This window comes from Somniosus microcephalus, chromosome 12, assembly GCF_052327205.1.
Source record: "Somniosus microcephalus isolate GS21.2 chromosome 12, FLI_Smic_1.0, whole genome shotgun sequence".
NCBI classification, from domain to species: Eukaryota; Metazoa; Chordata; class Chondrichthyes; order Squaliformes; family Somniosidae; genus Somniosus; species Somniosus microcephalus.
In genome coordinates this window covers 209,298,613-209,505,353 of record NC_140998.1, presented here as the reverse complement: position 1 = coordinate 209,505,353, position 206,741 = coordinate 209,298,613, and the positions used below count along the sequence as shown (strand labels likewise).

Sequence of the window (206,741 nt, the reverse complement as noted above, 5' to 3'; positions counted from 1 at the left end):
ACCCTCAACTCTCCTCTCCCTCTCCTCAACCCTCAACTCTCCTCTCCCTCTCCTGAACCCTCAACTCTCCGCTCCCTCTCCTGAACCCTCAACTCTCCGCTCCCTCTCCTCAGCCCTCAACTGTCCTCTCCCTCTCCTCAACCCTCAACTCTCCTCTCCCTCTCCTCAACCCTCAACTCTCCTCCCCCTCTCCTGAACCCTCAACTCTCCTCTCCCTCCCCTCAACCCCCAACTCTCCTCTCCCTCTGCTCAACCCTCAAATCTCCTCTCCCTCGCCTCAACCCTCAACTCTCCTCTTCCTCTCCTCAACCCTCAACTCTCCTCTCCCTCCCCTCAATCCCCAAATCTCCTCTCCCTCTGCTCAACCCTCAACTCTCCTCTTCCTCTCCTCAACCCTCAACTCACCTCTCCCTCTCCTCAACCCTCAACTCTCCTCTCCCTCCCCTCAACCCTCAACTCACCTCACCTCTCCTCAACCCTTAACTGTCCTCTCCCTCTCCTCAACCCTCAACTCTCCTCTCCCTCTCCTCAACCCTCAACTCTCCTCTCCCTCTCCTCAACCCTCAACTCACCTCTCCCTCGCCTGAACCCTCAACTCACCTCTCCCTCTCCTCAACCCTCAACTCTCCTCACCCTCTCCTCAACCCTCAACTCTCCTCTCCCTCTCCTCAACCCTCAACTCTCCTTTCCCTCTCCTCAACCCTCAACTCTCCTCTCCCTCTCCTCAACCCTCAACTCTCCTCTCCCTCTCCTCAACCCTCAACTCTCCTCTCCCTCTCCTCAACCCACAACTCTCCTCTCCCTCGCCTCAACCCTCAACTCTCCTCTCCCTCTCCTCAACCCTCAACTCTCCTCTCCCTCTCCTCAACCCACAACTCTCCTCACCCTCTCCTCAACCCCCAACTCTCCTCCCCCTCTCCTCAACCCTCAACTCTCCTCTCCCTCTCCTCAACCCACAACTCTCCTCTCCCTCTCCTCAACCCTCAACTCTCCTCTCCCTCGCCTCAACCCTCAACTCTCCTCTCCCTCGCCTCAACCCTCAACTCTCCTCTCCCTCTCCTCAACCCTTAACTCTCCTCTCCCTCTCCTCAACCCTCAACTCTCCTCTCCCTCTCCTCAACCCTCAACTCTCCTCTCCCTCTCCTCAACCCTCAACTCTCCTCCCCCTCTCCTCAACCCTCAACTCTCCTCCCCTCTCCTCAACCCTCAACACTCCTCTCCCTCTCCTCAACCCTCAACTATCCTCTCCCTCTCCCCAACCCACAACTCTCCTCCCCTTTTCCTCAATCCTCAACTCTCCTCCCCCTCTCCTCAACCCTCAACTCTCCTCTCCCTCTCCTCAACCCACAACTCTCCTCTCCCTCTCCTCAACCCTCAACACTCCTCCCCCTCTGCTCAACCCTCAACTCTGCTCCCCCTCTCCTCAACCCTCAACTCTCCTCCCCCTCTCCTCAACCCTCAATTCTCCTCTGCTCTCCTGAATCATTTCTCCTGTACCCCAAACTCTCCTGAAGCCATTGTCCTCCCCTCTCCTGAACCCCAACTCTCCCCCCATATCTTCTGAATCCCGCAACACTACACCCTCTCAGGAAACACTACTCCCTTCTCCTGAACCCCTTATCCACCTCTCCTGAACCCTTTCTCCCTCTCCTGAAACCTTTCTCTTGAACCCCTTCTCGCTCTCCTGTGTGACTCTCTCTCTGTTTTTGTATCTGTCTCTCTCTCTTTCTGTATCTGTGTCACTCTCTTTCTGTATCTGTGTCTTTCTCTCTTTCTGTATCTGTGTCTCTCTCAGTTCAGTTCAGTTCAGTTCAGTTCAGTTCAAATGCTTTATTGGCATGAAAGTTTACAGAGAACCATATTGCCAAAGCTTACATTGCAAAAAGGTACAGTTTTCCAACATTCTGTAGGTGTCAATCGATTTGACATTTGTTGGGTATATACAATATTACTTTTAAACAATATTAATTTTAAACAGTCTTTCTACTTCATTTGGTACGTTCAATATTAATTTTAAACAGTCTTACTTTTAAACAGTCCTCAGGTTGTGACATGTTGTTACATATTTAGCCCCAAGGTATGGTCTGTCTCCTTCTCCTAGGACTAATCTCAATTTTGACAGATCATCCAATTCCTTGAAATCTGGGGTTGTTTGGCTTAGCTTGTTGAATAATATGTTTCTTGATGTGTTGAATTTTTCGCATTTTAGGAGGAAATGCATTTCTGTTTCAACCTCGCCAGCCAGACATTGATCGCATATTCTATTCTCTCTAGGCTGCCAGGATTTCTTGTATCTGCCTTTTTCAATTTCCAGTTGGTGGTTGCTTAGTCTGTACCTGGTGAGGGTCTGTCTCTGTTTTGTGTCTCTGATGGTCGTGAGGTAGTCTGCCAGTTTATATTCTCTTTTTAGGGCCCGGTAACATTCTAATCTGCTTTGGCTTTCGGTTATTTTGTTCCAATGTTCCAGGTAGGTTTCTTTGCATTTTTTAATGATTTGGTTCACTCGGATTGGTGTTTGGACGGCTGTGTTGGTCTGGGGCTGGTCAGGGTCCGGTTGAGTACTTAGTTTCAGTAGCAGCTGACTCAGGGGACTCTTTTCTGGGTTTAGCTCTTGGGTCTGAAAGGCTTTGAAATGAAGGGTGTCTGGGGAGCTAGATTTGAGGTGATTTAGGAAGTTTAGTGCTCGTTTTTGGATGTTTATTATCAGTGGGTATCTGCCTAGTTCGGCTCTGCATGCATTTGTTGGCGTTTTTCTTTGGGTGCGAAGGATGCTTCGGCAGAATTCTGCATGTAGGGCTTCTATTGTGTGTTTTTCCCATTTAGTGTAGCTTTGGTGATTTAGCGGGCCTCTCTCTCTTTCTGTGTCTGTGTCTCTCTCGCTTTCTGTAGCTGTGTCTCTCTCTCTGTTTCTGTTTCTGTCTCTCTCTGTTTCTGTATCTGTGTCACTCTCTTTCTGTATCTGTGTCTCTCTCTCTTTCTGTATCTGTGTCTCTCTCTCTTTCTGTATCTGTGTCTCTCTCTCTTTCTGTATCTGTCTCTCTCTCTTTCTGTGTCTGTGTCTCTCTCTATTTCTGTAACTGTGTGTCTATCTCTGTGTCTGTATCTGTTTTTCTCTCTCTCTCTCTCTCTCTCTCTCAGGCCTTAAAACAGTTCATTATCGGAGACATTACTTACACTGCACAGTAAACCGGTTTATCAGGAAGATATGTTCATCTCGTTATCTGATGAAAATTCTCACATTACTGGGAAACCCCTGAGCTTGTGCCGAGGGGCTGGTCCAAAGCTCAGAGAGAGATCGTCAGAATCAAGTTGTCAGTTGGAGCCTGAGTGATGATTAAAAGTCTCCGATTTCCAGGAGTAGATCCAGAAAGGGTCATGGTAAAAACGGCTGTGCCGAGAGTGGGGAGGGGTGGAGAGTTTCTGTGTCCACACTGTCAGGAAGCAAGGTTCCCTGAAACAAGCACACATGCTGAACACACCCCCACCCACCCGCCCCTTCAACCACCGTCTGCCCCACCTGTGACAGAGACTGTAGGTCCGACATTGGACTCATCAGTAACCTGAGAACTCATTCTTAATGTGGAAGCAAGTCATCCTCGTTTCCGAGGGACTGCCTAAGAAGAAGAAAACGTCCCAGGGCGCTGTACAGAAGTATTTTAAGACAAAAAATTTGACACGAGCCTCATAAGGAGATATTAGGACAAGTGACCAAAAACTTGGTCAAAGAGGTCGGTTTTAAGGAGTGTCTTAAAGGAGGAGAGAGAGGCGGAGAGGTTTAGGCAGGCAATTCCAGAGCTCAGGGCCCAGGCAACAGAAGGCACGGCCAGCAATGGTTGAGCGATTATAATCAGGGATCCTCAAGAGGGCAGAATTAGAGGAGCACAGACACCTCGGGGGGTTGTGGGGCTGGAGGAGATTACACAGATAGGGAGGGGCGAGGCCAAGGTGGGATTTGAAAACAAGGATGAGAATTTTGAAATCGAGGCGCTGCTTAACCGGGAGCCAATGTAGGTCAGCGAGCACAGGAGTGATGGGGGAGCGGGACTTGGTGCGAGTTAGGACACGGGCAGCCGAGATTTGGATGACCTCAAGTTTACGTAGTGTAGAACGTGGGAGACCAGCCAGGAGTGCGTTGGAATAGTCGAGTCTAGAAGTAACAAAGGCATGGATGAGGGTTTCAGCAGCGGAAGAGCTGAGGCACAGGCGGAGACGGGCGATGTTACTGAGGTGGAAATAGGCGGTCTTAGTTATGCCACGGATTTTAATCGGAAGCTCATTACAGGGCCAAATATGACACCAAGGTTGCGAACAGTGTGGTTCAGCCTCAGACAGATGTTAGGGAGAGGGATGGATTCAGTGGCTAGGGAACGGAGTTTGTGGCAGGGACCGAAAATAATGGCTTCAGTCTTCCCAATATTTAATTGGAGAAAATTTCTGCTGATCCAGAAGTGGGTGTCGGACAAGCAGCCTGACAATTTAGAGACCGTGGAGGGGTCGAGAGAAGTGGTGGCGAGGTAGAGCTGGGTGTCGTCAGCGTACATGTGGAAACTGACGCTGTGCTTTCAGATGATGTCGCCAAGGGGCAGAATGTAGATGAGAAATAGGAGGGGACAAAGGATAGATCCTTGGGGGACACCAGAGGTAATGATGCGATAGGTAAGATTGCACTGTACAGTCTCTGAGACCTGTTATACAATCTGTGCATGAAGTATCTGCCTTGTACTTAGCTCAGCTGAGTAATCTTTCTCTTCATCTCATGGCTTTTACACAGACATTCACTTGTGTTAGTTGTGGACAAGTGGGTAAAGCTCGCCGGAACCCTCATCTCTCCTCTCCCTCTCCTCAACCCTCAACTCTCCTCTCCCTCCCCTCAACCCTCAACTCTCCTCTCCCTTGCCTCAACCCTCATCTCTCCTCTCCCTCTCCTCAACCCTCAACTCTCCTCTCCCTCCCCTCAACCCTCATCTCTCCTCTCCCTCTCCTCAACCCTCAACTCTCCTCTCCCTCTCCTCAACCTTCAACTCTCCTCTCCCTCGCCTCAACCCTCAACTCTCCTCTCCCTCTCCTCAACTCTCAACTCTCCTCTGCCTCGCCTCAACCCTCAACTCTCCTCACCCTCTCCTCAACCCTCAACTATCCTCTCCCTCTCCTCAACCCTCAACTCTCCTCTCCCTCTCCTCAACCCTCAGCTCTCTTCCCTCTCTCCTCAACCCACAACACTCCTCTCCCTCTCTCATCCCTCAACTCTCCTCTCCCTCTCCTCAACCCTCAACTCTCCTCTCCCTCTCCTCAACCCACAACACTCCTCTCCCTCTCTCAACCCTCAACTCTCCTCTCCCTCTCCTCAACCCTCAACTCTCCTCTCCCTCTCCTCAACCCTCAGCTCTCCTCTCCCTGTCCTCAACCCACAACTCTCCTCTCCCTCTCCTCAACCCTCAACTCTCCTCTCCCTTTCCTCAACTCTCCTCTCCCTCTCCTCAACCCCCAACTCTCCTCTCCCTCTCCTCAACCCTCAACTCTCCTCTCCCTCTCCTCAACCCTCAACTCTCCTCTCCCTCTCCTGAACCCTCAACTCTCCTCTCCCTCTCCTGAACCCTCACCTCTCCTCTCCCTCTCCTCAACCCTCAACTCTCCTCTCCCTCTCCTCAACCCACAACTCTCCTCTCCCTCTCCTCAACCCTCAACTCTCCTCTCCCTCGCCTCAACCCTCAACTCTCCTCTCCCTCTCCTCAACTCTCAACTCTCCTCTGCCTCGCCTCAACCCTCAACTCTCCTCACCCTCTCCTCAACCCTCAACTCTCCTCTCCCTCTCCTCAACCCTCAGCTCTCTTCCCTCTCTCCTCAACCCACAACACTCCTCTCCCTCTCTCATCCCTCAACTCTCCTCTCCCTCTCCTCAACCCTCAACTCTCCTCTCCCTCTCCTCAACCCACAACACTCCTCTCCCTCTCTCAACCCTCAACTCTCCTCTCCCTCTCCTCAACCCTCAACTCACCTCTCCCTCTCCTCAACCCTCAGCTCTCCTCTCCCTGTCCTCAACCCACAACTCTCCTCTCCCTCTCCTCAACCCTCAACTCTCCTCTCCCTTTCCTCAACTCTCCTCTCCCTCTCCTCAACCCCCAACTCTCCTCCCCCTCTCCTCAACCCTCAACTCTCCTCTCCCTCTCCTCAACCCTCAACTCTCCTCTCCCTCTCCTGAACCCTCAACTCTCCTCTCCCTCTCCTGAACCCTCACCTCTCCTCTCCCTCTCCTCAACCCTCAACTCTCCTCTCCCTCTCCTCAACCCACAACTCTCCTCTCCCTCTCCTCAACCCTCAACTCTCCTCTCCCTCTCCTCAACCCTCAACTCTCCTCTCCCTCTCCTCAACCCTCAACTCTCCTCTCCCTTTCCTCAACCCTCAACTCTCCTCCCCCTCTCCTCAACCCCCAACTCTCCTCTCCCTCTCCTCAACCCTCAACTCTCCTCTCCCTCTCCTGAACCCTCAACTCTCCTCTCCCTCTCCTGAACCCTCACCTCTCCTCTCCCTCTCCTCAACCCTCAACTCTCCTCCCCCTCTCCTCAACCCACAACTCTCCTCTCCCTCTCCTCAACCCTCAACTCTCCTCTCCCTCTCCTCAACCCCCAACTCTCCTCTCCCTCTCCTCAACCCTCAACTCTCCTCTCCCTCTCCTCAACCCTCAACTCTCCTCTCCCTCTCCTCAACCCTCAACTCTCCTCTCCCTCTCCTCAACCCTCACCTCTCCTCTCCCTCAACTCTCCTCTCCCTCTCCTCAACCCTCACCTCTCCTCTCCCTCAACTCTCCTCTCCCTCTCCTCAACCCTCAACTCTCCTCTCCCTCTCCTCAACCCTCAACTCTCCTCTCCCTCTCCTGAACCCTCAACTCTCCTCTCCCTCTCCTGAACCCTCACCTCTCCTCTCCCTCTCCTCAACCCTCAACTCTCCTCTCCCTCTCCTCAACCCACAACTCTCCTCTCCCTCTCCTCAACCCTCAACTCTCCTCTCCCTCGCCTCAACCCTCAACTCTCCTCTCCCTCTCCTCAACTCTCAACTCTCCTCTGCCTCGCCTCAACCCTCAACTCTCCTCACCCTCTCCTCAACCCTCAACTATCCTCTCCCTCTCCTCAACCCTCAACTCTCCTCTCCCTCTCCTCAACCCTCAGCTCTCTTCCCTCTCTCCTCAACCCACAAAACTCCTCTCCCTCTCTCATCCCTCAACTCTCCTCTCCCTCTCCTCAACCCTCAACTCTCCTCTCCCTCTCCTCAACCCACAACACTCCTCTCCCTCTCTCAACCCTCAACTCTCCTCTCCCTCTCCTCAACCCTCAACTCACCTCTCCCTCTCCTCAACCCTCAGCTCTCCTCTCCCTGTCCTCAACCCACAACTCTCCTCTCCCTCTCCTCAACCCTCAACTCTCCTCTCCCTTTCCTCAACTCTCCTCTCCCTCTCCTCAACCCCCAACTCTCCTCTCCCTCTCCTCAACCCTCAACTCTCCTCTCCCTCTCCTCAACCCTCAACTCTCCTCTCCCTCTCCTGAACCCTCAACTCTCCTCTCCCTCTCCTGAACCCTCACCTCTCCTCTCCCTCTCCTCAACCCTCAACTCTCCTCTCCCTCTCCTCAACCCACAACTCTCCTCTCCCTCTCCTCAACCCACAACTCTCCTCTCCCTCTCCTCAACCCTCAACTCTCCTCTCCCTCTCCTCAACCCTCAACTCTCCTCTCCCTTTCCTCAACCCTCAACTCTCCTCCCCCTCTCCTCAACCCCCAACTCTCCTCTCCCTCTCCTCAACCCTCAACTCTCCTCTCCCTCTCCTGAACCCTCAACTCTCCTCTCCCTCTCCTGAACCCTCACCTCTCCTCTCCCTCTCCTCAACCCTCAACTCTCCTCCCCCTCTCCTCAACCCACAACTCTCCTCTCCCTCTCCTCAACCCTCAACTCTCCTCTCCCTCTCCTCAACCCCCAACTCTCCTCTCCCTCTCCTCAACCCTCAACTCTCCTCTCCCTCTCCTCAACCCTCAACTCTCCTCTCCCTCTCCTCAACCCTCAACTCTCCTCTCCCTCTCCTCAACTCTCACCTCTCCTCTCCCTCAACTCTCCTCTCCCTCTCCTCAACCCTCACCTCTCCTCTCCCTCAACTCTCCTCTCCCTCTCCTCAACCAAAACTCTCCTCTCCCTCTCCTCAACCCTCAACTCTCCTCTCCCTCTCCTCAACCCACAACGCACCTCTCCCTCTCCTGGACCCTAAACTATCCTCTCCCTCTCCTCAACCCTCAACTCTCCTCTCCCTCTCCTCAACCCCCATTCCTCCTCCCCCTCGCCTGAACCCTCAACTCTCCTCCCCTCTCCTCAACCCTCAACTCTCCTCCCCTCTCCTCAACCCTCAACTCTCCTCTCCCTCTCCTGGACCCTAAACTCTCCTCTCCCCCTCCTCAACCCTCAACTCTCCTCTCCCTCTCCTGAACCATCAACTCTCCTCTCCCTTTCCTCAACCCTCAACTCTCCTCTCCCTTTCCTCAACCCCCAACTCTCCTCGTCCTCTCCCCAACCCTCAACTCTCCTCTCCCTCTCCTCAACCCTCAAATCTCCTCTCCCTTTCCTCAACCCTCAACTCTCCTCTCCCTTTCCTCAATCCCCAACTCTCCTCTCCCTCTTCTCAACCCTCAACTCTCCTCTCCCTCTCCTCAACCCTCAACTCTCCTATCCCTCTCCTCAACCCACAACTCTCCTCTCCCTCTCCTCAACCCTCAACTCCCCTCCCCCTCTGCTCAACCCTTAACTCTACTCTCCCTCTCCTCAACCCTCAACTCTCCTCTCCCTCTCCTCAACCCACAACTCTCCTCTCCCTCTCCTCAACCCCCAACTCCCCTCCCCCTCTGCTCAACCCTCAACTCTCCTCCCCCTCTCCTCAACCCTCAACTCTCCTCCCCTCTCCTCAACCGTCAACTCTCCTCCCCTCTCCTGAAACCAACTCTCCTCCCCTCTCCTCAACCCTCAACTCTGCTCCCCCTCTCCTCAACCCCCATTTCTCCTCCCCCTCACCTGAACCCCCATCTCTCCTCCACCTTCCCTGGAAGCTCAACTCTCCTCTCCCTCTCCTCAACCCTCAACTCTCCTCTGCTGTCCTGAATCATTTCTCCTGTACCCCAAACTCTCCTGAAACCATTGTCCTCCCCTCTCCTGAACCCCAACTCTCCCCCCATATCTTCTGAACCCCGCAACACTACACCCTCTCAGGAAACACTACTCCCTTCTCCTGAACCCCTTCTCCACCTCTCCTGAACCCTTACTCCCTCTCCTGAAACCTTTCTCCTGAACCCCTTCTCGCTCTCCTGTGTCTCTCTCTCTTTCTGTATCTGTGTCACTCTCTTTCTGTATCTGTGTCTCTCTCTCTTTCTGTATCTGTGTCTCTCTGTTTCTGTATCTGTGTGTCTATCTCTGTGTCTGTATCTGTTTTTCTCTCTCTCTCTCTCTCTCTCAGGCCTTAAAACAGTTCATTATCGGAGACATTACTTACACTGCACAGTAAACCGGTTTATCAGGAAGATATGTTCATCTCGTCATCTGATGAAAATTCTCACATTACTGGGAAACCCCTGAGCTTGTGCCGAGGGGTTGGTCCAAAGCTCAGAGAGAGATCGTCAGAATCAAGTTGTCACTTGTAGCCTGAGTGATGATTAAAACTCTCCGATTTCCAGGAGTAGATCCAGAAAGGGTCATGGTAAAAACGGCTGTGCTGAGAGTGGGGAGGGGTGGAGAGTTTCTGTGTCCACACTGTCAGGAAGCAAGGTTCCCTAAAACAAGCGCACATCCTGAACACACATTCACTCACTGTGGTAAACCACTGTATTGTATATTGCCACCTCTGGGTGGCGCTGTGTATGGAGGCATGCCTCAGCTGACTCCACCCACCACTGTGTGGGTTTCGTTCAGACTTGTTCAGTCACTCACGAAGAAGCATGGTCTCTTCTTAGCTAATAAAAGCCTTATTCATCTCTTCTTTCGACTCGTCATCTCTTCTTCGACTCATCACCTTTTATGAAGTAATTGATAAGCGTATCAATTTTATTAGCTAAGAAGAGACCATGCTTCTTCGTGAGTGACTGAACAAGTCTGATCAAGGCCACCCGCCGGGACTCGCCTGTGATGCCTTCGTCAGGGGCCTCCAGTCAGACCACACCCGGCAGAGACTGCTAGAAAGCAAGGAACCCGACCTGAAGATGGCCATTGCCCTTGCGCTCTCGTTAGAGGAGGCCCACCGAAACCTCGAGGCATACCCCCGTAACGGCGCCAAGACATGGCAATCGAAACCGTGGGACACGGGACCGCCGCCCCCGGCACCAACCGCTGCAGCGACCCAACCGAGACAGCAGCCTCCGGTAAGAACTGCTTCGATGCCCAGTAACCAGGCCCAAAAATGCTTTTTCTGTGGCCAGTTAAAACATCCCAGAGCGCACTGCCCAGCTAAGACAGCTACCTGCTCGGGCTGCGGGAAGAAAGGCCATTACGCTAACGCCTGCAAGGGGAAGCCATCAAGTATATATGCTAATCCGGGACTCTAATACGTACGTGGCGGCCCTCGAGCTACTAAAAGGGCAATATACGCGCCCAGTGAACACAATTTACGCCCGACACCTCTTGGGATCCCGCAGGCAGCAACCGGGAGAATCGGTAGGGGCATTTGCACGGGCGCTACTGGCACTCTGCAGAGACTGCGATTGTAAAGCGGTAACGGCTTTGGAGCACGCGCAGGGACTCGCCTGTGATGCCTTCGTCAGGGGCCTCCAGTCAGACCACACCCGGCAGAGACTGCTAGAAAGCAAGGAACCCGACCTGAAGACGGCCATTGCCCTTGCGCTCTCGTTAGAGGAGGCCCACCGAAACCTCGAGGCATACCCCCGTAACGGCGCCAAGACATGGCAATCGAAACCGTGGGACACGGGACCGCCGCCCCCGGCACCAACCGCTGCAGCGACCCAACCGAGACAGCAGCCTCCGGTAAGAACTGCTTCGATGCCCAGTAACCAGGCCCAAAAATGCTATTTCTGTGGCCAGTTAAAACATCCCAGAGCGCACTGCCCAGCTAAGACAGCTACCTGCTCGGGCTGCGGGAAGAAAGGCCATTACGCTAACGCCTGCAAGGGGAAGCCAGCCAGCAGCGCAGCGTGCGGGCCGTGGGAGCAGCCATCTTATCCGCCATTTTGTGTACCCCCGGCCGCATGGCATCCGCCGCCATCGTATCCAACGCACTCAACCGCCATTTCGTCACCGGAACTGACCACCGTCTCGGCGGATGACTATAGTGACTCACTAAGCCACATACTGGCCTCCGTGACGCTGGATCAAGCCCTCCCTCACCATCTATCCAGCTCCATGATGGATATCGCGGTAAACGGCCGCGCCACCAGTTGCCTGATCGACAGCGGGAGCACAGAGAGTTTCGTCCACCCCGACACGGTACGTAGCCACTCCCTCACGATTCTGCCAACGCACCATCGCATTTCTATGGCGTCCAAGTCCCAGTCAATGGACATCAGCGGCTACTGTGTGGTGACCCTGTCAGTAGGGGGCACTGAATATCAAAAATTTAAACTGCTAGTCCTGCCCCGTCTTTGCGCTGCCGTCCTGCTAGGGTTGGATTTTCAGTGCCACCTTAAGAGTGTCACACTAGCATACGGTGGACCCCTCCCCCCACTCACAGTCTGCAACCAACAACTTTTAAATCGCCCGCTGCAAACCACCTGCAGCCTTTCCACATTAAAAGTCCCCCCCCCTCCCCTGTTCGCTAACCTCACCCGCGACTGTAAACCCATCGCTACCAAAAGCAGGCGGTACAGTGCCGGGGACAGAGCTTTTATCAGCTCTGAGGTGGAGCGGCTATTGAAGGAGGGCATTATCGAAGGTAGCACTAGCCCCTGGCGAGCCCAGGTTGTAGTCGTTAAAACCACTGCAAAACGCCGCATGGTAATCGACTACAGCCAAACCATAAACCGGTACACCCAGCTGGACGCGTACCCCCTCCCTCGCATATCTGATATGGTCAATCAGATTGCGCAATACAAAGTATTCTCCACCATCGACCTTAAGTCAGCGTACCACCAGCTGCCCATCCGCCATGAGGACCGCCAGTATACTGCCTTCGAGGCAAACGGCCGCCTCTACCACTTCCTTAGGGTCCCCTTCGGCGTCACCAACGGGGTTTCAGTCTTCCAAAGGGAGATGGACCGAATGGTTGACCAGAACGCGCTGCGGGCAACCTTCCCCTATTTGGATAACGTCACCATCTGCGGCCACGACCAGCAGGACCACGACGTTAATCTAGCAAATTTCCTCCGTACGGCCCAACGGCTGAACCTAACGTACAATAAGGAAAAATGTATGTTTCACACCAAGCGCCTGGCCATCCTCGGCTGCGTGGTGGAGAACGGAGTCATCGGGCCCGACCCCGACAGAATGCGCCCCCTAATGGAGCTACCCCTTCCCCACTGCCAAAAAGCACTGAAGAGATGCCTGGGGTTTTTCTCCTACTACGCCCAGTGGGTGCCCCTCTATGCAGACAAAGCCAGGCCCCTCATCAAAGCCACCTCCTTCCCCCTGACACCAGAGGCGTGTGCAGCCTTCACTCTTATCAAGAACGATATCGCGAAGGCCGCAATGCACGCGGTGGATGAGTCCATCCCCTTCCAAGTGGAGAGCGATGCCTCCGACTTCGCCCTAGCCGCGACCCTTAACCAGGCGGGCAGACCCGTGGCCTTTTTCTCAAGGACCCTCCAGGGCCCCGAGACGAGACACTCCTCCGTCGAAAAGGAGGCCCAGGCTATTGTAGAAGCGGTGCGTCACTGGAGGCATTACCTGGCCGGGAAACGATTTACCCTGCTCACTGACCAGCGTTCAGTAGCTTTTATGTTTAATAATAAGCAGAGGGGTAAAATCAAGAACGACAAGATCTTGAGGTGGAGAATCGAACTCTCCACCTACAATTATGATATCTTGTATTGGCCAGGGAAACTCAATGAGCCCCCAGATGCCCTATCACGTGGTACATGCGCCAACGCGCAGAGTGATAGGCTGCAGTCCCTCCACAATGACCTCTGCCACCCGGGGGTCACCAGGTTTTTCCATTTTATCAAATCCCGTAACCTGCCCTACTCCATCGAGGAGGTCAGGACCATGACCAAGAGCTGCCAAATCTGCGCCGAGTGCAAACCGCACTTCTATAGGCCGGACAGAGCAAGCCTGATCAAGGCCACCCGCCCCTTCGAACGCCTGAGCGTCGATTTTAAAGGGCCCCTCCCCTCCGCTGACCGCAATGTGTACTTCCTCAACATAGTTGATGAGTACTCCCGTTTCCCCTTTGCCATCCCTTGCCCAGACATGACCAGTACCACGGTCATCAAGTGTCTGAATGACATCTTCGCTCTGTTCGGGTTCCCCAGCTATATACATAGCGACAGGGGCTCATCGTTCATGAGCGACGAACTTCGGCAGTACCTGCTAACAAGAGGTATCGCCACGAGCAGGACCACCAGTTACAACCCCCGGGGGAACGGCCAGGTGGAAAGGGAGAACGCGACGGTTTGGAAGGCAGTCCTCTTAGCACTAAAATCTAAGGGCCTTCCGACCTCCCGCTGGCAGGAGGTCCTCCCTGCAGCGCTCCACTCCATTCGGTCACTGCTTTGTACTGCCACTAATGCGACCCCTCATGAGAAAATGTTCGTTTTCCCCCGGAAGTCTACATCGGGAACCTCGCTACCGGCATGGTTGACTTCTCCTGGGCCCGTCCTACTGCGGAGGCACGTGAGGACGCATAAAACGGACCCCCTGGTCGAGCGGGTGCACCTCCTACACGCCAACCCCCAGTATGCCTGGGTGACATACCCAGACGGGCGGGAGGACACGGTCTCCATACGAGATCTCGCACCCTCGGGTACCCCTGAATTACCACCGTTATCCCCCTTACCACCGTTATCCCCCTTACCACTGTTATCCCCCACCACCCCTCCCAACCCAACCCCTGCAGACGGCATGCCAAAGCCCCAGGAATCTTCGCCAACCACCCAGACACCAGACCCGACGTCGGATGCTGCAACACCACCGCCGCCACCACGACGATCAGGACGTCAGACAAGGCCTCCTGATAGACTTAACTTGTAGTACCCTTCACCCCGCCGGACTTCACATTAAACAAGGGGTGAATGTGGTAAACCACTGTATTGTATATTGCCACCTCTGGGTGGCGCTGTGTATGGAGGCATGCCTCAGCTGACTCCACCCACCACTGTGTGGGTTTCGTTCAGACTTGTTCAGTCACTCACGAAGAAGCATGGTCTCTTCTTAGCTAATAAAAGCCTTATTCATCTCTTCTTTCGACTCGTCATCTCTTCTTCGACTCATCACCTTTTATGAAGTAATTGATAAGCGTATCACTCACCCGCCCCCTTCAACCACCGTCTGCCCCACCTGTGACAGAGACTGTAGGTCCTACATTGGACTCATCAGTAACCTGAGAACTCATTCTTAATGTGGAAGCAAGTCATCCTCAGTTCCGAGGGACTGCCTAAGAAGAAGAAAACGTCCCAGGGCGCTGTACAGAAGTATTTTAAGACAAAAAATTTGACACGAGCCTCATAAGGAGATATTAGGACAGGTGACCAAAAACTTGGTCAAAGAGGTCGGTTTTAAGGAGTGTCTTAAAGGAGGAGAGAGAGGCGGAGAGGTTTAGGCAGGGAATTCCAGAGCTTAGGGCCCAGGCAACAGAAGGCACGGCCAGCAATGGTTGAGCGATTATAATCAGGGATCCTCAAGAGGGCAGAATTAGAGGAGCACAGATACCTCGGGGGGTTGTGGGGCTGGAGGAGATTACACAGATAGGGAGGGGCGAGGCCATGGAGGGATTTGAAAACAAGGATGAGAATTTTGAAATCGAGGCGCTGCTTAACCGGGAGCCAATGTAGGTCAGCGAGCACAGGAGTGATGGGGGAGCGGGACTTGGTGCGAGTTAGGACACGGGCAGCCGAGATTTGGATGACCTCAAGTTTACGTAGTGTAGAACGTGGGAGACCAGCCAGGAGTGCGTTGGAATAGTCGAGTCTAGAAGTAACAAAGGCATGGATGAGGGTTTCAGCAGCGGAAGAGCTGAGGCACAGGCGGAGACGGGCGATGTTACTGAGGTGGAAATAGGCGGTCTTAGTTATGCCACGGATTTTAATCGGAAGCTCATTACAGGGCCAAATATGACACCAAGGTTGCGAACAGTGTGGTTCAGCCTCAGACAGATGTTAGGGAGAGGGATGGATTCAGTGGCTAGGGAACGGAGTTTGTGGCAGGGACCGAAAATAATGGCTTCAGTCTTCCCAATATTTAATTGGAGAAAATTTCTGCTGATCCAGAAGTGGGTGTCGGACAAGCAGCCTGACAATTTAGAGACCGTGGAGGGGTCGAGAGAAGTGGTGGCGAGGCAGAGCTGGGTGTCGTCAGCGCACATGTGGAAACTGACGCTGTGTTTTCAGATGATGTCGCCAAGGGGCAGAATGTAGATGAGAAATAGGAGGAGGCCAAGGATAGATCCTTGGGGGACACCAGAGGTAATGATGCGAGCGGTAAGATTGCACTGTACAGTCTCTGAGACCTGTTATACAATCTGTGCATGAAGTATCTGCCTTGTACTTAGCTCAGCTGAGTAATCTTTCTCTTCATCTCATGGCTTTTACACAGACATTCACTTGTGTTAGTTGTGGACAAGTGGGTAAAGCTCGCCGGAACCCTCATCTCTCCTCTCCCTCTCCTCAACCCTCAACTCTCCTCTCCCTCTCCTCAACCTTCAACTCTCCTCTCCCTCGCCTCAACCCTCAACTCTCCTCTCCCTCTCCTCAACTCTCAACTCTCCTCTCCCTCCCCTCAACCCTCAACTCTCCTCTCCCTCTCCTCAACACTCAACTATCCTCTCCCTCTCCTCAACCCTCAACTCTCCTCTCCCTCTCCTCAACCCTCAACTCTCCTCTCCCTCGCCTCAACCCTCAACTCTCCTCACCCTCTCCTCAACCCTCAACTCTCCTCTCCCTCTCCTCAACCCTCAACTCTCCTCTCCCTCTCCTCAACCCTCAACTCTCCTCTCCCTCTCCTCAACCCTCAACTCTCCTCTCCCTCTCCTCAACCCTCAACTCTCCTCTCCCTCTCCCCAACCCTCAACTATCCTCTCCCTGTCCTCAACCCTCAACTATCCTCTCCCTCTCCTCAACCCTCAACTCTCCTCTCCCTCGCCTAAACCCTCAACTCTCCTCTCCCTCTCCTCAACCCTCAACTATCCTCTCCCTCGCCTAAACCCTCAACTATCCTCTCCCTCTCCTCAACCCTCAACTCTCCTCTCCCTCGCCTAAACCCTCAACTCTCCTCTCCCTCTCCTCAACCCCCAACTCTCCTCTCCCTCGCCTAAACCCTCAACTCTCCTCTCCCTCTCCTCAACCCCCAACTCTCCTCTCCCTCTCCTCAACCCTCAACTCTCCTCTCCCTCTCCTCAACCCTCACCTCTCCTCTCCCTCTCCTCAACCCTCAACTATCCTCTCCCTCTCCTCAACCCTCAACTCTCCTCTCCCTCTCCTGGACCCTCAACTCTCCTCTCCCTCTCCTCAACCCTCAACTCTCCTCTCCCTCTCCTGAACCCTCAACTCTCCTCTCCCTCTCCTCAACCCTCAACTCTCCTCTCCCTCGCCTCAACCCTCAACTCTCCTCACCCTCTCCTCAACCCTCAACTCTCCTCTCCCTCTCCTCAACCCTCAACTCTCCTCTCCCTCTCCTCAACCCTCAACTCTCCTCTCCCTCTCCTCAACCCTCAACTCTCCTCTCCCTCTCCTCAACCCTCAACTCTCCTCTCCCTCTCCCCAACCCTCAACTATCCTCTCCCTGTCCTCAACCCTCAACTATCCTCTCCCTCTCCTCAACCCTCAAGTCTCCTCTCCCTCGCCTAAACCCTCAACTCTCCTCTCCCTCTCCTCAACCCTCAACTATCCTCTCCCTCGCCTAAACCCTCAACTATCCTCTCCCTCTCCTCAACCCTCAACTCTCCTCTCCCTCGCCTAAACCCTCAACTCTCCTCTCCCTCTCCTCAACCCCCAACTCTCCTCTCCCTCGCCTAAACCCTCAACTCTCCTCTCCCTCTCCTCAACCCCCAACTCTCCTCTCCCTCTCCTCAACCCTCAACTCTCCTCTCCCTCTCCTCAACCCTCACCTCTCCTCTCCCTCTCCTCAACCCTCAACTATCCTCTCCCTCTCCTCAACCCTCAACTCTCCTCTCCCTCTCCTGGACCCTCAACTCTCCTCTCCCTCTCCTCAACCCTCAACTCTCCTCTCCCTCTCCTGAACCCTCAACTCTCCTCTCCCTCTACTGAACCCTCTCCTGAACCCTCACCTCTCCTCTCCCTCTCCTCAACCCTCAACTCTCCTCTCCCTCCCCTCAACCCTCAACTCTCCTCTCCCTCGCCTCAACCCTCAACTCTCCTCTCCCTCTCCTCAAACCTCAACTCTCATCTCCCCCTCCTGGACCCTCAACTCTCCTCTCCCTCTCCTCAACCCTAAACTCTCCTCTCCCTCGCCTCAACCCTCAACTCTCCTCTCCCTCTCCTCAACCCACAACTCTCCTCTCCCTCGCCAGAACCCTCAACTCTCCTCTCCCTCTCCTCAACCCCCATTCCTCCTCCCCCTCGCCTGAAACCTCAACCCTCCTCACCCTCTCAACTCTCCTCAACCCTCAACTGTCCTCTCCCTCTCCTCAACCCTCAACTCTCCTCCCCCTCTCCTCAACTCTCCTCTCCCTCTCCTGAACCCTCAACTCTCCGCTCCCTCTCCTGAACCCTCAACTCTCCGCTCCCTCTCCTCAGCCCTCAACTGTCCTCTCCCTCTCCTCAACCCTCAACTCTCCTCTCCCTCTCCTCAACCCTCAACTCTCCTCCCCCTCTCCTCAACCCTCAACATTCCTCTCCCTCTCCTGAACCCTCAACTCTCCTCTCCCTCCCCTCAACCCCCAACTCTCCTCTCCCTCTGCTCAACCCTCAAATATCCTCTCCCTCGCCTCAACCCTCAACTCTCCTGTTCCTCTCCTCAACCCTCAACTCTCCTCTCCCTCCCCTCAATCCCCAACTCTCCTCTCCCTCTGCTCAACCCTCAATTCTCCTCTTCCTCTCCTCAACCCTCAACTCTCCTCTCCCTCTCCTCAACCCTCAACTCTCCTCTCCCTCCCCTCAACCCTCAACACACCTCTCTCTCTCCTCAACCCTCAACTGTCCTCTCCCTCTCCTCAACCCTCAACTCTCCTCTCCCTCTCCTCAACCCTCAACTCTCCTCTCCCTCTCCTCAACCCTCAACTCTCCTCTCCCTCTCCTCAACCCTCAACTCTCCTCTCCCTCTCCTCAACCTTCAACTCTCCTCTCCCTCGCCTCAACCCTCAACTCTCCTCTCCCTCTCCTCAACTCTCAACTCTCCTCTCCCTCGCCTCAACCCACAAATCTCCTCACCCTCTCCTCAACCCTCAACTCTCCTCTCCCTCTCCTCAACCCTCAACTCTCCTCTCCCTCTCCTCAACCCTCAACTATCCTCTCCCTCTCCTCAACCCTCAACTCTCCTCTCCCTCGCCTAAACCCTCAACTCTCCTCTCCCTCTCCTCAACCCTCAACTATCCTCTCCCTCGCCTAAACCCTCAACTATCCTCTCCCTCTCCTCAACCCTCAACTCTCCTCTCCCTCGCCTGAACCCTCAACTCTCCTCTCCCTCTCCTCAACCCCCAACTCTCCTCTCCCTCTCCTCAACCCTCAACTCTCCTCTCCCTCTCCTCAACCCTCACCTCTCCTCTCCCTCTCCTCAACCCTCAACTCTCATCTCCCCCTCCTGGACCCTCAACTCTCCTCTCCCTCTCCTCAACCCTAAACTCTCCTCTCCCTCGCCTCAACCCTCAACTCTCCTCTCCCTCTCCTGGACCCTCAACTCTCCTCTCCCTCTCCTCAACCCTCAACTCTCCTCTCCCTCTCCTCAACCCTCAACTCTCCTCTCCCTCTACTGAACCCTCTCCTGAACCCTCACCTCTCCTCTCCCTCTCCTCAACCCTCAACTCTCCTCACCCTCCCCTCAACCCTCAACCCTCCTCTCCCTCGCCTCAACCCTCAACTCTCCTCTCCCTCTCCTCAACCCTCAACTCTCATCTCCCCCTCCTGGACCCTCAACTCTCCTCTCCCTCTCCTCAACCCTAAACTCTCCTCTCCCTCGCCTCAACCCTCAACTCTCCTCTCCCTCTCCTCAACCCACAACTCTCCTCTCCCTCGCCAGAACCCTCAACTCTCCTCTCCCTCTCCTCAACCCCCATTCCTCCTCCCCCTCACCTGAAACCTCAACCATCCTCACCCTCTCAACTCTCCTCAACCCTCAACTGTCCTCTCCCTCTCCTCAACCCTCAACTCTCCTCCCCCTCTCCTCAACCCTCAACTCTCCTCTCCCTCTCCTGAACCCTCAACTCTCCGCTCCCTCTCCTGAACCCTCAACTCTCCGCTCCCTCTCCTCAGCCCTCAACTGTCCTCTCCCTCTCCTCAACCCTCAACTCTCCTCTCCCTCTCCTCAACCCTCAACTCTCCTCCCCCTCTCCTCAACCCTCAACATTCCTCTCCCTCTCCTGAACCTCAACTCTCCTCTCCCTCCCCTCAACCCCCAACTCTCCTCTCCCTCTGCTCAACCTTCAAATATCCTCTCCCTCGCCTCAACCCTCAACTCTCCTGTTCCTCTCCTCAACCCTCAACTCTCCTCTCCCTCCCCTCAATCCCCAACTCTCCTCTCCCTCTGCTCAACCCTCAACTCTCCTCTTCCTCTCCTCAACCCTCAACTCTCCTCTCCCTCTCCTCAACCCTCAACTCTCCTCTCCCTCCCCTCAACCCTCAACTCACCTCTCTCTCTCCTCAACCCCCAACTGTCCTCTCCCTCTCCTCAACCCTCAACTCTCCTCTCCCTCTCCTCAACCCTCAACTCTCCTCTCCCTCTCCTCAACCCTCAACTCTCCTCTCCCTCTCCTCAACCCTCAACTCTCCTCTCCCTCTCCTCAACCTTCAACTCACCTCTCCCTCGCCTGAATCCTCAACTCACCTCTCCCTCTCCTCAACCCTCAACTCTCCTCACCCTCTCCTCAACCCTCAACTCTCCTCTCCCTCTCCTCAACCCTCAACTCTCCTTTCCCTCTCCTCAACCCTCAACTCTCCTCTCCCTCTCCTCAACCCTCAACTCTCCTCTCCCTCTCCTCAACCCTCAACTCTCCTCTCCCTCCCCTCAACCCACAACTCTCCTCTCCCTCACCTCAACCCTCAACTCTCCTCTTCCTCTCCTCAACCCTCAACTCTCCTCTCCCTCTCCTCAACCCACAACTCTCCTCACCCTCTCCTCAACCCCCAACTCTCCTCCCCCTCTCCTCAACCCTCAACTCTCCTCTCCCTCTCCTCAACCCACAACTCTCCTCTCCCTCTCCTCAACCCTCAACTCTCCTCTCCCTCGCCTCAACCCTCAACTCTCCTCCCCTCTCCTCAACCCTCAACTCTCCTCCCCCTCTCCTCAACCCTCAACTCTCCTCTCCCTCTCCTCAACCCACAACTCTCCTCTCCCTCTCCTCAACCCTCAACTCTCCTCCCCCTCTGCTCAACCCTCAACTCTCCTCCCCCTCTCCTCAACCCTCAACTCTCCTCCCCCTCTCCTCAACCCTCAATTCTCCTCTGCTCTCCTGAATCATTTCTCCTGGACCCCAAACTCTCCTGAAGCCATTGTCCTCCCCTCTCCTGAACCCCAACTCTCCCCCCATATCTTCTGAACCCCGCAACACTACACCCTCTCAGGAAACACTACTCCCTTCTCCTGAACCCCTTATCCACCTCTCCTGAACCCTTTCTCCCTCTCCTGAAACCTTTCTCTTGAACCCCTTCTCGCTCTCCTGTGTGACTCTCTCTCTGTTTCTGTATCTGTCTCTCTCTCTTTCTGTATCTGTGTCACTCTCTTTCTGTATCTGTGTCTTTCCCTCTTTCTGTATCTGTGTCTCTCTCTCTTTCTGTATCTGTGTCTCTCTCTCTTTCTGTGTCTGTGTCTCTCTCTCTTTCTGTAGCTGTGTCTCTCTCTCTGTTTCTGTATCTGTCTCTCTCTCTTTCTGTATCTGTGTCACTCTCTTTCTGTATCTGTGTCTCTCTCTCTTTCTGTATCTGTGTCTCTCTCTCTTTCTGTATCTGTCTCTCTCTCTTTCTGTGTCTGTGTCTCTCTCTGTTTCTGTAACTGTGTGTCTATCTCTGTTTCTGTATCTGTGTTTCTCTCTCTCTCTCTCAGGCCTTAAAGCAGTTCATTATCGGAGACATTACTTACACTGCACAGTAAACCGGTTTATCAGGAAGTTATGTTCATCTCATCATCTGATGAAAATTCTCACATTACTGGGAAACCCCTGAGCTTGTGCCAAGGGGCTGGTCCAAAGCTCAGAGAGAGATCGTCAGAATCAAGTTGTCAGTTGGAGCCTGAGTGATGATTAAAACTCTCCGATTTCCAAGAGTAGATCCAGAAAGGGTCATGGTAAAAACGGCTGTGCCGAGAGTGGGGAGGGGTGGAGAGCTTTTGTGTACACACTGTCAGGAAGCAAGGTTCCCTGAAACAAGCGCACATGCTGAACACACCCCCACCCACCCGCCCCCTTCAACCACCGTCTGCCCCACCTGTGACAGAGATTGTAGGTCCTACATTGGACTCATCAGTCACCTGAGAACTCATTCTTAATGTGGAAGCAAGTCATCCTCGGTTCCGAGGGACTGCCTAAGAAGACGAAAACGTCCCAGGGCGCTGTACAGAAGTATTTTAAGACAAAAAATTTGACACGAGCCTCATAAGGAGATATTAGGACAGGTGACCAAAAACTTGGTCAAACAGATCGGTTTTAAGGAGTGTCTTAAAGGAGGAGAGAGAGGCGGAGAGGTTTAGGCAGGGAATTCCAGAGCTTAGGGCCCAGGCAACAGAAGGCACGGCCACCAATGGTTGAGCGATTATAATCAGGGATCCTCAAGAGGGCAGAATTAGAGGAGTGCAGATATCTCGGGGGGTTGTGGGGCTGAAGGAGATTACATAGATAGGGAGGGGTGAGGCCATGGAGGGATTTGAAAACAAGGATGAGAATTTTGAAATCGAGGCGCTGCTTAACCGGGAGCCAATGTAGGTCAGTGAGCACAGGGGTGATGGGCGAATGGGACTTGGTGTGAGTTAGGACACGGGCAGCCGAGTTTTGGATTACCTGAAGTTTACGTAGGGTAGAACGTAGGAGGTCAGCCAGGAGTGCGTTGGAATAGTCGAGTCTAGAGGTAACAAAGGCATGGATGAGGGTTTCAGCAGCGGAAGAGCTGACGCACAGGCGGAGACGGGCGATGTTACTGAGGTGGAAATAGGCGGTCTTAGTTATGCCACGGATTTTAATCGGAACCTCATTACAGGGCCAAATATGACACCAAGGCTGCGAACAGTGTGGTTCAGCCTCAGACAGATGTTAGGGAGAGGGATGGATTCAGTGGCTAGGGAACGGAGTTTGTGGCAGGGACCGAAAATAATGGCTTCAGTCTTCCCAATATTTAATTGGAGAAAATTTGTGCTGATCCAGAAGTGGGTGTCGGACAAGCAGCCTGACAATTTAGAGACCGTGGAGGGGTCAAGAGAAGTGGTGGTGAGGTAGAGCTGGGTGTCGTCAGCGCACATGTGGAAACTGACGCTGTGTTTTCAGATGATGTCGCCAAGGGGCAGCATGTAGATGAGAAATAGGAGGAGGCCAAGGATAGATCCTTGAGGGACACCAGAGGTAATGATGCGAGCGGTAAGATTGCACTGTACAGTCTCTGAGACCTGTTATACAATCCGTGGATGAAGTTTTTGCCTTGTACTTAGCCCAGTTGAGTAATTTTTCTCTTCCTCTCATGGCTTATACACAGACATTCACTTGTGTTAGTTGTGGACAAGTGGGTAAAGCTCACCTGAATCCTCAACTCTCCTCTCCCTCTCCTGGACCCTCAACTCTCCTCTCCCTCTCCTCAACCCTCAACTCTCCTCTCCCTCGCCTGAACCCTCAACTCTCCTCTCCCTCTCCTCAACCCTCAACTCTCCTCTCCCTCTCCCCAAACCTCAACTCTCCTCTCCCTCTCCTCAACCCTCAACTCTCCTCTCCCTCGCCTGAACCCTCAACTCTCCTCTCCCTCTCCTCAACCCTCAACTCTCCTCTCCCTCTCCCCAAACCTCAACTCTCCTCTCCCTCTCCCCAAACCTCAACTCTCCTCTCCCTCTCCTCAACCCTCAACTCTCCTCTCCCTCTCCCCAACCCTCAACTCTCCTCTCCCTGTCCTCAACCCTCAACTCTCCTCTCCCTCGCCTCAACCCTCAACTCTCCTCTCCCTCTCCTCTACCCTCAACTCTCCTCTCCCTCTCCTCAACACTCAACTCTCCTCTCCCTCTCCTCAACCCTCAACTCTTCTCTCCCTCTCCTCAACCCTCAACTCTCCTCTCCCTCTCCTCAACCCTCAACTCTTCTCTCCCTCGCCTAAACCCTCAACTCTCCTCTCCCTCTCCTCAACCCTCAACTCTCCTCTCCCTCTCCTCAACCCTCACCTCTCCTCTCCCTCTCCTCAACCCTCAACTATCCTCTCCCTCTCCTCAACCCTCAACTCTCCTCTCCCTCTCCTGGACCCTCAACTCTCCTCTCCCTCTCCTCAACCCTCAACTCTCCTCTCCCTCTGCTCAACCCTCAACTCTCCTCTCCCTCTACTGAACCCTCTCCTGAACCCTCACCTCTCCTCTCCCTCTCCTCAACCCTCAACTCTCCTCTCCCTCCCCTCAACCCTCAACTCTCCTCTCCCTCGCCTCAACCCTCAACTCTCCTCTCCCTCTCCTCAACCCTCAACTCTCATCTCCCCCTCCTGGACCCTCAACTCTCCTCTCCCTCTCCTCAACCCTAAACTCTCCTCTCCCTCGCCTCAACCCTCAACTCTCCTCTCCCTCTCCTCAACCCACAACTCTCCTCTCCCTCGCCAGAACCCTCAACTCTCCTCTCCCTCTCCTCAAACCCCATTCCTCCTCCCCCTCGCCTGAAACCTCAACCCTCCTCACCCTCTCAACTCTCCTCAACCCTCAACTGTCCTCTCCCTCTCCTCAACCCTCAACTCTCCTCTCCCTCTCCTCAATCCTCAACTCTCCTCTCCCTCTCCTGAACCCTCAACTCTCCGCTCCCTCTCCTGAACCCTCAACTCTCCGCTCCCTCTCCTCAGCCCTCAACTGTCCTCTCCCTCTCCTCAACCCTCAACTCTCCTCTCCCTCTCCTCAACCCTCAACTCTCCTCCCCCTCTCCTCAACCCTCAACATTCCTCTCCCTCTCCTGAACCCTCAACTCTCCTCTCCCTCCCCTCAACCCCCAACTCTCCTCTCCCTCTGCTCAGCCCTCAAATCTCCTCTCCCTCGCCTCAACCCTCAACTCTCCTCTCCCTCTCCTCAACCCTCAACTCTCCTCTCCCTCTCCTCAACCCTCAACTCTCCTCTACCTCTCTTCAACCCTCAACTCTCCTCTCCCTCTCCTCAACCCACAACTCTCCTCTCCCTCTCCTCAACCCTCAACTCTCCTCTCCCTCTCCTCAACCCTCAACTCACCTCTCCCTCTCCTCAACCCTTAGCTCTCCTCTCCCTCTCCTCAACCCTCAACTCTTCTCTCCCTCGCCTAAACCCTCAACTCTCCTCTCCCTCTCCTCAACCCTCAACTCTCCTCTCCCTCTCCTCAACCCTCAACTCTCCTCTCCCTCTCCTCAACCCTCAACTCTCCTCTCCCTCTCCTCAACCCCCAACTCTCCTCTCCCTCTACTCAACCCTCAACTCTCCTCTCCCTCGCCTCAACCCTCAACTCTCCTCTCCCTCTCCTCTACTCTCAACTCTCCTCTCCCTCTCCTGGACCCTCAACTCTCCTCTCCCTCTCCTCAACCCTCAACTCTCCTCTCCCTCTCCTCAACCCTCAACTCTTCTCTCCCTCGCCTAAACCCTCAACTCTCCTCTCCCTCTCCTCAACCCTCAACTCTCCTCTCCCTCTCCCCAACCCTCAACTCTCCTCTCCCTGTCCACAACCCTCAACTCTCCTCTCCCTCGCCTCAGCCCTCAACTCTCCTCTCCCTCTCCTCTACCCTCAACTCTCCTCTCCCTCTCCTCAACACTCAACTCTCCTCTCCCTCTCCTCAACCCTCAACTCTTCTCTCCCTCTCCTCAACCCTCAACTCTCCTCTCCCTCTCCTCAACCCTCAACTCTTCTCTCCCTCGCCTAAACCCTCAACTCTCCTCTCCCTCTCCTCAACCCTCAACTCTCCTCTCCCTCTCCTCAACCCTCAACTCTCCTCTCCCTCTCTTCAACCCTCAACTCTCCTCTCCCTCTCCTCAACCCACAACTCTCCTCTCCCTCTCCTCAACCCTCAACTCACCTCTCCCTCTCCTCAACCCCCAACACTCCTCCCCCTCTCCTCAACCCTTAACTCGCCTCCCCCTCTCCTCAACCCTCAACTCTACTCCCCCTCTCCTGAACCCTCAACTCACCTCTCCCTCTCCTCAACCCCCAACACTCCTCCCCCTCTCCTCAACCCTGAACTCGCCTCCCCCTCTCCTCAATCCTCAACTCTCCTCCCCCCCTCCTGAACCCTCAACTCACCTCTCCCTCTCCTCACCCCCCAACACTCCTCCCCCTCTCCTTAACCCTGAACTCGCCTCCCCCTCTCCTCAATCCTCAACTCTCCTCCCCCTCTCCTCAACCCTCAACTCTCCTCTGCTGTCCTGAATCATTTCTCCTGTACCCCAAACTTTCCTGATGCCATTGTCCTCCCCTCTCCTGAACCCCAACTCTCCCCCCATATCTTCTGAATCCCGCAACACTACACCCTCTCAGGAAACACTACTCCCCTTCTCCTGAACCCCTTATCCACCTCTCCTGAACCCTTTCTCCCCCTCATGAAACCTTTCTCCTGAACTCCTTCTCGCTCTCCTGTGTCTCTCTCTCTTTCTGTATCTGTCTCTCGCTCTTTCTGTATCTGTGTCTCTCTCTCTTTCTGTATCTGTGTCTCTCTCTTTCTGTATCTGTGTCTCTCTCTCTTTCTGTATCTGCCTCTCTCTCTTTCTGTATCTGTGTCTCTCTCTTTCTGTATCTGTGTCTCTCTCTTTCTGTATCTGTCTCTCTCTCTTTCTGCATCTGTCTCTCTTTCTTTCTGTATCTGTCTCTCTCTCTTTCTGTATCTGTGTCTCTCTCTTTCTGTATCTGTGTCTCTCTCTCTTTCTGTATCTGTGTCTCTCTCTCTTTCTGTATCTGTGTCTCTCTCTCTTTCTGTGTCTGTGTCTCTCTCTCTTTCTGTATCTGTCTCTCTCTCTTTCTGTATCTGTCTCTCTCTCTTTCTGTATCTGTCTCTCTCTCTTTCTGTATCTGTCTCTCTCTCTTTCTGTATCTGTGTCTCTCTCTTTCTGTATCTGTGTCTCCCTCTCTTTCTGTATCTGTCTCTCTCTCTTTCTGTATCTGTGTCTCTCTCTCTTCCTGTATCTGTCTCTCTCTCTTTCTGTATCTGTGTCTCTCTCTTTCTGTATCTGTCTCTCTCTCTTTCTGTATCTGTGTCTCTCTCTTTCTGTATCTGTGTCTCTCTCTCTTTCTGTATCTGTGACTCTCTCTTTCTGTATCTGTGTCTCTCTCTCTTTCTGTATCTGTCTCTCTCTCTCTTTCTGTATCTGTCTCTCTCTCTCTTTCTGTATCTGTGTCTCTCTCTCTTTCTGTATCTGTGTCTCTCTCTCTTTCTGTATCTGTGTCTCTCTCTCTTTCTGTATCTGTCTCTCTCTCTCTCTTTCTGTGTCTGTGTCTCTCTCTCTTTCTGTATCTGTCTCTCTCTCTTTCTGTATCTGTGTCTCTCTCTTTCTGTATCTGTGTCTCTCTCTCTTTCTGTATCTGTCTCTCTCTCTCTTTCTGTATCTGTCTCTCTCTCTCTTTCTGTATCTGTGTCTCTCTCTCTTTCTGTATCTGTGTCTCTCTCTCTTTCTGTATCTGTGTCTCTCTCTCTTTCTGTATCTGTCTCTCTCTCTTTCTGTATCTGTCTCTCTCTCTGTCTGTATCTGTGTCTCTCTCTTTCTGTATCTGTGTCTCTCTCTTTCTGTATCTGTGTCTCTCTCTTTCTGTATCTGTGTCTCTCTCTCTTTCTGTATCTGTCTCTCTCTCTTTCTGTGTCTGTGTCTCTCTCTCTTTCTGTATCTGTCAGTTCAGTTCAGTTCAGTTCAAATGCTTTATTGGCATGAAAGTTTACAGAGAACCATATTGCCAAAGCTTACATAGCAAAAAGGTACAGTTTTCCAACATTCTGTAGGTGTCAATAGATTTGACATTTGTTGGGTACATACAATATTAATTTTAAACAATATTAATTTTAAACAGTCTTTCTACTTCATTTGGTACGTTCAATATTAATTTTAAACTGTCTTAATTTTAAACAGTCCTCAGGTTGTGACATGTTGTTACATATTTGGCCCCAAGGTATGGTCTGTCTCCTTCTCCCAGGACTAATCTCAATTTTGACAGGTCATCCAATTCCTTGAAATCTGGGGTTGTTTGGCTTAGCTTGTTGAATAATATATTTCTTGATGTGTTGAATTTTTCGCATTTTAGGAGGAAATGCATTTCTGTTTCAACCTCGCCGGCCAGACATTGATCGCATATTCTATTCTCTCTAGGCTGCCAGGATTTCTTGTATCTGCCTTTTTCAATTTCCAGTTGGTGGTTGCTTAGTCTGTACCTGGTGAGGGTCTGTCTCTGTTTTGTGTCTCTGGTGGTCGTGAGGTAGTCTGCCAGTTTATATTCTCTTTTTAGGGCCCGGTAACATTCTAGTCTGCTTTGGCTTTCGGTTATTTTGTTCCAATGTTCCAGGTAGGTTTCTTTGCATTGTTTAATGATTTGGTTCACTCGGATTGGTGTTTGGACGGCTGTGTTGGTCTGGGGCTGGTCAGGGTCCGGCTGAGTACTTAGTTTCAGTAGCAGCTGACTCAGGGGACTCTTTTCTGGGTTTAGCTCTTGGGTCTGAAAGGCTTTGAAATGAAGGGTGTCTGGGGAGCTAGATTTGAGGTGATTTAGGAAGTTTAGTGCTCGTTTTTGGATGTTTATTATCAGTGGGTATCTGCCTAGTTCGGCTCTGCATGCATTTGTTGGCGTTTTTCTTTGGGTGCAAAGGATGCTTCGGCAGAATTCTGCATGTAGGGCTTCTATTGTGTGTTTTTCCCATTTAGTGTAGCTTTGGTGATTTAGCGGGCCCCATACTTCACTACCGTACAGTGCAATGGGCAGGATTATGCTGTCAAATATTTTGAGCCAGATTTTGATTGGGATTTGGATGTGTCTGTATCTGTCTCTCTCTCTTTTTGTATCTGTCTCTCTCTTTCTGTATCTGTGTCTCTCTCTCTTTCTGTATCTGCCTCTCTGTCTCTTTCTGTATCTGTCTCTCTCTCTTTCTGTATCTGTGTCTCTCTCTCTTTCTGTATCTGTGTCTCTCTCTTTCTGTATCTGTGTCTCTCTCTCTTTCTGTATCTGTCTCTCTCTCTCTTTCTGTACCTGTGTCTCTCTCTTTCTGTATCTGTCTCTCTCTCTCTTTCTGTATCTGTGTCTCTCTCTCTTTCTGTATCTGTGTCTCTCTCTCTCTCTGTATCTGTGTCTCTCTCTCTTTCTGTATCTGTGTCTCTCTCTCTTTCTGTATCTGTGTCTCTCTCTCTTTCTGTATCTGTCTCTCTCTCTTTCTGTATCTGTGTCTCTCTCTCTTTCTGTATCTGTCTCTCTCTCTTTCTGTGTCTGTGTCTCTCTCTCTCTCTCTATCTGTCTCTCTCTCTTTCTGTATCTGTGTCTCTCTCTCTTTCTGTATCTGTCTCTCTCTCTTTCTGTCAGGAAGCAAGGTTCCCTGAAGCAAGCGCACATGTTGAACACACCCCCTCCCACCCTCCCATCTCGATATGTGTAATCTCATCACAGCTCCTCCCGTCGCCCAGCTTTCTGGTCCTGGAGAATGAAACGCTTCCCTCGTGCCTGTTATACAGGAACAAGAGGAGGGTTATTCAGCCCCTCGAGCCTGTTACACAGGAACAGGAGGAGGCCATTCAGCCCCTCGAGCCTGTTATACAGGAACAGGAGGAGGCTTATTCAGCCCCTCGAGCCTCTTAGACAGGAACAGGAGGAGGCCCATTCAGCCCCTCAAGCCTGTTACACAGGAACAGAAGGAGGCCCATTCAAACCCTCGAGCCTGTTACATAGGAACAGGAGGAGGCTTATTCAGCCCCTCGAGCCTGTTACACAGGAACAGGAGGAGCCCATTGAAACCCTTTAGCCTGTTACACAGGAACAGGTGGAGGCCCATTCAAACCGTCGAGCCTGTTACATAGGAACAGGAGGGGGCTCATTCAGCTCCTCGAGCCTGTTACATAGGAACAGGAGGAGGCCATTCAGACCCTCGTGCTTATTACACAGGAACAGTAGTGGGCTCATTCAGACCCTCAAATCTGTTACACAGGAACATGATGGAGGACCATTCAAACCCTCGAGCCTGTTACACAGGAACATGAGGATGCCCATTCAGCCTATTGGGCCTGTCACACAGGAACAGGAGGAGGCCCATTCAGCCCCTCGGGCCTGTTACACAGGAACAGGAGGAGGCCATTCAGCCCTTTGAGCCTGTTACATAGGAACAGGAGGGGGCTCATTCAGCTCCGCGAGCCTGTTGCATAGGAACAGGAGGAAGCCATTCAGCCTCTCGAGCCTCTTACACAGGAACAGGAGGAACCCATTCAAACCCTTTAGCCTGTTACACAGGAACAGGAGGAGGCCCATTCAAACCATCGAGCCTGTTACACAGGAACAGGAGGAGGCCCATTCATCTCCTCGAGCCTGTTACACAGGAACAGGAGGAGGCCCATTCAGCCCCTCGAGCCAGTTACACAGGAACAGGAGGAGGCCCATTCAGTCCCTCGAGCCTATTACACATGAACAGGAGGAGCCCATTCAAACCCTCGAGCCTGTTACACAGCAACAGGAGGAGGCCCATTCAAACCCTCGAGCCTGTTACACAGGAACAGGGGGAGGCCATTCAGCCCCTCGAGCCTGTTACACAGGAACAGGAGGAGCCCATTCAGACCCTCGTGCTTATTACACAGGAACAGGAGGGGACTCATTCAAACCCTTGAGCCTGTTACACAGGAACAGTAGGATGCCCATTCAGCCCATTGGGCCTGTTACACAGGAACAGGAGGAGGCCCATTCAGCCCCTCGAGCCAGTTACACAGGAACAGGAGGAGGCCCATTCAGCCCATTGGGCCTGTTACACAGGAACAGGAGGAGGCCCATTCAGCCCCTCGAGCCAGTTACACAGGAACAGGAGGAGGCCCATTCAGTCCCTCGAGCCTATTACACATGAACAGGAGGAGCCCATTCAAACCCTCGAGCCTGTTACACAGCAACAGGAGGAGGCCCATTCAGACCCTCAAACTTGTTACACAGGAACAGGAGGAGGCCCATTCAAACCCTTGAGCCTGTTACACAGGAACAGTAGGATGCCCATTCAGCCCATTGGGCCTGTTACACAGGAACAGGAGGAGGCCCATTCAGCCCCTCGGGCCTGTTACACAGGAACAGGAGGAGGCCATTCAGCCCTTCGAGCCTGTTACATAGGAAGAGGAGGAGGCCATTCAGACACTCGTGCCTATTACACAGGAACAGGAGGGGGCTCATTCAGCTCCGCGAGCCTGTTACATAGGAACAGGAGGAGGCCATTCAGACACTCGTGCCTATTACACAGGAACAGGAGGGGGCTCATTCGGCCCCTCAAACCTGTTACATAGGAACAGGAGGAGGCCCATTCAGCCCCTCGAGCCTGTTACACAGGAACAGGAGGTGGCCATTCTGCCCTTCGAGCCTGTTACATAGGAACAGGAGGGGGCTCATTCAGCTCCTCGAGCCTGTTACTTAGGAACAGGAGGAGGCCATTCAGACCCTCGAGCCTGTTACACAGGAACAGGAGGAGGCCCATTCAGACCCATGAGCCTGTTACATAGGAACAAGAGGAGACCCATTCAGCCCCTTGAGACTGTTACACAGGAAGAGGAGGAGACCATTCAGCCCCTCGAGCCTGTTACACAGGAACAGGACGCCATTCAGCCCCTCGAGCCTGTTACACAGGAAAAGGAGGAGGCCCATTCAGCCCCTCGAGACTATTACACAGGAGCAGGAGGAGGCCCATTCAGCCGCTTGAGCCTGTGAAACTGGAACAGGAGGAGGCCATTCAGCCCCTCGAGACTGTTACATAGGAACAGGAGGAAACCATTCAGTCTCTCGAGCCTCTTACACAGGAACAGATGGAGGCCATTCAGCCCGACGAGCCTGTAACACAGGAACAGGAGGAGGCCATGCAGACCCTCGTGCCTATTACACAGGAACAGGAGGGGGCTCATTCAGCCCCTCGAGCCTGTTACACACCAACAGGAGGAAGCTATTCAGACCCTCAAACCTGTTGCACAGGAACAAGAGGAGGCCCATTCAGCCCCTTGAGACTGTTAGATAGGAACATGAGGAGACAATTCAGCATCTCCAGCCTGTTACACAGGAATAGTAGGATGCCCATTCAGCCCCTCGAGACTGGTGCACTGGAACAGGAGGAGGCCCATTCAAATCCTCGAGCCTCTTACACAGGAACAGGAGGAGGCCCATTCAACCCCGCGAGCCTGTAACACAGGAACAGGACGAGGCCCATTCACCCCCTCATGCCTGTTACACAGGAAGAGGAGGAGGCCCATTCAGCCCCTCGAGCCTGTTACATAGGTGCAGGAGGAGGTTCATTCAGCACCTTGGGCCTGTTACACAGGAAAAGGAGGAGGCCATTCAGACCCTCGAGCCTTTTACACAGGAACAGGAGGAGCCCATTCAGCCCCTCGAGCCTGTTACATAGGCGCAGGAGGAGGCCCATTCAGCCCCTCGAGCCTGTTACACAGGAACAAGAGGTGGCCATTCTGCCCTTCGAGCCTGTTACATAGGAACAGGAGGGGGCTCATTCAGCTCCTCGAGCCTGTTACTTAGGAACAGGAGGTGCAGGGAACTCCTGCGGACATCCCCCTTTCAAACAAGTATACCAAGTTGGATACTGTTGAGGGGGATGACTCACCAGGGGAAGGCAGCAGCAGCCAGCTTCCTGGCACCAGGGACGCTTCTGCTGCTCAGAAAGGGAGGAAAAAGAGTGGGAGAGCAATAGTGGTAGGGGATTCTATCGTAAGGGGAACAAATAGGCGTTTCTGTGGCCGCAAACGTGACTCCAGGATGGTTTGTTGCCTCCCTGGGGCCAGGGTCTGGGATGTCACTGAGCGGCTACAGGGCATTCTTAAGGGGGAGGGTGAGCAGGCAGAGGTCGTGGTCCACATTGGGACCAATGACATAGGAAGGAAGGGGGATGAGGTCCTGCATCAAGAATTTAGGGAGCTAGGTAACAGATTAAAGAGCAGGACCTCGAAGGTTGTAATCTCTGGATTACTCCCAGTGCCACGTGCTAGCAAGTATAGGAATGGGAGGATAGAGCAGATGAATGCGTGGCTAAAGAGTTGGTGTAGGGGGGAGGGTTTTACTTTCCTGGATCACTGGGCCTGCTTCTGGGAAAGGTGGGACTTGTACAAGTCGGACGGGTTGCACCTGAACCAGAGCGGGACAAATATCCTTGCGGGGAGGTTTGCTGGCACTGTTGGGGGGGGTTTAAACTAACTTGGCAGGGGGATGGGATACAGAGGGGAGCTGAAATAGGGGGTGATGCGCTGCCAATTATAGAGAAAAAAACAAGTCAGCTTGGTAGACAGGGCAAATATATAAGGGCAAGGCTGGATGGCATCTATTTTAATGCAAGGAGTCTTGCAAATAAGGTGGATGAACTGAAGGTGTTGATAAACACATGGGAGTATGATATTGTTGCTATCACGGAGACATGGTTGAGGGAGGGGCAAGACTGGCAGCTCAATATTCCGGGGTACAGAATCTTCAGGCGAGACAGAGGGGGAGGTATAAGAGGAGGGGGTGTCGCAATATTAATTAAGGAGTCAATTACTGCAGCAAGGAGGGATGGTATATTAGCAGGTTCCTCTAATGAGGCCATATGGGTGGAGCTTAAAAACAAAAAGGGGGCAAGCACTTTGCTGGGAGTGTACTATAGGCCTCCAAACAGTCAGGGGGAGATAGAGGAACAGATATGTAGGCAAATCTCAGAGAAATGTGCAAATAATAGGGTAATAATAATGGGGGATTTCAACTTCCCCAATATTAACTGGGATAGTCAGAGTGTGAAAGGCTCAGAGGGTGTAGAATTCTTAAAGTGCATCCAGGAGAGCTTTTTGAGCCAGCATGTAGAAAGTCCTACAAGAGAGGGGGCGGTACTGGACCTAATTCTAGGGAATGTGGCCGGCCAAGTGGATAAAGTGCTAGTAGGTGAGCACTTTGGTGATAGTGACCATAATATGGTAAGATTTAAGGTGGTCATGGAAAAGGACAGGGATGGGCCGGAAATAAAGGTTCTAAATTGGGGGAAGGCCGATTTTAATAGGATAAGGCAGGATCTGGCCAAAATGGACTGGGATCAGCTACTTGTAGGAAAATCCGCATCAGAGCAATGGGAGGATTTCAGAAGGGAGATTGAGATCATACAATGGCAACATGTTCCCGTAAAGGTCAAGAGTGGTTCCAAAAACCACAGGGAACCGTGGATGTCAGGGGATATACGAGAATGGATTAGGAAAAAAAGGAGGGCTTTTGGTAGATACAAAAGGCTAAAGACGGAGGAAGCCCTAGAGGAGTACAAAAAGTGCAGGGGGATACTTAAAAAAGAAATTAGGAGATCAAGGAGGGGCCATGAAATAACACTGGCGAGCAAAATAAAGGAAAATCCGAAGATGTTTTATAAGTATATTAAGGGTAAGAGGATAACTAGGGAAAAAATAGGGCCCATTAGGGACAAAAGTGGCAATCTGTGTGTGGAGCCGGAAGATGTAGGAGGGGTTCTAAATGAATTTTTTGCATCTGTTTTCACTATGGAGAAGGACGATGTAGACATAGAAATAGGGCGGGGGGACTGTGATATGCTCGAACATATTAACATCGAGAGGGAGGAGGTATTGGCGGTTTTAGCTGGCCTAAAAATGGATAAATCCCCAGGCCCGGATGAAATGTATCCCAGGCTGCTGTGTGAGGCAAAGGAGGAGATTGTGGGGGCTCTAACACATATATTCAGGACCTCTCTGGCCACAGGGGATGTGCCAGAGGACTGGAGAACCGCTAATGTAGTACCATTATTCAAGAAGGGTAGTAGGGAAAAACCGGGGAACTACAGGCCAGTGAGCCTAACATCAGTGGTAGGAAAATTATTGGAAAAAATCCTGAGGGACAAAATTTGTCTCCACTTGGAGAGGCAAGGATTAATCAGGGATAGTCAACATGACTTTGTCAAGGGAAGATCATGTCTGACTAATTTGATTGAATTTTTTGAGGGGGTGACTAGGTGTGTGGATGAGGGTAACGCAGTGGATGTGGTATACATGGATTTCAGTAAGGCTTTCGATAAAGTCCCGCACAGGAGACTGGTCAAGAAGATAAGAGCACATGGAATCCAGGGTGCCTTGGCACATTGGATACAAAACTGGCTTAGTGGCAGAAGGCAGAGGGTGATGGTCGAAGGTTGTTTTTGTGACTGGAAGCCTGTGGCCAGTGGGGTACCACAGGGATCGGTGCTGGGTCCCTTGCTGTTTGTGGTCTACATTAATGACTTGGATATGAATGTAAAGGGTATGATCAGTAAGTTCGCGGATGATACAAAAATTGGTAGGGTGGTAAATAGCGAGGAGGGTAGCCTCAGTCTGCAGGACGATATAGATGGGTTGGTCAGATGGGCGGAACAGTGGCAAATGGAATTTAACCCGGAAAAGTGCGAGGTGATGCACTTTGGGGGGACTAACAAGGCAAGGGAATACACAATGAATGGAAAGACCCTAGGCAAGACGGAGGGTCAGAGGGATCTGGGTGTGCAAGTACACAGATCCCTGAAGGCGGCGGAACAGGTGGATAAGGTGGTAAAAAAGGCATATGGGATACTTTCCTTCATTAGCCGAGGCATTGAATATAAGAGCAAGGAGGTTATGATGGAGCTGTATAAAACACTGGTTAGGCCACAGCTGGAATACTGTGTGCAGTTCTGGTCGCCACACTACAGGAAGGATGTGATCGCGTTAGAGAGGGTGCAGAGGAGGTTCACCAGGATGTTACCAGGGCTGGAGCGCTTCAGCTATGAAGAGAGACTGGGCAGATTGGGGTTGTTTTCCTTGGAGCAGAGGAGGCTGAGGGGGGACATGATTGAGGTGTACAAAATTATGAGGGGCATAGATAGGATGGATGCTGAGGAGCTTTTTCCCTTAGTAGAGGGGTCAATAACTAGGGGGCATAGATTCAAGGTAAAGGGCGGGAGGTTTAGAGGGGATTTGAGAAAGAACTTTTTCACCCAGAGGGTGGTTGGAGTCTGGAACTCACTGCCTGAAAGGGTTGTGGAGGCAGAAACCCTCACAACATTTAAGAAGCATTTGGATGAGCACTTGAAATGCCATAGCATACAAGGCTACGGGCCAAATGCTGGAATATGGGATTAGATTAGACAGGGCTTGATGGCCGGCGCGGACACGATGGGCCGAAGGGCCTCTATCCGTGCTGTATTACTCTATGACTCTATGACTCTATGAATGGTGTATGATCTTGGTTGAACTTCGCTCAGGACAGTTCCCTTCTGAGTCCATACGTTTGTTTTGTCTTTGAACCTTACTTGGTCACCAGTGTGGAGTTCAGGTAGGTTTTGTGTTCCTCTGTCATAGTAGTACTTTTGCTTTTCTTTCTGTTGTTCTTTGAACTTCCTCACTTTCTCCCCCTCTTTTGTTTTCAGGAGGTTCTCCGGGATGGGTAGGTTTGGCCTTAGCCGACGTCCCATAAGGAGTTGGGCTGGTGACATACCACACTCGAGCGGCGTTGTGCGGTATACAAGCATGCTCTGGTAGAAGTCAGTTCCACTGTCTTTTGCCTTGTACATCAGTCTTTTCACTGTCTGGACCGATTTTTCCACTAGTCCATTGGACTGTGGAAAGTGAGGACTTGACGTTGTGTGGACAAAGTCCCACTCTTTGGCAAAGTGTCGGAAACTTGCATTGTAAAACTGGGGTCCGTTGTCTATGAAGACCTCGCTTGCATGCCATGTCTGGAGAATATGGCTTTCATACATGTTATCACAGCATCTGCAGTGGTGGTGTACAGTCTACAAACCTCTGGATACAGGGAGTAATAGTCTGTGACTACAAGATAGTCCTTCCCTTGACATACGAATAGGTCAGTGCCTACCTTCTGGTAAGGTCTGTCTGGCGCTGGGTGTGGCTTTAGTGGTTCTACAGGATTGCTTGCTTGATATTTCAGGCATATTGTGCAGTTTGACACCTCATTTGTCACATCTTGGTTGATTCGTGGCCAGTACATCACCTCTCGTGCTCTTTTCTTACACTTTTCGATTCCCAGATGTCCTCCATGGATCCTTTTTAGCATCTCTTTTCTCAGACTCTTTGGGATAACTATTTTACTTCCTTTGTAGATGATGCCTTCGACCACTGATAGTTCCGCCCTGCAGTTCCAGTACTCTGCCATGTCAGGTGAGCAGTCTTGCTTCATGTTGGGCCATCCATCCAAGATGCTTTTCCTCAGTCGTCTCATTGTTTCATCTTTGTTTGTCTCAGTCTTTATGAGCTCCATTTTTGCATCTGCTATGGGCAGTGCACTTGTGATCATGTCCACGTAGGCGTTCACTTTTTCATCTATTTTGGTGTTTGCGGGCTCACTTGGGTCAACAGCTCTGGACAACGTGTCTGCTGTATACATCAGCTTACCCGGTGTGTACGCAACATTCAGTGTATAGCGTTGCAGCCTGATCATCATTCTTTGTATTCTAAGCGGACAGCTATTTAGTGGCTTTTGGAACAATGCAATCAAGGGCTTATGGTCAGTCTCTACACTGATTGCTTGTCCTGCCATAAACTGGTGAAATCTTTCACAGGCGTATGTGATGCTGAGCAGCTCCTTTTCTATTTGAACATATCGCATCTCCGCGTCTGTCATTGAGCGCGATGCATATGCAATAGGTTGCCAGTAGTCATATTTTTGCAGAAGAACGGCACCGAGCCCACTCTGTGATGCATCTGATGATAGCTTGATGGGTCTCGCTGGGTCATAAAACCTCAGAACTGGTTCCTCTGTGAGCAGTTTCTTTAGATCGCTCCATGGCTTCTCATGCTCATGATTCCATTCCCATTCTATGTTCTTTTCAGTTAGTCTTCTCAGTGGCGCCATCTTTTCTGAGAGGTTGGATATGAATTTACCCATGTAGTTGATCATTCCATTAAACCTCTGCACGTCCTTTTTGCATTGTGGCTTTGGCATATTCTCAATGGCAGACACCTTTCTGGGATCTGGTCTGATGCCCTCACTGCTAAGGATATCTCCCACGAATGTCAGTTCTGTCACCCCGAGCTGGCATTTCTCTCTATTCAGCTTCAGGTTTGCTTTCCTCGTTGCTTCCAGCACTTTTTTCAGTCTCTCGTCATGCTCAGTTCTCGTGGTTCCCCATACTATGATGTCATCCATTGATGTATCAACTCCCTCCAGGTGCTCATAGATCATATGGATAGTTTTGTGATACACTTCAGGAGCTGAGGCAATGCCAAATGGTAACCTTAGGAATCTGTATCTGCCAAATGGACTGTTGAACGTGCACAGTCTTGAACTTGCCTCGTCCAGTTTCATCTGCCAAAATCCTGATGATGCATCTAACTTGCTGAAATACTTTGCATTTGCAAACTGTGACATGATTTCCTCACGTGTAGGAACTTGAAGTGCTCTCTCTTTATTGCTCTGTTTAGATCTCTTGGATCCAGGCAAATTCTGAGCTTTCCATTCTTTTTGTCCACAACGACGAGGGAACTCACCCACTCAGTTGGCTCATCTATCTTCTGAATCACATTCAGGCTTTCCATCCTGTCCAACTCTGCCTTCAGCTACTTTTGAAGAGCAAACGGAACTTTTCTGCATGGATGTATGACCGTTGGCATACTTTTATCTACTCTGATCGTGTGTTCTCCTGGAAGGCAGCCTAGACCCTGAAATAGGTCGTTGTACTCTTTCATGAGTTCATCATAGACTGTCTCTCCTTCGCTTTCCACAACGAGGACTCTCTTTACCAAGTTCAGTCTCTCACAGGCTATTAAACCTAGTATGGCTTGCACATCCTTTGGCACCACGATTAATGCTAGCGTGTGCTCTCTGTCCTTGTGTGTTACTTTGACAATGCATTTTCCTTTCACTAGTATATCAATACCTGAGTATCCTGTCACTTTCACTTTTATTCCATGTATCTTTGGTCTGGGTCTAATTTTCTTAAAATCGGTCTCTGATATCACATTAACTTGTGCTCCAGTATCCAATTTAAATGGAATGCGTATGTCATTCACTTTTAGTGTCAACATCCAGTCTCTTTTTTCTTTTTTGTTTTCAGGCACAACAACTACATAGAACTCCTCTATCTCGCTTTCATCTACTGCATGGACCTTGCTTTGTTGCGCTTGGTTCTTACAGCAACGGGCATAATGGTTGTTTTTGTTGCAACTATTGCATGTTTTACCATGTGCTGGACACTTTTTTGGTGGATGCTGTGTACCGCATCGACTACATGACTTTCGTTTGCCCCTTTCATTTTTGTTCGCTGGCCATGCCTCTTTTTTCACATTGGCGCTCTTTTTGTTAAACGGTTTGTGTCCGTTCTTACTCACTGCATCCACGTTGCAGCTACTGTCACTGAACAGTTCCTTTGCCTGCGACTTCACAGTTTCTGTGGCCCTACACAGTGCTATGGCTTTCCCCAGGTCTAGATTTTGCTCTCTTAGCAGTCTTTCCCTTAGACCATTATCTGGAATACCACACACCAGTCTGTCTTATATCAGCGAGTCTGTCAGTCCCCCAAATTCACATGTTTTGCTTCGGTTTCTCAGTTCATTCACATACTGATCAATAGTCTCTCCCGTTTTCTGTACACATGTGAAACATCTGTGCCTCTCAAATGTCACGTTACGTTTAGGTATGCAGTAGGCCTCAAACTGTTCCATTATTTTATCCAGCTTCATTTTGTCTCCATCAGCAGCGAATGTGAAGTTATTATACACCTCCAGCGCTTCATCACCCACGACATGTAAGAACACTGACGCTTTCATTTTATCACTTTTCTCGTCAGCTCCGATTGCTGATAAATACAACTCCAAACGTTGTTTGAACCTTCTCCAATTTTCAGCCACATTACCTGTCAACTGAAGCTTCGCCGGTGGGTGTAAACCTTCCATTTTTCACTTCGTTAGCTATTCTCCAATGGTAAGTAACGATGTTCTCTTTTGGCTTGCTAATATGTGGAGAGCTGATTTAACTTCAGATTTCTCCTCTTCATCTCTTTCAATCACTTCTGACACCATGTATCGACTTGTATGTGGGTTCAATGACGACACATTCATGAAAGAGAATGTCTTTCAATCTAAAGTTTGTTCAACTCATTTAACATCATTACAGGAGACACCATCTTAGAGATCCATCTAATACGAAACTAAAACGAAACTCCTTCTCTCACATGCCCTCTGCTGGTTAGGCATAAATAATCAAACAGGCAAATATGCTGGTAAGGCATCATAATCAAACAGGCAAATACCATCACTATTTGCTGATATCATTACATTCTGCACCCCACATGCAGATGTAAATACCCTCATCTGGTTCCCACCATTTGTCCCAACAGACACTCAATCCCCCATGAGTCCCCGTAATAGTCCAATGGGTATTGTTACCCAGTCGCTCCCACTCGACCGTGGAGTTCTTCATGGTTTTACTCAGCTTCCTGAGCCACCACCATCTGTTCAAAGGAACATGTCCAGTACAAATCAAACAAATCTTCTTCCCGATGGTGACGCTGACTCTGGGCGCGATGATCCTCAACCTGGGACACATTAGAGAAGTCTCTCCGTATGCGGATCCGGACTGGCTGGAGTATTCCATTGAGTTCCACCCCAGCCAACCTGGCCACCTCCCTTCGTGGAAATAGGTGGCTGTTTCTTCAACGTCCCGTCTCCCGGTCCCATCCGTCGCGATGGGGGCTGTGTCCCCGGAACATCCATATACAATGGAGTCCTTGGTGTAGCCCCGATAGGCCAAGCCACACCCGATCACCGCGAATCCGATGAAAATTCTTTCCATGGTACCTTTGGTTCCTGCAACAGATTTAAACGATACAGCCAGGCTCCCGAGAGATTCTGGCCTAGATGAAGGCATGATCGGGTCTTTCGACCTCGATCCATAACAAACACACACACGCTGGGCAGATTCCAAAACTACTTCTTATAAAAATATTACACAACAAAAACTTAACGAAACTTAAACATAACTAAATCTTAAACTTTATTAAACTTATGTACAGCGCCGCCAGTCCCCGGGCGGCCTGCCTAATCTCTGTTCGGGTTGCAGCTCACCGCTCCCTGTGGCGGGGCTGCACTGACCTGCAGTTTGAGTCCCCCGCAGCCTTTTGCTGCCAACTGGGGACTGCGTCTCTCCAGGGATTTCCCAATTCGGTGACCGCTGAAGTGAGGGGAATCGGGCCAGAGTTTCCTTGGCTGAGGCGTACGAGATGACCTGCGAATGGGTAATTTGGGCGAGGCTCCCTTAGCGAGTGGACCTTTGGTTGGGACTTTAGCCCTCACAGCCCGTGGCTCCTGCACGACTGCCGGCTTCGGCTCCCTTCCCTCAGGCTCCGCCCATTTGGGATTTGGGTCTGTGGCAGACGACTTCTCCCTACCTGCCCCTATAGGTGGAGAATCACCGCCCCCAAGTTTTACCTCCCCTACGCTTGAGTCGAGGGCGGGACCTCCGTCCTCCGACTCCACCTCCTCCAGAATCGTGTCAAGCCAGAGATTTATTGGCCGAGGCATCCGAGGCGACCTGTGAGGGGGTAACTTGGGCGAGGCTCCCTTAGCGAGTGGTCCTTTGGTTGGGACTTTAGCCCTCACAGCCCGTGGCTCCTCCACGACTGCCGGCTTTGGCTCCCTTCCCTCAGACTCCACCCCTTTGGGATTTGGGTCTGTGGCAGACGACTTCTCCCTTCCTGTCCCTACAGGTGGAGAATCTCCGCCCCCAAATTCTACCTCCCCTACGCTTGAGTCGAGGGCGGGAACTCCGTCCTCCGAGTCCAACTCCTCCAGAATCGTGTTGGGGCGGAGCCTAGCTGTTCGGGCTCCTCCCTAACTGTGCTCGGGTCCGGGGGAGGGCCTTGGACTTCGGGCTCTTCCCCGTCTGAGTCCCAGGCCAATGGGGAAGCCTCCCAGGTAAGCGGGATAGCTGCTCCCCTCAAGCAGGCTGCGGTGCCAGCCTGTGTGGTCTGTGACTTACTGCACGCCTCAGGCTGAGGATTATTACCCTCAGACCTGTCCTCGGTTGTTGGTTCTTTTGCACCCGGCTTAAATAAGACGGGCTGCGCTGGCTCTAGTCATTTGGGTGCAGCAGTCGGGGCTGCGGCAACGACAGGACCGGTAGTGGCTGCTACCTTCCCCTGCGAGATCATAAGAGACCGCATTGCCTCTAAAATTGATTCTATTGCAGCGGGATCCATAGCTGCACCGGTTCCTCTTTCTAGGGCAGGGGCTGTGGCTTGAACCTGGACTCGTGCTGGGGCAGCGGTCTGGGCTTGGGCTTGGGCTGCGGGAGATTTTCCCTTATTATCCTTCCACGGATTTTTACAGTCCCTGCGCCAATGTCCATCCTTCCCACACCCGTAGCAATTGAGCTTGGCCTGGGGAGAGCGATTCCCCTCCTGATGCCACTCCTTTTTACTTGGGGCTGCGGGTTTTGCCTCATGCACTTTTCCCTTAGAGGGAGGTGTCTCCTGACTTCTACAATTCTTGTATGCGGTGGTAAGCTGTCGGAGCACTGTCTCCTCCATGACACTGGGACCTTGGGGCTCAAACCAAGATCTGGCTAGAGCCTGTATCTGTGGCAAGCTGTTGGCAACGGAGCCAATGAACCCGCTGTTCGGCGTTCATTGCGGCCCATTCAGGCATGCCCGGACAACTGTGCCGACACACTGGCCACAGCCTTTTTGCGAAAACCCGCGGGAGTTCTCCAGTTAGCTGCACAGTCCCTTTCACACGGAGGAACGGATTACTGTCATCCACTCCCAGAAATTCCAAGACCTCCTCCCTGAGTTCCACATACCCTGTCCGTCCCCTCTTACTCTCGTCTGAGAGGCACTGAAGGATTGTGCTATCCCGGGAGAATAGCAACACCTTTGCCTGTTCAAGATCATCACAATCATTGATGGCGGCTGTTTCCTCTACCTCCCTGAAATGGACTGAGGGATCTCCCTTCTCGGAAAGTTTTGGGAGGTGGCTTATCATCGCTCTGAGTTGTGGGGCAGCACGATCTGGTTCAGGAGGGGTCCGTCCACGCCGTTAGCGTCGGTGGGACCGTACCTCTGTTGCCGAGTAGGACCCATTGGTGCCGGCTCTGGCTTTTCTACCAGGGGTTGTTCTTCCTCCTGCTCCACCTCGGCTTCCTCCCCTTCTACCACCCCCCCTTCTGGCCAAACCTCACTGTAGCTCGGCGGTGCTGAGGGTTCAGTGGCTGGTGTCACAACTACTTCGTGTGGAATCGGTCTTTTGGATTCCTTCAGGGAGTCTATTTGACTCGCTTTTGGGCTTACGAGGCATACCATGCCTTTTGCCTTAGCTAGGGCCATTCTTAGGTCCTCTAACTCCTTCTGGCAGGGGCCGTGGTCTGCGCTCTCAAACCCATTATCAATGGTCAGCTTGCAAGCTGCATTTACCTCTACTACCCTCTCCTCCTGCGCTCTTAGCTCTTGTGCGAGGCGGGCGTTTTTCTCCCGCACTCTCCCTTCATGAAGCTTTGCCTCTGTGACCTGGCATTCCAGGTACTCTACTTTAGCCTGATGTTGGCTGGCTATACTTTGGCATTCCTGATTCAGCGCGTGAAGCGCTGTGATGAGTTTTTCCCCACCCATTGCCTTCTCCTCTATTTCTACTGCCTGGGCTGTTATCCTGGCTGCTTGCGCTGCAACGACTCTGTCCAAAAGCTGGACTTGTCTTTTGTAGCACATCAGCCACACTGCCTTCTCCACTGACTTCTTATGTTCTTTGCTCTCTGTCCACCTGATGGCTGCGTCTACCGGACGCCCATCCAGTAAGAGATCGGAAATCCACTGCTTAGTGAGATTTACCTTGCCAAAAACATAATCCGCTATCCTCTCACCCATGACATTTCGTCCATTCAAACCTGGATCTAATACTTTGCAATCCTGCTGCCAGTGTCCTGCCGCGGTCGCCATTTTCTGTAAGGGGTTTTAGTTCGCAGAGGTTTCTCTCTCTAGAGACCTCTCTCTCTTGCACAGTAAAACCTTGAGTGGTTCGACCCACTCGCCCCTTAGGTTCTATACACTGAACTTTGAGGCAGGAACTACAATGTAGAGAATACTCTATAGACCATGTTTAATGAAAACGAAATGAAATTTTATTGCATAAAATAACAAATCAAAATGCAAGTCAATAAAAAGGTACATGGGAGGGAAAAACAAATCATAACACAGTGCTAACTAAGATATATACAGGCATGTTATACTTCACAAAAATCATCACGAAATGGGGAAACACACGGAACATCGAGGGACAACAACTCATAATTAATTATCCCCTGAAATGCCCACCCCCTTAAAACTATCGAGATCCGATTATGAAGGGCCAGAAACATGCTCACCAATCCAATTAAAAGTACAAGGTTTTGAAAGGTCTGCGTTTTGATCCTCTCAGGCATCATGTCTTCACACGGTCAACGCTGCGGGCTGCGACACTCTTTCTTCTCCCTCGAGGTGAAGGTCACGGACAGGCTGGATGCTAGCAGGCCTGGACGTCGTCGTGGACAGAGACCAACTGTTTGACCATTGTCATATAGGTTTCTTCTGTCCTTTTTGTCTCGTCAACGGCCCGGGGTTTGTCGATGATCTCCCGATGGCTACCCCGGGGCGGGACGCTGACTCGAATTAGCTTCTTGACTGGTCTCCGGATCGACGTTCCTCCACGGCTCTCGAAAAGACAAACTGATCCCCCAATCTCAAGTTCCAAGCTAAGCCACGCTACCCTACCAACAGATATCCCGGGTCCTCAATTATACTTCTCAATGAAGGCCTTATCTCCCGCCATATCACGGTGAGTCTTTGTTTAATTCTTGGCGGGCTTGTATCACAGCGGGGTAGTCTTTGTGTAAGAATTACCTTCTGGATGGCCGGTAACTGCCATCTCTGATCTGGAATGACCTGGTAATGCTTTTAATGTCCTTCTGATGTCTTAAACGGTTCTTGATGTTCCACCATATGAATATGAAATTGTTTCCCTTTGTCTGGGTAAACATTTAGATGGCCTTTATCTGCAGGCCGATCTGACTGGATCTGCATCCAATCCATATGTATGTGGTACTGCCTGGTTTCGTTTACTCTGAAACTGTGTTCCAGAACTTACTGTGGGCTGAATCCACAAAGGCTGTCTGTAGACTGCAAGAACCATTTTACACTGTCCCAGAAGATGGTCACGGGGTTTGGTGGCCATTTTGTATGCCCCTTTTTCCTGGGCTTCTTTTAAAACAGTCTTTAAAATTAAGGCCTTTTCTGCCATATACCCTTATAGGACAATGTTTAATTTTGCAAATCTTACAGAATAAATGGTTCATTTTCAGGTTGGCAGGCTGTAACTAGTGGGGTACCGCTAGGATCAGTGCTTGGGCCTCAGCTATTCACAATCTTCATCAATGATCTGGATGAGGGGACCAAATGTAATATATCCAAGTTTGCTGATGATACAAAGCTGGGAGGGAATTTAAGTTGTGACGAGGATGCAAGGAGGCTTCAAGGGGATATAGACAGGCTAAGTGAGTGGGCAAGGCCATGGCAAATCGAATATAATGTGGATAACTATGAAGTTATCCACTTTGGTAGGAAAAATAGAAAAGCAGTGTATTTTTTGTATGGTGAGAGACTGGGAAATGTTGGTGTTCAGAGGGACCTGGGTGTCGTTGTACACGAATCACTGAAAGTTAACATGCAGGTACAGCAAGAAATTAGGAAAGCAAAGGTTATGTTGGCCTTTATTACAAGAGGATTTGAGTATAAGAGTAAAGATGTCTTAGTGCAACTTTATATGGCCCTGGTGAGGCCACACCTGGAGTATTGTGTACAGTTCTGGTCTCCTTACCGAAGGAAGGATATACTTGCCATACAGGGAGTGCAACGAAGGTTCACCAGACTGGTTCCTGGGATAGGGGGATTGTCCTATGAGGAGAGATTGAGTAGACTAGGCCTATATTCTCTGGAGTTTAGAAGAATGAGACGTGAACTCATTGAAACATATAGAATTCTTACAGGGCTTGACAGTGTAGATGCAGAGAGGATGTTTCCCCTGGCTGGTGAGTCTAGAACCAGGGGTCACAGACTCAGAATAAGGGGTCAAACATTCAGGACTGAGATGAGGAGAAATCTCTTCACTCAGAGGGTGGTGAATCTTTGGAATTCTCTCCCCCAGAGGGCTGTGGAGGCTCAGTCGTTGAGTATATTCAAGACTGAGATCGATAGATTTTTGGATATTTAGGGAATCAAGGGATATGGGGACAGTGCAGGTAAGTGGAGATGAGGCAGAAGATTAGCCCTGATCTTATTGGATGGTGGAGCAGGCTCGAGGGGCCGAATGGCCGACTCCTGCTCCTATTTCTTATGTTCTTATGTTCACTTAGGGTGCTAATTGGCCGGTAGAGCCAGGCCGCAAATGAAGTTAGCACTCAGCGCTACCGGCCTTGGAGGCTCCTTCACTGGGTCAAAGGGAAGGGCCGGTAGAGCCAGGCCACTAATGAAGTACCGGTCTTGGAGGCTCCTTCACAGCATCAGGTAAGGCCGGGGATGGGTGGACAATGACACCCGTAGGCCCCGAGGAGCAGCCCCGAGCACCCAATAGAGCGCAGGGCTGTCCCATCGGGGGCACCAAATGTGGCAAAGGGCCGTACCCGGGGCGCTCATTAAAGGTGGAATGACCTGACAGCCGATGCCTTTAATTAGCGCCAGAAAACACCGGGCAATGCTGCAGTGCCTGGTCCAGCGCTAATCAATAACCCGGTGGGACACTAACGGAACACTGCGCCCCACAGGTGATGTCACGCTCTCTGGGGCGCAGGTTTCCGAGGCACCAACTGTTTTCGCCGCCGCTAAGTGTTAGCGCCGGTGCTCCCCGCCAACTCAATTTATAGGGCAGCGCTGTTATCAACCCACCCGGGCACTAACCCCTTAGCAACCCGTTAACGCCTGGGCGGGGCGCCAAACGGAGGCCCTAAGCTAGCCAATTTCTAGCCCTATTTATCTCATCCTGTCTTGCCCCACCCCCCGCCCCACCCCCTGGACTGAAGTCAGCAACTCAGACACACCAAGCTTGGCCTTCAGACTCCTTCAGTCAAAGGCCCCAGTGTTGGAACTGCTTGTTATCAAGGTTGGGCCTTCATTGGCCAACTTAAAGATACGTAAAACAAAGTCCAAATCCTAAACTTGTAACCAACAGACAGCAGTGCCTGGCAGAAAAGATGGGCGCCTATTTGGAATGTTAGGCATCGTTTACTCTAACTGATAAGAACATTTTCTCTTCAAATTCTAACACAATCTTTTTGAGAAATCGAAACTAACAAGGCGCCAGTGAGACTCAACTTATACATTAACCCCTACATGTCTCGAGCAGAAACACAGTATTATTCGCGTCACAGTCTTATTCGCCTAATCTTTATGTTTCAGGCACCTCTAACTTCTAACAGTGATCTGACCAGGGTTTTGTACATTTGCAGCATATCATTCGCGCCACACAAGTGCCAGGCAATGACTATCTCCAACAAGCGAGAGTCTAACCACCTCCCCTTGACATTCAACGGCAGTACCATCGCCGAATCCCCCACCATCAACAACCTGGGGATCACTATTGACCAGAAACTTAACTGGACCAGCCATATAAATACTCTGGCGACAAGAGCAGGTCAGAGGCTGGGTATTCTGTGGCGAGTGTCTCACCTCCTGACTCCCCAGAGCCTTTCCACCATCTACAAGGCACAAGTGAGGAGTGCGATGGAATACTCTCCACTTGCCTGGATGAGTGCAGCTCCAACAACACTCAAGAAGCTCGACACCATCCAGGACAAAGCAGCCCGCTTGATTGGCACCTCATACACACCTTAAACATTCACTCCCTCCACCACCGGCACACCGTGGCTGCAGTGTGTACCATCTACAAGATGCACTGCAGCAACTCGCCAAGGCTTCTTCGGCAGCACCTCCCAAACCCGCAACCTCTTCCACCTAGAAGGACAAGGGCAGCAGGCGCATGGGAACACCACCACCTCCAAGTTCCCCTCCAAGTCACACACACCATCCTGACTTAGAAGTATTTTGCTGTTCCTTCATCGTCGCTGGGTCAAAATCCTGGAACTCCCTCCCTAACAGCACTGTGGGAGCACCTTCACCACACGGACTGCAGCGGTTCAAGAAGGCAGCTCACCACCACCTTCTCAAGGGGCAATTAGGGATGGGCAATAAATGCTGGCCTTGCCAGCGATGCCCACATCCCATAAACAAATATAAAAAACAAAAACTTCTACCCTCTTGTACTCTAGTCCTCCTGATATAAAGGCCAGCGTTCCATTAGACTTTTGGATTATTGCCTGTACCTGTCCATGATATTTTAATGATCTATGTACCTGGACACTGGACTCGTTGGACCTCCACTGTTTTTAACCTTTCACCATTTAGAAAGTACCCTGTTCTATCCTTTTTAGGTCCAAAGTGGATGACCTCACATTTGCTTACATTGAAACCCATTTTGCACATTCACTCACTCTGCCGATATCCCTTTGTCATAACTATCAAAAGGGAATTGGATGAATACTTGAAGAGGATAATTTTGCAGGGCTCTGGGGAAAGAGCAGGGGGGAGTGGGACTAATTGGAGAGCTCTTTCAAAGAGCCGGCACAGGCACGATGGGCCGAATTGCCTCCTTCTGGGCTGGTCCATTCTCTGATTCGATGAAGCCTGTGCTGAAATATTGGTGTTCTTATAAGAAGGTGGTTCAGCTTTGGTTGTCACTTCAGCTTTTTGAAACCCTGTGTGTTTCCTAAACAATTGCAAAATCTGAAACGAGATTTAAATTCAACTTATTGGCAAATCGGATGGAAACAATCAACAAGGGTGGCTTCATTCTTCACTGAGGAGGAACAAGAACAACACTTGATGAGAAATGTGGATTTCGAAAGACACAACTGTTAAATCTGTGAGTTGTTCAAGTAATTAATACTCAGACTTAATCAGTAACAATAAAACAGGTCTTTACTGGTTGGAGGTAGGGACTATACGTAGGTCTTTACTTCATGCCCACAGGCGGGAACTGAGGGGAGGTCAGTACCCACAGTACTATTTATACCCCTATGGCCAGGAGTGGTACTGCGTATCACTACGCCCAACAAGTAGTGCAGTCCTGTCCATAGGTTCAAAGTAGCACACATATTACATACACAACATTCCTCCCTTCCTAGCTTTACAGTCATCTCCCCATTTAACATAACGTAATAACATATATACAGATATAACTTCAGGTTTACATAACAGAATAACATAGATACATAGATAACTTCATGTCAAAACAGATCACAGATTCAGTCTCTGCGGAAAACAGTTCACAGATTCAATCTCTGTGGTGGAGTCGGTTCACGTTGCTGGAGTGACTCATTCAATAGTCCTTCCATGGATTTAACAGTTTGAACTTCCGAACTGAATTGGCTCCGTTCGGAGGGACCACGTGTGTGATCTGGTAGAGGTAATAATGGTTCAGATGGGTCATCTTCTGTTTCGACTTTTCCTTTTCTGCTTCTTGGAGACTCTCTGGGCTCCACTGTCAGCTGCCAGCTGCATGCGCAGTTCCTCCTTCTCTCCCTCCTTTTTCCGTAGTAGAGCCACCTTCTCCCGATGTTCCGTAGACTTTCGGTGCTCCTCCATGATTTCTGTATGGTGGGAGTCGAAGTTACAAGTTGGGCAGGACAGGACATAGTAATATTCGGTGTCGTCCTGATCTAGGCCAGCGAGAGGGTCTTCTATTTCCTCCATACCCAGCTGGGCGTTAGCCAGCTTTTGTTCCAAGTCCAGACATCTTTCCTGAAGAGACTTCTTCATGCGTACCTCTTCATCCAGCTTTTTCTGGGCTTTCAGCAAGTCGTTTACTAATGACCTCATTTGAGATTTTACTACTTCAACTTCTTTTGGAGATTGATTGATCGGACTATTCAATCCCTCTACCGGAGCAGCTGTTTCAGCGGTCTGTTGTTCTACGTTGACGTGAGTCAGCGTACTTTTGGCATCCAAGGGCTGCTCTGTTGCAGTCATCTCAGTCTGTGTTGCCACCTCAGCTCTTCCAATAACCTTTGAGAGCTCCGAACCCCTTTCGTTTGAATATTGAAGTTCGTGTTCAAGTTTTTCCCATTTCAGAGTCCTGTCCTTCAGCATATGCAGGAGTTGGCTGACCGTTAACCCCTCTGACATCAGACGTTTTGTGTGCTCCTGCTCCATTTTCTCCATCAGCTGCTTCTGTTGTCTTTCCAGATTCTCCAACTCTATATCAAAGAACTCTTTCGTTGCATTCAACTCTTGCTCTAAACGGCGAAGCATTTGTTCTAATTGTTGTTGTAGTTTGAAATGGAGTTGAGTTCGAGCCCGGTGTCCCTCAGAAATGGGCACATCAGTAGACTTGCCAGACTCAGAAACCACAGTTAAACTATGTTGTTGTTGCTCAGTGGAATTCTGTGCTGAAACTTTGTCTTTTGCACCTGAGTTGGGCTTACCATCATCCGTTCCAGAGTCTGGGCCGACTATCTTCACCGAGTTCTCACTCGTTATTGTTTGTAGGAAATGCCAGTCCATATTCATTTTCCTAATCCACTCCCGTCCTAGTAGTGGAGGACCTCCTTCAGATATCACATATAAGTCCATTATTTGACTGTCTTCGCCCTTGTGGACCACTGCAACCTCTATTTTCCCGATGGGGTACACTCTTTGCCCCGTGTATGTTTTCAATATAATCCCCGTATCCTGTAGGGGAATATGTTGGAATAACTTTCCGTAATCTTTCTTATTTATGACCGTCAATGCCGATCCAGTGTCCAATTCCAGTTTTACTTGGACTCCTTCTATCTGAAGAGTGACCCAAATTGTCTGGAGGTCTGCACCCTTACCAGCGTTGAGTACTCTTAAGCTAGCCAGTTCATTACAGCTTAAGCTAGCCAGTTCATTACTGCTAGCGTCTGAATCGGACTCCTGTTCGGTCACCTTGTGTACCTTTGCGTATTTTCCTTGCGGTGACTTCTTGTTGCTGGTCTTCTTCCCTGACCTGCATACTCTAGCTATATGTCCAAGCCTACCACAAGTTCTACACTCTTGGTTTTTAAACCAACACTGGTTCTGATCATGCGTTGTCTTTCCACAACGATAACATTTGCCAGAACTCACACCCAATTTGTGTGCACTGAGCTCCGGTGACCGTAGCTGCATTACTGCCGTGCCTCTCGCTGCGGCTTCGTGTGCTGCTGCCATAGTGACCGCCTTCTCAAGCGTCAGCTCATTCTCCTCGAGCAGTCGCTTTTGTGTATCCTGTTTAAATAAACCACACACAAATTTGTCTCGAAGTGCCTCTGTCAGTCCCGTTCCAAACTGGCAATATTTCGCTAATTTACGCAATTCCAGCAAATATTCAGCATTGCTTTCATGCTGTAGCTGCCTTCTGTCATAAAATTTAAATCGTTCCGCTAGCATCAGCGGCGTGGGGTTTAGATGATCTTTCAGGACAGTAACAATCTCATCGAACGTCTTATCCGCCGGTTCATCTGGTGATAACAGGTGTTTCAATTGCCCGTATGTCTTTGCACCCATTAAATTTAATAATGTTAGAGCTTTATCTTGGTCACGAATTTTATTGGCCTTACAATAATTTTTTACTCTTTCAACATATATGGCCCAATCTTCGAGGTCACTGTCAAAGGTGCTAATATTCCCGTGTTTAGGCATTGTAGATTTGCAATTTCTCAGATTTTATTTTCTTTACTTGTTATCAAAGATGGCGGCTTCCCGCTCTTGCCGTCGTCCTCCGCCCACAAAATGGCGGTTTTCCCGCGCTTGGCGGTCTTCACCCGTCCCCCGACGCCGTCTCCCTTCAGCCCCCGAGTGCGGCCCTTATCTTCGCCGCGATCGCCCGAGTGCGGCCCTTATCAGCGGATGCGATCGCTGGATCGCGAAGCGGCTCTCGGCTCTTATCAGGAGATGCGATCGCTCTGTTGAAACGCCTCCCGCTCGAAGCGGCTCTCGCGCCCTATTCCTCCAGCTCCCCCAGCCCCGTTCGTGCGGCCAACGCGGTCGACTGCCTGTCGCGTCGCTGCCCGGCTCAGACAACGGCTTACCCACCACCAAGCTGGAGAAGAAGCTGACGGTCGCCGATGGAGGCTCCGAGGTCAGGATGTCTTCCAGTGGGGTGGAGAGGGTGGAAACCTCTCTGCAACGTCCTGGCTGTGGACGAAGCTGCCGTGGAGTGACTGCCGCAGGGTCCGAATCAGACTCGTCGCCAGTGTTAAATCTGTGAGTTGTTCAAGTAATTAATACTCAGACTTAATCAGTAACAATAAAACAGGTCTTTACTGGTTGGAGGTAGGGACTATACGTAGGTCTTTACTTCATGCCCACAGGCGGGAACTGAGGGGAGATCAGTACCCACAGTACTATTTATACCCCTATGGCCAGGAGTCGTACTGCGTATCACTACGCCCAACAAGTAGTGCAGTCCTGTCCATAGGTTCAAAGTAGCACACATATTACATACACAACAACAACATTCTTCCCATTCGTCTCGAAACAGGTTGGACCACAAATCTCAAACAGAATACAGGCAGTTCCCCCCCACAGGTGACTTTTCTGTTGGTTTTAAATGTAAGCGATGTTTTGTGAGCAATGGTCTGTCTGCACGTTTCCATCGCAAATGTCCACCATCTCAAGGCAGGACTAGCAAGAGTGAGATGGCCATGGACAATAGGCTGCCCAGGCTCTGGGTGAGTGAGGTGCCAATTAATTGTCATCGGAATGGAATGAAGAGTATTGATGATTGACCTCGCCCACCTTGGCAAGGACACAAGAAAGGCGGAGACTCTCGAGTTGGGTGGAGCTTCTTCCATATATACTGGGTGACTGATAGACACAGTCTGCAGAGCGGTGAGGAGAAGAGGTTTGTGTGACTGGTCCCCGGGAGGAACTCCAAAGCTCAACGCAAAGATGAAGTTGTTCTCCGGCATTTTCATCATTTGCGCTCTGGTTACTGAAGGTGAGACGCTTTATTAAATATGTCACTTGTTAATCTCTTTCAGGCTAATTGTTTCAATAGAATTGTTAGTAAGAGGGACCATATATATATATATATATACAAATAGTATTCCATTCTCATATGGGACATGTGTTAATGCAACACTCATTATGCCACAGAAAAATGGGTGATTCTTAAAAACTCTTTCTTGGGATGTGGGCGTCGCTGGCAAGGCCAGCATTTATTGCCCATCCCTAATTGCCCTTGAGAAGGTGGTGGTGAGCCGCCTTCTTGAACCACTGCAGTCCGTGTGGTGAAGGTGCTCCCACAGTGCTGTCAGGGAGGGAGTTCCAGGATTTTGACCCAGCGACGATGAAGGAACGGCCGATATATTTCCAAGTCAGGATGGTGTGTAACTCGGAGGGGAACTTGGAGGTGGTGGTGTTCCCACCTGCTAGGTGGTAGAGGTCGCGGGTTTGGGAGGTGCTGCCGAAGAAGCCTTGGCAAGTTGCTGCAGTGCATCTTGTAGATGGTACACACTGCAGCCACGGTGCGGCGGTGGTGGAGGGAGTGAATGTTTAAGGTGGTGGATGGTGTTAAGTATGTGTATTGTATTGAACAATTAACACAAAGACTTAAACGTATAACTCAAACAGGCCTTTACTGGTTGGAGGTAGGGACTGCACATAGGTCTTTACTTCATGCCCACAGGCGGGAACTGAGGGGGATCAGTACCCACAGTACTATTTATACCCCTATGGCCAGGAGTGGTACTGCGTATCACTACGCCCAACAAGTAGTGCAGTCCTGTCCATAGGTTCAAAGTAGCACACATATTACATACACAACATTCCTCCCTTCCTAGCTTTACAGTCATCTCCCCATTTAACATAACGTAATAACATATATACATATATAACTTCAGGTTTACATAACAGAATAACATAGATACATAGATAAGTTCATGTCAAAAACAGATCACAGATTCAGTCTCTGCGGAAAACAGTTCACAGATTCAATCTCTGTGGTGTAGTCGGTTCACGTTGCTAGAGTGACTCATTCAATAGTCCTTCCATGGATTTAACAGTTTGAACTTCCGAACTGAATTGGCTCCGTTCGGAGGGACCACGTGTGTGATCTGGTAGAGGTGATAATGGTTCAGATGGGTCATCTTCTGTTTTTACTTTTCCTTTTCTGCTTCTTGGAGACTCTCTGGGCTCCATTGTCAGCTGCCACAGCTGCCAGCTGCATGCGCAGTTCCTCCTTCTCTTCCTACTGTTTCCGTCGTAGAGCCAGCTTCTCCCGATGTTCCGTAGACTTTTGGTGCTCCTCCATAATTTCTGCACTTTGGGAGTCGAAGTTACAAGCTGGGCAGGACAGGACATCGTAATATTCGGTGTCGTCCTGAGCTAGACCAGTGAGAGGGTCGTCTATTTCCTCCATACCTAGCTGGACGTTAGCCAGCTCTTGTTCCAAATCCAGACATCTTTCCTGAAGAGACTTCTTCATGTGTACCTCTGCATCCAGCTTTTTCTGGGCTTTCAGCAAGTCGTTTACTAGTGACCTCATTTGTGATTTTAATACTTCAACTTCCTTTGGAGATTGATTGCTCGGACTATGCAATCCCTCTACCGGAGCAGCTGTTTCAGCGGTCTGTTGTTCTACGTTGACGTGAGTCAGCGTACTTTTGGCATCCAAGGGCTGCTCTGTTGCAGTCATCTCAGTCTGTGTTGCCACCTCAGCTCTTCCAATAACCTTTGAGAGCTCCGAACCCCTTTCGTTTGAATATTGAAGTTCATGTTCAAGTTTTTCCCATTTCAGAGTCCTGTCCTTCAGCATATGCAGGAGTTGGCTGACCGTTAACTCCTCTGACATCAGACGTTTTGTGTGCTCCTGCTCCATTTTCTCCATCAGCTGCTTCTGTTGTCTTTCCAGATTCTCCAACTCTATATCAAAGAACTCTTTCGTTGCATTCAACTCTTGCTCAAAACGGCGAAGCATTTGTTCTAATTGCTGTTGTAGTTTGAAATGGAGTTGAGTTCGAGCCCGGTGTCCCTCAGAAATGGGCACATCAGTAGACTTGCCAGACTCAGAATCCACAGTTAAACTATGTTGTTGTTGCTCAGTGGAATTCTGTGCTGAAACTTTGTCTTTCGCACCTGAGTTGGGCTTACCATCATCCGTTCCAGAGTCTGGGCCGACTATCTTCACCGAGTTCTCACTCGTTATTGTTTGTAGGAAATGCCAGTCCATATTCATTTTCCTAATCCACTCCCGTCCTAGTAGTGGAGGACCTCCTTCAGATATCACATATAAGTCCATTATTTGACTGTCTTCGCCCTTGTGGGCCACTGCAACCTCTATTTTCCCGATGGGGTACACTCTTTGCCCCGTGTATGTTTTCAATATAATCCCCGTATCCTGTAGGGGAATATGTTGGAATAACTTTCCGTAATCTTTCTTATTTATGACCGTCAATGCCGATCCAGTGTCCAATTCCAGTTTTACTTGGACTCCTTCTATCTGAAGAGTGACCCAAATTGTCTGGAGGTCTGCACCCTTACCAGCGTTGAGTACTCTTAAGCTAGCCAGTTCATTACAGCTTAAGCTAGCCAGTTCATTACTGCTAGTGTCTGAATCGGACTCCTGTTCGGTCACCTTGTGTACCTTTGCGTATTTTCCTTGCGGTGACTTCTTGTTGCTGGTCTTCTTCCCTGACCTGCATACTCTAGCTATATGTCCAAGCCTACCACAAGTTCTACATTCTTGGTTTTTAAACCAACACTGGTTCTGATCATGCGTTGTCTTTCCACAACGATAACATTTGCCAGAACTCACACCCAATTTGTGTGCACTGAGCTCCGGTGACCGTAGCTGCATTACTGCCGTGCCTCTCGCTGCGGCTTCGTGTGCTGCTGCCATAGTGACCGCCTTCTCAAGCGTCAGCTCATTCTCCTCGAGCAGTCGCTTTTGTGTATCCTGTTTAAATAAACCACACACAAATTTGTCTCGTAGTGCATCTGTCAATCCCGTTCGAAACTGGCAATATTTCGCTAATTTACGCAATTCCAGCAAATATTCAGCATTGCTTTCATGCTGTAGCTGCCTTCTGTCGTAAAATTTAAATCGTTCCGCTAGCATCAGCGGCGTGGGGTTTAGATGACCTTTCAGGACAGTAACAATCTCATCGAACGTCTTATCCGCCGGTTCATCTGGTGATAACAGGTGTTTCAATTGCCCGTACGTCTTCGCACCCATTAAATTTAATAATGTTAGAGCTTTATCTTGGTCATGAATTTTATTGGCCTTACAATAATTTTTTACTCTTTCAACATATATGGCCCAATCTTCGAGGTCACTATCAAAGGTGCTAATATTCCCGTGTTTAGGCATTGTAGATTTGCAATTTCTCAGATTTTATTTTCTTTACTTGTTATCAAAGATGGCGGCTTCCCGCTCTTGCCGTCGTCCTCCGCCCACAAAATGGCGGTTTTCCCGCGCTTGGCGGTCTTCACCCGTCCCCCGACGCCGTCTCCCTTCAGCCCTCGAGTGCGGCCCTTATCTTCGCCGCGATCGATAGCCCGCGCTGTGCACCGCGACTCTCGCACCTTGAGCTTCTGCAGCCGCCGCGCCTTTCAGTCCGAGTGCGGCTCTTATCTTTGGTCCCGATCGCTGGCCCGGCTGCGCCCCTCACTTCAAAGCTGCCCGGCCCTTATCTGCCGATCGCTATCGCCCTACCTCTCTCTCTTCCCCAGTCCTGTCTTTACTCCGGTTCACAAGCTGATGGAGGCTTCAGGGTCCTAATGCCTGTCACTTCCAGTCGCTGGAAGCTGTCAGGATTTCTGCTGCCCTTCAGTTTTGAGTGGGGTGTTGAGGATTGAAACCTCTCTTCAACGTCCTGTCTTTGGACGAAGCCGCCTGGAATAACTGCCGCAGGGTAAGAGCCTGACTCGTCGCCAGTGTTAAGTATGTGTATTGTATTGAACAATTAACACAAAGACTTAAACGTATAACTCAAACAGGCCTTTACTGGTTGGAGGTAGGGACTGCACATAGGTCTTTACTTCATGCCCACAGGCGGGAACTGAGGGGGATCAGTACCCACAGTACTATTTATACCCCTATGGCCAGGAGTGGTACTGCGTATCACTACGCCCAACAAGTAGTGCAGTCCTGTCCATAGGTTCAAAGTAGCACACATATTACATACACAACAGATGGGGTGCCGATCAAGCGGGCTGCTTTGTCCTGGATGGTGTCGAGCTTCTTAAGTGTTGTTGGAGCTGCACTCATGCAGGCAAGTGGAGAGTATTCCATCACACTCCTAACATGTGCTTTGTAGGTGGTGGAAAGGCTTTGGGGAGTCAGGAGGTGAGACAATCACCACAGAATACCCAGCCTCTGACCTGCTCTTGTAGTCACAGTCTTTATGTGGCTGGTCCAGTAAGTTTCTGGTCAATGGTGACCCCCAGGATGTTGATGGTTACCTAGGTGTCAGCTGTGGTTAAGTGGGTAGCTCTCTCGCCTCTGAACCAGAAGGTTGTGGGTTCAAAGTCCCACTCCAGAGAATTGAGCACATGATCCAGGCTGACACGCCCAGTGCAGTACTGAGGGAGCGTGGCACTGTCGGAGGGGCAGAACTGAGGGAGTGCCGCACTGCCGGAGGGGCAGTACTGAGGGAGCGGTGCACTGTCGGAGGGGCAGTACTGAGGGAGTGCCGCACTGCCAGAGAGGCAGTACTGAGGGAGCGTGGCACTGTCGGAGGGGCAGAACTGAGGGAGTGCCGCACTGCCGGAGGGGCAGTACTGAGGGAGCGGTGCACTGTCGGAGGGGCAGTACTGAGGGAGCGCCGCACTGTCGGAGGGGCGGTACTGAGGGAGCGCCACACTGTCGGAGGGGCAGTACTGAGGGAGCGCTGCACTGTCGGAGGGGCAGTACTGAGGGAGCGCCACACTGTTGGGAGGGTGGTACTGAGGGAGCGCTGCACTCTTGGAGGGGCAGTACTGAGTGAGCGCTGCACTGTCGGAGGGGCAGTACTGAGAGAGTGCCGCACTGTCGGAGGGGCAGTACTGAGAGAGCTCCGCACTGTTGGGAGGGCAGTACTGATGGAGGTGCCGTCTTTCAGATGAGATGTTAAATCGAGGCCCCGTCTGCTCTTTCAGGTGGACGTAAAAGATCCCATGGCACTATTTTGAAGAAGAGCAGGGGAGTCCTCCCCAGTGTCCTGGCCATTATTTATCACTTATTCGGTCATTTATCTCATTGATGTTTGAGGGACCTTGCTGTGCGTAAATTGACTGCCCCATTTCTGACATTACAACACTTTTAACCTACTTCCTAGTCTGTGAAATGCTTTAGGCTGTCCTGGGGACTGGCAAAGCGCCAGATTCCAAGGCCTAGAAATTCAGTATAGCCACTTTTGGGGCGGTAAAGTTGGGCGGCCGCTGAAGTTTGCGCCCGGCGCAAAGTCGAGGCCACTTCGCCGATATTCAGTAGCATCGCCCTAAGAGGTTGCTGCAGCGCTAAAACTGGCGATGCACGACTATCTTTAGGCGCTAAGCCGGCGGTGCTGAGCTATACCGCCGAGGCCGGGCGCAGCGCAGGTGCGGTGATTTCTTCATTGACGGCAGACACGCTGGCGCCGGCCAGCTCTTAAAGGGGGAAGGGTCGATTTTTTTGGCTGCCACGCCCTGGACACTGCAGCCCTCCACCTAGGCCTGAGCACTGCTGCTGCAAATCTTCACCGCCCAGGACGACGCAGAAGGCCCGGGAGAGAGCGCTGCGCTTCAGCGAGGGTGACCTGAGGCTGCTGGTTAGCGCAGTGGAGCGAAGACGCCATGTTTTGTTCCCTGACAGTGGCAAGAAGCCGGTGCCCAGCGTCTACTGCAAAGCCTGGAGGGAGGTCTCCAACAGGGTGACATCCAACAGTGTGGTTGCCAGGAATCCTGTACAATGCAGGAAAAAGTTCAACGACCTCACTCGGATTGTCAGGGTGAGTACCCTTTCCAGTGTCCTCCTCATCCTTGCATGTGCACCTCACATTATGGACAAAGGGACCTGAAAGCCTTAATGGCCAGCCCTCATCCAGCAGCTATGGGACTGGCATGAACATCAATTGCACATTCTGCACTTTACACACTGTCCAAGCTATTCGACCATGGGAGGCAGTGCAGACAAGATCAGGGCTACACACTGTCCAAGCTATTCGACCATGGGAGGCAGTGCAGACAAGATCAGGGCTACACACTGTCCAAGCTATTCGACCATGGGAGGCAGTGCAGACAAGATCAGGGCTACACACTGTCCAAGCTATTCGACCATGGGAGGCAGTGCAGACAAGATCAGGGCTACACACTGTCCAAGCTATTCGACCATGGGAGGCAGTGCAGACAAGATCAGGGCTACACACCGTACTTAGAGGCCGTCCTTTCTCTTGCAGGCCAAGCTGGCTAACAACAGGCATAGCCAGATTGCGACCGGTGGAGGCCGACCTCAGCACCAAGAGCTCACCAACCTAGACCAGCACGTGGAGCGCATTATGGGAGTCCGTGTGATTGGCCCCGTTGCCACTGGAGATGCCGACCCTGTTCTGGGCACCAATGGTAAGGACATCACCTTTTGGACCTCTCTCGTTCCACTTGCGCATCATATCAACATCCTTTGCCAGTGTCCGACCAATGCGGTGAAAGGCACCACTCATGCCTCCCTCGCTGACGCCCTGTCCTCACTCTAAAGCTACTCTTGTGCCTTCCTGCTTTCAGATGGTGAGACGCCAGGTGAGGAGATGGGCCTTGAAGCTGCCAGTGACAGCCCCTCGGAAGAGGAGGAGGAGGAGGAGGAAGAGGTAGCCGGCCCATCAGTGGCACCCTCAGCCGCGGCAGCCCATGGCGATGTAGGGGACACGTCTTCCCTGGAGGGGAGCCTGGGGGAAGGGTCGCAGGAGTGTGAAGTTCCTGGGCCCAGCGGCCTGCAGCAACGCGGGAGGGGTGGGGAAGCTCGGCGGACTTCTCCCCAGAGGGTGAGTGCGGCCTCCAGTCCTGCGACGGTCAGCGCAGAGGAGGTGTGCCTCCTAGAGGAAATGGCCGTCGACTCGGAGCGCAGGCACACGGAGCTCATGGGGGTAGTGGCACGGATGCCTGACTCCATACAGTCACTGGCTCGGAGTGTGGAGGAATTCGGGGCAGCACAGTCGGCGAGTTCCCAAGTGCTCACTCGTGCCGTCCAGGCCCAGGCCAGGAGTCTCCAGGAATTCGGGGCAGCACAGTCGGCGAGTACCCAAGTGCTCACTCGTGCCGTCCAGTCACTGGCTGGGAGTGTGGAGGAATTCGGGGCAGCACAGTCGGCGAATACCCAAGTGCTCAGTCGTGCCGTCCAGTCACTGGCTGGTCTTATGCGGTCACAGACCAGGGCAGCACGGACACTAACTGGTGCCACACTGGCTGCATCAGCCAGGCATCACCAGGGCACCCGCCGCCCTGCAGCAGCCCAGCGGGCTGTCCTTCAGCAGTTTGCTGCGCATGCTGCAGTGCTGGCCCGGGCGACTGCCACTGTATCAGGCGACCAGCGAGCACCTGCCATCAGCCAGCTTGCCCCCATTCCTGCAGCAGACACTGCCACTCCACCAGTGCAGCTGCCACCAGCTGCTGGACACACTGATGCCGCCCAGCCACAGCTGCAGCAGTCACCAGCCGGCCCCTCGAGGGCCAGAGCTCGTGCAGGCCGACCCCCAAGGGCATCTGCCGTCTCACCATGTGCCCCTCAGGAGCCTTCCCCCAGCCTTGCTGCAGCCACTGGGCTCCAATTGAGGAGGAGCAGCAGGGCGGGCAGGGGCCACACAAGTATGCGCAAGGCATCGCCCTCGCGGGCCAAAAAGTAGAAGGTGTGGGCAAATGTGTTGTTTTTGTGAAGGCCGAGGATGTTGTGTTTGTTTTTATGAAGGCCGAGGATGTTATGTTTGTTTTTATGAAGGCCGAGGATGTTGTGTTTGTTTTTATGAAGGCCGAGGATGTTGTGTTTGTTTTTATGAAGGCCGAGGATGACGGTCTTTTTTGTTTCACTGTTCTGTTAATCCTCTCCAGGTTGTGGGAGCGAGTTATGTGTCTGACTGTTTTTGGGTTTTTTTTTCTGTTTCTGTTTGTCATGTGGGAAGGGCACAGAGTTTGTGGAATAAACAATTTTCTTTAATCAGATTGTCCATGTTTGAACTTTGAAGTTTTTGTTGCCTTGACCGGCTGAGGGCTTGCAGAGCGGCTGCATTCATGTTCTTTCTTTGGCACAAGCCATTCCCTGAGAGGGGGGCCTAGAACCTACGTTCAATAAGCCGCCGACGGACGGCCCTTGGACCTTGTGCCTCCCTCCTGTGCTGGTCCTCCTCCTCCTGCTCCTCCTGCTCCTCCTCCTGAGGTGGTGCTCCAATCTGTGGTGGCAATGCCTGAGTCCTGCGGATAGCCAGGTTGTGCAGCATGCAGCAAACAACCACGAAATGGGAGACTCGCTCCGGCGAATACTGCAGGGCTCCGCCGGAACGATCCAGGCAGTGGAACCGTTGCTTCAGGACGCCGATTGTTTGTTCGATGATGTTCCTATCGCTTGATGGCTCTCGTTGTATGCCTCTTCAGCAGGGGTCCTGGGCGCGCGGAGCGGGGTCATGAGCCAGGTACACAAAGGATAGCCTTTGTCCCCGATAAGCCATCCTCGTGGCTGAGGCTGTGCCTGGAACATGTCAGCCACAGTAGTCTGTCGCAGGATGAAGGCATCGTGGCTGCTGCCTGGAAAGCGGGCATTGACAGCTAGGATGAGCTGCCTGTGGTCACACACCAGCTGTACGTTGAGGGAATGGTAGCCCTTCCGGTCGCGGTAATCCTCGGCATTCTCCACAGGTGCCTGCAAAGCCACATGCGTGCAGTCAATGGTGCCCTGCACCATGGGGAAGCGCGCTATTCTTCCAAATCCGATTGCACGCTGTTGCTGCTTGTCCAGGGTCATGGGGAAGGAGATGAACTGACGTCTCCTTCTGAAAAGGGCATTGGTCACCTGGCGGATGCAGCAATGCACGGCGAACTGGGAGATGTTAGCAATGTCCCCAGCAGCGGATTGGAAGGAGCCGGTGGCATAGAAGTTGAGAGCCACCGTCACCTTCACTGCCACCGACAGAGATGTCCTGCACCTCAGCTGTGGCTGCAGATCTCTCCGAAGCAGCTGGCAGATCTCTGTGACAACCTCCCTCCGGAATCGCAGCCTCCTAACACACTGGTCGTCAGACATGTTGAGATAGGAGAACTGCTGGCGGTAGACCCTGGGTGGGTAAGGCCTCCCTTGGTGATGCCTGTTGCCCCCTCTCCGTCTAGCCAGGGCTCGCACTCTCTCACGGCGTCTGTGAGCCCTTTGGATGTAATTGTGAAAGCCAGTATTGACACCCATTGCAGCCCCCATAATACGCTGGCAAACAATGAGATATGAATGAAGGCAAAGACAATTGCAAAGCTGTGGCCTGAAGCCAGAAGTACCTGTCCTAGTGTTGGGCCAAAGCAGTAAGCTCTCTACCTTGGTCTGTCTCCAAAGATCCGTCTCAAGAATGAGTGCTGCAAAATGGCAGCCTTTTATAGTGCAGGTGAAGTGCCCTTTAATTTGTGCTCCCCACGGCCCGCATCGGCTGAGCACCGTTCCACTCAACAGTCGCGAGGGCCGCCAGGCGCACAATGGGCCGGCGTGACTGAAGTTCCGGTTGGGGGCGCACAAAGGGCGTTGCACGAGGAAATGACGTCATGATCTGCGCGCGCAGCTGAGCGCGCGCAAAGACTTTGTGCCGGCGCTAAATGTCTACTGAAGTTGGGGCGAGGTGCAGATCGCGCTGCGCCCGGGCGCTAAGCGCCTAGCGCTCGACATCTACTCCTCCTAAGGCGCTAAAGGCTGGTGCAACCAACTGAATTTCTAGCCCCAAGACTTTTACATTTGGTCCTTTCATTGATGCCAACAATGTCTGATTATTATTTCCTTGTTCTCTTTGTTGCAGCCTCAGCTCTGAAATGTTTCAGTTGTGACGATCCAACAACAGGAAACTGTGGACAGACTCAAGTAGCCTGTGATCCGGCTCGGAACCTCAAATGCAAAACTACCTTAATCAAAGCGACAAAAAGTGAGACTTCCTCCAAATAAGATTAATGTCTTGTAGGATTGCAAATATATAATAGCGGATAGATAGACAGATAGAAAAATAGATAGATAGATAGATAGATGGAAAAATAGACAGATAGATAATAGATAGATAGGTAGATAGATAGACAGATAGATAGATAGATAGATAGATAGATAGATAGATAGATCGATAGATAGATAGATAGATAGATAGATAGATAGATAGATAGATAGATAGATCGATCGATCGATCGATCGATCGATCGATAGATAGACAGAGAGACAGACAGACAGACAGATCTCGGAGGGTTGTGGGGCTGGAGGAGGTTACAGAGATGGGGAGGGGTGAGGCCATGGAGGGATTTGAAACCAAGGATGGGAAATTTGGAATTACCATATAATAAACTGGGTAGCAAAATTGAGCCGGCACGAGTACGAGGGGCTGAATGGCCTCCTTCTGTGCTGAAAAGTCTACGTAAGTCATGAAGGACACCCACATGGGGAGATACTCGAGGGCGGCCCTCAACTGTGGGACCAGAACATTGCATGAACTTAACTGCCTTCAGGAGAATGGGGGCAGCAACCAGGCCACCTGGTCATAGGGACATAAGAACATAAGAAATAGGAGCAGGAGTCGGCCATACGGCCCCTCGAGCCTGCTCCTCCATTCAATATTATCATGGCTGATCTTCGACCTCAACTCCACTTTCCCACCCGATCCCCATATCCCTTGATTCCCCTCGAGTCCAAAAATCTATCGATCTCCGCCTGGAATATACTCAACGACTCAGCATCCACAGCTCTCTGGGGTGGAGAATTCCAAAGATTCACAACTCTCCGAGTGAAGAAATTTCTCCTCATCTCCACCTTAAATGGCCAACCCCTTATCCTGAGACTATGCCCCCTGTGTCTAGACTCTCCGGCCAAGGGAAACAGACTCTCATCATCTATCCTGTAAATCCCCCTCAGAATCTTATATGTATCTCATTCTTCTAAACTCCAGGGAGTATAGGCTCAATCTACTCAATCTCTCCTCATAGGACAACCCTCTCATCCCAGGGATCAATCTAGTGAATCTTCATTGCACCGTCTCTAAGGCAAGTATGTACATCCTCAGATAAGGAGACCAAACTGTGCACAGAGCTCCAGGTGTGGTCGCACCAAAGCCCTGAACAATTGTAGCAAAACTTCCTTCTGTGGTTCTCACAGTCTGCGTCGGAACTTTAACTGAATAAAGTCCCTGGTTCTATTTTTTCAGATGGACTAACCTAAAGTATTTTCACCGACACCTGCGGGACCTGTATTGGAATTGTGTCCTTCAGTAGCGGTGCACACTCAGCGTACATGGCTGATAGGTGCTGCCATTCCGACCTCTGCAACAACCAAGCCATCACAGGTAGGGTACAAACACACTCACGGGAAGGTGGCGAATTATGTGCATTGCAATGTATTATAAAGCACAGAAACAGGCCATTCAGCCCAACTGGTCCTTGCCGGTGTTTATGCTCCACACGAGCCTCCTCCAACCCCTCTTCATCTCACCCCATCAACATATCCCGCTATTCCTGTCCCCCTCATGTAGTTATCTAGCTTCCCCTTAAATGTATCTGTGCTCTTCGCCTCAACCACTCCCTGTGGTAGCGAGTTCCCCATTCTCACCACTCTCTGGGTAAAGACGTTTCTCCTGAATTTCCTATTGGATTTATTAGTGACTATCTTATATTGATGGCCCTTAGTTCTGGTCTCAACCACAAGTGGAAACATCTTCTCTATCAAAACCTTTAATAACCTTGAAGATCTCTATCAGGTCACACCTCCCCCCTCAGCCTTCACTTTTCTAGAGAACAGAACACCAACCTGCTCAATCTTTCCCGATAGGTATAACCTTTCAGTTCTGGTATCATTCCAGTAAATCTTTGTTGCACCTTCTCCATTGCCTCTATATCCTTTTCATAATATGGAGACCAGAACTGTGCACAGTGCTCCAAGTGCAGCCTAACCAAGGTATATGGAGACCAGAACTGTGCGCAGTGCTCCAAGTGTGGTCTAACCAAGGTATATGGAGACCAGAACTGTGCGCAGTGCTCCAAGTGCAGTCTAACCAAGGTATATGAAGACCAGAACGGTGCACAGTGCTCCAAGTGTGGTCTCACCAAGGTATATGAAGACCAGAACTGTGCGCAGTGCTCCAAGTGTGGTCTAACCAAGGTATATGGAGACCAGAACTGTGCGCAGTGCTCCAAGTGCAGTCTAACCAAGGTATATGAAGACCAGAACTGTGCACAGTGCTCCAAGTGTGGTCTCACCAAGGTATATGGAGACCAGAACTGTGCACAGTGCTCCAAGTGTGGGCTAATCAAAGCATATGGAACCGAAGTGTGGGCCCAAAAAGGAGAGAAAGTTAGAAAAGTAGTCAGCAAAACTAGTGGAGAGAAGAAACAAAGGCCATCAGTAAAGAGGGTCAAAGTGCAGAAAAATATTAAACAGGCAAAGTTGAAGGCACTTTATCTAAATGCACATAGCATTCGCAACAAGGTGGATGAATTAATGGCACAAATAGAAGTAACTGGGTCTGATGTAATTGCCATTACAGAGACATGGTTGCAGGGTAACCAAAGCTGGGCACAGAATGATCCAGGGTACTCAACATTTAGGAAGGACAGACAAAAAGGAAAAGCAGGTGGCGTAGCACTGTTAATAAGGGATGAGATCGGTATGGTAGAGATAAAAGATCTTGGTTTGGCAGATCATGGTGTAGAACTAGAATCAGTTTGGGTGGAGCTAAGAAACAGCAAAGGGCGGAAAACATTGGTGGGAGTTGTGTATAGGCCACCAAACAGTAGTGGTAATGCAGAGCACAGTATCAATCAAGAAATTAGAAGTGCATGTAACAAGGGCAATCCGGTAATCATGGGGGACTTTAATCTACATATTCACTGGGCAAATCAAATTACTACTTATGGTGTGGAGGACGAATTCTTGGAATGCATGCGAGATGGTTTCCTGGATCAGTATGTGGAGGAACCAACCAGGGAACAGGCTATTCTGGATCTGGTACTGTGTAGTGAGAAAGGGCTAATCAATAATCTTGTGGGAAAGGGGCCTTTAGCGACAAGTGACCATAATCTGATTGAATTTTACATTAAGTTTGAGAGTGATGTAGTCCAATTTGAAACTATGGTCTTCAATCTAAACAGAGGAAACTACAAAGGTATGAGGGACAAGTTGGCTATGGTGGACTGGGAGACTACACTGAAAGGCATGAGGGACAAGTTGGCCATGGTAGATTGGGAGACTACACTGAAAGGCATGAGGGACAAGTTGGCCATGGTAGACTGGGAGACTACACTGAAAGGCATGAGGGACAAGTTGGCCATGGTAGACTGGGAGACTACACTGAAAGGCATGAGGGACAAGTTGGCCATGGTAGACTGGGAGACTACACTGAAAGGCATGAGGGACAAGTTGGCCATGGTAGACTGGGAGACTACACTGAAAGGTATGAGGGACAAGTTGGCCATGGTAGATTGGGAGACTACACTGAAAGGTATGAGGGACAAGTTGGCCATGGTAGATTGGGAGACTACACTGAAAGGTATGAGGGACAAGTTGGCCATGGTAGACTGGGAGACTACACTGAAAGGCATGAGGGACAAGTTGGCCATGGTAGACTGGGAGACTACACTGAAAGGCATGAGGGACAAGTTGGCCATGGTAGACTGGGAGACTACACTGAAAGGCATGAGGGTGAACATACAATGGCTAACATTCAAGGAAATAATGCAACAAAATCTTTGTGGCACCTCCTCCAGTGCCTCTATATCCTTTTTATAATTTGGAGACTAAAACAGTGCACAGTGCTCCAAGTGTGGTCGAACCAAGGTATATGGAGACCAGCACTGTTCACAGTGCTCCAAGAGTGGTCTAACCAAGGTATACGGGGACCAGAACTGTTCACAGTGCTCCAAGTGTGGTCTAACCAAGGTATATGGAGACCAGAACTGTGCACAGTGCTCCAAATGTGGTCTAACCAAGGTATACGGGGACCAGAACAGTTCACAGTGCTCCAAGTGTGGTCTAACGAAGGTATATGGAGACCAGAACTGTGCACAGTGCTCCAAGTGTGGTCTAACCAAGGTATATGGAGACCAGAAGTGTGTGCAATGCTCCAAGTGGGGTCTAACCAAGGTATATGGAGACCAGAAGTGTGCACAGTGCTCCAAGTGTGGTCTAACCAAGGTATATGGAGACCAGAATTGTTCACAGTGCTCCAAGTGTGGCCTAACCAAAGTATATGGAGACCAGAACTGTGCATACTGCTTCAAGTGTGGTCTAACCAAGGTATATGGAGACCAGAACTGTGCACAGTGCTCCAAGTGTGGTCTAACCAAGGTATACGGGGACCAGAACGGTTCACAGTGCTCCAAGTGCATCTAACTAAGGTACATGGAGACCAGAACTGTGCACAGTGCTCCAAGTGTGGTCTACCCAAGGTATATGGAGACCAGAACTGTGCAGAGTGCTCCAAGTGTGCTCTAACAAAGGTGTATGCAGACCAGAACTGTGCAGACTGCTCCAAGTGTGGGCTAACCAAGGTATAAGGAGACCAGAACTGTGCACAGTGTTCCAAGTGTAGTCTAACTAAGTTTTTCGGAGACCAGAACAGTACGCAGTGCTCCAAGTACGGTCTAACCGAGGTATATGGAAACCAGGACTGTGCGCAGTGCTCCAAGTGTGGTCTAATCAAGGTATATGGAGACCAGAACTGTACGCAATGCTCCAAGTTTGGTCTAACCAAGGTATATGGAGACCAGAACTGTGCGCAGTGCTCCAAGTGTGGTCTAACCAACGTATATGTAGACCAGAACTGTGCACAGTGCATCAAGTGTGGATTAGCCAAGGTATATGGAGACCAGAAGTGTGAGCAGTGCTCCAAGTGTGGTCTAACCAAGGTATATGAAGACCAGAACTGTGCACAATGCTCCAAGTGTGGTCTACCCAAGGTATACGGGGAACAGAACTGTTCACAGTGCTCCAAGTGTGGTCTGACCAAAGTATATGGAGACCAGAACTGTGCATACTGCTCCAAGTGTGGTCTAACCAAGGTATATGGAGACCAGAACTGTGCACAGTGCTCCAAGTGTGGTCTAACCAAGGTATACGGGGACCAGAACTGTTCACAGTGCTCCAAGTGCATCTAACTAAGGTACATGGAGACCAGAACTGTGCACAGTGCTCCAAGTGTGGTCTACCCAAGGTATATGGAGACCAGAACTGTGCAGAGTGCTCCAAGTGTGCTCTAACAAAGGTGTATGCAGACCAGAACTGTGCAGACTGCTCCAAGTTTGGGCTAACCAAGGTATAAGGAGACCAGAACTGTGCACAGTGTTCCAAGTGCAGTCTAACTAAGCTTTTCGGAGACCAGAACAGTACGCAGTGCTCCAAGTACGGTCTAACCGAGGTATATGGAAACCAGGACTGTGCGCAGTGCTCCAAGTGTGGTCTAATCAAGGTATATGGAGACCAGAACTGTACGCAATGCTCCAAGTTTGGTCTAACCAAGGTATATGGAGACCAGAACTGTGCGCAGTGCTCCAAGTGTGGTCTAACCAACGTATATGCAGACCAGAACTGTGCACAGTGCATCAAGTGTGGATTAGCCAAGGTATATGGAGACCAGAAGTGTGAGCAGTGCTCCAAGTGTGGTCTAACCAAGGTATATGAAGACCAGAACTGTGCACAGTGCTCCAAGTGTGGTCTAACCAAGGTATACAGGGAACAGAACTGTTCACAGTGCTCCAAGTGTGGTCTGACCAAGGTATACGGGGACCAGAACTGTTCACAGTGCTCCAAGTGTGGTATAACGAAGGTATATGGAGACCAGAACTGTGCACAGTGCTCCAAGTGTGGTCTAACCAAGGCATATGGAGACCAGAACTGTGCGCAGTGCTCCAAGTGTGGTCTAACCAAGGTATATGGAGACCAGAACTGTGCACACGGCTCCAAGTGTGGTCTAAACAAGGTATATGAAGACCAGAACTGTGCATACTGCTCCAAGTGTGGTCTAACCAAGGTATATGGAGACCAGAACTGTGTGCAGTGCTCCAAGTGTGGTCTAACCAAGGTATACGGGGACCAGAACTGTTCACAGTGCTCCAAGTGCATCTAACTAAGGTACATGGAGACCAGAACTGTGCACAGTGCTCCAAGTGTGGTCTACCCAAGGTATATGGAGACCAGAACTGTGCAGAGTGCTCCAAGTGTGCTCTAACAAAGGTGTATGCAGACCAGAACTTTGCAGACTGCTCCAAGTGTGGGCTAACCAAGGTATAAGGAGACCAGAACTGTGCACACTGTTCCAAGTGCAGTCTAACTAAGCTTTTCGGAGACCAGAACAGTACGCAGTGCTGCAAGTACGGTCTAACTGAGGTATATGGAAACCAGGACTGTGTGCAGTGCTCCAAGTGTGGTCTAATCAAGGTATATGGAGACCAGAACTGTACGCAGTGCTCCAAGTTTGGTCTAACCAAGGTATATGGAGACCAGAACTGTGCGCAGTGCTCCAAGTGTGGTCTAACCAACGTATATGGAGACCAGAACTGTGCACAGTGCATCAAGTGTGGACAAGCCAAGGTATATGGAGACCAGAAATGTGAGCAGTGCTCCAAGTGTGGTCTAACCAAGGTTTATGGAGACCAGAACTGTGCACAGTGCTCCAAGTGTGGTCTAACCAAGGTATACGGGGAACAGAACTGTTCACAGTGCTCCAAGTGTGGTCTGACCAATGTACATGGAGACCAGAACTGTGCACAGTGCTCCAAGTGTGGTCTAACCAAGGTATACGGGGACCAGAACTGTGCACATTGCTCCAAGTGTGGTGTAACCAAGGTATACGGGGACCAGAACTGTTCACAGTGCTCCAAGTGTGGTGTAACGAAGGTATATGGAGACCAGAACTGTGCACAGTGCTCCAAGTGTGGTCTAACCAAGGCATATGGAGAGCAGAACTGTGCGCAGTGCTCCAAGTGTTGTCTAACCAAGGTATATGGAGACCAGAAGTGTGCGCAGTGCTCCAAGTGTGGTCTAACCAAGGTATATGGAGACCAGAACTGTGCACACGGCTCCAAGTGTGGTCTAACCAAGGTATATGAAGACCAGAACTGTGCACAGTGCTCCAAGTGTGGTCTAACCAAGGTATACGGGGACCAGAACTGTTCACAGTGCTCCAAGTGTGGTCTAACCAAGGTATATGGAGACCAGAACTGTGCACAGTGCTCCAAGTGTGGTCTAACCAAGGTATATGGAGACCAGAACTGTGCACAGTGCTCCAAATGTGGTCTAACCAAGGTATACGGGGACCAGAACAGTTCACAGTGCTCCAAGTGTGGTCTAACGAAGGTATATGGAGACCAGAACTGTGCACAGTGCTCCAAGTGTGGTCTAACAAAGGCATATGGAGACCAGAACTGTGCGCAGTGCTCCAAGTGTGGTCTAACCATGGTATATGGAGACCAGAAGTGTGTGCAATGCTCCAAGTGGGGTCTAACCAAGGTATATGGAGACCAGAAGTGTGCACAGTGCTCCAAGTGTGGTCTAACCAAGGTATATGGAGACCAGAATTGTTCACAGTGCTCCAAGTGTGGCCTAACCAAAGTATATGGAGACCAGAACTGTGCACAGTGCTCCAAGTGTGGTCTAACCAAGGTATACGGGGACCAGAACTGTTCACAGTGCTCCAAGTGCATCTAACTGTGGTACATGGAGACCAGAACTGTGCACAGTGCTCCAAGTGTGGTCTACCCAAGGTATATGGAGACCAGAACTGTGCAGAGTGCTCCAAGTGTGCTCTAACAAAGGTGTATGCAGACCAGAACTGTGCAGACTGCTCCAAGTGTGGGCTAACCAAGGTATAAGGAGACCAGAACTGTGCACAGTGTTCCAAGTGTAGTCTAACTAAGCTTTTGGAGACCAGAACAGTACGCAGTGCTCCAAGTACGGTCTAACCGAGGTATATGGAAACCAGGACTGTGCGCAGTGCTCCAAGTGTGGTCTAATCAAGGTATATGGAGACCAGAACTGTACGCAATGCTCCAAGTTTGGTCTAACCAAGGTATATGGAGACCAGAACTGTGCGCAGTGCTCCAAGTGTGGTCTAACCAACGTATATGTAGACCAGAACTGTGCACAGTGCATCAAGTGTGGATTAGCCAAGGTATATGGAGACCAGAAGTGTGAGCAGTGCTCCAAGTGTGGTCTAACCAAGGTATATGAAGACCAGAACTGTGCACAATGCTCCAAGTGTGGTCTACCCAAGGTATACGGGGAACAGAACTGTTCACAGTGCTCCAAGTGTGGTCTGACCAAAGTATATGGAGACCAGAACTGTGCATACTGCTCCAAGTGTGGTCTAACCAAGGTATATGGAGACCAGAACTGTGCACAGTGCTCCAAGTGTGGTCTAACCAAGGTATACGGGGACCAGAACTGTTCACAGTGCTCCAAGTGCATCTAACTAAGGTACATGGAGACCAGAACTGTGCACAGTGCTCCAAGTGTGGTCTACCCAAGGTATATGGAGACCAGAACTGTGCAGAGTGCTCCAAGTGTGCTCTAACAAAGGTGTATGCAGACCAGAACTGTGCAGACTGCTCCAAGTTTGGGCTAACCAAGGTATAAGGAGACCAGAACTGTGCACAGTGTTCCAAGTGCAGTCTAACTAAGCTTTTCGGAGACCAGAACAGTACGCAGTGCTCCAAGTACGGTCTAACCGAGGTATATGGAAACCAGGACTGTGCGCAGTGCTCCAAGTGTGGTCTAATCAAGGTATATGGAGAGCAGAACTGTACGCAATGCTCCAAGTTTGGTCTAACCAAGGTATATGGAGACCAGAACTGTGCGCAGTGCTCCAAGTGTGGTCTAACCAACGTATATGCAGACCAGAACTGTGCACAGTGCATCAAGTGTGGATTAGCCAAGGTATATGGAGACCAGAAGTGTGAGCAGTGCTCCAAGTGTGGTCTAACCAAGGTATATGAAGACCAGAACTGTGCACAGTGCTCCAAGTGTGGTCTAACCAAGGTATACGGGGAACAGAACTGTTCACAGTGCTCCAAGTGTGGTCTGACCAAGGTATACGGGGACCAGAACTGTTCACAGTGCTCCAAGTGTGGTATAACGAAGGTATATGGAGACCAGAACTGTGCACAGTGCTCCAAGTGTGGTCTAACCAAGGCATATGGAGACCAGAACTGTGCGCAGTGCTCCAAGTGTGGTCTAACCAAGGTATATGGAGACCAGAACTGTGCACACGGCTCCAAGTGTGGTCTAACCAAGGTATATGAAGACCAGAACTGTGCATACTGCTCCAAGTGTGGTCTAACCAAGGTATATGGAGACCAGAACTGTGTGCAGTGCTCCAAGTGTGGTCTAACCAAGGTATACGGGGACCAGAACTGTTCACAGTGCTCCAAGTGCATCTAACTAAGGTACATGGAGACCAGAACTGTGCACAGTGCTCCAAGTGTGGTCTACCCAAGGTATATGGAGACCAGAACTGTGCAGAGTGCTCCAAGTGTGCTCTAACAAAGGTGTATGCAGACCAGAACTTTGCAGACTGCTCCAAGTGTGGGCTAACCAAGGTATAAGGAGACCAGAACTGTGCACAGTGTTCCAAGTGCAGTCTAACTAAGCTTTTCGGAGACCAGAACAGTACGCAGTGCTGCAAGTACGGTCTAACCGAGGTATATGGAAACCAGGACTGTGTGCAGTGCTCCAAGTGTGGTCTAATCAAGGTATATGGAGACCAGAACTGTACGCAGTGCTCCAAGTTTGGTCTAACCAAGGTATATGGAGACCAGAACTGTGCGCAGTGCTCCAAGTGTGGTCTAACCAACGTATATGGAGACCAGAACTGTGCACAGTGCATCAAGTGTGGACAAGCCAAGGTATATGGAGACCAGAAATGTGAGCAGTGCTCCAAGTGTGGTCTAACCAAGGTTTATGGAGACCAGAACTGTGCACAGTGCTCCAAGTGTGGTCTAACCAAGGTATACGGGGAACAGAACTGTTCACAGTGCTCCAAGTGTGGTCTGACCAATGTACATGGAGACCAGAACTGTGCACAGTGCTCCAAGTGTGGTCTAACCAAGGTATACGGGGACCAGAACTGTGCACATTGCTCCAAGTGTGGTGTAACCAAGGTATACGGGGACCAGAACTGTTCACAGTGCTCCAAGTGTGGTGTAACGAAGGTATATGGAGACCAGAACTGTGCACAGTGCTCCAAGTGTGGTCTAACCAAGGTATATGGAGACCAGAACTGTGCACAGTGCTCCAAGTGTGGTCTAACCAAGGTATATGGAGACCAGAAATCTGTGCAATGCTCCAAGTGTGGTCTAACCAAGGTATATGGAGACCAGAACTGTGTGCATTGCTCCAAGTGTGATCTAACCCAGATATATGGAGACTAGAACTGTGCACAGTGCTTCAAGAGTGGCATAACCAAGGTATATGGAGACCAGAACTGTGCACAGTGCTACAAGTGTGGTCTAACCAAGGTATATGAAGACCAGAACAGTGCACAATGCTCCAAGTGTGGTCTAACCAAGGTATATGGAGACCAGAACTGTGCACAGTGCTCCAAGTGTGGTCTAACCAAGGTAGATGGAGATCAGAAGTGTGCACAGTGCTGCAAGAGTGGTCTAACCATGGTATATGGAGACCAGAACTGTGCACAGTGCTCCAAGTATGATCAAACCAAGGTATACGGAGACCAGAACTGTTCACAGTGCTCCAAGTGTGGTCTAACCAAGGAATACTGGGACCAGAACTGTTCACAGTGCTCCAAGTGTTGTCTAACCAAGGTATATGGAGACCAGCACTATGCACAGTGCTCCAACTGTGATCTAACCAAGGTATGTGGAGACCAGAACTGTGCAGACTGCTCCAAGTGTGGTCTAACCAAGGTATATGGAGACCAGGACTGTACGCAGTGCTCCATGTGTGGTCTAACCAAGGCATATGGAGACCAGAACTGTGCGCACTGCTCCAAGTATGGTCTAACCAAGGTATAAGGAGACCAGAACTGAGCACAGTGCATCAAGTGTGGTCTAACCAATGTATACGGGGACCAGAACTGTTCACAGTGCTCCAAGTGTGGTCTGACCAAGGTATATGGAGACCAGAACTGAGCACAATGCTCCAAGTGTGGTCTAACTAAGGTATATGGAGACCAGAACTGTGCACGATGCATCAAGTGTGTTCTAACCAAGGTATACGGGGACCAGAACTGTGCACATTGCTCCAAGTGTGATCTAACCAAGGTATACGGGGACCAGAACTGTTCACAGTGCTCCAAGTGTGGTCTAACCAAGGTATATAGCGACCAGAACTGTACACAGTGCTCCAAGTGCATCAAACCAAGGTACATGGAGACCAGAACTGTGCACAATGTTCCAAGTGTTGTCTAACCAAGGTATATGGAGACCAGAACTGTGCAGACTGCTCCAAGTGTGGTCTAACCAAGGTATATTGAGACCAGAACTGTGCACAGTGCTCTAAGTGCAGTCTAACCAATGTATTCGGAGAGCAAAACTGTACGCAGTGCTCCAAGTGTGGTCTAACCAAGGTATATGGAGACCAGGACTGTGCGCAGTGCTCCAAGTGTGGTCTAACCAAGGTATATGGAGACCAGAACTGTGCGCAGTGCTCCAAGTGTGGTCTCACCAAGGTTTATGGAGACCAGAACTGTGCACAGAGCTCCAAGTGTGGTCTAACCAAGGTATGTGGAGACCAGAACTGTGCAAAGTGCAGCAAGTGTGGTCTAACCAAGGTATATGGAGACCAGAACTGTGCACAGTGCTCCAAGTGTGGTCTAACCAAGGTATATGGAGACCAGAACTGCGCACAGTGCTCCAAGTGTGGTCTAACCAAGGTATATGGAGACCAGAACTGTGCACAGTGCTCCAAGTGTGGTCTAACCAAGGTATATGGGGACCAGAACTGTGCACATTGCTCCAAGTGTGGTCTAACCAAGGTATACAGGGACCAGAACTGTTCACAGTGCTCCAAGTGTGATCTAACCAAGGTACATGGAGTTCAGAACTGTGCACAGTGTTCCAAGTGTCGTCTAACCAAGGTATATGGAGACCAGAACTGTACAGACTGCTCCAAGAGTGCTCTAACCAAGGTATATGTAACCAGAACTGTGCACAGTGCTCCAGGTGCAGTCTAACCAATGTATTGGGAGACCAGAAATGTACGCAGAGCTCCAAGTGCGGTCTAACCAAGGTATATGGAGACCAGGACTGTGCGCAGTGCTTCAAGTATGGTCTAACCAAGGTATACGGGGACCAGAACTGTGCACATTCCTTCAAGTGTGGACTAACCAAGGTATACGGGAACCAGAACTGTTCACAGAGCTCCAAGTGTGGTCCAACCAAGGTATATGAAGACCAGAACTGTGCACAGTGCTCCAAGTTTGGTCTAACCAAGGTATATGGATACCAGAAATGCTCACAATGCTCCAAGTGTGGTCTAACCAAAGTATATGGAGACCAGAACTGTGCACACTGCTCCAAGTGTGGTCTAACCAAGCTTTATGACGACCAGAACTGTGCACAGTGCTCCAAGTGTGGTCTAACCAAGGTATGTGGAGACCAGAACTGTGCAAAGTGCAGCAAGTGTGGTCTAACCAAGGTATATGGAGACCAGAATTGTGCACAGTGCTCCAAGTGTGGTCTAACCAATGTATATGGAGACCAGAACTGTGCACAGTGCTCCAAGTTTCGTCTAACCAAAGTATATGGAGACCAGAACTGTTCATCGTGCCCCAAGTGTGGTCTTACCAAGGTATATGGAGACCAGAACTGTGCACAATGCTCCAAGTGTGGTCTAACCAAGGAATGCTGGGACCAGAACTGTTCACAGTGCTCCAAGTGTTGTCTAACCAAGGTATATGGAGACCAGAACTGCACACAGTGCTCCAAGTGCATCTAACCAAGGTACATGGAGACCAGCACTGTGCACAATGATCCAAGTGTTGTCTAACCAAGGTATATGGAGACCAGAACTATGCACAGTGCTCCAACTGTGATCTAACCAAGGTATGTGGAGACCAGAACTGTGCAGACTGCTCCAAGTGTGGTCTAACCAAGGTATATAGAGACCAGGACTGTGCGCAGTGCTCCAAGTGTGGTTTAAACAAGGTATACGGAGACCAGAACTGTACGCAGTGCTCCATGTGTGGTCTAACCAAGGCATATGGAGACCAGAACTGTGCGCAGTGCTCCAAGTATGGTCTAACCAAGGTATATGGAGACCAGAACTGAGCACAGTGCATCAAGTGTGGTCTAACCAATGTATACAGGGACCAGAACTGTTCACAGTGCTCCAAGTGTGGTCTGACCAAGGTATATGGAGACCAGAACTGAGCACAATGCTCCAAGTGTGGTCTAACTAAGGTATATGGAGACCAGGACTGTGCGCAGTGTTTCAAGTATGGTCTAACCAAGGTATACGGGGACCAGAACTGTGCACATTCCTTCAAGTGTGGACTAACCAAGGTATACAGGAACCAGAACTGTTCACAGAGCTCCAAGTGTGGTCCAACCAAGGTATATGAAAACCAGAACTGTGCACAGTGCTCCAAGTTTGGTCTAACCAAGGTATATGGATACCAGAACTGCTCACAATGCTCCAAGTGTGGTCTAACCAAAGTATATGGAGACCAGAACTGTGCACACTGCTCCAAGTGTGGTCTAACCAAGCTTTATGACGACCAGAACTGTGCACAGTGCTCCAAGTGTGGTCTAACCAAGGTATGTGGAGACCAGAACTGTGCAAAGTGCAGCAAGTGTGGTCTAACCAAGGTATATGGAGACCAGAATTGTGCACAGTGCTCCAAGTGTGGTCTAACCAATGTATATGGAGACCAGAACTGTGCACAGTGCTCCAAGTTTCGTCTAACCAAAGTATATGGAGACCAGAACTGTTCATCGTGCCCCAAGTGTGGTCTTACCAAGGTATATGGAGACCAGAACTGTGCACAATGCTCCAAGTGTGGTCTAACCAAGGAATGCTGGGACCAGAACTGTTCACAGTGCTCCAAGTGTTGTCTAACCAAGGTATATGGAGACCAGAACTGCACACAGTGCTCCAAGTGCATCTAACCAAGGTACATGGAGACCAGCACTGTGCACAATGATCCAAGTGTTGTCTAACCAAGGTATATGGAGACCAGAACTATGCACAGTGCTCCAACTGTGATCTAACCAAGGTATGTGGAGACCAGAACTGTGCAGACTGCTCCAAGTGTGGTCTAACCAAGGTATATGGAGACCAGGACTGTGCGCAGTGCTCCAAGTGTGGTTTAAACAAGGTATACGGAGACCAGAACTGTACGCAGTGCTCCATGTGTGGTCTAACCAAGGCATATGGAGACCAGAACTGTGCGCAGTGCTCCAAGTATGGTCTAACCAAGGTATATGGAGACCAGAACTGAGCACAGTGCATCAAGTGTGGTCTAACCAATGTATACGGGGACCAGAACTGTTCACAGTGCTCCAAGTGTGGTCTGACCAAGGTATATGGAGACCAGAACTGAGCACAATGCTCCAAGTGTGGTCTAACTAAGGTATATGGAGACCAGAACTGTGCACGATGCATCAAGTGTGTTCTAACCAAGGTATACGGGGACCAGAACTGTGCACATTGCTCCAAGTGTGATCTAACCAAGGTATACGGGGACCAGAACTGTTCACAGTGCTCCAAGTGTGGTCTAACCAAGGTATATAGCGACCAGAACTGTACACAGTGCTCCAAGTGCATCAAACCAAGGTACATGGAGACCAGAACTGTGCACAGTGTTCCAAGTGTTGTCTAACCAAGGTATATGGAGACCAGAACTGTGCAGACTGCTCCAAGTGTGGTCTAACCAAGGTATATTGAGACCAGAACTGTGCACAGTGCTCTAAGTGCAGTCTAACCAATGTATTCGGAGAGCAAAACTGTACGCAGTGCTCCAAGTGTGGTCTAACCAAGGTATATGGAGACCAGGACTGTGCGCAGTGCTCCAAGTGTGGTCTAACCAAGGTATATGGAGACCAGAACTGTGCGCAGTGCTCCAAGTGTGGTCTCACCAAGGTTTATGGAGACCAGAACTGTGCACAGAGCTCCAAGTGTGGTCTAACCAAGGTATGTGGAGACCAGAACTGTGCAAAGTGCAGCAAGTGTGGTCTAACCAAGGTATATGGAGACCAGAATTGTGCACAGTGCTCCAAGTGTGGTCTAACCAATGTATATGGAGACCAGAACTGTGCACAGTGCTCCAAGTTTCGTCTAACCAAAGTATATGGAGATCAGAACTGTTCATCGTGCCCCAAGTGTGGCCTAACCAAGGTATATGGAGACCAGAACTGTGCACAGTGCTCCAAGTGTGGTCTAACCAAGATATATGGAGACCAGAACTGTGCAGAATGCTCCAAGTGTGGTCTAACCAAGGTTTATGGAGACCTGAACTGTGCACAGTGCCCCAAGTGCAGTCTAACCAATGTTTTCGGAGACCAGAACTGTACACAGTGCTCCAAGTGCGGTCTAACCAAGGTATATGGAGACCAGGACTATGCGCAGTGCTCCAAGTGTGGTCTAACCAAGGTATATGGAGACTAGAACTGTACGCAGTGCTCCAAGTGTGGTCCAACCAATGTTTATGCAGACCAGAACTGTACACAGTGCTCCAAGTGCATCTAACCAAGGTATATGGAGATCAGAGCTGTGCACAGTGCTCCAAGTGTGGTCTAACCAAAGTATATGGAGACTAGAACTGTGCACACTGCTGCAAGTGTGGTCTAACCAAGGTATACGGAGACCAGAACTGTGCGCAGTGCTCCAAGTGCAGTCTAACCAAGGTATATGGAGATCAGAACTGTGCACAGTGCTCCAAGTGTGGTCTAACCAAGGTATATGGAGACCAGAACTGTGCACATTGCTCCAAGTGTGGTCTAACCAAGGCATATGGAGACCAGAACTGTGCGCAGTGCTCCAAGTGTGGTCTATCCAAGGTTCTATACAAGTTTAACATAACTTCTCTGCTTTTCAATTTTATCCCAATAAAAATTAACCCCAGTGCTTTGTTTGTTTTATTTATGGATTTATTAACCTGCGTCACTACTTTGAGTGATCTGTGTATCTGTAGCCCCAGATCTCACTGTTCCTCCGCCCTATTTAGACATTTATTTTCCAAGGAATATGTGGCCTCCTTACTCTTCCTATCAAATGGTATCACCTCGCACTTCTCTATATTGGGACCCAGTTTAGGTGACGTTCCACCAGGCAGGGGGCGATGAAACTTGCCCTCAATGTTCAGTGTACCGTTAAATCTTAACCCCTCGGCTCCCAGAAAGAAACAACTCATAAGAACATAAGACGTAGGAGCAGGTGTGGGTCTTTTGGCCCCCGAGCCCGTGCCGGCTCTCTGCAAGAGCACTTCAGCTAACCATAGAGTCTTAGAGTTATACAACACAGAAAGAGGCCCTTCGGCCCATCGTGTCCGCACTGGCCATCAAGCCCTGTCTATTCTAATCGCATTTTCCAGCACTTGGTCCGTAGCTTTGTATGCTATGGCGTTTCAAGTGCTCATCTAAATGCTTCTTGAATGTTGTGAGGGTTCCTGCCTCTACCACCCTTTCAGGCAGTGAGTTCCAGATTCCAACCACCCTCTGGGTGAAAAAGTTTTTCCTCAAATCCCCTCTAAACCGCCCACCCCTTACCTTGAAACTATGCCCCCTGGTTATTGACCCCTCTACGAAGGGGAAAAGTTCCTTTCTATCTACCCTATCTATGCCCCTCATAATTTTGTACACCTCAATCAGGTCCCCCCTCAGCCTTCTCTGCTCTAAGGAAAACAACCCCAGCCTGTCCAGTCTCTCTTCATAGCTGAAGCGCTCCAGCCCAGGTAACATCCTGGTGACTCTCCTCTGCACCCTCTCCAATGCAATCACATCCTTCCTATAGTGTGGCGACCAGAACTGCACACAATATTCCAGCTGTGGCCTAACTAGCATTTTGTACAGTTCCAACATAACCTCCCTGCTCTTATATTCTATGCCTCGGCTAATGAAGGCAAGTATCCCATATGCCTTTTTTACCACCTTATCTACCTGTTCTGCTGCCTTCAGGGATCTATGTACATGCACACCAAGATCCCTCTGATCCTCTGTCCTTCCTCGGGTCCTACCATTCATTGTGTATTCCCTTGCCTTGTTAGTCCTCCCAAAATGCATCACCTCACACTTTTCAGGGTTAAATTCCATTTGCCCACTGTTCTGCCCACTCCCACTCCCCCGCCCTTCCCCTGTAGCCCTGCCATTTTCTTTCCTTATCCAATTCCATTTTGAAAGCCACGATTGAGTCTGCCTCCACCACCTTCTCAGGCAGTGCATTCCAGATCCTGACCACTCGCTGCGTAAAAAACTTTTTCCTCATGTCGCCTTTGGTTCTTCTGCCAATCACCTTCAATCTGTGTCCCCTGGGAACAGTTTCTCTCCATCTACTCTGTCCAAACCCCTCATGATTTTGAACACCTCTATCAAATCTCCTCTCAATCTTCTCTGCTCTAAGGAGAACAACCCCAGCTTCTCCAGTCTCTCCACATAACTGAAGTCCCTCAGCCCTGGAATCGTTCTAGTAAATCTTTTCTGCACCCTCTCTATGGCCTTCACATCCTTCCTAAAATGCGGTTCCCAGAATTGGACACAATCCTCCAGTTGAGGCCGAACCATTGATTTGTACAGGTTCATCATAACTTCGAGTCTTTTGTACTCGGTGCCTCTATTCATGAAGCCCAGGATCCCGTAAGCTTTTAAGGAGGAGAGAGAGGTGGGCAGAGTTAGAGGGGGAATTCCAGAGTTTAATTCCTAGTCAGCTGAAGGCACGGCCACCAATGGTGGGCCGATGGAAATCAGGGATGCGCAAGAGGCCAGAATTGTAGGAGCGCAGAGATCTCGGAGGGTTGTCGGGCTGGAGGAGGTTACAGAGATCGGCCGGGGGCGAGGAGGCCATGGAGGGATTTGAACACATACGCGCAATGACGGACAGATAAAGACCCTCGGGCCCATCCAGCCCGTCCCGCACAAGGGTGATACCTTGTGCATCACAATATATACACTCCACACCCCACCCGAAACCATGTGATCTCCCAGGAGAGGCGAGAAAACAGATTAAAAAACCCAGGCCAATTAGGTTGACTAGTCAAGTCTTGGCATGGTATGTTACGGGTAGGTTACACGCCCCGACTGATAATCAGTCCAATTTCGGGTGGTTGGGGGGTCGTGGGTGAGGCTATAACATGCTGTCAATGTGATACCGCCCGTTCTGCGATGCTGTCCAAGATGAATTTCTATCCCGGGGGAGTCTGACGTGTGAGGGGCTGGCAGCGGGCGGAAGAATCTGACCTATATCTTCTCGTTTGTTGGACAGAAGAAGCAAACACCACTGTTAACGGCCTTGAGTGTTACGGGTGTGTAGCGACTTTGAACCAGGTGTGTGAGAACCACAAGGAAATGGTGAAATGTGTCGGGGAGCAGAAGTGGTGCGCGCACGGAAAGGGCACATGTAAGTCTTTGATTTTACTCCATCAATTATCTCCCGTCGTAATCCCAAAGTAACACCAAGCTCTGGAATTCCTTCGCAGAGGACAGAGAGCTATAATCAGCAGTAAATTTAGGAATATCCCAAAAATTGCAAGGACTAGATTGAGGAGCACAGAATAAAATTCCTGGTTACCAAGTATTCAGGAATGGTAAGAGAAGGAAAAAGAGTTGAGGGTGTTGCAGTATTTGTTACGTTCATAAATAAATAGACGTTTTCATTATGAACAGCTAGCTTGAGCTAGTCATTTATTCAGCCATGTGCACTAATGTACAGCATCCATCTTGACTCCTGCCTTGTGGGTAGCCCACTACTAAATATACAGCTCCACCTAGTGTACCATTCTAGAATGACATGCTCCACGGAGAGTTCCAGCACCCCTGCGTGACCAGCTCAAGAAAGAACTGGACAGAATGACCACACTAGGAGTCAGCAGGAAAGTCGAAGAACCAACAGACTGGGTTAACTCCATGGTATGTGTAAAGAAAAAGAACAATGAGCGAAGAGTATGCATGGATCCAAAGGACTTAAATGCAAACATAAAACGTGAACACTACCAGATTCCCAAGTGAGAAGAAATCACCAGTGGAATGTCAGGTGCCAGATACTTCACAAAGCTCGATGCCTCACAAGGATTTTGGCAACTAAAACTGGATGAAGAGAGCACCAAATACTGTACCTTCAACACTCCATTTGGCAGGTATTGTTTCCTCAGAATGCCTTTCGGGATAATATCTGCATCTGAAATCTTTCATAGAGTGATGGAACACATAATTGAAGGTCTGGAAGGAGTTCGGGCCTATGTTGATGACATCATCATCTGGGGCCCCACACTGAAAGAACACAATGAGAGACTGACTAAAGTGCTACAGAGCATACGCCGGAATGGACTGAAGCTCAACAAAGCCAAGTGTCAGTTTGGCGTCCAGGAAGTCACTTTCCTAGGAGATAATCTATCTGGTAAAGGAATAGAGCCAGATATGGAAAAAGTAAACGTCATACTCAAAATGCCCCGACCCACTGACAAAAAAGGAGTGCTACACATCATGGGGATGATAAACTTCATTGGAAAGTTCATTCCTAACTTGTCAGCCAAGACAGCCTGTCTGCGAGACCTGCTACATAAAACAAATGAGTTGGCATGGACAGAAAGACATGAACAAGAGTGGATGAACCTCAAAACATGCTGACAACCACACCTGTACTCACCTTCTTTGACCCAACAAAGAGAATCAAAGTGTCAACAGATGCATCAAAAGATGGCCTAGGCGCGGTCTTGCTACAAGCAGAGGGTGAAGATTGGAAGCCTGTTGCCTATGCCTCCAGGTCTATGGCTGACTCTGAGTGTCGATACGCCCAGATTGAAAAGGAATGTCTAGGCTTGGTAGTTGGACTAGAAAAGTTCCATGGCTATATATATGGACTTCCCACCTTCACAGTTGAGACAGACCACTGCCCACTGGTTGCCATCATAAATAAAACATCTGAATGAGATGTCTCCAAGGATTCAACGACTCATGATGAAGCTGCAAAGATATGATTTTGAACTGAGCTACACACCAGGCAAACACATCGTGTTAGCAGATGCACTATCCCGAGCACCCACAATGAGTCATGTGAGCTCTACTGAGGAAGACGTGGATGTTCATGTGACTATGGTTACTGCTGCGCTGCCCGTGTCAGACACAAAATCAAAGCAAATAGCAGAAGAAACAGTAAAAGATACACAGTGTTACAAACAATAATAGAGAACATTCATCATGGTTGGCCAAAAGGTTCCTGTCCAAAGTACTATCACATCAGGTCAGAGTTAAGTGTCGCAAGTGGACTATTACTAAAACAGAACAGAATAGTCATTCCACAGGCTTTACGTCAAGACATGCTCAAAAGGATTCATGAGGGACACTTCGGAATTGAAAAATGCAAAAGGAGAGCAAGAGACACTGTTTATTGGCCTGGCATAAATAAAGACATTGAGAACATGATAGGCATATGTGAGACATGTCAGAAACACCAAAACAAACAAGCAAAGGAACCAATGATAGTAGCTGACTTACCAACAGCAGCATGGCAAAATGTTGGTATGGACCTCTTTCATTTGAATGGTAAAGACTATCTAATAGTGATTGACTACTATTCTAACTATCCTGAGATGGCGCTGCTCTCAAGCACATCAGCAAGCAATGTCATAGAGTCATAGAGTCATAGAGTAATACAGCACGGATAGAGGCCCTTCGGCCCATCGTGTCCACGCCGGCCATCAAGCCCTGTCTAATCTAATCCCATATTCCAGCATTTGGCCCGTAGCCTTGTATGCTATGGCATTTCAAGTGCACATCCAAATGCTTCTTAAATGTTGTGAGGGTTTCTGCCTCCACAACCCTTTCAGGCAGTGAGTTCCAGACTCCAACCACCCTCTGGGTGAAAAAGTTCTTTCTCAAATCCCCTCTAAACCTCCCGCCCTTTACCTTGAATCTATGCCCCCTAGTTATTGACCCCTCTACTAAGGGAAAAAGCTCCTCAGCATCTATCCTATCTATGCCCCTCATAATTTTGTATACCTCAATCATGTCCCCCCTCAGCCTCCTCTGCTCCAAGGAAAACAAACCCAATCTGCCCAGTCTCTCTTCATAGCTGAAGCGCTCCAGCCCTGGTAACATCCTGGTGAACCTCCTCTGCACACTCTCCAACGCGATCACATCCTTCCTGTAGTGTGGCGACCAGAACTGCACACAGTATTCCAGCTGTGGCCTAACCAGTGTTTTATACAGCTCCATCATAACCTCCTTGCTCTTATATTCAATGCCTCGGCTAATGAAGGCAAGTATCCCATATGCCTTTTTTACCACCTTATCCACCTGTTCCGCCGCCTTCAGGGATCTGTGTACTTGCACACCCAGATCCCTCTGACCCTCCGTCTTGCCTAGGGTCTTTCCATTCATTGTGTATTCCTTTGCCTTGTTAGTTCCCCCAAAGTGCATCACCTCGCACTTTTCCGGGTTAAATTCCATTTGCCACTGTTCCGCCCATCTGACCAACCCATCTATATCGTCCTGCAGACTGAGGCTACCCTCCTCGCTATTTACCACCCTACCAATTTTTGTACCATCCGCGAACTTACTGATCATACCCTTTACATTCATATCCAAGTCATTAATGTAGACCACAAACAGCAAGGGACCCAGCACCGATCCCTGTGGTACCCCACTGGCCACAGGCGTCCAGTCACAAAAACAACCTTCGACCATCACCCTCTGCCTTCTGCCACTAAGCCAGTTTTGTATCCAATGTGCCAAGGCACCCTGGATTCCATGGGCTCTTACCTTCTTGACCAGTCTCCTGTGTGGGACTTTATCGAAGGCCTTACTGAAATCCATGTATACCACATCCACTGCGTTACCCTCATCCACACACCTAGTCACCCCCTCAAAAAATTCAATCAAATTAGTCAGACATGATCTTCCCTTGACAAAGCCATGTTGACTATCCCTGATTAATCCTTGCCTCTCCAAGTGGAGACAAATTTTGTCCCTCAGGATTTTTTCCAATAATTTTCCTACCACTGATGTTAGGCTCACTGGCCTGTAGTTCCCCGGTTTTTCCCTACTACCCTTCTTGAATAATGGTACTACATTAGCGGTTCTCCAGTCCTCTGGCACATCCCCTGTGGCCAGAGAGGTCCTGAATATATGCGTTAGAGCCCCCGCAATCTCCTCCTTTGCCTCACACAGCAGCCTGGGATACATTTCATCCGGGCCTGGGATGTCATAATGCATGTTAAATGCATCTTCGCCAGACATGGAATTCCCAGGATTGCCATTAGCGACAATGGTCCGTGCTTCAACTGTAAGGTGTGGCAACAGTTTGCAGCACATTATGACTTTCAACACATCACATCCAGTCCTCTGTATGCTCAGTCGAATGGTAAGGCAGAGAAAGGTGTTCAAGTTCTCAAACAGCTACTGAAGAAAGCAACAGAAAGCAAGTCTGATCCTTATCTCGCCCTGCTGAGCTACCGAGCCTCCCCTTTAGACTCTGGTTCTTCACCTGCTGAACTCCTAATGGGTCGCAAGTTGCGCACCACGCTACCCTGCTGTGCAAAAGAAAAGCAGAGTAAGGAACTGAGACAGAGACTTCAACTGTTAAAGCTGAAACAGAAATCACACTATGACAAGTCATCCAAAACTCTGAAACCATTGACAAGGGATGATGTTGTCAGGATTGAGGATCCAGATGCATGGAACAGGAAAGCTACAGTTCTTGAGGAAATAGGACAAAGGTCATACACTGTCAGAACTGAGGAAGGACAGATTCTCAGGAGGAACCGCTGTTCCCTCCTGAAAACACAAGAAACTATCCAAAAGCAAATCGATGACAATGCCGCAACTGAATCTTGTCACTCACCACCAGAACAATCTAACACAAACACACATACAGGCCCTCATGCAAACACATCAGACTTACCTGTGCTGAGAAGATCCACACGTGAAGTAAAAAAGCCTGATAGACTTAATCTTTGAGTACAAAGAAAACTATAATAAAAGAATGAAAAGCTTAACGTTCATAAAGTAAAGCTTTGAAAATGTGTTGACTGTTGTGAAGATGTTTATGTCGTTATGATTGATTGAATATTGATTGATATTGATTTTGTTTAACCTCTAAGGAAGGGGGATGTAGTGATCAGTCGCATGTCATTCTAGAATGGTACACTAGATGGAGCTGTATGTTCAGTAGTGGGCTACCCACAAGGCAGGAGTCAAGATGGATGCTGTACACTAGTCCACATGGCTGAATAAATGACTAGCTCAAGCTAGCTGTTCATAATGAAAATATCTATTTATTTATGAACATAACAGTGTTGATTAAGGATGATGTTACAGTTCTAAAGAGAAAGGATTTAATAGATGGATCTTGGCCTGAATCTATCTGGCTGGGGTTGAGGAACAGAGGGGGAGGTGGTACATTGTTGGGAGGTTTTTTATGGAGCTCCAAACGGTGAGGAGATAGAGGAGCAAATCTGTCGGCAAATTTCAAAGGTGTGTAACAAAAATAGAGTAGGAATATTCGGAGACTTTAATTACCCTGACACCGACCCGAGAGGGAGAGGAGCGCCCGAGATAGCACTCCGCTTCCTCGAGGAGGCGATAAGCTGAATATAGTGACTGGGGCGGTACTCCTGTACCAGGCGCTAAATCTCCGGCGATAATTCGGTTACCGCCCCCAAACGGGGCATAACCGAATTTCGTCCCCCAATATACTATAAAAGGCACGGTTTTGAAAAGTGTAGATGAGCAGAGAGAACATTGTGTCCATACACACAAATCCTTAAAGGCGGCAGGGCAAGTTGATAAGGTGGTTAAAAAGGCACATAGGTTACCTGGGTTTATAAATAGAGGAATCGAATATAAAAGCAGAGAGGTCACACTAGAACTTTATAAATCACTGGTTAGACCACAGCTGGAGTGTTGTGGACAATTCTGGGCCCCACACTTCAGGAAAGGTGTACAGACCTCAGAAAGGGGACAGAGGAGGTTTACCAGGATGTTACCAGGGGTGAGGAACTTCAGTTATGGGGAGAGGTTGGAAACGTTGGGAATGTTCTCCTCGGAACAGAGAAGGTGAAGAGGTGACCTAATAGAGTTTTCAAGATGATGAGCGTTTGGGATAGAGGAGATGGAGAAAGATTATTCCCTCTGGTGAGTGGGTCAATAACCAGAGATCATAGATTCAAAATCACAGGCAAAGATCTAGAGGGGAGATGAAGAGAGCTTTTTTCACTTGGAGAGTTGATGGGATCTGGAACGCTCTCCCTGAAAAGGTGGTGGGAGCTGATTCCATCAATAATTTGAAATGGGAGTCGGACGGGTATTTGAGGATGAGGAGCTCACAGGGTCAGGGGGCAAAGAGCGGGGGCATGGGACCGACCACGACTGGTCTTTGAAAGAGCCAGCGCGGGTACCAACGGGCCGAATGGCCTCCTCCTGTGCTGTAAGTTTTTTCTGATTCTCTGGTTCGAATGTTACTTTTTTCAGATGGAACGCAGCAAGGCGTCACCATTAAAGGTTGTGCTTCTGAGACCATCTGCACAAAACCGGAAGTGCTTAAGCGATACAACATCGACCTAAAGCAAGAGTTCTACTGTTGCGAAGGGAGCGGGTGCAACAGTGGGCGAGCGAGCCCTAACGACAGCCCGGCTGTTCAACAAGATCTAACCCTCCTTGCACTGTCTTTAATTGCTCTGATACCGGGTCTGTTTTAACCAGGGCTCTGGGGGAATAAAATAACCTACATCTCATCCTTGGGCCTCCTTGTTTCATTTGGTTGGAATCCCTCGATGAGTTACAAGAACAGCAACAACACCTTGCATTTATATAGCGCTGTTAACGTAATAAAATGTCCCAAGGTGCTTCACTTCTCCCTCTCCTAAACCCCCATCTCTCCTCCCCCTCTCAGGAAACACGACTCCCCTTCTCCTGAACCCCTTATCCACCTCTCCTGAACCCTCTCTCCTCCCTGCCTGAAACCCTTCTCCTGATCCCCTTCTCCAGATCCCTTCTCGCTCTCCTGTGTGTGTGTCTCCCTGTCTCTGTATCTGTGTGTCTCTTTCTGTGCCTGTCTCTCTCTTTCTCTATCTGTTTTTCACTCTCTCTCTCTCTGACCTTAAACCAGTTCATTATCAGGAGACATCTTTATGCATTACTTAGACTGAACAGTAAATCGGTTTATCAGGAAGTTATGTTCATCTCGTCATCTGATGCAAATTCTCACATTACTGGGAGGGGCTGGTCCAAAGCTCAGAGAGAGACGGTCAGCTGTCGGTGGGGGGGATATTCGGTGAGGGGGACGGAGAGAGCAGGGGGGGGACCATATCCTCCCCTCAACACAAACTCCATCAAGTTGTCAGTTGCAGCCTGAGTGATGATTAAAACTCTCCGATTTCCAGGAGTAGATCCAGAAAGGGTCATCTTATGTTCATTAATAAATAGACATTCTTATTATGAACACAGCTAGCTTTTGCTAGTTACTTTATTGAGCACATGTGGACTAGGTACAGTATCTGTAGAGGCTTCCATCTTGACTGCTGCCTTGTGGGTAGCCTAGTGCCTCATGGGTAATGTAGTCTTAATATATATACAGCTGGGTAGTGTAGTCTTATACATACAGCTATATACAGCTCTACACAGCTCTACGGCTCCACCTAGTGTCCACTATAGAATGACATGTTATTGATCATTACATCCCCCTTTCTTTGAGGTTTAACAAAATCAATATCAATCAACTTTCAAGAAAACAATAAAGATAATATCAGTAACACTTTTGTTAGTGCTCTATAAACATAAACATTTTCAAAACAGTCAACGCATTTTCAAAGCTTTACATTGTACTCAAAGATTAAGTCTATCAGGCTCCTTTACTTCACGTGTGCATCTTCTCAACACGGCTAAGTCTGATGTGTCTTCATGAGATTGTTCTGGCGGTGAATGACAAGATGCAGTTGCGGCATTGTCATCAATCTGGTCTTGCATAGATCGAGGTCTCCTTGCGACCTTTGCTTGGAGAGGGTTTCAGTGTTTCCTTCACTTTTCATGCCATAACTCTCAATGTAGTCAATGCACTCTCGAAAAACTGCTGGCAGCTGGATCCCATCATACAGCATAGTTCTCTCAGCAGCCTCGGCTAATGGAACACCAAAGATTGGCCTGAGGGAAGAAGGAGTATCCACCGGAACTGCTTCCTGCTCTGGTGCAGGCTTCTTCTTTTTCTTTTTCTCTTTCCACTGCTTAACAACATCTGCTGCGGTTATATCTTTGGACTTTTTCTCCTTGTGTTTTTCCTCTTTGTGCTTTTCTTCCTTTGGCTTCTCTTTGACCTTAAAGTCTTTTTCTTTCTTCTTGGAGAAACTAGGCTTTTTGAAGACATGGATACCCTTTGGCCTTTTCATCCTTGATGGGCTCTCTGCTTCATCACCTGAGTCATCTGGTCTGCTTATGGCACAGTTTATACGGTAGACTCTTTTGACCAGTTCTAAGTCCTCACAAGCTTTGTCACCCAGTAGTGAATCAAGCCTTTCAGCCACAACAGAAAACATGAGATGATGCACTTTGTCTTTGACTGTCACTTTAAGTCTGCATACACCTAAGCTATCTATTTTCTGTCCATTATAGTCCTTCAGTAGTACTGACTTTTTCTGTATTTTGGGCTTTTCTTTCATATTGTTAATGTCACTCATACTGATTAAGTTTGCTTTTGCCCCAGTGTCTAGTTTCAAGGTAACTAATGCTCCATTTACCTGCAGTGGGATCACCCATTTGTCCACTTTTACTGCATTGACTTTATGTTCAGCATTGTCCATTTCTGAGGGCTGCACATTTTCTGTATCCTTTTTGATATTGTCACATGACACCATTCGTACAAAAAAATTCTCACTTAAATCAGTGTCCTCAATTACATTAACTCGTTGCCCTTTCTTAGTTTTTACTTTTGAAAAGCATTGTTTGGCAAACTGATTCTTTCCATTACACTTTGTGCACATTTTTCCAAACGCTGGGCATTGTCTTAACTGGTGTTTGTAACCACAGCGTTTACAATTAAAAATGTCATCCTCCGATTGCTTTTCATTTCTGTTCTGCCCATGTTTCTTCCCCTTATAGGACACAGCACCGACAGCAGCATTATCACTCATTACAATCGCATCATTATTGATTTCACTGAAAGTCTTCGCGTGCTTTCGAGCTAGCTCGCTGGCTTGGCATATTTTCACCGCATTTTCCAAATTTAGTTCGGTTTCTCTCAACAGACGTTCCCTGACTTTTTTATCATGAATACCAAACACAATCTGGTCACGAATCATGGATGCTTTGAGCTCAGAGAAATTACATGTCTGTGCTTTCAGTTTCAGATCAGTTATAAAGCTATCAAAAGTCTCATTTTGCTGCTGTGTCCGAGAACAGAAGATGTATCTTTCATAGGTCTCATTCTTTTTGGGAGAGCAATGTGCATCAAATTTTTTTAGCACATCTTCTAATTTTTCTCTGTTCTCCTCTGGATTAAATACAAATGTATTAAATACCTCTATCACCTGTGGGCCTGCAACCGTAAGCAGCAACGCTATCTTCCTTGCGTCTGGCTTTGTACCGAATCCGATGGCTGCAATGTAGAGTTCGAATTGTTGTTTAAAAGTCTACCAATTGTAGTCGATTCTTCCTGTGAGTTTCAAACGCTCTGGTGGCTTCAAATTCTCCATGTCGCTTTTCACAATTTTTAGCAGATCTTCACCATCCTGGTACCATCTTATGTTCATTAATAAATAGACATTCTTATTATGAACACAGCTAGCTTTTGCTAGACACTTTATTGAGCACATGTGGACTAGGTACAGTATCTGTAGAAGCTTCCATCTTGACTGCTGCCTTGTGGGTAGCCTAGTGCCTCATGGGTAATGTAGTCTTAATATATATACAGCTGGGTAGTGTAGTCTTATACATACAGCTCTACACAGCTCTACGGCTCCACCTAGTGTCCACTATAGAATGACATGTTATTGATCATTACAGGTCATGGTAAAAATGGCAGCGCCGAGAGTGGGGAGGGGTGGAGGAAAGTTTCTGGGTCCACACCGTCAGGGAGCAAGATTCCCTGAAGCAAGCGCACACTTTGAACACACCCTCCCCCTCCCACTGTCCCATCTTGATATGTGTAATCTCATCACAGCTCCTCCCCTCACCCAGCTTTCTGCTCCCGGAGAATGAAACGCTTCCCTCGAGCCTGTTACACAGGAACAGGAGGAGGCCCATTCAGACCCTCGAGCCGGTTACACAGGAACAGGAGGAGGCCGATTCAGACCCTCGAGCCTGTTACACAGCAACAGGAGGAGGCCCAGTCAGCCCCTCGAGCCTGTTACACAGGAACAGGAGGAGGGCCATTCAGCCCCTTGAGCCTGTTACACAGGAACAAGAGGAGGCCCATTCAGCCCCTCGAGCCTGTTACACAGGAGCAGGAGGAGGCCATTCAGACCCTCGAGCCTGTTACACAGGAACAGGAGGAGGCCCATTCAGCCCCACGAGCCAGTTACACAGGAACAGGAGGAGGCCCATTCAGCCCCCTTGAGCCTGTTACACAGGAACAGGAGGAGGCCTATTCAGCCACTCGAGCCTGTTACACAGGAACAAGAGGCCAGTCAGCCCCGTCTCCCTGCTCTGGGGGCTGTTAAACCGAGGCCACGCCTCCCCGTTTGGTGGGATGTTAAACAGAGGCCCCGTCTCCCTGTTCAGGGCAATATTAAACCGAGGCCCCGTCTCCCTGTTCAGGGGAATGTTAAACCAAGGCCCCGTCTCCCTGTTCAGGGGGAATGTTAAACCGAGGCCCCGTCTCCCTGTTCAGGGGGGATGTTAAACCGAGGCCCCGTCTCCCTGTTCAGGGGAGATGTTAAACCGAGGCCCCATCTCCCTGTTCAGGGGGAAGTTAAACCGAGGCCCCGTCTCCCTGTTCAGGGGAGATGTTAAACCGAGGCCCCGTCTCCCTGTTCGGGGGGATGTTAAACTGAGGCCCCGTCTCCCTGTTCAGGGGAATGTTAAACCGAGGCCCCATCTCCCTGTTCAGGGGAATGTTAAACCGAGGCCCCGTCTCCCTGTTCGGGGGGATGTTAAACCGAGGCCCCGTCTCCCTGTTCAGGGGAATGTTAAACCGAGGCCCCATCTCCCTGTTCAGGGGGATGTTAAACAAAGGCCCCGTCTCCCTGTTCAGGGAGGGTGTTAAACCGAGGCCCCGTCTCTCTGTTCAAGGGGGATGTTAAACTGAGGCCCCGTCTCCCTGTTCAGGGGGCATGTTAATCCGAGGCCCCGTCTCCCTGTTCAGGGGGGATGTTAAACCGAGGCCCCATCTCCCTGTTCAGGGGGGATATTAAACCGAGGCCCCGCCTCTCTGTTCGGGGGGATGCTAAACCGAGGGCCTGTCTCCCTGTTCAGGGGGCATGTTAATCCGAGGCCCCGTCTTCCTGTTCAGGGGGGATGTTAAACCGAGGCCCCGTCTCCCTGTTCAGGGGGGATGTTTAACCGAGGCCCCGTCTCCCTGTTCAAGGGGGATGTTAAACTGAGGCCCCGTCTCCCTGTTCAGGGAGGGTATTAAACAGAAGCCCTGTCTCCTGTCCAGCGGGTGTGTTAAACCGAGGCCCCGTCTCCCTGTTCAGAGGGGATGTTAAACCGAGGCCCCGTCTCCCTGGGCAGGAGGGATGTTAACCGAGGCTCCGTCTCCTTGTTCAGAGGGGATGTTAAACCGAGGCCCAGTCTCCCTGGTCAGGAGGGATGTTAACCGAGGCTCCGTCTCCTTGTTCAGAGGGGATGTTAAACCGAGGCCCCGTCTCCCTGTTCAGGGGGTGTGTGAAACCGAGGCCCCGTCTCCTTGGTCAGGGGAGATGTTAAACCGAGGCCCCGTCTCCCTGTTCAGGGGGGATGTTAAACCGAGGCCCCGTCTCCCTGTTCAGGGAGGGTGTTAAACCGAGGCCCCGTCTCTCTGTTCAGGGGGGATGTTAAACCGAGGCCCCGTCTCCCTGTTCAGGGAGGATGTTAAACCGAGGCCCCGTCTCCCTGTTCAGGGGGGATGGTAAACCGAGGCCCCGTCTCCCTGTTCAGGGGGGATGTTAAACCGAGGCCCCGTCTCCCTGTTCAGGGGGGATGTTAAACCGAGGCCCCGTCTCCCTGTTCAGGGGGGATGGTAAACCGAGGCCCCGTCTCCCTGTTCAGGGTGTAAGATTAGGTTCACAGGCCACACACAGATTACCCAAAAGGGCTTTCGAAGTTGTAAGGCTTTTATAAAAGAGCTACAGTTTTATAGCATAATCAGGTATTACATATGCTTTAAGCCGAGTATAATAGACATACAACCCATGACAGTAGGAGCGATCTACGACTCCCGAATCAGAATTCCATGACCGGACGGACGGGGAGGCAGTACGGTGGTCTCGGATTGGGTGGATTCCTGCAGTCTGCTACAGTGGTCACTTCCATTGGGACATCCCTCAAGCTGTTGGAGGTGTTAGGCCGTCAGCCACCTCAGAGGCAAAACATGACCAGGTGTTAGGCCGTAGCCACCTCGGGGAAGCCTTCGCCCCTGACTGCCTGATTCCCTCTCTCGGTCGTCTGTATTTATAGTTATTTCGGTGGGCTGGTAATCTCCTGGTGTCAATCATTTGATCCCCCATCCTATTGTCCAATTGTGAAGCGGGAAGGCATCCCTCACCGCCCCTTTCTGCATGACTGACAAGGCCTCCCTCTTATCTTTCTGAGGAATGTTTTGTTATGTTTCTTTAAGGACATTTCATGGCTTTTCGGCTCCATTTTTGTCTATTATCCCCCACCCTGTGTTGTTTTGCATTTTACGATTCCCTTATCACTTCTATTTGTCTTTTGGTGCTTGATTTTCGACCTTGCTGGCATTTCTGCTATCTGTTCCCAGCTGCATGTTGTCAGTATCTGTCCTAAGAGTTAAAACCCATCTTTGAACCTAACAGCTTCCTTTACAATTCCCTTCTTTGAGAAGGAAATATCCTTATTGACTTCTCACAATCGGCTCTTGACTAATCTAGCTAGCTCTTATTGCTCTCTCAACTTGGGCGTTAGTCAGTAGGGAGTCTTGGAGATTTCTCCCTTCCTTACAGTCCATTCCTTTGAGGAGAAGGAGCAACCTCTGATCACTTACTCAAATTCAATTCACTGTTCCGGTGTTCCAATTCTGCCCCGCCTGGGATATCCTCTGTTTCTTCTATCTTTCCTGATGTTACCCCGCCTGGGGTCTCCTCGACATTGCTTCAGATCTTCTCTTTCAGTGTGCTCAATTAATTTGTTAGTGCTGGTTAGTCATGGGCATGAGTACCCAATTGGCTTATGTATCAAAGCCTTACTACATAGGTTACATATATCAAATACACTATCATTACAAGTTGGATAACTACCAGAGCGTGTGAAATAATACGAACGTAAGGGTGTGCTGATGTATTAAGCCCAATATCCCACCAGTGTGAGTTGTCCCCATTGCTGTTAATTTCAATATCTATTCTTGAGTTGTCTTGCTCCAAAACATAAAAATGCTTTAGGGAGGAGTTCAGTCACATCTCGAGCTCACTGAAGCCCTCAGACAACAGGGGAATGTATTACCCGAATTGTGCCACATAATTGTGCAGCTCATACTTAAGTATCTCATTTACTGTCAGTTTCATTTGAGCATAGGTTTTGATATTATGTAAAACATGTTGATTGATGGAACAGGTCCTGTTAGACCCATAAAGCATGGTAGTTGTGGTGGTAGTGACACAGGAGGCACCACCAAAAATCACCTCATACTGGATGCGTACTGGTTTTTCCCACACTCTGTTTCCTACAAAAACACAATTATTACACACAGTTAAATTCAGTCTTACAATCATTTCAAGCGACATTACAGTTTAACATCTAATCAACAAATCATGGACTTAAAAGATTCTCCAGTTCTCTCTTTTACTCATATCCATCTTGTGGATAATTCGTACAAAACATGATTTCTCCTTAGCCCTCAATTGTCCCAATCCAGATTCCGTGTAACTCTCCACTTCAACTTTAATTTCAAACCCTCTAACAGGTACCAGTGTATTTAACTCTATTCTGATTGTTTCATTAATTAGATAGTTTCTCGATGGAGTATGTGTCAATGCTTTAAAAGTTGTCTCGCTCTCCTGAGCCACATTAACCATTTCATGTCTTGCTGTTGTCAAGTAACTGAGCATGTCTGAGACCCGTTCTTCAGTGCAGATTCACCATATATTCCCGGATGGTAATTGCCTCATACGTAACGAATCACATTTGCACATTCATACCAGTATCCCCATATTATGCCACATGTGCCATCTGATACAAGTCTTTCTCGGGCTTTCAGGTGATCTTATCAAAAGATTGTCTGGAGGTCTTTGTTCATCTTCCACCGCATGGTCTCGATGTCTTGGATAGTGGCCAGGCTATCAAATTCAATTTTCTTAAAAAATTCATTATAGGCAAGGACACAAATGTCTCCAAGAGAAAGCTATAAATTTACTATTCTTAACTACACTTTCCTGACTTTCACTAGAAAGTTTGGAAAATTCTCACTTCCTCTCTCCATTTTACACATCCTATTAATTACTATTCATATCTCATTCATGAGCCCTGGAGGAACTTTAGTGTCCAGTACAATATTTAAGATTGAAAACATAGATCAAACATTCTCTCTTGGTCCAAGTTATTAACACTTTTTATTTATCATTATTTTAGAGGCTCTTTTATTTTCCCAAAAGTAACCCAATATATAGTGCCTGAATCCAAACAGCAGTACAGTTGAACTGACAGGTTTTGTCAATGTTCAATTTCATTTCTATCACTTTATCTTCCATTTCCAATTTCAGAAACAAGTGATTCCCAGGCTAGATGGCTTACACAGTGTTTTAACATTAGGGACAGAAGTACTGCAGTTAGTTTACAAGATAACTTCCATACAACAAAAGAAAGAAGAAACTCCATTGTGACTCTGCTTAGAGCCCAAGGGGTTAATTTATCAAATCATAATTTTCCTTCTGTCACTGTGGGGAAATATTAACTTAAAATTAAGAAACTTAAATTTAATAATGTCCAATATCTTTAAATTTCATACTAAAGTTGTTGCTTGGTGAACTTAAACAGCTGTCAGTGGAAAGGGTTAACTCCTTTGCAGGTTTTTAAGAAGGCGGAGCAAAACGTTATCAGGCGCACGCAATTGCGTCACTTCACGTAAATTTTAAAAAACTTTCCCGATCGAAAAAGACAGTTGTGTTTTGACACTTTAACTAAACACGAACAGAACAGATAAAACAAAACAAACTAACATATGCTTGCAGAAAACCATAAATTATGTCATATTTCTTATTGTCCTTTCTTCAGATGTCTTTCCAAAATACTGTAAAAACATTGAATACAACTGGAGGAAAATTAGTTTTTCACATTTAAGCAAATCAAATCAAACTGCTTTGGAAGATTTCACCATAGCAACCGTGACTCCAAGGTTAAATCTTAGACTGAAACTTAGGCCTAAAAATTCAGTTGTTAGCGCCAGCCGCTAGCGCCTTAGGAGGAGGAGAAGTGGGGCGCTAAGCGGCTAGTGCCGGGCGCGGCGCGATCTGCGCCTTTCGCGAACTTCACTCAAGATTTAGCGGTGGCGCAAAACCGCAGCACCCGCTCAGCTGCGCGTGCAGATCCTGACGTCATTTCATGGTGCAACGCCCTTGGTGCACCCCAAACCAGAACTTCAGTGGCACCGCCCTTCTGTGTGCCTGGCACCCACAGCGACTGGTAGAGGGAAACGGTTCCCAGTCGCTGCGGGGCGCGGGGGGCGCTAAGTAAAGGGGACTCCTCCTGCATTATAAGTGGCAGCCATTTTGTTCCACTCCTTCTTTGTGAGAGACGGATATTTGGAGAGAGACAAAGGGAGAGAGCTTTCTGGTTTCACTCAGTGCTCGCACAGGTACTTCTGGCTTCAGGCCAGAGCTTTGCACTTGGATTGAACTTTCAGTGCCATAGCCTTGAGTCACCACATATAATGGGGGCTGCAATGGGTGGAAATGTTGGCTTTCTGCATTGCATTCAAAGGGCTCAGAGACACCGTGAGAAAGTGCCAGTCATGGCCAGACGGAGAAGGGCCAACAGGCGTCGGCACAGGAGGCCTTACCCACCCAGGGTATACCGCCAGCAGTTCTCACATCTGAACATGTCTGAGGAGCAGTGTGTTCGGAGGCTGCGATTCAGAAGGGAGGTGGTCACTGAGATCTGCCACCTGCTTCGCAGAGATTTGCAGCCACAGCTGAGGAGCAGGATGTCTCTGTCGGTGGCAGTGAAGGTGACGGTGGCTCTCAACCTCTATGCCACCGGCTCCTTCCAATCCGCTACTGGGGACATTGCCAAAATCTCCCAGTTCGCGGTACATTGCTGCATCCGCCAGGTGACCAATGCCCTTTTCAGAAGGAGACGTCAGTACATCACCTTCCCCATGACCCTGGACAAGCAGCAAGAGCATGTAATGGGATTTGGAGGAATAGCGGGCTTCCCCATGGTCCAGGGCGCCATTGACTGCACGCATGTGGCTTTGCGGGTACCTCTACAGAATGCCAAGGGTTACCGCAACCAGAAGGACTACCATTCGCTCAACATCCAGTTGGTGTGTGACCACAGGCAGCTCATACTAGCTGTCAATGCCCGTTTTCCAGGCAGCAGCCACGATGCCTTCATCCTGCGCCAGACTTCTGTGGCAGACATTTTCGAAGCCCAGGCTCACCCACGAGGATGGCTTCTCAGGGACAAAGGCTATCCTTTGTGCACCTGGCTGATGACCCCGCTCCATGCGCCCAGCACCCCTGCTGAAGAGCGATACAATGACAGCCATAAAGCTACCAGGAACATCATTGAGCACACAATCGGTGTGCTCAAGCAATGGTTCCGCTGTCTGGATCGTTCCGGAGGAGCCCTACAGTTCTCGCCTGAGCGAGTCTCCCATTTCGTTGCGGTGTGCTGCATGCTGCACAACCTGGCTATCCTCAGGACTCAGCCACTGCCAGCAGACATTGGAGGACCACCAGAGGAGGAGGAGGAGGAGGAGGAGGAGCACCAAGACGGGAGGGAGGCACAAAGTGCAAGGGCCGTCCACCGGCAGCTTATTGCAACTCGGTTCTAGACCCCCTCTCAGGGAATGGCTTGTGCCAATGAAAGAAGATGAATGGAGTCACTCCGCAAGCCCTCAGATGGTCAAGGCAACAAATAGTTCAAAATGCAAACATGGACAATGTGATTAAAGAAAATGTTTTACTGTGCAAACTCTGTGCCCTTTTCGCATGACAAACTAATTCAGATAAACCCCCCAAAAACAGTCAGAGACATAACTGGCTCTCACAACCTTCAGAAAATGAAAAAAACAGTTAAACAAAAATGACCATGATCCTCTGCCTTTATAAAAAACAAACACAACAGTCTCGGCCTTCATAAAAAACAAACACAACAGTCTCGGCCTTCATAAAAAACAAACACAACAGTCTCAGCCTTCATAAAAAACAAACACAACAGTCTCGGCCTTCATATATAAAAAGACCTTCTCGGCCTTCATATATAAAAAAAACATTTGGCCACACCTTCTACTTTTTCTCTACGAGGGTGATCCGCCTCGCTTCCGCGAGTGGCCCCTTCCCGCCCCGCAGCTTCTCCTCAATGGGACCCCAGAGGCTGCAGCAAGGCTGGGGGAAGGCTGCTGAGGGTCAGATGGTGAGATGGCAGATGCCCTTGGGGGACGGCCTGGACCAGCTCTGGGCCTGAAGGGCCCGGCTGCTGACTGCTCCAACTCTGCTTGGGCGGCAGCAGTCTGCCCTACGGGTGGTGGCAGCTGCAGCGGAGGAGTGACAGTGTTGGCTGCAGGAATGCTGCCAACCTGACAGAACACAGGCACTCCCTGGTCAGCTGATACACTGGCACTCGCACGGGCCAGCACTGCAGCATGCGCAGCAATCTGCTGAAGCACAGACTGCTGGGCTGCTGCGGCGCGGTGAGGGCCCCGTCGATGCCTGGCCAATCCAGCGAGGGTGGCAGCAGTTAGTGCCCGTGTGGCCCTGGTCTGTGTCTGCATCACACCAGCTAGTGAATGCACGGCATGACTGAGCACTTGGCTGGAAGCTGCCTGTGATGCAGCGAAGTCCTGCTGACTCCTAGCCTGTGCTGCCACAAAGTCCTGCAGACTCATTGCCTGTGCTGCACTGAATTATTGCAGACTCCTGGCCTGTGCTGCACTGAATTCCTGAGCACCCCTTGCCAGTGACGCTATGGAGTCAGGCATCCTTGCCACTGCAGCCATGAGCTCAGTGTGCCTGCGCTCAGCCTGGGCACCCATTTCAGCAAGGAGCTGCACCTGCTCTGCGCTCACCGTAGCAGGACTGGAGGCCGCACTCACCCCCCCGGGAGAAGGCCGCCGAGCTTCCCCACCCCTCACGCGTTGCTGCAGCCCGCTGGGCCCCGGAGCTTCACTCTCCTCAGACCCTTCCCCCCTGCTCCCCTCCAGGGAAGACGTGTCCCCATCATGGCCATGGGCTGCCTCGGCTGAGGGTGGCACTGATGGGCTGCCTTCCTCTTCCTCCTCCTCGAATTCAGAATCAGACACAGTGCCAGCTTGAGGGCCCGCCTCCTCACCTGGTGATTCAGCATCTGAAAGCAGGGAGGCACAAGAGTTGCTTTAGCGTGAGGACAGGGCAGCAGCGAGGGAGGCATGAGTGCTGCTATGCACTGCATTGGTTCGATAGTGGCAAAGGATGCTGGTGTGAGGCACAAGTGGAAAGAGAGAGGTCAAAAAGGTGATGACCTTACCATTGCTGCCCAGAACAGGGTTGGCATCTCCACTGGCGACGGGGCCAATCAGCCAGCCTGCCATAATGCGCTCCACATGCTGCTCCAGGTCGCTGAGCTCTTTGAGGTCAGGACGGCCTCCCCCGGTCCGTCGCTGCTGCCTGCGATTGTGGGCCAGCTTGCCCTGCAAGAGAAAGGATGGCCTCTAAGTACAGTGTCAAGCCCTGATCTTGCCTGCACTGCCTCCCATGGTAGAATAGCCCTGACAGTGTCAAGCCCTCATCTTGCCTGCACTGCCTCCCATGGTGGAATAGCCCTGACAATGTCAAGCCCTGATCTTGCCTGCACTGCCTCCCATGGTGGAATAGCCCTGACAGTGTCAAGCCCTCATCTTGCCTGCACTGCCTCCCATGGTGGAATAGCCCTGACAGTGGCAAGCCCTCACCTTGCCTGCACTGCCTCCCATGGTGGAATAGCCCTGACAGTGTGTAAAGTGCTGAATGTGCAAGTGATTTTCATGAGAGTCCCATAGCTGCTGGATGAGGGCTGGGCATTGGGGCTGTCAGGTCCCTTTGGCCATAAAGTGAGGTGCACATGCAGGGATGAGGAGGATACTGGAAAGGGTACTCACCCTGACAACCCGAGTGAGGTCGTTGAACTTTTTTCTGCATTGCACAGGAGTCCTGGCAACCATGCTGTTGGAGGTCACCCTGTTTGCCACCTCCCTCCAGGCTTTTCTATACTCGCTGGGCAGCGGCCTCCTGCCACTATCAGGGAAGAGAACAAATCGCCTGCACTCCATTGCGCCAACCAGTAGCTTCAGGGCACCCTCGCTGAAGCGCTGCGCTCGCTCCCTAGCCTTCTCCATAGTCGTGGGCATTGAACTGTTGAAGCAGCTATGTTCAGGCCTTGATTCAGGGCTGCAGTGTGCAGGGCGTGGCAGCCAAACAAATCCACCCTCCCCCTTTAAGAGCTGACCGGCGCCAGCGTGTCTGCCTTCAATCAGCAACTCGCCGTACCTGCGCTGCACTCGCCCTTGGTGTTAGCGCCTCGGCACGCCGGCTTAGTGCCTTATGAGAGTCGTGTATCACCTGCTTTAGCGCAACAGCAAACTCTTGGGGCGATGCAACTGAATATCGGCGAAGGTGGCGCTAAGTTGCGCCGGGCGCTAAATTTAGCGAACACCCAGCTGTAGTGCCCCAAACGTGGCTATACTGAATTTCTAGGCCTTAATCTTTTGTTAAACAAACTTTTTGTTGTTCTTCTCAATTTTTACACACCAGCTTATTCGTACATTCTTAAAACTTCCAAAATCCAAGACAAGACAAAAGTTTTTAAACGCTTTTAACACAGAGAAGTGGGTGGAGCTAAACCACATATAACAGAATCTTTCTTTTAAAGACAGACTTTTCAGACAAAAGAAATACTGTAACTTCTTAAACATTCATAGTCAAGAAAACATTCACACTTTAACACACATTTTCAGACAAACTGAAATTCCAGCATTTTTTTAAGGTTTCTTTCACTCAGCAAATCTTGTGTTTTATTTGTCTCAGCACAGTTGGTAAAACTTTAAATTTATCTTTTTTTCCCCTTTTTAAATCGATGTCCTGGCTTTCCAAATCCTTGTTTTTTCCCTTCCTTTGTTGAGTTTTCAGATTGGTTAGCCTGCAAATTAAATCTTTTTCCTTCTTTATCACTCCCTCTCTCTCCTGCACTTTATGCTTCACCTCCTTCAGGCTATCTATCAACTGTTCCCGGTGATATGCCAACGCCATTGTATTTCTGGTTCTACCTTTCAACAAGCTCTTTACTGCTCCCTTCTTTCAGAGAGAATAAAACACGATACTCAATCTAAGCAATGATCATGTGCGTTCAACTGGACCGCTCCCTTCTTTCAGAGAGAAAAAACACTATACACAGTCTAAGCAACGATCACGTGCATTTGACCGAGTCCCTCTGGTCACCCCGACCGGAACCTTACAACTCCTAACTCTGTGATCCCACTTCTGACACCACTATAAGATTCGGATCAGAGGCTCACACACAGATTACCCGAAAGGGTTTTAGAAGTTGTAAGGTTTTTATTAAAGGGCTACAGTTTTAAAGCATCATCAGGTATTACATATAGTTTAGGCCGAGTATAATAGACATACAACCCGTGACAGTAGGAACGATCTACGACTCCCGATTCATGTAGTGTATGTGCCTTTAAGACCCCCATGTGTGCTGTAATGCCGGTAATGGCCACTCGGGCTATGTAAGCCTGTATATTGTGTTATATCCGTTAGTACCCCCCCAGACTTTGCTTAGTAAACACCTATGAACCAACTCCTGTCTTCAGTGTCTCTATCAACACACAGACACTACAGTGGCGACAAAGTGGAAGCGGACTTACCTGCAATTCGGCAGCACCTCAAGGACATCGATTCCTCAAAGACTCAAGAAAGTGAAAGAAGCTGTGGTTTCACCAGCTGGCCAAGCTGGTGGCAGGTACTGCACTAATCCTTCCTGGGCGTCAGGCTGGGGCTCCAGCGGCTGGCTCTACAGCTGGGACAAGCAACGAAATCGGAGGCAAGCAATAACAGACGGGGAGGGAGCACTCGGGAGACGGCCGGCGCTGCAAGCAGGTCGGCGTTCAGACCTAGAGAGAAAGTCCGGCGGGAACGAGTCTCCAAATGTAAATTTAAAAAAAAAAAAAACGGAAACCGCGGGAAACAGCTTTGTCATCGGCAGCAGCGGCGGGAAAGCGCAGGAAGTGCCATATCTTTTCGGCAGACAAGAAAGAAAAGCGCAGGAAGCGCCATATCTTTTCTAAGATGCCTAAGTCTGGCAATATTGATGCTTTTGATAGCGAAATAGAGGATTGGACCACATATGTGGAAAGAGTAGAGGTATATTGCACTGCAAAGGGAATAGAAGATGAAAAAAAAGCTTCAGTACTGCTGAATCTAATGGGCGCAAAGGCATACGGACTGTTACGAAATTTAATCACTCCAGCCAAACCAAAGGACAAGGATTTTAAAGAAATTGTTGATACCCTGCAGGAGCACTTAAACCCAACGCCACTGCTGCTAGCGGAACGATTCAAGTTCTTCAAGAGAAATCAACACAAGAATGAAAGTAACGCTGATTACCTCACCGAATTAAGAAAGCTATCAAAATACTGCCAATTCGGGGCAGGACTAGCAGATTATCTTCGAGACAAATTCGTCTGCGGTCTCTTAAGTGAAGGAACACAAAAAAAGGCTGCTTTCTGAAAAAGATTTAACACTGGACAAGGCTTTCAGTATGGCTGTATCATACGAAGCAACAGCAAGAGGAGCTGCAGAGATACAACAAAAGACACAGGACTTCAGCACCCATGAAATGACACAGGGTTTCGAAAGATGTTATCGCTGCGGCAGATCCACCCATAACCAGAGGGACTGCTGGTTCAAGGACAAAGCATGCAGGCAATGCGGAAAGATTGGACACATTGCACGGGTATGCCGATCTGGACAAAATAAATCCACAGACAGGAAAAAAAATCAATAAATAAAAGTACAGAAAGGTACAAATGATGACGGACAGTAGCTCCGAAGACCAGAAGAGCGATAGCGACTCCGAAAACAAGAGACTAAGCTGTCTCAAATTACATAATGTACTTGCCAAAGATGATTACCAGACCATTTGGGTTACCCTCACGATAGCAGGGTCTCCAGTTAAAATGGAGCTAGATACAGGATCAGCTCTGACCATAATAAATCGACAGGATTACGAGAGGCTATTTCCGCATATACCTTTAAAAGACACATCCATTATCTTAAAAACATATACGGGGCAGAAAGTATACCCCAAAGGAAAAATAAGGGTGCCTGTGGTATACAACGGCAAGGAAATACAAAAGTTGTATTTATACATTCTAAAGGATGGTGGCCCACCGCTGTTAGGACGTGAATGGATCAGGAAAATACGTTTAGACTGGCACTCCATTCAGGCACTGACGGTGACCAGTAAGAAAAAAAACGATGATGACATCATACCTGAACGATTAAAAGACATCTTGGCCAATGCCAAAGAAGTGTTTCAAGAGAAACTAGGAACCTTGAAAGGCATCACCGCCTCAATAAAAGTGGAAGATGCAGCAATTCCCAAGTTTTTTAAAGCAAGACCAGTGCCATACGCAATTCGTCCAGCAGTCGAGGCAGAGCTGGAGAATTTGGAAAATGCAGGCGTATTATCCAAAATAGATTGGAGCGAGTGGGCAACACCCATCGTTCCAGTCATGAAGAAAGCATTGAATAATAATAAATCTGAAGAACAGAGAAAAATTCGCATCTGTGGAGACTTCAAGGTGACGGTAAACCCGGTCCTTCACACGGTACAGTATCCTCTTCCGAGGATAGAAGATATTTTCGCCTCACTATCCGGAGGGAAACGTTTCACCAAAATTCACTTGGCACAGGCATATCTACAGATGGAGGTTGAAGAGGCCTCTAAAAAATATCTCACGATAAATACACACAAAGGTCTGTACCAGTACAATCGACTAGTTTTCGGAGTAGCATCCGCTCCAGCTATCTGGCAAAGAGCTATGGAGCAAGTCCTCCAAGGGATTCCAGGTACTCAATGCTACCTGGACGACATCCTTGTAACAGGAGAAAACGACAACGAGCACCTTGCCAATTTGGAGCAGGTGCTCATTAGGCTGAGAGAACGGGGCCTACGAGCAAATCGCCCCAAGTGCGAATTTTTCCGAAATCAAATATCATATTGTGGCCACATAATAAATAAGGAAGGGTTGCATAAGTCACCTGAAAAAATTGAAGAGGTCATAAAAGCCCCAGCACCTGAAAATGTTTCACAATTAAGGTCGTTCCTGGGATTAATAAATTACTATCATAAATTTTTACCAAACTTATCAACTCTTCTACACCCTCTTAATGAACTGCTACAAACAGGAGTAATTTGGAAATGGAACGAAGACTGTAAACGTGCCTTCCATAAATGCAAAGACTTAATCACATCCGAAGAAGTTTTGGCTCATTACAACCCATCACTCCCAATCATACTGGCGTGCGATGCATCCCCTTACGGCATAGGAGCAGTATTATCGCATAAATTCCCTGATGGCTCGGAACGGCCGATAGCGTTTGCGTCACGCTCATTGAACTCAGCTGAGTGTAACTATGCCCAAATCGACAGGGAAGCACTCAGCATGGTATGGGGAGTGAAGAAATTCAACCATTACCTACACGGACAAAAATTTACCTTGTTGACTGACCATCAACCCCTCATCTCCATATTCAACCCTAAAAAGGGTGTTCCCATTATGACAGCGCAAAGGCTACAGAGGTGGTCCCTCTTTCTAGGGGCACACCAATACAACATAGAATACAAAGGATCAAAACAGCATGGGAATGCTGACGGTTTATCGCGCCTACCGTTGCCAATGGTAGAAGAGGCACCTACAGTAGACCCAGTGGAGATGTTCCACTCTACCATAGTGGAATGTCTACCAGTAACAAATTCTGCCATTGAAAGGGAGACAAGAAATGACCCGACTCTCTCACGGGTCTACGATTTAACAGTGAAGGGATGGCCAGCACATGGCGAACCACTGTTGCCAGCATTCTCGCAAAGAAGAGAACAGCTGTCAGTGTGCCGAGGAACCTTGATGTGCGGATCCAGAGTAGTGATTCCACCCAAACTCCAGGATAAAGTGCTAAAGGAGCTTCACGAGGGGCATCTGGGTGGGGTGAAAATGAAGAACCTAGCCAGGGCGTTTGTATGGTGGCCAGGTATCGATGGAGACATCAAAGAAATGACCAAGAGCTGCCTAGGATGCCAGAAAGTCCAAAACGCTCCACCACAATCCCCTCTACATCCATAGGAGTGGCCCTCATCTCCCTGGCAAAGGGTACACATCGACTTTGCTGGTCCATTTATGGACTCAATGTTCTTAATCGCGGTTGATGCACACTCCAAGTGGCCGGAGGTAATAAAGATGTCCTACACCACCACGGAAAAAACCATCACAGTATTAAGGACCATATTTGCCAGGAATGGGCTGCCGGAACAGATCTGTTCTGATAATGGACCGCAATTTGTGTCCGAAGAATTCAGGAAGTTCTTAAAAAACAATGGGGTTAAGCACTACACGTCTGCCCCATACCATCCCGCCACCAATGGATTGGCTGAAAGGTTTGTCCAGACCTTCAAGAAGGCCATAAAGGCCATGGGTAATGAAGACATAAAACTTCAGCACAAGGTGGATAACTTCTTGTTCGCATACAGGAATGCAACACATATGGTTACCAACCAAACTCCCGCCATGATGTTCTTCAATAGAAACCTAAGATGCCGGCTGGATTTGGTCAAGCCCAACATCAGAAGGGACGTGGAGAACCGGAAGTTTCAAGGCATGAATGAAAGGCCAACTAGAACCTTCCAGATAGGTCAACAAGTTTTGGCCCGGGACTACCGTACCGAGAAATGGCAGCCTGGAACTATCTGCACACGACTAGGACCACTGATGTATACCGTGGACATCGGAGAAAGCATAATAAGGCGCCATGCTGACCAAATCATAGAGTCATCTGAAAAGGGACAACCTACACCACAACTCTATACGCCTAACGATGAAGTAGAGATACCCATATCTACCTCCGATCTGGTGATGCTGAAACCCGATGAACCCGACACTGGCATTCAAGCCGAATCAGCCTTGCCAAAAGAACCTACTACACCACCAGAAACTACTACACCACCGAGGCGTTATCCGGACCGAGTCAGGAAGCCTCCTGAGAGACTGACTTATAATTAATTAACTACAGCAATGTGTATATAATTTTTCTTATAACATGTAATTAATAATTACTTAAAATATGATGTACTGGTTAACTAAAAGCATCATCAGGTATTACATATAGTTTAAGCCGAGTATAATAGACATACAACCCGTGACAATAGGAACGATCTACGACTCTCGATTCAGAGTGCCACGACCGGACGGATGGGGAAGGCAGTACAGTGGTCTCGGATTGGGTGGATTCCTGCAGTCTGCTGCAGTGGTCACTTCCGTTGGGACATCCCTCGAGCTGTTGGAGGTGTTCGGCCGTCAGCCACCTCAGATGCAAAACATGACCAAGGTGTTAGGCCGCAGCCACCTTGGGGAAGCCTTCACCCGTGACTGCCTGATTCCCTCTCTCGGTCGTCTGTATTTATAGTTATTTCGGTGAGCTGGTAATCACCTGGTATCAATCATTTGATCCCCCATCCTATTGTCCAATTGTAAAGCGGGAAGGCAACCCTCGCCGCCCCTTTCTGCACAACTGACAAGGCCTCCCTCTTACCTTTCTGAGGAACATTTTGTTATGTTTCTTTAAGGACATTTCATGACTTTTCGGCTCCATTTTTGTCTATTATCCCACCACACTGTGTTGTTTTGCATTTTACGATTCCATTAGCACTTCTATTTGCGTTTTGATGCTTGATATTCGACCTTGCTTGCATTTCTGCTATCTGTTCCCAGCTGCATGTTGTCAGTATCTGTCCAAAGAATTAAAAGCCATCTTTGAATCTAACAGCTATTTCTTACAAGGGGGGATGTTAAACCGAGGCCCCGTCTCCCTGTTCAGGGGAATGTTAAACCGAGGCCCCGTCTCCCTGTTCAGGGGGATGTTAAACCAAGGCCCCGTCTCCCTGTTCAGGGGGATGTTAAACCGAGGCCCCGTCTCCCTGTTCAGGGGGGATGTTAAACCGAGGCCCCGTCTCCCTGTTCAGGGGGGATGTTAAACCGAGGCCCCGTCTCCCTGTTCAGGGGGATGTTAAACCGAGGCCCCGTCTCCCTGTTCAGGGGGGATGTTAAACCGAGGCCCCGTCTCCCTGTTCAGGGGGATGTTAAACCGAGGCCCCGTCTCCCTGTTCAGGGGGATGTTAAACCAATGCCCCGTCTCCCTGTTCAGGGGGATGTTAAACCGAGGCCCCGTCTCCCTGTTCAGGGGGGATGTTAAACCGAGGCCCCGTCTCCCTGTTCAGGGGGATGTTAAACCGAGGCCCCGTCTCCCTGTTCAGGGGCGATGTTAAACCAAGGCCTCGTCTCCCTGTTCAGGGGGATGTTAAACCAAGGCCCCGTCTCCCTGTTCAGGGGGATGTTAAACCAATGCCCCGTCTCCCTGTTCAGGGGGATGTTAAACCAATGCCCCGTCTCCCTGTTCAGGGGGATGTTAAACCGAGGCCCCGTCTCCCTGTTCAGGGAGATGTTAAACCGAGGCCCTGTCTCCCTGTTCAGGGGGATGTTAAACCAAGGCCACGTCTCCCTGTTCAGGGGGATGTTAAACCGAGGCCCCGTCTCCCTGTTCAGGGGGATGTTAAACCGAGGCCACATCTCCCTGTTCAGGGGATGTTAATCCGAGGCCCCGTCTCCCTGTTCAGGGGGATGTTAAACCGAGGCCCCGTCTCCCTGTTCAGGGGGATGTTAAACCGAGGCCCCGTCTCCCTGTTCAGGGAGATGTTAAACCGAGGCCCTGTCTCCCTGTTCAGGGGGATGTTAAACCAAGGCCACGTCTCCCTGTTCAGGGGGATGTTAAACCAAGGCCCCATCTCCCTGTTCAGGGGGGATGTTATACCGAGGCCCCGTCTCCCTGTTCAGGGGGAATGTTAAACCGAGGCCCTTTCTCCCTGTTCAGAGGATGTTAAACCGAGGCCCCATCACCCTGTTCAGGGGGGATATTAAACCGAGGCCCCGTCTCCCTGTTCAGGGGGGATGTTAAACCGAGGCCCCGCCTCCCTGTTCAGGAACGTGTTAAACCGAGGCCCCATCTCCCTGTTCAGGGGGGATATTAAACCGAGGCCCCGTCTCCATGTTCAGGGGGGATGTTAAACCGAGGCCCCGTCTCCCTGTTCAGGGGGGATGTTAAACCGAGGCCCCGCCTCCCTGTTCAGGAAGGTGTTAAACCGAGGCCCCGTCTCCCTGTTCAGGGGGGATGTTAAACCGAGGCCCCGTCTCCCTGTTCAGGGGGGATGTTAAACCAAGGCCCCGCCTCCCTGTTCAGAAGGGATGCTAAACCGAGGCCCCGTCTCCCTGTTCAGGGGGGATGTTAAACCGAGGGCCTGTCTCTCTGTTCAGGTGTAATGATCAGTAACATGTCATTCTAGAATGGTACACTAGGTGGAGCTGTATGTTTAGTAGTGGGCTACCCACAAGGCAGTAGTCAAGATGGATGCCTGTACACTAGTCCACATGGCTGAATAAATGACTAGCTCAACCTAGCTGTTCATAATGAAAATGTCTATTTATTTATGAACATAACTTGGTACCAGGATTGGTAATATCTGCTGAATATTGTGAAACGCGACATGGAGAATTTGAAGGCACCGGAGGGTTTGAAACTCACGGGGAATTTCGACTGCAATTGGCGGACTTTCAAACAACAGTTCAAACTCTACATTGCTGCCATCGGGTTCGGTACGAAGCCAGACGCAAGGAAAATAGCATTACTGCTCACGGTTGCAGGCCCGCAGGCGATACAGGTATTTAATACGTTTGTATTTGATCACGAGGAGGACAGAGAAAAAATGGACAATGTGCTAAAGAAGTTTGATACACATTGTTCTCCCAAAAAGAACGAGACCTATGAGAGGCACCTGTTCCGTTCACGGACACAGCAGCAAAATGAGACTTTTGATAGCTTTGTGATCGATCTGAAACTGAAAGCACAGACATGTAATTTCTCTGAACTGACATCATCCATGATTCGTGACCAGATTGTGTTTGGTATTCATGATAAAGAGGTCAGGGAACGTTTGTTGAGAGAAACCGAACTAACATGTGAAAATATGCCATGCCAGTGAGCTAGCTCGGCAGCACGCAAAGACTTTCAGTGAAATTAATAATGATGCAACTGTAATGAGTGACTGTGCTGCTGTCAGTGCTGTATCCTACAAGGGGAAGAAACAGGGGCAGAATAGAAATGCAAAGCAATCGGAAGTTGGAATTTTTAATTGTACATGCTGTGGTTACCAGCACCAGCCAAGACAATGCCCAGTGTTTGGAAAAATGTGCACAAAATGTAATGGAAAGAATCACTTTGCCAAACAATGCTTTTCAAAAGTAAAAACAAAGAAAGGGCAACAAGTCAATGTGATTGAGGACACTGATTTAAGTGAGACATTTTTTGTAGGAATGGTGTCATGTGACAATATAGAAAAGGATACAGAAAATGTGCAGCCCTCAGGAATGGACAATGTTGAACATAAAGTTAATGCAGTAAAAGAGGACAAATGGATGATGCCACTGCAGGTAAATGGAGCATTAGTTACATTGAAACTAGACACTGGGGCAAAAGCAAACTTAATCAGTATGAGTGACATTAAAAATATGAAAGAAAAGCCCAAAATACAGAAAAAGTCAGTACTACTGAAGATATATAATGGACAGAAAATAGATAGCTTAGGTGTATGCAAACTTAAAGTGACAGTCAAACACAAAGTGCATCATCTCATGTTTTCTGTTGTGGCTGAAGGACTTGATTCACTACTAGGTGACAAAGCTTGTGAGGACTTAGAACTGGTCAAGAGAGTCTACCGTATAAACTGTGTCATAAGCAGACCAGATGACTCAGTGGATTCTGTAGTGAGTAATTTCCAGGATGTGTTCAGATGATTTGGAGTTCTACCATTCACTTACAAGATCCAGCTAAAGGAGGATGCTCAGCCAGTGGTACATGCTCCACGGAGAGTTCCAGCACCCCTGCGTGACCGGCTCAAGAAAGAACTGGACAGAATGACCACACTAGGAGTCATCAGGAAAGTCGAAGAGCCAACAGACTGGGTTAACTCCATGGTATGTGTAAAGAAAAAGAACAATGATCTAAGAGTATGCATGGATCCAAAGGACTTAAATGCAAACATAAAATGTGAACACTACTAGATTCCCAAGCGAGAAGAAATCACCAGTGAAATGTCAGGTGCCAGATACTTCACAAAGCTCGATGCCTCACAAGGATTTTGGCAACTAAAACTGGATGAAGGGAGCTCCAAATACTGTACCTTCAACACACCATTTGGCAGGTATTGTTTCCTCAGAATGCCTTTTGGGATAATATCTGCATTTGAAATCTTTCATAGAGCGATGGAACACATAATTGAAGGTCTGGAAGGAGTTCGGGTCTATGTTGATGACATCATCATCTGGGGCTCCACACTGAAAGAACACAATGAGAGACTGACTAAAGTGCTACAGAGCATACGCCAGAATGGACTGAAGCTCAACAAAGCCAAGTGTCAGTTTGGCGTCCAGGAAGTCACTTTCCTAGGAGATAATCTATCTGGTAAAGGAATAGAGCCAGATATGGAAAAAGTAAACGCCATACTCAAAATGCCCCGACCCACTGACAAAAAAGGAGTGCTACGCATCATGGGGATGATAAACTTCATTGGAAAGTTCATTCCTAACTTGTCAGCCAAGACAGCCTGTCTGCGAGACCTGCTATATAAAACAAATGAGTTCGCATGGACAGAAAGACATGAACAAGAGTGGATGAACCTCAAAACAGTGCTGACAACCACACCTGTACTCACCTTCTTTGACCCAACAAAGAGAATCAAAGTGTCAACGGATGCATCAAAAGATGGCCTAGGCGCGGTCTTGCTACAAGCAGAGGGTGAAGATTGGAAGCCTGTTGCCTATGCCTCCAGGTCTATGACTGATTCTGAGTGTCAATACGCCCAGATTGAAAAGGAATGTCTAGGTTTGGTAGTTGGGCTAGTAAAGTTCCATGGCTACATATATGGACTTCCCACCTTCACAATTGAGACAAACCACTGCCCACTGGTTGCCATCATAAAAAAAAGTCTGAATGAGATGTCTCCAAGGATTCAACGACTCATGATGAAGCTGCAAAGATATGACTTTGAACTGATCTACACACCAGGCAAACACATAGGCCCAGTAATTCAGGTCCCAACGCGTGAGTACGGATGGGGTACTCACGCGTGGGCCCGATGGAATTGCCAGTTTTCAGGATGCACAGCGCATGCGCTGAAAACTGGCATTTCCTGTGCTCGTAACCAAGGGGTTAAGAGGCGCGACGCGTGCGTCCCGTCAGGCAGCGCGTGCGCATTAAACTTCGACATTTTCATCAATGGTTTCAGTGAGGGTAAGTCCCCAAATTTTACACATGAAAAAAGGATGAGTAAAGCCACCGAGAAGCTGCGGAGGAAGAACTATTTAATCAGTTGTGATTCTGAACGGCACATTTTTGGTTGGGAAAGGGAGGAAACTTATTTTAAGAAAGTCTGAGGTAAGTTTTAAATTTTTTTATTTTTTTTTAAACAGGTTTTGAGTAATGTAGGTATAAGGAGCAATTGTGGCTGAGTGCAAGGCCTAATTGAATTTGATGTGTTTATTAAATGTGAAAATGACTGTATAAAAATGAATAAAATGCTTAAAAAATGAAATTGTCATCAGTAATATATATTATTTTTAGTAAGTATGTATATATGATTGTATGCATGTCTGTATATATTCCTTGAAGGATGTGCATTTATGTATGTATTCCTTTCAGTATCTGGATGAATGTATGTATGTAATGATGACTTTCTGAAAATGTAAGTTATTGGAAAAGGATCTCGGCCTGTGATATTCGTCAGGCGGGTAAGACGTATTCGCAAGCCATTATAGCATGTTTCCTGGCATAGTCCAAGTTGATTTTATAGCCACTCAGTTTAGTAAAATAACTGTAACAAGTATTTCCATTTCTTCCTTACAGGTACGTCTGTGTAAAGAGGTGCCCTGTGAGCGAGAAACATGCCCTCTTATAGAAATGTTGCCGTGATGCTCTGTGTGGTTTTGCTGCAAAGAAATCGGAACGCCAGGGAGCAACGTAGAAGAGTGAGGAACCATAACCGTCTCCTGATCAGAAGGAACAACTACCCAACCCACAGAGTGTACAGGGAGAGGCGATCATTTGAGATGCTGTCGGAGGAGTTGTGTGTGCGGAGGCTGCGCTTCAGTAAAGAGGCAATTGGCCGACTGTGTGACATGTTGAAGGCGGACCTGGAACCACGCTTGAAGACCCGCACTGCCTTTTCAGTGAACATGAAGGTCACCACAGCATTGAACTTCTTTGCAAATGGGTCATTTCAAGCAGGCACCGGTGACATAAGCAACATCTCCAAGAATGCTGCGAGGGTCTGCATTCACCAGGTCACAGAAGCCATTTGCCGTAGGCTTTCAGATTTCATTAAGTATGACTTGTCCACTCGACATCAAAAGGAGATGGCCTTAGCATTTCATCACATTGCTGGATTCCCCAAAGTGATTGGGGCCGTCGATGGAACCCATATTGCATTGAAGGCACCAATGGATGCACCTGTGACATACATAAACAGGAAGGGCTATCATTCATTGAATATAATGATAGTATGTGATGCGCACCTCAGGATCCTAAACGTGAATGCGGGGCACCGGGGAAGTATTCATGACTCCTTCGTCCTCCATAACTCTAAGTTGTATGATGCTCTCAGCAAATTGCCTACAGGATCCGCATGGATATTGGGCGACAAGGGCTACCCGCTAAGACCATGGCTGATGACCCCCTACCGCAAGACCAATAATCAGTCTCAGGAGAGATACAACCATGCACACGTGTCCACACGTCAAGTGGTGGAGAGGACAATAGGACTTCTGAAATCACGCTTCCGGTGCCTGGATAGGTCAGGGGGGACCTTGCAGTACTCTCACCAGAAAGTGGCAAGGATTGTGCTGGCCTGCTGTGCTTTGCACAACCTTGCCCTGCAGGAAGGACTGACCCTTAACACTGCAGAACAGCTGCCTGTTGAAGTGGAGGATGAAGGCGATGGCAATGTGCATGTTGCCAGGCCTCATGGGGAGGAGCCAAGTGCCGCCAAAAATAAGGCTGCTCGGGAACTGCTGGTAGCCAACACCTTCACGAGGTAGTGTCGCCTTTTACCTACCCCTCCCCACGCAAGGCAAAGACAGGAGCAGACACATATTAAAGTGAAACAGTGACCGTTTATTGCATCATCAAAATGTTTTCAGCTTCAGTTTCATTGTATAAAGTTAATGGCCTAGAAATTGGGTTTTGGCTTAGCCAGGGCTTTAGCGCCGGAAGTTAGTGCCGGCGCTAAGTCCCCTGCGCGCGCCAAAAATTCAGTGGCGCCGCGCCCAAACGGCTGCTGGCGCTACTGAAGGGTCTTTGCGGCGGTACATCGGCGCTAACTGCCGTTTCGCGCCGCAATTCCGGCGCTGCGGCACCCGATGCGGTGCGGCAGGCTGGGGACGTGCAGGCCTCCTCCTCCCGTTAAGGAGGAGCTGCCTGCACCCGGCCGCGGCCCGCGCAAATCAGCTTAAAAATGAGCCCGGCACCTCGGACAAGTGCCGGGCTTGCATCTGTTCCGGGGGGGGGGGGGGGGGGGAGAAGTCCGGGGAGGGAGCTGCGGGCAGGCGGCCGGCGGGAAAGTGGCCGGCCGCCGCGGGGCCTTTAATGCGCCGGCGCAAACTGAAGTAAGGCACCTCTGCCAGAACGTTGCTTGCGGCTGCCACGGGCGAGGCGACCGCAACTCAATTTCGGAGTTCGGGCGGGTTACCACGGCAACCGGGACGCTGCGCACACCAATGACGTCATCGGTGCCGGCGCAGCGCTACCGGTGCAACGCCGATTTAGGGCCCCAGGGAATTTTTAAACTGGCCATAACTCTGGCGCTAGTCCCTCTAGCGCCTCAAAAGCGGCGCTAAGGCTAGTGAATTTCTCGGCCAATAACTTGTAAATTTTAAGTAGCGCTTCTCTACTTTTAAAACATTTGTGAACAGGAACAGTTAAGAAAAGAATTTGTAAACAGTTCGTATTTACTTGTCTTTCTTTCTTCGTGCAAGTAAGACATTGAGGATGTTAACTACCTCTTTTCTGCAGTTGAAAAATATGAAAATATTAAAAGTTTGGTAACACTTTGTAAACAGGTTTAAGTCTTTTTTTTTGGTTTCTTAGTGCAATTACAAAATTGAAGATTTTAACCAACTTTTTTTAAGTTTTCAAGCATGTGCAAACTGATAAATGTTAGAAAAAAAATTGTAAACATTTTACAGTAATTATTTTTACTTTCTTACTGCAATACAGACATTCAAGGTGGAAACTAGCTATTTTCTACTTTTGTAACAGTTGTTGTCAAAATGTTTTTACTGGAATAAAAGTTGACATTCTTTTCACATTGACCGCTGGGTGTACTGCTTAAAGGAAAAGGTAACATATCCTTTCATTCAAAAATAAGCATTTGAATTTAAATATGTAAGAAAACATTTAACATTTAAATAAAATGAAAAATTGAACAATTGAACGATTTGGCCACTCGCTTCTGTGACTGAGGGTTGAAGGAGGCGCAGTGAGCTGAAGGAGCCAACCTAACATTTCCTGTGCCTTTTCACTCCCCGTGACTGGAGCCCTCTGTAGCTACTTGCAAGGCCCCTCTGTGACTTTTCCTGCTCTTCAGCAGTTGCCTCATGAAAGGGTTGTTGCTGATGCAAGTCTATGTTTCCCTGCATCATGACTGGCGCAGCTGCTGGCTCCTATGACCAAAGTGGCTCTGCACTGTGAGCTGGGAAGGGCCCTTCTGCTGGAGTCAGAGTAATGGCAGTAGTTATAGGTTCATGCGAATGAACTAGTGCAACCATATTCTCATTAAGCACCGCCAACTGCAATGTCACCTGATTAAGTGAATTCTAATTAAGCACTACCAACTGCGATGCTACCTGATTAAGTGAATTCTCATTAAGCACCACCAACTGCGATGCTATCTGATTTAGTGTAATGCCAAGATTATCGATTCCCTGCCTGATAGAGTCTCTAGAGTCAACATCCTTCTCAGTAAGAGATCTCAGCAATTGACTGAAACCTGCAATATGTTGCTCCTCATCTTGTAGGTGCTGTTGTACTGAAGGTCTTTCTGCTCCTCCCACCTGCGCTGAAGTGTCAATATGGTGTCTGTCTGTGGAGCTACAGTCAGCAGTGACTCGCACAGAGCCACAGGGGCCAGGAGATGGTGAGATACTGGGCAGCGACACAGGGTCCATGCACTCCTGCTGCACTTGCTGACATAGGACAAGTTCCTCCTGTTCCTCAACCACCTCAGCAACTGCTGCCACTGCATCAGAAACACCTTCCCCAATGCCCTCTGCGGCCACTGATTCCACGCACTGCTCATCCCGTGTGTGAGAGGTATTCTGTCCAGCTGTGGGAAGGAAGCAGAAAACATTTGCAAAGGTAAAGCAGGATGTGCCACATCACAGATATTCAGCACACACCTAACCTTCTTTAACATATAGCTGGCCAGGCCAACTCACGGTTGTAGTGTATGTACCTTTAAGGGGAGAACTACTTTTTACAGCTCCTGTATACTGTAGTACTGGCAGTGACCACACCTGTATATAAACCCTGAGTAGGGATCTGTACGTTTAGTTTTAGAGTAACCCTCATCCAGTAAATACCTGTTGATTGTTCCCTGCAGTCTCGTGTCTAGTTATTGAAGGACACACAATATCAAAATACACGGATCTAACATTGGTGACGAGGCAGATTCGAACCTACCTACAACTCTTCATCACCTCCCAGGGATTCGCTCCTGGAGAACAGTGCAAGAAGGTCGAGTTCAGAAGCACGGGCGTCGACCACGAGCAACCGCCCAGTCATCCAGCAGAGATTTGAGCATCGCAGGGGCGGCTGTTGAGAGCTGGGCTTGGTTCTCCAGTCACGGTGGTCCAGTGAAACGGGCTGGCAACAGGTATGGCGCAGACCCTTCCTGGATAGCGGCGGCTAGAGCCGACCGACGGCACAGAAAAGGCCGAGCAGCGTCGACAGCAGAAGAGAGAGGGCAGAGCGTACAGGGCACAGCCGGTGTCAGGACCGAGCGGCGTCGATGGCAGAAGAGAGAGGGTAGAGCGCACCGGGCGCAGCCAGTGTTCAGGACCGAGCGGTGTCGACGGGAGAAGAGAGAGGGTAAAACACACAGAGCGCAGCCGGTGTTCAAGGGACGAGCAGCGTCAGCGGGGAAGAAAGGGAAACGCGCAGAGCGCAGCCGGTGTTCAAGGGCCGAGCAGCCGCAGCGGAGAAGAAGGGAGAGCGCGGGAAACGCCATTTTGAGCCGCAGTGGAGAAAAAGGGGGAGCGCGGGAAAACGCCATTTTGAGACGCAAGAAGAAGGGAAAGCGCGGGAAAATGCCATTTTGAGCCAGTCTAACCACACCCAGGGATGCCGAAAAGTGGCAGTATCACAGCGTTCGACAATGAAGTCAAAGATTGGACGACATATGTCGAACGCATAGAACTGTACTGCAAGGCGAATGAAGTGCCAGATGAGAGGAAAGCGCTGGTATGGTTCAATTCCATGGGTGCAAAAATGTATGGCTTACTGCGAAACCTAGTAACCCCAGAGAAGCCAGTGGACAAGGATTTTGGAAACATAGTGTCAATCCTACAGGACCACTTAAACCCCACACCACTGCTGATAGCAGAAAGATTTAAGTTTCACAAAAGGAACCAGCATAAAGATGAAAGCAATGCTGAGTATTTAACGGAACTGCGCAAGCTATCGAAACACTGCCAGTTTGTAACGGGACTAGCAGATACTTTAAGGGACAAGTTTGTGTGTGGGCTTCAAAGTGAAGGAACCCAGAAACGGCTTCTATCAAAAAAGGATCTTACGCTGGACAAGGCTTTCAGCATGGCAGTATCACATGAAGCAGCCGCATGGGGCGCTGCAGAGATACAATGGAGACTGCAAGAATATGGCACAAATGAAATGTCATACGGAACAGTGAAGTGCTATCGCTGCGGCAGAACAACACACGACCATAATGATTGCCGGTTCAAGGACAAAGTGTGCAGACAGTGTGGAAAAATAGGACACATAGCAAGAGTCTGCAGGTCGGGAAAGAAAACCAGCAGCAAGAAATCTCCACAGGAGAAGTACAAGAAGGTACATAAGGTGACGGAGAGTAGTTCAGACAAACAGAAAAGTGATACAGACTCCGGTAGCAAGGAGCTGGGTTGTCTGAAACTACATAAGGTGATCCAAACGGAGGATCACCAAACTATCTGGGTCACGCTCAAGATAGCTGGAGTTTAAGTGAAAATGGAATTGGACACAGGATCAGCCCTAACAGTCATAAACCGAAGGGACTACAAGCGGCTATTCTCACATATACCCTTGAGAGATACAGAGATTGTCTTGAAGACGTACACGGGGCAAAAAGTCTACCCCAAAGGAAAAATAAGGGAGAACATTGTATATAACGGGACAGAAACACCAAAAATGGACCTATATATATTGCCAGATGGAGGACCACCACCACTAGGACGTGAATGGATCCGGAAGATACAGCTAGATTGGCATTCCATACAAGCACTGACTGTAGATGCCAAAAAGGATGACGACGTCACACCTGGACGACTGTCAAAAATGCTAACTGACGCACAAGAAGTGTTCCAGGAGGGACTCGGAACACTAAAAGGCATAACAGCGACGATCAAAATAGAGGAAAATGCAAGCCCAAAGTTTTTAAGGCCAGACCGGTGCCTTATGCGATCCGCCCAGCCGTCGAAGCAGAGCTGGAAGGTTTGGAACATTCAGGAGTACTGTCCAAAGTGGACTGGAGTGAGTGGGCCACACCCATCGTTCCTCTAATGAAGAGGTCGTTGAGTAATACGCCTGGGGAACCAAAGAAAGTTCGCATCTGTGGGGACTTTAAGGTGACATAGAAACATAGAAACGTAGAAGATAGGAGCAGGAGTAGGCCATTCGGCCCTTCGAGCCTGCTCCGCCATTCAATGAGATCATGGCTGATCATCCAAACTCAGTACCCTGTCCCTGCCTTCTCCCCATATCCCTTGATTCCTTTAGCCTTAAGAAATATATCCAACTCTTTTTTGAATATATTTAATGAACTGGCCTCCACCGCCCTCTGTGGCAGAGAATTCCACAGGCTCACCACTCTCTGGGTGAAGAAATTCCTCCTCATTTCAGTCCTAAATGGCTTACCCCTTATCCTTAGACTATGACCCCTGGTTCTGGACTCCCCGGCCATCATAAACATCCTTCCTGCATCTAGTCTGTCCAGGCCTGACAGAATTTTATAAGTTTCGATGAGATCCCCTCTCAATCTTCTAAACTCCAGTGAGTATAAGCCCAATCGACACAATCTCTCCTCATACGTCATTCCTGCCATCCCAGGTATCAGTCTGGTGAATCTTCACTGCACTCTCTCCATGGCAAGAACATCCTTCCTCAGGTAAGGCGACCAAAACTGCACACAATACTCAAGGTGCGGTCTCACCAAGGCCCTGTACAACTGTAGCAAGACATCCTTGCTCCTGTACTCGAACCCTCTTGCTACGAAGGCCAACATACCATTTGCCTTCTTAACCGCCTGCTGCACCTGCATGCTTACCTTCAGCGACTGGTGCACAAGAACACCCAGGTCTCTTTGCACTTCCCCTTCTCCCAATCTATTGCCATTCAAATAATAATCTGCCTTCCTGTTTTTGCCACCAAAGTGGATAACCTCACATTTATCCACATTATAGTGCATTTGCCATGTTTCTGCCCAATCACCCAATCTGTCCAAATCGTACTGGAGTTTCACGACATCCTCCTCACAGCTTACCCTCCCACCCAGCTTTGTGTCGTCTGCAAATTTGGAGATATTACATCCAATTCCCTCGTCCAGATCATTAATATATATTGTGAACAGCTGGGGTCCTAGGACTGATCCTTGCGGTACCCCACTAGTCACTGCCTGCCACTCGGAAAATGGCCCGTTTATTCCAACTCTTTGCTTTCTGTCCGCCAACCAGTTCTCTATCCAAGTCAATACCTTGCCCCCAATCCCATGTGCCTTAATTTTGCACGCTAATCTCTTATGTGGGACCTTATCGAAAGCCTTCTGAAAGTCCAAATACACCACATCCACTGGTTCTCCCTTATCTATTTTACCAGTTACATCCTCAAAAAATTCCAGTAGATTAGTCAAGCATGATTTACCTTTTGTAAATCCATGTTGACTTTGTCCGATCCTGTCACTGCTTACCAAGTGCTCTGCTATTACATCCTTTATAATAGATTCTAGCATTTTCCCCACTACCGATGTCAGGCTTACTGGTCTATAATTCCCCGCTTTTTCTCGACCACCTTTTTTGAATAGTGGGGTAACATTAGCTACCCTCCAATCCATGGGTACTGTTCCAGAGTCTATCGCGTTCTGGAAGATGACCAGCAATGCATCTACTATTTCTACGGTCACTTCCTTAAGTACCCTAGGATGTAGATTATCAGGCCCTGGGGATTTATCGGCCTTTATTCCCATCAATTTTCCTAACACCATTTCCCTACAAATACTGATTTCTTTCAGTTCCACCCTTTCATCAGGCCCTATGTTCCCCGGCATCTCTGGGAGGTTATTTGTGTCCTCCTTTGTGAAGACAGAACCAAAGTATGAATTAAGTTGGTCTGCCATTTCTTTGTTTCCCATTATAAATTCCCCTGATTCTGACTGTAAGGGCCCTACGCTTGACTTCACCAATCTTTTTCTCTTCACATATCTATAAAAGCTTTTACAGTCAGTTTTTATGTTCCCTGCGAGCTTACTCTCATATTCTATTTTCCCTTTCTTAATTAATCCCTTTGTCCTCCTTTGTTGAATCCTAAACTGCTCCCAATCCTCAGGATTATTGCTTTTTCTGGCCAATTTATATGTCGTCTCCTTGGATCTTATGCTATCCCTAATTTCCCTTGTTAGCCACGGTTGAGTCACCTTTTTTGTTTTATTTTTATGCCAAACTGTGATGAACAAATTCTGTAGCTCATCCATTCGGTCTTTGAATGTTTGCCATTGCCTATCCACCGTCAACCCTTTGAGTGTCATTCCCCAATCAATCCTACCCAACTCGCTCCTCAGACCATCGTAGTTTCCTTTATTTAAATTGAGGACCTTAGTCTCTGAGTCAACTACTTCATTCTCCATCTTAATGAAGAATTCGTTCATATTATGATCGCTCAGACCCAAGGGGCCTCATACAACAAGATTGCTGATTAATCCTTTTTCGTTACATAATACCCAGTCTAAGATGGCCTGATCTCTGGTTGGTTCCTCGACATATTGGTCCAGGAAACCATCCCGTAAACACTCCAGGAATTCCTCCTCCACAGTATTGTTACTAATTTGGTTGGCCCAATCTATATGTAGATTAAAGTCACCCATGATGACTGCTGTGCCCTTATTGCACGCTTCTTTAATTTCCCTTTTAATGCCATCCCCAGCCTCCGCCTTACTGTTGGGAGGTCTATATACCACTCCCACTAATGTTTTTTTCCCCTTAGTATTTCTCAATTCTACCCATACAGATTCCACATCATCAGAGCTAATATCCTTCATTACAATTGTATTAATCCCTTCTTTAACCAGTAATGCTACCCCACCTCCCTTTCCTTTTTGCCTATCTTTCCTGAATATCGAATACACCTGGATGTTGAGTTCCCAGTCTTGGCCATCCTTGAGCCACGTTTCCATAATCCCAACCAAATCATATTCGTTTACCTCTATTTGCGCAGCCAATTCATCCACCTTATTACAAATGCTCCTTGCATTAAGACACAAAGCCTTCAGGCTTGTTTTTTTAACGCTCTTAGACCTATTAGAATTATTATTTACTGTGGCCACGTTTGATTTAAACCGTTGATTTCTCTGACTGCCACTTTTGTTTTTCTCCTTCCTATCTTTTGCTTTTATCCCTGTTTCCCTTTCCTCTGTCTCCCTGCTCAGGTTCCCAGCCACCTGCCATTTTAGTTTAAACCCCCCCGAACAGTGCTAGCAAACCTCCCCGCAAGGATATTTGTCCCACTCTGGTTCAGGTGCAACCCGTCCGACTTGTACAAGTCCCACCTTCCCCAGAAGCAGGCTCAGTGATCCAGGAAACTAAAGCCCTCCCTCCTGCACCAACTCTTTAGCCACGCATTCATCTGCTCTATCCTCCTATTCCTATACTCACTAGCACGTGGCTCTTTAATCTGCTACCTAGCTCCCTAAATTCTTGCTGCAGGACCTCATCCCTCTTCCTACCCATGTCATTGGTCCCAATGTGAACCACGACCTCTGACTGTTCACCCTCCCCCTTCAGAATGCCCTGCAGCCGTTCAGTGACATCCTTGACCCTGGCACCAGGGTGGCAACAAACCATCCTGGAGTCATGTCTACGGCCACAGAAACGTCTATCTGTACCCCTTACGATAGAATCCCCTACCACTATTGCTCTCCCACTCTTTTTCCTCCCTTCCTGAGCAGCAGAAGCACCCCTTGTGCCGGGAAGTTGGCTGCTGCTGCCTTCCTCTGGTAAGTCATCCCCCTCAACAGTATCCAAATCGGGATACCTGTTTGAGAGGGGGATGGCCACAGGGGTGCCCTGCACTACCTGCCTGCCTCTACTGCTCTGCCTGATGGTCACCCATTTCCCTTCTGCCTGTGCAGCCCTTACCTGCAGTGTGACCAACTCACTAAACGTGTTATCCACGACCCTCTCAGCATCGTGAATGCTCCAAAGCCCATCCATCCGCAGCTCCAGCGCTGCAATGCGGTCTGCTAGTAGCCGCAGCTGGATGCATTTCTGGCACACGTGGTCATCAGGGACACCGGCAGTGTCCCTGAATTCCCACATAGAGCAAGAGGAGCATAACATGGGGCTGGGCTCTCCTGGCATGACTTACCCTTTAATTAATTTAAATTAATTCACTATCACCAATTAAAGATAAACTCTAAGGTGCTCGTATGGTTTACCAACAGTCCCTGCTACACCAGAAAAGACCTTAGCAACTATAAACTACAGAGTTAAAGTTTAAAAAAGTGAAATATTCACCAACCAATCACTTACCTGCTCCCTGGTGACGTCACACTCAGATAACCTTTTACCTCTCTCCCCGCTGCTGAGTTGGTCGGGCCTCGCCTCGCTCCTCCTTTTATAGTGCCGCCTCGGTGCTCTCCTGGTCCGATCTGGTCGGGCCTCGCCTCGCTCCTCCTTTTATACTGCCGCCTCGGTGCTCTCCTGGTCCGATCTGGTCGGGCCTCGCCTCGCTCTTCCTTTTATACTGCCGCCTCGGTGCTCTCCTGGTCCGTGAACCCAGTCCTTCACACGGTACAATATCCGCTTCCGCGGATTGAAGATATTTTCGCCTCGCTATCTGGAGGGAAACGCTTCACTAAGATTGATCTGGCCCAGGCGTACCTGCAAATGGAGGTAGAAGAAGCCTCAAAACAGTACCTCACGATCAACACTCATAAAGGTCTCTACCAATACAACCGGCTGGTGTTCGGGGTAGCATCAGCTCCGGCTATTTGGCAAAGGGCAATGGATCAAGCCCTGCAAGGGATTCCAGGGACCAAGTGTTATTTGGATGACATCCTGGTCACGGGCGAAAATGAGAGTGCTCACCTTGCCAACCTGAAGCAGGTGCTCACTAGATAGAAGGAATATGGGCTCCGAGCAAACCGCCACAAATGCGAGTTTTTCCAGAAGCAGATCTCGTATTGTGGCCACGTTATTGATGAAGAGGGGTTACATAAGTCCCCTGAAAAGATTGAGGCAGTAGTCAAGGCTCCAGCACCGGAAAATGTGTCACAACTGAGGTCGCTCCTCGGGCTGGTGAACTACTATCATAAGTTCTTGCCGAATTTGTCTACAGTACTACACCTACTGAACACCCTACTGCAAGCGGGGGTACCATGGAAGTGGAATGACGAATGTAAACGAGCTTTCCAGAAGTGCAAAGAATTGATCACATCAAAAGAGGTGTTGGCTCATTTCAACCCAGCACTACCAATTCGGTTGGCGTGTGATGCATCACCCTATGGCATTGGAGCGGTGCTGTCGCACAAGTTCCCGGATGGCTCAGAGAGGCCGGTAGCCTTTGCGTCTCGGTCACTAACCTCAGCCGAGCATAACTACGCCCAGATTGACAGGGAGGCCCTCAGCCTAGTGTGGGGAGTGAAAAAGTTCAACCACTATCTGCACGGGCAGAAGTTCACCTTGCTGACGGACCACCAACCACTTGTCTCCATCTTTAATCCAAAGAAGGGCGTGCCAGTGATGACTGCGCAATGGCTACAAAGATGGTCGCTTTTTCTAGGGGCGAACCAATATGAAATCGAGTATAAGGGCACGAAACAGCATGGAAACGCTGATGGGCTATCATGCCTGCCACTGCCTACTGCGGAGGAAGCACCAGCAGTGGACCCTGTCGAAATATTTCATTCAACTATAATTGAACGCTTGCCAGTAACTAACGCTGATATAGAGAAGGAGACCCGAAATGATTCGACACTGTCTCGGGTATATGACTTGACAGTGAAGGGATGGCTAACACATGGCGACTCACAGTTGCCAGCATTCTCATCCAGAAGAGAACAGCTGTCAGTATGCCAGGGGGCCTTGATGTGTGTATCCCGAGTGGTAATTCCACCCAAGTTAAGGGAGAGAGTGCTCAATGAGCTTCACGAAGGCCATCTGGGAGGGGTGAAAATGAAAAGCCTTGCTAGGGCTTATGTGTGGTGGCCGGGGATCGATCAGCAAATCGAGGACCAGACAAAGAGCTGCTCAGGATGCCAGAAGGTCCAAAATGCACCACCACATGCCCCTCTACACCCATGGGAGTGGCCCTCATCTCCATGGCAACGGGTGCATATTGATTTTGCTGGTCCATTCATGGACTCAATGTTTTTAATAGCCGTGGATGCGCACTCGAAATGGCCTGAGGTGATCAAAATGTCGTCCACCACCACGGAGAAAACTATTGCAGTCCTACGGACCATATTTGCCAGGAACGGCTTGCCAGAGCAGGTTTGCTCTGATAACGGACCACAGTTTGTGTCCGAAGAGTTTCGAAGATTCATGAAAAGGAATGGGGTAAGGCATTACACATCTGCCCCATATCATCCAGCCACAAATGGATTGGCTGAGAGGTTCGTACAAACCTTTAAGAAAGCAGTAAGGGCCATGTGCGATGACGACATTCCACTGCAGCATAAGGTGGACAATTTCCTATTAGCCTACAGAAATGCGACACATGCAGTCACCAACCAGACCCCGGCCATGATGTTCTTTAACCGAAGGCTGAGATCTCATCTGGATTTGCTCAGACCAAATGTACGAAGAGATGTTGAGAATAAGCAATTCCAGCACATCAATGAGAAGCCGACAAGGAGCTTCAATGTAGGGCAACCAGTCTTGGCCCGCGACTACCGAACAGAGAAATGGCAACCAGGAACGATATGCACACGGCAGGGGCCACTAATGTACACAGTGGATGTTGGGGGGAACATTGTGAGACGCCATGTCGACCAGATCCTAGAGTCACAGGAACGAGTCAACCCCATGTCTCGCGCACCTGGTGATGAACCCGACATACAGGTAGCATCTACCCCAGAAACAGTAGCATCGGAAGCTGATGAACCAACTGACGACAAGGGGCCTCCGCACCAAGAACAAGACATTCAGGAAAGGCGCTATCCAGAAAGGATCAGGAAGCCGCCCCAAAGACTGAATTTATAAATGGACTATTTTCAGTTAATGTGCATGTTAAAAGTGTTAATTGTTAAATGAATGTTATGGTACTGTCAATCTAAAAGGGGAGGAATTGTAGTGTATGTACCTTTAAGGGGAGAACTACTTTTTACAGCTCCTGTATACTGTAGTACCGGTAGTGACCACACCTATATATAAACCCTGAGTAGGGATCTGTACAATTAGTTTTAGAGTAACCCTCATCCAGTAAATACCTGTTGATTGTTCCTGCAGTCTCGTGTCTAGTTATTGAAGGACACACAACATCAAAAATACACGGATCTAACAGTGGCAATCGAGACAATGCATCTGCCAGCGCCATTTCTTTTCTTGGCCGGTATTTTAATTCGAAGTCATCACTTTGGAGTCTTAACAGTAACCTTTGCAGTCTTGCTGGGGCCTTGTTTAGGTTTTTCTTGTAAATTTGTTCGAGTGGACGATGGTCACTCTCTACCTCGAATTTTCTCCCGTATAAGTAGGTGTGGAACTTTTCGCATCCGTATACTACTGCCAATAGCTCTCTTTCGATGTTTGCGTATCTTGTCTCTGCTGATAAGAACCTAAGAACATAAGAAATAGGAGCAGGAGTAGGCCAATCGGCCCCTCGAGCCTGCTCCGCCATTCAATAAGATCATGGCTGATCTGATCCTAACCGCCAATCCACTATCACAGAACCATCTCCTGAATCTAACAGAATTAGACACACGATGTCAATGCCTTCGATGCGAAAGCTATTGGTTTTCCTTCCTGCACGAGGGCTGCCCCTAGCCCCCTGGTAGAGGCATCTACCTGTAGGGTGACAGGTTTTTTTCTATCATAATAAGACAGGCTGGTTTCTTTACATAATAATTCCTTTAGGTGTTAGAATTTCTCTCATGGGATTCTGACCATTGGTATTCGGTGTCTTCTTTTAGTAATTCTCTTAGGTTCGCTGTGTAGTCTGACATGTTCGGGATGAAAGAGCTCATATACTGGACCAAGCCAAGGTAGCTTCTCAGCTCCTTCTTGTCGTTTGGAGGTTTCATCTCTGCTATCGCCTCGACCTTTTCAGGATTAGGCTTGACACTCTCCGGTGTGTAGATCATGCCAAAGAATTTGCATTTTGTACTTTTAACGATGCACTTCTCGGCATTCAGCTTGATGCCAGCCATTCTGGTGCGCTCCATGGCCTCGTGCAAGTGCACGTCATGGTCTCTTTCATTTGTTCCGTAAACTTGGATGTCATCAGCGATTCCAATGGCTCCTTCACAGCCTTTGTATGTTTCATCGATCTTTTGTTGGAAGATGTCTTGGCTGACTTTCAACCCGAATGGCAGCCGCAGGAATTTATAACGCCCCAATGATGTATTAAAATTCATCAGGTTAGTTGATTCTTCGTCCAGTTTGACGTTCCAGTAGCCGTTTCTGGCATCCAGTTTGGAGAAGACTTTGGCTCCTGCCAGTGCTGGTGTGATTTCTTCTAATGTTGGTGTGGGGTAGTGGTCCCGCTTTATTACCTGGTTTAAGTCTTTGGGGTCCAGACAGATTCTGAGCCGCCCGTTCGGCTTTTCCCGTACCACAATCGAGTTTACCCAGTCTGTGGGTTCAGTGACCTTTGCGATTATTTCTTTCTCTTCCATTTCTTTTAGTTCGGTGTATAATTTTTCTTTTAGCTCGATGGGTATTTTTCTTGGAGCGTGGATGACGGGTTTTACCTCTGGATCTATTGTTATTTGGTACTTGAGCTCTCCGAAGCATCCTACAGTGTCATCAAAACACTCTGGATACATGTCCATCAAATGTTTCGTGTCCATGATTTGTGGACGATTTTCCAGTGGGGTGGTGCTGTCGACTTTCAGTGATGTTTTTGTTAGTTCGTGGTTTACCGAGATTAACCCCAGCTTCCCGCAGCTATTTAATCCCAGCATCGCCAGTCCCTCTGATTCGGTCACATAGAACATGCAATTGATGTTTCTGCTTTTGTGTGTTCCTTTTATATAGGTTGTTCCGAGTTGTCTGATCCCGCTCCCCCCATACGCTGTCAGCGTGACGTTGTTTGCTTTTAAACATCCTCTTTTCGGGTATCTATCTTCGCCCAAGTTTTCGGGGAAGATCCTCTGGTATAGCCTCAGTGGAAGGATGTTGCTCTGAGCTGCTGTGTCCAACTTTACTTTTAGATTGACGGTTGTAGGCTGTCCTTCGATCCTCTTTTTAATCTGGATGATAGTGTGCCATTCTTTCTTTGGGGTGCTTTCCGCTCTGGAGGTTTCGTGTAAGAGAACCTTTATGGTTTCAATGTTCAGAGCTTTGTCGTACCCGCAGTCTTCGTCATCTTGCTCACCCATGGTATGGATTTTGTTTTTCTTTTGTTGGTTCTGTTGTCCACCTCTGCTTTTGGTGTGTAGCCCCTCTCTTTTAGCTCTGCACATCTTTTGCCAGTGGTTTGCTTTACCACACGTGTTGCAGCTTGTTCCATACGCTGGGCATTTTCTTCTGTCTGTGTAGTCGTGTTGTCTTCCGCAGTTTCTACACGTATTCTTCCCGCTGTCATATACTTGTTTTTGTGTGCTGTGCTTTTTGCACACTGCATCTACCCTGTGATCCGGTTCGGGAGTTGTCCGCACGTCAGCCATATGAGTAGTCAGCGTTTTCATCTGTTGTTTTGTGGCTTCGTGAGCCCTCGCTCTATCTATGGCTTCTGATATTCCGAGCTTTTCTTTTCCTATTAGTTCTTTTTGCACTTCTATATGTGCTGATCCCCATATTAATTGGTCTACCAGCCTTTCTTCTAGTTCCGTAAACTTGCATTTGCTGGCTTCGTTTTTTAATCTCGTCAGGAAATTGTCAGCCGTTTCACCAGGTTCCTGTTTTAAGCTTTGGAATTTATACCTGTGTATGCGCTGGTTTGATTTAGGCTCGAGATGGCTACTGAACTTTTCATAAATCTCCGTAGGGTTCATTTTATCCTCTTCGGATAAACTCCAGCTGTTGTAGCGATCTAAGCCTTTTTCTCCCGCCCACAGTAGAATGTAGCTGACTTTTCAGGAAACTTTTAAATGTAAGCTCGCATTTTTGCTTAAATTCCCGGAAAGCTTCCACGATATCGTCGGCTTCCCAGTTCATGATGGGGAGCATATTCGCGGTCAGTGCATTGGACGCCGCCATTTTAGCTGCCCGAACGATTCATGGTTAAAACGCTGCAGAGTTTAATTTTAAATTTCTTTCTTCAATCTGATATCATTTTTATTTGCGTAAGTTTTACTCACTTATACCGCTGCCACCATGTTATGTCTTCTAGCGCTCTTAGTGCTTTGTAAAGACGACTCTGGACTCGGTAGTTTGTAATTATCAACTACTGTTTTATTTGTGTTGTAAATGGTTGCGTGCCGCATGGTGCGGAGTGATATTTCCAAAAACCCTTGTGCGGCACCTGCGTACTGCTTTCCCAGCATCGTAGTGCTGCTACACTTGATTTGAGTGTTAGTACACTTGTACAATGTAGTCCCAACATAACTATGTAACACCCCGTCTCACTGTTCAGGAGGGATATTAAACCGAGGCCCCATCTCACTGTTCAGGGGGGATGTTAAACCGAGGCCCCGTCTCCCTGTTCAGGGGTTGTTAAACCGAGGCTCTGTCTCCCTGTTCAAGGGGGATGTTAATCCGAGGCCCCGTCTCCCTGTTCGGAGGGATTTTAAACCGAGGCCCCGTCTCCCTGTTCAGGGGGTGGTTAAGCCGAGGCCCCGTCTCCCTGTTCAGTGGGATGTTCAACCGCGGCCCCGTCTCCCTGTTCAGGGGGGATGTTAAACCGAGTCCCTGTCTCTCTGTTCAGGGGGGATGTTAAACCGAGGCCCCGTCTCTCTGTTCAGGGGAATGTTAAACTGAGGCACGGTCTTCCTGTTCAGGGAAATGTTAAACTGAGGCCCTTCTCCCTGTTCAGGGGGAATGTTAAACTGAGGCCCCGTCTCCCTGTTCAGGGGGGATGTTAAACCGAGGCCCCGTCTCCCTGTTCAGGGGGGATGTTAAACTGAGGCCCCGTCTCCCTGTTCGGAGGGATTTTAAGCCGAGGCCCCGTCTCCCTGTTCAGTGGGATGTTCAACCGCGGCCCCGTCTCCCTGTTCAGGGGGGATGTTAAACCGAGTCCCTGTCTCTCTGTTCAGGGGGGCTGTTAATCCGAGTCCCCGTCTCCCTGTTCAGGGGGGATGTTAAACCGAGGCCTCGTCTCTATGTTCAGAGTGATGTTAAACCGAGGCCTCGTCTCCCTGTTCAGGGAAATGTTAAACTGAGGCCCTTCTCCCTGTTCAGGGGGAATGTTAAACTGGGGCCCCGTCTCCCTGTTCAGGGGGGATGTTAAACCGAGGCCCCGTCTCCCTGTTCAGGGGGGATGTTAAACCGAGGCCCCGTCTCTATGTTCAGAGTGATGTTAAACCGAGGCCTCGTCTCCCTGTTCAGAGTGATGTTAAACCGAGGCCTCGTCTCTATGTTCAGGGGGATGTTAAACCGAAGCCCCGTCTCCCTGTTCAGGGGATGTTAAACCGAGGCCCCGTCTCCCTGTTCAGGGAGGATGTTAAACCGAGGCCCCGTCTCTCTGTTCAGGGGGGATGTTAAACCAAGGCCCCGTCTCCCTGTTCAGGGGGGGATGTTAAACCGAGGCCCCGTCTCCCTGTTCAGGGGGGATGTTAAACTGAGGCCTCGTCTCTATGTTCAGGGGGAATGTTAAACCGAGGCCCCGTCTCCCTGTTCAGGGGATGTTAAACCGAGGCCCCGTCTCCCTGTTCAGGGGGGATGTTAAACCGAGGCCCCGTCTCCCTGTTCAGGGGGGATGTTAAACTGAGGCCCCGTCTCCCTGTTCAGGGGGATGGTAAACCGAGGCCCCGTCTCCCTGTTCAGGGAGGATGTTAAACCGAGGCCCCGTCTCACTCTTCGGCGGGATGTTAAGCCGAGGCCCCGTCTCCCTGTTCAGTGAGGATGTTAAACCGAGGCCCCGTCCCCCTGTTCAGGGAAATGTTAAACTGAGGCCCTTCTCCCTGTTCAGGGGGAATGTTAAACTGAGGCCCCGTCTCCCTGTTCAGGGGGGATGTTAAACCGAGGCCCCGTCTCCCTGTTCAGGGGGGATGTTAATCCAAGGCCTCGTCTCTATGTTCAGGGGGAATGTTAAACCAAGGCCCCGTCTCCCTGTTCAGGGGATGTTAAACCGAGGCCCCGTCTCCCTGTTCAGGGAGGATGTTAAACCGAGGCCCCGTCTCTCTGTTCAGGGGGGATGTTAAACCAAGGCCCCGTCTCCCTGTTCAGGGGGGGATGTTAAACCGAGGCCCCGTCTCCCTGTTCAGGGGGGATGTTAAACTGAGGCCCCGTCTCCCTGTTCAGGGGGATGGTAAACCGAGGCCCCGTCTCCCTGTTCAGGGGGGATGTTAATCCAAGGCCTCGTCTCTATGTTCAGGGGGAATGTTAAACCGAGGCCCCGTCTCCCTGTTCAGGGGGGATGTTAATCCAAGGCTTCGTCTCTATGTTCAGGGGGAATGTTAAACCGAGGCCCCGTCTCCCTGTTCAGGGGATGTTAAACCGAGGCCCCGTCTCCCTGTTCAGGGGGGATGTTAAACCGAGGCCCCGTCTCCCTGTTCAGGGGGGATGTTAAACCGAGGCCCCGTCTCTCTGTTCAGGGGGGATGTTAAACCAAGGCCCCGTCTCCCTGTTCAGGGGGGGATGTTAAACCGAGGCCCCGTCTCCCTGTTCAGGGGGGATGTTAAACTGAGGCCCCGTCTCCCTGTTCAGGGGGGATGTTAAACTGAGGCCCCGTCTCCCTGTTCAGGGGGATGGTAAACCGAGGCCCCGTCTCCCTGTTCAGGGAGGATGTTAAACCGAGGCCCCGTCTCCCTGTTCAGGGGGATTTTAAACCAAGGCCCCGTCTCACTCTTCGGCGGGATGTTAAGCCGAGGCCCCGTCTCCCTGTTCAGTGAGGATGTTAAACCGAGGCCCCGTCTCACTGTTCAGGGGGGATGTTAAACCGAGGCCCCGTCTCCCTGTTCAGGGGGATGTTAAACCGAGACCCCGTCTCTCTGTTCAGGGAGATGTTAAACCGAGACCCCGTCTCCCTGTTCAAGGGGATGTTAAACCGAGGCCCCATCTCCCTGTTCAGGGGGATGTTAAACCAAGGCCCCATCTCCCTGTTCAGGGGGTATGAAAAGACTTGCATTTCTATAGCGCCTTTCACAACCTCAGGACGTCCCAAAATGCTTGACAGCCAATGACGTACTTTTTGAAGTGTAGTCACTGTTGTAATGTGGGAAACGCAGCAGCCAGTTTGCGCACAGCAAGCTCCCACAAAAAGCAATGCGATAATGACCAGATCATCTCTTTTAGTGATACAATAGCAAAATACTGCGGGTGCTGGAAATCTGAAATAACAACAGAAAACACTGGAAAAACTCAGCAGGCCAGGCAGCATCCGTGGAGAGAGAAACAGAGTTAACGTTTCAGGTCGAAGACCCTTCGTCAGAACTGGAAAAAAAGCAGGAAATGAGGCAGATTTAAAAGCAAGTTTAGGGGCTGGGAAATGGGGGAGGGGATGAAAGAACAAAAGGGAAGGTCTGTGATAGGATGGAAGGCAGGAGAAGTAAAGAGACATTAAGAGATATTCAAGGCGAGAGGAGATGGTAATGGGACAGGTATAGAAACAAAGGATGGCTCTTGATGAAGTGTGAATTGCGCTGGCAGAATGGAAGACAGCTGCCATGTGGGAGAGAAGAAAAGGCACAAACCAAAAGTGTGGATAAAAAATATAGATATGTGATAGGGGCCGAGGTTATGATCTGAAATTGTTGAACTCTATGTTGAGTCCAGAAGGCTGTAAAGTGCCTAATCGAAAGATGAGGTGCTGTTCCTCGAGTTTACGCTGAACTTCAGTGGAACAATGCAAGAGGCCGAGGATGGTGAGGTCTGAGTGGGAGTGGAGTGGAGAATTAAAATGACAGGCGACCGGAAGCTCGGGGTCACCCTTACGGACTGAACGGAGGTGTTTCGCAAAGCAGTCACCCAATCTGCGTTTGGTCTCCCCAATGTAGAGGAGGCCACATTGTGAGCAGCGAATACAGTATACTAGATTGGAAGAAGTACAAGTAAATCGCTGTTTCATCTGGAAGGGGTGTTTGGGGCCCTGGACAGTGGGAAGGGGGGAGGTATAAGGGCAGGTGTTGCATCTCCTGCGCTTGCACGGGAAGGTGCTGGGCGAAGGGGAAGGGGTGCTGGGGGTGATAGAGGAGTGGACTGGGGGCTCCAAGTAGGACTGCAACAAAGAGTGTTCCACATATCTTGCTTGCTTGCAGATGATACAAAGCTGGGTGGGCGTGTGTGCTGTGAGGAGGATGCCGTGAAACTCCAGTATGATTTGGACAGGTTGGGTGATTGGGCAGAAGCATGGCAGATGCAATATACGTGGATAAATGTGAGGTTATCCACTTTGGTGTCAAAAACAGGAAGACAGACTATTATCTGAATGGCAATAGATTGGGAGAAGGCGAAGTGCAACGAGACCTGGGTGTCCTTGTGCACCAGTTGCTGAAGGTAAGCATGCAGGTGCAGCAGGTGGTTAAGAAGGCAAATGGTATGTTGGCCTTCGTAGCAAGAGGGTTCGAGTACAGGAACAAGGATGTCTTGCTGCAGTTGTACAGGGCATTGGTGAGACCACACCTTGAGTATTGTGTGCCGTTTTGGTCGCCTTATCTGAGGAAGGATGTTCTTGCCATAGAGGGAGTGCAGCGAAGATTCACCAGGCTGTTACCTGGGATGGCAGGAATGACGTATGAGGAGAGATTGGGTCGATTGGGCTTATACTCGCTGGAGTTTAGAAGAATGAGAGGGGATCGCATTGAAACTTATAAAATTCTAACAGGGCTAGACAGACTAGATGCAGGAAGGGTGTTCCCGATGGTGGGGGAGTCCAGAACCAGGGGTCACAGTCTAAGGATAAGGGGTAAGCCATTTAGGACTGAGATGAGGAGGAATTTCTTCACCCAGAGAGTGGTGAACCTGTGGAATTCTCTACCACACAAGGCAGTTGAGGCCAATTCATTAAATATATTCAAGAAGGAGTTAGATATATTTCTTAAAGCTAAAGGGATCAAGGGATATGGGGAGATGGCAGGGAAAGGGTACTGAATTTGGATGATCAGCCATGATCTCATTGAATGGAGGAGCAGGCTCGAGGGGTCGAATGGCCTACTCCTGCTCCTATCTTCTATGTATCTATGTGTGGACCCAGAAACACTCCTCCACCCCTCCCCACTCTCGACACAGCCGTTTTTACCATGACCCTTCCTGTATCTACTCCTGGAAATCGGAGAGTTTTAATCATCACTCAGGCTCAAACTGACAACTTGATGGAGTTTGTGTTGAGGGGATGACATGGTCGCCCCCCCTCGCTCTCCCTGTCCCCCTCACCGAATATCCCCCCCGCCCCCCCCACCGACTGCTGCCGATCTCTCTCTGAACTTTGGACCAGCCCCTCCCAGTAATGTGAGAATTTGCATCAGATGACAGGAAAGAACATAACTTCCTGATAAACCAATTTACTGTGCAGTGTAAGTAATGCATAAAGATGACTCCGATAAAGAACTGGTTTAAGGTCAGTGAGAGAGAGGGTGAAAAACAGAATCAGAAACAGAGAGACAGTTACAGAAAGAGAGAGAGACACACAGATACAGAAAGCGAGAGAGAGACACACAGGAGAGCGAGAAGGGAGCAGGAGAAGGGGATTAGGAGAAGGGTTCCAGGCAAGGAGGAGAGAGGGTTCAGGAGAGGGGAGAAAGGGTTCAGGAGAAGGGAATAGTGTTTCACGAGAGGGGGAGGAGAGATGGGGTTTGAGGAGAGTGGGAGGAGAGATGGGGGTTCAGGAGAGCTGGTGGAGAGTTGGAGGTTGAGGAGAGGGAGGAGAGATGGGGTTTCAGGAGAGGGGGAGGAGAGATGGGGTTGAAGAGAGGAGGAGGAAAGATGGGGGTTCAGGTTGGCTGGTGGACAGTTGGGTCTTGAGGAGAGAGGGAGGAGAGATGAGGTTTCAGGAGAGAGCGAGGAGAGATGGGGGTTGAGGAGAGGAGCAGGAGAGATGGGGGTTCAGGAGAGGGGGAGGAGAGATGGGGGTTGAGGAGAGGGGTAGGAGATATGGGGGTTGAGGAGAGGAGCAGGAGAGATGGGCGTTCAGGAGAGGGGAGGAGAGATGGGGGTTCAGGAGAGGGGGAGGAGAGATGGGGTTCAGGAGAGGAGGAGGAGAGATGGGGGTTCAGGAGAGGGGGAGGAGAGATGGGGGTTGAGGAGAGGGGTAGGAGACATGGGGTTGAGGAGAGGGGGAGGAGAGATGGGGGTTCAGGAGAGGGGGAGGAGAGATGGGGGTTCAGGAGAGGGGGAGGAGAGATGGGGTTGAGGAGAGGGGTAGGAGACATGGGGTTGAGGAGAGGGGGAGGAGAGATGGGGTTGAGGAGAGGGGTAGGAGACATGGGGTTGAGGAGAGGGGGAGGAGAGATGGGGGTTCAGGAGAGGGGGAGGAGAGATGGGGTTCAGGAGAGGAGGAGGAGAGATGGGGGTTCAGGAGAGGGGGAGGAGAGATGGGGGTTCAGGAGAGGGGGAGGAGAGATGAGGGTTGAGGAGAGAGGGAGGAGAGATGGGGGTTCAGGAGAGGGGAGGAGAGATGGGGGTTCAGGAGAGGGGGAGGAGAGATGAGGGTTCAGGAGAGGGGGAGGAGAGATGGGGGTTCAGGAGAGGGGGAGGAGAGATGAGGGTTCAGGAGAGAGGGAGGAGAGATGGGGGTTCAGGAGAGAGGAGGAGAGATGGGGGTTCAGGAGAGGGGTTGGAGAGATGGGGGTTCAGGAGAGGGGGAGGAGAGATGAGGGTTCAGGAGAGAGGAGGAGAGATGGGGGTTCAGGAGAGGGGAGGAGAGATGGGGGTTCAGGAGAGGGGGAGGAGAGATGAGGGTTCAGGAGAGGGGGAGGAGAGATGGGGGTTCAGGAGAGGGAGAGGAGAGATGGGGTTGAGGAGAGGATGAGGAGAGATTGGGGTTCAGGAGAGGATGAGGAGAGATGGGGGTTCAGGAGAGGGGGAGGAGAGATGGGGTTGAGGAGAGGATGAGGAGAGATGGGGGTTCAGGAGAGGATGAGGAGAGATGGGGTTCAGGAGAGGGGGAGGAGATATGGGGGTTCAGGAGAGGGGGAGGAGAGATGGGGTTGAGGAGAGGGGGAGGAGAGATGGGGGTTCAGGAGAGGGGGAGGAGAGATGGGGGTTCAGGAGAGGGGGAGGAGAGATGGGGGTTTGAGGAGAGCGGGAGGAGAGATGGGGGTTGAGGGGAGTGGGAGGAGAGATGGGGGTTCAGGAGAGGAGGAGGAGAGATTGGGGTTCAGGAGAGGAGGAGGAGAGATGGGGGTTCAGGAGAGGGGGAGGAGAGATGAGGGTTCAGGAGAGGGGGAGGAGAGATGGGGGTTCAGGAGAAAGGGAGGAGAGATGGGGGTTCAGGAGAGGGGGAGGAGAGATGGGGGTTCAGGAGAGGGGGAGGAGAGATGGGCGTTCAGGAGAGAGGGAGGAGAGATGGGCGTTCAGGAGAGAGGTAGGAGATATAGGGGTTCAGGAGAGGGGGAGGAGAGATGTGGGTTCAGGAGAGAGGTAGGAGATATAGGGGTTCAGGAGAGGGGGAGGAGAGATGAAGGTTCAGGAGAGGATGAGGAGAGATGGGGGTTCAGGAGATGGGGAGGAGAGATGGGTGTTCAGGAAAGGGGGAGGAGAGATGGGGGTTCAGGAGAGGGGGAGGAGAGATGGGGGTTCAGGAGAGGGGGAGGAGAGATGGGGGTTTGAGGAGAGGGGGAGGAGAGATGGGGGTTGAGGAGAGGTGGAGGAGAGATTGGGGTTCAGGAGAGGAGGAGGAGAGATGGGGGTTCAGGAGAGTGGGAGGAGAGATGAGGGTTCAGGAGAAAGGGAGGAGAGATGGGGGTTCAGGAGAGGGGGAGGAGAGATGGGGGTTCAGGAGAGAGGGAGGAGAGATGGGGGTTCAAGAGAGTGGGAGGAGAGATGGGGGTTCAGGAGAGGATGAGGAGAGATGGGGGTTCAGGAGAGGGGGAGGAGAGAAGGGGGTTCAGGAGAGAGGGAGGAGAGATGGGGGTTCAAGAGAGTGGGAGGAGAGATGGGGGTTCAGGAGAGAGGTAGGAGATATAGGTGTTCAGGAGAGGGGAGGAGAGATGAAGGTTCAGGAGAGGATGAGGAGAGATGGGGGTTCAGGAGATGGGGAGGAGAGATGGGTGTTCAGGAGAGGGGGAGGAAAGATGGGGTTGAGGAGAGGGGGAGGAGAGATGGGGGTTCAGGAGAGGGGGAGGAGAGATGGGGGTTCAGGAGAGGGGGAGGAGAGATGGGGGTTCAGGAGAGGGGGAGGAGAGATGGGGGTTCAGGAGAGGGGGAGGAGAGATGGGGGTTGAGGAGAGGAGGAGGAGAGATTGGGGTTCAGGAGAGGAGGAGGAGAGATGGGGGTTCAGGAGAGTGGGAGGAGAGATGAGGGTTCAGGAGAAAGGGAGGAGAGATGGGGGTTCAGGAGAGGGGGAGGGGAGAAGGGGGTTCAGGAGAGAGGGAGGAGAGATGGGGGTTCAGGAGAGGGGGAGGGGAGAAGGGGGTTCAGGAGAGGGGGAGGAGAGATGGGAGTTCAGGAGAGGGGGAGGAGAGATGGGAGTTCAGGAGAGGGGGAGGAGAGATGGGGGCTCAGGAGTGAGGGAGGAGAGATGGGGGTTCAGGAGAGGGGGAGGGGAGAAGGGGGTTCAGGAGAGGGGGAGGAGAGATGGGAGTTCAGGAGAGGGGGAGGAGAGATGGGAGTTCAGGAGAGGGGGAGGAGAGATGGGGGCTCAGGAGTGAGGGAGGAGAGATGGGGGTTCAGGAGAGGATGAGGAGAGATGGGGGTTCAGGAGAGGGGGAGGAGAGATGAAGGTTCAGGAGAGGATGAGGAGAGATGGGGTTCAGGAGAGAGGGAGGAGAGATGGGGGTTCAGGAGAGAGGGAGTAGAGGTGAGGGTTCAGGAGAGGGGGAGGAGAGATGAAGGTTCACGAGAGGATGAGGAGAGATGGGGGTTCAGGAGAGAGGGAGGAGAGATGGGGGTTCAGGAGAGAGGGAGGAGAGATGGGGGTTCAGGAGGGAGGGAGGAGAGATGGGGGTTCAGGAGAGGGGAAGGAGAGATGGGGGTTGAGGAGAGGGAGTGGAGAGATGGGGTTGAGCAGAACGGGCGGTATCACATTGACAGCGTGTTATAGCCTCACCCACGACCCCCCAACCACCCGAAATTGGACTGATTATCAGTCGGGGCGTGTAACGTGCCCGTAGCATACCATGCCAAGACTTGACTAGTCAACCTAATTGGCCTGGGTTTTTTAATCTGTTTTCTCGCCTCTCCTGGGAGTTCACATGGTTTCGGGTGGGGTGCGGAGTGTATATATTGTGATAGAAATATAGAAACAGAGACATAGAAGATAGGAGCAGGAGTAGGCCATTCGGCCCCTCGAGCCTTTTCTACCATTTAATGAGATCATGGCTGATCATCCAAACTCAGTACCCTGTCCCTGCCTTCTCCCCATATCACTTGATCCCTTTAGCCTTAAGAAATATATCCAACTCCTTCTTGAATATATTTAATGAATTGGCCTCAACTGCCTTGTGTGGTAGAGAATTCCACAGGTTCACCACTCTCTGGGTGAAGAAATTCCTCCTCATCTCAGTCCTAAATGGCTTACCCCTTAACCTTAGTCTGTGACCCCTGGTTCCGGACTCCACCGCCATCAGGAACATCCTTCCTGCATCTAGTCTGTCTAGTCCTGTTAGAATTTTATAAGTTTCAATGAGATCTCCTCTCATTCTTCCAAACTCTAGTGAATATAAGCCTAATCGACCCAAGCTCTCTTCATAAGTTATTCCTGCCATCCCAGGTATCAGTCTGGTGAATCTTCGCTGCACTGCCTCCATGGCAAGAACATCCTTCCTCAGATAAGGGGACCAAAACTGCACACAATACTCAAGGTATAGTCTCACCATGGCCCTGTACAACTGCAGCAAGACATCCTTGCTCCTGTACTCGAATTCTCTCGATATGAAGGCCAACATACCATTTGCCTTCTTAACCGCCTGCTGCAACTGCATGCTTACCTTCAGCGACTGGTGCACAAGGACACCCAGGTCTCATTGCACTTCCCCTTTTCCCAATCTATTGCCGTTCAGATAATAATCTGTCTTCCTGTTTTTGCCACCAAAGTGGATAACCTCACATTTATCCACATTATACTGCATCTGCCATGCATCTGCCCAATCACCCGACCTGTCCAAAACATACTGGAGTTTCTCTGCATCCTCCTCACAGCACACACGCCCACCCAGCTCTGTGTTGTCTGCAAACTTGGAGATATTACATCTAGTCCCCTCGTCTAGATCATTGTGAATAGCTGGGGTCCTAGCACCAATCCCTGCTGTACCCCACTAGTCACTGCCTGCCACTCGGAAAAAGATCCATTTATTCCAACTCTTTGCTTCCTGTCTGCCAACCAGTTCTCTATCCAAGTCAGTACCTTACCCCCAATCCCATATACTTTAACTTTCCACGCTAATCTCTTATGCGGTTCCTTATCGAAAGCCTTCTGAAAGTCCAAATACACCACATCCACTGGTTCTCCCTTATCTATTCTATGAGTTACATCCTCAAAAAATTCCGGTAGATTAGTCAAGCGTGATTTACCTTTTGTAAATCCATGTTGACTTTGTCCGATCCTGTCACTGTTTTCCAAGTGCTCTGCTATTACAACTTTTATAATGGACTCTAGCATTTTCCCCACTACTGATGTCAGGCTTACTGGTCTATAATTCCCCGTTTTCTCTCTACCACCTTTTTTAAGTGTAAGAAGTCACACAACACCAGGTTATAGTCCAACAGTTTTATTTGAAATCACAAGCTTTCGGAGCGCTGCTCCTTCGTCAGGTGACCTTTTTTAAGCAGTGGGGTTACATTAGCTACCCTCCAATCCATGGGAACTGTTCCAGAGTCTATAGAATTTTGGAAGATGACCAGCAATGCATCTACTCTTTCTAGGGCCACTTCCTTAAGTTCCCTAGGATGTAGATTATCAGGCCCTGGGGATTTATCGGCCTTCAATCCCATCAATTCCCCTAACACCATGTCCCTACAAATACTGATTTCATTCAATTCCTCCCTCTCATTAGACCCTATGTTCCCCGACATCTCTGGGAGGTTATTTGTGTCCTCCTTTGTGAAGACAGAACCAAAGTATGCATTTAATTGGTCTGCCATTTATTTGTTCCCCATTATAAATTCCCCTGATTCTGACTGCAAGGGACCTACGCTTGACTTCACCAATCTTTTTCTCTTCACATATCTATCTATAGAAGCTTTTACAGTCAGTTTTTATGTTCCCTGAAAGCTTACTCTCAAATTCTATTTTCCCCCTCTTAATTAATCCCATTGTCCTCCTTTGCTGAATCCTAAACTGCTCCCAATCCTCAGGTTTGCTGCTTTTTCTGGCCAAATTATATGTCCTCTCCTTGGATCTTATGCTATCCCTAATTTCCCTTGTTAGCCACGGTTGAGTCATCTTTTTTGTTTTATTTTTATGCCGAACAGGGATGAACAAATTCTGTAGTTCATCCATGCGATCTTTAAATGTTTGCCATTGCCTATCCACCATCAACCCTTTAAGTAACACTCCACAATCCATCCTAGCCAACTTGCGCCTCATACCATCGTAGTTTCCTTTATTTAAATTCAGGACCCTAGTCTATCAAAGTATCACCATTGTGCGGGATGGGCTGGATGGACCCAAGGGTCTTTACCTGTCCGTCATTGCTCATGTGTGTTCAAAATCCCTCCATGGCCTCCTCGCCCCCGGCCGATCTCTGTAACCTCCTCCAGCCCGAGAACCCTCCAAGATCTCTGCGCTCCTACAATTCTGGCCTCTTGCGCATCCCTGATTTCCATCAGCCCACCATTGGTGGCCGTGCCTTCAGCTGACTAGGAATTAAACTCTGGAATTCCCCCTCTAAATCAGTCCACCTCTCTCTCCTCCTTAAAAGCTTACGGGATCCTGGGCTTCATGAACAGAGGCACCGAGTACAAAAGACTAGAAGTTATGATGAACCTATAGCAAACACTGGTTTGGCCTCAACTGGAGTATTGTGTCCAATTCTGGGAACCGCACTTTAGGAAGGATGTGGAGGCCTTAGAGAGGGTGCAGAAAAGATTTACTAAAATGGTCCCAAGGATGAGGGACTTCAGTTACGTGGATAGACTGGAGAAGCTGGGGTTGTTCTCCTTAGAGCAGGGAAGATTGAGAGGAGATTTGATCGAGGTGTTCAAAATCATGAGGGGTCTGGACAGAGTAGATAGAGAGAAACTGTCCCCATTGGTGGAAGGGTCGAGAACCAGAGGACACAGATTTGAGGTGATTGGCAGAAGAACCAAAGGCGACGTGAGAAAAAACTTTTTTTTACGCAGCGAGTGGTCAGGATCTGGAATGCTCTGCTTGCAAGGGTGGTGGAGGCAGACTCAATCGTGGCTTTCAAAATGGAATTGGATAAGTACCTGAAGGAAAAAAATTTGCAGGGCTACAGGGAAAGGGCGGGGGAGTGGGACTAGCTGAAGTGCTCTTGCAGAGAGCCGGCACGGGCTCGAGGGGCCGAATGGCCGCCTTCTGTTCTGTAACCATTCAGTGATTCTAGGATTCTATGAAAACATTCTTTGAAAGCAAACTCTTGGACCAAGCTTTTGATCACCTGTCCTAATATCTCCTTATGTGACTCAGTGTCAATTTCTTTGTCCGATTATGCTCCTGTGCAGCATCTTGGGACGTTTTACGAATACTTTTTTGACACTAAGGGGTATGGGGATCGGGCGGGAAAGTGGAGTTGAGGTCGAAGATCAGCCATGATCTTATTGAATGGCGGAGCAGGCTCGAGGTACCGTATGGCCTACTCCTGCTCCGAATTCTTATGTTCTTTTGTAAAGATGCTATATAAATGCAAGTTGTTGAGATATATTATAAACTCCAGTTGGACATGGTCTCGTGCTGATGTTGTACAATGATCACTGTTAATAGTCATCCATTGTGTCTTGTTTAGAGAGAGCGGAGTGAAAACTAGGAGGCTAATTTCAGAATAAGGGGGCACTCTTTTAAATCGGAAATGAGGAGGAATTTCTTCTCTCAGAGGGTTGTGAATCTGTGGAATTCTCTTCCCCAGAGAGCTGTGGAGGCCGGGTCATTGAATATATTTAAGGTGGAGATAGACAGATTTTTGAACGATAAGGGAGTCAAGGGTTATGGGGAGCGGGCAGGGAAGTGGAGTTAAGGCCAAGATCAGATCAGCCACGATCTTATTGAATGGCGGAGCAGGCTCGAGTGGCCAAATGACCAACGGCTTATGTTCTTATGAATTGTTTCTTTCTGGGAGCCGATGGGTTAACATTTAACGGTACACTGAACATTGAGGGCAAGTTTCATTGCCCCCTGCCTGGTGGAACATCACCTAAACTGGGTCCCAATATAGAGAAGTGCGAGGTGATACCATTTGGTAGGAAGAGAAAGGAGGCCACATACTCCTTGGAAAATAAATGTCTAAATAGGGCGGAGTAACAGTGAGATCTGGGGCTACAGATACACAGATCACTAAAAGCAGTGACGCAGGTTAATGAATCCATAAATAAAACAAACAAAGCACTGGGGTTAATTTTTAGTGAGATATAATTGAAAAGCAGAGAAGTTATGTTAAACTTGTACAGCACCTTGGTTAGACCACACTTGGAGCACTGTGTACAGTTCTGGTCTCCATATACCTTGGTTAGACCACACTTGGAGCACTGTGCTCAGTTCTGGTCTCCATATACCTTGGTTAGACCACACTTGGAACACTGCGCACAGTTCTGGTCTCCATATACCTTGGTTAGACCACACTTGGAGCACTGCACATAGTTCAGGTCTCCATATACCTTGGATAGACCACACTTGGAGCACTGTGCACAGTTCTGGTCTCCATATACCTTGGTTAGACCTCACTTGGAGCACTGTGTACAGTTCTGGTCTCCATATACCTTGGTTAGACCACACTTGGAGCACTCTGTACAGTTCTGGTCTCCATATACCTTGGTTAGACAACACTTGGAGCATTGTGCTCAGTTCTGATGGCCATATACCTGGGTTAGACCATACTTGGAGCACTGTGCACAGTTCTGGTCTCCATATACCTTGGTGAGACCACGCTTGGAGCACTGTGCACAATTCTGGTCTCCATATACCTTGGTGAGACCACGCTTGGAGCACTGTGCACAATTCTGGTCTCCATATACCTTGGTGAGACCACACTTGGAGCACCGTGCACAGTTCTGGTCTCCGTATACCTTGGTTAGGCCACACTTGGAGCACTGTGCACAATTCTGGTCTCCGTATACCTTGGTTAGACCACACTTGGAGCACCGTGCACAGTTCTGGTCTCCATATACCTTGGTTAGACCACACTTGGAGCACTGTGCACAGTTCTGGTCTCCATATACCTTGGTTAGACCACACTTGGAGCACTGTGCACAGTTCTGGTCTCCATATACCTTGGTTAGACCTCACTTGGAGCACTGTGTACAGTTCTGGTCTCCATATACCTTGGTTAGACCACACTTGGAGCACTCTGTACAGTTCTGGTCTCCATATACCTTGGTTAGACAACACTTGGAGCATTGTGCTCAGTTCTGATGGCCATATACCTGGGTTAGACCATACTTGGAGCACTGTGCACAGTTCTGGTCTCCATATACCTTGGTGAGACCACGCTTGGAGCACTGTGCACAATTCTGGTCTCCATATACCTTGGTGAGACCACGCTTGGAGCACTGTGCACAATTCTGGTCTCCATATACCTTGGTGAGACCACACTTGGAGCACCGTGCACAGTTCTGGTCTCCATATACCTTGGTTAGGCCACACTTGGAGCACTGTGCACAATTCTGGTCTCCGTATACCTTGGTTAGACCACACTTGGAGCACCGTGCACAGTTCTGGTCTCCATATACCTTGGTTAGACCACACTTGGAGCACTGTGCACAGTTCTGGTCTCCATATACCTTGGTTAGACCACACTTGGAGCACTGTGCACAGTTCTGGTCTCCATATACCTTGGTTAGACCTCACTTGGAGCACTGTGTACAGTTCTGGTCTCCATATACCTTGGTTAGACCACACTTGGAGCACTGTGCACAGTTCTGGTCTCCATATACCTTGGTTAGACCACAGTTGGAGCACTGTGCACAGTTCTGGTCTCCATATACCTTGGTTAGACCACACTTGGAGCACCGTGCACAGTTCTGGTCTCCATATACCTTGGTTAGACCACACTTGGAGCACTGTGCACAGTTCTGGTCTCCATATACCTTGGTTAGACCACACTTGGAGCACTGTGCACAGTTCTGGTCTCCATATACCTTGGTTAGACCACAGTTGGAGCACTGTGCACAGTTCTGGTCTCCATATTATAAAAAGGATATAGAGGCACTGGAGAAGGTGCAACAAAGATTTACTAGAATGATACTAGAACTGAGAGGTTATACCTATTGGGAAAGATTGAGCAAGTTGGTGTTCTGTTCTCTAGAAAAGAGAATGCTGAGGGGGGAGGGGTGACCTGATAGAGATATTCAAGATTATTAAAGGTTTTGATAGGGTAGACGTAGAGAAGATGTTTCCACTTGTGGGGAGAGACCAGAACTAGGGGCCGTCAATCTAAGACAGACACTAATAAATCCACTAGGGAATTCAGGAGAAACTTCTTTACCCAGAGAGTGGTGAGAATGGGGAACTCGCTACCACAGTGAGCGGTTGAGGTGAAGAGCACAGGTACATTTAAGGGGAAGCTAGATAACTACATGAGGGGGACAGGAATAGCGGGATATGTTGATGGGGTTGGATGACGAGGGGTGGGGGGAGGCTGGTGTGGAGCATAAACACCGGCAGGGACCAGTTGGGCCGAATGGTTGTCTCTGTGCTGTAAATGCTTTATAATACATTGCAATGCACATAATTCGCCACCTTCCCATGAGTGTGTTGGTACCCTACCTATGATGGTTTGGTTGTTGCAGAGGTCAGATTGGCAGCACCTATCAGCCGTGTACGCTGAGTATGCACTGCCGCTACTGAAGGACAGAGTTCCAGTACAGTTCCCGCAGCCGTTGATGACAAAATCATGGGATGTTCCAGCTGAAAAAATAGAACCACGGACTTTATTCAGTTAAAGTTCCGACGCAGACTGTGAGAACCACAGAAGGAAGTTTTGCTACAATTGTTCAGGGCTTTGGTGCGACCACACCTGGAGCACTGTGCACAGTTTGGTCTCCTTATCTGAGGATGTACATACTTGCCTTAGAGACGGTGCAATGAAAATTCACTCGATTGATCACTGGGATGAGAGCGTTGTCCTATGAGGAAAGATTGAGCTGATTGGGCCTATACTCCCTGGAGTTTAGAAGAATGAGAGGTGATCTCGTTGATACATATAAGAATCCAAGGGGGATTGAAAGGTTAGGTGCTGAGAGACTGTTTCCCTTGGCTGGAGAGTCTAGATATAGGGGGCATAGTCTCAGGATAAGGTGGAGATGAGGAGAAATTTCTTCACTCGGAGGGTTGTGAATCTTTGGGATTCTCTACCCCAGAGGGCTGTGGATGCTGAATCGTTGAGTATATTCCAGGCTGAGATCGATAGATTTTTGGACTCTAGGGGAATCAAAGGATATGGAGATCGGGCGGGAAAGTGGAGTTAAGGTCGAAGATCAGCCATGATCTTATTGAATGTAGGAGCAGGCTCGAGGGGCCGTATGGCTGACTCCTGTTCTGAATTCTTATGTTCTTATGTTCCTATGACCTTACGGACAGGTTGCTGCCCCCATTCTCCTGAAGGCAGCTAAGTTCATGCAACGTTCTGGGCAGCCCTCGAGTATCTACCCATGTTGGTGTCCTTCATATGTAAGAAGTCACACAACACCAGGTTATAGTTCAACAGCTTTATTTGAAATCACAAGCTTTCGGAGCACTGCTCCTTCGTCAGGTGAAGTGGAGAGATGCATATAGACACAGCATATATAGTCAGAGAATACTGCCAGATGATTACAGGTAAACTTTCTAACTGCCCTTTATCACACCTCAGCAGAGAGATAATCACAGCAATCAAAGGTGTGAATGATGTCCAAACAGGTCAGTCAGGAAAACATTACATCAAAGAACAATGAGGTGGGGTCACAAGGGGTCAAACGTTGCAGATGCTGGGGTCTGTATGAGAAACAAAAAACAAACAAAAAACTATTTTTTTGCTGGAAATCATCTGTGTAGAGAGAACAAACCAACGACGACTCAAGTCTGGATGACTCTATGTCAGGTGGGGTTACATGTAGCGTGACATGAACCCAAGAGGCCGTCCTCATGAGTGAAGAACTTGGCTATCAGTTTCTGCTCGACGATTTTGCGTTGTTGTGTGTCTCGAAGGCCGCCTTGGAGAATGCTTACCCGAAGATCGGAGGCTGAATGTCCTTGACTGCTGAAGTGTTCCCTGACTGGGAGGGAACACTCCTGTCTGGCGATTGTTGTGCGGTGCCCGTTCATCCGTTGTCGCAGTGTCTGCATGGTTTTGCCAATGTACCGTGCTCCGGGGCATCCTTTCCTGCAACGTATGAGGTAGACAACGTTGGCCAAGTCACATGAGTATGTACCATGTACCTGGTGGGTGGTGTCCTCATATGTGATGATGGTATTTGTGTTGATGATCTGGCATGTCTTGCAGAGGTTGCCGTGGCAGGGTTGTGTGGTGTCGTGGTCGCTGTTCTCCTGAAAGCTGGGTAATTTGCTGCGAACGATGGTCTGTTTGAGGTTAGGCATCACGCTACATGTAACCCCACCTGACGCAGAGTCATCCAGACTCGAGTCGTCGTTGGTTTGTTCTCTCTACACAGATGGGGCCGGACCTGCTATGATTCCCAGCAAAAAATTAGTTTTTTGTTTGTTTTTTGTTTCTCATACAGACCCCAGCATCTGCAACATTTGACCCCTTGTGACCCCACCTCATTGTTCTTTGATGTAATGTTTTCCTGACTGACCTGTTTGGACACCATTCACACCTTTGATTGCTATGATTATCTCTCTGCCGAGGTGTGATAAAGGGCAGTTAGAAAGATTACCTGTAATCATCTGGCAGTATTCTCTGACTATATATGCTGTGTCTGTATGCATCTCTCCACTTCACCTGATGAAGGAGCAGCGCTCCGAAAGCTTGTGATTTCAAATAAAGCTGTTGGACTATAACCTGGTGTTGTGTGACTTCTTACATTTGTCCACCCCAGTCCAACACCGGCATCTCCCCATCATACGTGTCCTTCATGCCTTACATAGAATTTTCAGCACAGAAGGCGGCCAGCTCAATTTTGCTAACCAGTCTATTATATGGTAATTCCAAATTTCTCATCCTTGTTTTCAAATCACTCCATGGCCTCACCCCTCCCTATCTCTGTAACCTCCTTCAGCCCCACAACCCTCGAGATATATCTATCTGTCTATCCTATCTGTCTATCTATCTATCTATTTGTCTATGTGTCTATCTGTCTATCTATCTGCTACTACATGAAATTAATCTTATTTGGAGGAAGTCTCACTGATTGTGTGGTTAAGGTAGTTGAGCATTTGAGGTTCAGAGCTGGATCACAGACGGCTTCCTTCTCTGTACAGTTTCCTGTTGGATCCACAAAACTGAAACATTTCAGAGCCGAGGCTGCAACAAAGAGAACAAGGAAATAATCATCAGACTTGTTGCCGTCAATGAACGGACCTAATGTCAAAGTCTTGGGGGGGGAAATTCGGTTGGCTGCGCCACCCATTAGCACCTAAAGAGGTCGAGAAGTGGGGCGCTAACCAACTAGCGCCTGGGCGCAGCAAACCCTGTGCCTCTTCCCAAATTGAGCGGACATTTAGCGCTGGCGCTAAACTGTAGCGCCCGCTCACCAGCGCACGCAGATCATGACGTCATTCCAGAGTGCAATGCCCTTGGGGCGCCCCGGTCTGGAAATTCAGTTGCGCCCCCTGCCTTACCGCCTGGCGCTAGCAACGACTGGTTGAGGGGACCGTTATGCTGTCTGAAAGGGACTAGGGGAGCGCTATTTAAAGGGGAACATCTCCTGCCTTTTTTTGAAGGTGACATTTTTGCACCACACATTGTGAGAGAGAGAGACGGACTTCTGGAGAGATTCCACGCTGTGTGAAGGAGTTTTGCAGGTTGGTTTTGATTTGACCTTCCTTGTGTCGATTTAGAAGAGACTATGGGGTCTGCACTCTGAGATCTTTCCCTGGTTCTCTCCATTGTTCTTTCCAGCAGATTTGATGTACAGGTCTCTCCAGGCTGAGATTCAGGCCGAGATTCAAGGCTGCAATGAGCAGGATGTGGATTGAGAGCAAGATCAACCCTCCCCTTTAAGAAAAGAACAGAAAATGCAGGAGAAACTCAGTAGGTCAAGCAGCGTCTGTGAAGAGAGAAACAGATTTAACGTTTCAGGTCGATGACCATTCATCAGAACTCCCCTTTAAGAATTGGATGGTGCCAGTGTGTCTGTGTTCCATTGCTGACTGACATCACATGAGCTTCGCCAGCACTGTGAGGTAGCGCCACGCTCCGCTGGGTTAGCGCCTTAAGACTGTCGTGCAGCACCTGGTTTAGCGCAGCAATCACCCTCAGGGGCGCAGGTACCCAATTTCGCAGGAGGTGGCGATAATTTGCGCCTGGCGCTAAACTTTGCACACCGCCAATACTAGCGCCCCAAATGGGGCGATACCGAATTTCGCCCCCTTGGAATCTGGTGCTTTTCACATAGCTTGGGCAGCCTATTGTCCATGGCCGTCTCACTCTTGCTAGTCCTGCCTTGAGATGGTGGACATTTGAGATGGAAACGTGCAGACAGACCATTGCTCACAAAACATCGCTTACATTTAAAACCAACAGAAAAGTCACCTGCTGCCCAAGATCTGGGTGAGTGAGGTACCAATTAATTGTCATTGGAATGAAATGAAGAGGTTGGCAGTTAAGCACCAATTAATTGTCATTGGATTGAATGAAGAGGTTGGCAGTTAAGCACCAATTAATTGTCATTGGATTGAATGAAGAGGTGGGCAGTTCAGCACCAATTAATTGTCATTGGATTGAATGAAGAGGTTGGCAGTTAAGCACCAATTAATTGTCATTGGATTGAATGAAGAGGTTGGCAGTTAAGCACCAATTAATTGTCATTGGATTGAATGAAGAGGTAGGCAGTTAAGCACCAATTAATTGTCATTGGATTGAATGAAGAGGTGGGCAGTTCAGCACCAATTAATTGTCATTGGATTGAATGAAGAGGTAGGCAGTTAAGCACCAATTCATTGTCATTGGATTGAATGAAGAGGTTGGCAGTTAAGCACCAATTAATTGTCATTGGATTGAATGAAGAGGTTGGCAGTTAAGCACCAATTAATTGTCATTGGATTGAATGAAGAGGTAGGCAGTTAAGCACCAATTAATTGTCATTGGATTGAATGAAGAGGTGGGCAGTTCAGCACCAATTAATTGTCATTGGATTGAATGAAGAGGTAGGCAGTTAAGCACCAATTCATTGTCATTGGATTGAATGAAGAGGTTGGCAGTTAAGCACCAATTAATTGTCATTGGATTGAATGAAGAGGTGGGCAGTTAAGCACCAATTAATTGTCATTGGATTGAATGAAGAGGTTGGCAGTTAAGCACCAATTAATTGTCATTGGATTGAATGAAGAGGTGGGCAGTTAAGCACCAATTAATTGTCATTGGATTGGAATTTTAAAAAGGTGGTAGAGAGAAAACGGGGAATTATAGACCGGTAAGCCTGACATCAGTAGTGGGGAAAATGCTAGAGTCCATTATAAAAGATGTAATAGCAGAGCACTTGGAAAACAGTGACAGGATCGGACAAAGTCAACATGGATTTACAAAAGGTAAATCATGCTTGACTAAGCTACTGGAATTTTTTGAGGATGTAACTCGTAGAATAGATAAGGGAGAACCAGTGGATGTGGTGTGTAGTGTATGTACCCGTCTACCTTTAAGGAAACTATTGTATGTAACCGTTCACCTTTAAGAGAACTACTTTAGGTGTGGCACTACTTGTTTGGCTTCTGTATACTGTAATACCGACAGTGACCACACCAGTATATAAGTGTTGTGACAGGATTGCTGGGGCAGATTCGCCCTGACCTTCGAATAGTAAAGACCTGTTTGTTTTTTACTTCTGAAGTCTGTGTATTTATTAACTGCACAACCCACAGACTTTACAGTGGCAACGAGTCCGATCGTACCCTGCGGCAAGACTACCAAAGCAACGAAGAGCATCGAAGAGAGGCAACCGCCTTCGTCGTGCTGCTGAAAGAAAACACGAGGCTGCAGCAGGAGAAAGGAGGAAGAATTTAGCAACAAAAGCTTCCATCAGCAACAGGCACTGACTACCCTTCTACCACGGTACAGAGTGAGCCGATTAGCTGGAACCAAGGCGGCCGCGGAGACTGTGAGTAGGGGAAAGTGTAAGGAGTATCCGGAGGATAAGGGCAGAGCACTCGACCTCGGTCGAGGGGGAGCTGAGCCGGTCAGAAGTCGGGTCCAACGGCGTCGGGTGACAGCCGGACCGCGATCGGCGGGTAAAATCCGGGCAGCGGCCGAAGCCATGAAGCGCTGAAACCGAGCGTGTGGGAGAGGCAGAGCCGAGCAAAGGAGGCTGCGCGAGAGCCAGCCCAGCGGCTGAACTGTTCTCCGCCAACGGGGTACCCAGCGCCGGTAGAGCCGAGCGTGCGGGAGAGGGAGAGAGACAGAGCCGAACAAGGGGGGAGAAACTGCGCGAGAGCCAGTCCAGCGGCTGAACTGTTCTCCACCAACGGGGTACCCAGCGCCGGTAGAGCCGAACGTGCGGGAGAGAGAGAGAGACAGAGCCGAACAAGGGGAGAGAGACTGCGCGAGAGCCAGCCCAGCAGCTGAACTGTCTCCATCAACGGGGTGTACCCAGCGCCGGTAGAGCCGTGCGGGCGGGAGGAAAATACAGAGCCGAGTAAGGGGAGCTGTGCGAGAGCCAGCCAGCGGCTGAACCTGTCCGCTGTGGGGAAAGCGTACCCCTTCCACCAGGAAGAAACGCGGGAAGCCGCCATTAGGCGGTGAAGACGGCAGAAGCGGGAAACCGCCATTGAAGTGGGCGGAGAGAGAAGGAGAGAGCGGGAAACCGCCATTTTCGCGGGAAAAGCCGCCATCTTAGAAAAAGAAAATACATAATAATTTAAAGAATTACTGGTGTTGTACCCAAAGAAAGGAAGATGCCTAAGTGTGGGGACATTAACAATTTTAATTCTGAGATAGAAGACTGGGCCACGTACGTGGAACGTATAGAGATACATTGTAAGGCGAACAAAATAGCTGAGGATGAAAAAGCTGTAACCTTACTTAACATGATGGGTGCGAAAACATTCGGGTTGTTGAAGCATCTTCTCTCACCAGCTAAACCGGCGGATCAGACTTTCGAAGAGATTGTGGCGGTGCTGAAGGACCACTTGAACCCCACACCGTTAATGCTGGCTGAACGATTCAAATTCCATACAAGAACACAGAAGAAAGACGAAAGCAACGCAGAATACTTGGTCGAACTGCGGCGGCTAGCGAAAGACTGCCAGTTCGGAGGGAACTTGACAGAGGCACTGCGGGACAAGTTCGTATGCGGATTGGCCAAAGAAGGGACGCAGAAGCGACTGCTGGAAGAGAACGACCTCACACTGGACAGGGCTGTCCTTATAGCTGCATCGCACGAAGCCGCAGCGAAGGGAACGGCGGAAATGCAGCTAAAGGCGGCGGCACTTGGGGTGGACCAAATTACCTCGAGCACAACAAAATGCTATCGTTGTGGGAGGACAACACACGACCAGAATCAATGCTGGTTTAAAAACCAAAATTGCAGGAAATGTGGAAAGATCGGGCACATAGCTAAGAGATGCCGGTCAAGAACGACGTACAACAATAATGAGTCACCACAAGAATGGTACAGAAAGGTACAAGAGGTGACTAGGAAGAGTCTGAAGGAACAGAAGTCGGACTCACACTCCAACTGCAAAGGACTGGACAGTCTGAGAATTCACAGTGTGAGTAATGAAGCTGACCGACAAACTATCTGGCTAACGCTACAGATTGAAAAGGTCCGAGAAAAAATGGAAGTAGACACCGGATCGGCATTGACGGTCATGAATAAGCATGACTATAAAAAGTTTTTCAAGCATATTCCACTACGGGATACGGAACTAGTACTGCAGACATACACGGGGCACAAAGTATTCCCCATCGGAAAGATAGAAGTCAAGGTGAGATACAAGGATAAAGATCACCACCGGTTGGATCTGTATGTGTTGCCTGAGGGAGGTCCACCACTTCTGGGACGGGAGTGGATCCGAAAAATAAAGATGGACTGGCATTCACTAAACACCATGACGGTGGATGCCGAAAAAGAGGATGTCAAACCGGAACGGTTGTCCAGAATATTGGACGAAGCTAAAGAGGTATTCCAGCCAGGACTGGGAAAGCTGCGAGGAATTAAAGCAAAGGTTAAGATTGCAGAACATGCAAGCCCAAAGTTTTTTAAGGCCAGATCGGTACCCTACGCAATACGACCAGCTGTGGAGGCAGAACTGGAAGAACTTGAACGATCAGGGGTTCTGTCAAAGGTGGACTGGAGCGAGTGGGCCACGCCCATTGTTCCCGTCATGAAATCCTCACCAAGTAATAAGCCAGGGGGACCAGGGAAGGTCCGTATCTGCGGAGATTTCAAGATCACAGTGAATCCGGTGCTTCACACGGTTCAATACCCGCTTCCGCGGATTGAAGATATTTTTGCTTCGTTGGCTGGAGGGAAGCATTTCACGAAAATAGACCTGGCTCAGGCATATTTACAGATGGAGGTTGAGGAAGAGTCACGCCAGTACCTCACCATCAACACTCACAGAGGCTTGTATCGCTATAATAGACTGGTCTTTGGGGTAGCTTCGGTGCCAGCAATTTGGCAGAGGGCCATGGAGCAGGTGTTACAAGGAATTCCAAGCACGCAGTGCTACTTAGATGATATCTTAATCACGGGAAAAGATGAGGAAGAACACCTCACGAATTTGAAACTGGTACTCACCAGGTTGAAGGAGTATGGCCTTCGAATTAATCGCAAGAAGTGTGAGTTCTTCCAAAAACGGATCTCATACTGCGGTCATGTCATTGACCGAGAAGGACTGCATAAGTCACCTGAAAAGATAGAAGCGGTCGTGAAGGCCCCCGCCCCAGGGAACGTATCACAGTTAAGATCATTCTTGGGGTTGATTAATTACTATCACAAGTTTCTGCCAAATTTATCCACGGTGCTGCATCCGCTGAATGAGCTGTTGCGGAAAGAAACACCATGGAAGTGGAGTGATGAATGCAAAAAGGCTTTTCGCAGAAGCAAGGAGTTGATTACCTCGGAAGAAGTGTTGGCCCATTTCAACCCAGCACTACCTCTTCGTCTAGCTTGTGATGCTTCCCCGTACGGTATTGGGGCGGTACTTTCGCACAGGCTACCAAATGGTTCTGAAAGGCCAGTGGCATTCGCGTCCCGATCATTGACACCCGCGGAGCGAAATTATGCTCAAATAGATAGGGAGGCCCTCAGTCTTGTGTGGGGCGTGAAGAAATTCAACCACTACCTACAATGTAAAAAGTTCACATTGCTGACAGACCACCAGCCGTTGGTGTTCATATTCAACCCAAACAAGGCCGTCTCCACCATGACAGCACAAAGGTTACAAAGATGGTCCGTTTTACTGGGGGCACATCAATATGACATCGAATACAAAAAGTCTAAACAACACGGAAATGCTGATGGGTTATCACGCTTGCCATTGCCGGTGGTAGAAGAAGCGAGTAAAGTGGACCCAGTAGAGTTGTTCCACTCATCCATAGTGGAGTGTCTACCGATTACAAACTCAATGATTGAGAATGAGACAAGGAATGACCCGACTCTTTCACGAGTCTATGATTTAACGGTGGAGGGATGGCCAGCACAGAGCGAACCAACACTGCAAGCATTTGCACAGAGGAAAGAACAACTGTCAGTGTGTCGAGGAACCCTGATGTGTGGGTCGAGAGTGGTGATTCCACCCAAACTCCAAAAGAAAGTGCTAAAGGAGCTGCACGAAGGACATCTGGGTGGAGTAAAGATGAAGAATCTAGCAAGGGCGTTTGTGTGGTGGCCAGGCATTGACGGAGACATAGAGGAGATCACGAAGAACTGCCTAGGATGTCAGAGGGTTCAGAACGCGCCACCACAGGCCCCTCTGCATCCATGGGAGTGGCCCTCATCTCCTTGGCAAAGAGTACACATCGACTTTGCTGGTCCATTTATGGACTCGATGTTCCTAATAGCAGTGGATGCCCACTCCAAGTGGCCGGAAGTAATTAAGATGACCATCACAACGACGGAAAAAACCATCACAGTGTTACGGACTATGTTTGCTCGGAATGGCTTGCCGGAACAGATCTGTTCTGATAATGGACCGCAATTTGTGTCCGAAGAATTCAAGAAATTCTTAAAGAGCAATGGGGTTAAGCATTACACGTCAGCCCCATACCATCCCGCCTCCAATGGATTGGCTGAGAGGTTTGTCCAGACCTTCAAGAAGGCCGTAAAGGCCATGGGTAATGAAGACATAAGTCTACAACATAAGGTGGATAGCTTTTTGTTGGCATATCGGAATGCAACACATGCGGTCACGAATCAAACTCCCGCAATGATGTTTTGTAATAGACGCCTAAGATGCCGGCTGGATTTACTCAAACCAAACGTCAGAAGGGACGTAGAGAACCGGCAATTCCAGGGCATGAATGAAAGGCCCACTAGATCTTTCCAGATCGGTCAACGAGTTTTGGCCCGGGACTACCGTACAGAGAAATGGCAGCCTGGAACTATTGGAAAAAGGCTAGGGCCGTTGATGTACACCGTGGACATTGGGGACAATATCATAAGGCGCCATGTTGACCAGATCATAGGGTCCGCCACAAATGGGCAACCGACTTCACCACCTTGCCCGGGTAATGTTGAGGCTGAGATACCCCGAACACCTACGTCCGATCTGGTAATACTGGAATCAGCTGAGCCTGACACTGGCTCTCAAGCCGAATCGACCTTGCCAGAAACACCGACTAACCCGCCTGGAATGACGACACCACTGCGGCGTTATCTGGACAGAATCCGGAAACCTCCGGAAAGACTGAATCTATGAACTGTCTGACATAAAGCTGTATATATGTTATAATGTTTGTTCACTATGGACTCCGTATGTTGAAATCTAAAAAGGGAGGATTGTAGTGTATGTACCCGTCTACCTTTAAGGAAACTATTGTATGTAACCGTTCACCTTTAAGAGAACTACTTTAGGTGTGGCACTACTTGTTTGGCTTCTGTATACGGTAATACTGTCAGTGACCACACCAGTATATAAGGGTTGTGACAGGATTGCTGGGGCAGATTCGCCCTGACCTTCGAATAGTAAAGACCTGTTTGTTTGTTACTTCTGAAGTCTGTGTATTTATTAACTGCACAACCCACAGACTTTACATGGTGTATTTGGACTTGCAGAAGGCTTTCGATAAGGTCCCGCATAAGAGATTAGCGTGCAAAGTTAAAGCACATGGGATTGGGGGTAAGATACTGTTTTGGATAGAGAACTGGTTGGCAGACAGGAAGCAAAGAGTTGGAATAAACCGGTCTTTTTCCAAGTGGCAGGCATTGACTAGTGGGGTACCGCAGGGATCGGTGCTAGGGCCCCAGCTATTCACAATATATTTAAATGATCTAAATGAGGGAACTAGATGTAATATCTCCAAGTTTGCAGATGACACAAAGTTGGGTGGGCGTGTGTGCTGTGAGGAGGTGCAGAGAAACTCCAGTATGATTTGGACAGGTTGGGTGATTGGGCAGATGCATGGCAAATGCAGTATAAAATGGATAAATGCGAGGTTATCCACTTCGGTGGCAAAAACAGGAAGACAGATTATTATCTGAATGGCAATAGATTGGGAAAAGGGGAAGAGCAATGAGACCTGGGTGTCCTTGTGCACCAGTCGCTGAAGGTAAGCATGCAGGTGCAGCAGGCGGTTAAGAAGGCAAATGGTATGTTGGCCTTCATAGTGAGAGGATTCGAGTACAGGAGCAAGGATGTCTTGCTGCAGTTGTACAGGGCCTTGTTGAGGCCACACCTTGAGTATTGTGTGCAGTTTTGGTCCCCTTATCTGAGGATGTTCTTGCCATGGAGAGAGTGCAGCAAAGATTCACCAGACTGATACCTGGGATGGCAAGAATGACATATGAGGAGAGATTGGGTCGATTAGGCTTATATTCGCTAGAGTTTAGAAGAATGAGAGGGGATATCATTGAAACTTATAAAATTCTAACAGGACTAGACAGACTAGATGCAGGAAGGATGTTCCCGATGGAGGGGGTGTCCAGAACCAGGGGTCACAGTCTAAGGATAAGGGGTAAGCCATTTAGGACTGAAATGAGGAGGAATTTCTTCACCCAGAGAGTGGTGAACCTGTGGAATTCTCTACCACAGAAGGCAGTTGAGGCCAATTCATTAAATATATTCAAGAAGGAGTTGGATATATTTCTTAAGGCTAAAGGGATCAAGGGCTATGGGGAGAAAGCAGGGACAGGGTACTGAATTTGGATGATCAGCCATGATCCTATTGAATGGCGGAGCAGGCTCGAGGGGCTGAATGGCCGACTCCTGCTCCTATCTTCTATGTTTCTATGAATGAAGAGTATTGATGATTGACCTTGGTATGGACACAAGGAAGTAGGGGACTCTGGATTTGGACCTGGGGGGAACTGCCTTTATTCTGTTTGAGATTTGTTGTCCAACCTCTTTCAGGACGAACGGGAAGGATGTTTGCTCTTTCGAAATCCACATTTCTGGTCAAGTGTTGTTCTTGCTCCTCCTCTGTGAAGAATGAATCCACCCTTGTTGATTATTTCCAGCCGGTTTGCCAATAAGTTGTTGAATTTAAATCTTGTTTCGGATTTTGCAATTGGTTCGGAAACAAACAGGGTTTCGAAAAGGTGAACTGTAGGATCCATTCCTCCCCCTCCCAACGGTAAAAATTGGACTATGAAATATAAAAACCCAGAACTGCAGAGCCAGTGAAAAGGGCTCGGCAATAAAGGGTTAATTCAGACATTGCGGCCGAAACTACGACTGGATCTCAGGCAATCTAAAATACGAATTCTTCTGAACAAGAAGATTCTCATATTCATTTACCTGAAGGGGTTACATTGTCAACCTTAGACCATGGCCCCCGAATAACTAGTTTCAGTGCAGGCTTAGACAATGGGCCGGGCCTCGAACCTTTTGAATACGAATGCTAACAGAAACCAACAACCTCGCATATGCAGTCACTTTGGGAGGGTTGCATTGTCAGAAAGATATCTCAAATCGATGGACAATACCAGGAACATTTCACACATTTTGAAACGAATCGTATGCTCAAGAGGGGGCCAGGAAATACTGCGAGTTGGTTTTTGGTTTAAAGTGAGATCACTTCGAAGACAGTGGTGTGGGAAGCTGACGGCAGAACAGCAAACAGAAAGATTCGGGCCGACAATCGACTCCAAGAGACAGCCGGTCGGGAGTGGGGATTGTATGTTTCAGCTAAATCATAGAGGGGGCTTTTGTGATTGAGTCTGAGTAAGTTTGTAAGTTTCAGTCAGATCATAATAAGGGTTTTGTGATTGAGTCTGGGTAACTTTATAAGTGACAGTCAAATTGCGGACGGGTTTAGCTGTGTCATATTGTGTCGATGCAACTGACCCTTGCGTAGGGGGTTTGTATTTTGGGGTTGTTAGCCTGATATAAATTGTAGAAATTTATACCAGGGAAATAATTGTGAGTGTGTGTTCAATAAACGAACAACTCAAAGGTTGAGCCATGTGGTGAAATAAGTTTTATAAGTATATACCTTATTCTACCTGTGTATAGTTTTGATATACCTATCAATTCGCCCAATAAAAAGCGACGAGTTAGGAACGTAACTAAAGGTTTTTATTGACTAAATAACAGAGCCCACCCTCGTGGGTGATCGGGTCCAACAAGGAGGAATACCAGCCAGTCGACTACCTTTATACCTGGGCAGGTAGGTGGAGCCATGGGCGGAGTCGGAGGTGGTCAGCCCAGGGAAAACTGCGCGACAAGAGGCGACCTCGTATAGTGATACAACAGTGAGAACAGTGATAACAATACAACAGTGATAACTATAGTGTAACGATAGTGAACGATAAAAGTGGTTTACCACATTCACCCCTTGTTTAGATTTGAGTCCGGCGGGGTGAAGTGTACTACCAGTTCTGGTATGTCAGTCTGTCCGGAGGCCTCGTAAGCCTCTCCGATCGTCGCAGCGGCGGTGCTGCGTTATTCGGTGTTAATGCTGGTGTCTGCGTGGTCGGCGAAGGCTCGTGGGGTTCCGGCATGCCGTCTACCTGGGCTGGAATTGGGGGGGTGGTGGGGCGGGGTAAAGGTGGTGTCTCCGGAGTGCCCGAGGGTGCGAGGTCTCGTAAGGAGACAGTGTCCTCCCGCCCGTCTGGGTAAGCCACGTAGGCGTACTGGGGGTTGGCGTGCAGGAGGTTCACCCTCTCGACCAGGGGGTTGTTTTATGGGCCCTCACGTGCTTTCGCAGCAAGACGGGCCCCGGAGAGGTCAGCCAGGTTGGTAGAGTGGTTCCCGTAGTCGACTTCCTGGGGAAAACAAACATTCGTTCATGGGGGGTGGCGTTACCGGCAGTGCAAAGTAGTGACCGGATGGAGTGCAGCGCTGTCGGGAGGACTTCCTGCCAGCGGGAGGTTGGGAGGCCCTTAGACTTTAAGGCTAAGAGGACGGCCTTCCATACTGTCGCGTTCTCTCTTTCCACCTGGCCGTTCCCTCGGGGGTTGTAGCTGGTGGTCCTACTTGCTGCAATACCTCTCGCTAGTAGGAACTGACGGAGTTCCTCGCTCATGAAGGAGGAGCCCCGGTCACTATGTATATAGTTCGGGAACCCGAACAAGGCGAAGAGGTCGTTCAGGCACTTGATGACCGTGGTACTGGTCATGTCTGGGCAGGGGAAGGCAAAAGGGAAACGGGAGTACTCATCAACGATGTTGAGGAAGTACACATTGCGGTCAGATGACGGTAGAGGCCCCTTAAAGTCGATGCTCAGGCGCTCGAAGGGGCGGGTGGCCTTGATCAGGCTTGCTCTGTCCGGCCTATAGAAGTGCGGTTTGCACTCGGCGCAGGTCTGGCAGTTCCTGGTCATGGTCCTGACCTCCTCGATGGAGTAGGTCAGGTTGCGGGCCTTAATGAAATCGTACAGTCTGGTGACCCCGGGGTGGCAGAGGTCGTTGTGGAGGGTCTGAAGTCTATCAATATGCGCGCTGGCGCATGTAATTCGTGAAAGAGCATCAGGGGGTTCGTTCAGCTTACCTGGCCGGTACAAGATATCATAATCGTAGGTGGATAGCTCGATTCTCCACCTCAAGATCTTGTCATTCTTGATTTTGCCCCTCAGCTTGTTATTAAACATGAAAGCAACCGAACGTTGGTCGGTGAGGAGGGTAAATCGTTTGCCTGCCAGGTAATGCCTCCAGCGCCGTACCGCCTCCACAATTGCCTGGGCTTCCTTCTCGACCGACGAGTGTCGGATCTCGGGGCCCTGTAGGGTCCTAGAGAAGAAGGCCACCGGCCTCCCCTCCTGGTTAAGGGTAGCGGCTAGGGCGAAGTCGGATGCATCGCTCTCCACTTGGAAGGGGATGGACTCATCCACTGCGTGCATTGTGGCCTTGGCTATATCTCCCTTGATGAGGGAGAAGGCCGCGCACGCTTCCTCCGTGAGGGGGAAGGATGTGGACTTCATGAGGGGTCTGGCTTTGTCCGCATAATTGGGCACCCATTGGGCATAGTAGGCGAAGAGCCCCAGGGTTCTCTTAAGTGCCTTAGGGCAGTGGGGGAGGGGTAGCTCCATGAGGGGGCGCATTCTTTCGGGGTCGGGGCCGATGAGTCCGTTCTCTACTACACAGCCAAGGATGGCAAGGCGCGAGGTGTTAAACACACATTTCTCCTTATTGTAGGTGAGGTTCAGCCGTTGGGCCGTACGGAGGAATTTCTCCAGATTCACGTCATGGTCCTGCCGGTCGCGGCCGCAGATGGTGACGTTATCTAGATAGGGGAATGTGGCCTGCAGTCCGTTCTGGTCAACCATCCGGTCCATCTCCCTTTGGAAGACCGAGACCCCGTTGGTGACACTGAAGGGGACCCTAAGGAAGTGGTATAGGCGCCCATTCGCCTCGAAGGCGGTGTACTGGCGGTCCTCGGGGTGGATAGGGAGTTGGTGGTAGGCCGACTTAAGGTCGATGGTCGAGAATACGCGGTATTGTGCAATCTGATTGACCATGTCAGATATGCGGGGAAGGGGGTATGCGTCCAGCTGGGTGTATCTGTTTATGGTCTGGCTGTAGTCGATGACCAGGCGATTTTTATCACCGGTCTTAACGACCACGACCTGGGCACGCCAGGGGCTGTTGCTCCCCTCGATAATGCCCTCTTTCAGGAGGCGCCGCACCTCAGCTAATGAAGGCTCTGTCCCCAGCGCTGTACCGCCTGCTCTTGGTAGCGACGGGTTTGCAGTCGGGGGTGAGGTTAGCGAACAGGGAAGGTGGCGGCACCTTGAGGGTGGATAGGCTGCAGGTGTTACGCGGTGGGCGGTTTAACATTCGCTTGTTGTCGACTGTGAGTGGGGGGAGGGGTCCACCGTATGCTAGGGTTACACTTTGGAGGTGGGATTGGAAGTCCAGCCCTAGTAGGACGGCAGCGCAGAGCTGGGGGAGGACGAGGAGTTTAAAATTTTTATACTCCGTACCCTTAACCGACAAGGTCACAACACAGTAGCCGCTAATGTCCGTGGCGTGGGACCTCGATGCCATCGAGATTCGGTTGCGCGTTGGCAGGACAGGGAGGGAGTAGTGGCTCACCGTGTCTGGGTGGATGAAGCTCTCCGTGCTTCCGCTGTCGAACAGGCAGGTCGTGGCGTGGCCATTTACTTTGATGTCCATCATCGACTTGGACAGGTGGTGTGGGCGGGCTTGATCCAGAGTGACGGAGGCTAGTGTGTAGGTAAGCGAGTCGTTGTCGTCTGCGGGTGAGGCGGTCGTCGGGTCCGGGGGCCCGGTGGCAGTCGGGCGTGGTGGGTAAAATGGCGTCTCCCACGAGGTAGGACAAAATGGCGGAGAAGATGGCTGCCCCCATAACTCACATGAGGCACTATTGGGGTCGGCTGCCTTGATCAAAGATGGCCGCCCCCATGACTCACGTGTGGGGATGCTGGCCTCAGTTGCCTTGAAAGAAGATGGCCGCCCCCACAGTTCGCATGAGGCACTGCTGGCCTCTGAAGATCCGCTCCTGCAGGCCATAGAGAAGTGGCCTTTCTTCCTGCAGGTTGAGCAGGTAGAGTTCCTGGCTGGGCAGCGCGACCTCGGGTGCTTCTCCTGGCCGCAAAAGAAGCAGCCGGCGGCCCGATCGCGGGTGCCCGATGTCGGAGCCGGTACCGGGGGTGGCGGTCCCGGTCGGGTCCGGGACGCCAACGCTGAGGTAGGTCCCGGGGGCGGCGCTGCGAAGGGTATTGCGGTAGGGGTCAGGCCCGAGTCCCAGGGTCGCGAGCAGTACCTGGAAAACGCCTCCTGGTCCTGATGGGCCACCTCTAGGGAGAGAGCGAGGGCTTCAGCTTTGTCCAGGCCGAGGTCTTTAGCTTCAAGCAGTCTTTGCCGTGAGTAGTCGGACCGTAGGCCTTTCACAAAGGCATCGCGGATATTATCTTCCGTATTTTCAACAGCCGACACCGCTTTAAAGTCACAGTTCCTGCCGAGTGCTCTTAGCGCCCGTAAAAATTCAGCTACCGACTCTCCTGGCTGTTGCGGGCGGGATCTTAGGAGGTGCCTGGTGTACATGTAATTTACCGGGCTCCGGTACTGCTGTTTCAGTAGGTTGATAGCGGCCTCGTATGTAGTCGTGTCCTGGATGAGTGCGTATACTCTCGGGCTCGCTTGGGCGTTCAGAACTCTTAGTTTGGATCTCTGAGGGACGCCGGATTCTTCCAGGTAGGATTCGAAGCAGTCCAGCCAGTGTTTGAAGTTGAGGGCTGAGTTTGCTGCCTGTGGGTTTAGATCCAGGTACGGTGGTTTGAGGGCTTGCAGCCAAGCCGGCTGGTGTGGCTGGCGTAGCCCGGTGTCTGAAAGCTGCTGTGGCTGTGCTTCTGGGAGGGCTTCTGGCTGGCCAGTAGTAGACATCTTTAAAATTTAGTCAATAAAATTGATATACCTATCAATTCGTCCAATAAAAAGCGACGAGTTAGGAACGTAACTAAAGGTTTTTATTGACTAAATAACAGAGCCCACCCTCGTGGGTGATCGGGTCCAACAAGGAGGAATACCAGCCAGTCGACTACCTTTATACCTGGGCAGGTAGGTGGAGCCATGGGCGGAGTCGGAGGTGGTCAGCCCAGGTATAACAGCGCGACAAGAGGCGACCTCGTATAGTGATACAACAGTGAGAACAATACAACAGTGATAACTATAGTGTAACGATAGTGAACGATAAAAGTGGTTTACCACAAGTTTCCTATTGTAATCTATTGTAACCCTGCTGTTTTCTTGGTTGGCCAGGAATGCTGATGTACTGTATACCACTCTGCTGTGCCATTGCTTGTCCTGATCTGTTACTTCGCCCCTGGCTCCGCCTCCTAGTTCACTTCTGAGAAGCTGGTCAGAAGGCTAACGTGTGCTCTGTTCTGTCCAGTTCTAAGCTATTAAAAGCCAACTGTTTGAGTTATAACTACCAGTCTCTGTAGCTATTTAAGGTATATCAATTTCAATAGCTTATTACTTCCAGGGATGGACAGACTCCTGAAGCCGGAGCGTCTAGACAGTGATCCACATTCGGCGGATGCATCGAAGAAATTCGCACATTGGCTCCGGTGTTTCGAACATTTCATTGCATCGCTCGATGATGAGGCCAACAAACTGGGCCTACTGACTAACCTAAGTAAGTCATCGGACCTACTCGCTAATCGAGGACGCTCCTACCTACGAGGATGCACTCGCGACTCTCAAGGCCCAATACCTGAAGCCTGTTAACGAGGCGTATGCCAGGCATCTCTTGGCTACCCGCAGGCAACTACCGGAGGAATCGCTGGATGATTTTCTACAGAATCTAAAGGCCCTGGCGAAGGACTGCAACTACAAGGCCGTGACGGACATTTTGTACCAGGAAGAAGCGGTTCGCGATTCGTTTATATCGGGCCTTCGATCAAATTGCGTTAGGCAGAGGTTGCTTGAAAGGGACACTCTGGGTCTAAAGACGGCCGTGGCTACAGCTCGATCGCTGGATGTGGCGCAGAAGAACTCCGAGACCTATGCGTCAGGCCATGCGGCCCTCTCAGCCTCGTGCGCGCCGAGCGAGGAGGCGCCATCCTCTCCGCCTGGACCTCGGACCAGCCCTACACCACGGGAGTCTCCACCCAGCCCCACCACTGCAGCGATGTCCCGCGGACCAAGATGCTACTTCTGCGGCCAGCTCAAGCACCCCAGACACCGATGTCCTGCGAAAGACGCCACATGTTTCAAGTGCAAGAAACGGGGACATTTCAGCAAGGTATGTAAGGGGAATCCCGTACCTGATACAGTCTCCGCGGCCCTACACGTGGTCCCAGAATTTGATACCGTCTCAGCGGCCGCCTACGGATCTACGATAGCCTTAGTCACGGTTGACCAGTCCAGACCGCATCCACTATCAAAGTCTATGATGGACGTTAAGGTAAACGGACACCCGACGAAGTGTTTAATCGATTGCGGGAGTACTGAGAGTTTTATTCACCCTAGCCTCATCAAACCGTACTCATAAAGCTGTACCCTACCCAGAGCAAAATCGCGATGGCATCTAAGTCCCTCACTTCGGAGGTAATCGGTTTCTGTAAAGTAACACTGACTGTTAAGGGCACAGAGTATAAAGATTTTAAACTAATTCTAGGCCTAGATTTCCAGTGCCACCACGAGAGTGTCACACTTGCATATGGCGGATCCCAGCCCCCGCTCACAGTTTGCGGCCTCTCCACTTTAAAGATAAGCCCGCCATCCCTGTTTGCGAACCTCGCCCCAAACTGTAGACCTATCGCGACCAAAAGTCGACGGTACAGTTCGGAAGATAAAAAATTTATAAAAGAAGAAGTAGGAAGGCTACAGCGGGAGGGTATCATCGAAAATAGTAATAGCCCGTGGCGTGCTCAGGTAGTGGTGGTTAAAACTAACGAAAAGAAACGGCTCGTGGTCGACTACAGCCAGACCATCAACATATATACGCAACTAGACGCTTATCCCTTGCCTCGCATCTCCAGGATGGTGAACCAGATTGCCCAGTATCGTGTGTTTTCCACTATTGACTTAAAGTCTGCCTATCACCAGCTCCCCATAAAAGTAGACGACCGTCCTTATACGGCTTTTGAAGCAGATGGGCGCCTGTACCAATTCCTTAGGGTACCCTTCGGGGTCACGAATGGAGTTTCCGTTTTCCAACGGGAAATGGACCGTATGGTAGATGAGAATGCGTTGGAGGCAACATTTCCGTACCTGGACAATGTTACTATCTGTGGACGCGACCAACAGGAGCATGACCGGAATCTCGCTAAATTTCTAGAGACTGCCCAAAAGCTAAACCTGACCTATAACGAGCACAAATGTACTTTCAACACTACTCGTCTGTGTATTCTCGGCTGTGTGGTAGAGAATGGGGTAATGGGGCCAGACCCTGAACGATTACGCCCACTTAAAGAACTACCACTGCCACATAACCCTAAGGCCTTAAGAAGGTGTCTGGGATTCTTCTCTTATTATGCTCAGTGGGTGGCCAACTACTCGGACAAAGCCCGAGCCCTTATCAAGTCGACGTCCTTCCCTCTATCAGTAGAAGCGCAGGAGGCATTCACCAACATCAAACGGGACATTGAAAAGGCCGTGGTATGTGCTGTAGATGAGAGGATACCCTTCCAGGTAGAGAGCGATGCTTCTGATTTCGCGTTGGCTGCAACCCTCAACCAGGCCGGGAGACCGGTAGCCTTCTTTTCCCGTACACTACAGGGTCCTGAAGTCAGGCATTCTTCCGTTGAGAAGGAAGCACAAGCAATTATCGAGGCAGTCAGACATTGGAGACATTATCTCGCCGGCAAACGTTTCACACTCCTCACTGACCAGCGGTCTGTGGCCTTCATGTTTAACACGAAGCAGAAAGGTAAGATAAAAAATGACAAGATCCTAAGATGGCGGATAGAACTGTCCACTTACGACTACGATATTATGTACAGGCCAGGAGCACTCAACGAGCCACCCGATGCCCTATCTCGAGGGGTATGTGCCAGCCTTAGTACTGACAAGCTCCAAAGTCTCCACGACGCACTCTGCCACCCAGGAATCACCCGATTGAATCACTTCATCAAGTCTCGCAACTTACCCTACTCCATTGAGGAGGTCCGAATGATGACCAGAGCCTGCCGCGTTTGTGCGGAATGCAAACCCCGCTTCTACAGGCCCGAACAAGCTCACCTCATCAAGGCAACTCGGCCATTCGAGCGCCTAAGCCTTGATTTCAAAGGTCCTCTCCCATCGGTTGATCGTAATGTCTATTTCCTCAACGTTATAGACGAATACTCTCGTTTCCCCTTTGCCATTCCCTGCCCGGACATGACCAGTGCTACGGTAATCAAAAGCCTCTGCAACTTATTCTGTCTGTTCGGTATGCCCAACTATATCCATAGCGACAGAGGGACGTCGTTTATGAGTGATGAGTTACGCCGGTTCTTACTATCAAAAGGGATTGCTACTAGTAGAACCACTAGCTACAACCCCCGGGGCAATGGGCAGGTTGAGAGGGAGAATGTGACAGTGTGGAAGGCAGTCGTTCTGTCTTTAAAATCGAAAGGCCTACCGACCTCTCGCTGGCAGGAAGTTCTTCCCGATGTACTGCATTCCATAAGGTCTCTGCTGTGCACCGCAACAAATGCTACTCCTCATGAGAGGATGTTCGGTTTCCCCAGGAAATCTTCCTCAGGTATTTCACTACCCGGGTGGTTGATGTCCCCGGGCACTGTACTGCTACGAAAACATGTGAGAGGTCATAAGACTGATCCCCTAGTGGAGGAAGTACAGCTCCTCCACGCCAATCCTCAGTACGCATATATTCAATACCCTGATGGACGTGAGGATACTGTTTCAATAAAGGACCTGGCTCCAGCAGGAGAAGAGAGAGAGAGCGATGCTGCTAGCGAAGATGCGGGTGTGGAGCACCGTGATGCGCCGCCTGTGGGGGTGGGATGCCCGGAGGTACAAGACGTACAAAACATCGTTTTGGAAAACCCAGCAGACGCCGGGACGGCGGAGGAACCTGAGCAAGTCCCCCAAGAGGTTCCTCGGCCGACGCTGCATCGCTCACTACGAACTGTAAAACCCCCGGTCAGACTTAACTTATAGGAGGGGTGAACGTGGTGAAATAAGTCTTATAAGTATATACCTTATTCTACCTGTGTATAGTTTCCTATTGTAATCTATTGTAACCCTGCTGTTTTCTTGGTTGGCCAGGAATGCTGATGTACTGTATACCACTCTGCTGTGCCATTGATTGTCCTGATCTGTTACTTCGCCCCTGGCTCCGCCTCCTAGTTCACTTCTGAGAAACTGGTCAGAAGGCTAACATGTGTGTTCTGTTCTGTCCAGTTCTAAGCTATTAAAAGCCAACTGTTTGAGTTATAACTACCAGTCTCTGTAGCTATTTAAGGTATATCAAGCCAAAACCCTGTGCCGTGTGTATTTTGTTCTTATACGTTCTGACGTCCAAGAACTGTGTGTAACGGGGGACCGGTATCGGAGAAAACCCCTTGCAGAAGTGACAACCAAAACTGAACCACCTTCTTATAAGAACACCAATATTTCAGCACAGCTTCATCGAATCAGGGAATGGTACAGCACAGAAGGAGGCCATTCAGACCATCGTGCCTGTGCCGGCTCTTTGAAAGAGCTCTCCAATTAGTCCCACTCCCCCCTGCGCTTTCCCCAGAGCCCTGCAAAATTATCCTCTTCAAGTATTCATCCAATTCCCTTTTGATAGTTACAACAAAGAGATATCGACAGAGTGAGTGAATGTGCAAAATGGATTTCAATGTAAGCAAATGTGAGGTCATCCACTTTGCACCTAAAGAGGATAGAACAGGGTACTTTCTAAATGGTGAAAGGTTAAAAACAATGGAGGTCCAACAAGTCCAATGTCCAGGTACATAGATCATTAAAATATCATGGACAGGTACAGGCAATAATCCAAAAGTCTAATGGAATGCTGGCCTTTATATCAGGAGGACTAGAGTACAAGAGGGTAGAAGTTTTTGTTTTTTATATTCGTTTATGGGATGTGGGCATCGCTGGCAAGGCCAGCATTTATTGCCCATCTCTAATTGCCCCTTGAGAAGGTGGTGGTGAGCCGCCTTCTTGAACCGCTGCAGTCCGTGTGGTGAAGGTGCTCCCACAGTGCTGTTAGGGAGGGAGTTCCAGGATTATGACCCAGCGACGATGAAGGATCGGTGATATACTTCTAAGTCAGGATGGTGTGTGACTTGGAGGGGAGCTTGGAGGTGGTGGTGTTCCCATGCGCCTGCTGCCCTTGTCCTTCTAGGTGGAAGAGGTCGCGGGTTTGGGAGGTGCTGCCGAAGAAGCCTTGGCGAGTTGCTGCAGTGCATCTTGTAGATGGTACACACTGCAGTCACGGTGCGCCGGTGGTGGAGGGAGTGAATGTTGAAGGTGGTGGATGGGGTGCCAATCAAGCGGGCTGCTTTGTCCTGGATGGTGTCGAGCTTCTTGAGTGTTGTTGGAGCTGCACTCATCCAGGCAAGTGGAGAGTATTCCATCACACTCCTCACTTGTGCCTTGTAGATGGTGGAAAGGCTTTGGGAAGTCAGGAGGTGAGATACTCGCCACAGAATACCCAGCCTCTGACCTGCTCTTGTTGCCACAGTATTTATGTGGCTGGTCCAGTTAAGTTTCTGGTCAATAGTGATCCCCAGGTTGTTGATGGTGGGGGATTCGGCGATGGTAGTGCCGTTGAATGTCAAGGGGAGGTGGTTAGACTCTCGCTTGTTGGAGATAGTCATTGCCTGACACTTGTGTGGCGCGAATGATATGCTGCAAATGTACAAAACCCTGGTCAGATCACTGTTAGAAATTAGAGGTGCCTGAAACATATATCGGTTATGCGAATAAGACTGTGATGCGAATAATACTGTGTTTCTGCTCGAGACATGTAGGGGGTTCATATAAAAGTTGTGTCTCACTGGCACCGTGTAAGGTTCGATTTCCCAGAAAGCTTGTATTCGAATTTGAAGACAAAGTGTTAGATTAAACGATGCCTAACATTTAACACAGGGGGCCCGCCTTGCCTGCCAGGCATAGCTGCCTGTTTCTACAAGTTTAGGATTTCGACTTTGCTTTACGTATCTTTGATTTGGCCAATGAAGGCCCAACCTTGACACCAAGCAGTTCCAACACTGGGGCCTTTGACTGAAGGAGTCTGAAGGCCAAGCTTGGTGTGTCTGGGCTGCTGACTTCAGTCCAGGAGGAGGGGAGGGGAGGGGGACAAGACAGGATGTGATAAATAGGGCTAGAAATTGGCTAGATTAGGGCCTCCGCTTGGCGCCCCGCCCGGGCGTTATCGGGCAGCTAAGGGGTTAGTGCCCGGGTGGGCCGATAACAACGCCGCACTATAAATTGAGTTGGTGGTGAACACCAGCGTTAACACTTAATGCTGTGTCTCTCTCTCCTTCTGTATCTGTCTCTCTCTCTCTCTCTTTCTGTATCTGTGTCTCTCTCTATTTCTGTATCTGTCTCTCTCTCTCTTTCTGTATCTGTGTCTCTCTCTCTTTCTGTATCTGTGTCTCTCACTCTTTCTGTATCTGTCTCTCTCTCTTTCTGTATCTGTGTCTCTCTCTCTTTCTGTATCTGTCTATCTCTCTCTTTCTGTATCTGTCTATCTCTCTCTTTCTGTATCTGTCTCTCTCTCTTTCTGTATCTGTGTCTCTCTCTTTCTATATCTGTCTCTCTCTCTCTCTTTCTGTATCTGTGTCTCTCTCTCTTTCTGTATCTGTCTCTCTCTCTCTCTGTCCAGTTCAAATGCTTTATTGGCATGAAAGTTTACAGAGAACCATATTGCCAAAGCTTACATAGCAAAAAGGTACAGTTTTCCAACATTCTGTAGGTGTCAATCGATTTGACATTTGTTGGGTACATACAATATTACTTTTAAACAATATTAATTTTAAAGAGTCTTTGTACTTCATTTGGTACGTTCAATATTAATTTTAAACAGTCTTAGTTTTAAACAGTCCTCAGGTTGTGACATGTTGTTACATATTTGGCCTCTGTCTCTCTGTCTCTCTCTCTGTCTCTCTCTCTGTCTCTCTCTGTCTCTCTCTCTCTGTCTCTCTCTCTGTCTCTCTCTCTCTCTCTCTTTCTGTATCTGTCTCTCTCTCTTTCTGCATCTGTCTCTCTCTCTTTCTGTTTCTCTCTCTCTCTCTCTTTCTGTATCTGTGTCTCTCTCTCTTTCTGTCTCTCTCTCTCTTTCTGTATCTGTATCTCTCTCTCTTTCTGTATCTGTCTCTCTCTCTTTCTGTATCTGTGTCTCTCTCTCTTTCTGTATCTGTGTCTCTCTCTCTTTCTGTTTCTCTCTCTCTCTCTTTCTGTATCTGTGTCTCTCTCTCTTTCTGTCTCTCTCTCTCTTTCTGTATCTGTGTCTCTCTCTCTTTCTGTATCTGTGTCTCTCTCTCTTTCTGTCTCTCTCTCTCTTTCTGTATCTGTGTCTCTCTCTCTTTCTGTGTCTGTGTCTCTCTCTCTGTCTGTATCTGTCTCTCTCTCTTTCTGTATCTGTCTCTCTCTCTCATTCTGTATCTGTGTCTCTCTCTCTATCTGTATCTGTCTCTGTCTCTCTTTCTGTATCTGTCTCTCTCTCTCTTTCTGTATCTGTCTCTCTCTCTCTTTCTGTATCTGTGTCTCTCTCTCTTTCTGTATCTGTGTCTCTCTCTCTTTCTGTATCTGTCTCTCTCTCTCTTTCTGTATCTGTCTCTCTCTCTCTTTCTGTATCTGTGTCTCTCTCTCTTTCTGTATCTGTCTCTCTCTCTCTTTCTGTATCTGTGTCTCTCTCTTTCTGTATCTGTCTCTCTGTCTGTATCTGTCTCTCTCTCTTTCTGTATCTGTCTCTCTCTCTTTCTGTATCTGTGTCTCTCTCTCTTTCTGTATCTCTCTCTCTCTTTCTGTATCTGTCTCTCTCTCTTTCTGTATCTGTCTCTCTCTCTCTTCCTGTATCTGTCTCTCTCTCTCTATTCTGTATCTGTCTCTCTCTATTCTGTATCTGTCACTCTCTCTATTCTGTATCTGTCACTCTCTCTATTCTGTATCTGTGTCTTACTCTCTATTCTGTATCTCTCTCTCTCTCTCTTTCTGTGCATAAGTACATAAGAAATAGAAGCAGGAGTCGGCCATTTGACCCCTCGAGCCTGCTCCGCCATTGAATGAAATCATGGCTGATCTCGGGCTCAACTCCACTTCCCTGCACGCTCCCCATAACCCTTGACTCCTTTATCGTTCAAAAATCTGTCTATCTCCACCTTAAATGTATTTAAAGACCCAGCCTCCACAGCTAAGGAGTTAGTGCCCGAATTGGCCGATAACAGCGCCGCACTATAAATTGAGTTGGCGGTGAACACCAGCGCTAACATTTAATGCTGTGTCTCTCTCTCTTTCTGTATCTGTGTCTCTCTCTCTTTCTGTCTCTCTCTCTCTTTCTGTATCTGTCTCTCTCAGTTCAAATGCTTTATTGGCATGAAAGTTTACAGAGAACCATATTGCCAAAGCTTACATAGCAAAAAGGTACAGTTTTCCAACATTCTGTAGGTGTCAATCGATTTGACATTTGTTGGGTACATACAATATTACTTTTAAACAATATTAATTTTAAACAGTCTTTGTACTTCATTTGGTACGTTCAATATTAATTTTAAACAGTCTTAATTTTAAACAGTCCTCAGGTTGTGACATGTTGTTACATATTTGGCCCCTAGGTATGGTCTGTCTCCTTCTCCTAGGACTAATCTCAATTTTGACAGGTCATCCAATTCCTTGAAATCTGGGGTTGTTTGGCTTAGCTTGTTGAATAATATGTTTCTTGATGTGTTGAATTTTTCGCATTTTAGGAGGAAATGCATCTCTGTTTCAACCTCGCCGGCCAGACATTGATCGCATATTCTATTCTCTCTAGGCTGCCAGGATTTCTTGTATCTGCCTTTTTCAATTTCCAGTTGGTGGTCGCTTAGTCTGTACCTGGTGAGGGTCTGTCTCTGTTTTGTGTCTCTGATGGTCGTGAGGTAGTCTGCCAGTTTATATTCTCTTTTTAGGGCCCGGTAACATTCTAATCTGCTTTGGCTTTCGGTTATTTTGTTCCAATGTTCCAGGTAGGTTTCTTTGCATTTTTTAATGATTTGGTTCACTCGGATTGGTGTTTGGACGGCTGTGTTGGTCTGGGGCTGGTCAGGGTCCGGCTGAGTACTTAGTTTCAGTAGCAGCTGACTCAGGGGACTTTTTTCTGGGTTTAGCTCTTGGGTCTGAAAGGCTTTGAAATGGAGGGTGTCTGGGGAGCTAGATTTGAGGTGATTTAGGAAGTTTAGTGCTCGTTTTTGGATGTTTATTATCAGTGGGTATCTGCCTAGTTCGGCTCTGCATGCATTTGTTGGCGTTTTTCTTTGGGTGCGAAGGATGCTTCGGCAGAATTCTGCATGTAGGGCTTCTATTGTGTGTTTTTCCCATTTAGTGTAGCTTTGGTGATTTAGCGGGCCCCATACTTCACTACCGTACAGTGCAATGGGCAGGATTATGCTGTCAAATATTTTGAGCCAGATTTTGATTGGGATTTGGATGTTGTAGAATTTTCTTTTTATTGCATATAGGGCTCTTCGTGCTTTTTCTTTTAGTGCATTCACTGCTATGCTGAAGCTCCCTGATGCTGTAATAGTTAGACCAAGGTAGGTGTAGCTCATAGTGTGTCCTATAGTGGTATCACTGAGGGTAAACTGGTATTTGTTTTCCTGACATCTGGGCCTTTTTTGAAAAACCATGATGTTGGTTTTCTTTAGATTTACTGTTAGAGCCCAATTTTGGCAGTATTTGTCGAGTAGGTCTAGTTGTTGCTGTAATCCCTGTTCTGTGGGAGACAGCAGAACCATGTCGTCCGCATAGAACAGGGATTTCACTTCTCCATCCAGGAGACGGAGACCTGGTGACTCGCTTTGCTCCAGCATGTCTGCTAATTCATTTATGTATATGTTGAACAGGGTCGGGCTCAAATTGCAGCCCTGCCGGACGCCTCTTCTCTGGGTGAAGAAATCGGTGCGTTTGTCTCCAATTTTGACCCTCTCTTTCTGTATCTGTCTCTCTCTCTCTTTCTGTATGTCTCTCTCTTTCTGTATCTGTCTTTCTCTTTCTGTATCTGTCTCTCTCTCTCTTTCTGTATCTGTGTGTCTCTCTCTTTCTGTATCTGTCTCTCTCTCTCTTTCTGTATCTGTCTCTCTCTCTCTTTCTGTATCTGTCTCTCTCTCTCTTTCTGTATCTGTCTCTCCCTTTCTGTATCTGCCTCTCTCTCTTTCTGTATCTGTGTCTCTCTCTCTTTCTCTATCTGTGTCTCTCTCTTTCTGTATCTGTGTCTCTCTCTCTTTCTGTATCTGTCTCTCTCTATTCTGTATCTGCTCCTCTCTCTTTCTGTATCTGTGTCTCTCTCTCTTTCTGTATCTGCCTCTCTCTCTTTCTGTATCTGTGTCTCTCTCTTTCTGTATTTGTGTCTCTCTCTCTTTCTGTATCTGTCTCTCTCTATTTTGTATCTGCTCCTCTCTCTTTCTGTATCTGTGTCTCTCTCTCTTTCTGTATCTGCCTCTCTCTCTTTCTGTATCTGTCTCTCTCTCTTTCTGAATCTGTGTCTCTCTCTCTCTTTCTGTATCTGTCTCTCTCTTTCTGTATCTGTGTCTCTCTCTCTTTCTGTATCTGTGTCTCTCTCTCTTTCTGTATCTGTGTCTCTCTCTCTTTCTGTATCTGTCTCTCTCTCTCTTTCTGTATCTGTCTCTCTCTCTCTTTCTGTATCTGTGTCTCTCTCTCTTTCTGTATCTGTGTCTCTCTCTCTTTCTGTATCTGTCTCTCTCTCTCTTTCTGTATCTGTCTCTCTCTCTCTTTCTGTATCTGTCTCTCTCTCTCTTTCTGTATCTGTGTCTCTCTCTCTTTCTGTATCTGTCTCTCTCTCTTTCTGTATCTGTCTCTCTCTTTCTGTATCTGTCTCTCTCTCTCTTTCTGTATCTGTCTCTCTTTTTGTATCTGTCTCTCTCTCTCTTTCTGTATCTGTGTCTCTCTCTCTCTTTCTGTATCTGTGTCTCTCTCTCTCTTTCTGTATCTGTCTCTCTCTCTTTCTGTATCTGTCTCTCTCTCTCTTTCTGTATCTGTGTCTCTCTCTCTTTCTGCATCTGTGTCTCTCTCTCTTTCTGTATCTGTCTCTCTCTCTTTCTGTATCTGTCTCTCTCTCCCTTTCTGTGTCTCTCTCATTCTGTATCTGTCTCTCTCTCTTTATCTGTCTCTCTCCCTTTCTGTATCTGTCTCGCTCTCTCTTTCTGTGTCTCTCTCTCTTTCTGTATCTGTCTCTCTCTCTCTTTCTGTGTCTCTCTCTCTCTTTCTGTATCTGTCTCTCTCTCTTTCTGTGTCTCTCTCTCTTTCTGTATCTCTCTCTTTCTGTATCTGTCTCTCTCTCTTTCTGTATCTGTGTCTCTCTTTCTTTGTGTCTCTCTCTCTTTCTGTATCTGTGTCTCTCTCTCTCTTTCTGTGTCTGTCTCTCTCTTTCTGTATCTGTCTCTCTCTCTTTCTGTGTCTCTCTCTCTTTCTGTATCTCTCTCTTTCTGTATCTGTCTCTCTCTCTTTCTGTGTCTCTCTCTTTTTCTGTATCTGTCACTCTCTCTTTCTGTATCTGTCTCTCTCTCTTTCTGTATCTGTCTCTCTCTCTCTCTTTCTGTATCTGTCTCTCTCTCTTTCTGTATCTGTCTCTCTCACTTTCTGTATCCGTCTCTCTCTCTCTTTCTGTATCTGTCTGTCTCTCTTTCTGTATCTGTTTCTCTCTCTTTCTGTATCCGTCTCTCTCTCTCTCTCTCTGTATCATTGGCTGTCAAGTGCTTTGGGACATCCTGAAGTCATGAAACACGCTTGAATAATGCAAAGCAATGTTTTTATTAAATAAAAGAGAGAGAGTTGATCTTGGGTTAAAACAGATGGGATCACGGCAGCTTAATAGACACTAAACCGCAAGGGGCATTAGCTTGAACAGATTAAAGCCGCATCACTACACTGGAAGCAAACGTTTATGGCCCCGATCGCCAAGGTTGCATTCTGAATGTCTTTCTTTCGCCCACTCGTGAAAGGTGTCGCCTGAAATCCACAGCAAGTGGCAGAGAAAGCGATTGTCCCCTCGCAGTCACATCCCGCTCGAGAGATACCGGTATACAGAGGGAAACTTCCCCGCAGTTGTCAGTCAGGGTCAACACTGGGGGGGACGGGAGGGGCAGGATCATCAGTCAGTGTCAGCCCTGGGAAGAAGGTCCCTCAGTCACCAGGACACCACCAGGGGGAGCTGGAGCCTCAGACAGAGTGACCACCAGGGGGAGCAGGAGCCTCAGTCAGAGTGACCACCAGGGGGAGCAGGAGCCTCAGTCAGAGTGACCACCAGGGGGAGCAGGAGCCTCAGTCAGAGTGACCACCAGGGGGAGCAGGAGCCTCAGTCAGAGTGACCACCAGGGGGAGCAGGAGCCTCAGTCAGAGTCACCACCAGGGGGAGCAGGAGCCTCAGTCAGAGTCAATTCAATTCAATTCAATTCAATTCAAACCGCTTTATTGGCATGACAAGTTACACCTTATGTTGCCAAAGCATCGAAAAACATTCATGTTTGTACACAAAAATACAGATCTATCCATACAGTGTATAAGCAGATATATCCCTGAGTGTATAAATATACATTCATATAATTTATATATACTCTTTTCTTATATTTAGTGGTTGTCCCTCTGTTTATGGCAAGCTGTAACATAGTGTGCCGCTAGTGTTACACAATTTCTCTCTTCCCCTAGTAGGTATGGGAGTTTTTGGTCGTCATTCAAATTTCTGAATTCCGGGCATATTTTTGTGAATTTTGGGTAGAAATTCTCCCTTATGCCCTGATATTTTCTGCAAGCTGTGAGGAAGTGCATCTCTGTCTCCACCACTCCCTGACTGCAGTGAGAGCATATCCTGTCCTCTCTTGGTAGCCGGGTCTGCCTGTGTCTACCTTTTTCGATCGCCAGACTATGTTCACTAAGTCTGTACATTGTCAAGGTTTTTCTCAGTTTGCTATCCTTTACCATGGTCAGGTAATCAGCCATGTTGTATTGTCTGTTTAGGGCCAAGTAGCAATTGAGTTTGCTTTGGGTTTTTTTTGTTTCTGCCCAATATGACAGATATTTTTCCTTTTGCTTAGCGACGATTGTGTTGGGTCGAATTCTTTGTGTTACGCTGTCACTGTCCTGGGGCTGGTTATTGTTAGTAGTGTTAGTAGTTACTTCACTGAGTCCCAGGACTAGTTGACTGAGGGTATTCTTCTTTATGGTCCTCTCTTGGCATTTCAGGGCTTCGTAATGACAGCATTGGGGGTTGCTCATTTCTAGGTGTTTCCAAAATTTGGTGGCTCTTTTTTGGATAGTGATTATTAATGGATATTGGCCTAGTTCTGCCCTGCATGCATTGTTTACGGTTTTCCTTTGAGTCCGGAGGGTACTTTAAAAGAATTCTGCATGTAGGATCTCAATTGGGTGTTTGTCCCATTTTGCAAATTCTTGTTGTGTTAGCGGTCCCCACACCTCACTGCCATAGAGTGCAATTGGTTCAATTACTGATTTGAAAATTTTGACCCAAATGCTATTGGGATTTCTATTTGGATTGATTTTTTAATGGCATAGAAAGCCCTTCTTGCTTTCTCTTTCAGTTCATTCACAGCCAGATGGAAATTTCCCGTAGAACTGATTTTTAAGCCCAAGTATGTGTAGTTAGTGGTTTGTTCAATTTTGGTTGTTCCTAGTGTGAAATTTATTTTGGGTCCCTGATGTCTGGATTGATATACCTATCAATTCCTCCAATAAAAGGCGAAGAGTTACGAAGGTGACTAAAGGTTTTTATTGACTAAATAACAGAGCCCACTCTCGTGGGTGATCCGATCCAAGCAGGAGGAATACCAGTCAGTCGCTCACCTTTATACCTGGCCTGGTGGGTGGAGCCAAGGCGGAGTCGGCGGTGGTCATCCCAGGTATAGCAGTGTGGCAAGAGGCGACCTCGTACCGTGATACAATAGTGGTCAGTGATACAGTTATAACGAACAGTGGTGAACAGTGCTAACTACTAACAGTGATACGATAGTGAACGTGGTTTACCACATTCACCCCTTGTTTAGAATTAAGTCCGGCGGGGTGAAGTGTACTACCAATTCTGGTAGGTCAGTCTGTCCGGAGGCTTCGTAAGCCTCTCCGATCGCCGCAGCGGTGGTGTTGCCTTATCCGGTGCTGGTGCCTTATCCGGTGTTGATGCTGGTGTTTGCGTGGTCGGCGAGGGCTCGTGGGGTTCCGGCATGCCGTCTACCTGGGCTGGGGTTGGGGGGGGTGGTGGCGGTGTTTCCGGATCGGCTGAGGGTGCGAGGTCTCGTAGGGAGACAGTGTCCTCCCGCCCGTCTGGGTACGCCACGTAGGCGTACTGGGGGTTGGCGTGCAGGAGGTTCACCCTCTCGACCAGGGGGTCCGTTTTATGGGCCCTCACGTGTTTCCGCAGCCAGACCGGCCCCGGGGCGGTCAGCCAGGTTGGTAGAGTGGTTCCCGTAGTCGACTTCCTGGGGAAAACGAACATTCGTTCATGGGGGGTGGTGTTAGTGGCCGTGCAAAGTAATGACCGGATGGAGTGCAGCGCTGTCGGGAGGACTTCTTGCCAGCGGGAGGTTGGGAGGCCCTTAGACTTTAAGGCTAAGAGGACGGCCTTCCATACCGTCGCGTTCTCTCTTTCCACCTGACCGTTACCTCTGGGGTTGTAGCTGGTGGTCCTGCTTGCTGCAATACCTCTCTCTAGGAGGAATTGCCGGAGTTCCTCGCTCATGAAGGAGGAGCCCCGGTCGCTGTGTATATAGTTCGGGAACCCGAACAAGGCGAAGAGGGCATTCAGGCACTTGATGACCGTGCTACTGGTCATGTCGGGGCAGGGGAAGGCAAAGGGGAAACGGGAGTACTCATCAACGATGTTGAGGAAGTACACATTACGGTCAGAGGACGGGAGGGGCCCCTTAAAGTCGATGCTCAGGCGCTCGAAGGGGCGGGTGGCCTTGATCAGGCTTGCTCGGTCCGGCCTATAGAAGTGCGGTTTGCACTCCGCACAGGTCTGGCAGTTCCTGGTCATGGTCCTGACCTCCTCGATGGAGTAGGTCAGGTTGCGGGCCTTAATGAAATGGTAGAGTCTGGTGACTCCGGGGTGGCAGAGCTGGTCGTGGAGGGTCTGAAGCCTATCGATATGCGCGCTGGCGCATGTCATTCGTGAAAGGGCATCAGGGGATTCGTTCAGCTTGCCTGGCCGGTACAAGATCTCATAATCGTAGGTGGAGAGCTCGATTCTCCATCTCAAAATCTTGTCATTCTTGATTTTGCCCTTCAGCTTGTTATTAAACATGAAAGCCACCGAACGCTGGTCGGTGAGGAGGGTAAATCGTTTGCCTGCCAGGTAGTGCCTCCAGCGCCGTACTGCCTCCACGATCGCCTGGGCCTCTTTCTCGACCGACGAATGTCGGATCTCGGGGCCCTGTAGGGTCCTTGAGAAGAAGGCCACTGGCCTCCCCTCCTGGTTTAGGGTGGCGGCTAAGGCGAAGTCGGATGCGTCGCTCTCCACCTGGAAGGGGATGGACTCGTCCACTGCGTGCATCGTGGCCTTGGCTATGTCTCCCTTAATGAGGGAGAAGGCCGCGCACGCCTCCTCCGTGAGGGGGAAGGAAGTGGCTTTCAGGAGGGGTCTGGCTTTGTCCGCGTAATTGGGTACCCATTGGGCATAGTAGGCGAAAAGCCCCAGGGTTCTCCTAAGTGCTTTAGGGCAGTGGGGGAGGGGTAGCTCCATGAGGGGGCGCATTCTTTCTGGGTCGGGGCCGATGATTCCGTTCTCCACTACGCAGCCGAGGATGGCAAGGCGGGTGGTGTTAAACACGCATTTCTCCTTATTGTAGGTGAGGTTCAGCCGTTGGGCCGTACGGAGGAATTTCTCCAGATTCGCGTCATGTTCCTGCCGGTCGCGGCCGCAGATAGTGACGTTATCTAGGTAGGGGAATGTAGCCTGCAGTTCGTTCTGGTCAACCATCTGGTCCATCTCCCTTTGGAAGACCGAGACCCCATTAGTGACACCGAAGGGGACCCTAAGGAAGTGGTATAGGCGCCCATTCGCCTCGAAGGCGGTATACTGGCGGTCCTCAGGGTGGATAGGGAGTTGGTGGTAGGCCGACTTCAGGTCGATGGTCGAGAATACTTTATACTGTGCAATCTGATTGACCATGTCAGATATGCGGGGGAGGGGGTATGCGTCCAGCTGGGTATATCTGTTTATGGTCTGGCTGTAGTCGATGACCAGGCGGTTTTTATCGCCGGTCTTTACGACTACGACCTGGGCACGCCAGGGGCTGCTGCTCCCCTCGATAATGCCCTCTTTCAGGAGGCGCCGCACCTCAGAGCTAATGAAGGCTCTGTCCCCGGCGCTATACCGCCTGCTCTTGGTAGCGACGGGTTTGCAGTCAGGGGTAAGGTTAGCAAACAGAGAGGGTGGCGGGACCTTGAGGGTGGAGAGGCTGCAGGTGTTACGCGGTGGGCGGTTTAACGTTTGCTGGTTGTTGACTGTGAGTGGGGGGAGGGGTCCACCGTATGCTAGGGTTACGCTTTGGAGGTGGGATTGGAAGTCCAGCCCTAGTAGGACGGCAGCGCAGAGATGGGGGAGGACGAGGAGTTTAAAGTTTTTATACTCCATGCCCTTAACCGACAGGGTCACGACACAGTAGCCGCTGATGTCCGTGGCGTGGGACCTCGATGCCATCGAGATTCGGCTGCGCGTTGGTAGGACAGAGAGGGAGTAGTGGCTCACCGTGTCTGGGTGGATGAAGCTCTCCGTGCTTCCGCTGTCGAACAGGCAGGTCGTGGCGTGGCCGTTCACTTTGATGTCCATCATTGACTTGGACAGATGGTGCGGGCGGGCTTGGTCCAGGGTGACGGAAGCTAGTGTGTAGCTGAGCGAGTCGTTGTCATCTGCGGGCGAGGCGGTCGGGCGTGGTGAGTAAAATGGCGTCTCCCACGAGGTAGGGCAAAATGACGGAGAAGATGGCTGCCCCCGTAGCTCACATGAGGCACTATTGGGGTCGGTTGCCTTAATCAAAGATGGCCGCCCCCATGACTCATGTGTGGGGATGCTGGCCTCAGTTGCCCTAAACAAAGATGGCCGCCCCCATGACTCATGTGTGGGGATGCTGGCCTCAGTTGCCCTAAACGAAGATGGCCGCCCCCATAGTTCGCATGCGGCACTGCTGGCCTCTGAGGATCCGCTCCTGCAGGCCTTGGAGAAGTGGCCTTTCTTCAGGCAGGTTCTGCATGTGGAGTTCTTGGCTGGGCAGCGCGACCTCGGGTGCTTCTCCTGGCCACAAAAAAAACAGCCGGCGGCCCGATCGCGGATGCCCGATGTCGGGGCCGGTGCCGGGGGTGGCGGGGCCGGTCGGGTCCGGGACGCCGACGCAGAGGTAGGTCCCGGGGGCGGCGCTGGGAAGGGTGCTGTGGTAGGGGTCGGGCCCGAGTCCCAGGGTCGCGAGCAGTACCTGGTGAATGCTTCCTGATCTTGGTGGGCCACTTCCAGGGAGATAGCGAGGGCTTCAGCTTTTTCCATGCTGAGGTCTTTAGCTTCCAGCAGTCTTTGCCGTGAGTACTCGGACCGTAGGCCTTTCAGGAATGCGTCGCGGATATTATCTTCAGTATTTTCGGCTGCCGACACCGATTTAAAGTCACAGTTCCTGGCGAGTGCATATAGCGCCTGTGAGAATTCGGCTACTGATTCTCCTGGCTGTTGCGGCCGTGATCTTAGGAGGTGCCTAGCGTACATGTAGTTTACCGGGGTCCGGTACTTCTGTTTCAGCAGGTTGATGGCGGTCTCGTAGGTAGTCATGTCCTCGATGAGAGTGTATACTCTCGGGCTCAGTTGCGCCTGCAGGACACTTAGTTTGGATGCCTGAGGGACGCTGGATTCTCTCAGGTATGATTCGAAGCAGACCAGCCAGTGTTTAAAGTCTGCGGCTGAGTTTGCTGCTCGTGGGTTCAGGTCCAGGTACGGCGGTCTGAGGGCTCGCAGCCAAGCTGGCTGGTGTGGCTGTGCTCCTGGGAGCTGCGCTGGTGGCTCCTCCGCCGGTTGTGACTCGTTGTCGGACATCATTAAATTTAGTCAATAAAATTGATATACCTATCAATTCCTCCAATAAAAGGCGAAGAGTTACGAAGGTGACTAAAGGTTTTTATTGACTAAATAACAGAGCCCACTCTCGTGGGTGATCCGATCCAAGCAGGAGGAATACCAGTCAGTCGCTCACCTTTATACCTGGCCTGGTGGGTGGAGCCAAGGCGGAGTCGGCGGTGGTCATCCCAGGTATAGCAGTGTGGCAAGAGGCGACCTCGTACCGTGATACAATAGTGGTCAGTGATACAGTTATAACGAACAGTGGTGAACAGTGCTAACTACTAACAGTGATACGATAGTGAACGTGGTTTACCACATGGATCTTTGCTGGAACACCAGGACTTTGGTTTTTTGGGGATTTATTGTCAGGGCCCAAGTCTGGCAGTATGACTCCAGCAGATCCAGCTTCTGCTGTAGACCCTCCTTAGTTGGTGACAGCAGAACCAGGTCATCTGCATAGAGGAGGAATTTAACCTTGGATTCATATAGGGTGAGGCCGGGTGCTGTAGATTGTTCAAGTAGTTTTGCCAATTCATTTATGTAAATATTAAAGAGTGTTGGTGAGATTGGCGAGCCCTGCGTCACCCCCCGCCCCTGTGGGAAGTATTTTGTTTGTTTGTCTCCAATTTTAACTGCACATTTGTTGTTTGTATACATTGATTTAATTACATCATATGTTTTTCCCCCTACCCCGCTTTCGATAAGTTTCAGGAATAAACCGTCGTGCCAGATGGAATCGAAAGCCTTCTGGAAATCTATAAAGCATGCGTAGATTTTGCTTTTGTTTTGATGAACGTGTTTGTCAATTAGGGTCTGTAGGGTGAAGATATGATCTGATGTTCTATAGTTTGGCAGGAATCCAATTTGGCTTTTACTCAAGACATTGTGCTCCTCAAGGAAGTTTATAAGTCTTTTGTTTATGATACTGTTGTGTATGTAACCGTTTACCTTTAAGGGAACTATAGAATGTAACCGTTCGCCTTTAAGAGCACTACTTTAGGGTGGCACTATTTATTGGCTCATGTATACTGTAATACCGATAGTGACCACACCAGTATATAAGGGTTGGAATACGTTAACTAGGGCAGGAATCGCCCGAGCCTCTGAATAGTAAAGACGTGTTTTATTTTGTTAACCGTGGAGTCTGTGATTATTTATAATACAACCCACAGACTTAACACTGGCGACGAGTCGGTTCGAACCCTGTGGCAGTTATTCCACGGCGGCTTCGTCCAAAGACAGGACGTTGAAGAGAGGTTCCAATCCTCAACACCCCAATGAAAACTGAAGGGCAGCAGAAATCCTGACAGCTTCCAGCGACTGGAAGCGACAGGCATTAGGACCCTGAAGCCTCCATAACCTCGTGGGTAAGCCAGAGCCCGGGAGGGCGCGAGCAAGAGCCACCGAGTGGGTGAGCCAGAGGCCGGGAGCCGCTTCAAGCGGGAGGCGCTTAGCGGGCCAGCGATCGCACCGGTGATAAGGGCTGAGAACCGTTTCGGGCGGGCGGCGCACCAGCGATCGCACAGGAGATAAGAGCCGCAGTCGGGCTGAAAGTCAGCGGCGAGAAGCGCGGGAAAACCGCCATTGAAGTGGGCGGGGAGAGCGAGAAGCGCGGGAAAGCCGCCATTTTTCACGGGAAAACCGCTGGGGAAGAAGGCAGAAGCGGGAAACCGCCATCTTAGAAAATTAATAAGAATTTTCAGAAACAAGAAAATTAATAATAAGTAAAGAAATACTTGTGTTGTTCTCGAGAAGAGAAGAAGATGCCTAAACGAGGTAATATCACCAAATGCTATCGTTGTGGGAAGTCAACACACGACCAAAAGCAATGCTGGGGTAAAAACCAGGAATGCTGGAAATGTGGCAAGATCGGGCACATAGCTAAAGTGTGCCGGTCAGGAACGACGTGCAACAATAATGAGTCCTCACAAAAATGGGACAGAAAGGTACATGACGCAAATAGGAAGAGTCTGAAGGAACAGAAGTCGGACACACACGCCAAAGGCAGAGGACTGGACGGTCTAAGAATTCACAACTTGAGCAATGAAGCCGACCGGCAAACTATTTGGATAACGCTACCGATTGAAAAGGTCCCAGTAAAAATGGAAGTGGACACCGGATCGGCGTTGACGGTCATGAATAAGCATGACTATCAAAAGTTTTTCAAGCATATTCCACTACGGGATGCGGATCTGATACTGAAGACATACACGGGGCAAAAAGTATTCCCCATCGGGAAGATAGAGGTCAAGGTGAAATACAAAGATAAAGTTCACCACCGGTTGGAGCTGTATGTGTTGTCTGAGGGAGGCCCACCACTTCTGGGACGGGAGTGGATCCGGAAAATAAAGATGGATTGGCATGCACTAACCACCACGACGGAAAAAACCATTACGGTGCTAAGGACAATGTTTGCGCGGAATGGTCTGCCAGAACAGGTCTGTTCCGATAATGGGCCGCAATTTGTGTCTGAGGAATTTAAGAAATTTCTAAAAAGCAATGGGGTTAAACATTACACATCAGCCCCATACCATCCCGCCTCCAATGGACTGGCTGAAAGATTTGTCCAGACCTTCAAGAAGGCCATAAAGGCCATGAGTAATGAAGACATAAGTTTACAGCATAAGGTGGATAGCTTTTTGTTGGCCTATCGAAATGCAACACATGCGGTCACGAATCAAACTCCCGCAATGATGTTTTGCAATAGACGCCTAAGATGCCGGCTGGATTTGCTCAAACCAAACGTAAGAAGGGACGTAGAGAACCGGCAATTCCAGGGCATGAATAAAAGGGCCACCAGATCTTTCCAGATGGGGCAACAAGTTTTGGCCCGGGACTACCGTACGGAGAAATGGCAGCCTGGAACTATTAAAAAAAGGCTAGGACCATTGATGTACACGGTGGACATTGGGGACAAGGTAATAAGGCGCCATGTTGACCAGATCATAGGGTCCGCCACAAATGAGCAGCCGACTTCACCACCTTACCCGAGTAATGTTGAAACTGAAGTACCCAGAACACCTACTTCTGATCTAGTAATACTAGAATCAGATAAACCTGACACTGTTGTTCCAGCTGAATCGACTTTACCAGAGACACCTACTGGACCGCTGGGAATGACGACACCACTGCGGCGTTATCCGGACAGAATCCGGAAACCTCCACAGAGACTGAACCTGTAAACTGTTTCCACTAAGAGTATGTTGCAACTGTTCCTACGGAGACTGAATCTGTGATCTGTTTTGACATGAAGTTATATATGTTATTATGTTATGTTAAACATGAAGTTATATGACGTTGACTCCATCGAGAGTATATCTGCAAACTGTCTATATAAGTTGAAGATTGTATGTTTAACGGGATTCTGTAAGTAATAAGCTAGAAAGGGAGGAGTGTTGTGTATGTAACCGTTTACCTTTAAGGGAACTATAGAATGTAACCGTTCGCCTTTAAGAGCACTACTTTAGGGTGGCACTATTTATTGGCTCATGTATACTGTAATACCGATAGTGACCACACCAGTATATAAGGGTTGGAATACGTTAACTAGGGCAGGAATCGCCCGAGCCTCTGAATAGTAAAGACGTGTTTTATTTTGTTAACCGTGGAGTCTGTGATTATTTATAATACAACCCACAGACTTAACAGATACTACAGAATACCTTCCCCAGGTTACTGTTTACACAGATGCTTCGGTAGTTATTTGGGTCGACTTTGTCCCCACTTTTGTATATGGGCATTATGAGTCCTTTGTTCCAGATATCAGGGAAGTAACCGACACTCAGAACCAAGTTGAAGAGTTTTAGGATAGCCAGTTTCATTTTATTGTCTGTGTGTTTAATCATCTCGCTTAGTATGCCGTCTGCCCTGCAAGCTTTTCCTGGTCGCAGGTCCTTGAGTTTTTCAAATAGTTCTTTTTCTGTTATTATGGAGTCTAGCGGGTTTTGTTTATCTTTTATGGCCATTTCTAGCTTTTCCAGTTTTTTGCATATTTGGTGTTGCTCTGGCCTTAATGTGTTTTTCTGGTATAATTTTTCAAAGTGGTTTTCCCATGTGTCTCCATTTTGAATGGCCAATTCGTCATGTTGTTTTTTGTGTAATGTATTCCAGTTGTCCCAGAAACAATTGGAATCAATGGATTCCTCAATGGAGCTGAGTGTATTCTTAATATACTGCTCTTTTTTGGTTCTGAGTGTGTTTCTGTATTGTGTTAGTGTCTGACAATAAGTAAGGCGTAATTCCTCATTTTCTGGATGTCTGTGTTTTTGGTTTGATATTTTTCTAAGTTTTTTCCTCATGTTATGGCAATCTGGGTCAAACCATTTTTCATAGTTTTTTGTTTTGGGTTTGTTCTTGCGAGCTTTCAAGTTTGACCTTGTTGCCAAATTATCAAAAATATTGTTTAGGTTATTCACTGCCCGGTTTACGCCTTCTTTATTGTGAGTGTATATGTTATCCAGAAAGGTGTCCAAGAGAGCTTGAGTTGATTCATTGCTAATTGCTTTCTGGTATTTTTCCGTGCTGTTTTTGGCCCATCTGTACGATTTTTTGGTGTTGTACAGCTTACTGGGTTGTGTTTCTGTGTTGGTTGTTTCTGTCTTTTTAAGATACATAGTAATTTGACTGTGGTCTGACAGTGTTGTTTGTGGTTTGACTGTGAATGCTCTGAAAGAGGATGGGTCCAAATCCATAATCATATAGTCTACGGTGCTGCAGCCAAGAGGTGAGCAATAGGTCAATCTTCCTAGGAGGTCTCCCATGAACCTACTATTGACAATGTACAGACCCAGGCTTCGACAGAGCTGCAGGAGCTGTTTTCCGTTGGTATTTGTCTGCTTGTCGCAGTTATGCCTGTATGGAAGGGAAGGGATATCGAAGTGGTTATTCCCGAATACGTAATTGTTTCCCTGATTATTGGTGAAGTCTGGTTCTTCGCCAGTTCTTGAATTGAGGTCACCACAGATCAACACGTTCCCCTGGGCCTGGTATTGGATAATTTCCCCCTCAATGTTGGAGAAGGTGTCCTCTTTAAAGTGCGGGGATTCCATTGGGGGGATATAGAGTGCGCAAATGAAAACATCTTGGGTGTTAGAGATAATCCCCCTCTCAATTTTGAGCCACATGTGGTTTTCGCCCTTTTTTATAAATTTGATGCAATTCTTAAGCTCTGTTTTAAACCAAATCGGTATGCCTCCGGAGTCTCTGCCTTGGGTTACTCCTGGTAATTTATTGGAGGGGACCACCAGCTCTGTGTACCCTTGGGGACGGCCAGTGTGTCCTTTTCCTTTATACCAAGTTTCCTGTAAAATGATAATATCTAGATCTTTAGTTTCACCTATGAACTCTGGGGTCCTACTCTTCACGTCGAGCACCGAAGAGCGTAGACCTTGGATATTCCAGGTCGAAATATATAAGGATTTCATGTTAAGTTTGATCTTGTACTATGATATGTTAAAGAATGATATGTATTTGTCGTGTCTAAATGTGGGGGGAAAAAATCATCTCAGTTGTCTATAAACGCTAATACTACTTGGTTACAATTCTTTCTATTAATTAGTCCTTGATTTTTTTCATTTTCTGATCCATAAGATCCAGAGTCACCACCAGAGGGAGCAGGAGCCTCAGTCAGAGTGACCACCAGGGGGAGCAGGAGCCTCAGTCAGAGTCACCACCAGGGGGAGCAGGAGTCTCAGTCACCAGCACACCCGATGCTCTGGAAAACCAGGTTCATCCCTCAAGAAATCACACGGGACCGGAGTCTGCATCTGGAGGAGGGAAAGACAGGAATTCAGACGCATCAGTTTGACTTCAACGTGCATTTATCTCGCATCTTTACAACCTCTCAAGACACGTCACGGAGCGTAAATCGGACAAAAAGTTGAGACCGAGGTATTTGGCTAGGTGAGCAAAACCTTGGTCAAAGAGGTCGGTTTTAAGGAGGGTCTTAAAGGGGGAGAGAGAGGCGGAGAGGTTTAGGGAGGGAATTCCAGAGCTTAGGGCCCAGGTAACAGAAGGCACGGCCGCCAATGGTGGAGCGATGGAAATCGGGGAGGGGATGTGCAAGAGGCCAGAATTGGAGGAGCGCAGAGATCTTGGGGGGTTGCAGGGCTGGAGGAGGTTACAGAGATAGGGAGTTCTGGTCAGACTGCACATGGAGAACTGGGGAGTTGGATATATTGCTGAAAGGGATAAATTTGCAGATCAGGGGGAGTGGGAGCAAAATGGCCGGCACAGGCACGATGGGGCGAGTGGCCTCCTCCCGTGCTGCCTGATTCTATGATTCCAAGTTGAAAGTCTACCATACTGACCTCTTTTCCTGTTGTACCAATATATCAGCAACAATATCAGGATTCCGGCTACGAGTCCAACTGCAATTCCCACAATCCGTCCAACACTGGCTGCAGGAGGAATCAGAACAAAGATTGAAAAATAACAATACTGAGGAGAGCTGGGCTACGTCGTTCCGTGATGCTAAGCACAGGTCAGAGGTCAGTGTAGGCCAGGCCCTGTCCTGTCTGCAACCAGACCCAATCCCTATTAAACAGGAACAGGAGGAGGCCCATTCAGCCCCTCGAGCCTGTTACACAGGAACAGGAGGAGGCCATTCAGCCCGTCGAGCCTGTTACACAGGAACAGGAGGAGGCCCATTCAGCCCCTCGAGCCTGTTACACAGGAACAGGAGGAGGCCCATTCAGCCCCTCGAGCCTGTTACATAGGAACAGGAGGAGGCCATTCAGCCCCTCGAGCCTGTTACACAGGAACAGCAGGAGGCCCATTCAGCCCCTCGAGCCTGTTACACAGGAACAGGAGGAGGCCCATTCAGCCCCTCGAGCCTGTTACACAGGAACAGGAGGAGGCCATTCAGCCCGTCGAGCCTGTTACACAGGAACAGGAGGAGGCCCATTCAGCCCCTCGAGCCTGTTACACAGGAACAGGAGGAGGCCCATTCAGCCCCTCGAGCCTGTTACATAGGAACAGGAGGAGGCCATTCAGCCCCTCGAGCCTGTTACACAGGAACAGCAGGAGGCCCATTCAGCCCCTCGAGCCTGTTACACAGGAACAGGAGGAGGCCATTCAGCCCCTCGAGCTTGTTACACAGGAACAGGAGGAGGCCCATTCAGCCCCTCGAGCCTGTTACACAGGAACAGGAGGAGGCCCATTCAGCCCCATGGACCTGTTACACAGGAACAGGAGGAGGCCCATTCAACCCCTCGAGCCTGTTACACAGGAACAGGAGGAGGCCCATTCAGCCCCTCGAGCCTGTTACACCGGAACAGGAGGAGGCCCGTTCAGCTCCTCGAGCCTGTTACACAGGAACAGGAGAAGGCCCATTCAGCCCCTCGAGTCAGTTACACAGGAACAGGAGGAGGCCCATTCAACCCCTCGAGCCTGTTACACAGGAACAGGAGAAGGCCCATTCAGCCCCTCGAGCCTGTTACACAGGAACAGGAGGAGGCCATTCAGCCCCTCGAGCCTGTTACACAGGAACAGGAGGAGGCCCATTCAGCCCCTCGAGCCTGTTACACAGGAACAGGAGGAGGCCATTCAGCCCCACGGGCCTGTTACACAGGAACAGGAGGAGGCTCATTCAGCCCCTCGAGTCTGTTACACAGGAACAGGAGGGGGCTCATTCAGCCCCTCGAGCCTGTTACACAGGAACAGGAGGAGGCCCATTCAGCCCTCGAGCCTTTTACACAGGAACAGGAGGAGGCTCATTCAGCCCCTCGAGTTTGTTACACAGGAACAGGAGGAGGCCATTCAGCCCCACGGGCCTGTTACACAGGAACAGGAGGAGGCTCATTCAGCCCCTCGAGTCTGTTACACAGGAACAGGAGGAGGCCATTCAGCCCCTCGAGCCTGTTACACAGGAACAGGAGGAGGCCATTCAGCCCCACGGGCCTTTTACACAGGAACAGGAGGAGGCTCATTCAGCCCCTCGAGTCTGTTACACAGGAACAGGAGGAGGCTCATTCAGCCCCTCGAGCCTGTTACACAGGAACAGGAGGCGGCCCATTCAGCCCCTCGAGCCTGTTACACAAGAACAGGAGGCGGCCCATTCAGCCCCTCGAGCCTGTTACACAAGAACAGGAGGCGGCCCATTCAGCCTCTCGAGCCTGTTACACAAGAACAGGAGGAGGCCCATTCAGCCTCTCGAGCCTTCCACACAGGAAGAGGAGGAGGCCGTTCAGTCCCTTGGGCCTCTTATATAGGAATGCGGAGGATGCCATTCACCCCCATGGGCCTGTTATATAGGAAAAGATTAGCGAAAGTAAATGTGGGACCCTTACAGGCTGAGACAGGAGAAATTATAATGGGGAATAAGAAAATGGCGGGGAAACTAAACAGATACTTTGTGTCTGTCTTCACGGAAGAAGACGCAAAAAAGCTACCCGGAAATAGTGGAGAACCAAGGGTCTAGCGAGAATGAGGAAATTAAATACATTAATATTAGTTAAAAAATAGTACTGGAGAAATTAATGGGACTGAAAGCCGATAAATCTGGACTTGATGGCCTTCATTGAAAGAGGTAGCTATAGAGATAGTGGATGCATTGGTTGTCATTTTCCAAAATTCCATAGATTCTAGAACGGTTCCTGCAGATTGGAAGGTGGCAAATGTAACCCCAGTCTTTAAGAAATGAGGGAAAGAGACACCAGTTAGCCTGACATCAATAGTAGGGAACATGCGAGAATCTATTATTAAGGACATGGTAACAGGGCACTTAGAAAATAACAATGTGATTGGGCAGAGTCAACACGGATTTATGAAAGGGAAATCGTGTTTGACAAGTCTGTTTGTTTTTTGAGGTGGTATCTAGCAGAATAGATAAGGGGGAACCAGTGGAGGTGGTGTATTTGGATTTTCAGAAGGCATTCGATAAGGTGCCACACAAGAGGTTATTAAACAAAATTAGGGCTCATGGGATTGGGGGTAATATACTAGCATGGATTGAGGATTGGTTAACGGACAGAAAACAGAGAGTAAAAATAAACGGGTCATTTTTGGGTTGGCAGGCTGTAACTAGTGGGGTACCGCAAGGATCAGTGCTTGGGCCTCAGCTATTCACAATCTACGTCAATGATCTGGATGAGGGGACCAAATGTAATATATCCAAGTTGGCTGATGATACAAAGCTGGGAGGGAATGTAAGTTGTGAGGAGGATGCAAGGAGGCTTCAAGGGGATATAGACAGGCTAAGTGAACGGGCAAGAATATGGCAAATGGAATATAATGTGGAGAAATATGAAATTATCCACTTTGGTAGGAAAAATGGCAAAGCAGAGTATTTTAAAATGGTGAGAGATTGGGAAATGTTGGTGTTCAGAGGGACCTGGCTGTCCTTGTACAGGAATCACTGAAAGTTAACATGCAGGTCCCTGGCTGGGGAGTCTAGAACCAGGGGTCACAGTCTCAGAATAAGGGGTCGGCCATTTAGGACTGAGATGAGGAGGAATTTCTTCACTCAGAGGGCGGTGAATCTTTGGAATTCTCTACCCCAGAGGGCTGTGGAGGCTCAGTCGTTGAGTATATTCAAGGCTGAGATTGATAGATTTTTGAATATTAAGGGAATCAAGGGATATGGAGATAGTGCAGGAAAGTGGAGATGAGGTAGAAGATCAGCCATGATCTTATTGAATGTTGAAGCAGGCTCGAGGGGCCGAATGGCCGACTCCTGCTCCTATTTCTTATGTTCTTATACAGGAGGAGGCCTGTTACAGGGACACAGATCCCAGTCGTTGGGCGTTTGGTGGATATGTTTTGGGAATAAAACAAAATGCGATTCCTACCCCAGTTACCGGTCTGCCTTTGAGTACTGGTCCCAGGCGTCACTGTGCTGCTCATTCTGTCTCCTGATTCACCAAATCCAATGAAAGAGAGGAGAAATGAAGAGATCATTAAACCAAAGGCTAGAAATTCCATGCTCCTGACATAATAATCTTCCTGGGATTCATTCCAACAATTTACACAGGAACAGGAGGAGCCCCATTCAGCCCTTGAACCTGTTACACAGGAACAGGAGGAGGCCCATTGATCCCCTCGAGCCTGTTACACAGGAACAGGAGGAGGCCCATTGATCCCCTCGAGCCTGTTACACAGGAACAGGAGGAGGCCCATTCAGCCCCTTGAGCCTGTTACATAGGAACAGGAGGAGGCCCATTCACCCCCTCGAGCCTGTTACACAGGAACAGGAGGAGGCCCATTCAGCCTCTCGAGCCTGTTACACAGGAACAGGAGGAGGCCATTCAGCCCCTCAAGCCTGTTACACAGGAACAGGAGGAGGCCCATTCAGCCCCTCTAGCCTGTTACACAGGAACAGGAGGAGGCCACTCAGCCCCTCGGCCTGTTACTCAGGAACAGGAGGAGCCCCATTCAGCCCCTCGAACCTGTTGCACAGAAACAGGAGGAGGCCCATTCAGCCCCTCGAGCCTGTTACACAGGAACAGGAGGAGGCCCATTCAGCCCCTAGAGCTTTTTACACAGGAACAGGAGGAGGCCCATACAGCCCCTCGAGCCTGTTACACAGGAATAGGAGGAGGCCATTCAGCCACTTAAGCCTGTTGCACAGGAACAGGAGGAGGCCATTCAGACCCTCGAGCGTGTTACACAGGAACAGGAGGAGGCCCATTCAGCCCCTCGAGCCTGTTACACAGGAACAGGAGGAGGCCATTCAGCCCCTCGAGCCTGTTACACAGGAACAGGAGGAGGCCATTCAGCCCCTCGAGCCTGTTACACAGGAACAGGAGGAGGCCATTCAGCCCCTCGAGCCTGTTACTCAGGAACAGGAGGAGGCCCATTCAGCCCCTCGAGCCTGTTACACAGGAACAGGGGGAGGCCCATTCAGCCCCTCGAGCCTGTTACACAGGAACAGTAGGAGGCCACTCAGCCCCTCAGGCCTGTTACTCAGGAACAGGAGGAGGCCCATTCAGTCGCTCGAGCCTGTTGCACAGAAACAGGAGGAGGCCCATTCAGCCCCTTGAGCTTTTTACACAGGAACAGGAGGAGGCCCATTCAGCCCCTCGAGCTTGTTACACGGGAACAGGAGGAGGCCATTCAGCCACTTCAGCCTGTTACACAGGAACAGGAGTAGGCCCATTCAGCCCCTCGAGCCTGTTACACAGGAACAGGAGGAGGCCCATTCAGCCCCTCGAGCCTGTTACACAGGAACAGGAGGAGGCCATTCAGACCCTCGAGCCTGTTACACAGGAACAGGAGGAGGCCATTCAGACCCTCGAGCCTGTTGCACAGAAACAGGAGGAGGCCCATTCAGCCCCTCGAGCCTGTTACACAGGAACAGGAGGAGGCCATTCAGACCCTCGAGCCTGTTACATAGGAACAGGAGGAGGCCCATTCAGACCCTCGAGCCTGTTACACAGGAACAGGAGGTGGCCCATTCAGACCCTCGAGCCTGTTACACAGGAACAGGAGGAGGCCATTCAGCCCCTCGAGCCTGTTACACAGGAACAGGAGGAGGCCCATTAAGCCCCTAGAGCATTTTACACAGAAACAGGAGGAGGCCCATTCAGCCCCTCGAGCCTGTTACACAGGAATAGGAGGAGGCCATTCAGCCACTTAAGCCTGTTGCACAGGAACAGGAGGAGGCCATTCAGACCCTCGAGCGTGTTACACAGGAACAGGAGGAGGCCCATTCAGCCCCTCGAGCCTGTTGCACAGAAACAGGAGGAGGCCCATTCAGCCCCTCGAGCCTGTTACTCAGGAACAGGAGGAGGCCATTCAGCCCCTCGAGCCTGTTACACAGGAACAGGAGACATGTAACAGGGACAGAGATCCCTTTTTTGTTCTTTCTTTCTCTCTCTCTTTCTTTCTCTGTTTCTTTAGCTTCCTTCGTTCCTCTTTCTTTCTTTCTCTCTCACTCTCTTCCTCCCTCGCTCTCTCACGTTATGACGTTGATCTGTCGCGCTCCGCTCTGCGCCGGTTGTCTCTCCCTTACCTGGCTCACGTGTGGCAACGCTCCTGGCGTCCCCGTTGCAGAGGTTTCCCGCACAACACGCGGGAAGCTCATTGATCAACATACGGAAAGCGCGAAACTCGCTGGTGCCTTGGCAGCTCAGCTCCGAGGCACAGCCCCTGGTGAAGAACGGTTGCCCGATCGGCACTAGACACAGACGGGAAACAGGTTAGATATCGGGGGGGGGGGGTTTGATACAACATTCCCCGCCGGTTATAACGGGCGTGTTCGTGACAGCGACATTGGCCCGCTATACGTGATGGGCGGTTTAACGGGGCCGCACTGTGACAGTGCTCGACCAGTCCTTATACCTGTGCATCACCCTTGCTGCAATTACATCATACTTTATTGCCCAGGAGCAGGCCATTCGGCCCAACTCTTCTATGCCAATCTCTAGGATCCGCACAAGCCTCCTCCCTACTGTACTTGCATTTATTTACTGTTTCAGAAACCTTGAGAACTAGGATCAGGTGTTGGCCTTTAGGCCCCTCGAGACTGCTCCGCCATTCAGTGAGATCATGGCTGATCTTCGACCTCAACTCCACTTTCCCGCCTGATCTCCATATCCCTTGATTCCCCAAGAGTCCAAAAATCTATCGATCCCAGCCTTGAATATACTCAACGACTGAACATTCACAGCCCTCTGGGGCAGAGAATTCCAAAGATTCACCACCCTCCGAGTGAAGAAATTCCTCCTCATCTCAGCCCTAAATGGCCGACCCCTTATCCTGAGCCTATGACCTCCTGGTTCTCGGGGCAAAAATTCGCTATCGCCCATTTTGGGGCGCTAATATCAGCCGGGCGCATAGTTTAGTGCCCGGCGCTAATTATCGCCTCTGACTGCAAAATTCGCCTCTATCGCCCCTGGAGGTGATCAGGCGCTACACACCTCTCTTAAGGTGCTAACGTCGGGGAGCGAGGCGTTACCTCAGAGCGCTCCCGAAGCTCAGGCGATGTCCGTTACCATGGAAGCCAGACAGACTGGCGCCGTCCAGTTCTTAAAGGGGAGGGGCCATCTTGCTGGCCTGCCACTCCCCGCTCATTGCAGCCTTGAATCTCGGCCCGGAGAGACCTCGAAAGCAATTGTGTTGGAAGCACTAATGGATAGGCCCAGGGAAAGAGCTCGGCGCTTTGGAACCTCAAAAATGGTGCTGAGGGCCAAAACTCCTCAGGACAGCGTTAAAACCAAAAATTTTGCCGACAAGAAAAGGCAGGAAGTGCCCACCTTTAAACAGCGCTCCCCCAACCCCTTCCCGACTTGAAAACGTTCCCCTCTACCTGTCGTTCCTAGCGGCAGGCGCTAAGGCAGGGGGCGCGACTCAGTATCCGGTCCGGGGCAGTACCGGGGCATTGCACGCTTGACTGACGTCACGATCTGCGGGCGCAGGAGATCGTGGCGGTAGTGTTTAGCGCCGCTGCAAAATGACTGGTTCATTACGCGAACGGCACTAAAATCGCCGCGCTCAGGCGCTAAGTTCCTAGCTCCCCGTTAGCGCCCCCCGGAGGCACTAACAGGAGGCGCTAACGAACCAAATTTCGCTCCTCCGCACTCTCCAGCCTGAGGAAGCTACCTCTCAGCATCTACCCAGTCAATCCCCCTCAGAATCTTATGGGGGAGAAATTTGCAGTCGGAGACGATAATTGGCGCAGGGCGCTAAACTTTGCGCCCGGACGATATTAGCGTCTCAAAATGGGCGATACCGAATTTTTCCCCCTATTTGTTTCAATGAGATCACCTCTCATTCTTCTAAACTCCAGAGAGTATCGGCCCAATCTACACAATCTCTCATCATAGGACAGCCCTCTCATCCCAAGAATCAATCTCGTGAACCTTCGTTCCACCGCCTCCAAGGCAAGTATGTCCTTCCTCAGATAAGGAGACCAAAACTGTGCACAGTACTCCAGGTGTGGTCTCACCAAAGCCCTGTACAATTCTATTAAGACTTCCTTACTCTTATACTCCAACCCCCTACAATTAAAGGCCAACATGCCATTCGCCTTCCTAATTGCTTGCTGTACCAACATGCCAACTCTCGATGCTTCCTGTACAAAGACGCCTAAATCTCTCTGAACACCAACATTTAATAGTTTTGCACCATTTAATAAATATTCTGTTTTCTATTCTTCCTACCAAAGTGAATAACCTCACATTTCCCCACCTTCTACTCCACCTTATTGCCCACTCGCTGAACCTGTCTCTATCCCTTTGCAGACTCTGTGTGTTCTCCTCACAGCTTACTGTCCCACCTAGCTTTGTATCATCAGCAAACTTGGATACATTGCACTCGGTCCCTTCATCTAAGTCATTACTGTAGATTGTAAATTGCTGAGGCCCCAGCACTGATCCTTGCGGCACCCCACTAGTTACAGCCTGCCAACCCGAAAATGACCCGTTTATCCTTACTCTGTTTTCTGCCCGTTAACCAATCCTCTATCCACGTTAATAGATTACCCACAACCCCACGAGCCCTTATCTTGCGTAACAATCTTTTATGTGGCACCTTATCGAATGCCTTTTGAAAATCTAAATATACTACATCCACTGGTTCCCCTTTATCTACCCTGCATGTTCCATCCTCAAAAAACTCTAATAAATTTGTTAAACATGATTTCCCTTTCACAAAACCATGTTGACTCTGCCTAGCCATATTATCATTTTCTAAGTGCCCTGTTACCACTTCCTTAATAATGGATTCCAGCAATTTCCCAACGACTGATTTCAGGCTAAGTGGCCGGTAGTTCCCGGTTTTCTCTCTCCCACTTTTCTGGAATCAGATGAAGAGGCACTTTAAACATAATCTGTGTTTTAGTGATGTTGTTTGAGCGATAAATATTGGCCCCAGGACACTGGGAACAACTCCCCCCTGCTCTTCTTCCAATAGTGGCCATAGGATCCTTTACGTCCACCTGAGAGGGCAGACAGGGTCTCAGTTTAACGTCTCATCCAAAAGACGGGATCTCCGACAGTAAAGCGCTCCCTCACTACTGCCCCTCCGACATTGCAGTGCTCCCTCAGTACTGCCCCTCTGACAGTGCAGTGCTCCCAAAGTATGCCCCTCCGGCAGTGCAGTGCTCCCTCAGTACTGCCCCTCCGACAGTGCCGCGCTCCCTCAGTACTGCCCCTCCGACAGGGCAGCGCTCCCTCAGTACTGCCCCTCTGACAGTGCGGCGCTCCTTCAGTACTGCCCCTCCAACAGTGCGGCGCTTCCTCAGTACTGCCCCTCCGACAGTGTGGCGCTCCCTCAGTACCGCCCCTCCGACAGTGCGGCGCTCCCTCAGTACTGCCCCTCTGACAGTGCGGCGCTCCTTCAGTACTGCCCCTCCAACAGTGCGGCGCTTCCTCAGTACTGCCCCTCCGACAGTGTGGCGCTCCCTCAGTACCGCCCCTCCGACAGTGCGGCGCTCCCTCAGTACCGCCCCTCCGACAGTGCGGCGCTCCCTCAGTACTAGCACCGGGGGAGAGTCGGCCTGGATTATGGGGGCGCAAGTCTCTGGAGTGGGGGGACTCAAACCTGCGACGTTCTGACTCAGAGGCGAGAGAGTGTGCGGCTCTGTAAATTCTGACAACTACATGCATAGGTCATGGGAAAATGTGAAGAAGCGATTTTCTGGACTCGGGAAAGGTTGCCAAGGTCAGCTTTCTTCCACCTTGTCTTACAATAAATGCCAAAAGTAATTCACTCTCAGCAATGTGAAACTTCATAGAGGTAGCACGTGACTACCTGCAGCAACCTTCACTTCATTGGAAGGTGTCCATATTGCTGGAATAGAAATATGTTTCTAATACTGTACAAGCTGGGACACAGTGCACGGGCAACAATTATTTGACTGACTCCAGTTATTTCCACTCCCTTTATTTTTTTTGTGGATTCCGTCACAAAGATGCTGACTGCGCTCCAACCTGATGGGCTCGATTTTGCCAGGCCCGAGGAGGCGGGATTGGAGGTGTGTGAGTTCTTAAAATGGCCAAAAATGGTGGGCGGGCCGATGAAGAAAGACTGGACAAGCAGGGGTTGTTTTCCTTAGAGCAGAGAAGGCTGAGGGGGGACCTGATTGAGGTGTACAAAATTATGAGGGGCATAGATAGGGTAGATAGAAAGGAACATTTCCCCTGAGTAGAGGGGTCAATAACCAGGGGGCTTAGTTTCAAGGTAAGGGGCGGGAGGTTTAGAGGGGATTTGAGGAAAAACTTTTTCACCCAGAGGGTGGTTGGAATCTGGAACTCACTGCCTGAAAGGGTGGTAGAGGCAGGAACCCTCAACATTCAAGAAGCATTTAGATGAGCACTTGAAACGCCATAGCATACAAGGCTACGGACCAAGTGCTGGAAAATGGGATTAGAATAGACAGGGCTTGATGGCCGGCGCGGACACGATGGGCCGAAGGGCCTCTTTCTGTACTGTATAACTCTTACGGCTGGATTTTGCCAGGCCCGAGGAGGCAGGAATGGAGGCGTGTGGGGTGTTAAAATTGCCAAAAGTGGCGGGCGGGCCCGACCCCGTCTCCATCCCGCCTCCGAGCAATTTTCGCAAATGCGTGGATTCTGATCCCGTCACTGTCTCGCCTCCAAGAGGCGGGATAGGCCCTTAAGGCTCTTAACAACCACTAAATTGCCTCTATAATCCCATTTTGAGAGGCCTTTCTGATTTTAACACGTTTCCCACGTGATTCACGTCTCCTCTGAAACACGACGGTGAAACCTGTCGGGAGCGCATTAGGATTGCTGACTATCAGCTGCAGCTCAAACATTAAAGAGGAGATTTGATCAGCCATCATTTGCAGGTGGCAGGACTTTGTAGTCTCAGGTCTGGGGGAACTTTTAGCAGGCATAACCACAACTGTGGAAGTTTGGAGCCTGACACCCATCTCCAGTGTGACCTCCTGGGAAACCCCTCGCGCCACCTTCACTCAGCGCTTCCTCAACTGAGGCATCTACCAGAAGCATGGGAACCATTTACTTCCTTTCCTCCTGGACATCAGATAAGGACGAAGACCAGCCGCGGCAGCAGCAGAACCATCAACAACAGCAGCACCAACAGCAGCAGCAACAACAGGAGCGCAAAGCTGCTGCTCACCCACCTGAAGCTGCACAGGCCAGAAGGCGCCAGCCCATGGAAGGCTGTCGGCGCAGGAGATACCCCCCAAACAGGGTCTACAGACAGAAGATCAGCTACCTCAACATGAGTGAGCAGCAGTGCCAAAGGTGGCTCCGACTTTCGCGAGAGGTAGTGGGTGACATCTGCACAATGGTGCAGCAAGACCTGGAGCCCAGAGGAGCAGGTGGACACCACTTACCAGTGGCCATCAAAGTCACCACCGCACTCAACTTTTTTGCTTCAGGCTCATTCCAGGGATCAGCAGCAGACATCAGCGGCATCTCCCAGGCGGCCGCACACACTTGCATCACACACAATCACATCCATTTCTCCAAGGATCAAGCAAGTGTCTTGGCGCGTGCGGTTGGATTAGCTAATCTGGCAGGCTTTCCAAGGGTGCAGGGCATCGTTGACTGCACACATGTGGCCCTTAAGGCACCCCATCATAATCCAGGCATTTTTGTCAACCACAAGGGCTTCCACTCCCTAAACGTGCAGCTGGTGTGTGACCACAAGAAGGAAATTTTGCATGTTTGTGCTAAGTACCCTGGCAGTTGCCATGACTCCTTCATACTGCGCCAGTCTAGTGTGCCTCCGCTCTTCAGTCCGCCAGACCAACTTAACGGATGGCTACTTGGAGACAATGGCTATCCCCTGAAGATATGGCTAATGACGCCATTGGGGAGCCCATCCAACGAAGCTGAGGAGAGTTACAACTCCAGCTACATTTCCTCCAGATCCATATTCGAGCAAACCATCGGCATGCTGAAGATGCGCTTCAGATGCCTGGATAGATCAGGTGAAGCATTTATCCACACGAATATAAATCGATGTGGGAGATTGATGCTATTTTAGCTTAATTGTCCAATTGAGTTCCAACGTGTGGGAACCCTTGGCAAATGAGTTTTTCCAGTCAGAAAGTCGCATCTGATGATGTCATCATTGCTGCTGCATTTAAGGTCTGCAACAAGCCTTGCTTCTTATGCAGGCTGCCAAACTTTTGGCCTTTAATGCTAGAGGGACCTGGAGGCAGCGAAAGACCTAGGGCTGCTCCCAGGTTCGATGATGTTGCCCTGCAGGCTCTGGTTGAGGAAGCAAGAGCCAATAAAGAGGAAGAAGCCTCCCCAGCAGACCAAGGCTGTGTGGCTGCAAGTGGCAGAGGAGGTCAACTCCTTAACGGTTACCCGCAGAATCTGGATACAGTGCAGGAAGAGGTTTCATGACCTTCACCACACTGGAAAAGTGAGTATGCATTTCCCATCACCCTCAATCTGATCCCCATTGCCTTTCCTCGCCAGCACTCAGCTTTAGCAATCTCTTCCTCCACATCCCTCTTGACACTGACATCCCTGCACCCTTACCCATTCCCTTTCTCTCTATGGTCACATTCACCTAACTATTCAACTATGCAGCCCTCACACTCCCTATCACTGTGATGCTATGAAAACAACTGACAACACACAGGGAGGGCCCTTGGTCTTGCCACCTCCCTCCATCTTTGTCTCCTTCTAAGCATCTATGCTACTCCCTCCTTCATTCTCACTCAAACTCCACTTGTCTCCCTCATTGCAGGAAAAGAGAGCTCACAATAAGTGAGAAAGAGCGAGGACAGGAGGAGGGCCACCCTCAGTAGCCCAGCTCACCCCTTGGGAGGATGCGGTCCTGGAGATCGTGGGAGTGGAGGACGATGCGCAAGTGGGGGACAGAGAGACGGGTGCATCAGAGAATGCTGGTGACAGAATAGTTTTCCATCTCTCTCATTGACATTGCATGAGTCGCTGATAATGATTCTGAAGCTCTAACAGATGGACTTATGATCATCTGCAATATGCAATGTGCATGTAACCTTGGCATCACATCTCTGACTCTTTCCTTTACTCCCCCACAGGACCATCGAGAGCCCCCGTCCCCACTGTCCAGGAGGAAGAGCCTGAGTTTCCAGACTCCTCAGAAGAAGCTGCAACCTCTGAGGGCGCAGCGTCAGCAGAATTCACCACACCCAGCACCAGCGCAGACACTCACACCTCGGTGGGACCATCGCGAGATAGGGTAGTGTTGTCACCTGGTGTATCACAGCTCACAAGTGAGCATCAGCAGATTGTGGAGTCATGGACAGCAGTGGAGAGTCCTAGTCGGAGGGCGCAGGACTCTGCCAGCTCAGCTCAGCTGCATGTCAACTCTCTGTCTCTGGGTCCATCCATAAGATCAGCGGTGCTGGAACTCCAGGAACAGATGGCAGGTTTTGTCTCCAGGGTCGCTGCGAGTGTGGAGCGAATGGAGGAGTCCATAGCAAACATGAGCAGAGCCTTTGTGGAGGCATTGGCGCATGAACGCATCACCATGGAAAGGATGGCAACCTCCATGGAGGTGATAAGTTGCCAGAGTGCAGAAAACATGGTGAGTGTTCAGAATAGAATGACATCTCTGGAGAAGCAATGGTCATCTATTGAACAGAGAAACCAGACCTTCATGAAAGTCCTTCTGAGTATGACTGCCAGTGCAGATACGGGTCCGCATGGCCCCCCTGATGTGCAGCAAGGTGCTCTCAAGCAACTTGCAAGTGCTGAGGAGGACCTGACCCATGAGAGGGAAGTTGATGGCAGACATCAAGGAAGTGGGGGCTCCTCTCCAAGCGCTCACACTTCCACTGCAGAGCCCTCGGTCAGAGCCCCACCAGAGTCCAAACCCAACTGAGATCGGCGTCTCAACCACTGCACAGCCGCAGGAGCAGCAGACTGTTGACGAACTCCCACAGGTTCGCAACCCCAGAGGACGTCCGCCAAAGGTGTCAAGACAGGAGCAACAGGAAAGTGAGTAAGGGGCCTCCACATCTGCTGAAGCCACAGGGGAAGCACCACGTAGGAGCATGCGTAAGAGAAAGATACTGCACAAATAGTCACAAGGGTAGTCACTTGGGTGAAATTTGATATTTTATGTGAAAAAGCCATCAGATGAATAATGTAAATAAAAAATCTGATGGCTACTGCTGTAGTTGTGGCGTGTGTCATTTCGCGAATGGGACTTTCACATTGAGGGCTTAGGATTACTTGCAATTGTCAGTATGGTGGTCAAATTGCTAGGAGTCAGCTGGTTCTTGGCCATTGTCGATGCTCAGGTAAGAAGATGCAAGGCAATAGTCCTTGAGTGGCTAGGCTAAGCAAATCTGGCAAAGATGAGTGCGTTCCTTGCATCCCGGGCAGCTATGTTCTCGCATACTGCTGACGCTGGTTGATGGGCCACTGCAAGATGTTCGTTTTCACTCTCCTCCTCCTCCTCCTCATCTGAGGAGGATATTGTGGTAAACCACTGTTATACCTGTCTGTACGTGTATGTGTATTCCACTAGGTACAGATCTGGACATGCCTTGGCTGACTCCTCCCACTATTCCAGGTATATAAGTGACTACCTCCCAGTCCCTTAGTATTCTGGACGGGTCGACCACTCGAGACTAGACCTTCATTCTTTAGTTAATAAAAGCCTGGTTGTTACTCGCTTAACCTCAGTCTTTTGAGTAATTGATGGCGCCTCAATTTTATTAACTAAATTTTTTATAATGGAGAAGATCCTCACACCAGCATGCCTGGACCTGGACAGTCGGGAAGCGGACGCTTCCACCAAGTTTGCTCACTGGCTCATGTGCTTCGAGGCATTCCTGACTGCCTCCACTGCGGTCGCAACGGATGCGGACAAACTGTCTGTCCTGATCTCCAAGGTGAACCACCGAGTGTACTCAGTCATCCGGGACGCGACCTCGTACACAGCCGCCCTCCAGCTCCTCAAGACCCAGTACACGCGCCCTGTGAACGAAGTTTACGCCAGGCACCTCCTGGGGAGTCACAAGCAACAACCTGGGGAATCGACTGAGGAATACCTCCAAGCACTGTCCGTGCTTGGCCGGGCCTGTGGGTGTAAGGCGGTAACGCCCACTAAGTACACGGAAGAACTGATCCGGGATGCCTTCGTAGCGGGCCACAGGTCCAACTGCACCCGACAGCGACTGCTGAAGCAGAGTGACCTCACCCTCGACAAAGCCTCCGAAATCACACTAACGCTGGACGCAGCCTACCGGGGCATGGATGCCTACTCCTCTGCACCGTGGACGCCGCGGGGAACGACAACCTGGGACACGGTAGGACAGCCCCATAGCACCGTGCCACCCCAGCCACAGCCCAACAACGGCCCAACCACCGCAGCAGTGTCCCAAAGCCAGACAGCAGTATCCCAAGGCCAGAAATGCTACTTCTGTGGCCAGGCCAAACACCCCAGAGCGCGCTGCCCGGCGAAGAATGCGACGTGCTCGGGCTGCGGGAAAAAGGGACACTACGCTAGCGTCTGCAAGGCCAAAGCCACCCCGAACGCCAGCAGCGCCGCGTGTGGGCCGTGCGAGCCGCCATCTTGGGCCCCCAACAGCGCCGCGTGAGGGCCGTGCGGGCCGCCATCTTGGGCCTCCCCAGCCATGTGCGAACCACCGCAGCAGCAGCCATCTTGGACGACTCCAGCCACATGGGAATCATGGACGCCGCCATCTTGGACACCAGCCGGGACGCAGCAGGCCGCCAACCCCCCCCCCATCTGATACCCGCAGCGACACACCGACCCCTACGCTGGCTTCTGTTACGCTGGACCAAACGAGACCGCACCAACTAGCTCGGTCCAAAATGGACGTTAAGGTAAACGGCCATGCAATAAATTGCCTTTTTGACTCCAGGAGCACAGAGAGCTTCCTCCACCCCGACACGGTGCGGCGTTGCTCTCTCCCAGTCCTGCCTGCGCACCAGCGGATTTCTATGGCCGCCGAGTCCCAGTCAGCGGACATTGGCGGCTACTGCATGGTGACACTAGTAGTAGACGGGACTGTGTTCAATAATTTTAAACTGCTGGTCCTGCCCCAACTTTGCGCTGCCGTTCTACTGGGGTTGGATTTCCAGTGCCACCTCAAAAGCGTTACGATGGCGTACGGTGGCCCCCTCCCCCCACTCACAGTCCGCAGCCAGCAGCCTCCAAATTGCCCGCCGCGCGCCAGATGCAACCTCTCCACACTCAGAGTCCCACCCCCCCCACTGTTTGCTAACCTCACCCCCGACTGTAAGCCCATCGCCACAAAGAGCAGGCGATACAGTGCCGGGGACAGGGTTTTCATCAAAACCGAAGTGGAGCGGCTCCTGAAGGAGGGGATTATTGAGGGCAGCTCCAGCCCCTGGCGAGCCCAGGTTGTGGTCGTTAAGACCGGCGAGAAACAACGCCTGGTCATCGACTACAGCCAAACTATAAACCGCTACACCCTGCTGGACGCCTACCCACTCCCCCGCATAGCTGACATGGTCAACCAGATCGCGCAGTACCGCGTCTTTTCGACCATTGACCTGAAATCAGCGTACCACCAGCTCCCCATCCGCCCCGAAGACCACCAGTATACTGCCTTTGAGGCAAACGGCCGCCTCTATCACTTCCTTAGGGTTCCCTTTGGCGTTACCAACGGGGTCTCCATCTTCCAAAGGGAGATGGACCGGATGGTCGATCAAAACGCGCTGCAGGCCACTTTCCCTTACCTAGACAATGTGACCATCTGTGGCCATGACTTGCAGGACCATGACGCAAACCTCGAGAAATTCCTCCGCACCGCCCAACTCCTGAACCTGACATATAACAAGGAGAAGTGCATATTCCGCACAGACCGCCTCGCCATCCTTGGCTGTGTTGTGGAACATGGGGTCATCGGTCCCGACCCGGACCGGATGCGTCCCCTTATGGAACTCCCACTGCCCCACTGCCTAAAAGCTCTGAAGAGGTGCCTAGGGTTTTTTTCCTACTACGCCCAGTGGGTCCCCTACTATGCAGACAAAGCCCGCCCGCTGATCAAATCCACCTCTTTTCCCCTGATGGCAGAGGCCCGCTCGGCCTTCCACCGTATCAAGGAGGACATTGCCAAAGCCACCATGCACGCAGTGGACGAATCCATCCCCTTCCAGGTGGAAAGCGATGCGTCCGACTTCGCTCTGGCCGCCACCCTTAATCAGGCGGGGAGACCTGTGGCATTCTTCTCACGAACCCTCCAGGGCCCGGAGACCAGACACTCCGCGGTCGAGAAGGAGGCCCAGGCTATTGTGGAGGCTGTGCATCATTGGAGGCACTACCTGGCCGGAAAACGATTTACCCTGCTCACTGACCAGCGTTCAGTCGCTTTTATGTTCAACAACAAGCAGAGGGGCAAAATCAAAAATGACAAGATCTTGAGGTGGAGAATCGAACTTTCCACCTACAATTACGAGATCTTGTACCGGCCCGGGAAGCTCAATGAACCCCCGGATACTCTATCGCGTGGCACCTGCGCCAGCGCACAGATCGATAGACTGCGGGCCCTCCACAATGGCCTCTGCCACCCGGGGGTCACCAGGTTCTTCCACTTCATCAAGGCCCGCAACCTGCCTTACTCCATTGAGGAGGTCAGGACCATGACCAAGAGCTGCCAAGTCTGCACTGAGTGCAAACCGCACTTTTATAGACCAGACAGAGCCCACCTGATAAAAGCCACTCGCCCTTTCGAACGCCTGAGCGTCGATTTTAAAGGGCCTCTCCCCTCCTCCGACCGCAATGTGTACTTCCTCAACATCATTGACGAGTACTCCCGTTTCCCGTTCACTATCCCCTGCCTGGGCATGACCAGTGCCACGGTCATTAAATGTCTGAACAGCCTCTTCACCCTGTTCGGTTTCCCCAGCTATATCCATAGCGACCGGGGCTCATTGTTTATGAGCGACGAACTCCGCCAGTACCTGCTAACTAGGGGTATTGCCACAAGCAGGACCACCAGTTACAACCCCCGGGGGAACGGACAGGTGGAAAGAGAGAATGCAACAGTTTGGAAGGCCGCCCTACTAGCCTTAAAGTCTAGGGGTCTTCCGACCTCCCGCTGGCAGGAGGTGCTCCCCGATGCGCTCCACTCTAGTCGGTCATTGCTCTGCACTGCCACCAATGCCACCCCTCACGAGAAAATGTTTGTCTTCCCAAGGAAGTCCACATCGGGGACAGCGTTACCGCCATGGCTGACGTCCCCAGGGCCGGTACTACTGAGAAGACACGTGAGGACCAATAAAACGGACCCCCTGGTCGAGAGGGTCGACCTCCTCCACGCCAACCCCCAGTACGCTTACATTGCATACCCGGATGGACGGGAGGACACAGTCTCCATACGAGACCTTGCACCCTCGGGGACCGCTGTAACCCACTACCCATTACCACCCCCCCCCACGACCAGATATCCAACACCAGCAGCCGGCTCGCCTTGGACCGTCACCCACGAGGACTACACTCCAGTGCCCCAGCCTACACGGGACGCGACGCCGGAAGCTCCACCACCCCTGCCGTCGCCACGTCGATCACAGCGGCAGACAAGACCTCCAGAGAGGCTCCAATACACGAACTTTTAAATACACTTCACCCCACCAGACTCATTTTTAAACAAGGGGTGAATGTGGTAAACCACTGTTATACCTGTCTGTACGTGTATGTGTATTCCACTAGGTACAGGTCTGGACATGCCTCGGCTGACTCCTCCCACTATTCCAGGTATATAAGTGACTACCTCCCAGTCCCTTAGTATTCTGGACGGGTCGACCACTCGAGACTAGACCTTCATTCTTTAGTTAATAAAAGCCTGGATGTTACTCGCTTAACCTCAGTCTTTTGAGTAATTGATGGCGCCTCAGATATGTGACGAGCCACTTGGCCCTCAGGAATCTGCAAGCCACGACGCTGTGCCATGTTGTGAAGTGCACAGCAAACCACGACGATTCTGGAGACCCTGGCTGCTGAGTGCTGTAGGGCTCCACCTGATCTATCCAGGCATCTGAAGCGCATCTTCAGCAAACCGATGGTTTGCTCAATAATGGATCTGCTGGAAATGTGGCTGGAGTTGTAGCGCTCCTCAGCTTCATTGGATGGCCTCCTCAACGGCGTCATTAGCCACGTCCTCAGGGGATAGCCCTTGTCTCCAAGTAGCCATCCACTAAGTTGGTCTGGCGGACTGAAGAGCGGAGGCACACTAGACTACCGCAGGATGAAGGAGTCATGGCAACTGCCAGGGTACTTGGCACAAACATGCAAAATTTCCTTCTTGTGGTCACACACCAGCTGCACATTGAGGGAGTGGAAGCCCTTGCGGTTGACAAAAATACCTGGATGGCGATGGGGTGCATTAAGGGCCACATGTGTGCAGTCAACGACGCCCTGCACCCTTGGAAAGCCTGCCAGATTGGCTAATCCAACCACACGCACCGTGACACTTGCTTGATCCTTGGTGAAATGGATGTGATTGTGCGCGTTGGCAAAGAGGGCATCGGTTACCTGCGTGATGCAAGTGTGTGCGGCCGACTGGGAGATGCCGCTGATGTCTGCTGCTGATCCCTGGAAGGAGCCTGAAGCAAAAAAGTTGAGTGCGGTGGTGACTTTGACAGCCACTGGTAAGGGGTGTCCACCTGGTCCTCTGGGCTGCAGGTGTTGTTGCAGCATTGCGCAGATGTCACCCACTACCTCTCGCGAAAGTCGGAGCCGCCTTTGGCACTGCTGCTCAGACATGTTGAGGTACCTGACCCTGTGTCTGTAGACCCTGTTTGGGGGGTATCTCCTGCGCCGACGGGCTTCCATGAGCTGGCCCCTTCTGGCCTGTGCAGCTTCAGATGGGTGAGCAGCAGCTTGGCGCTCCTGTTGTTGCTGCTGCTGTTGGTGCTGCTGTTGTTCCTGGTTCTGCTGGTGCCGCGGCTGGTCTTTGTCCTCATCTAATGTCCAGAAGGGAAGGAAATAAATGGTTCCCCTGCTTCTGGTAGATGCCTCAGTTGAGGAAGCGCTGAGTGAAGGTGGCGAGAGGGGTTTCCCAGGAGGTCACACTGGAGATGGGTGTCAGGCTCCAAACTTCCACAGCTGTGGTTATGCCTGCTAAAAGTTCCCCCACACCTGAGACTACAAAGTCCTGCCACCTGCAAATGATGGCTGATCAAATCTCCTCTTTAATGGTTGAGCTGCAGCTGATAGTCAGCAATCCAATTGTGCTCCCACCAGGTTTCACCGTCGTGTTTCAGAACAGGCATGCTTCACGTGGGAAAAGGGTTAAAATCACAACGGCCTTTCAAAATGGCATTATAGAGCCAATTTAGTGCTTGTTAAGGGCCTTAACGGCCTATCTCGCCTCTTGGAGGCGGGACGGAGACGGGACCACGACACGAATTATTTAAAATTGCTTGGAGGCGGGGTGGAGGCGGGGTTGGGCCCGCCCGCCAGGTTATGCAATTTTTAACCCCCCACACGCCTCCAATCCCGACGCCATGGCCCAATGAATATCCAGCCCTATATATGGTTAGTTATTGATTTGTAAGTTTAGCCAAGAGGCTATTTAAGGTAGATTATATTCGGGAGACTTTATTCTGTATTTTATTAGGATTTATTTGAATGGAAATTTGAAAGAATTTCCAGTGGGGGTATTTTTGATTGATAAGAACATAAGACATAGGAGTGGGAGTAGGTGATTCAGCCCCTCGAGCCTGCTCCGCCATTCAATAAGATCATGGCTGATCATCGACCTCAACTCCACTTTCCCGCCCGATCTCCATAACCATTGACTCCCTTATC

General features: G+C 49.8%; 1 pseudogene; it reads left to right on the top strand.

The window, feature by feature from the left end:
- Positions 1 to 52,556: 52,556 nt before the first annotated feature.
- Positions 52,557 to 192,197, top strand: LOC147109989 (uncharacterized; annotated as a pseudogene).
- Positions 192,198 to 206,741: the final 14,544 nt, after the last annotated feature.